This window comes from Camelus bactrianus, chromosome 15 (assembly GCF_048773025.1).
Source record: "Camelus bactrianus isolate YW-2024 breed Bactrian camel chromosome 15, ASM4877302v1, whole genome shotgun sequence".
In the NCBI taxonomy this organism is placed as follows: Eukaryota; Metazoa; Chordata; class Mammalia; order Artiodactyla; family Camelidae; genus Camelus; species Camelus bactrianus.
In genome coordinates, this window is record NC_133553.1 from 37,717,834 (window position 1) to 38,006,191 (window position 288,358).

Below are 288,358 nucleotides of genomic sequence, written 5' to 3' on the forward strand. Positions count from 1 at the left end.
ATTGGATAGGAGTTAAAAGCCAGAAATGTTTACAAGTATAAAAGCAGTTGCAAAAGTTATCAAACAATATTCAAAACTGGCCCCTTTGAACTAGATGATCTTCTATAATTGTTTTAAATTCTTAGGGTATATGAAAAAAATATAATGCAAAATTTCACCTCTTAAAAATATGAAATTATTGTTTGCCTTAAAGCCTCATACATAAAATAAAAATATAAAAAATAGCTGTGAATTATTAGACATGGATTTAGTGGATGAGTGATTGAGTGCTAGACACATAGTCTACAACAAAATATTGCTTTTCTCACTCTCACAAGCATTCTCATCCCCATCCTTTTGTCTTTCATTCCAATTCTGCCATGATGTCACCAGACAAATGTCAAATCCTATTAGTATTGTTAGTTGCAAACAATTGAAGCCAGTCTGACTAGTTTAAGTTGTAAGAAGATTTATTAAAGTTTATTAGGTAGCTTATCAAATTACTGGGACAGTTGGAGAAAGAGGGCTAAGCTGCAGGAAAGGTCTAATGAGGTAATTCCTTCCCCCAGGGTCACCTCCTTTCCTGAGTCAGAAACTTGACCATGCCTTCTTGCTACCCTGAAAAGATAAATGTCTCTGTCTCCACAAACACCAGTGAAATGAAAGCTCTGCATAATCTCCTTCCTTATGCAGTCTCTACTTAAGCACCTCATGCATTGTCAAACAGGAAATCTCATCATGTGCATCTGATTGGAAGGGCCTAGCAGCAAGGGAGCCTGGTAATTTGAGTTCTAATACAAGTCAAGGAAACAAGATATACAATAGTAGACATATTCCCTAAAAAGAGTAGGGCTATTAAAGTAAATTAAGGGCAGTTATGGAAAAAACCAATATTCATGACAAAGCTTTAGTTTTCTTATTTGAAAAATAAAGATAACCATCTATCCCCTACTTCAGAGTTCTTAAAAATGTCAAATGAATTAATTGATGTAAAAACAATTCAACAAGGTTAATTGCTATACAAAATTGAAATACTAGATAACTCTCCTGACAAAAACTTTTCATAAGAAAGAAAAGGATGCAAAGAGGAAAAGAATAGCAGTCATCTTTGGTCCACTTATATCTGCCAAAAACTTTTAGTGATAGTGATTGTGTAGTTTTGTTTTAAAACACAACTTCCAGAAATCTGGAGGTGTATTTAGGTTTAAGCTTAACTATGTAATAGCACTTTGACCTTGACAATGCTGTTTTAATTTCTCTGAGCCTTAGCAGCTTTGTATATCAAATAAAAGTGTGTAATCATATATATTTAAGAGAATATTGAGCTCTGTAATTATTTAAGACCAGGTTACCCAGCTGCAAAAATATCTAAACCTTTCCCTTTTATCAGTTTGCTTAGCAAGTCACTTGTCCAGATGATTCATCATACTCTTCTAGATGCAAGGATTCAGGCGCCTATAAGCAATGTATCCCACTTAGTAATAATCTGGGGACTCAGGTCAACTGTAGCTCATATTGCCATCCTCTTCAGATTACTGACTCCAGTTCATCACAAAAAATAGTACTGCTGCCAAGAGTAAATGTTTTTTCTAGTACCATAATATAATAGCAAAAAAAACAAAACAAACAACCTTCTTTCTTCATATATCTTACTAAAAGGGCATTCCTCAATAAAATACAAGTTAAACTTGAAAATCCAATCCTTAGATAATATTCTATAACTTGGGGATAGATATAATTCCTTTTAAGCTTCTTTCCATATTAACCTAGTTTATGCAAATGAATACACATACATTTTTATGCAAAAAAACTTATAATAGTTTCTCCTTTTTCCATGTATATTGCAGAAGTAATTATCTAGAAGGAATTAAGAAAAACTTGAAGACAATTGATTGGAGTTACATGTCCACAGTACTGAACATGGGAATACATTCTTATGTGAGAAAATGTGTAAGTACCCTTTTAATAGTATTTGCTAGTCTTGGGACTATAACAAAATAATTTGAAATCATGTAAATATGTTGGCTATAACCTTTAATATATTGTTTTCATAGTTTAAATTTGAATTTACTGAGATATTTGAAGCCATGCTATATTCTTCTCCTTTGCTTTGCTTTCCCCTCACCTATTAAAATTCACGTTCATAATTGTCCTTGATAGTCAGTAAAATACATTTTCCCATTAAAGGCACACTAAACAAAGCATTATCTAGATTCTGTGGCAGAATTATGTCACCATATAAATTCTAAATTACCTCTTCCTAAATTAAATCTGAATACTGTAACACACGTAACGATATTATTTAAAAATAAGTGAGAAAACATAAAAAGAAAGGTGATTTAGAAAAGACATGAACAAATTTCCCATAAATTTCCTCTTGACACATTGTGACTTATCTGAGACAAGGCAAGTGGCTTAAATGTTCATCTAGAAGTAAGGACTGAAATCTCATGGACAGTTTTATGAAATGAAGTATATCAAACTTAATGCATGTTCCTATGATAAAGTAATTGGTTCTAAAATAACCCTCTCATCAGAATCAATTTAAAAACTGGACAAAGTATGCGAAAAGCCTGTTTTTATGTGAGACAATGGGAAGAACAGTACTCAGTGAGAAAAGGAAAAACATGAGGTGAGTGCTAAGATCTTGTGGCTTTCTACCTGAAAGAATTTTCCAGCTGGTGGCCTAGTAGATGGGTTAACACGTCTGACAAGTCAAAGGTGGGAGTTCAGAAAAGATGAGGCAGGAGGAGCAGGAACAACTGTTGGATTTGTTGAGTTCCTTTTCGTTCATTGTCCCATTTCCTCTCTTTTTCTATCAGCTCATAATGTATACAATATATTTTAATTATTTCAGTGTTAATAGTAATACTTGACTTTTGAGGTTTAAAGTTACTTTTTATTTCAATGGTCCTCAATAAATGTAAAGAACTAAGGATAATGAAACATTGATCACCAACAAGTTCCATCCTCCAAGTTATTTTTATAGTGTATACGTTTTACCTCATTTACTCAATCCTTACACTTAAGTCATCATTTTATTATATCAAAAGTCAATGGTAATTTAGATTTATGCCACGGATGTATTTACTTGCCACTGTTTTATCCCACTTTATCCTGAATGATTACCCTTCTTTCTAAAGTGCATCCATTAGTATTTCTTTATTTTTCTGAAAATGTTTCCATTTTTCTCTTTTTCCTCGGAGATAATTTTAGGTGTGTAGAACTTTTGAGTAAAAATAATTTTCTTTTAATACTTTGTACTCTTTTCCCCCAATCTTTGTAAGAAATCCACTGTCATCTTAATTGTGGTAATGTTTTTTCTCTGTTCACTTTTAAGATCATTCTTTGTCTTTGCTGTCATGTACTTCCACTAAAAGTTTCCAGGTGTCTGCTTTGCCAGTGTAATAATGTACATGTTTGAAATCATCTATCACTTTACCTTTTTGAATTTTTATTACATCCTGTAACTCCTATTGGTTGTCTTTTAGAGTGTTTTATTCTATTCTCCGTGTCTCTGACTCTCACTTTCACAGGTCTCTGTAATGCATTCTGGGTACTTTCCTCAGATCTATTTCCATATCATTAATTTTCTGTTCAGCTGTGTATAACCCAATGTTTTGAATTTCACTGAGTATTTTCACTTCTAGAAATTCACTTGAGTTATTTTTAACATAGTTCTGTTTCTTCTTCATCTTGTGATTCCTTTTATAGGTTATACTTTTATTATAAATTCTCTACCCATAGACAAGAAGTCCTGTGTGATCTGGTTTGTAGGTTTCTTCAGAGAAGGTTTGCATTAGCCTTAATTACCACCCAGTGTTTTCACTGGTATAGTATTAGTGTTTTATTTCTCAATCACTAGGGTAGAGTAAATTTGAATGCCACATGCATGAAGAGGTGAGGGGTTAGAGTTTTATCTTCTTGGAAGGCACTTTTCCCCCATGTACAAAAGCCTAAGAAGAGACTATCTTTCTTGCTATGTTCTTGGCCTGGAGAGTGAAGGTTGTCTAGCCATTTACATAGACAGGCCAGTTCTTCCAAAACCCCATTTTCATGAGGAGCTGTTATTTCAGTGCTCTGAGTAGATTTTTGAATACATCTTACATTTTCAGTGAAGTATAGGAAATAATAATAACACTAATTATAATTTACTTTATGGAGTCAATTGGCCACTATTATATAGGGTTAATTTCTTGTAATATGAAAAGTACTTTGTAAACCATAGAGTACTACATTTATATTAGTTATTTTGTTGAGCCTTATAAAACAAAACATTTAAGGAAGTCTTAATAATATCCTTTCTGCTCCAGTAAAATACTTAGATGTTCAAATCTTATTAGTATTGCATTATTAACACTGACTATATTATAGAAGCAGTGTTAGAAAAAAGTTCCTAAGAAACATTTTGTTCATTTTATGAAGTGGCCTATATACTTTTAAAAAAAGAAGAAAAACCTTGAGAAACAGATAACTCAGTCTTATTATTGCCAGTATAATGAAAGAAATATTTTTTTAAAAAATGAATAGTTTTCTTCTAATTTTCTTCATTCTAATCTTTCTATTTTAATGCAATGGTTACTAATTTAGTCAATTTTCATGCAGGTGTCTTGTAATTGGCTTTCCAGAAGACACCACTTTTCAATGAAACATAAAGATTCGTTCACAGTGAAGAGTTAGGGGAAGTAGTGTATGTGTAGACATCATGGAATGCGGTGTCAGAAACTTGAGTTTAGGTTCTCCATTCACTAACTACTAGCTGTGACCTTGGAATAAATTACTGAGGCTTGTTCATTTGCCTCATTTACAGTAGAGAAGATTTAATTATTCCCGAGTACCTAAGAAATGCTGGCTTTGTGACAAGTGCTTTCAATACATGACTTAATTAAATGTCACAACATCACTACTGAATTTTATCCATATTGTGGCAGAGTTGAAATGAGAAACTAGGTTGATTTTATGTCATTCTCATATGTTCATTTCTTAGTAACACCCTGATTGCAAAAATAATATTAATAATTCCAGTATCTCAGTATTTTAACATGGGTATAGAATCACTGTAATTTGCTAAGCTTTTATTTTCAATGTCAAAAATAAACAAAAACAAGTCTATTTTTGACAAGATACAAAAACATAAGCTTTAAGATCTCTTTATGAAAAAATTCAGTAGCACAACTTATATACACTAAGAATATATTTCACTACTAAATTTTGGCAGTTTTTCAAGGTCAGATTTGCTAAGGCAAAATTCACATATTTGTGTATAATTTATGACTTAGGATGAACACATATAGTTTTTAAACACCTGTCATGCTCAAGATGAGTAGTTCTAAATCTCCCAACTTCCTTTCATCCCTTTTACCAGTCCCAGCCCTTGGCAACCACTGAACTGTCTTCCGTCCAGAAAGTTTTGGCTTTTCCAGAATGTCACGTAAGTGGCATAAAACAGTATGAATATGGCTTCATTTGCTTTGCATAATACATTTGTGATTCATTCAAATCACTGTACGTATAAGTAGTTGTTTTCCTTTTTATTGTTTGATGCTTTTGCGTTCTTTGATGTACCACATTTTATTTAAACTTTCACCAGTTGAAAAAAAAACATTTAGGCTGTTTTCAGTTTAGGGGTATCATGAATAATGCTGCTAGAGGAAGATATGTATAGAATTTTTATGAATATCAATTTTATTTTGAGCAAAAAATCTAGGAGTGAGGCTGCTGAGTAATGTAAGTCTTTGTTTGACTTTATGAGAAACTACCAATCCAAAGTGCCTGAAGGATATCACATTCCCACCAGCAAATATATGCATTCAGTTTTGCAATATGTACGCCCCAGGACTTGGTAATTTCGTTGTTTTTTGGTTCTGGTTTTGATTTTTAATTTTAGCTATTCAAATATATGTGTAATAGTAACTTGTGGTTTTTATTTTAATTTTTCTAATGAATAATGATGTTCAACATATTTCATGAATATTCATATAGTATCTTCAAGTGAAATGTCTATTCAGATATTTTCCAAATTTCTATTATGTTGTTTGTATTTTTATATTATGAATAGAAGCCTTTTACCAGATTGTGTATTGTCTATGTATGTTTTATTCCAATTTGTGGCCTGTCTCTACATTTTCCTAGTAATGTCTTTGTAAAGGCAGGGTTTGGTGTTTTTTTAAATTTTTTATTATAGTAAGAAGACTCAATATGACATTTATGCTCTTGACAGACATTAAGTGTACAATACAGTACAGTTAGCCATAGGTGCAGTGTTGTACATCAGATCTCTAGAACCCACTCACCATAATAACTGAATAACTGAAACTACACACAATAGATTTTATATCCTGATTTTGTCTCCTGCAACATTGCTGAATTTGTTTATTAGTTCTAAGAGATTTTTGTGGAGTCTTTTGGGTTTTCTACATGTAAAACCATATCATCTACAAATAGAGATAATTTTACTTATTCTTTTCCTATTTAGATACATTTTCTTTCCTTTTCTGCCTAATTGCTCTGGCTAGGACTTCCAGTACTATGTCAAGTAGGACTAATGAGAATAGGCATCCTTTCCTTGTTCCTGATCTTAGAGAAAAAGCTTTCAGTTTTTTACTATTGAATATGATTTTAGCTGTGGGCTTTTCATACCTGGCCTTTATTCTGTTGAGGTAAATTTGTTCTAAACATAGTTTACTGAGAGTTTTTAATCATGAAAAGGTGTTGCATTTTGTCAAATACTTTTTCTTCATCTGTTGAGGTGATCATATGATTTTTATCCAAGACTAAGTCATGAAGAAATAGAAAATCTGAACAGGTCAGTAACGAGTAAAACGATTAAATTGGTAATCAGAAATATCCCAGCAAGGGAAAACCCATGACCGGATGGTTTCCCTAGTGAATTCTAGCAAATATTTAAATAATTAATTCCAATCTTTTGCATACTTTTTCAAAAAATTGAAGAAGAGGGAACACTTCTAAATTTATTGTATGAGGCCAGAGTTAGCCTGATACCAAAGTCAGACAAAAATTAGGTAAGACATGAAGGTGGAAAATTAGAAATTTTGCTTGATATCAACAATATAAACCAACTAATTTCCTTACAACTTGTAATTTATTTAACAAACATATACATTACATGTATAACCATTGTTCTTGAAATTTCAAAAACCTTAACCTACTTACTATAGCAGCCCTTATGAAGCAGGTATTAGTGAAGATACTAACTTTGCTTTACAGCAGAAGAAACTGAATATTTAACTAAGTTGTCTCAGGTTACATACCTACAAAGTGTTAGAGCTGAAATTTGACCCCAGACAGTTTGGTTTCAGATTCACTGTTTATAAGAGTGACCATATAATTTATCGTCTAAACTGGGACATTTTGGACAGCAAAGGAAACCTTTATTAGTAGTTAAGAGGGGACGGTAGGTGTAAATTGGGACTATTTGGATAAACGAGGATAAATAGTCATCTTAACTCTGCAGTAGGATGAAATGGAAAAGGCATTTTCTCTCCCATCGTATCTCTGGTGTAAATGCGACACATTCTAGCAAAATGCAAAAGCAGTCCAGTCCTTCTTAGTCTTTCTTGGGTCAAATATTTAATTTAAAGTCTCTTACCAGAACAAGAATATGTGTATATGCATGCATGTGTATTTGCAGGTACACATACATAAAATTTCTGGATATCCAGGACTCTTAAAGTCTATTCACTTTTGTTCCTCAGAGGGGCTACTGACTTCACACAGAGATTATCATTTAGACAGAGAAAGTAATACAGATTTAACAAATTTATTGATTAGTTCATCACTTGCTAACAATAAGATTGCTGAAATATGAGTAAAACATTTTGTCTTGCAGTTTGCACAAATATATTAAATATTTCAGATAGAGGTTTTTAATGAATTGTAGTTAGTGAAAATAAGTAATAGATTTTCTTCAAAATGTGCCATTTCAAATGTTTGAAATGTGTATAGAATAACAAGATGAATTTTATTTTTTAAAAAAATTTTAAACATTCTTATTGAGTTATAGTCATTTTACAATGTTGTCAAATTCGTGTAGAGCGCATACATATATTCATTGTCACATCTTTTTTCACTGTGAGCTACCACAAGATCTTGTATGTATTTCCCTGTGCTATACAGTATAATCTTGTTTATCTATTCTACATATGCCTGTCAGTATTTACAAATTTTGAACTCCCAGTCTATCCCTTCCCACCCTCCTCCCCCTTAGCAACCACAAGTTTGTAATCTATGTCTATGCGTTTGTTTCTGTTTTGTATTTATGTTCTTTTTTGTTTTTTTGTTTTTTTGTTTTTTTTTTTTTTTGACTCCACATATGAGCGCTCTCATGTGGTATTTTTCTTTTCTCTTTCTGGCTTACTTCACTTAGAATGACATTCTCCAGGGACATCCATGTTGCTGCAAATGGCTTTATGTTGTCAGTTTTTATGGCTGAATAGTATTTCATTGTATAAATATACCACGGCTTATTTATCCAGTCATCCGTTGATGGACATTTAGGCTGTTTCCATGTCTTGGCTATTGTAAATAGTGCTGCTATGAACATTGGGGTGCAGGTGTCTTTTTGAAGTAAGGTTCCTTCTAGATATATGCCCAGGAGCGGGATTCCTGGGTCATATGGTAAGTCTATTCCTAGTCTTTTGAGGAATCTCCATACTGTTTTCCACAATGGCTACACCAAGAAGATGAACTTTAAAAGGAGTACAAGGGTCTACAATCATTACTGCAGTATTTGTTCTTAAAAATCAATGACTTTTATATCTCAAAAATTACCTTCATTTTCCAGTGGTGAACTTTTTTTTTTATTCTTGCATATTACAAGAGATCCATAATATTGCACAAAATTAAACAACAACAACGAAAAAACCCAAAGTCATATTTCTAGGGAAAATAACTGGCTGCTAAACCAATTCATTGACTTGAAGCAGACCAGCAACTTGAGATATAGTGTCAACTTTAACAGGCATATTAGTTATGTCCATATAGTCATTTTTAAAGTAATGTACATACAACTTAAATTGGCTGATATATTTGTAGGCCTAAATAGTATAGTGATGAAGAATTATTAATACGAAAAGTGAAAGCCACCTTTCAAATTTGATAGAAAGTATTAATGTCTTTGTGGAAAATGGATTAAGATCAATAGATCAAACTAAGAATCAGTACAACTCAGTTAAGATTAAAAATTGAGATGAAATAATTCTAGAAATCTGAAGACAGTGGTTTTGTTCAGAAGCACCGACTCTTTCTGCTCTGGGTGAGGATGCAGCTTTTCTGATGCCGGATCTGGCTTAAGAGGGTCATGTATACCACTGAACACTTTCTAAGGGTACAAGTGCATAGATTGTGACAGTTCTTTATGAACATGAGTTATTTTTTAGTTCCATGTTTCAAAGGACAGTGGCACACTAGGACCTGTCTTGCATTTATGTTTTCATGGGCAGCTGCCACCCCTCCTTAGCATCTCCAGTGACATGGTCCACGGAAAGATGCCGCCTCTGCTCCTGATGTGTGTGGCTGTTTCACTTCCAGTAGAAGTGTATATGTTTAGCATTAAAGGAGAGCTTAATAGAATTTTGTATGGATAGTTGCTTGTGATATCTTCCTGTCAATATATTACATTTAGAAAGTGTAATAATTCCAAATATTGCAAACATTTAAAAAATCCTACATTTCATAAAAAATCTCACTGATAAAATAACTTTGAAATAGATAAATCCTTTAAAGATTTTCTACCATAAGACAAAAAATGCTTTTAATTAACCATAATGCGGCTATAGTTCTTAAATAATTTCTTTTATGTATGCTAAACATGTCACTTGAAATCTCATATTCTCCGTTGCATTTTAATGTTTTTATTTAAAAAAAAAAAGTACACCAGTAAACATATACTCAGTCTAAATTGTCTCAGCAATTTCAACTTAGGAGAATTGAATTGCTGACTTTTAAGATACAAACTATTTCCACTATTACTAGAAATGTTTGAGAGAAATTATAATTTATACTTCCCTATTGATAGTATTGGGTCAGTATAAAATAATAAAACTACTTAAAAATATACTAGATTGAACATTTCCAAAAGCACTGGTCCATTTCAGTTACCTTGGAACAATGTTATCATTGCACAAAACAGTTTCATAAGTGCTCTTGGGAATTACTGTTTCCTTTCTGTGTCTATAATGACAGCAAATCTTTACCATTTAAGGATTAATTTACATTTTGAAAACAGTCAAAAAATCGTTTAGAGTTAATTACATTAAATGAAAATTGTGATCGAGGAAAGTAAAATTGCAGCATTGTTTAAAGAACAGTTTTAAAGACAGCACACCATGAACCAGACCAGTTTTAAGGTGAAAAATGCCAATCACTTAAACCCTAAGCGAGACCAAGACCAAAAGCTCAAATCAGGATGAAAACTAACAGATCTCAATTCTGGGTGCAGTTAAGAATTAGGTGGGAGTTTTAAAATATATTGCTATTGGGACCATTTTTGGTTTTTCATTTTAATTTTTAATTTAATCCTAAATGGCAGTATATTTTTGAAGACTATATTCTGAACAAAGTTGATGCACGGTGGTTATATTTGGGAAAAGTTTTGTTTGGCTGAGTAATCTCAGTATTAGATGCTAAATGCTAGGAGTTAAAATTTTTATTGAAGTATAGTTGATTTACAGTGTTGTGTTAATTTCTGGTATACAGCATAGTGATTAATTTCTATACATATATATTCTTTTTCATATTCTTTTTTTTCAATAGGCTATTACAAGGTATTGAAAATAGTTCCCTATGCTATACAGGAGGACCTTGCTGTTTATCTATTTTATATACAGTAGTTAGTATCTACAAATCCTGAACTCCCAATTTATCCCTCCCCACCCCTTTCTCTCCAGGTAATATAAGTCTGTTTCCTATGCCTGTGAGTCTGTTTCTGTTTTGTAAATAAGTTCATTTGTGTCCTTTTTTTGTTGTTTAGATTCCACATATAAGTAATATCATATGGTAGTTTTTCTCTTTCTGGCTTACTTCACTTATTATGACTATCTCCAAGGCCATCCATGTTGCTGTAGACAGCATTATTTTATTCTTTTTTATTGCTGAATGGTATTCCATTTTATATTGACAGATATATATATATATATATATATATGTCATCTGTCCATGGACATTTAGACTGCTTCCATGTCTTGGCTATTGTATATAATGCCACTGTGAACACTGGGGTACATGAATATTTTCAAATTAGAGTTTCCTCTGGATATATGCCCAGGAGTGGGATTGCTGGATCATCGGGTAAGTGGTGTCTGAGCAGAGCAGTCAATTACTACATGGTTCAATTTCAGGTACAAATAGGGCCCTGATGCCAACATTCCATTCTACTTTCTGTCCTATTTTTTAGAGGAAACCTAAACAGTCATCAACATTTCATCACTTCAGTTCTTAGTATTTTGATCCTGCTTAAGAAACAATATATTGTTGAGATTAGACATTCCATTTTTATCTATTATTAAAGTACACATACATAATCACAAAACACAATCACTATATGAACAAGCTCTATGAATAGGGCTTTTGCTGGGAGAACACATGCAGAGATAAAGAACAAATTAAAATGAAAATCTGATGACAAGAAATTGATAATTGGAAAATTTAGCACCTAAAACGGAAGAAATTATAATAGAAAGTTGTGGACTTCCACAGCAAATATGCTTTAAAATTCTTCTTAATTTTAGACTATATGTAAGTTATTGATTTAAAAAATATTTACTTAGAAGGGATTTTGGAATATGATGAATAAATATTTGAGAAAGACAACAAATTCTCACATCCTACAGATGACAGATTGTTCAGGGTACACATTTTACATTTTTGTCAGAATTTACTCAATTTATTCTCTTAAGTACCCTTTTAAACATTTACTGTTTTTATTCATGAACTTATTGTTTACACTTTCCTGTACAAGAATGCAAATTCACTTTTACTTTGCTATTCAATCTCATTTTATTCTCATAACTATGATGTGTTAAAGTTATAGGGCTGATAATACATAGTCATTTAATTTACAAAACCATTCTTAATCTGTTTCTAACTATGAATTTTTATGGCATTCTGTTTCAGTAATTTCTAACTTAGATGATGATAAAAAGTGTCCCCCTGTATTTAATTCCTGCAATCTCTGTCTTACACAGAGGAATTATCTTATTTCTACTTGGAGTCACAAGGATAAAATATTTCAGTGTCACTTTTGCTTCTGTCTATAATTGAGTATCAAATTCACCCTCCCACCATAGACAATCAGCTGTTTGAAAAAAATTTGTGTGACAGTTGTTCTCAGTCATGGGACAATAGGTAACAAAGAGTGTAATAATATGTTTTGTATGTGTAGAACCAACCAGTTAATTTTGATGTTTTAAAGAAAAATCTTACACCACTTCAGTGAAATTCAAACTTTCTAATGTTAAAGAACTTGCAGATCTTTTCTTTGGACTATGTCTTCCTTTCTAATTTCATCTTAATGACCTGAAGAGCTTTGGCATTAGTATGGTTATGGTCATAATCAACTCTATAAACATGTAATACTTTGAAATTATTGTTTGTAAATACTATAAATTGCTTTTCTAATTACAAAATTAGAACATTATGCATCCAGAATCTTTAGCAATTAGTTTACTTTTCCATTTTATATTTGGAGTTAAACACATTTTAGCTTTTATATAGGAGTTACTCTTTAACAATATACTTACATAAAAATGAAATACATACTATGGTGCCTAACACTTTCATGAGAAGTAAGCCCATATACTGTATCTCTCTCATTTTATCACATTTTCATATCAAAATGATGATATGTATAAATTTTCCCTCTTTAAGTTTTTAATTGTCTACAAGAACAATTTAAGGCAAAATGAAAATGTCAAGTGTTATTATTTTTAGAAAACTAGAAGAAAAATTCTTGAATTTAACATTATGTATTTTTTTTAACATTATGTATAAGAATGGTCTGCAGTGTACCATAAACGCTAATCTTCAGCATTCTGGAATGTGAAGCTATTACCTAATATATCAGCATTTAAGACAGGAGAGATTTGTGTATGCTAATCTGAAGCATTGATATTGTAATGTTCTCAAAGCTACCCCCCCAAATATTTTCAGTATATTTTTAGAGTGAAGTGCATTTTACTTAAAGTTAATTACTTGAAAATGTTTAATTATCTTTCAAATAACTGGGCTCTCTCAGTAAAATACCTAATATTAGTAATACTAACAGAGTGTATTATATAATTTTCAATACCCTAGTAACTGAAAGTATGAGAGCTTCCATACTTACGTAGGGATATTAACAATGATTTTATATATACATATATACAGATATGTATATATTTATATGTATACACTTATGTTTTTGCATTTTAGCTCACTTAAACATATTTATCTTTATATATGTATTTTGTATATATATTATGCATTTGTATGTATGCATATGTGTTTGAGTGTATACAGATACACACACAATGATAAAACATAGGACGTGATATTATTTTCAATATGCCTTTAGAATCAAGTGTATTTTATTAAAACAAGAATTTTATTATAGTTTATGTCTAAAAATGCAGTTCACTGGCAAAAGATACCTAACAAACCATGAGAATAAACTATAATACTTTGATTTTTATAGAACTGTGTAAGTTAAAGGGCCCATCTACATATTTTGTGTAATTTAACCATGTCTTGGCATTTCGTAAAACAAACCAGATTTAATAAACATTTCCAATTACTGAGCTGTTATTTTGGGGCTTTAGTATTCTTTTGGAAAGAAAAGTGGCACTCTGGGAAGCCACTTGCCATATGTCAGGTAACAGAGAGATCATTTAGAGCATTTGTTTTCCAATTTGTGTCATCATCTATTCTGTGAACCAAGAAACAATATAAGTGAATCAAAATTAGCCATCCTTTCTCTCTCTACTGGTTTCCACACCTGAGTTAAACATACAATGATCTAGATTACTTATAAACACATCTCATAGGAGTGCGTCAAGTGATCACTTCTGAGGCACAGATAGTATAATGGGGTTTGTCATGTCCCTATAATTGGCTCTTCTGTCTTTCTCCAATCATCCATCCTAATCTCGTTTTCTATTAGTAATTCTGATACAATATTTAAGAATAGTACGACATGACATAACTAGCACCCTCTACATTCCTGAAAAATTGGGCTAGCAACCCCTCATGATCTTTCTGGGGTGCTTTCGAGACTATGACAGAAGCTAAATCTTCTCTCCAGAGATATATTACAAACAAAAAGTTGCATAAACTACAAAGATTTTAAAGATGCCCAGAGGCCCTTGTAATAATGGCAGGGTCCTTCTATACAGTGAGCTTTCAAGATAAGTGGGTTTACCAGCTGAGCTATGTTTATCCAGTCAAGTAATGCATCAGAAACATGTTCCTCTCAGAAACTTTGATCTTATCTTTTGATGTCTTTCTGTTTCCTTTTTCCACCCAAGTTTGAATGTAAGGGGAAACCTAAACGAGAAGCAGATATTCATATGTCAATGTTCTGTTCGAATGAAATCACTACCATAAGTATTAGAGATTTTTCAAAAATGGAAGTAAGAAAAAAAAACATGATAAAGTGTCTGGTGAGAATTGAAAGTTTAACTTCTAGAGAAGAGTTTAATTTGTGGGATAGCCATTTCTGTACTAAAATTCAAAGGCAGATGGTGTAAGAGCCCCCAACAGAGAATATGTGATAGGGATTCCAAAACTATAATTCTGGACGGAGATGGTAACTACTTCTTTGACTTGCATGTTTTGTTTTATTGAGGAATGCGTAATACAGAAGAAAGGAAAATATGTAGATTTTGAAGAGTGATTATGAAGTTAAAAAATCTTACAAGAATCCCTAATTTAAGATAATGAGTATTGCCTCTATTAGCATTCTCCAGAGAAACAGAACCAATAGATATGATCAAGGAGGTGAAAGACCTTTGAGAGAGAGGGAAAGAGCATATTATTATAAGGAATTGGTTTACTTGATCGTGGAGGCTAACAAGTCCCAAGATATGCAGTAAGTAAGCTGGGTATCTAGAAAGCTGATGGTGTAGCTCCAGTCTGAAGGCTGGCTGACTTGAAATCTAGGAAAAGCTGCTCTTTCCATTTGAGATTGAAGGCTGGAAGAGTTCCATGTTTCAGATCAAAGACATTCAGGCAGGAGGAGTTTCCTTTTAATCACAGGAGATCTGCCCTTTTGTTATATTCAGGCCTTCAACTGATGGGATGAGGCCTACCCACACTAAGGAGAGCAATCTGCTTTACTCAGTCTACCAATTCAAATGTTAATCTCGTCCAAAAATATCCTCACAGACATACTCAGAATAATGTTTAACCAAATATCTGGGCACCCCATGGCCCATTCAAGTTGACACCCCACATTAACCATTACACTTTCAGTAACTTCACGTATCTGTTTGTTCCTTCCTGGTCATAATTCTCTGCTTAACCCTGAGAGAAAACCACTATCAGATTTTTAAAAATAATTGTACCTGTTTACTAACTTTAAAAAACATATATATTCATCTATAAATTTATTCTCCCAATATTTGTAAGTTTCATACAATGATTCATGAAGCTGTAGTTAATTAATTTTCATTGCTGGGTAATATTCTATTGCATTAATGTACCTTTTACTAAGAATACAGTTGTTGATAAACATTTGAGAAGTTTCCAAGTTGAGGCTACTGTCAATAAATCTGCCATCACTATCCTTATACTTTCTTTCTGATGCACATGCAAACATAAGAATTTTAGCTGAGTAAAATTACCAGGTCACAAGATACATAAAACTTTAAATTGTATATGTGATGTCTATATGTGTGTAGGTCTTTTTCTGGATAATTTTGTTAAAAGTATTCATTTGTATATTATTGTGCAATACTATACTATTTTAACCACATTTCCTATAGTAGATATTATAGCTGGAAGTATGACTATTTCAACTTTATTCTCCTTAAAAAAAATACACACACACACACACACTCACACACACATGTATTTGTTTTCATATTCTTTTTCATTAAAGGGTATTGTAAGATACTGAATACAGTTCCCTGTGCTATACATAAGAAATGTTTGTTATCTATTTTCATATATAGTGATTAACATTTTCAAATCTCAAACTCCCAAATTTATCCCTTCCCGTACCCTTTCCCTGGGTAACCATAAGATTATTTTTTATGTCTACAATCTGTTTCTGTTTTGTAGATGAAGTCGTTAGTGTCCTTTTTTCTCCCCCCTAGATTTGAATGTTATCATATGGTTTTTTCTTTCTCTTTCTGGCTTACTTCACTTAGAATAACATTCTCCAGGTCCATCCATGTTGCTGCAAATGGCATTATTTTATTCTTTTTTATGGCTGAGTAGTATTCCATTGTATAAATATACTACAACTTCTTTATCCTGCCATCTGTCAATGGACATTTAGGTTGCTTCCATGTCTTGGCTATTGTAAATAGTGCTATGAACATTGGGGTTCATGTATCTTTTCAAATTAGAGTTCCCTCCAAATATATGCCCAGGAGTGGGATTGCTGGATCATATGGTAAGTCTATTTTTAGTTTTTGAGGAATCTTCATACAGTTTTCCATAACAGTGTAGGAGGGTTCCCTTTTCTTTACAGCCTCTCCAGCATTTAATGTTCATGGACTTTTTAATGATGGCCATTCTGACTGGTGTGAGGTGATCTACTACAGTCTTATTATCGGAATGGTATACCCTTTCTTAATCTCCTTTCCTCTGGGACTCCACTGACGTGAATGAATACTAGATCTCTCAGTGTTGTCCCACAAGGTTCAAGACTTGTTTTTCCCCTTTAGTTTATTTTCTCTTTGCTTTGGATGGAATAATTTCTGCTTCTCAGTCCTAATGTCACTCTTCCTTTTGTCTTCTCCATTGTGCCAATGAGGCCATTGAGTGTAATTTTTATTTCAGATGTTGTATTTTTCATGTCAGAACTAACATTCAGTTCTTTTTATAGTTTCTGTTTCTCCATGAGGACTTCTATATCTTCATCCATTTCAAGACCATAACACTATCTTACAGAGGATAGTTATAGTTGCTTTGTAGTCTTTGATAATTTCAGTATCTGAATCATCTCAGTATTGGCATCTAATGATTGCTTTTCCCTGGGAAAACGATTTTGTTTTTCCCCTTCCTTCACCTTTTTTAAAACAATTTTTTTAGGGAAGTTTTAGGTTCATAGCAAAATTGAGGGGAAGGTACAATGATATCCCATACACTCCCTTCCCCCATACATGCATAGACTTCCTTATTATCAACATCCTCCACAAGAGTGTACATTTGTTACATTTGCGGAATCTGAATCAATGCATCATAATCACCCATAGACCACAGTTTGCATTAAGATTCACAAAATGGTGTTGTACATTTTTTTGGGTTTGGACAAATGTATAATGACCTGCTTCCACCATACAGAGTATTTTCACTGCCTTAAAATGCTTTGTATTTCATCTACTCATTCTTCTCATCCACAAACCTGGCAACCACTGATCTTTTTACTGTTTCTTTTGTTTTATTTTGTTGCATAAAATCATAAATGTGGAATCATTTTGTAGCTAGCTTTTCAGAGTTAGCTTCTTTCACTTAGTAATATACATTTAAGGTTTTCTCCATATTTTTTCATGGCTTAGTAGCTCGTTTCTTTTTTAGCATTGAATAATATTCCCCTGTCCAGATATATCACAGTTTATTTGTCCATTCACCTATTAAAGAACATCTTGTTTTCTCCCAAGTTTTGGCAATTGAATAAACTGCTGTAAGCATCTTTGTTCAGGTTTTTGTGTAGACACAAGTTATGAACCTGTTTGGGTAAATACCAAGGAGCATGATTGCTGGATCGTATGGTAAGAGCATGTTTAGTTTTGTAAGAAATGGCCAAAATGTCTTCCAAGGTGGCTGTACCCTACTTGCTTTCTCACCAGCAATAAATTAGTTTCTATTGCTCTACAGTCTCAACAGTATTGAATGTTGTCAGAGTTCACTAAGTTCATTCACTTTGCTTTTTAATAACTGTCTTAACAATCATCTTCTAGTAGATAAACTACAACCAGATGAGCTGCCTTAGTTCTTATAATCAATGAGGAACAGTTTGTATTATTTGATGAATATTCATAAAAAGTAATGAGAGGTAATCATGGAGTGTAAGTGACACAAAATTTTCTCTTTGTTATAAAAACTCAAAAGTTTCCCCATGATCCTGACATACGCCATTAAGATGAATTAATTAATTAATTAATTAATTAATTTAAAAAGTACAACCATTTTCATATTGTACTTGGAAGTGTAAGGGAATTTTGGATTGTTCTTAACATGGATTAGTAGACAAGAGTGCCATAAAAAGGCAAATGGAAAGAAACAACAGATGTATTGACTGGAGGATAAGAGATAAGAGAATAAAGCTGAAATGTAGCTACAAGAGAGTTTTGTCTGGTTCTAGGGCTTAAGCTGGGGTTGGCCAGTTGGAATGTGGCCTCTGGGAGATAGAAACTACCTGTGTAGTGTCTTTTCTAGAGTGGTTTCTTTCTTTCTTTCTTTCTTTCTTCCTTCCTTCCTTCCTTCCTTCCTTTCCTTTCCTTTCCTTTTCTTTCTTTACTTTTCTTTCTTTCTTTCTTTTCTTTTCTTTTCTTTTCTTTCTTTTTTGGTTTCATTAAATGTGAAATAGAGAAAATAATACCCTTTACTCAGGGTTGTTCTGAAAATTAAATAAGTTTATAAACTGTTAAAGAGTGGCTAACATATAGTAAGTTCTCAATGAATGGCATTTATAATAGTAGTTCTTAAATGCTTTTGCATAAACACTTAGTTTCTTAGAGATATGGATGATAATGTATGTTTTAGGTATAGACTGAACCTCTATAAAACAGTACCCATAAATGTCAACATGAAGCTTCTAGCCACAAAATACTTCAAATTTTGGCTGCTTAGAACTAAGTTGGGGTACTGTTTAAAGACCGGGTTTAAAATAATGAAGGTGAATAGTTAGCCACCTATTACATGACACAGATATTCAAATAAGTATGCATTTATATTTCTTATGTCTCACTGATATGGGAACAGATCACAAATACCAACTTGCACACAAGATGTATGGCTGTTGTTCCCCAAAGGGTTGGCCTGGATGGTGTTTTGTTTAGTTTTTTTCTCTTCCTTTTAGAACTTTTTCTAATTATATTTTAATAATTATAATTGGGTAACTTGGCACAAATGTATTTCTGTATCTTGAGAAATCTGAAGCTCTTGCAACTTTGGAACTGAATTCTCAGATGACTCCAACTTGAATGGGCTGTCTCAGCAGCCTCCTTGAGATGGAGCCTGCAGTCTCCAAATCTGCACGAGGGTGTCAGTTTCACTTATCATCAATCCTTCTCTGTTACCTGTTCTGTCCATGGATGACTTTTAAGAGAACAAAATACATACCTAGACACACACACAGACGCACATGCACGTACATGGACATCAAGGCTTTCAGTTGTGAAGACATAACACTAAGGGAAAAGAAAAAACAACTTAAACTCTGTTATATTTCTTTACCTTCTTCCTGATTTAGTCAGAAGATCTCAGTAAACATCCAAGTATAATACTGACTAATAGGCCATTGCTTCTCAAAGTTTAATGTGCATGTAAATCTCCTAAAGATCTTATTAAAATGCAAATTCTTATTCAGTACATCTGCAGAGAGACCCTGCATTTCCAGTCATTCCATATGATGCTGATATCAGAGTCCAAAGAGCACACTTTATGTGGCAAAGATCCTACAGGTTCGCCCTCAGATAGTGATGTGTTGTTTGAAATAAACCAGTTGAGAAGGTCCTGTATCCTGTGAGAGATACTATGATGACTTAAATATAAGACAGTTTTCTTTTTTTCTGAAGTATAATTTTGGATACAAAGAAAAAACTACTTTTATTAATTATTTGCACAAATATAATTATTTCTAGCAGATCCTGATGGATGCACATTGATTGACAGCTACATGGATCCACAAAATAAAGAAAAATATATTAGACCTAAGTATATATATATTAAAGGACCTAGAATTTGGTATATCAGCACATGATTCTCCGGTTCATACATCTGTCACAATTGAGGACATCCACTAACTAAATAGGAGATATGTGAGGAAGCTCAGTCTCACAAGTCAGGGGATTCTGAAATTTACATTTTTGCCTTCAGTCACTTGGTCTAATTTTTAAGTCACACTGTGCCTGAATAAGCCCAAACCATAAGCATATATAGTAGCCTTCAGCCTTTGTTGTAGCCACTCATACCTGGGCCTGGTTTATGTGACTTAGTATCTGTCTTTGTTTACTTCATTACCTACTATTTCAAGTATTTTGACAGGGAATACTCTGGCTCAGGTCCTGAGCATACAAATCAGAGTAAAACATGAATATCTCTGACATCTCCCAGCCTGGTTTCCAGGTACAAGTTGGGCTCTGCTAGCTTCTGCCTGGAGATGGGAACTGTGTCTCAGTCTCAGCAGCCCCTTTCTCCAGGGACTAGTCTCTTGTATTTCAACTTGCTAGGATTCCATTCCACCTAATATGGGCCATCTTGAACATTGTAACTTTTACCTTGAGTATTTTCACCACTTGGATAGAAACTTCTGTTATCATTGGCTATCCCCAGAAGAATCTTCTAGGAGAGAAAGCCTTGACTCCAGTCAGATGCACATTTTAATATCAAGTCTGTTTGGTATCTCTATTTTGGGCCAATGGCACCCTCCTCAGGTGTTAGGCTTGGCCTTGACCACCCCTGCCTCTTCAGCTATCTCTATCACAGCTAAGCCTTTATACAAAAGGATGAAGTAGGAGTGAAAACTAACCCTTTTTAATGTTCTCTCATCTCTGGAATGCTTTGTCATTGTATTGCGTAGGAGTAATAACAGTTCTTTTCTCTCTTTTTTTTCCCACTGCGTTCTCTCTCCTATTAAATTAGAAAATCCTACTTCCTCCACTGTACTCAGAATCTTGAAGTTAACCACGGTATGTTGATTAACAGTCATGACTATTTCCAGATTACGAAATCAGCATGTCTATGAGTCAGGAAGAGGTGGGAGGAAGGGACAGGGTAAAGATTTTTTATCTTAATCTGGTGAAACTTCCTACGTAAGTCCTTTGAATATTTTTGATATATGCACCGGTTTTTTTCCTCATGGTAACAGACGTTATATATTACGTGAAAGTTATATGAATATATTTTATAGTTGGCTGCATTTTAATACCTTTAGTCAAGTGTTACAGGGTGAAACAGAAACATTTGGGGAGGACTGGGATAGGATGAATTTGGTGCTTATTCCACATATTGAGAGGAACTTCCTAAAGCACCAAAAAAAGTATTCAGACAGCAAACAAAATCTTAAAGTGGATAAGAAGGATAACATTCGAGCTATTTATAAAGTATAACTGATACATATTTGGTCTTGGATTTTGAGGAAATGGTATTTTCCAATATATTCTTACTCAAGAGTTTATTTTCCCCTTGAGTTAAAAACAAGGAATTGAAGAAGGAAAATGAGTCTTCAACATTTTCTTTCTTTCCTTTCCCCCCATCAGCCACCTATATTATTTTCTAATATGGTTCTGGGCTTTCTGGCCAGTAATCAAGATTTTGAAGTGAATAGGTCATTTTAATGTCAGTTAGCTCCTTACTCAACTTTTATTCCAATTTTTTCGCTTTTGTCTCCTTCCTTGAGTAAACCTGACATAAAGCATTTCCATAAGAGCCTGTTCCCAGAGAAATTAAGGTCAGTGAAAGGCCATATCAAATGGTAGCAGGTTTAGAAGGAAGGATCAATGATACATGTCTCAGCTATTCCAGGGGAAATAAGTTGCATTCTCCTGTTTTTTCCTGCTGCTGCTGTTGTTATTCATTTATTATTTTTTTTGGGGGGGGTGTATTTTTACTTTTACAGACTATTAGAAAAAATATAGTGCTTACATTTAATAGAATGTAAAGCAATCTTTAATCCATTATCTGATTTGTTTTAGGTTACGTATATTTTAACTAAGTTTTAAATTAGTTAATTAAACTTTTTCTGTTCTGAGAAACATAAAGGGTAGACATGCAATTTGAACCAGATATGAGTAATTAAATAATTAACTTATTGGAAGATAATGTTCAAATGGTAACAAATTAGATTATGGAGTAATGTGATGACCATATAAACAGAGACCTCATTATCCCCTAAGCACGCCCTGCCTCCATCAATGACATGATCATCTTATAGTTACTCAGATGTGAAATCTAAAGTCTCCTTTGACTCACCTAACTTCTCCACAGTCCATCTAGTCCAATGCAGCGGCAAAGGTCTGTGTCATGAATGTTCTTCTATGCTAAAAATCATTCAGTATTCCCAAACACTCATAGCAGAGGTTCACCACCTATACACTATAGATCACCTAGGTACTTGATTTAAATGCAGATACCAGACACTCTAGATATTCTGTTTGAGAATGTTTGAAATTGGGGTCAGTACTGTGTTTTAAGTAGTTCTCCCAAGTGATTCTAAAGCAGGTAGTCCAAAGTTTATACTTTGACAAGTGTTTTTCTACAGGATAAAGTTTAAGCACAGCCTTCCCCAATTTGAGGTACAAATGATCTCTCTAACCATACCTCTTAGCCCAGTTATGCAAGTTCTTTACTTTGGCTAAGTTACTCTCTTCATTTTCTCTACCTTGTGATCCTTAAAAGTCTTTGTTATGTCTAGCTCTAGTTGAAGTACCTTTTCTCAACTATTTGTCTGCCAAATTCCTATTCATCCTTACAGAGCATCCCTACTTCCCACATAGAAGCCTTTATTGACATCAAATCCTACACAGGTTTATCCCTTTTATACAATTCTATATACTTACCGTTTAACATCAGCAGTTGTCTTAGTGGTATGTTCATCGCAACTAGGTAAATTACAACTTTCAGAGTAATATGCAGCAGCAGGGATTTTATGGACTCATTGCTTGGATCCATAATGCACTTTTCATGGAAACTAACTTTTTGGGAATGTCCTTGTGTTTAAGTTTTGGGTTGGTTCTATTTCTATCTCGTTTTTTGTAGTTGTCTTTCCTCACTTCAAGGGAAAAAAAATGACTCTTACTCATCAAGAACCTTTCTACAATGTATTCAGGGGCAAACAAACAAAGGTTAAATACTGTTGTCTGTGAAGTCTCCTTTAATGAAGGCACCATTCCTCTGGGACGGCTTCATGAAGTTCCCTGGCTCATGCAAATATTTGTCTAGGGTGAGGCATGGTACATGAAGTGGTATATGTGAAATGCAGTTAGGGTGTTTTGAAATCAAATTCAGGTATACAGAACTGTAGAGTGGGATCGTGGGAGCACTGACAATTCTATTTTCATGACATTAACTATTACATCTCCCAGAAATTAAAGAATGGCTGATTTATGAGAGAGCCTCAAAGTTACTGGAAGCTAGTTCCTCCTCTTCATTATTATATATAGAAACTTTTCAATAAAGGCCTTTTAGGCCTTTTGTGGGGTTAACATTTACAAAATAAAGTTGTACTCCAGAAAAAAAGAATATCCAACCAAGTCACTTAGTCAAACTCCTAAAACAATGACTATTTTGGCTACTTTCTATTTCTATAAACAAGATACCTTTACAAGAAAGAGTAGTGGATATGGTTATAAGATATTTAATTAGGAATAAAGAAAATAATTAACTTTAGAATTTGGAAACATCACTTACTATGACAACCTCCAGGTCCATCCACGTTGCTGCAAAGGGCATTATTTTATTCTTCTTTATGACTGAGTAGTATTCCATTGTATATATGTAGTACCACAACTTCTTTATCCAGTCATCTGTCAACGGACATTTAGGTTGCTTCCATGTCTTGGCTATTATAAGTAGTGTTGCTATGAACAACAGGGTCCTACTATATAGCACAGGGAACTATATTTAATACCTTATAACAACCTATAATGGAAAAGAATATGAAAAGGAATATATATATGAACAACTGAATTACTATGCTGTACACTAGAAATTAACAAAACATTGAAAATTGACTATACTTCAATAAAAAAAATCTGATACAGTCATTCTCAAAGCCACATGGTTTAAAATTCTTTGATTCAAATGAAATCTAAGGAATAGTCACATGAGTTTTAGTATATAATTTGGTAACAGTTCAGATACCTGAATGATTTTGCCACATCGAAAGGCCTGCTATTTTTTCTGCTTTTTTGTGTATAGAAGGCTTTCAACACTTCAAATATAAATGCCAAAAAGAGGAAATTAAATTGATGCTGAACTGTTCTCATTCTAGTGTTAAATCATATTCCTATATTGATATGAAATACTATAAAAACATTTTCAATCTCAAAGAGGAGCATTTCCAATATTCTATTTTTCATGTTTAACAACTAACATTTTCTGATAAAATGTTACGATTAGTTCTATTTTAAAAGTAACTATAATAACAATTTAATCTTTTTAACCTAGAATCATATTGTAATAGCAAATAAAAAGTTAAATTTTATTTATGTACACAAAAACATAGAAGCTTAAACTTAACATTTATAATTACAAAAATTTAGGTGTCAATCAAAAATGTTTAAGGAAATGCATCATTATCAGAAGTCTTTTTTTGGACTATCAAGAAAACATTAAAATCACTACTTTTTTAACACTTCATATGCACGTCTCTGTTATTTTAACAGTTATTTATATCCAGTTTTCTCAATTATGCTGTGTTGCCACAGTGAAATTGTAAGCTACTGTTGGGCATGGATTTTCTTTCATATTTTACTTTCTTTCTCTGAAAATGAAAAATGTACATTCCATAAATTATTGCTAAATTATAACAAATATTGATCTTATTTCTAAGAGCAAATTACAGCTCATCCTCATCTACACTGAAGACATAAAATACTGAAAATAGTCCCAAACAGAAAAAAAAAATATTCAAAGTAAAAACATACTTTCTAACCAGTGGGAGCTAAATTTTGAAATAAAGCTCTGGTCAAGAAAGTATCTACTTATTTCTTGTTTCTAGCATTTAAACTATTGAGAGACTTTCAGAATCAAGAACACTATGAAGCAGGAAACATGAATTTAAGCCCTGGCTCTACCACTTATTTTATGTGACCTTAAGAAATTCACTGTTCACCTTCTGTTTCCTGAACTAAAATAAGTGAATCATTGTATGTAATTCATTAGACATCTCTTAAGTTAAAATGCAAACAAGAAGCATCTTGACAGTAAGGATTTCTTACTATTACAGTGTAGACACACAGACTTTTCCTACAGGCAAATGAATTTCCTTGGCATCTTTTGAAATACCTGTATTGTAGGTTAAAAAAAAAGCGAAATAAATGGGTTCAAAATGCATTTACAAAATACAGAGTTGGGAAAGGAACCTTGTCCATTTCTTCTAATTCTTAAGAAATGAATGCTTAAGAGATCCAAGTGTATATAATGCAAAGTAACATAATTATGGATGTTTTCACATTTGATGTGTGACACACTTGGCATGACCAGTGAATTTACATTGACCCTGAAGATTGCTAAATGAGCAGATCTTCTATGTCTCCATCCATTCTGGAAGCATTTATTAAAGTTTGGAGTCAACACAGGACAAACTCTTTGCAATTCTACACCAAACTGTAGTCAAAAGCATGTCAACTCTAATGTGCCAACATTTAGACATTTGTAATCATTCTGGTAAATTGCTATTGGAACTGACAGGCTGTTTTCATTTCCCCTACTGCCACATTACCGCGCAAGCTCGATCAACCTCACATTCACCACAGCACAGAAGCAGAAAGATTTGTTCCCACATGTTCAACTATCATTTTCTGATTTCTCAGTGAGAAATTAATAACTTTCCCTATAAATTTTGGGCCATATTAACTTTCAAGTGTCAAGCAATCACATAGTTCTTTGGCAATATAAGTAGAGAGAAAACTTAGCAACTTGAATGTTACCTATATTCAGTTTAGGATCTTTTGCCCTCTTGACTTGTAGCTTGGTAGGATTCTACTAAAAAAGGCCAATACTAAAGCTTCTTTGGAATATATTTGGTTCAAGTTATTAATAAGGTTTAGAAATAATATTAACCTTTAGTGATATTTACCAATGTTAGAAATTTCTTTTCCTTAGAGTGCAATGAAACCTCATGCAAAGGGAAGATAGAGCATGATACCTGTAAGGTTAAAAAGAGGGAAATTACTCATTATCTAACATTTTTATAGTTATTAATAATACATTCCTGTTCTGAAGAATACCACTTATGATGAATATTTTTAACACCTTTATTGTGGTATGGTTCCTATACAGTAAACTACACATATTTCAGATGTACGGTTTTATGAATTTTGATAGATGTATACACCCATGAAACCACCACAATCAAGATAGGTAACATTTCTATTACTCCCCAAGAGGTGCAATTTTTGAATTCCCAATTTATCCCTTCCCACTCCCTTTAACCCCTGGTAATCATAAATTTGTCCTCTCTGAGTCTATTTCTGTTTTGTAGATAAGTCCATTTGTGTCCTTTTTTTTTTTTTTTTTAAGATTCCACATATAACTGATATCATATGGCATTTTTCTTTCTCTTTCTGGCTTACTTCACTTAGAATGATGATCTCCAGGTCTGTCCATGTTGCTGCAAATGGCAGTATTTTATTCTTTTTGTGGCTGGGTAGTATTCCATTGTATTAATATACCACCTCTTTATCCAGTCATCTCTTGATGGACATTTTGGTTGTTTCCATGTCTTGGCTCTTGTAACTAGAGCTGCTGTAAACATTGGGGTGCATGTGTCTTTTTGAATTATATTTTTCTCTGAATATATGCTCAGGAGTGGGATTGCTGGATTATATGGTAAGTCAATTTTTAGTTTTTTAAGGAACCTCCATATGTCCTCCATGTGGCTGCACCAATTTACATTACCACCAACAGTGTAAAAGGGTTCATTTTTTTCTCCACACCCTCTCCAGAATTTATTGTTTTTAGACTCTTTAATGATGGCCATTGTGACCAGTGTGGGGTGGTATCTCATAGTTTTGATTTGTGTTTCTCTGATAATTAGCGATATTGAGCATTTTTTTCATGTGCCTTTTGGCCATTTGTATGTCTTCATTGGAGAATTGCTTGTTTAGGTCTTCTTCCCATTTTAACTCATACTGATCCCTCTCTCATCTTGGAGAAATGTCTATTTTGGTCTTCTGCCAATTTTTTGATTGGGTTGCTTGGTTTTTTGATATCAAGGTTTTTGAGCTGTTTGTATATTTTGGAAATTAGTCCCTTGTCGGTTGCATCATTTGCAAATATTTTCTCCCATTCTGGAGGTTGTGTTTACATTTTGTTGATAGTATCCTTAGCTGTGCAAAGGCTTTTAAGTTTAATTAGATCTCATTTGTTTATTTTTGCTTTTATTTCCATTACTCTAGGAGCTGGTTCAATAAATATATTACTGTGATTTATGTCCAAGAGTGTTCTGCCTATGTTTTCCTGTAGGAGTTTTATAGCATCTGGCCTTATATTTAAGTCTTTGATCCATTTTGAGTTTATTTTTGTATGTGGTGTTAGAGAATGGTCTAATTTCAGTCTTTTACAGGTAGCTGTCCAGTTTCCCCAGCACTACTTACTCAAGAGACTGTCTTTTCTCCATTGTATAGTCTTGCCTCCTTTGTCATAGATTAATTGACCATAAGTGTGTGGGTTTATTTCTGGAATTTTCACCCTGTTCCATTGATCTGTGGTCTGTTTTTGATGCATATTAAGGACAGAAATGTTCAAGAACTCAACTAGAGTTCAAGCAACTCAACTAGAGAGTCACAAATTTTTAACAGCAGAGGGCAGTATTCTCTAGCAATAGTATGTAGGGCAAAAAAAAAAAAAAAAAAACAACCTGTAGTTTCTTCTCTGATTTTTTTTTTTCTCTTTTTGCTCTCTCTGAAATCATATACATGCATATATTATGGATTTTAAGCATATAGATTACCTTCGGCATTAACCTTTTGTGTTCGAAATATTATTATTACTACTATTTTAACTGAACTCTTCCACAGTAAGCCATAAGGAGCAAGATGAACAGATCTGTTATCAAAACATCATAAGTGTAGTACACTGTATAATGCAGGGTCAATGGATGGGAGACAGAATATGCATCAACTAGAAGAAAAACACTAATAAGGACATGGTAGCACCAGTATGTTCTGTATTCTGTTATAGTTATACTTAATTTAAATTGGTATAAAAACTGATTATACTATAACTAGAGGATGACTGACAATCTGATAAACTTAAAAACAAATGAACTGAGTAATTGCCTGCTACTAATAGCAAGCATCTGTCTTTAGTATAACTTGACTCTAGGTTTTAAAAGTCAAAATGATGGATGCATCAAAAGCAAAAGTAATACAGTCAGGAGAATGCTGGGGAATTCAGGTTGAAACTGCTGATGCATAGGAGGAAGATTTCAGCACATAACCTGAGCTGAACTCAAGTTCTTTTTGGCAGAGTTTTCAGCAAATAATAGCGAATTTTCTGCAGTGCAGCTTCACTTACTAGAACGTGTGGAAGCTACTACTTTCATTGCCTTTATTAGAATTTTATCTAAAGTCTTAAAAAATGTAAGAACACTCACTTCCTGATCATTAATGGGCTAATAGCTTTGATAGACTTTTAAGTATCAAAATAGTTTAATTTTTATTTATTCAAAGTTCTCAGACATGTTTAAATTTCATATTAGGAAATGGAAAATTGATTTTCATTTGTAACTAATAAATCGTAACAAGAGAGAAAGCCTAATTTGAAATGAGGCATGAGAAGAATTGAGAGCACATGGCCTCTTAAAGCTGCAGAGGATCTCAGGATTAAGGGTCAGTCGTATTTCTGCCAGACACATACATGAATTGCCTCTTGGTATTTCTCAGTGTAGCTCAGTCCACCGTTGAAAGTAGTAGAAACCCATGGCAAATAGCTTTAGCAATTTCTGACTTCTGTGCATCCCTGAAGCTAGCCTCCCATCCCAGAAAAAGGCATTTTCTCAGACACTCCATAGGTTGGTTAATGGAGTCTCTGAGGATAAAGGGAGAAAGCTTTCAGGATCAAGTAGTAGGGAAGAAAGACCTCATATCCTGCACTTCCCTAGAGGGGCATTCAGATCCCCTCTCAATCCAAAGGGAGGACCAGACTCCCTGCACGTTAGTGATTGTAACAGTTACAGGCATTTTTTGTGTGTAAAATAAGGAAGTACAGAATCAGAAGTAGCCAAATTATGCTCTTTTTATTTATTACCTTTTATAGAAGCAAAATCTATTTTAGCTATACACTAATTATGTAAAACTATAATTGCATACTTTCTGTAATGTAGTAGATATACAAAAAGAAATGATAATGTTCTATATAGTATGATTACATCATATATTTAAATGCATAAAATATGTTATCCTTTACTATATATTATTTGTTAGCCTGTTTGGTTCTCACCTTTACAATACATCAGCATTCTAAGGTAACAAAGAAGACAGAGCCTGCTCTGGCCACTGCGTCTTAGAGAATTTTACTGATCTTTTATTGTTCCAACTATTATGGGAGCAGAGGCAGCAATTTCTGAAGCCTAGTTCCAAAAGGATTAAACCTGACCAAGGTTTATTTAAGTCAGAATCTCCATATTCTGTTGCAACCATATAACAGCATCTTCTCCTTCTCCAGGGTCACCCTACCTCCCACCACCCAAACAGAAACTAATGGGGCTATTACTATGTAAAGGAATAAAAGGAGGCATGCTTGCCCTGCCACCTTGACTCCTAAACTAGAAAAGAATTTCCTTGGTTAAGGTATCATATAGCAATTGATTGTTTTTATGGGCTCTGGCAGACTCTATATACAAAATAACCAGAAAGGGCCCTAATATATTCAGTTATTCTTGCTTTCAGCAGCAGGGGTGAGATTTGAGCTTTTTTGTATGTCCTGGATCTGGGAGCAGATGAATATGAATATTAAATTTAAAATGTGGGAAAAGATTAAGGGAAATTTATTTTTATGACAAGAGAACATAATTTGTCTGACTAAGAATATTTATCACTATTATCCTATATCTGTCCCACTACTGTATTTTGGGAACAAAACATTTGTTTCTTGAGGTTCACATGTCCACAAATTATGCCCCAGAATGGATCATACCCAAAGTCTCACTCATACCTGATATATTTCATTTAGATGATAAGACACCTATGGGGCTGTTGAACTGATGAAATTTAGATGAGTGGACTCAACTTTAGTTACTGTAATGAATTAAAGTTTTGGAGATGTTGGGATGAGATGAATGTATTTTGCATGTTTGATGAATGTGAATCTTTGCGATCCAAAGAGCAGATTACGGTAGGCAGGATAATGGCTCCAAATAATGTCCATGCCTAATTCTCAGCAGCTAGGAATGCATTACTTACTTGACAAAAGAGATTTTGCAGATGTGACTAAAGGAACAACTTTGACTTGGCGAGTTTATCCTGGATGATTTGGGTGGGCTCAATGGGTCCTTAAAATCAAAGGATTTTCTTGGCTGGAGTCAAAGAAGAATGGCCCGAGAGGTACTATGTTGTGGGCTTTGAAGAGAGAGGAAGGAGGCTATGAGCCAAGGAAGGTGGACTGGACAGCCTCTTGAAATTGGAAAAACAATGAAGCAGATTATTCCCTAGAGCTTCCAAACAGGAATGCAGTCCTACTGACACCTGGTTTTAATTCAATGAGAACCATGCCAGTTTTCTAATCTACAGAACTTTCAGAGAATAAATTGTGCTCTTTTAAGCCACTAAGTTTGTGGTAATTTGTTACAGCAGCAGTTGATAACAACTACAAATACTATTGACTAGTTGTATATATTACATGTATAATATATGCAGAGTTGTCATGTACAGTCATTTTTTCAGTCATTGACATTCCCTGACTTATCCCCAAATAGTTTCATTTTATTTTTTCCTAATCCCTTCAGCAAAATATGGTTTTACCCTTCCCTGCATTCCATCCACTTTATTTATAATAAATTTTCAAGAGGCCTTCACTTCCCTATTTAATTATACAGAGTTAAATGGCACAGTTGAAGCTTATTCATCTTTATGTCTCCTGTAGCTTCTGGTATATACTGTTCACTCAAATACTTGACAGAAACATAATTTAGAATCTATATAATCTATATGGTCTATCCTTTAAACTACTAAAATTTTTAATAAATTAAACTCTGTTACTTGGCACCCATTCATTCTCTATAGTATGCTTATAATTAGCTTTTGAACCATGCTCTAAGAGGGAAAACTACTTAAAATTTGACTCCCATGTGTTAGTGTTGTCATTGCTGGCTATTATTATTGGTGATTTTTTTTTTTTTTTAGAATGAGAAAATATTATTAGTTCTAAGCTTACTCTGCTTTGATTTTATATATTTGCTTGTAAGAATAAAAGCATTATATCTACTAGAAAAATATACATGAGCTTTGTAAAACATTCAACAATATAAAAAACAAAAATAATGCAATTAAAAGTCATCTCTATACCCATGATGAAGAATCATTACAATTTAGTGAATATCATTTCAGATATCCTAAAACAGAGCTAAATCAAAGAAAAATAGATAAAATAATTTTATGAGATCATATTACATACTTATTTATACATGTATGTATTAAAATGATAAATCTTATATATTTATATGATTAAATTATACTTGCATGAGTATATACTAAATATTATATTAAAAACTGCATACAATTGAGAGAATTGTTGAATCTTTTGGCTTTGCTTTTGGTTCTTTAATAATTTTACCTTTACTGAACTTGCACAGTTTGTGACCATAGGTGAGTAGTAAATGAAAGCTGTCTGAATCATTTTTATATGTAAACCACAAGACTTGGTCGCTGATTAGATGTATGAGTTATAAAAGGAGTAGAGATCTAGTATGAGTCTAAGCTTTCTAACTCATGTTACTAGATTACTGCTGGTCACATTTACTGAAATAGGCAATGAGAAGTAGAAACAATAATTTTGGCAAGGAAAAATAATATTATAAAATGTATTTCAAACTCCTCTAACTAAAACATTACTGATATGAAAAATGCACCTAATCCTTGTAGTTTTTTTTTATCACCACCCTTTTAGAACCTTGCATTTGTTTCTGTGTAGCAATGTGGTTCAGCCACCAAGAATATAGACTCTGGAGTCAGGATGCCTGGATTCAAATCCCAGCTCCATTGTTTCCTAGCTATGTGCTCTTGGACATGTTACAACACTTCTCTGTGACTCTATTTCCTCATTTGTAAAATGGGAATAATAAGATATATCTAAGAGAATGGTTGTAAAGATTAAGTTGATATTTTTAAGTGCTTAAAAAAATAATTTTACCTTTTCTGAATCTACGGGAATTTGAAGTTTCCCAAGGATGCCTCTCTGAGCATTTTTAGACTTCCTTGCTCATCTTGCTGTATTCATTTGCTGTCAAGTCAAAGTGTGTAAAACAACTTTTTAGCGTTAATCTACTCTTCATCTCCTCTCACTTTAGTTATCAAAAATTTTGCTTATGGACACAGAACAAGTCAACAGTGCTGGGATGAGTATGCTTGGGTTTTTTTGCTACTGGAAACAGCCTATTGCTGTTACCTCTGGCTGCTGGTTAACTCTCAAAGATTGAAACAGTAAAGAAGGATAAATGACATCCCATGGACACTGAGGCCACTAGACATAAGAACCATGGTGATTCAGAACAAACTCTCTGAAGCTCTTGGCTTCAGGTGATCAACTCTCTCTTGCTGATTTGCAGCAGCCAGCAAGGCTGAAAAATATGTACCTTCCTCACTCAGTCAAGTGCTTGAGTGAAAAATATCCCTTAAAGTTTCATGAGAGTAGACCTCCTTTCTGAAAAGAATATAATCCCATGTTCTTCCATTCCCTCATTTATTCATCCCCCAAATATTGAGCACCCAAAATATGTCTGGTATTATTGTAGACACTTGTCATATAGGAGGAAAACAAACAAGCAAGGTGCAAAAACACTTGCTGTCATGGACCTTACAATCCAATGGGAGATAAAAATCAGCAAGATGAATAAGTTATTGTCTGTATGAGATAGTAAGAAATAATGAAAGCTCAAAGAAAGAAGGAATGAAAGTGAAACAGAAAAGAAGATAGATAGCTTAGAGGATCTGAATGTTTTTAATAGGGTGGCTAGAAATTTAACGATTCAGTAGAACCCTGTTTGTGCTCATCTAATAAATTAATCCTAACACTAGCTCAACCATTAAATGGCTTGTCTCTGGAGAAAATTCTCCAGTATTTTCCTAGGGTTTTTGAGTAAATTCAAAACCAGACCATGTTTGTTTCTTTCCTGGGATGAATTTTCCCAGATAAACCTTAACAAAGTATCTTCCCTCCACTCTATCTGAATATATAGTTATATATTATATATAATATACATCTAATACATACTATATAGAGAGAGGGAGTATATAAGGTGTATAGTTAACATATAGTGTATTATATTAATATAATGTATATATACACACATACATGCATGTATGTGTGTGTGTGTGTGTGTGTGTGTGTGTATAGTAGAGAGAGAATGAATGCCCTTACCTTTGTGCTTTGATGTCATCAATTCAATCAATTCAGGCCATCAGATCACAAAATGCTACTAGGAAGCAGTCAGGAAAACCTGGATTTGGATGACTTTTCTATGCTAGCTGCAACAAACTGAGTTACTTAACCTCAGTGGGTTTTAGATCCTTCATTTTTAAAATGGGTAAAACATCACTGACTTCTTACAGTTGTGATGGGATTAAATAAAATATCACGTAAAGCATTTGACCCACAGGAGGTAGATCATAATGTTTACTGAATCTGAAACTATAGTTAGCAAACACTTTTTAGACTGCTGAGCATCAACAGGAGCCTTACTCTTAGATGATACTTTCAGGTGTCCTTAGGTAAAGATGTGAATATAAAACTTGAGATGTATTTTTTCTTTTCTTTTTATTGTAGTATAGTCAGTTTACAATGTTGTGTCAGTTTCTTTAGATGTATTTAATAAAAAGAGCTTAAGAATATAATTTATTAGGTCATCTTTATTGGTGAATTCTTTCATTTACCCAAACAAGTTAATAAGACTTTTTAAAAGGTGATTTGGCTGCTGATCTCTGATCAAATTTTTTTTTAATGTAGTAACTCAGATTGTCAACATTTACTGAACACTGGAGTTACTGTACAAGAAATATGAAGGCAAGAGTAGACTCATCCATTACCCTTGAGAAATTTACAACTGAATCTAGGGGAAAAACAACTTAAGAAAAAATTAAAAACACTGATATAAGGTGAATAAAATAAAGCCAACTAAGACATACTGGGTTTCAGAGACAAACGTAAACTCTATTAGACATCCTGTTAAAACCAGTCATATGTATGAAATATCTTATTGCATGACCTATGTACCAGTCATAATTTTATAGCAGCTAAAATTTCCAGATCCCTATTTTCATGTAATGAGCAATACAGTTTAAGAAATAGCAGAATTTTCTTCATGTTTAGTCTAGACTGTGATTTTGCTTGGTTAACCTGCTTTGTTCAGTGCATTTCATCATGCTTTCTAGTTGGGAGTTGAGTTTTAATTTTCTTTGTACTTTGCTGTGATACTGTAATTTCTGTCTGTGTCGAGTACTCACAGCAGGGTTATGCTGGTGTTACCTTATGATGGGGTGAGGAATTTGCAAAAATGCCAAGCTAAGGGGCAGGATGTCAGGGGAGAATCCATGGTAAGGGGAGAACCTATGGAAAAAAATTATAAGTACATTCTGGAGTAGAAATAAACACTGGTCCCCTGTGGACCTATAACCCTCATGGAATTTAGTGTTTTACCTTAGAGACACTAGCACCCATCAAACTTAAAGCACATTTAACTGGAAATAGAAAACTAGAGTGTTAAATTGAATTTGAAGTAATGGCACATTAATCAGTTTGGGTAAACAAGAAGCTTACCTTATGTCACTTTGGATGAGATAGTAAATTATACATATATTTTGTTTCATTTTCCAAATGTTCATTGCTGTCACATAGAAATGCAACTGATTTTTATATTGACTTTGTATCCTGTAACATTGTTAAGTTCACTTATTCTAGTAAGTTTTTATATAAACATTTCTTAGAATTAACTACACACACATACATATTACAAGTAAAATAACTATTCCTTTCAACCTGTATGCATTTTATTTTCTTTTTCCTGCCTATTACACTGGCTAGGAAGTCAAATATTAAAGTGATATGAGTAAATATCCTTGCCTTTTTCTTAATCTCATGAACAAAGACTTCATTAATTCACTATTGAGTAATATGTTAGCTATAGATATTATTAGATTGCCCTTATGAAACTGATTCAGTGTTCTTCTATCCTAGTTTGCTGGGAACTTTTATCATGCATGGGTGCTGAAATTTGTTGACTAGTTGTTCTGCATTCATTGATAAAGCCATATGGTCCTAATTTGTATTTCCTTTATGACTAATGATGTTGAGTACATTTTATGTGCTTATTGGCTATTTGCATATTTTCTTTTTGAAGGTCCATTTAAGTTGTTCGCCCATTTTCCTGAGTCGTTTGATTTGATATTATTGAGTTTTAAATGCTCTTTATGTATTCTAGACATGAGTCTTTTATGAGATGCATATTTTAAAAATAATTTCTCCCAATTGTGACTTATCATTTTACTAAATGTGTGCTTTGATAAGAATTTGTTTTTAATTTTGGTGAAGTTTATCTATGATTTTAATAGTTTGTGCTTTTGTGTCCTTTTTAAGAAATCTTTTCTTATCCTAATTACAAAAATATTTCTTCCATATTTTCATATACAATTCAGTAGTATTAGTTACTATCTATAGACATATAATTCTTACTGGTTTCAGGTAAGAGTTGAGGCTTATTATCCCATTCTCCTTTTCTTTCCCCCAGGATATTTATTTGTCCCACTATCATATTTTTTTAAGTTTAAGTATAGTTGATTTATAATATTATATGAGTTTCATGTGTACAGCTTTGCTATTCAGTATTTTTACAGATTATATACTCCATTAAAAGTTATTACAAGGTAATGGGTATAATTCCCTATATATATATCCTTGTTGCTTATCTATTTTATATATAGTAGTTTGTATCTCTTAATCCTATACCCCTAATTTGCCCCATCCCACTTCCTTCTTCCCCTTTGGTAACTACTGGTTTTCTGTATCTGTGTGTCTGTTTTTGTTTCCTGTGTACATCCATTTGTATTATTTTTTTAGATTTCATATATAAATGGTAACATAGGGTATTTGTCATACTAAGTTACTTCACTAAGCATAATATTCTCTAGGTCTATCCATGTGGCTACAAATGGCATAATTTCATTCTTTTTTTATGGCTGAGTAATCCACTGAGTAATCCATAGTGCGGTTAGGAACATTGAGGAGCATGTATCTTTTTGAATTAGTGTTTTCGTTTTTTCCAGATATGTACCCAGAAGTGGGATTGCTGGATCATATGGTAGTTCTGTTTTCAGGTTTTAGAGGAACCTCCATACTGTTTTCCACAGCGGCTACACCAATTTACATTCCCAACTAACAGTGTACAAGTGTTTTCTTTCCTCCACATCTTCTCCAACATTTGTTATTTGTAGATTTTTTGATGATAGCCATTCTGACAGGTGTGAGGTGATATCTCATATTTGTTTTGATTTGCAGTTCTTTGATACAGCGATGTTCAGCATATTTTCACGTGCTTGTTAGCCATCAGTATGTTTTCTTTGGAAAAATGTCTATTCAGGTCTTCTGCCCATTTTTTGATTGGGTTGTTTTTTGTTTTTTTTTGTTGTTTTTTTGATATTGAGTTGTAGGAGCCTTTGATGGGAGGGCTGGAGATGTGGATACAAATCATGTCTTTCCTCGGGGTGTATTGGCAACTGTCATCTTGGGAGGGAATAGAACTGTAGATGGAGGGCCTAGAGCTAGTTCTGGTTGTAAGGCCTGACTACCTCTCTGCTCAGTGATCATCAGCACTGAGGCAGAAGTGGGGTCTGACCCTATGTTACTGGAGCTGAAACCCTGAGGGTTCAGGTAGAGCTGAGTCTGTTCCTTTTAAGTGTGTGTTTGCCCCAGTGGGAGGGAGTGCTGAAATAAGTGGGGCCTGTGCACTGACAGCGGTCATATGCTGCTGCCTGTGTAGGTGTCTCTGGCTTTGCTCAGACTCAGCCTGGGGTGCACCCCCTTTTTCTCTCACAGCCCATAATTGCTCCTGCTTCTGCCACCCCAACCTATTGTGGAACCACTCTGCATGGCTGGCAGGGCCCCATGAACTCTCTGTGTGTATTGGGAGGTTAGCTGTGGTGGAATGGCTGCAGTCAGAGATCTGGAAGGCTTCTGAGTCACTGCTTGAGTAGTGACAACAATGGCTGTAGCCACCCCACCCAGGCTTCACCCTGGGACCATGTAGCCTCTGTGTCCCTAGCCCTTCTACTTGTCCCAGCTCTCCTCCAGGCAGCCAAGGGAGTTTGTCTCTTTCATGCAGGACCCCAGGACTAGAAACCCCGATCTGTGGCTGGACCTGTTCACTCCCCAAGGTGAGTGTCTGCTCATGTAATTTCCCTTTCCCTCTGAGTCTTCTCCCAGGGGTACAGGTTCCAATCTGATTGCTTTTCTCTCCTTCCTTGCCAATTACAAGTGTATCTTCCTTACAGCCTTGGTTGTACAGCAGTCTCTCTGCCAGCTTCCAGTTAGTTTTCAGTGAGAATTGTTCCACAGGTAGATGTGTTTTGATGTGTTCATGGGGGGAGGTGAGCTCTACATCCTCTTACTCTGCCATCTTGATCTCCCCCTCACCACCATTCCTTGACAAGATGTCTTTTCTCTATTGAATTAGGTTGGCAAAAATCATTGACCATTTAAGTGTAGACCTATTTCTGGATGCTGTGTTCTTCGATTGCCCTATTGTGCCAGTGCTTCATCCTGATTACATTGTCTTGATTGCTGCACACTGAAATAAGTTTTCTGAATTGTTCTGCTTTTAGAAAATTGTTTTGAGTTTTATTGATCACTTGTCTATACCTACATTTTACAGTCAGCTTGTTAATTTCTTCCAAAAATCCTGCTAGAATTTTGAATGGGATTGTATTCCATCTACAGATCAATTTCCTTTGGATCTCTGGATCAACATCCATTTTCAGTAGTACTGACTCTTTCAGTCTCTAAATATAATCTATCCCTTCACTTACTTTTTCCCTGTAAGTTTATCTTAGCAATGTTTTGTAGGTTCCCATGTATAGGTTGTATACATTTTTGGCTAAATTTGTTCCTAAATATTTTGGTGCTATTAATAATTAAACTTTTATTTCAGTTAATCTTTTTCATCATTAGATATAATAAAATTTGTGTTTTGAATGTCTTTCTTATATACTGAAAACTTCCTATATTCATATATTAGATCTGGCAGCTTTTTGTTTGTAGATTCCTTAGGGTTTCTATGTAAATAATTATGCTATCAGCATATAAAACAATTTTACTTCTTTTCTTTCTGTCTGTATGACTTTTTTTTGCATTTATTAATCATTTGTTTATTTTCTTTGAAATATTTTGTTCTAATTTATTTTAATACATTTTTAAAAATTTTTAATGATTTATAATCATTTTACAATGTTGTGTCAAATTCCAGTGTAGAGCACAATTTTTCAGTTATACATGAACATACATTTATTCATTGTCACACTTTTTTCTCTGTGAGCTACCATAAGATCTTGTGTATATTTCCCTGTGCTATACTGTATAATCTTGTTTATCTATTCTACAATTTTGAAATCCCGTCAATCCCTTCCCACCCTCCGCCCTTTGGCAACCACAAGTTTGTATTCTATGTCTATGAGTCTGTTTCTGTTTTGTATTTATGCTTTTTTTTTTTTAATTCCACATATGAGCAATCTCATATGGTATTCTTCTTTCTTTCTGGCTTACTTCACTTAGAATGACATTCTCCAGGGACATCCATGTTGCTGCAAATGGCATTATGTTGTCGGTTTTTATGGCTGAGTAGTATTCCATTGTATAAATATACCACTTCTTCTTTATCCAGTTATCTGTTGATGGACATTTAGGCAGTCTCCATGTCTTGGCTATTGTAAATAGAGCTGCTATGAACACTGGGGTGCAGGTGTCATCCTTAAGTAGGGTTCCTTCTGGACATATGCCCAGGAGCGGGATTCCTGGGTCATACGGTAAGTCTATTCCTAGTCTTTTGAGGAATCTCCATACTGTTTTCCACAGTGGCTGCACCAAACTGCATTCCCACCAGCAGTATAGGAGGGTTCCCTTTTCTCCACAGCCTCTCCAGCATTTGTCATTTGTGGATATTTGAATGATGGCCATTCTGACTGGTGTGAGGTGATACCTCATCGTAGTTTTGATTTGCATTTCTCTGATAATTAGTGATATTGAGCATTTTTTCATGTGCCTATTGATCATTTGTATGTCTTCCTTGGAGAATTGCTTGTTTAGGTCTTCTACCCATTTTTGGATTGGTTTGTTTGTTTTTTCTTATTAAGTCATATGAGCTGATTATATATTCTGGAGATCAAGGCATTGTTGGTTTCATTTGCAAAATTTTCTCCCATTCCGTAGGTTGTCTTTTTGTTTTACTTATGGTTTCCTTTGCTGTGCAGAAGCTTATAAGTTTCATTAGGTCACATTTGTTTATTCTTGCTTTTATTTCTATTGCTTGAGTAGACTGTTCTAGGAGAACATTTTTCAGATGTATGTCAGATAATGTTTTGCCTATATTTTCTTCAAGGAGGTTTATTGTATCTTGTCTTATGTTTAAGTCTTTGATCCATTTTGAGCTGATTTTGTGTATGGTGTACGGGAGTGTTCTAGCTTCATTGATTTACATGCTGCTGTCCATTTTCCCAACACCATTTGCTGAAGAAACTGTCTTTATTCCATTGTATATTCTTGCCTCCTTTGTTGAAGATGAGTTGACCAGAACTTTGTGGGTTCATTTTTGGGCTCTCTATTCTGTTCCATTGGTCCATATGTCTGTTTTTGTACCAATACCATGCTATCTTGATGACTGTAGCTCTATAGTATTGTCTGAAGTCTGGGAGAGTTATTCCTCTAGCCTCTTACTTTTTCTTCAGTAATGCTTTGGCAATTTGAGGTCTTTGATGGTTCCATATAAATTTTATTATGATTTGTTCTAGTTCTGTGAGGTATGTCCTGGGTAATTTGATAGGGATTGCATTAAATCTGTAGATTGCCTTGGACAGTATGACCATTTTAACAATATTGATTCTTCCAATCCAAGAGCATGGGATATTTTTACATTTTTTAAAGTCTTCTTTAATTTCCTTCATCAGTGGTTTATAGTTTTCTGTGTATAATTCTTTCACCTCCTTGGTTAGATTTGCTCCTAGGTATTTTATTACTTTGGGTGCTATTTTAAAGGGGATTGTTTCTTTACTTTATTTTTCTGTTGATTCATCATTAGTGTAAAGAAATGCAACTGATTTTTGAACGTTAATCTTGTAACCTGCTACCTTGCTGAATTCTTCAATCAGCTGTAGTAGTTTTTGTGTGGACCTTTTAGGGTCTTCTATATATAGTAACATGTTGTCGGCATACAGTGACACTTTTAACTCTTCTTTTCCAATTTGGATCCCTTTTATTTCTCTCTCTTGTGTGATTGCTGTGGCTAGGACTTCCAAACTATGTTGAATAGGAGTGGTGATAGTGGGCAGCCTTGTCTTGTCCCAGATTTTAGTGGGAAGCTTTTGGGTTTTTCACCATTGAGTACTATGCTGGCTGTAGGTTTGTCATAGATAGCTTTTATGATGTTGAGATATGTTCCCTCTATACCCACTTTGGTGAGAGTTTTTATCATAAATGGGTGTTGAATTTTATCAAATGCTTTTTCTGCATTGATTGAGATGATCATGCGGTTTTTGTCCTTTGTCTTGTTGATGTGATGTATTACATTGATTGATTTGGGTATGTTGACCCACCCTTGTGTCCCTGGGATGAACCCCACTTGGTCATGATGTATAATCATTTTTATGTGTTGTTGGATTCTATTTGCTAATATTTTGGTGAGGATTTTGGCGTCTATGTTCATCACTGATATTGGCCTATAATTCTCTTTTTTGGTGGTGTCTTTGCCTGGTTTTGGTATCATCGTGATGGTGGCTTCATAGAATGAGTTTGGGAGTATTCCCTCCTTTTTCAATCTTCTGGAAGAATCTGAGAAAGACTGGTATGAGTTCTTTTTGTATGTTTGGTAGAATTCCCTGGTTAAGCCGTCCAGTCCTGGACTTTTATTTGTAGGGAGGTTTTTTATTGCTATTTCGGTTTCATTTCTAACGATCGGTTTGTTCAAGTGGTCAGTTTCTTCTTGATTCAGTCTTGGTGGACAGTATGTTTCCAGAAACTTGTCGATTTCCTCTAGGTTATCCAGTTTGGTTCCATATAGTTTTTCATAATATTCTTGTATGATATTCTGTATTTCTATTTTATTTGTTGTAATTTCTCCATTTTCCTTTCTTATTTTGCTAATTTGTGCTCTCTCTTTTTTCTTCAGAGAGGTTTGTCAATTTTATTTACTATTTTAAAAAAGCAGCTTTTGGTTTGATTGATTTTTTTCTATGGTTTTTTTAAATCTCTATTTTTTTTTTATTTCCTTTCTAATCTTTATAATTTCCTTCCTTCTGCTGCCTTTTGGGGTTTTTTGTTCTTCTTTTTCTAGTTCTTTTAGCTGGTTGGTTAAATTGTTTATTTGAGATTGTTCTTCTTTTTTGAGGAAGGACTGTATCGCTATAGACTTACCTCTTCGCACTGCCTTTGCTGTGTCCCATAAATTTTGTGTGGTTGTGCTATTGGGTGCATACATATTAATGAGTATAATATCCTCATCTTGTATTACTCCTTTAATCATTATAAAATGTCCTTTCTTTATGGCCTTTGTTTTAAAGTCTATTTTGTCTGAAGTCAGTACTGCAACACCTGCTTTTTTGGTTTCTCCATTTGCATGGAATATCCTTTTCCATCCTTTCACTCTCAATCTGTATGTGTCCTTCTCCCTAAAGTGGGTCTCTTGTATGCAGCATATTGAAGGTTCTTGCTTTATTATCCAGTCTGCCACTCTGTGTCTTTTGACTGGAGCATTTAGTCCATTAACATTTACAGTAATTAATGATAGATGTGTGTTTATTGCCATTTTGAACTTACCTTTGCAGTTGAATTGGTATTTCCTCTTTGTTCCTTTCTTCTTCCTTTTGTGGTTTGATAGTTTTCCTTTGTATTATCATGGATTTTATTTAGTTTTTGTGACTCCCTTGTAAGTTTCTGGCTTGTGGTTACCCTTTTCTGTAAGTCTGTTAGCCCATTACTATATCTTGAACCCATCCTACCAAAACCAAAAAATTTTAAAAAGAAAGAAAAAAAAAAAGTCTATATTTTCTTGCTTCCCTCTCCCACTCTGAATGATTTTGATGTCTTCTTTTACAAATATTGTAATTTATGAGCTATCACCTTTCTAGTTATGAGTTTCTCATTTCTGTAGCATCCTGCTGCTTTTCTATTTAGAGTAGACTTTTTCATCCTTTTAGCATGGGTTTAGTGTTGCTAAACTCTTGTAGTTTTTTCTTGTCTGTGAAATTCTTTATCTCTTCTTATATCCTAAAGGATAGCCTTGCTGGATATGGTATCCTAGGCTGCATCTTGTTTTCATTCAGGACTTTGAATATATCTTGCCACTCCCTTCTGGCCTGTAATGTTTGTGTAGAGAAATCAGTTGAGAGCCTTATGGGGGTTCCCTTGTAACTCACTCTTTGCTTTTCTCTTGCTGCCTTTAGGATCATTTCTTTATACTTGAGTCTGGCCATCTTGATTATGGTATGTCTCGGTGGGGTCTATTTGGGTTCTTCCTGTTTGGGAACCTTTGAACTTCCTGTACTTGGATATCTGATTCCTTCTTTACGTTTGGGAAGTTTTCAGTCATGATTTCTTCAAAAACCTTTTCAATCCCCTTTGATCTTTCTTCCCCTTCTGGGACCCCCTATTATGCGAAGATTGGCACGCTTTATGTTATCCCATAGGTCCCTTATGTTACTTTCATTTGTTTTTATTTGTTTATCTTGCAGTTGTTCTGATTGGGTGCTTTCTGTTTTTCTGTCTTCTAGGTCACTAATTCGTTCCTCTGCATTATCTAGTCTGCTTTGCACAGCCTTTAGATCTGTTCTCATCTCAGCCAATGAGTTTACCAATTCTACTTGGCTCTTCTTTATAGCTTCAATTTCATTTTTGACATATTTTATACTCTAAACACTATTTTAGTTCCTTCAATACTTTGATCACTCCTTTTTTGAAATCTTGATCTAGTAGGCTATCGATATCTATTTCATTGATCGTTCTTTCAGGGGATTTCTCTTGTTCTTTTAATTGGAAGTGGTTTCTCTGCTTCTTCATCTTGCTCATATCTCTCTGACATTGTGGCTTATGGAGTATCAGTTATCTACTGTGGTCCTTAAAGGAGTTTGTTTATTTATCTATCTAATCCCTATGTAGGAATAAAGCTTAAAAAACAAAAAAAAGGAGAGAGAGAGAAAGAATTTTAAAAGAAGGGAGAAAAAAAGTTTGAAAACAGTGTATTATGAATTATAAAAGTGCAATTTGAATCAGACTAGCATTCGAGTTGAGAGGTCTTTTAAAAAAACCCTTAAAAAGAAAAAAGATCAAAAAACAATATTTAAAACCTGTTTATAATAAATAACAGGAGATCAAAACCAAAAGAAATGAAATCAGGTGGATTTTTTAAAATTAATAATAATATAACTACTTTAAAAGAAAAATTTAAGGGATTAAAACTAGGAGCATATACAATTGTTTAGAAAGTAGAAATTAAAAAGGTAATAGAAAATAGATTAAAAAAAGATAAAGAGAATTTTAAGAGAAGGGAGGATAAAAAGGTTTGAAAACAGTGTATAATCAATTATAGAAGAGCAATTTGAATCAGACTAGCATTTGAGTTGAGACATCTTTTTAAAAACCCTTAAAGAAAAAAGGAAAAAAGATCAAAAAATGATATTTGAAACCTATTTATAATCAACAACAGGTGATCAAACCCAAAAGAAATGAAAATGAAATCAGGTGGATTTTTAAAAAAATAATAATATAACTACTTTAAAAGAAAAATTTTAAAGGAATTAAAACTAGAAGCATATACAATTGTTTAGAAAGAAAAATTTAAAAAGGAATTAAAACTAGAAGCATATACAATTGTTTAGAAAGTAGAAATTTAAAAAGGTAATAAAAATAGAACAGATAAAAAAATAAAGAGAATTTTGAAAAAGGGAGGAGAAAAAGCTTTGAAAACTGTATAATGAATAATTGAAGAGCAAGTTGAAGCAGAATAGCAATTGGGTTGAGACGTCTCTTACAAACCTTTAAAAAAGGAGAAAAGAGGAAAAAAATATATTTGACAACCTGTGTATAATCAATAACAGGAGATCAAATCCGAGAGAGAAAAATGACATGACGTGGATTTTTTAAAATAATATTATTTTAAAAGAAAAATTTTAAAGGGATTAAAACTGGGGGGATATATAATTGTTTAAAAATTAAAAAGGTAATAGAAAATACAACAGGTAAAAACAGATTAAAAAGGCGGGGGAGGAGGGGGTGTTCTCCTGGAGACTGTGTGCTCTTAATGAGGAGTCTTTCTGTCTTCACCCTGTTTCACGAACTCAGCTTGCTGTTTCCAGAGGCCCTCCGTCGGCGCCCTCGTTGGTGCTGCTCCCACTGCCTGTCGGCAAGCAGATCGCGCCCCCTCCCAGCACAGCGTTCCGGCTGGAAAGGCGGGGGCCACCTGCCCTCTCCTGGCGCCAGTGGCTCCGCGGCTCCGCGCAGCTGCGCGCTCTGCCCCGGGTCGGCGCTCCGCAGGCGGGCCCGGGAAGACCGCGGAACAGCCCCGCCCCTGCTCTGTGCCCAAGCTCAGCTCCTTGTTTGTTCTGGAGGCACGAACTTTGCTAGGCACCAGAGCGGAAGGATCCTTTCAGACTGGGGCTGCAAACAAGTCGCTGTCTCGCCTTTGAGGCTGCCGAGCCCCCAGGCGTGGATTTAGGTTTCGCCCCCACCCCCACCTGGGTGCCAAGCGCTGGAGGATATGGCCACTGTGCCTGAGCCCCGCCTCTCCTCACTGAAAACCTTCCGTGGGTTTTCAGAGATGGGGGTGTGCACCCTTCCCCCCAGGGCACATCAGCTGTGCTGTTTTACGGAGGGCCCAGGTTGTTCTGCCCTGTGCACCCACTGACCCACGTTGCGCAGCTCCCTGCAGTCCCCCGGGGCTGCCTCAGTGCTGCCGTCCCATCCTCCGCCCGGCTCGGGCAGCCTGCCTGGCCCCCAGCTCTTGGCTCGGGTCTTGGGTGTCGCAGGGACCCTCTGTGCCCGTTTAACTTAGTTCTGTAGGTCAAGGGCTGCTCCGTACAGATCCGAGACTCGGAGGCTCCCTCTCCGTCCGAGAGGGAGACCCAGCGAAGGAGCGCCAGTCCTTCTTTGTTGCTCCCTCCCTGCGGGACCGGTCCCGCCTTGTTTTGCATTTTCGTCTTTTTGTCCTTTGTCCTACCAGATTTTTGGCGCCTTTGTCTTTTGAAGAGGACAGTGTTCTGTTGGAGTTCCGCAGGTGCTCTGGTTGGCTGAGTGGATCTGCGGATGTGAGTCTTGGTGTATCTGTGGGAGAGGGTGAGAGCTACCTGCGTCCTACTACTACGCCATCTTGGCCTCATCCTGTATGACTTTTCTTTTTAAACTTGCCTTATTGCACAGGCTGAGGACTACAGTAAAATGATGAACAAAGGTGGAGAGAGAAAACATTCATATATTTTTTCCCCTCTTACTTTCAGCATTCAGATTTTAACTAAAGTACTAGGGATAATTATATACTTTTCATTTGTGTAGATACAATTTATCTGTTAAGTTCTCTTTATTCCTAGTTTTCTGAGAGATGTTTTTCATAAGTGGACTTTGAATTATGTCAGTGCTTTTTGGCATCTATTCAGATGCTCACTTTATTAATATGGCTAAGTACAAGTTATTATTTATTAATGTTAATAGAATGTTTTTGAATGTCTGAGGTAGAACACGTTTGGTCAAGATCATTATCCTTTCATGTAATTACTGAAATTGATTTGTTAACATTTTTTACAGATGTTTTAAAATTAAGTTCTCAAGGATTTAGTTTTTAAATTATAGTTGGCTTACAATATTATAATAGTTTCAAGTGTACAACACGGTAGTTCAATATTTTTATAGATTACATACCATAAAAAGTTCTTGCAACATTATTGACTGTATTCCCTGTTTTGTACGTTAATTACATCCTTGTGACATTTATTTTATAACCAGTAGTCTGTATCTCTTAATCCCCTTCACCTATTTCACCCATCCTCCTAATCCCCTCCCTCTTGACAACCACTAGTTTCTGTCTGTACTTATGACTCTGTTTCTGTTTTGCTATATTTATTTGTTTTGTTTGTTAAAGACAAGTATGTTTTCACTTGTGAAATCTATTTTATTTCACTCATCATAATATGCTCTAGATCCATCAACGTTGCAAATGGCGAGATTTCATTCTTTTTATGGCTCAGTAATGTTTCATTAGATAGATACATAGACAGACAGACAGACCGATCGATTGATCTATATAAATCCATCCCACATCTTTACCCATTCATCTCTCTGTGGACACTTAGGTTGCTTCCATATCTTGGCTATTGCAAATAATGCTGTGATAAACATAGGGGTGCATATATCTTTTCTAATTAGTGTTTCTGTTTTTTTCTGATAATTACACAGGAATGGAATTGCTGGATCATATTGTAGTTCTGTTTTTAATTTTATGAAAAGCCACCATACTGTTTTCCATAGTGACTGTACAAATTTACATTTCAATAACAGGGCACAAGTGTTGCCTTTTCTCCATAGCCTGCCAACATTTGCTATTTCTTGTCTTTTTGATGATAGCTATTCTGATGGGTATGAAGTGGTAGATCACTGTGGTTTTGATTTGCATTTCCCTGATTTGACAGCCTGTAAAATCTAATTGCTGTTGAGTCCCTCTAGTGTATTTTTATTTCAGTTATTCTATTCTTCAGCTCTGGTTCTTCTTACATTTTCTAAGTTTTTGTTGAAATATTCACTGTTTCTGTTTTTTTTTTTTTTTCCAAGTCCAATGAGCATTTTTATCATTTGTATGCCAATTGCTTCAAACTCTTTATCAGGTAAATTATCTTCATTTCATCAGGGTTTTAATCTTGCACTTTCATTTGGAACTTACTTCTCTGTCTTCTCATTTTGTTCAAGTTCTGAGTTTGGCTCTATGAATTAAGTGAAATAGTTATGTCTCCCAGTCTTGAAGGCATGTCCTTCTGCAGGAGTGTCCCTATACAGACTGCTTATGTCCAATGACTTTGGTGGGAGGACTGGATCTGAAGTGGGATGGGCCAGGGCTTTTGCTGGGGCCTGCAGGTGGTGGCAGGAGGAGGGGGTGGTCACTGCCTTGGCAGGGTAGGAAGTAGCTGGAGCCCATTGTGAGCTTAGGCTTCTCCCAGGACACACTGACAGCCACCAGATAGGTGGGGCTGTAACCGGAGCCTAGCAGGAGCTGCGGCCACTCCTGGGGTGTAATAAGGACTGTCACCTTGGAACCTGAGCTTGGCAGGTCAGCTAGAATGCCAGACACTTTTACTTTTCAATCTGTTGCCTCTGCACTGGGACTCAGAGTGTATGTTTGTGTGTGCACTTTTTAAGAGTAGAGTCTCAAGTTTCCTATAGCACTACAGATCTCCAGTGATAAGCCCCACTGGTTTTCAAAACCAACACCTTCCCGATGCCTGTCCCCAAGGCTGCAGTGCCCAATGTGGGGCTCGAACCCCCCACTCCTTGTATTTCTGATATTCCGTAGCACTTTTGCATCACCCACCAGGGATGTGGGTCCTGACTAGATCACATCTCTGCCCCTCCAACCCATCTCAATGTGCTTTTTAGAAAATATATATTCTTATTTGTGGAAGAGCTGTTCTGCCAGACTTAAAGTTGTCCTCAGAGAGTTCTATATGTAGTTGTAACTTTTGTGTGTCCATGAGGAGGTGAACTCAGGGTCTTCCTATGCCACTATCTTGATTTCCTCTCACCCAGGGCTTTAGTTTTCTTTTCTTTTAATGTCTTTATGTGATTTTGGTATCCGAATACTACCAGCCTAACAAAATGAGTTAGCGGATGTTCCTTTCAAGTCTATTTTCCAAAGAGTTTTTGAGACTGGAGTTATTTTTTCTTTAAAGTTTTGATAGAATTGACCAGTGAAACCATTTTGGGCCTAGGGTGTTTTTTTTTTTTTTATTTTAGCTTGTTTGTTTTAAGAGACATTTTAACTATAAATTCACTTCATTTAGATTGTATAAATCTGATATATTCAGACTTCTATTTTGTATCTCTTATATTAATTTTGCTAATGTGTGTCTTTCAATAATTACTTTGTCTAAGTTATATTATTATGAAGTTATTGATATTCTTTTCTATTCTTGATATTGGTGATTTATATCTTAGCTATTGTTTTTTATCAGTCTAGTTAGAGGTTAATGAATTTTAATGATCTTTTCAAAAATAATTTATTTCATTGCCTTTTCCTTTTTCTAACTTCTATTTATTACAAGTCTTTACTACCTTCTTTCTACTACTTACTTTGCATTAAATTTGGTCTCTTATTTCCTGAGGTGTGAAGTCGTATCATAAGATTGGTGACTTTTAGATCTTTCTTCTTTTCTACTATACACATTTAATATTATAAAGTTTCCCTTAAGCATTACTATATTTTTATCATAAAAATGTTTGATTTTCTTGTGATTTCCTCTTTGACTCATGGAATATCTAAAAGTGTATTTTTAATTTCAGGTAATCAGGGTCTTCCTAATTGTCTCATTGCTGTTGATTACTAATTTAATTCAATTGTATTCAGAACACACTCCGTATGATTTTAATCTTTTCAAGTTTTAATCTTGTGTTTTGGGGGGCTACAGTATGCGCTGTCTTTTTGGATGAACTGTTCTATAAATGTTAGGTCAAGGTGGTTGTTAGTATCTTTCAGACCTTGTATTCCTGTACCAAATCTTTTTCCTAGTTGCTCTATCATTTGCTTATAGATAGAATGTATAATGTTTTCTATTACTTCTGTGAAAAATCACGAATTTAGTGGCTTAAAACAACCCATTTATCATCTCACAGTTCTGTAGGCCAGTATGGCTGTTCAGGCGCAGTATGGCTCAGCTGTTCTCTGCTCTGGGTTTCACAAGGCCAAAGCAATACGTCTGCAGGGCTGTGCTCCTGTCTGGATGCTCTGGGAATGAATTCACTACCAAGCTCATCCAGGTGGTTGGAGGAATTCACGCCATCCTGTTGTGGGACTGAGAACTTCCATCTCCTTACTGGCTGTCATTCAGAGGTTGTGGTCAGCCATCTTTGATTTGCTTCTCTCTCCTCCATCTTGAAAACAAGAAATGACATTTAGAACCCTTTCTATGCTTGAGATCACTTTGACCTCCCTTCTACCTCATCTTTTCTCTGTCTTCCTTTTCTGACACATATCTCTGATTTTTTTGCCCTCCCTTCTGCTTTTAAGTTCACATGTGATTGTATTGGGCCCAACTGAATAATCTAGGATAATCTCCCTATTTTACAGATAGCTGATTAGTAACTTTAATTACATCTGCAAACACGTCATAGCAGCACATAGATTACTGCTTGATTGGTTAACCAGGGGACAGAAATCTTGGAAACCTTCTAGACTTCTATCTACCCTAGTTGCTAACATCTCCAATCATTATAGTGGATTTTCCTATTTCCCTTTTAATTCTGTCATTTTTTTGCTTCATGTACTTTAAAGCAGCTCTGTTAGCCTGTACATGTTTATTAATTTTGTTTTATATCTATATATATAGTGGCTAACATTTGTAAATCTCAAACTTCCAAATGTATCCCTTCCCACCCACTTTCCCTGGTAATCATAAGATTGTTTTGTAAATGAATTCATTAGTGTCCTCTTCTTACTTTTTTTTCCCCCTAGATTCCACATATGAGTGATAAGTGTATATATTTTTTTCTTTTTCTGGCTTACTTCACTTAGAATGACATTCTCCAGGTCCATCCATGTTGCTGCAAATGGCATTATTTCATTCTTTTTTTATGGCTGAGTAGTATTCCATTGTGCAAATATACCAAAACTTCTTTATCCTGTCATCTGTCAATAGACATTTAGGTTGTTTCCATGTCTAGGCTATTGTGTATAATGCTGTTATGAACATTGGGGTGTATGTATCTTTTTGAATTAGAGTTCACTCAGTATATATGTCCAGGAGTGGGGTTGCTGGATCATATGGTAGGTCTATTTTTAGTCTTTTAAGGAATCTCCATACTGTTTTCCATAATGGCTACATGAAACTGTATTCTCACAAGCAGTGTATGAGGGTTCCCTTTTCTCCACACCCTCTCCAGCATTTATCATTCATGGACATTTAATGATGGCCATTCTGACTGGTGTGAGGAGATACCTCATTCTAGTTTTGATTTGCATTTCTCTGATAATTAGCGATATCGAGCATTTTTACATATGCCTATTGGCCATTCATATGTCTTCATTGGAGAATTGCTTGTTTAGGTCTTCTGCTCATTTTTGGATTGGATTGGTTGTTTTTTTGTTATTAAGTTGTATGAGCTGTTTATATATTCTGGAAATTAATCCCTTGTGAGTCTTGTCTTTTGCAAGTATTTCTTCCCATTTAGGAAGTTATTGTTTTTGTCTTGCTTATGGCTTCCTTTGCTGTGCAAAAGCTTGTAAGTTTAATTAGGCCCCATTTGTTTATTTTTGCTCTTATTTCTATTGCCTGGGTATACTGCCCTAGGAGAACATTGCTAACATTTCTGTCAGAGAATGTTTTGCCTGATTTCTTCTAGGATGTTTATAGTGTCATCTTAAATATGTCTTTAAGCCATTTTGAGGTTTTTGTGTGTGTGTGTGTGTGTGTGTGTGTGTATGGTGTGATGGAATGTTCTAGCTTCACTGATTCACATGCTGCTGTCCAGTTTTCTCCATCATATACCATTGCCTCCTTTGTTGAAGATTAACTGACCAAAGGTCTGTGGGTTTATTTCTTCAACAGTGAAAAACTGAAATCTGGAACAAGACAAGTATGCCCACTCTCACCACTTCTAGTCAACATAGCCATGGTAGTCCTAGCCACAGCAATCAGGCCAGAAAAAGAAATAAAAGGGATCCAAATGGGAAGAGGTAAAATCACACCCAGAACAGTAAAATTCTTAGGAATATATCTGACCAAGGAGGTGAAAGACTTGTACATGGAGAACTACAAAACATTGATTAAGGAAATAAATGATGACTTAAATAAACGGAAAGACATTCCATGCTTTTGGGTTGGAAGAATCAACATTGTTAAATGGCCATACTGCCCAAGGCAACCTACAGATTTAATGCAATCCCTATCAAATTACCCAGGACATTTTTCAGAGAACTAAAACAAACAACCCTAAAATGTATATGGAATCACAAAAGACCCAGCATTGCCAAAGCAATACTGAAGAAAAAGAACAAAGCTGGAGGAATAACCCTCCCAGAATTCAGACAATACTACTGAGGTACAGTAATCAAAACAGCATGGTATTGGCACAAAGATAAGACACACAGATCAATGGAACAGGATAGAAAATCCAGAAATAAACCCACACACTTATGGTCAATTAATCTATCACAAAGAATATACAATGGAGAAAATACAAGACTCTTCAACAAGTGGTGCTGGGAAAACTGGACAGCTACCTATAAAAGATTGAAATTAGAACATTCTCTAACACCATATACAAAAATAAATTCAAAGTGGATTAAAGAGCTAAATATAAGACTAGATACTATAAAACTTCTACAGGAAAACACAGGCAGAACACTCTTGGACATAAATCACAGCAATATATTTTTTGAAGCAGCTCCTGGAGTAATGGAAATAAAAGCAAAAATAAACAAATGGGATCTAATTAAACTTAAAAGCTTTTGCACAGCTAAGGATACCATCGACAAAACAAAAAGACAACTTCCAGAATGGGAGAAATATTTGCAAATGATGCAACCGACAAGGGACTAATTTCTAAAATACACTAACAGCTCATACACCTTAATATCAAATAAACAAGCAACCCAATCAAAAAATTGACAGAAGACCTAAATAGACATTTCTCCAAAGAAGACAGACAGATGGCCAACAAGCACATGAAAAGATGCTCAACAACACTAATTGTTAGAGAAAAGCAAATCAAAACTACAATGAGATATCACCTCATACCAGTCAGAATGGCCATCATTAAAAAGTCTACAAACGATAAATGCTGGAGAGGATGTGAAGAAAAAGGAACCCTCCTACACTGTTGGTGGGAATGCAAGTTGGTGCAGCCACTATGTAGGACAGTATGAAGGTTCCTTAAAATACTAAAAATAGACTTACTGTATGATCCAGCAATCCCACTCCTGGTCATGTATCCAGAGAAAAATATAATTCAAAAAGACACATGCACTCCAGTGTTTATAGCAGCACTATTTACAATAGCCAAGAAATGGACAGATTATTGGTAGAGAAGTTGTGGGTGTGTGTGTGGGTGTGTATATATACACATACATACATACACAGTGAAATACTACTCAGTACTCAGCCATAAAAAAAGAATAAAATAATGCCATTTACAGCAACATGGATGGATTTGGAGATCATCATTCTACATGAAGTAAGCCAGAAAGAGAGAGAACAAATATCACCACTTATATGTGGAATCTTACAAAAAGGACACAAATGAACTTATCTACAAAACAGAAATAGACTCACAGACATAGAGACCAAACTTCTGGTTGCCAGGGGCTAAAGGGGGTGGGAAGGGATAAATTGGGAATTCAAAAATTACACCTCTTGGGGACTAATGGAAATGTTAGCTATCTTGATTGTGGTGGTGGTTTCATGGGTGTGTACCTCTGAAATACGTGCAGTTTACTGTACAGGCGCCGTGCCACAATAAAGGTGTTTAAAAAAAACCCAAAATATTTTGGGAAGACAGATCACTTTCATGGCATGCATCTTACAAAAGTTGTCAAGTAGAAGAGAGAACTAAAAACATATACAGATATTTGTGTTAGGAAAGGTTAGTGAAAGAGATTAAGACGTTAAAAGTTCCCTTTGAGATGATTTCCAGGCTTACCATAACTGGATGGTCTTTTGTGTAGATCCAGTATAGGATGGAATCATTTGAGTCTTCCAATGTTGGAATCCCTGTGGAGGAATCCAAGGACAGTTCTGAATCACAATTAACCCTTCCTTACAGTAAGATTACAAGAGCGCCCCACTATCACTTACCTGGGGTTAACTTTATTATTCATGAAGCTGTTATCCAGGCAATCTTTGTCCATTTTCTACCACTTGCAAACCAGTTAAAGAGTCTTGCTTATTTTCTCCTGCAAGTCATTTACAAATGACACTATTGGGGAGGGTAGTTCACAAAGATTGGCAGGACAGTGTCTTTTATTAAAAAACATAAATCCTCTGAAAGAACTAATATACCCTTAGGAAAAAGCCAATGCTGAAACATTTTAAAAATCCCTGCAGTTGACTAGAAATGACATTTAAACTAAAGGCCCGGAGAGATTTGACAGTGCTCTCTTGAAAGCATTATGACAGGAACTCCTTTATTTCTATGAATTTTATATGAACAACATTTTTTTTCCCTTGAGACTGACAGTTGTAGATAGATTTTGTTATTACTAAAAGTACAGATATGTCCTCTTAGTTCAAAATGAAAACAACCGTTAGTATTAGATAAATGTTTCTTTTCCTTTTACTTCATCTGTTTTAAGTTAATAACCCTCAGGGTAAATATGCCTAGAATGTAAACAAGGTTTTTTTCTATAGCTAATATTGCTCATAATAGGACAGTATGTCAGATTCACCTAATTCATTGTCAACTACTTAATGTATTCTGCAAATCAGTTATCACACTGCTTCCCTAGCTTATAATGACACAAAACTAGAACTGTCCTGATCCCATCATATTTTTCATGCACTTCCCCAGTTAATAACCTTTCATATGTTCAGAAAGATGTAACTGGCCAAGCATAGGAAAGAAAACAAATGATGAAGAAAAAATATTATACTTAGAATATCTTAAATGGGGATCTAAATATCCAGAAGAAACTGTTTTAGTAATGTGGATTTTTCCCATTCAAAATAACTGCAACAATTTTCTGTTAAATAATGACAGTACACAAAGTGGCATCCCTTTGTCTGACATATGCGTGAATATATTCATACTTTTCACCATACCAATGACTAGAGCAAAAATGAACATCTCAAATAATAAAGCAATATTAATTGTCCCCATTTTGAGAATATCTATGCAGTGTTTAAGTCCTAACCATTCTAGATTTAAATTTTCATGGTTTACACTACATCTTTTTTTTCCCATTGAAGGGTTGATAAACATGTCATTGATAGCTACCATCCTTAGAAATGAAAGCAACTGTTTTCTTTCATGCTTGGCATTTTATATTCTCTAAGGTATCTGCATTTTCTCATGAATTATATGAAACCACTATTTCTTTCTTACTTGTAAAACTGTTGATGCTGTGATTAATTCTGAGGTATGCATTATTGCGTATCAATTTCAGATATTATCTTCAAGAAGATACATAGAGAAGTTGTCTGAAGAATTTCACTTTCAATAGGTCAGAAACTTGATTTTAAAGATTTTTAGTAAGACATAGTTATCCCATTTGTCACTAAAATTAGGAAAAGGCTTTTGATAGTTGCATATTTTAAAACTAAGTATTATGCATAACTCAAATATTGATAGTAACTAAAATGTATAGTAATTAAATATAGCATTTTCTTTAAAGCTAACAGTTAATTTCACTTAGTTTTCAAGTTAAAAATCCAAAGAGATACACCTAAAACTTTGGTATGATATTTTCAATGGATATCAAACAAATGGAAATAAAATTAGAAATACAGCAATAGAAGAGACTGAAAAACCAAAGTTCAGGCTCCTGGCTGTTTACACACTGTTGTGTTGATTAAACTTTTGTAGAATGCAGCTAAGATAATATGTAAAATAATGTCATTCAGTTGTTAACAAATAGCACATACTTACAAAGGGGAAAATTTCTAATTCAGAACATTTTAATTCAGTTTGGAAAGCAACAGAATCAAAATAAAGCCTAAGGCCTAACAGGGATAGCAACAGCAATCTATCTTTCATGGTTTAGTTCTTAATATTTCTCTCCTATTGTACACCTTAAAAATACATTTAGCACTTCTCCCTTTTATTAGTTCCTAAAAAATTAATCTCTGAGTTCTCATCACTTGTGGGCAATAATTTGACCTGGAAAATAAATTAAGAAAAAAAAATTTACTCATTAAAGGTATTCTGTGAAATTCAAATGAAGCATAGCCCAGGAATATTGACTGTACCGCTTAATGTGTACCAAGAAATATGGAGCTTGGGTGGGTAATCATCTGCAAGCCAGGTAAAGTCTATTTGTGTTATGAGTTTCGAGATTTAAATATGTTAAAGCCTCTGAAGGGTTGCGTTTTCTGAACTCCTAGATGAATAATCATTCTCGATTCAAAAGATCTTCTTTCTTCCTTTCTTGTTCTGCCTCTTAGAGTAAGACTTGAGTGAGAGAAGTCTTAGCTAGATTATCTATGCATAAAAACTATATGTATTAGTCAGTAAGAAGTTCTGGAAGAGAAATTCAGGAGTCGGTGTCATACGATGAATGAATGCCCAAGAGGAGACAATTAACCTGGAGGCAGTTAAGGCTAAATGAAGTCATAACGGTGCGGTTATGCACCCTTGTAAGAAGAGAAAGAGACACCAGAGATCCCTCTCCAAGTGCACACAGAAGAAAAGGCCAAATGAGGAAACACATCTGTAAACCAAGGAGAAAGGCCTCACCATAAACCAGTCCTGCTGATACTTGCTTTTGGACCTCAACCTCTATAACTATGAGAAAAAGAATTTCTCTTATCTAAGCCACCTAGTGTGTGGTACTTTGTTATGGAATACTGAGCCGACTAATATACCATCAGACACAGTGCTAATCCTGTATATTTTAATACATGCCAAATGGCCCGGGGGCATATTCTAGAATAGGTTCTGGAATAGGGCTTTTTTGTTTTCATACTGATTACTGAGCGGTAGGTAGGAGCATGTGAGCTTGGAAAGTCTTTAACATAGTCTCCAAAGGGGGACTCACAGTCGGACATACAGTGACAGTGAGGTGACAGAAGAAAATCAAGTTGATGAGGAAGAATTTGCCCATGGCTACGGAAGCCAGGAGAGGGGAGTCAGCATGGCACCAATCCCTCCTGTCTCTACTACTTGAGGACAAATATCACAGCATATCTCTCTGTCTTCTTTTACATCATTAATTATTTTTATACTCTTATCATCCCCACAAGACACATGCTGTTATTTATCTCCTCTACAATAAATGTATAATACTATAAACAAAAGCTTATGCTGAATCCACTTTCTTTAGCTCCATAATTCTCTCTTCCTTCTATAAGGAAAAAAATCCTTTAACAGGGTTCTTAAACCTAGTCTACTCAGACATTCTTTCCCATCAGTCTGCTGTACTCCACTATCCAAGGACACCAATAATCTCCGTATTATTTAAACCATTATTTAATTTTCAGTTCTAATTTTACTTGACTTAACAACAGCATTTATTAAGGTTAATCTTTATCTGACTTCTAGGACACCACTCTTATTTCTCCTCTTACACCTCTTTAGTGCTTCTTAGCCTCATTTTCTCAATTTTCCTATTTTCCTAGACCTTCTAAGACTAATTTAGAACTCTTCTCTAAATGCCTACACCCGCTTCTTTGGTAATCTCATTCATTCTTATTTCTTTAAATGTCGTTTGTATGCTGCTGATCCCAAATTTTTATCTCTAGGATGGACCACTCCCCTGAAATCAAGACTAAGAGGTCCAACATGCTAGTCACCATCATCACTTCAATCTAACTTGCATCTCAAACTGAACATGCTTCACACTGATGCTCCTCTCAAACCAGCACACTCCTAGACTTGCACCTCTGAGTGAATAATGACCATCTTTCTCAGTTTGCTCAAGTAAGGACACATGGAGTCATTTTGACTCCTTTTTTTCCCCTCCTCACTTCCCTAATCTAATCCATCAGGAAATATGTTGGATTAATTTTCAAAGTACAACCAGATTTTATCACTTCTAATGTTGGTAATAAAATCTCTTCTGGATCGTTGAGTTAGCCTTATATCCAACCCCTTGCTTCATTCTTGCTCCCCTAAAATATACAGGCATCCAGGTAATTCTGTAAAAACATGTTATATCATATCAATCTTAGAATCATCTACTACCTACCAATTTTTATAATACAAACTGAAGTCCATACAATGATATAAAAGGTTCTCAAAGTTGGACAGTACTTTATATCTCTGACCTCATCTCTGCTGTTACAACTACCCCAATACCTTCTAGTCTCGAGCTCTTTTTTACTACCTGGAACATATTTTAACCCAAATATCTGGAAGGTTCACTCCCTTTTCTCCTTCAAGTCCTCACCTAGTTGCATCTTTCTTGAGAGGGCCATTTGACCACCTATTTAAAGTTGCATGCCTTCTTCACAATTTCTGATCCTCAGTTCTGTTGTTTTTTTTCACAACTTATCACTTTCTAATATTCAATATAATTTATTTGTTTATTATGTTTATTATTATCTTTATTCTGCTTGCAATATTTCCTGCTACAATACAAACTGCAAAAATACTAGTTTTGAATCTCCAACATCTAGAACAATGCCTGCAAACAATGTTCAATAAATATCAGTAGAATGAATGGACACACTGTGAAGTATATTATTATCAGGACAGTATCATGGCTGTTAAGGGTGAGTTGATAAAAAAATCAAATCCAGAATCACTAAAAATGACTTGTAATAATTAGCAGCACAAGTTTAAAATAAGAGGAAAAAAAATCCCAAAATTAAATGTACTATTTACTACCTATAAATCTTACTAAACCTCAGTTAAGTCATTTTCAAATGGAAGTAACATATTACAGCTAATGATATGGAATGCTGATGAAGTATATTAAGACAGCATCCAGTAACACATAATTCTTACTGATATAAGCAAAAAAAAAAAGTGCAAGATTTAAGATCTTGAGAGGGTGAAATATATGGAGTTGGTACCATTACCCAAGCACAGGAACAGTGTTTTGTTGCCTTGTAGAAGAGTGAAATGGAGGCTATGCTCATGGACACGGTGTAAAGAGAAGAGGGCCCTGTCTGAGAACTTCTACTTTTCAACAAAGTGAAGCAATGTCATTAGCTGAGAAAGATTGGTAAGAGGACTTTAATGGAGCTAAGATATTGTATAGCTATTTTAGAAAATAGTAATTATTGCCCTTACCACTGTCCAGAGCCCCCTATAGTTTATACTTTTCCTGTGGGTGTGTTTGAGGATGTGTGTGTGTTTATGTATTATGTTTGTGTATAGAATAAATGGGATAAATTTAAAAGAATTTAGCTCTGTTCACTTATCCACTGCCTATAACCTCCACTTATCTTTCCAGGATATTTATAAGTCTGTCTTTCCACTTACCTGTAAGTGTTCTCTTATCCATTGTGTATCACTTCACACATATCTTTCCAGGATAAATAGTACATTCTACTCTCAAGAGAAGATTTATCAAAGTAAAAATGATGGGTTGAAACATGTATGAACTTAAAGTGAAGGATATTTCTTTTGACCCAGAGCCATGCTGGAAGTGCAATGAGAACTGGTTATGAATTACACTATTGGTGTCAGTCCTTAAACTATGACCTACTGGCCCACTGAGTGCTATCAAGTGAACCGTGGCAACAAGGATTCTGATCTCTGCATAAGTCCCATATTCAACAGGTCCTGGGCATTCTCTGTACAGTTGAACTGTAGCAACTGTAAAGTTCTACAGCATATGAAAATCATTAAGAAACATAAAAAGGTTTTAAAAAGACTCTCCCAAGGAAATGTTAGACATAAAATTTGTAAATTGCAACACAAATGTCTTCAGAGCTTTTATACTTAGCTTATTTGGGGGATATATCATGGAGTGTTGCTCAGAATTTGTTTCAATTTGTTTTTCTTCTTTAGCATTGCTAAGAATTGGGCTTATAAAATTATCCTAAAATAACACAATAGAAGAGAATTTTAAAAGCACAGTAAAATGTATACTAGGGAAGAAAGAAAAGAGATTTCTCTTCACTTTGAGATGAAACTGAGTCCAGAAATTCTTCTTTAAAAAAATTTTTTTTTGGCTTACTTTGTTGGAAGTTTTCTTGATTTCTCTCTCTCTCTCTCAGTTGTTTTTGCTCACTTCCTTCCCTCATTTTTTTCTATAAAATTCTTGATGGATCCTTTAAATATCACAATTGAAAAATCAACTGCTTTCTTCCTCTTTTTTTCCTTCCACTTTTTCTTCCCTTTTATCTCTTTGAATTCTTCATTCCAATAATTAATTTGGACAAAACTTAACCCTAGAATTATCTCAGTTCATCTAGTTAAAGAGTAAAAGTGACAAATGCATTACTATAAGAAGTTGCCCTAACATACAGACATTTTATTAACTTTCAAACTCATTATTTATTGTATAAAATATTTTAACAAGGGCAACTACTTGATAGAAACATAGTAACAGTTTTCCAACAGCCATAGCTGAGGATTATTTGGTGCTTTGAGGCAGTAGAAAATTCTAGTTATAACCATGGGATCTTGAGCTAGATTGCCTGAGTTTGAATGTTGGTTTCACAGTTATTATTTGCATGACTGGGCACAAATTACTGTCATAACTGTAATACTGCACTGGATTACATACCATAAATGGGGATACCATTAGTGTTTTCCTTGTAAAACTTGTGATTCAATACGGTAATACATGAAAGGACTTACAATACACTTATGACTGATACAGAATAAGAATTGAATAATAATTGAATAATATTACCTATTTATTATCAAATTGGAAAGTATAATTAGTTATTGTTTCCCTAAATATTTCTACAAACTAGTAGCACCATTTCCCTATCTTTTTTATTGGTAATATGGTAGGTAATCAACAACAGCATTTCTACATTTATTATATGATTATTTATATATAATTTTTTTCAATCAACTATTTCTACATTTGTGTTGTTTTCCATAATGGCCCTATATCTTGAGTTGTAAATGACAGAATATTACTCAGTATATGAAAGATTGCAAAATCATAAGAATTTCTAATGGTATAAGAAATATTATATTGTAATGTGAATTAATATATGGTGTACATTTATAGTAAAGTATGGTCTTTTATGTTTACAAAATATGGGGGAATTACTGGAATAAGATATACTGAAGTTTATATTGATCATCTCTGGTATATGGGAATATAAAAGGTTTTGTTTCTTCTTTGTTTTTTAACAGACTATTTTTTAGAGCAGTTCTAAGTTTACAGAATTTGAAGTACAGAATTCCCATATATTCCTTCTCCCCATGTCTGCACAGTTTCTCCTATTACTAACAAGCTTGCATGAGTGTGGTGAATTTGTTATAATTGGTGAGCTGGTACTGATAAAGTATTCCTAACTAAAATCTATAGTTTACATTAGGATTTATTTTTTATTGTGCAGTTCTATAGATTTTTGTCAAATATATCTCATGAATCCACTATTAAAGTATTATGCAGAATAGTTTCACTGCACTAAGACTCCTGAGCTTTAGTAAACTCTGTAAAATGATTCCCACAATCAAGTTAACACATCCACCACCTCACAGTTACTTTTTTTGTTAGATTGCTTAAGACCTACTCTCTCAACAAATTTCTAGTATATAAATCAGTAAACAGTATTATTGACTATAAGTCACCATGCTGTACATTACATCTTTACAGCAGTATATTTTTTGAACCAACTCCTGGAGTAATGGAAATAAAAGCAAAAATAAACAAATGGGATCTAATTAAACTTAAACTTAAAAGCTTTTGCACAGCTAAGGATACCATCAACAAAACAGACAACCTCCAGAATGGGAGGAATATTTGAAAGTGATGCACTCAACAAGGAATTAATTTCCAAAGTATACAAACAGCTCATATACCTTAATATCCAAAAATCAAGCAATCCAATCAAAAAATAGGCAGAAAACCTAAACAGTCATCTCTCCAAAGAAGACAGACAGATGGCTAACAAGCACATGAAAAGATGCTCAACATCACTAACTGTTAGAGAAAAGCAAATCAAAACTACAATGAGATATCACCTCTCACCAGTCAAAATGGCCATCATTAAAAAGTCTACAAATGATAAATGCTGGAGAGGGTGTGAAGAAAAAGTAACCCTCCTACACTGTTGGTGGGAATGCAAGTTGGTGCAGCCACTATGTAGGACAGTATGAAGGTTCCTTAAAATACTAAAAATAGACTTAGCATATGATCCAGCAATCCCACTCCTAGTCATATATCCAGAGAAAAATACAATAATAATATAAATATAATTATAATAATTATAAAAATATAATTCAGAAATACACACGCACCCCAGTGTTCATAGCAGAACTACTGATAGTAGCAAAAACACAGAAACAACCCAATGTCATCAACAGATGACTGAATAAAGAAGATGTGGTATATGTACATATACACACACACACACACACACACACACACACACACACACACACACACACGCATATAATGGAATACTAGTCAGCCCTAAAAATTAAAATAATGCCATTTGCAGCAACATATATGGACTTGGAGATTATCATTCTAAATGAAACAAGCCAGAAAGAGAAAGAAAAATGCCATATGATATTGCTTATATGTGGAATCTTAAAAAAAAAGGGGGCACAAACGAACTTACCTACAAAACAGAAATAGATTCACAGACATAGAGAACAAAGTTATGGTTATCCAGGGTTAAAGGGTGTGGGAAGGGATAATTTGGGAATTCAAAAATTGTACCTCTTGGGAAGTGATGGAAATTTATTAGCTATCTTGATTGTGGTAGTGGTTTCATGGGTATATTCATCTATCAAGATTCATCAAATTGAACAAGATTGGCCAAGATGGCAGAGTAGAAGGATGCTCGTAGCTCACCCTCTCCCACAAATACACCAAAACTCACATCCGTGGACCCACCCAGCCAACCAGAGCACCTGCTGAACTCCAACAGAACATCGCCCTATTCAAAAGACAAAGATGCCACAAATCTGGTAGGAGACAAGGAAAATAGAAAGAAGAAAAAGCAAAACAGCACGGGACCGATCCTGCGGAGAGGGAGTGGCAAAGGAGGAATAGCGCTTATTCACTGGGTCTCCCCCTCTCCAATGGAGAGATCAGTGGGACTTAGGGGGAGCCTCCAAGGCTCAGATCTGTACGGAGCAGCCCTTGACCAACAAAACTAAGCTAAATGGGCACAGAGGGTCTCCGCAACCCCCAGCCCTAGAAGCAAAACGGCAGGTGGGGGAAGGGACAGGCTGCCTGAATTGGGCGGAGTACTGGGGCGGCTGCACTGAGGCAGCCCCAGGGGACTGCAGGATGCTGTGCACTGTGGATGAGAGGGTACACAGGGCAAAACAACCTGGGCCCTCCATAAAACAACAAGGCTAATGTGCCCTGGGGGGAAGGGTGCCATACCTCCTATCTCTGAAAACCTCTCCGAAGGTGTTCAGGAGAAGAGAGGTGGGGGCTCAGCCAAGCCACCATGTCCTCCAGTGCTAAGCACCCAGGCAGGGGTGGGGTCAAAACCTGAATCCATACCTCAGGGCTTAGCAGCCTCAAAGGCGAAATGGAGACTTGTTTACAGCCCGAGGCAGACAGGATCATTCTTTCCTGGTACCTCTGAGAACTCCTGCCTACAAGACAAACAAACTAGGAGCTGAATTTGGGCATGGAGCAGGGGTGGAACTGTTCCTCTGTCTTCCCTGAGCCTGCCTACAGAGCGGGGACCCAAGGCAGAGCGGGCAGCGACCTGCGCCAGGAGAGGGCACAATCTGCCTGCCCACCCTGTGCGACCAGGGTGTCAGGAGGGGACATGACTCTTGTGCCCACCTCATAAGAACACAGCATCTGACCTCAGTGTTGGGAGAGGTTGTGATCTGCTTGCCAACCTGCACCAGGAGTAGCACACACCAGGGGTGCCAACAGAGGGCCTCTGGAAGCAGCAAGCTGAGCTCCACAACAGCGTGAGGACAGAAAGACTTCTAGATAAGATCATTAAGAGTGCACAGTCTCCACGAGAACACATCTCCTTTTCTTTTTATCTATTTTTCTTTTTTTATCTGTTATATTTTCTATTACCATTTTAATTTTTACTTTTTAAACAATTGTATATTTCTCCAGTTTTAATCCCTTTAAAATTTTTCTTTTAAAAGTTTTATTATTATTGTTTTTTAAAATCCACCTCATTTCATTTTTAGTTCTCTTGGTTTTGATCCTCTGTTATTGATTACACTCAAGCTTCAATTTTTTTTGTTGTTTTCTCCTTTTTTTAAGGTTTTTAAAAGACATCTCAACTCAATTGCTATCTTGCTGCAACTTGTTCTTCTGTTACTAATTATACACTGCTTTCAAATATTGTTTCCCCTCTCCCTTCTTTTAAAATTCTTTTTTTTTAAGTTTTATTCCTGCATAGGCTTTAGATAGATAAATAAATAAACTCCTTAAGGACCAGAATAGATAACTGATACTCCATAAGCCACAGTGCCAGAGAGATATGAGCAAGATGAAGAAGCAGAGGAACCACTCTCAATTAAAAGAACAACAGAAATCCCCTGAAAGAATGATCAATGAAATATAGACATTGATGGCCTACTAGATCAAGATTTCAAAAAAGAAGTGATCAAAGTACTGAAGGAACTAAAAGAGATAGTGTTTAGAGATATGTATGTCAAATATGTCAAAAATGAAACTGAAGCTATAAATAAGAACCAAGAAAAACTGGTAAACTCATTTGCTGAGATGGGAACTGATCTAAAGGCTGTACCAAGCAGACTAGATAATGCAGAGGAACGAATTAGTGACCTAGAAGACAGGACAACAGTAAGCATCCAATCATAACAGATGAGAGAAAAACAAATAAAAAACAATGAAAACAATATAAGGGAACTATGGGATAATATTAAGTTTGCCAATCTAGGCATAAATAGGGGTTCCAAAGGGGAACAAAGAGCAAAGGGGACTGAAAACGTATTTGAAGACATCATGACTGAAAACTTCCCAAACGTAAAGAAGGAATCAGATATCCAAGGATAGTTCAAAGGGCCCCAAAGAGGAAGAACCCAAACAGACGCACACCAAGACATACCATAATCAAGATGGCCAGACTCAAGTATAAAGAAATGATCCTAAAGGCAGCAAGAGAAAAACAAAGAGTGAGTTACAAGGGAACTCCCAAAAGGCTCTCAGCTGATTTCTCTACACAAACGTTACAGGCCAGAAGGGAGTGGCAAGATATATTCAAAGTCCTGAATGTAAACAAGATGCAGCCTACGATACTTGATCCAACAAGGTTAACCTTTAGAGTAGAAGGAGAGATAAAGAAACTTCACAGAAAAGAAAAAACTAGAAGAATTTAGCAACACTAAACCCATGCTAAAAGACATACTGAAAGGTCTACTCCAAACAGAAAATAAACAGGATGCTACAGAAATGAGAATATCATAACTGGAAAGGTGATAATGAATTACACGAATTATCATGAATTACAAATAGAATAAACATGAAATTGTAAAAGAACACATCAAATCATTAAGAGTGAGAGAGGGAAGCAAGAAAATATAGAGTTTTTTTTTTTCTTTTTTAAATTTTTTGTTCTCAGTATGATGGGTTTGAGCTTATATTACTATCTGTTTAATACAAAGAGTTATAGTAATGGGTTAGCAGACTTACACAAAGGTGTAACCACAAGACAAAAACTTACAAGGGAGTCACAAAAACTAAATAAAATCTAAGATAATACAAAGGAAAATTATCAAACTGCAAAAGGAAGAAGAAAGGAACAAAGAGGAAAAACCAAGTCAATTGCAAAAATAAATTCAAAATGGCAATAAACACATCTATCATTAATTACTGTAAATGTTAATGGACTAAATGCTCTAATCAAAAGACACAGAGTGGCAGACTGGATAAAAGCAAGAACCTAGAATATGCTGCATACAAGTGACCCACTTTAGGGAGAAGGACACATATAGATTGAGAGTGAAAGGATGGAAAAGGATATTCCATGCAAATGGAGAAACCAAAAAAGCAGGTGTTGCAGTACTGACTTCAGACAAAATAGACTTTAAAATAAAGGCCATAAAGAAAGATAAAGAAGGACATTTTATAATGATTAAAGGAGTGATACAAGATGAGGATATTACACTCATTAATATATATGTGCCCAATATAGGAGCACCTAAGTACATAAAACAATTACTAACAGAGATGAAGGGGGAAACTGATGGGAATACAATCATTGTTGGAGATTTTAGCACCACACTAACATCACTAGACAGATCTTCCGGGCAGGAAATAAATAAGGGAACAGAGAAATTAAATGATACAATAGAAAAATTAGATTTGGTGGTTATTTTCAGAGCACTACACCCCCCATAGGATATACATTCTTTTCAAGTGCACATGGATTATTTTCTAGGATTGACATGTACTTGGGCACAGAAGAAGCCTCAACAATTTTAAGAAGATAGAAATTATCTCAAGCATCTTTACTGACCACAATGCTATGAAACTAGAAATCAACTACAGAGAAACAAAGGAGGGAAAAAAGGAAAGCATGGAGATTAAACAACATGCTACTAAAAAACCAATGGGTCAATGAGGAAATCAAGGTTGAAATTAAAAATACCTTGAGACAAATGAAAATCAAAACACGACCACATAAAATTTATGGGACACAGCAAAGGCAGTGCTAAGAGGTAAGTCTATAGCAATACAGGCTTTCTCAAGAAAGAAGAACAATCGCAAATAAACAATCAAACCTACCAGCTGAAAGAGTTAGAAAAAGAAGAGCAAAAAAACCTGGAAGTCAGCAGAAGGAAGGAAATAAAGATCAGGGAGGAAATAAGTAAAATAGAGATTAAAAAACAAGAGAAAAAAATCAATCAAACCGAAAGCTGGTTTTTGAAATAGTAAATAAAATCGGCAAACTTCTGGCCAAACTCACAAAGAAGAAAAAAGAGCACAAATGAGCAAAATAAGAAAGGAAAATGGAGAAATTACAACAAATAAAACAGAAATACAGAATATCATACGAGAATATTATGAAAAACTATATGGAACCAAACTGGATAACCTAGAGGAAATCGACAAGTTTCTGGAAACATACTGTCCACCAAGACTGAATCAAGAAGAAACTGACCACATGAACAAACCGATCGCTAGAAATGAACTCAAAATAGCAATAAAAAACCTCCCTACAAATAAAAGTCCAGGACTGGACGGCTTAACCGGGGAATTCTACCAAACATACAAAGAAGAACTCATACCAGTCTTTCTCAGATTCTTCCAGAAGATTGAAAAAGGAGGGAATACTCCCAAACTCACTCTATAAAGCCACCATCACCCTGATACCAAAGCCAGGCAAAAAGGAGAATTATAGACCAATATCACTGATGAACATAGATGCAAAAATCCTTACCAAAATATTAGCAAATAGCATCCAACAGTACATAAAAAGGATTATACCTCATGATCAAGTGGGGTTCATCCCAGGGACACAAGGGTGGGTTCAACATATGCAAATCAATCAATGTAACACATCACATCAACAAGACAAAGGACAAAAACCACATGATCATCTCAACAGATGCAGAAAAAGCATTTGATAAAATTCAACACCCATTTATGATAAAAACTCTCACCAAAGTGGGTATAGAGGGAACATATCTCAACATCATAAAAGCTATCTATGACAAACCTACAGCCAGCATAGTACTCAACGGTGAAAAACCCAAAAGCTTCCCACTAAAATCTGGGACAAGACAAGGCTGCCCACTATCACCACTCCTATTCAACATAGTCTTGGAAGTCCTAGCCACAGCAATCAGGCAAGAGAGAGAAATAAAAGGGATCCAAATTGGAAAAGTAGAGGTAAAAGTGTCACTATATGCAGATGACATGATACTATATATAGAAAATCCTAAAGGGTCCACACAAAACTACTAGAAATAATCGAAGAATTCAGCAAGGTAGCAGGTTACAAGATTAAATCAAAAATCAGTTGCATTTCTTTACACTAATGATGAATCAATAGAAAAATAAAGTAAAGAAACAATCCCCTTTAAAATAGCACCAAAAGTAATAAAATACCTAGGAATAAATCTAACCAAAGAGGTGAAAGAATTATACACAGAGAACTATAAACCATTGATGAAGGAAATTAAAGAAGACTTTAAAAAATGGAAAGATATCCCATGCTCTTGGATTGGAAGACTCAGTATTGTTAAAATGGTCATACCGCCCAAGGCAATGTACAGATTTACTGCTATACCTATCAAATTACCCAGGACATATTTCAGAGAACTAGAACAAATCATAATAAAATTTATATGGAACCATCAAAGACCTCGAATTGCCAAAGCATTACTGAAGAGAAAGAAAAAGAGTCTGGAGAAATAACTCTCCCAGACTTCAGACAATACTATAGAGCTACAGTAATCAAAACAGCATGGTACTGGTACAAGAACAGACATATGGACCAATGGAACAGAATAGAGAGCCCAGAAATGAACCCACAAACTTTTGGTCAACTCATCTTCGACAAAGGAGGCAAGGATATATACACTGGAATAAAGACAGTCTCTTCATTAAATGGTGTTGGGAAAACTGGACAGCAGCATGTAAATCAGTGAAGTTAGAACACTTCCTTACACCATACACAAAAACAAACTCAAAATGGATCAAAACTTAAACATAAGACAAGATACAATAAACCTCCCAGAAGAAAACATAGGCAAAACATTATCTCACACACATCTCAAAAATGTTCTCCTAGGGCAGCCTACTCAGGATAGAAATAAAAGCAAGAATAAACAAATGGGACCTAATTAAACTTACAAGCTTCTGCACAGCAAAGAAAACCATAAACAAAACAAAACGACAACCTACAGAATGGGAGAAAATTTTTGTAAAAGATGAAACTGACAAAGGCTTGATCTCCAAAATATATAAGCAGCTCATATGACTTAATAAGAAAAAAAAAAAAAAAAAAACAAACAACCCAATCCAAAAATGGGTAGAAGACCTAAACAAGCAATTCTCCAAGGAAGAAATACAAATGATCAACAGGCACATGAAAAAATGCTCAATATCACTAATTATCAGAGAAATGCAAATCAAAACTATGATGAGGTATCACCTCACACTAGTCAGATTGGCCATCATTCAAAAATCCACAAATGACAAATGCTCGAGAGGCTGTGGAGAAAAGGGAACCCTCCTACACTGCTGGTGGGAATGCAGTTTGGTGCAGCCACTGTGGAAAACAATGTGGAGATTCCTCAAAAGACTAGGAATAGACTTACCGTATGACCCAGTAATCCCGCTCCTGGGCACATATCCAGAAGGAACCCTACTTAAGGATGACACCTGCACCCCAATGTTCACAGCAGCACTATTTACAACAGCCAAGACATGGAAATGGCCTAAATGTCCATCGACAGATGACTGAATAAAGAAGCTGTGGTATATTTATACAATGGAATACTATTCAGCCATCAGAACTGACAACATAACGCCATTTGCAGCAACATGGATGTCCCTGGAGAATGTCATTCTAAGTGAAGTAAGCCAGAAAGAAAGAAAAATACCATATGAGATCACTCATATATGGAATCTAAAAAAAAAAAAAAGAACATAAATACAAAACAGAAACGGACTCACAGACATCATAGACATAGAATCCAAACTTGTGGTTGCCAAGGGAGAGGAGTTGGGAAGGGCCATCTGGGAGTTTGAAATTTGTAGATACTGACAGGCATATGTAGAATAGATAAACAAGATTATACAGTATAGCATAGGGAAATATATACAAGATCTTGTGGTAGCTCACAGTGAAAAAGAATCTGACAATGAATAAATGTATGTTCATGTATAACTGAAAAACTGTGCTCTACAGTGGAAATTGACACAACCTTGTAAACTGAGTATAACTCAATAAAAAAATTTATAAAAAATAATTACCTCAACTCATCATAAATTAAAAAAAAATTCATCAAATTGTACATCTGAAGTATGTGTTGTTTACTGTACAGGAACCATACCACAGTAAGTGTTAAAAAAAAAGCAATTCTGAAAAAGAATTGGAGCTCAACATAACAACTTTTATAGACTGTCAAAAGAGAACAAGGAAATTGATTAAACCTAATTCTACAGAATATATATTTGGTAAGAATGACTGTGTTTTGAAGTAAAAAATGAGTTAGAATTTGAAAGCTTTCTACTATTCAGATTTGTAAAATATATGGTGCCCATATTTTACATTCAACTTTTCTAGTGAAAAAAGGATGGTATCAAAATAAAATTTTTAGAGAGTAACAGTAAAGAATGAGAAGTCCTAGGTATGTAACTTGGACAGCTTAGTGTGTAAACAGAAGTTATAAAACTTAGGAATTAGTAGATGTGAAGAAAAGTTAAAATTATGATTTTTAATAAGACAATGGATTTTGAAAGCAAGCCAAGAAGTTTAAGCAAAGAAAAAAAATCAACAAAAGCAAAATTTTGGCTGCTAGCCTCTCCCTAATTAAGTGCTTTAAAATTTATTAACAATTACATTTAAACAGAATACTATGTCACACAAAAAAGCAAGAAATAGTCCAATTTATTACAATATTTATATCCAAGAGAATTTAAATAAGTGCTTGTTTTCAGTTTCTCTGTTTTAATATGAGGTATCTGGAAGCATTCAATTTACCCCTTTATTTTGGTAGGGAAATAAAGATCCTCTTTTCATGAGAATTTTAAGTACTTTTCAAATGGTTCAAACAAGGTCATGGAATAAGCTAAATAAGTTTCCCAAGAAGGTGAGAAAGTTTATAGCATGAGAATTTTGTAGAACTTGTATGATGGTGGGGTGAAAGACAAAAATTAGAAACAAAAAAATTAAAGTTACATTTGGGGAAAGAAAATAAAATGATGAAGTTGGAAATACGAAGTTTTGAAAAGGCGTTTTTTCATGTGGGTTTAATTTCCTGGATTCATGCTCTAATATTTTATGAGACTAACACTGATGAAGAATCTCAGTCAATCCCCAAATAACTAATGACAAAGGATTAAGTAATTAATCCAGTTTAGAGAATGTTCATTATAGAATTGGGGCGATATCAGCAAAAGAATTTATCTCAAACACTAAGAAAAAAATTTAAGCAGCTTTTCCACAAAGAAAATGTCTTCATATCAGTTGGAAAGATGTATCAATATACAACATCATTCTTTAGTGTAGTAGGTCCCCAACCTGCCTGACCCTGAGATGTAAATGCTTAATAAATAGATCCTCAGGTCCCTCCCCCTAGAGATTCTGAATCAGTGTCAGGGAAGCTCTAGAATCTGTCTTCTGTATCATACAGGTGAACTGTATCATCACGCACTTCAGAAAGTTCCATTTTGTAAGGCAGCAAGAATCATATTCAAGTCTTACATATTGTTCCAGTAGTGTCATATTGCTCAGTCCATTTTCTCTTCTGAGAAGGGGTCTCTCTCTAGATCTTTCTATCTTCCTAAAGCCAAATCAGACATCAAATCCCTAAGCGAGTTTTTATCTGTGATATCTATGTACTTCACACAGAACGTTGTTCTCCATGAATAAACTGTTTATAAATTGTTAGCTTATATTTTATATATTTGTTAATAGTACCAATATCAGTCCATCCCTTATCAACATCCAAAACCCTATTTTAAAATCATACTTAATTCCAAAATGAAGACAAAGCACCATCTTATTTACTGTTTAACTTGATATAGCTATTCCACATACAACCAAAAACATGCTAAATCTTTCCCCACAAGACAGTCTCTACTTCTCCTGATTGGTTCACATTACCCTTTTGATATTAAATATTGTTGAAGATAAAGTCAGAAACTAGTCACAGTGATAATGATGGTAATTGCTATTGAAACAGGGAAGAGAGTCCAGCATGAACTGAATTCAGCTTTATAGACACAAAGGCAAGAGAATTTTTAAAGGCTGAGATGTGCTAGGGGAAGGGCACTGAAGGGTACAAAGGGAGGCTTGGTCCATGTGACTAGACCATGTGCATTTACTAATCGGTCCTTATTTGGAGGAGAAACAAACTTCTATGTTTATGACAGGAGGCAGCGGTGCAAGTTGGACTGTGGTGCCCAACACACTTAAGTCCTTACCTTTGCAGAGACAGGGAGTGTTGTGAGAGTTATCTCCCTAAACATTTGTATTTCACAGAAACAGCTCTTTGGTTTTTGAAGAGACAGTTCTTGAAGGTAGAAGATTTACATCTCAAAGGGTTAGAGAAAGGATTTATAATGGCAAACTTTCTGAAGTATCTGCTATAAGAAGAGGTTCAGGGACCTGTCACCAGGTTTTGGCTGTAAGTGGTCTTTGGAAAGTTGGACAGCTGCATGTAAATCAGTGAGGTTAGAACACTCCCTGACACCATATAGAAAAGTAAACTCAAAGTGGCTTATATTGTGAAGCATTGTGCTGTACCCCAGAAATTGACACATTGTAACCTGACTATATTTCAATAAAAATATATATTAAAAAGAAAAAAGTGGCTTAAAGACTTAAACATAACACAAGACACTATTAGTCTCCTAGAAGAAAACATAGGCAAAACATTCTGTGCATAAATTTTAGCAATGTTTTCCTAGGGCAGTCTACCCATGCAATAGAAATAAAACACCACTTTCCTTATGATCAGCAGTTCCACTCCTGGTCATATATCCAGAGGAAACTCTAATTCAAAAAGATACATGCACCCCAGTGTTCATAGCAGCAATATTTACAATAGCTAAGACATGGAAACAATGTAAATGCCAGTCAACAGAGGACTGGATAAAGAAGTTGTAGTATATTTACACAATGGAATACTACTCCGCCATAAAAAAGAATAAAATAGTGCCATTTGCAGCAACATGTATGGACCTGGAGATTGTCATACTAAGTCAATTAAATCAGAAAAAGAAAGAAAAATACCATATCATATCACTTAGATGCGGAATCTAAAAGAAATGAGACAAATGAACTTATTTATGAAACAGAAACAGACTCACAGACATGGATAACAAAATTCTGGTTACCAAGGGGAAAAGGAGAGGTAGAGAGAGAAATTGAGAGTTTGGGACTTGCAGATTACTAACTACTATATATAAAATAAATCAACAGGAAGGTCCTACTATATAGCACAGGGAACTATATTCGATACCTTATAATAGCCTATAATGAAAAAGAATATAAAAAGGAATATATATATAAAAAAACTGAATCATTGTTCTCTATACTAGAAATTAACACAACATTGCAAGCCGACTATACGTCAATAAAAAATCTGATTTCTTCTTCATAGTCAGAATCACTCACCCCAGCCATAACAGCATTTTCTTTCTTTGTCTGCTGCTTCACTGGCATGAAGAGACCAAGGTATCCAGAGATGCTTCTCAAATCCCAGTTCAGTGGAATCACTGCTACATTTCTACGCCTTGATTCCATATATTGTAAAACCTATGGAGAGACACAGAGAAAAAAAAAGATCCAATTGTAATTTCAACAGATGAGTATCACAATGTGTAAACTGAAAAATCCATGCATAAGATTAATAGCAGAGTAGATATTGCAAAAGAAAAGGTTAGTAAAATTGAATACACAGCAATAGAACATACATAACATAAAATACCTAAAAAAATTAAATTAAATGAATATATTATCAGTGACCTGTGAAAAACTTCATCTAATATATACATATACACATATACGTATATGTAAACAGTCCATAAAACAGATGAGCAAGAAAACATTTTTTGAAGAAATAATGGTAGAGAAATTTTCAAATTTTCTGAAAAATATCAAAACCACAGATCCAAGAAATTCAGTGACCTCCAAGTGTGAGAAACACAAAGGAAACTGTAGTAATGAGTCAGAAAAGGAATAAGCAAAGGTAAAATATTTTATTTTTCTTATTCTGAATTAATCTAAAAAAGAACTGAGTGTTTAAGGAAATAATATAACAAAGTACTGAGTATTTAGAGTATATGTAAAAGTGAAATAAATTACAACAATGTCACAGGGATGAGAGGGAGAAACATGAGATATTTTGTCCTAAGTTGACTGTACTATACATGAGCAGTATGGTACTATTTTAAATAGATTTAGATTATTTGACAATCTATTTTGCACAGTCTTTAGGTACCACTATTTTAAGTATAAATGATAGCTTAATAGATTAGATAAAATTGAAGCATAAGAATTCTCAATTAAAATAGAGAAGTTCAAAAAAGGGGGATATTAATCAATGAACAAATGTAACAAATAGAAAAGAGCAAGGTTATAATCCAAATATATTAAAATCACTTTATAAGTAAATAGTTTAAACACATAGTTAAAAGGGAGAGATTAACAGAGTGGATTAAAAACACATCTAAGTTCTATCTGCATAAAGTTGATGATAAATTTTTTAAAGCAGATTAACTGTAAAGAGATGCAATAAGATATAAAATGCTAACATTAATCAAAAGAAATTTGGAATAGTTATAATTTCACATAAAGCCAACGTCTGGCCAAAGAATAGTATCAGGGATGAGAGGGGACATTTTACAATGATAAAGGGGCCACTTCTCCAAAAAATGCTAAACATGTATGTACCTACCAACTGTTTTAACTTTATTACATTGGGTAAAGTATGATGAGGTCAGACATAGATCAAGAGAGGGAAAATGAGAAAAGTTTTACAGTTTGTTACATTTACAGTTCCCCGAGAAGAACACAGTACAACATGCAGGGCCACTCAGGTTTCTGTAGAAGAAGAGGGCAAGTCAGGAGAAGCAGAAGGAATGAAACGAGTAATCTGATTAATTTCAGCAAGCTCTAGGGCATGGGGCAGTCCCTGGCTGTCTTACTGCCCTGGGGCAATCAGGGCAGGTGCACAGTGACCTAGAGTGTGAAAATCAGATGGCCAATAAAAGGGAGGTGGTTGAGAATGTGGACTTAGTTGGATGTTCAAGGAGAGGGAGTGACTGGTCTCTAGCTCAAGCCTCAAAACTGGGTCAAGACAATATTTTTTTTAATGTGTGTGTGTGTGTGTTTATGTGTATAAATATATATAAAACACCAACAGAGTGTCAAAATACCTAAGACAAAAACTGATGCAAATTAAATAAAAATAGACAAATCCACATATATAGTTGGGACTTCCAATACCCCATCTCAGTAGTTGATGGGTCAAGGAGGCAGAAAATTAGTAAAAATATAGATGACCTGAACAGCACTATCCGTCAGCTTGACCTAATTGACATTTATAGAGCACTCTGAGTAACTGTAAAATACATATTCTTCTCATGCTCACACACAAAATTCACCTAGATGGATCATGTTCTGGGCCATAAAACATACCTTAACAAATTTAAAGAATAGAAATCATAGAAAATAAATTTAAAAGCATATAACAGAATTAAAATTAAATCACAGAAAGATAGCTGAAAAATTCCCAACTATTTGGTATAAATAATCCATGGATAAAACTAAGATGACACAAGAGACAATAAGATTTATTTATAACTAAATGAAATTGAAATTGTAACATCAAAATTTGAGGAATGCTGCTTACTCAGTGCTTAGAGAGGTAAATTTATAGCAGTAAATGTATACATTAGAAAAGGGGAATGATATAAAATCAATAACCTAAGTTTCCACCTTAAGACACTGGAAGATAGAAGGAAGATTATAAAAAATAAATGCAGAAATCAATGAAATTGAAAATAGGGAAAAACATGGAGAAAATCTGTAAAACAAAAACCTTGTTTTTTAAAAATAAAAATCAAGAAACCTCTACCCAGGATAATCCCCCCCCCCCCAAAAAAAAAAAAAAAGAGATGACACAATTATCAGTATGAGAAATAAAACAGTAGTCACCACTGATCCCACAGAAATTAAGAAGCTAATAAGAGAATGCTATGCACAACTATATGTCTATATATTTGATAACTTTGATATCATGGGCCAATTTACTGAAACAGACTAAGTATCAAAACACATCCAAGGAAGAATAGATAAACTGAACACTGTAGTAACTATTAAAGATGTTTAATTAGTATTTAAATGCATTCCAAAAATAATAATAAAACACTATGCCCCAGATAGTTTTACTGGTGAATTTTACCAAATATTTAAGGAAGAAATATCATTTCTACATTATTTCTTTCAAAACAACAGAAGTGATGGGAACACTTCCAAACTCATTTTATGAGGCCTGCATTACTTTTAATAGAAAAACTAGAAAGAGAAAGTACAAGAAAACTACAAGCCAATGTTGCTTATATAGACACAAATCTCACTAACAAAACATCAGTTAATAAATCTTTCAATATATAAAAGAGATAATACATTATCAAGTGTGGCTTATACAAGGAATGTGAGTTTTATTCAGCATTCCTAAATCAATCTTTTTATCATTACAAGGAAAACAGCAAGAGCTTCTAGGGGTTTACATGGTTTAGGGGACAAAAAGTAAAGACAAGAGTCTGTTGAAGAAGAATGTCCCTAAGAAAGGCCCAGGATCTCATTTGGAACTCCTACAGGACTACCTTCTAGGAGAAACTGTAAGCTGGAAATATACTAGATCCCCTATCCCTATCAATTCAATCTCTGTATGAATATAATGTTACCATACTCTAGCTGCCTGTCAGAACAAAATCCATACCAGAGAAAGATAATATTGTCCAAAGGCTTACATTTTCACTTCAGTTTCTCATGCACAAAGTTTGACAGTTTGGTAAATCAAGTATCTCTGCTCAAAAAAAGAAAGTATTGAGGAGAGATGATAGCAGGCAGATGGCTAGTGACAGACAGTTAGAATCACTAGACGGCATCCCTCACAGTCTGCTTAGTGAGGAAACTAGAACTTAAAATGGTGCTCACTCCACAGCACATCTTTTTGTTTTCTTTGTCACGTTGCTCTCCACAATTCTCGCCATGGAGCAGGAGACAGACAAATAGATGAACATAACTCATGGCCATGGCCGTAGTGACCGACGTAGGTGTAAGTGAGGAGAGAGACGCACTTTACTTTAGATACAGGAAAGACTTCAGTGAATTGAGAGTTTGCTTTCTTTAATTCTGCAATTTCCCTGAAAGCTGGCATTCCAGCAGCTTCATATATCATAGAATGTTATAGGTTGAATTGTGACCCCCCCCCCCAAACAAATGTTGCAGTTCTACACCACACCATAATCAATTAGAGTGGTTCCTAATCCAATATGACTGGTGTCCTTATTAAACAGAGGCAACTGTCAAATGACAACAGAGGAAGAGACGAAAATGATGCAGTTGCAAGTCAAGGAAAGCCAAGGGTGATGGCCACCAGAAGCTGGGAAGAGGCAAGGAAGGGTTATATCCAGAGTCTCAGAGAGAGAATGGCCCTGCTGCCACCATCTTAGGCTTCTAGCCTCCAGAACTATGAAAGAATAAATTTCTATTGTTTTAAGCCACCTTGCTTGTGGTCATTTGTTACTACAGCCTAGGAAACTAATACATAGACTGACCAGAGACACTAAGCCTCTGAGACAATTCTATAATGTGGCAGAGGAGCAAAATAATGACCAGAATTCTGCATGGATAGAACCAACCAGAGAAGTCAGTACAATAGTCTGGCTACCCCAAATTCTGTTAGATATCAAGCTTAATTCATTAGTTCTCAAGAAGGTGTCACTGACTGCCTTCAGGAAGAAGAGAAAGCTGACTCCTGGACACAAATCATCTATCCAGCAGACAGGAGTACCTGTGAGATGGGATTGTGGCAGAGGAGTCTGTCAAGGTACAGAGTGTTTTCCAACAACACAGAATTCCCATGGGGGAATAAACTGGTGGAAAAAATCCAGGAAGGCAAGCTCCTTTTCAGTATTTAGGTGACAAGCAAATATTGCCCATTTTCCATGTGTGGCATAAATGATTCATTTCTTTTTACAAAGAAGAAAAAAGCTATGCCTTCCCTACCTTATGTATCTGTTATATAGAAAATCTGAAGTTGCTAAGTGTGTCCCAGCAACCCAAATGATATGCAGGCATCACAAATGTCTGCTTTTTTTTTTCTCTTAGCACACACCAAGGGCAGTGCCCTTAGTGTCTAGCACAGTGCCTGACACATAGCATCTGCTGGGTGAATGTTCACTGGCTTAATGGGAACTTCTGCCAACCGTAACACTCAGCTACTGTACACACACAACAAAAATCCAGGAGAACAACCTATTGATTTATTTACCCTTACTTTGCCATTTTAAATTAAACCCAGTGCACTCACAGAGAAACTGCTCTGACTGTAGCTATCTGGTATGTGATTCAGATTAATTGCCTCTGCAGTCATTCATGAATTTTGGCACTGTTTGTATTTTGGTAAGCAAAACTAGGGAAATTTATTTTTGGCAGTCTGCATCAATCTTTATTTGGACAACTAAATGAACCACTATAAAATAACCTCACTGTCAAAATGGTCGATGTGATTTGGTAACACAGAGTCGGTGATTGCCTGGCCTTATACATCCTTTGGGTTTTCTGCTGTTGAGACCATCACCTGCATCTTTTGACTGCATGTATTTGGGGAACTGAGCCAGTTCCCATTTCATTGCATAAGGCTGATCTGATCGTGCAGAAACCATACCAGTCAGCACTTTTTAGATAATGAAACAATTTGCAAGGTTCTGAATGATAGATAGCAATGAGGAAATACGTTGTACTGTGCTTTCAAGGTAAAATTTCAGCAGTAATTTTGTTTATATGAGGGCCACATATACCTCTTTGCCCTAAATGGTCTTGGTTTACACCAGATGCCTTGCTGTAATGATTAATAGCATTCACGTTTGATTCCTAAATTACTCCTATTTAATGATAAATTATATGGTCACACTTCTGTGTAATACCTTCTTTGGAGTTTCATAAGTGAATAGACTCCAGCAGCCTGAAAGGAATTAGATACAAATATTTACAGCCTTCTGGAAGTGACAAGACAGAAAAGATGCAGCATATATAACACAGGTTTAGGTAAGGGAACAATGGGTCAAGGATAGTTGATGGAAGAACAAACATAATATATCCAGGCAGAAAGAGTAAATGAGAGATCATAACTTAGGAAAGAATAAAAAAGTGTCACGGTACCAGAAGGGCTAGCAGAGTTCAAAAATGACATCAACAAAATTTGGGGCAACAATTATATAAGCTATTGTTTAATGGGCATCTACTATGTGCCAGATATGCCCCCCAAATATATGTAATGCCCAAATTTATATACATATATTTATATATTTAATATAAATAATTTATATATACTTACTATCAGTCTCGGCAATAGACTTCGTAAGTTCACATTTTATAGATAAAAACGGAGACTCAGAGAGTTTAAATGATCTGTTGAGTCAGTTATATGATGAGACCAGTTATAAAACTGGACCTACCTGGCTTTTGAAACCCTATACTCTAAATATGCACTTTATGACCTCTCTTTAGACTCTATGATCAATGACTTCTGACTCCAGGGCCTTATACTTTGTTTTGCATAGACTGGGAAAATCTCACAGGATTTTGTGAAAAGACAGAGAGAGAAAAACAAGTAAGAAATGCAGGTAATAAATCATTTTCCCAAAGTGTTAGTGGGACAAGACTAGAACCAAATACAAGATATTTTAATCTAGTAATTATACCCCTACCTAGTGATAGCTCAGCAATAAAAGATAAAGAAAATGAAGATTTTCTAAATATGTATTTTTAATCATGGTTTCAGAATTATGCTGAAATTTACATACAGCAGTGGAGTCCTTGTCAACAATTTATTTATTAAGGTTCTACTGGGGAATTCTTTGTACTTGTCAGCTTTATATTTATTTTTAAGTATTACTTGAAAGAAATTTTAAAATTACATTTGTGATTAATATTTTTCAATAGGCAAGATAAAAATGTAAATCTTTTCATGGTCATTGATTCCTTGGCCAATCTCAATGGTCTTCAAGTCTCACTGCAAACTGTCTTTAAAGTTATCTCCAGTTTTTCTAGGACTCATTTGGGATCTATCTTAACTTAGTTTCTAGTTGATTTAGTGAATCTCACTTACTCTGTTAAATCCGTATGTCCCTTCTCAGTAGCCCAGAAATCACCTGCCACCAGTATCTCTACTTCAACATTCCCTATAGATAAAACAGAATTTTGTCATGAGAGGAAAGATTGTGAAAGGAATACACGGCTCTAGAACACTTTTGAGGATCAAAGTGGTTCCCGACGGAGATAATGACACCTTTAGTTACCAAGCAAGCATAACTGATTGAAAGTTTTTACCATCGTCAGAGTATGCACATGATCACAGGATTTACTAGAATGAAAAGCCCTTTCCTCTAGAGATTTAGACCCTATAGTATCCATAATTCTCAGCTACCTGGAGGTACCACTGACTGCTTCAAAAACACCTCTAATATCTTTCCATGTGACAGAACTTTCCCCTATTTTTCCCTTCTTCACATCATTCCCGTTGTGTATTCAACAAATCTTGTCATGTCTATCTCACTCAATGAACACCATCATCCCTGCTTTCCAGAAGCACTGCAACAGTCTTATCATCAGTCTACTTGCTTCTGTTTTCTCTTAGGCCAGCACATTTCTTCTATAGGGGTCAAATAGTAAATTTTTTCAGTTTTGCAGGCCATCGATTCCCTATCACAGCTACTCGAATCTGCTGTAGTAGCAGGAAAGAATCACAGTCAACGCATAAATGAATAGGAGTGGCTGTGTTCCAGTAAAACTTTATTTACAAAAACAGGAAGCAGCCAGGGAGTCATAGTCTGAAGACCCACAGGTTGTATTCAGTTATGTGTTTTAGAAAAAAAAAAAACAGTAAGCAAACACAACATTCATGGAGTAGAACAAAGTCTCATATTTGGTACCTATTGCTCTGTGTAGCCCTTTGAGTCTTATTCCTAACTTATCTTTCCTGGCTCATCTTCCTGGTACTTGCACCCATTCACAATATTCATGTAGTATCAGGCATGTAATAGATACTTTATAATATAATTAATCCAAAAGTCAATCAGGCATCCTGCAAATGTACACGAGCACCTACCATGCACGAGCATTGTTCGAGGCTTTGGAAACACAGCAATAAGCAAAACAAAACTTCTGGTCTCAGGTAGCTTATATTTTAGTAGGAAGGAAACATGAAACAAGCAAGGAAATAAATATATAGTATATCAGGTAGTACTAAAAACTCAGGTAATAAAAGAGTGAAGAATCCTCTTTTGTATCAGATTAAGAACATTTTCACGTATGAGGTAACATATGAGCATACCTGAATGAAGTGGGAAATTAATTCAACACTCTATAATACGTGTTGAATAAAGGAATGAATTATAAGCACAGGTGCATTTAAGTGTCTCACAGTTTTCTGCATGCATTTGACTCTTTTCCCATGTTTCTGCTTCCCCCATATTGAAATAATAGTCACAGCTAATGATGTGGGGGTGGGTCTTCAATGTACTTGACCGATATGATTTACTCTGATAAGTTACAGCAAATCAACATGGCCATGGGGAGTTATTTTCACTAGTAGAAGTGCAGCCTCCCTCCCTCGTGTTGTAAAAGAAGTATCAGAATATGTGGAGCCATAATAAAATTTAACCCTTCCCTCCTCAAGTGATCCCAGTATGCTTTACTGATTAGACCTTGAGCTCCCTAAAATGAGCCTAATTAATTCTTCAGTTCTGTTCTGAGAGCATTTTTATAAGCTGCTATTATAACACTTGGTACATTGTTTTAAACTTAATTGCTTATACATATATCTCATCTATAGCACAGGAGCTCTTCCAAAGCAAAGCCATCTTAATCATTCAGGAGATTTATCAGGATGCTTGGCACAGAGTTCCCATTAAGTAAATGTTTGTCAAATTAAATGGATGATTTGTCAGTTCCAGATTTTCTCTACACCTGCCGTAACACTGAACACAGAAATACAGCGGAGAAAGTTCTTTTAGCTTTCATCCAAGGACCTCTTGAAATACAACATTTAGTTGAGGAACATTTAAAAATCATCCCTTTTGTGTTTTCACTAAATTAAGAGTCTTAATAAAATAAATCTCACATTGAATTAGCACACAATAATTTACTGGTTTATTTTGATACTTGGAATTTTGAAATATAGTATTGTCAGGCTTTGGCCCCTGAACAAGCTTCCCAATGCTCTGATTTTTTTTAAAAGAGAATGCACTGCCTGCCATTTCTTTCTGCTCTACTAATAGGGTCTTAATCAGAGAGATCAGTTGAGCACACCCTTCATTGTATTTAGTTCTGCATGTAATATATCTGGCAGATTGATGATAGGAACAAAGGGAAACTATATTAAAGAAAAAACTTGGCTGAATTTTTTTCTTTGCCATTATATGACTTCTGGAAATATTTTTTAGATGCCTGAGGTTCAGATTCAGGCTAGCATAAAGAAAGTTCTCTTACCCAACAGATGCACAGATGTACTTTCTAATAGATAAATATTCTCTTCTCACATTTTACTAAAAGCCACTCATTTTGAGTATGCTTTTCTGCATACTTCTTTGATGCCACGCTACCTAAATAATGGGGGATTAAAAACATTTTGAAGAATATATTCATATCTCTCTGAGACAGTAAAATCATGAGCAATTGTATTGTTTTTCTATTGCTCATGATGTGTAATTGACCCTTTAGAACTAAAATGACAAAAAAGCATTAAATTCTTATATTAGTAAGAAATATATCTTTTCTCTTGGTGTCAAAGGAGTCAAATATTGAAGGCTCAAAGCAACAGCCATTCACCTGGGAAAGTTTTGGCTACCTGTTCCTAGATGATTCACTGTGCAACAACAGCTTTAAATTTAAATCTGGACTTCTGACCAATATGTTATATTGAACAGAATGGAAAACACTTTCTGGGTCTAAATCATAGAAAATGCTGAATCATAACACATTTAAAATATTTAAAATGTATCTCTAAGCCCAAAGGAAGGGAAATGCCTAAGTATCCTAAAAACAAAACAAAGCCACAACACCAAAAAGCACCTCATAATCATTTTGTTAACCAGGAATCAAAAGTGAGCAACTGATAAGGTACCATAACCAGATATATAACTTGTAAGTTGAAGTGGAAACAGATACAAAAGAAGAGTAAAGGACAATGTACATTACTTAGCAAGAATATGGATCCCAGTCTGAGGCTGGATTTCAGGAAATGATGACCTCATTATATAAATGCTACTCTACATCTGAGTTATGGAAGTAAGGAGAAATGAAGTCATGAATAATTGATATCCTGAAACTAAAGTACAGTTTCGAGGATCAACTTTGTGCAAAGCATATAGTACAGAAACTTTAAGTCTGGAACTCTCATATACAATCTATTTCAGAATGAGCAAGCCCAGAAGGACAGAGACAGAGGTAACCAGGAAATACTGCTCTGGAAGACATCCACACACACCACCCACGTGGGACTCCTGAGATGTAACTTTATGGAATTTAAACTCTCTGACCACAAATATGTGTAACCAGAGGACATATGAGAAAGTTCAATGCTAAAGTAGACAACCATAAATTGAATAACTGGGAGGATTTATGATTGGGAATTAGAGTAATCTGAGAGTAATCTGAGTAATTTATGATTGGGAATTAGAGTAATCTGAGAGGGACTTCAAAGTAAACATTTGATATGGTGATTCCTAGTTAACAAAGAACTAAAGGGGTTAGTAATAGCTTTAAAATATAAAGGGCAAATTATGTAGAAAGATCAGGCAATTCTGTAAATCAACAAAGAAGAAATCTTAAGAGGATTACTCATTATATGACATCAGATGTGTTACTTAAACCTCTCTCCCTCGGTTTCCCCATCTGCAATATAGGATATCAGGGAGTTGATGTGGGACTTAATACAGTTAAAGCACTTAGTGCAACATAGTCAGTCATTACGTATTAGTACTTCTTGCCCTTAGAGATGATGGCGTATCTGTAAAATATGAAGAGGTTAAAAAAGTAGCAATTTAAAAAGTCCTTGTTTGTTTATATTAAAACATTCTAATAGAAAGTTGGAAATCAGAAAACCAGTAAGGTTGAAGGTCAATATAATAATATTGCATATAAGTAGAGCAAATTTCAGAGAAATTAAAACAAATAGGCTTAGAATTGAAAAACACAAGAGAAAGTTTAAGATACACAGGATTAATTTCACAAATGCTGGGGATATTCCTAAGTACAGAGATAAAAAATGAGAAGACTTAATAAAGAAATATTATTTTTTCTGATTTAAAAAATTATACTCAGTTTTAAAGATGATTAATAAATGTACAACTAAACAGCAGATTATCAAGAATTTTCAAAATTGCATGAAAAAAAGAGGGCACTTACAAAGGAACAGATACTAAACTTTTCATCTGCAACACTGCATATGAGAGACAATGGGAAAATGTCTTCACTTGATGAAATCAAAATATTAATAAATATATTTTTAAAACCAGAATGTCGATCTAAACGATGTAAAATCTAGTTTTAAGTTAATCTAAGCAGTGCCTCATCAGCATGGAAATACGGCTAGTCACCTCTGTGGAATTTATTTGGTCCTGGACTGCATATCTAACTAGGCATTGAGGGTTAAAAGGTTTTGATGTGGTCATTGGAGGTAAGGGTATCAGAATATGCCCTAAAATGGAACATTCTTGGACATCAGTGTTTGATGAGCTCCATTTTTCTGAGAGCTAAGTTCAAAATCAGAGACAGTAAACAAGTGTTCCCATCACTGAGTACAAAATAACAACGATATTAAATAGTATGAAGGGAAAAGATGAACTGCTATTAATATGTAGGACAGGGAAGCCTGTAGCCTAGGAGTCAAAGAAGGTCAGAGACTGAGAATGTGCAGCTGTTAATTATGTGGGATTAAATGTGAAAGAGATTTAGAGTTCTGTATAAGATGAATCCCAAATAAAGAAAGGGATACTTCCATTATTTACCTAAAATATGTTATAATAAAATTATGCATAATAAATTAATGCCAAAATTAACTTAATTCACCTGTAATATAGGCTAACTCAGTACTATGTATTCCCATGTTGGCATTTTAACCTTTATATATTGATTTCAAAACGTGGCTTTATATACTTGAAATAATGACTTTTATCATCATTATTATTATTATTATTATTATTATTATTATTATTATTATTATTATTATTATTATTATTATTATTATTATTATTTAGTTAAGAATGAAGATTCTTTCCTTCATAAAATAAGGCTGGTAGAAAAGATTTTATGAAAATTCTCTTTGAACATAATAAGCTATCTTATTCTTGTTCCCTAACTTCTCATCTCAGATTAGCTATCAAAACATCTAAGCAATATGATACCAATTTCTTCCCCCCAGTGATTTCAGCATCTTAATCTTGATATTATTTGAATAAAGTTGTCCCCAGGTTTTCATTATTCAATTAATGGTGAGAAGATAGGTTATTTCCCTTTTCTTTTAAGCCAGAAAGTCTCTTCCATAGGGTAGTAATTAAAGATTTCTTGACAAAAGTTAATGGAGAAGAAAAACACTACAATTGTTTCACCACTATTTTATTCTAATGTGAGCTTTCCATCTTACAATTCAAGTAATCTAATAAGCACAAAAAAATAACCATTTGAACAAATTGCATTCGGGTTAAGCATAAGGCTTAGAGTATGTTAAAATCATTTTTCTTTAGGGGTTCTTTAGGAGGTTAATTTTTCTTCAGGGTTCTAGGGGTTTTAATGTATTGAGAAGTCATTTTTATGTTTTTTTGGTTTGTTTATTTTCTTTTTGGATGCTAGAGATTTTTTTCAATCAAAAAAAAAAAAGATAAGAATAATACACACAAAAAATGGAATTTGGTTGGGGAAGGCTCTTACTAAGTGTACCTGTAGCGTTACACTAGACTTCACACTCTACAGGTTGCACTATAGCTATACAATAATTGCAGTCTGTGAGCATTCAGAACCAAGCATCACCTGTGTTCCAAGATAAAGGCAGGACTAAGCATGATAGATATGGTAAAGACCTATCACACTTCGGAAAGGTTCTTACCTTCATACACCCAATCCAATTTCACAATATATTTCAGTAGGCAATGAATTAAATATAAGCCAGTTATGAATGTGTACAAAAGAGAATAGTCACACTTCTTTTCTTATTTTAGAAACTGATTTCATTAAAATGTCATCATAGATGGATCCAAAGAATCCTCGAGGACAGGGGAGAGTTGGGGAGTAGGTAACAACATGCTCTGAGGATACATCATCTTGGAAACTCCTGAGACAAACTCCTTTTCTACCACTGATTTTTCTTTATGCATTTACACAGAGTGTAGAGTGTACATAACTAGCTAGCATAAATTAGAAGGGATACTTTTCTGCTTTGATGGAGAATTGTGTGGACTTCAATGATGCTCACCAAATTTCTTCCTCATCTGAAAGGGAAGTCTAGCCCAATATTTTTAATACCAATAAGCGCAATCTCAAGAAACAACCAGTTAATTTTTCCCAGTCATTCACCCACAAATCATGTAAGCAAATATGGAGGAATGAATTAAAATGTTGGAAGGTGGAGACTGCTCTCAGGTGAACAGTGTTCAACTGAGTCCATGCAACTCTGGTTTTATGAAATGAGTGGGATATGATGGAGGAAATCAGAGAATTGCCACCTGGTCAATCTCTCATAAGTGTAAGTAGATAGAGTCACACGAAGGTGAATTTGAGAACTCTCAGGGAGCAATTTTAAGGAGAATTTTTAAAGGTGATTTAAAAAATTGTCTACATACTTCTGGAGCTATCAATTTTACCTACCAATTTCAGACCACACTATCTTAGCCAGCATCCCTAAGTCATACTAAATTTGTTGCCAGAAAGCTGAGAATCAATGATATCTCCCACCTCTGGTGGATTTATAGGAATTTACAGCATGTATCTGGTGCTTTAATCTCATGTTCCACCTCCATTGTATGTTGCTACAGCTACTTTATTACATCATATTAAAGTGAAATTTGTATTTATATAAGATGCCTTAAGTCTTTTCTGAAAAAGTTATTTAAAATCCTAGTATGACATAAAGTCTTAAAAATCCTCACAGTGAAATTTATTTGAAAGTACTTGTATTACATAAGATATATTTAAGCTGATTTAAAGCAATGTCTATGTTTTCTTCACCATAGTATACTGAATACCTAACAGACTGCCTGACACATGGCACACGTTTAATTAATTATTCTTTTTGCTCAATTATTGACCTGCCACTAGGTACAACATACTATGCTGAGAATACTTTGATTTTAAAAAATACACTATAAATATAATAATATGCTCAGTGTGGTGGCCATGATTTTAAAAGGAACAAGGAATATCTGAGCAAAAAAATCCATTTATTTTTTTCTTTTGTCCTACTCAATTTTCAGGTGTTCATTTTTAAGTATGTTTGAAATACCAACCATTTTTCTATCAAACCTTTCCTCAAAAATACTTTATAATTTAAATACAATCCACTTGAATTTATGTATTTCTTTACTTTTAGGTCCAACTCTTTTGAATTATCTACTAGAATATTCTTAAGGCAATTAAAGGGATCCATGCAACAGGATTTAAGCCAACAAATCAGTCAGCAGTTTTTGGTCACCTCATAAAGCAGTTAAGTATTACATCCAGTCCATGTATTTGATATTTCACATGCCTTCATAATAGAGCTATCAATTTTCTGATTTGCAAGCCAGTTGACAGAGTTAATACCCCAAAGGGCTATTGCAGTGTTAAGCTCCTAAAATTGTTTTAGACTCACTCATAAATTAGACTATAGCCCAATCATGTACGACTTTATCCTTGTGCTCCTTGGAAAAGCATGAGCTCAGTGTTCTAGAAACAACACTCTTTAGAAGAATAGCCTGTTGGATCTATTTATCTTTTTTTTTTAAACTTTTGATGCTGACTAAATATTGAGGTTCCCCATAACATGCTGTAAGTTACACAAGCAACAGTAAGATACTGCTTGAAATATTATTTTTGAAATTGGTGCTTTAATATTAGCAGAGCCTAACACAGTTCAGGACACATATGAAGTATTCACAAAATGGGAGTAGAAGGCTGAGTAACTGATCTGTCCATGGTCATTTGCACTGCTTGGTTAGAGTAAGGTCTATCTTTGCAAATAGGCCTAAAGTTCCTTATACTGTGAGTAAGCCATGTAAAGATTTTGACCAAAAATTATCCCTCCTAAGGAAAAAGAATCCCTGAAAAATGTAAAGTATGATGAAGTACTTTTTTTTTTTTTAATCTTCATGTTCTACTCATAAGCTTGTGTTATGCAGTATATTTTTTGTGGTTTGCTAAAAATCAGCTCTGTGTCTGACAGGAAGTTTGTTCCTGAATTAGCATGTCTAAGTTAAGCAAGCAAGGTTACTGATGTGATAGAAAAAATAAAGGAACACTTAAATTGTACATCACTGTTTCCTACATTTGAAAACATCCTGTCCCAGAGTAATTTTAATAGGACTCCTAAGGAAATGTTTCTTAAAAAAGTTTGAGATGAAGAAGAATATGAAAATACACATACCTCTATCCATCTACACACATATGCACACACATAATTACAGCAGAAAGAACGGCACAGCCTGGTCCAGCTCACTTCTCCTCCCCTCCCCTGCCTCCATGTCCAACTGGAATAGCCGACTCTAAGCTGTTCACATGCTGCATCCTAATTAGCAAACCCTAAAGATAGCTGTTAGCTCTCAATCCACTTGAGAAATCTTCAGTTTGGTTTTACTGATTGGTCCCCACTACCACCCACACACTTTCTTCTGGAAGAGCTCCCTCTTGATGTGTTTCTCTAACACTGTGGTCTTTCCAACTCATCCCCTTGTATCTTACCAGGAAATTTTCTTCCCGTGAGAGTCTAGTCCTGGCTCCATATTGATTTCCCTTAGAAGTAGATCTTCCTCTTCTTTCTCTTCAACTCAACTCACTTCTCACTGCTCCACTTTTCCATCTGCTTTTCTCTCCTCTTCTAAGCTACTTCCTCTGGAAGCTTTCCATTCACTGACACCAACAGTTTTGACTGCTACCTACTAGAGTCTTAGAGACTCCAATAAACAGCACCCTTCCTCTCTTGATGAATTCTAATCATGTAGAGAAAACTGAGACTTAGATGAGTGGAAATAAAAACATCATATTTATATTCTTGAAAAGGCCAATGTCTTTAAGTGTGACATAGATTTGGAAATGTGGACTGTCAAATAGTGAAACCCAATAAAACAGGAGCTACTCACACATTCATTGGCAGCAGTGGACCACTGTGGCCTGCTCTGTGGAAATATTTTTTCCCAAAGCATATCACATGACAATGAACATTCAAGAGTAAATGCTTTCTGTGGATAGGATGACCCCCAAGATAAAGGAGAATGAAAGATGCTGAGTTTCACGTATCCAGTTTGTCTTTTCAAATAATCAGATATAAATGAGAAGATGAGTTGATGGAAGGGTATTCCAGAAGAGATATCCTTCCACTGAGAGGAAAAAACCCTTTCCCCACCCTAAATTCAACGAACACTCTTAAATCTATATATTCAATGTCATTCTATATTCCGAGATGCAGTCCTATGTATTCCACAGACTGAAGGATATTTTTACTCAACACTCTAACAGAACCTTTAAATGCAGTATGTTAAAAGTTGAACTTACTATAATCTACCATCAGCCTGCTTTCTTGTACCCCCATCACAAGGAATGAAATAAGTCAGTCAGTTTTCCACAGACAGAAAATAATAGTCCTTTTCTTCATTTTCCATAAGTACCTTGCCAATAAAGTCTGTCATGTCTTTTTCCCATCTCTTGATCTGAACCAGTTTCTTCAATACTTTCTATCTTGGCTTATTCAAGTTGTCTTAATTTCTTATCTATACACACTAAGGGCATCTAAAAATGGTCTCTATCTCTGTCTAGCTATTCTAAAAAGCTTTCTGTGAAATGTACTCAAAACTGATATTTTCAAAACAAAAATATAAATATAATACTATTATGGTGGGTTGATAATGACAGCTTCCATTTACTCTGTACTTACTTTTTGTCAGACACAATCTAATATAGATTGTTACTGATCACACACACACACACACACACAATGATGTAGGTAAGAGCATTATTCCTGCTTTAAAGGTGAACAAGTTGTTATTTGCCCAGGGTCACACCCTAAGTAGCAGAAACAGAAATCTGACTCCAGAGACTGTACTTAACTGTTAGGCCATGCTGCCTTATTTCAGAAGAACAACTGAGTAATCACTTTCTTGAATGAAGTTTTTAGGTGCCTCCCCTTTGCCCTTAAAAATAATATCGAAACACTCCTTGGCCCTAAAGACCTTGTGATCTTACTAATACTGTCCATCCCTCCTACCGTCTCTTCCCACTAAATGTCTCACAGTGCACTTTCAGTATGGCGCCATGTTAATACTGCTACCATGGTTTCACTCATGCTGTTCTCTCTACTTTGAAAATCCTTATAAGGCTTCTCTGATTGAATAACATAAGGGGTTCCTGAAATTCTCCATAGTTAACCCTAACTTCCTCCCCTCTAACCAGTGAGAAATGATTTATCTTATTTTCAGATGCTATGATATGAATGTACCACATTTAGTAATGGATTGGGTCACTGTTGATTTTGGAAGATGTTTGGAGATAATGCCTACCTGCTACCACCCTACTCCCATCTCGAGCATGCTCTCTTACTCTTTGGTGCTCTCTTCTTTTGTTTTCTCCCTATACCTTGTGACTGGTGTAGTAAGATCTTAGCAGCCTAACACACCTAAGACCATCCTCTGTCCTCTTCACTTCCTGCTTTGCTTAAGTTTGCTTCCATGTATTTCCATCACTGGTCTCCAAAAGTGATACGAGAATTATACTAAATTCAGAGAACCAGAATTTAAATTTTGGCTTTGCAATTTATTAATCAAAAATAGGCATACCTCAGAGATACTGCAGGTTTGGTTCCAGACTGCCCCAGTAAAGCAGATATTGCAATAAAGCAAGTTACACAATGTTCTTGGTTTCCCAGGGCATGTAAAAGTTATGTTTATATTATACTATAGTTTATTAAGTGTACAATAATAGCATTATGTCTAAAAAACAATGTATATACCTTAGATAAAAATACTTTACTGGTAAAAAAAAATGCTAAACATCATCTGAGCCTTCAGTAAGTCATAGTAGTAACATCAAAGATCACAGATCACAGATCACCATAGCAAATATAAAAATAAAGAGAAAGTTTGAAATATTGCAAGAATTACCAAAATATGACACAGGGACACAAAGTGAGCACAGACTGTTGGAAAATGGTGCTGATAGACTTGCTCAACTCAGATTTGCAGCAAACATTCAATTTGTAAAAAATAAAATACCTGTGAAGCGCAATAATGTAAAGCACAATAAAATGAGCTATGCCTACAGATGTGCACACCATCTAGTTTCCAGACCTTCAGTTTTCTCACTGCAGAATGTTCACAGAAATAATTCTACCCTACATTATTATTTTGAAAATTCACTGAGATAGTATATTTAAAAGCAAACAGCACATTGCCTGGCCTATGAAAGGAACATGATTTATGCAAATTGCAAGCAAACATGTAAAATACACACATATGCATACAGTATTGTGTATAAAATGATTCAAAATGATTTTGTGAATTGCTGAAATAATTAAGAAATTATCAGTCAAGATCAATTTGGGGATCTATTCCATCATGTTTGTTCTCAAAATACTGGAAATCTAATTGTAGTAATGCCCTTTATGTGATGGAGTAATACTGTAAATGACTTTGACTAGAACAGTGATACTTCATAAGTGGTAACATAATTCTTAATAATCTTTCTCAAAAAAATGGTTTGCTGTCTTATCATTTCGTTTCCGGAGGCAGTTACATTTGAAGAGAAGAAGAAAGAAACAGAATTTGTATTCAGGCCAGCCTTTCTCATACACGGCACTATCTGCATTTGGGGCCAGATAACTTTTTGTTGTGGGGGTTAACTTTGCGTTGTAGGATATTTAGTAGCTTCCGTAGGCTCTGCTAGGGGATTACGGTACCAGCTGACTCTCCTAGTTGCAGTAATGACAACCTAAAATGTCTCCAGACATTGCCAAATATCCAGTTGATAGCCACTGATTTAGATCAATCCAAGATAACTAACAGGTGCCCCTCATAAAGGAATTTGGGGGCATTCTTGATAAATGTCAAAGCGCTGCCGACTTGGAGGTCAAGTTACTAGTGTGGTGACTACGTCATTGTTAACATGCTCTGGAAGACTTTGGCTGTTTTCTATTTCCTTTCTTATTATATAACCGCATGATGGCAATATGCTGTCATGCCCTAATCAACTTCATATCTATGTATGCTGTGCTGAGTAAGCTGTTCCTAAACTTAAAGGGATAATGTGAAAGGGATAGAGATGCCTTCTTTATCTTAGGTAAGTAAAACATATTAGCTCTTAAAAGATCCATGGGTGGGACACCTCCATCCAGTCAGTGGAATTTTCACAAGGCCACTCATGGCAAAACATCATTTAAAAATGAATAAAACATATGCAACTAAAAGACAAAGACCTTTTCAAATAAGCACTGGCACTTTCTCTTTTTTCTTTTTCTTTTTTTTTGGGGAAACTGTCACATGAATTCAGCACAGAGCACAGAGCAGGATAAGTTTTAATAATTAATCACACCCAGGTAGGCACTGTATTGGCAAACTTTATTGACACATAAATCCCAGTTCTCATAGCTATTTTTTGGGAAAAAGCTGCTTTAGAATAAAACCATTCAATGTTTTCCCATGAAAGTAGTGCACACATGTGTGCAAACCTACATGTCTGTAAACATTCCCTCTCTCCTCCTCCCTCCCTCTTCCTTGACTCTGATTTCTCTTTAATTTCTCACTTGACTGTAATTATTCTTGTGGTTGCCTGAAAGACTAACACAATTGTGGACTACATCGATAGAAATATAAAGTCTGGTCTATAGGGGAGGGTATATCTACTGCTTGGTGTCAGTCAGCACACAGCTGTGTTGAGGAATTCTTAAAAGAGTAATAATAATAATGAATCTCAGAATTATAATGACCTCTTCCCTTAGTGCCAAATTTGCTTTTTAAAATGTCTGTCTTTCTATTCTTCAGGATTAGCAGTATTTCAGCTCCCTTTCTTACTTCTTTAGGTAATGTTAAACCTCCAACTTTCATTATTATCTACTAAATTGAACCATCCTGTTATGAACTTTATTTCACTATTTTCTCAGATTTTTTAAATCTTTCTCTTAATTATTATATAGGATTTGTATAATTTTGCTAATTCTAATCTAATTATCCTGAAAATTTTGGAGAACTCAAGACAAGCCCAAGACAAATGAAAATGTGAGCATACACACACACACACACTTTTCTCTTCCCAGGCTTCCATCAGTTCAACATTATCTTTCTGATCCTCAGCATCAGGATGACTGCTCAAGCTCAAGCCAATTTCCAACCAATTGGAGAAGAAAAATAAAAATCTATTTTTAAGGAGAAATCCCTGAAATCTAATTTCAGTGGCAAGTCATTAGTCTCTTGAACATTTAACAAGAAAAAGTGAGGTGAGTAGACGTATCAAAAAAAGAAAAAATATATGGGATTAAAATTTTAGACATGCCCTAAATGGAACTATAGAAACAACAAAACTCAACCCTAGCTCAGCTTCTAATTAGACTGTCAACTAATGGCCTGACAGAAAAAGAGACATTTTAATTTTCAAGCATATATACTATTTAAACTTAGTCTATGTTGTTCTACATATGATGTCCAACATTTAATAAAAAATTGAAGACACAAGAAAATCAAGGAAAACAATCTGTTGTCAAGAGACAAAACTAGCAGAACCATACTCATAGATGACCAGGATATTAGAAATTTAAGCCAAGGACTTGAAATAATTATGGTATGATATGTTAAAAGGATATAGTGAAAAGGGTAGATTACCTGAATTAGCAGACAGGGATTTTTAACAAAAAGATAAAAAATAGAAAAAAAAAGGATTCAAATAGAAATGCTAGAAATAGAAAAGCATGATATGAGATGAAGAATTTCTTTGATGAACTTATCAGTAGACTTAAGAAATCAGTGAAGTTGAAAATAAGTCAAAGAAATCAACAAAATTGCAGAATGTATATATATATAATATGTATAGTTAAATCACTATGCTGTACACCAGAAACTAACACAACATTGTAAATGAACTATACTTCAATTTTAAAAAAGTCAACAAAACTGGATCCAAAGGAAACAACAAAAACCCAGAACAGAGAGCTATGGATTGTGGGACGATTTCAAATGACTGAAAACAGGATTAATGGAGCTCCAGAGAAAGAGCAGATACATGTGTTCATTTTATTACATAAAACATAATGGGAAGGAATTTTCTAAAATAATGAAAGCTATCAAATCACAAAACCAACAAGCTCAAGAGCACCAAACAAGAAAAAGTAAAATAAAATGCATCTTAGACATGCCATGTTTAAACTGCTACAAACCAAAGATAAAGGAAAGATCTTGAAAGCTGACAAAGAAAAAAAAAGTAACAATTACACAGAGAATAACTAACCTAAGAATTACAGCACGTGTCTTGTCAGAAACTATGTTAATTATAAGAAAATATGTGGTGCCTTTCAAAACCTTCAAAATGAAGAAAAACAAACCTGTTAACCCAGATTCTAAACCCAGTAAAAACATACTTAAAAATTAAGGTGAAATAAACACTTTTTTAGAAAACACAAGAGAAGAGAATTCATATTAGGATACTTGTACTAAAATAATCATTAAAGCAACTATTTGAAAAACCAGAAAATGACACCAGAGCAAAACCTGAATTGCCATAAAGAAATGAGGAAATACATGAGTGAGAAGAGTCAATACAGATATAAACATTTTTTCATTTTTTAATTAATCTAAAAGATAGTCATCAAAACCAGAAATAGTAGAAATATATTGTGAGAAAAATATGTTGTGAGAGAGTTTTATTATGTATAAAAGTGAAATAGGACAACAGTAGCGTGAAGGATGGGAAGGAAGAATCTGGATATACTGCAAAGCAATCACAGTAATCATGAAGTCGTATAACTTTATCTGAAGGTAGATTGTAATAAATTACACTGCAAGCTCTAAGGAAACTGCTAAAAACTAGAAAAAGACATAATTAATAAACTAATAGTGGGAATTCAATAGAATAATAAGTAATGTACAGTTAATTCAAAGTTAGGCAAAAACAGGAAGAAAAGAAAAAACACAAAGAATAGATGAATGAATAGTAAAAGAAAAAATATGCAAGACTATATAGATTTAAATCAACCACATGGACAATTACATTAATAGTAAATCACCTTAAAAAAACAATAAAGAGACAGCAATTACAGATTGGATAGAAAATCAAGACCTCCAAGACCCGACCATATTCTACTGTAAGTGCAATTTAAACACACAGGCATAGATAGAGAAATATTAAAAAAAATTTAAAATGTATATAATGAAAAAAGAGAAAATAAAGCTTATGTCTGCTATAGCTTTTTTTTTCTTTTTACACTTTTTGTTTTTAGTCTTCTTTGTTTTTGTGTGTGTTACTTTTAGGGAGAGTGGTAATTAGGTTTATATATTTGTTTGTTTATTTAATGGAGGCTCTGGGTTTGAATCCAGGATCTTGTGCATGCTAAGCGCGTACTCTACCACTGAGCTATATCCCCCAACATGGGTTTTTAATTACAATTCTCCCCATTGATTAACCAATCAGTATGCTGTTATATTTTGTAAGTTATAGAAATGTATTAAAATTTTTGAATGCAAGGAAATCACATCAGTTATTTTCAACCTTGTTATGGATGTCTTCTGTGTATATAGTTTTATATATTATAAATTATATAATTATATATAATTACATATAGAATATTAATATATTATAAAAATACCATATATATGTAGTTTCCACTGAATTTTTGGAGTAAGAGAACTAAAATACTGAATAAGATTTACTTTCCTAAAAATTTCTCTAGTTATTACGTATTTTACTTATTTTATGTGATAGAATCAAGTGTATAAAGTGTTGATGGTTTAATATAGCTTTTTAACTCCAATAATTTCTCTGCTTTCACAGCAACTAAATTGTGATTACTGCATAGCAAGATTCTAAATCAGTGATTTAAAACCCAGTTAATCTCTTTTTCTTTTCTATCAGAGTAGATTCCAAATAACCACTGTTAATGAATTAGCAAATAACAATGGTCATGTGTTTATTTTATTACAATTTAAGGGAAAGCTCTTATTGTCTTTTCTTAGAAATTGTTATTCTTTGTAGAAAAGTATCATCTATTTTATGTCCCATATATATAACCTTCATTAAATTTGGTCTCATCATAGAAATGTCTTATGGAAATATCCTCAAAACTTGGCAGTCTAGCAAGTTGTTCTTATTTTCATGTGTTGTGATTAAAACATTAGTAAATTTGAGAAGTAACTTATTATTGAAATATTTTTATTAAATTGAGTGTTTATTCTTGTGTGTTTTTCCCACTAAGATCTAACTACCAAAAAAAAAAAAAAATCAACATTAAATTTGGTTGAGGTTGGATAAAAGTTCACAATAAAAAGACAAATGTAATAGAAGTTTTGTCAAAAAGAAACCATAGTGGTAGGAAGGAAGAAAACATGTTTTAGCCGTTTTCAAATATCAATGAATGGATTTGCCCCTAGTATTTTTATTAATAATTTATAAAACTTCCACAGATAACAAAAAATTTAGAGTTCTGCAGAGAACGTTAATCTTTTATTTAATGTGAGTATTTATATTTGAAATGTAGTCAATTCAAGTTTAGTGGATGGTAAGTAATACTCAAATGATTAGTATGGGATCTAAAGACACATTCACTATGGCCTCATCAGCTGCACTATGGGATTTTTCAAGATTTATTTTAATTCATGAAGTTTTATAGGTCTTATTATTGTAATTATCAGCATTACATGCTAAAGAGTTGTGAATTCTATATCTTATTTTTATTTTTATTGAATGTCATTTTTGTATTTTAGCATTAGAATGCAGTTAATTGTTTTTCTTAATGAAGTATATTGTGACTTAAAATTATAATTAATATATAAAACACTGAATTTGAGGAGCAATTCTAAATATTATAATAAACACACTGTTTAGTCAAAGCATTTGAGAAAATATTAAATATGTAAAATATTTCTTTCAATGTTATTTTGTGGTAGGAATTTTAACACATACTAGTATCTGTTTTCATACAAATGAACTTATTAAAATAGATCTTTTTTCCTCGATTTATTGAGTATTTGGCTAATACATATTTTAAAGATGGTGAAAGATCTTGCTCGCTCTAGTGATCTATCATAATTATTTCATTTAGAACTCTTGGGGGATTTACTATGTCTCAAGGCAGATGGTTCCTTCAATGGACAAACACGACTGTGACCAATATCTTCCCTATAAATAGCTGAGAGCCATGTCTAAGTCACACATTAATCCTGATTCTGCCCTCAACAGTGACAAAGAGTAAGTCTATGCTCTTTCTCTGTCCCTTGACAGTGCTTCAGATATTTGAAGACAGCTGTCGGGTCTCCACTAAGACCTGTTTTTTCTCTGGGGAGAAAATCTCTAGGCTCCCCCCCCAACCCCAACCCTCTTCTTTTTCCCCACCGTGCTTCATACAGTTTCCATCAGCTTACCACTGTTTGCCCCTCATTGGACTCTTTCTTCTCTATCAATTCCTCTTTTAAAATGTGGCACACAGAGCTCAACACAAAACTAGATTATGTTGTTCAACTGGTGTGGAACACAAATGTAATAGTCTTATATTGTGTTCTCTGTACTTCTATTAACGCAACCTGAGAGTACACAAGGGGTCTTAATACTAAGTCACACAACTGGTTTATTTTAAGGTTGCATTTAAAATATCAGAACAGCAGCGGTAGCCAAAGGTTGATAACACTGGACAGGATGAAACAAGGATGGAGTTTTTATAGTTTGGGTCAGTACCAATGTACAAACTGGACTAAACGAGCCACCACAAAAATCACAGGTGCAGAGAAAACTGTCAGTGGCAGAAAGTAGACAAGGCAGAGCCATAAAAAGGAAAAAACCTGAAAAGGACTAGGTCATTGAAAAGCCAACATTTTGGCAAACAATGAGGAATCAATGACTCGTCAGGTATTAAAGAATCAGAATACTTTTAAAATATCTGGGAAAAGGACCATCAAATAATCAGATGAGTCCACTATTAATCATTGTGTTCAAGTCCTAAATTTGTAGTTTAAATTTTAATACCTTACTTGGATCTGTTTATTATTAAGGAAAAGTTAATACAATGACTGATGCTGTGTTTTTAATTTGTACAGCCATTTTTGGCAGTAGCTTAGTGATTACTAAGATGCACAAATTTGAGCCTGGCAATCTTCAGTGTCTACTCAAGATTTCTCTCACAAATGCAAACAGAGTCTGTTCAAGCATGTTCAACACTACCCTATAATGGCAAAAAGAAAAAAAAAAGGTGAAAAAATTATTTCATATAGGGGAATAAACAACAAATTATTAATTGGGGTTAAAATGATTGTACTGGATTTTTATATAATAACATGGTAAGTGTGGAAAAAAATGTTGGCCAGAACATGGTAAAACTAGTACCAAATATATCCATGGTCAAAATAAGAACAGAGTACATCAACTCATCTGTTAAAGAGAGAGGGACTCTCAGATTACAAAACAATAAAAACATCCAGTGTAGTTTAAGAGAGACTACCTCAGATGTAACAGTGCAGAGTTTGAAAGTAAATGGGAAGAAAATATGTACTAGTAAATTATAAAGCAAAACAAAAAAGTAGAATAGCTATTTTAACAGTATCAGAAAAAACATACTGAAAATTAAAGACAACAGTATAACAGAGCCACCACATACTGAGAAGCAATCTGCCAAAAATATATAATGATTCTGAATGAATGGGTAACACATGACAAAAGAGCTGCAAAATATTCAAAGCAAAAATGATGAAATTATAAATAGAAATTAAGACAACCATATATTAGAAGAGTTGAAACATGTATCTCAGTAATTGAACCATTAAGCAAAAAAAAAAGATGATAATGAATGATTAAAATAATAGCACAGATTGAAACCACACATTCTTTCAAGTGTGCATATACAGAATCCTACAACCAATGACATTTTCCTAAATACCTATCAACTATGTATTAAGAAAGTAATACATGCCAAAAAAATTTAAAAAAACATACAATTATCTTTAAATACAAATCAATAAAATTAGAAATCAATATAAAACAAATTATAAAATGTAATTTTGGAAACTCAAAGTATTGCTAAATTATTAATGAATTAATTAAGAAATCATAACACTAATTAGAAAATATTTAGATCTGGACAATCTGCAGAATACATCAGGGCTAATGGAAAGGAGGATTCAATATCATAAAGCAATTATTTGTTCCCTAACTAATGTTTATCTTTGATATAAATGTTAAAAACCTTTTCCTAAAACTTTACAAATGGTTCAAAAAATTTATGTAGAAAATAAAGGACAAAATTGCCTATGCAATTTTGAAGATATGTAAAGGGGTACTCGCTCTCCAGATAACAAAACATGATATAATGCTAAACTTAATTAAGATGGTCAAGTGTTGGCAAAGAAATAATAAAGGGAATAGGAAAAAAAAGCTCAAAAATAGCTCACTGTAAACATTGGAAATGTGCCTGTGATGGTGGAGGCATTGCTTATCAATACTTACAGATGAAGAAAACAGGTATGGAGAAGTTTGGAGACCTGTGCAAGATTCTGTAGCAAGTAAGTAGCTCAGTCCACCCTGACCCCAGACTTTCCAAAGTGAAGATTTGAGATCTCAACCTCTATGTTGGGAGAGAAAAGGGAGTATGTGAAAGAAGAAGCATGGTAGCCACTGGTGCTGAGCATCAAACTTTTCTGGTGTTCCACTGTTGGCCTGCAGACCGCAGGCCTGTAAGCCCTGTACTTGTACAGCTTTGAGACCAAAGAAAGAGCCCAGGGTCAATGACAAAGATATCAATGGTTTAATGGATCTTATATGTTTGAGTCGAGGTCCTGGAGCAACACCCCACCAACTGCAGCAGAAGGCAGGCAGGACATGGTGGCAGTCTTCACTACTTGGGGGGAGGAGAGGTTACCAGTTACAGAGGAAACTGATACCAGGTTGGTTCGCTGATTACCAGGGAAACCAGCAGAGGGTCAGCTACGTAGGAAGATCAGTCATGTGACCGGGCGTAGTGAAGCAGGCACTGGTCGAGCGGGGGATGTACAGGGAGCAAGAGAACATCCATGCTGAGTAGCCTGCCCGTACATCTGCCTTTCAGTGCACGTGGAAGGCTGCACTTCTCAGCTGATTCTGTAGTTAGGCGTGGTAATGAGAACTGTTTTGGACAACAAAACGGGAGATTAAATCAGGTGCTTCACGTCCCTGTAGAGGGTTAAGACTTGTGCATGATTTGGCTTTGCTGCATTTCTTCCCCACTGCTGTGACGACTGGGTCTCTGACTGAATTTGCTGAACCATGTTTTTCACGTAATTTGAGCAAAAAGTATGCTTTTTGTTATGTGAATCCACTGATATTTGGCAGCATAATCCAGCCCTACCTGACAAAATACAATAATTATGAGAAAAAAAGAAAAGGAAAGTGAGCTTGAGAGACATATCATCCTATTTTTTTACCTAAGTTAAATCATGAAATTTATTTTTATTTCTCTCAAGGCCACACTTTAAGTCACACAGACCAAAGTTAATCCGGTAGAAGAATTTGTTCAACTTAAAATACCAGGAAGTAATAAATTAGTATCCCAGATTCAAAATGTTACAGAGAGAGACTGGCTTAATGGTTTAAAGCTCTGTATGGTTAAACTCATGTTTCAATTCATTCTTTTATAGGAGAGACCTTGAGTGTTAAAGAGTCAAATCAGAAGGGAATCAAATGGTGTTGGTGTAATGTTTCTCAGCTCGTCTGAAGCCATACCACAAAGTAATGCCGATTTACCACATTTGGGTATCTCTTGGGGAGAGCACAAAAGAGGTGCTTAATTCCTGCATATGATTCAGAACCAGGAAGCCAAATCCCAATTTGTGTTTTCAGAGTCAACTGTCAGGGTAATTTCTGGCAAGAGCCTTTCTTTCTTTTCTGTTAATACAAAAGTTTATTAACTATTCAGATTAGCTGAGTGGCTTGAAGCAAATCACAGGAAATTGCTTAAATTTCTACTATTCCTCCACTACAAAGAAACTGCCTGTGAGCAATTTGCAATTCTTATTCATAGAACATTGAAAATTAGGTTGGTGAATTCTCTTATTATCAAAAGCCACAGCTTTGTCAGATACATTAAGTGTTAACTAGCATTTGTAAGTAAGTGAAAGGAAAAAAAAATATTTTAGGGCAATACATGGAAAGACATAAAAATATAAGCTAATGGATCTACTAAGAGAAAAATTTTATCAATGAAAGTTTTACATTTTTCAAGTTAAGAAACAGGGGTCTTTCCAACTGATGATTTGAAAAATGTTTATTAATTCATTCATTTAAAAAGTAGTTATAAAGTATTAGTGAGAGAGAAGCTGTAGAACATCATATGGAGGTAGAGAAATGTATGGGTACCTTTGCCCGTCCTCCGAGAGCATAGGTCTTATGGAAAATATAAAACTTCAGACAAAAAGGAAGAAAGTAAAGGAGCTATGAAGCAAAGGCAGACTCTTAAGTAAGTTTTAAGACTGAATGATTCTACTACAAACAAAACAAAAACTATCAACAACTTTCTACATTTTCTGAAATCTTTATATTCATTTTGCTATATTTACTGTAATTTCAGCCATTAAAACACTTCCTTTTTCAGATTATTTTAACAGGGTATAGGATTAGAAAGTCAGAACTTTGAATGCCAACTCTAATAGTGACCATCTTGGCTTAATTTCTTGAACTCACAAAGCCTTAGTTTCCTGATCTAAAAACTAGAGTGATATTTACTCCATAGATTTTACTTTAATTTGGGAAAACATCTGAAGTGCCTTAGGGTATATTAGGTGCTCAACATATGTTAATCCACTTAAACAAGCCAACTTCTTTAAAAATGAGAAACCAGTTTATGGTAGGAATCCATAAAAATATTATTGTTATTAGATAATGATATTCTTTGAGATTAATACATATCATTAGATATAGAATTAATACATACTATTATTTTATATTTAAAACATTGAATATATGCTAAGTACCATCCCAAGTAGAAGACAATAGAAGAATGAGAGTACAGTGTCTTCTTGAAAGTAGTTTATATCTTCACAGCCTAACTGATATGAACTTGTCTTCTTTCATCCCTTTGCTGAACCATTGCTTTTAAAATAAAAAAATGTTATGATTGAGGAGGATAGGATTTCAAATTGGAGATGGAAACATCACTCAAGAGAATGGGGTTGATATAAGGCAGGTCCAGGCAGTACAGGAGTATGTGTGGGTCTGGGAAATGGGTTTGAAGAGGTGAAGGTGAAGTCCTTAAAGGAACAGAATAAATTATCAAAATCACAGATCTCCGTTGTCAAGATTCTATCTGTGTTTATCCTGGACAGAGCAGATCTCTCCCCCTTTTCATTCTCTTGTGCATTTTAATGTGCCTGATCCCAGGATATAGTAAAATCTGACTGGAGAACCATACTTTGTTGCATTGATTATATGGGAAAATTTACTTTAACTTCTAGACCACCAACTTACAAATGAACTTTCAAGACTGCTTTTACTGACTGTCCATATGCTATGCAGACAGAAACTAAACAGTATGTGGAAAGAGTTATAAATCCATGCATTATTATCTAACAAATGCAGACTTTTTTTCAACAATAACCAAAAAGAATAAATAAAGGAAATGATAACATGCACTGCAAAGGTATGAAGGACTAAGATTGTCTCAAACCATTAGAAAGCATCACAGAACATACTATGTGACTGTGTGCTCTCAAGCGCAAGAATATGCCTATTTCAGAGGGCCCAGTAGTGGCTGTGGAATTCTTATAAACTTTGTCAACACCCACGGTACTGAATTTGGTTTAGAACAAAAGCATTTGGATGAATAAGCTGTAGATGTTCAGAATAAATTTACTACATGCCTTCATGTAGGAACATGTAGTTTCTACATCATATTCCAGGAACTGTGATGTGTTTGTCAGGTAGGTTTGGGCATGTGGACATATGGCAGAAGTTAGGAAAAAGGAAAGAGTGGACCTCAATTTTTCTCATCTACAAATATCCTGTTCAAAAAGCAATGTCCATTAAGACACAGAAGCACACAGGTAGATCAAAGTGATCTACCTGCCTTTATTTATTTATTTATTTTTTCATTTCTACTTCCTCCTGTTTTACCCTATTGCCTTGGCCAGGATCCAAGATAGAAATAATATCCCTCGGTAACTTTATACACAAGAAGAAATATTATCTAAGATAATACCTTTGAGATTATCCTTTTAAGGATGAACCTACTTTCCCCCTTTTGATTACTCCTATCACCAAAAAGGAGACTTTTTTTGATTTCCTACTCTGAGATTCATCATGAGATAGAAAACCCAGTACTTAGCCCAATCCAGACTGCCCATCCCAGGTCCCTCCTTTCAAACAGAACGTAGAAAAGCTGTGAGCCACATGTTATATGTTTTAACACAAATACTACCTAGGATATTTCAAACCTATTAGAAGTAAATAACTACATCCTATGCCCTGGAAGGGCAGAGAACAGCTTGCTACCTGGGCCACAGGTTTTTTAATAAGATGAGGGAAAATGACTAGCAGCCTTCAAAATGTCAAAACAGTTTAAGAAAGCTAAACTGTGCAAATGCCATTTCAAAGACTAATGATAATAATTACAGCAGGAACCCAGACTTAATCAAATGCAATAGCCTTTATGATAAAGAAAAAGAGAAACCTATGTAGAATTATTGTCTTCCTGCTGGATGTGATACTGTCAACCTGCAAACATGTCCATCATTACTTGAGGGTTGATATGCACTGAAAACATATTGATTGTTTTAAATTCCCTTAAGTTAGATTAGTATGTGTTATACCTTATAACAGAAGGCCTTTTTGATTGTCATGAGAGTCATGAGAACACGACCTTAACTCGCCAGTGACTAGCAACAATACTTTAGCCGTCAGTACCAACTCTTACTGGGAAAAGAGCAACCTATTCTTATTCATGATCTGTCAACTTCTTCTGAAGCCATTTAACTCCAGCTCCGTATGACAGAACTTAATATTAGAAGCACTGACCTTCAGCAATTTTGTATGAACATGGTTGACAGGTATAATGATCATAGGAAATGCAGATAATGGGATGGAAAAAATGAGTTTCACTGTACAATATACTCTACCCCCAGTTTCACTGTTGATGGGTTAGATATATATTGTGTCAATTTTTAAAGTCATTTTGCCATGCTGAGATATTATAGAAGTACTTATAAAATCCCTCAGTGACTATGACTTTTTACGTTTATTATTTTCTTTTAAAAGGAGGTTAACAGTAGAGGGCTCAGGAAAAAAATTCAAATAACAAATACTTAATACATACAAAGATCCTTTTACTTCTCAGAAGAAACTACTCTTCAAGTACACAATGGTGAAACTTCTGCAAAATCACTGGCATTGTTATAGACATATTCAACCAGATTTTGCACTGATTTACACTTTACAAGTATTAGTCACTGAGTAGTGAAGAAACAGTTATCATCATTACATCATCTTAGAGTCCTCACTCTACTTTAGACAACTGGATTGTTTCCTCTCTCTATTTTAGTGATTTGTATCACTGCTGTGCTAATGACAGTACTACTGTCTGTAGTATAGTATGTTTACCCTTTGGTATTTCAACTTCAAGGCTAAGAAATCTAGTAAATTAAGTAGGCTGATCTAAGCACTTTGAGAAATTCAGATTTGGTTCTCAGAGTTTTGAAGAATGTAAGTTCTCTTCAGTCAGAATTAATCGTTCACAAATATGTGAAGTCACAACTATCTCTGAAGATGCATAGTATGTTTTTATCTGGGTCCTTTTAGCCTTTCAAGTCACTCTCCTTTCAGAGGTTTCTGTATTTAAACTTTCTGTTCCTTATACACTGGAATGCTGAGTATTTTGTCTGTTACAATTCCAAAGAGTGGAATGGCATAGTATGGAAAATTCTCTAGATTTCAACTCCGATTTCCAATGAATACCTGGATTTTCATTCTATAAGTTATTGAGTCTTCTTAAATCTCCCTTTCATTACAAATGCAGATAGTAACCTTTGAATAATTATTTTAAATGTTTAAATCATTAGGTCCTGGATTCAGACAGATTTGTGTTTGAGCATATACTCAACCATTTCTTGGCAGCATGACAATGGGTAAACTAATTGAACTCTACAACCATCAATTTCCTCCCGCTGTAAATTAGGATGGTAAATGTAAGTACTTCATTACTTCACAAGAGTTTCTGATGACTACATAAAATAACACCCAAAACAATTTAGAAAATGGTCTCACAGAGATGTGTTCAATAAACATATATTACAAATAAATAGTAGAAAACTTAGCTGCAAGTACTAATTGATTTTCTTCCTTTCTTTTCCCATTTTAGGAAAAAAGCATATTCTTTGAGAAGCTAAAATCAAGATTAATGAAATCAGATCCTCCAATAGTCAAGATATTTCTAGGAGACCCCTCTAGGAGACCATTAACAATGCTACTTGTACGTGAAGACAGTCCTGATTAGACACACTGAGCAATATACATATTAGAATTCACTTTCCCTGTATTTTGCACCTTTTCCCTATAAAAAGATTCTTTCTATAACTATATGTGTCATTTCTGCCAAATGAAACCCTAAAGTTATTACCAACAGAGTCGCTTCTCATTTTAAATCATTATACACATATTTCTGATAAATGGTGTTTTTTTCCCTTTTTTTTTTTTTGGAGGGGAGTGTTAGGTATTTCACATGCTGCAGGGTTGATTTTCTATCACTGGTGTTAGAAGGTAAACTTTAAAGAAAAAACAAACAGGTTTAACTTAAATGGAATTTTCTCTTTTTGTATATATGGTCAAAGGAATATTTTAATTGCACACGTAAACTTGTAAGTTAAAGGGGTGAAGGCTGTATTCAAGCTAATTTAAGACTTAAAAAGCAGTCTCAGTGTCACTCAGCATGTCGGAGTTACTCATCACAGTAGTCACTGGCCTCCCGCTGTGACTAGGATCTCCAGGTTCCATGCCGCTGATACTGGCTCAGGAGAAGTAGACGTGTCTTTTCCACCTGCCCCTGTGGCATCTCTAAAACTGTAAGTAAGGCTTCTGGGAGATCAACTAAGGCTTCTGGGGAGATCATAACAGGCTGCAATCCTGACTTCTCAAACAATTTCAACTGAGTTTTAAATTGCTCAAATTATGTATTCATTTTTTGGGGGGTAGGAAATCAAACTTACAATGTCAAATAATTTACCACATAATTTCAAGTGCCTAATTTCAAATTGACGTCGCTTGACAATTCTCACTATTGAGAGAAGGAACAAATTGTACAAGTACTTTAGACAATTCTATTATTACATTAAATAAAATGAATGCACAATTAGTGGTTTAGCATCATAAATTCATGGAATTAGAGGTATGATACAGTTTTCTGGAATCTCAAACAAGGTAATACTTAATTTGAAATAAAAACTAGAATTATGCACTGATAGATAAATTTTTATACCTTTTTGATTCTGACACATTTATTCTTCAGTCAGTGTTTCTAAGTTTTCCCTGTCAAACAAGGCACAGTATCATTTATCCACGGGGTTCTGATAGTCTTCCTATTTTCTTTCAGATGCATTCCCAGCCCCTTCCTGTCTTGCACTATATTGTAGAAAAATATATTTCCCATAATCCCTTGCCTACTGCCTTTTAGGAAGTTTCAGCCAATGAGAGTCTCAGGACAGCTGAATCTCCACCAGACAGTTTTATCCTCTGTGACCTCAGCTCCAACCAGGAGGGGCTAATACATTTCCAGTTTCCACCCGTTGACACCAGCTCCTGGGATCTAGTTACGTAATTTCCTCTTTCTCTCTCTAGCCGCAGAGATGGAGATTTCTTACCATTTCTAATCTTTTGGTGGTCTCCTTGTCCTTAAAGCTAGTCTGTATTTTCTGACTGAATCCTAACTAAAACAATAAAGTTAAAGGAGAATATATCTAGTTCCCACTTACTAGAAGCTAGATTCCTTCTTTCTGAAATCTTCTGGAATGTAAGACTACTAGATCAATTCCATTATGGAGCTTGTCAGAACATTTTCCAGGAGAAGGGCCTAGAAGCATATGTTATTGGTTATTTCATCTGGACCTAAATAATATGCAAATTATAGGTAAGAAAGAGGGCAGGCTACCAAAGTAGACCATATATGGGTCTAAATGTCACCTCTTCAGAGGCACTGCTCCTGTTTCATCTATAATATAAACTTAATCCACTCTCTATTCATTAACAGAAAACTATTTTTCTCTTATAGCACTTTTCATATTTTGTGGTTGTGATTTTAATTTAAAATCAGATTCATCTGCTAAGGTTTTAATATCTCTAAGTCTATGTTTGCAAACCAAAGGCAAATTCAATTCCAAGAGAGTATTAGTGAATTGTATAAAGCTTAATTATATTATTTAATTATATTAAGATATGTATTAAGACAATAATGCATATCAATGTGTTGATATACAAAGGAGAAAAAAATCATTAATTACCATAATTTCAAAGAGCATTTTAAAAATTCAAATTCAATACCCATTTGTAATTGAAAACACATACTCTAACAAAACATATGCAAGACGTGTATGTGTCATTAAATGAGAATACAATATATTCTTAGTGTATAATTTAATATTGTATGCTCATTATTCCTAAATGTGCCCTAGTATTATTAATCTATATTTTAGAGACATAATAAGTAAAATGACATAATAATCAGATAACATACAGATTGAATACAATCTCAATTAAAAGACCTTAGATTATATGATTTTAGTATCAGTTAAACAGATCTTCCAGAAAAACCTGAAGGACTAAAGTATTTAACAAATAGTGCCATTGTATTACTTAAAATATAAAAGACATCTTAAGTTTCTGCCTTCAGATTTTTCTCTTTATGTGCTCCAGTTTCTCTTGGGTGATCTCCTTAAATTTAAAAGTTTAATCTATCACCTCTATGAATAAGGCCACCAAATCTATCTCTTTATTCCTGCTTTCTCTCTCCTGATAATGAGATACATATTTCCAAATGTCCCAAACTGATCTAAAACACAGCAAGTCCCAAACTATGCTGAGCCTTTTACCCACTTCTTCAAATTGTGGCTCCATTGGAGGCCAAAAACCTGTTACATTCCTGTCTGCTCTACAGTATTGAACACAATTGAGAAATCTTAGATGATCAGTTAACACTGAAGTGGTGTGATGTGAAGTAAATATGAAGACTTCACTCTTTCTACATGATTCCACCGTCTCCCACTTCCAGTGCTTAAATGATAAAAAGATAAGAAGCTTATTCTGCTCTGTTAAGAGGGACGGACCTTTCAGTGTGACCCTGTAACCATGGATACTAACCACCTCTTAGTATTCAGGTGCTAATTATGTGCAATACTAGTCTTTCTGAAACATTAGTTAATTTATGCATTCTTCAAACTAACTTACCTAAAGAGGTTTTTAAAAATGTAAATCTAAAAAAAGACAAATCATATATTCTTCCCAAAGCAAGTGTGCAAGTATAAATGGTCATATTCAAGTAATGATAAATTTTCTTTATAATGAAACAGTTATTTAAGTAATCATTTATGTATCATTAACACATTGAATACTACATCAACATAACTTTTTCTATGTAAAATTAATTTCTACAGAAATATGGCTTATTATCAGTGTTTGCAAAATTAGATAACGTGATTTCTTGTTAAGTTTTAGAATGTATACTTTATTTAAAAACTACATTCTATAGAGATTTATATTATTTTTAGAATTCTTACAAACTACAAACTTTTAAATTTTGAAGAATGTCGCCTCATTTACTAATCAAGCAAATTAGGACTTCTACTTCAATGAGGTTACAAGCAGAAGACTCAAACATGACAAGAACATTAATGAGTACAGTTGTAAGGAAGTCAGATTAGTTGTCTCAGGGGCAAAATATTCAGCAGAGCCTTTGTTGGAGACAAAGAGCTTTAAGCATATGGTTGCTCTGGCACTCAAGGGCAGGTAAAACTTACTCTGGAATTTCACTGGGTCAGAGAATGAAAACTTAAACATACAATCTTGGAAAAACAGAAGTGGAGCTTTCAGAAGCATGGGGAATAAAGAAGAGATGTCTAAACTTGCCAGAGGAAGAGACCACAAAGAACGTTATCAAGATTTCAGCTGAAAACGCTGGAAGGTGACTGGTAACCTAGAGGGAAACTAAGCCTCACCACGGCTGAAAATCAGTCTCAGTAGATCACATCCCTAATTAAATGATGGTGATCAGTCATCACCGAGTCAGCTTAGTAGTGGAAGAACTGGCAAACCCACTTTTTTGAAAAGATAACACCAACTTGAGTACACTGAATAATACAGGTAATAGAAAATTATTAGGTATGCTTGGAAGGAGATGGCAGCAACCTGACATTTACTCTTTATCTTTCCTGGGGACATCTCGGGCAAAAACAGTGAGAGATGCAGACACGCTAACAACAGACCTCTTGGCTATTTACTAGCAAGAGAATTCTTATATGTGGAATACTATTGTTAGAAAGTACTTGGTCTGTGTCAGTTCTTTATTGTAAATAACACTGGAATTTGTGCATGTATGTTTGGGCTCCTTTCAAAAACGTCAAGTAAGCTATGTAATTAAAAAATATAAAGATATTTTATAAATTAAGTGGCTTAACTCTATTTAAGCAATATGCCATATGCATTGCTCACATTCATCTTTAGCTTTCTGGTTAAATCTAGAGCAAAATGAATCCTTTAGCAGGAAAAGAAGGACATTTTTCCTGTTCTATTTTATCCCAGGGATATCTGGTATATATAAACACACACACACACACACACACACACACACACACACACACACATAAACATGCATATATGTGCATTTATTTTGACTATTCCTTTCTCTTTTCATTATCACATAAGTTCCATGAATATATTTTTTCTTCCTCTTTTGTTCTCTTCTGTCCTACAGTGTCTAGAATCTTTCCTGGTATACAGCAATCACTCAATGAATATGTATAGAATGGATAAGTAGCTAAGTAAATAAATAACTGAGTGAATCTGAACTTGAAAATTAAAAATTGAATCTGAAAATTAAGATAGCTGTCAAATTTTTGATGCAACAAAATTATTGCACAGAATAAATTTATTAAAGTGTTTCTTATTTAATATTCACACTATATAACTTCCTTGATTACACATGTTATATACACACAAATTTATGGAACATCTGGCTGAAGACATAATGGAGTTGGTGGCAAACTTGAGAATGTGGACCAACTGCCATTAGCTCAGGAAAACAAGAATAGGCAAATTCTACAAGCCAGAACATGTCTATGTGCAAGTTAGTGAATGAGTCCCAGAGTCATTTCCAGCTATTACTTCTGTCCAAAGGGATTAGTTGTACTCGTTGTCCAAAAGACCTGCTGTTACCACATCACCACATTGAAAATTAACCTAAATCTTATGATCAGAAGTTACAGTCCTTCAAAAATCACAGGATTGGAAATTCAAGAAATGTGTCAGATTTTTTTTTGTCTAATCATCTAATTTTACAAGTGCAGAACTAAGACCAAGAAAAATGAGAAGATTTGGCCATCTTGTAACTATTTTCAGACAAAGAAGTATCCAAAGCCAAGTTCTCTAAATTTAATACAAAGCATTTTATTACGCTATGTTTTCAGTGACACTGTTTTCACAAGTCCATTTAATTTAAAGCAATAATATTTTTGTGATCTTACAGTGGACTGTAAAATCAATGAGTTATAGTTGTTTCCTACACACATTTCTTGAGCCTTTGAAAGAAAACTACTGCAGATATCAAAATCAATTCCTGAAATCTAAGATAGTCTTTTTTTGTTTGTTTTTGCAATTTTGGGGAAGTTTTTATAGTTGAGGTTTTCCTGAACCTCTTCAAGGATACAACTTTTTGAAGAAAAGTGCTCCAACAATTTATTTGATATGTTCTAAACACAGTAGAGACCTGAAGATTTTCTCCACAAATTAAAAAAAAATTTTAATGTTGGTTCTTTTAATGTACAAAATACATAAGTAGTGACCATAAAATCTGGAGAATATATGAATATATTTTTGTTTTGTAAATAATATCAATAACATTAAATTTGTACATAGATCTACATTTTGAGATGTTATAGCCAACTATTAACTTTCCATCCAGTATCAAAAGCCATCCTCGGAGTGATTCCTGACTCCGTTCTTACCCTCACTCCTGTAATCATTATCACGATTTTCTCTTTATTTTACCTAAAAACAAACAAAACAAACAAAAAAAGCCTGTCTATTTTTCAATCTCCTCTACCACTGTATTAGTCCAAATTAACAAAAACCTCTCATCTGAGTAACTATCACAGCCTCAAAATGCAAAATCTGTTTATCATGCTGCTTCTACCGTTTCAGTGGCTTCCTAGTGCTCTCAAAGTCAAAACCCTAAACTAGACTTAAAACTTGCTTTTCAAATATTTGACTCTAAATCTTTTTTCAGCTCCATCTCACATAATGTTCTATTCATTTTTCTGCACACTCCCAGATTTGACATTATTTTAGTTCCCTTATATTTGCTTAATACACTTTGTATCTGTGTTAGAATGTTCCTCTCCTTTCACCAGTTCACTTCTAGAAATGATTATACCATAACTTAAGTACTACATCTTTAGATAGGTCTAAACCTCCCTCTTTTAGCAGCCCCCTGAACAAGGGAAATTTTTATTTGCATTTGCAATATTACTGATTAATAACTACCTAATTATAAAGTAAGCTACATAAATGCATGGACCACAACAGTTTCCACTCAATTTTCTGCACATTGTCTAACCCATAGCAGTCACACAGAAAACGATTTGTGGAATAAATGAACAGTCTTTGCTCTGGCTGAAATATCTAAGCCTCCAATCATTATGAACAAGCAGTGTCTTAGACTTAGGCGCTGGATAACCCAGATGCTGTGAGAAAGCTGCATAGCAACCAATGCCCAAAATCTCCGTGTCTTGTACAAAAATAGTATTTCATGCTTATGGATTTATACATAAACCACAACTTGATTGATCTCAGGTAGAATTACCTGCTGGACTAGGCTAGGCCGCTGGCTTTGAGTACAGCTTAGTTCTGCTACAAGTACCATCATTCTAAGGCCAGGTTAAGACTTCTCAGCATGTGTTCTTTATCACCAAAGTCAGCAGCTCCAAGAAGTTTGGTGAGATTTTACCACGGTTCCTAAAGCCTCATGTTGAAGCTATCTGTATCCACATTTCAGTGTGGAAAGCAACGAAGTCCAAAATGAGTGAGCAGGAAAGTATAACCTACCCATAGGAAAGCCATGGTGAAGATGGTGAGAGAAGAAAGAATTGTGGACAAATAATACAGTCTACACCAGCTAACAACCCAGAATGACAGCGAGGATTCTTCTGAACTGATAAAATTTTAGAAAATTGAAATACTAAATCATTAATAAACGACAGTCATCATAGGCTGAAGATACTTTTTGATCAAATATTTACCCAGGGGAGCGCAAGCTGTAGCCTCAGAATCTGGTTATGATGTTTACATTTATCTGAAATCCTGATTTCTGCTCAGAATACACATTTCATCCCACTTCATTCACTTCGATTCCGTACATGTTAGCATTCCTCTCACTCAGATTTATTACAAAGTGTGTTGATACTTTTCTCTTCAGTATGCATCCAGCTACGTTAGATGTATGGATTTGATACAGAACGTCATGACAGTGTCCTCTGAGCCAATATTAGCAGATAACTCTCCGTTTCCTGCCAGTTATCCCCCGGCTTCATGATAAATCCATGACAATACTGTCAAGAAATCAGAAAATATATTTAAATAGGTTTTTACCAAAATACTAGTCTATTAATTTGGGAGTTAGAAGAGACACTATTTAAAATATAATAATTCTGCCATGGATTTAGATAAAATCCTAGAGAAACTTCCCCTGTCCTTGATGGTAATGAGTTTCCAGTTAACCTTACTATAGAACTTCTACCATCAGTGATAGTCAGTATTCTTGGAAATCCATGCACAAAACAGTGTCAATTAATAGTTTTTTAAAATAATATGTGTGCCTTAGAGAATGAAATTTTATTTCTTGTGCATGTTTAATAAATTTGCTTCCCTGTGTTACTAAGTTGTACATATTCCAGGTCTCAGTGGGAAATTAAAATTGTTGTTACACAGTATAGTTATTGAAATACCAAAACAACTACCAAAAAAAAACCCTCCTTATTGAAAGGAAACAAAGTTTACTAGCATACCAGCCACAATGTTTAAATCCAGCTATAACATCCCAACCTGCTGGGTGTTCCAGAGGCTACGGTGCTGGGAGGAGCGTGCATGTAGCCCCACCAGCAAAGCAGTCCCGCAGGGGTATGTGGGGTGAAGGCACAGCACTGGTGGCCCAGGACCTCCCGTCTACTTTCAGAGCCCTCTAGGGGCTGTAGGTGAGGGCCATGGTGGCATGCACAAGGAGGGCCCAGTGAGGTGCCAAGGGAACGTCAAGGTCAGGTACTACTACATGAAGTTACCCAAGAACCTGAACCTGGAGGAGTAGATTCTGGAGCACCTCCTTCGCCTCTGCCACTGCCAGGAAGAGATCTCAGAGCTGAAGACTGATGTGGACAAGGTCACTGACAGGGTCAAGGAGATCCTGGTTGACTGTTAACAAACCCATCAAGGCCCTCATCACTGGCTCACAGAAGCGGAACACACCCCAGAAGTATTAAGGGTCTTTGACCAAGGTGAACAGTGGCTCCCACAGGACTGCCCCTGCCCACCCCACCCTCCCACTCCACCAGCAATGCGAGGGGAGGGCTGTGGCCAGGCCTGGTGCCATGAGCAGGACTCCCCACGACCCTGGCCCAGGGGCCTCTTCTCTGCCCACTTAGTTTTTCTTTCTTTGAATACAACCGGAAACAAAAAGATATACTGTCTTCATTCTATTACAAAAAATTAAATTCAGATTGATTTTATGTTTGCATGGATGAAACATAAAAACTTGTCATCCTTTGGGCTCCATCAGTTTATCGCTGTGTCTCAGTCTCATACATAACTAATCAGGTTTCTCCCTCATGTGACTTCTTCAATCATTTGAAAACATTTACTAGGACCTTACCAAGATATATTCTATTTTCCATAATAAGTATTTTCACTTATTTCTTCTTTTCTCCCATAATGATAGTGTAAGAACCATCTTCCTCCTCTGTAATCTTCTATAAATGTTCATGTTGGTGTGCATTAAAAATTTGGTGTTTAAAATGAAATACAGTAATCAAGATGTGGGATGGCCACGTTGGAGTATGCCTAGAGCTGACTTTATGCCAAAACAGCCATTAAAATCTCTTCAGCATTATTATTGTTGTTATTCTAAATCTCCTCATATTTTTCCCTCTGAGGTAAAATTTATATATACTGAAACGCTCACCGATTAAACCATATAATTCACTGAGTTCTGATAAGTGCACGCATACAGACAACCTCCACCCTGTTCAAGATTGAACATTTCCCTCACCTCAGAATGATGCCCTCAGTTCCCTTCTAGCAAGTCCCTGCTCCACATAGGGTAAAAAACAGTTCGGATTTCTATTTCCATTCATTAGTCTGTTTTCTCTCTTCTAAAAATTCATGTAAACGAAAAAAATACAATATGGACTCATTTGTGTCGGGCTTTGTTATTCAACATAATCTCTTTGTGATTAATACACACCACTGTGTGTATTCATTTTTGTTTGTTAAATTCTAATTGCCGTAGCAGTGTTCCACGGCTGAAATGCACATGATTTGTTTTTGTTTTTTCATTCACCTGTTGGTGGATAACTTAGGTTATTTCCATGTTTGATTTAAGAGTATATCTGCTTTGAACATAACTATACAAGTGGTTTTGTTTTTTGGGCGTAACTAAGACAGACAGTTAGGAATTGAAAGCCTTTCTCAGAGGTCAGTATTTTCTTAGCTGGGGGAAAACTAATTCGTTGTAAAGAGCAGTCATACAGTTTTACATGCCCACTAGCAACGTGTAGGTGTTTCGCTGCTTCACATTGGTGTCCTCAGGCTTTTTAATCATCCTATTGTGTGTGAATTAGCAACACATTGTGGTTTTAAAGTATACTTTCTGATGACAAATACACTGAGCATCTTTTGTCCATGTTTATAGTATTTTTGGCTTCCTACTATGTGTTTATTATGCCCCTCAACTATCTTAGGTATGGATCAGTTTGTATTCTGATTCGAACTGTGTGAATTGTGTACTTATGTGTTTTGAATATCTTTCCACTCTGTAAATTTTCTACTCATTTTGTCTTTTTTGAAAGTCAAAATGTTTATATTTTTATGTTTAAAGTTATTGTTCTAAGAAATCTTTCCTTATTGCAAAGTCACCAAGATGGTCTATTTTTAGACCTTGTGTGTTTCTTGAAACCATGTATATACGACTATGATCCACCCATTTTATATGTGAAGGGATATTGATAGTTTCATTTATTTATTTTTTTAACATATGAATATTGAATTGTTCCAACACCAATTGTTAAAAAAATCTTCTATCAAATTTCCCTGACTCGTAATTCAAAATCAATTGACAGTATAAGGATAAGTATATCTCTGAATTTTTCAATATAGATAGTTAGAACATCTGTATCAATTCTGGGTCTGCCTCCACTAACTTTCTTCTTTTCTTGGTCAGGGGTTTTATTTTCATGCTTCATTAATGCCTTGTAAATGTTTTACTGTATGCTAAACACTGTGGGAAAAAACTGTAGAGACCGGAATTCCATTTATCTACTTGTCTTCATTTAAAACAATACCACATTGCTATAATCATTATAGCTTTATATCTCAAAAAAGTTATAGTTTCTATTGCTTTTTACTCATCTCTGCAGTTACTGGTTTTCATCATGTCTTTAGCTTGAAGAATTTCTTTTGGAATTTCTTGTACTGGAAATCTGCTGCACATAAATCCTCTAAACAACTGACTGAAAATGTTTTTACTTTGCCCTCATTTCTGAAGAACATTTTTTGCTGTATACAGAATTCTAAGTTGACTGTTTTTTTCTTTCAGCACATTAAATCTATCCTTCAATAATATTTGGACTCCACTGTTTCAAATGAGAAGAGGAATCAGCCATCATTCTTACCTTCTGTTGTCTATGAGGTGTCTTCTCTCTGTCTGTCTCCCTCCCCACTCCCTCTCCCTCTTTTTCTCTCTGTGCTTTTAATAACTGTTCTTTCTCTTCGGTTTCAGGAGATTAACTATAATGTGCCAAGGTGCGCTCTCCCCCTCCCCCTCTTAGCTATCTCTTTAATTATTTCTTCTGCCCTATTATTTTTCTCCTCTTTTTGAAAATCCAATTGTGAACGTATTAGGGCATTGGACATTTTCCCATAGGCATTGAAAACTTGTTCATTTTTCACTTTTTTCTTTTATGTATCAGTTTTCCTTCAGGTTTACTCTTCTTTTGTCATATTGGATTCAGTCTTGTATTAAGCACTTCAAGTGAGAGATTCATTTTTATGTAGTATTTTTTAACATTTCAATTTTGTTCTATTTTTAAGCTTCTACTCTGCTGAAGCTTTTTTTTCATATGTTCATTAATATTTTCCATTTTTATAGTAAATCCTTTAATATTTTTATCAGTTACTTTAAACCCCTTCTCTGATAGTTAGAACATCTCTATTAATTCTGGGTTTGCCTCTACTAACTTTCTTCTTTCTTGGTCATGGGTCCTGTTTTCATGCTTCATTAAATGTCTTGTAAATTTTTTTATTGTATGCTAGACATTGTCAAAAACTAGAGACTGGAATAATAATATGTATCTCTTCTAAAAACATGTAAGGCTCTCTGTAAGGCTGCAACTTTGGAGTGCTAAGTCAATCCAGTCTCTAGCTGAGACAAGTCTCAGCTTTTTGCCATATTTAGTTCAGATTCATTATTAAATTCAAATATTCTGAAGGCAGAATAGTGACATTTGTTTTATTAGATTTTGAGATGTAAAGAACAACGTTCTGAAAACTTTTTCTTTTCCAATGAGCAACTCAGCCCTCAACTTTCTAAACTGTGGGGAATTTTTCTCTGTTTTTTAGCTAGACTACCAGTTTTCTGTATTTCTGCAAATTTCTTTATACTCTCTTGTCCCACCCACTAATTTCTACACCTATGGAAATTATGTCCTAACCTTAGTTTCAAAAGTGCGTTGCAATTCAGCAAGTAGGTCTGCAGTGTTTCAAAAACATTTTCTGAGCTCTTTTGTCCTGAATCCCACCTTGAGAAGAGCTTTGCTTCCCACCAGAGAAAATTCAATCTGCCTGAGAGCACGCCCTCTCAGCTCTCTCTCACTGCACATCTCGCCCTCATTGTACTGTGTTATGCCTGTGAGAAGGCCTGTGAAAGAAACGTGTCAAGTAGACAAAAACTTTTTTCTCTGGTGCTGCTCAGGATTCTAATACAGCATGCTAGTCAACACATAAATATTACTAATCCGTTAGATGTTTGTCTTCATTTCTATTTTGTGATAGATTTTTCTTAACAGCTTTCTGACAAAGATGGACAAAAGCATGGTTCTTTTCTCCAAGATAGGGCTTGTCGCTTTCTGTAATTTAGATTTCTTTGTAACCTCAGCCATGTGATTTTCTGAGTCTCTGATTTTGTAGCTTATCTGGCAAGTTTCCGTGATTTGAGTGATGAAGATGTGGTCTTGTGACTTTATCCTAAGTAGTAGCAAAAGGTTAACCTCCACATTTTTGCTTCCCATCTGTTTTTCCCATTTCAACTTGTTTTCAAATAACAAAGTTGTTTTTGTTTTTTTTCCTCTTCTTGAACGATGGACTTGGTTTATCTGTACTGACTCTCAACAGTTCTTAGGGAATTTACTTTCTATTTCCCTTTGCATCCTTGTGTTTTTGCCACACTAATACTGAACCCTTAAGTTCCTGTCCCACTGGCTTTCAATTTTTCTTGCCGGGAAAATTTTGAATAGTTTCTGAGATCCTATTAGATTTTCATTTGGACACATCATGGCTTTTATTCATGTCGTGCTTAGTACTGTAAGCCGTCCTGAAGGTGAGTCCTAATACCACTGTGAAAAGCAAAATTAGTACTGGTACATTAAATACTCTTGAATGTCACTGCTTTTGGCTGTTTGATCACATATGTTATACTTGCTTATCAAATCTAATCACAGCTTTGATACTGTGCCTTCTAGGTGAGTGATTTTAGTTAAATTGAGCATTTCTTCTTACATTTCAAACTTAGACCTCAAAATAACATTTGTGCTTTTATTGCTGTGCTAGTACATAATCTATTTTTTCTGCATGAGGTATGAAGCAAAATTATAGTATTGTTTTTAAAGTACCAAAAATGTAGTGACTATGTTACATTTAAATTAAATCATGCAGAGAAATCACTAGCAAAATCATGTTTAAAGACAATATGTTAAGAATGAAAGTTACATATGCCATATTTTTCTATTGTACGTAAGTCTAAACTTATTATTTCTAGAAGAGATAAAATTTTAGATTCATGTTTTTAAAATAATCAGTATTTTCTTGACTTAAGGAAATTACAAAATTACTAAACACACAATTTTATTAAATTATTGAACATTCAATCTTAATGGTATTTTATAAATATGTATTATATACTTTTCTCTAAATTAAAAAAAATTAGTCTAAGGTTTCTCTTTATCTAATCCCACTTCCTGAGAGAATTCACCAACTTCGCTGGATATTCATGGGCTGCGATGAAGACCTTTGAAAATGCGTATCATATGAATTATAATTATATAAGTATGACTAGCTGTGTACACTTTTTTTCTACTCTTCAAGTATATAGCTGAAAAAGGCATCAAGAGGCGAGGCTTTGATAACTAACGTACCTCTGTATGGCTTTTCTTGCACCTATCTGGTTTGGAGTTCATTGAGCTTCTTGGGTCTGCTGGTTTTTTAATCACATTCACCAAATTTTCAGTCAATATTTCTTCAGTTATGTTTTCTATGCCATTCTTTTCCTCTCTTTTTCTAAAGTTCCAATTAAATTCTTATTAGCCTCCTGGACAATGTGTCTTCAATGATTAAAGTTCTGTTCATTTATCTTGGAGGTGACCACACTAGCTTTATCACAACTACCAGATGGCATGAGGAGGAGCAGGATTGCAAGAGCTGAGATTTTTCTTATATCTGAGTTTGTACAAAGAGCACTTCATACATTCAACTAAGGTATAGTTGTGCGTGTATTAAATCAATTTTGTTGCAGTAGAGTTTTAATAAAGTAGGATAAGAGTCCTTTGACAGATAAATGAATAGTACATGTTTTCTCCTAGTCTGTGGTTTATTTTTTATTTCCTTAATGGCTTATTTTCAAAAACAGTACACTTTAATTTTTATTAAATCCAATATGTTGACTTTTTCTTTTATGTTTAGTGCTCATCCTGTCCTAACAATGAAGTTTTCCTATTTTAAGTTTGTCACTTTGCTTTTAAAACATGTCATGACCAGTGCTAATGTTTCAGTACTGGACTATTCATTGCTGATGTCTGCTTCTTTAAATCAGCATTGTAGATAGCAGCAAACCCCATAAAATATTATGTAATCTTTCCCAGCTTTATCAGTATCTCAGAAATGCTATGTCTGCCAGTATTGTGCAATGTGGCCTAAGGGAAGTGCTGAAGTTGTTTGGCAAGTCTCATTTTCCATTTTGATGGTATTTTTATCTTGCTAAAAGAAGCTGTACAAAGAGCTATTAGGCAGCAAGACTGTGGATTTCTAATTGATACCCTGGCCTTTAAATCTGCCTTCACACGAGTGGTGATGTCCTAAAGAAACACTTTACTCAAGGGGCCATTAGGCAGAAATGCTCTTTCCTGATAAATGATGTCCTGGCCTTTCAATTTGTCTTTCTCAAGGTGGTTCTCTATTTAAGGGGTACCTTGAAGACGGAGAAAGAAATGAGGAGGAGTGGGAAAGACTAAAATGTATTTCTTACCATTATCTCATGCCTAATAACCCATGTTTTACATTTTTCTTCATTGAAGTAGGTACTTAAAAAGGAATCCATTTTATCATGAGACATTTCAGATCGATGACGTCTGTACTCAGTGCACTCTCCTATGTTCTCTTTTCTAAAGGAGACGATGGGCTGTCTTATACTTATCCCAAGCTTAGTGAGACTGCCCTCTTGGAGGCTCCTTAGTGAACTTCACGTACATCCACTGGAGGTGGTAGGCTAGTGTTTGACATGGACCTGAGGAATCTTAAGGTCTGAATGTGTAAAAGTATGGCAGTGAATCTGAGCTGGTAGGAGAGAGAAGGATTCTGTTGCACTGGGAACCAGCTGTACTTCCCATGGCAGGGGACACAGGTGTGCTTCACAAGATAGAAGTGGCACATACAGGAGAAAGACCCCACTGGAAATCACTTATTATTCTGCCTCAAAGGACCAACTGTAATGGTATTTATGATCCATTATAAAATTTAAGAAAAGAGGAAAATAAAACCAAGGAAGGACAAAGGGATGAGTAATAGACTTGTAAATATATTACTCATGATCACAAGGAATGAAGGCCAAGTTTTCTCATAGAAACTTCCCTCAAGAGAAAGACTCAATACTAAATACCTGCCTGGCCCAGAGAGAACAAATCCATCCATAAAGGTTCCCAGTAAGGTGTGAACCTCACAGCCCCCTTACCTTTTCTCTCTCCTTCCATTTAGGCATTGGTGGGGTCACAAACTGGTTAGCTATGTGAAGGAAGAGAAGAAATAAAAAGAGCAAGAAAGAGATAAAGAGCAACCATGTTCTTATCTCTGAATGAATTACAAGAGTGCCTGCATACTTATTACCAGCCCCTAAGACATAGCTACCCTAAGTGTTATCTGGGAATAGGGACTGAAATTGACTTATATTTTGGACAGGACACTTATACTTGTGTCCTGACTTGTGACTTAGAAGGGTGGCAGCATTTCCAAAAAGTGATAGAAAAATCATAGATCCACCTGAGTTTTAACCCATTGGTTAAAATCAGAACTAACACAACAAAATAAATGTACAGAAGAGGGGGAGGCAAAAATGGCACTGCATTTTGCATGTCTTCCACGAGTCCTGCTGCTTCACTGTGGCAAGGTAGTATCTTATTTCCAACATTTCTATCTCCAGTACAGTTTGAAAGATTAGAGGTGATAGCAGGCATCCAATGGTTCTTTCTGATAATTCTCAAAGTTCTTCTACAGTTTTCCCATCACGTATTTTTACCATTGAATTTCCATTTATCCTCTTCATGGGGATTCTTAATAAAGTTCCTATCTATTTCTAGTTTGCTGGAGGTTTCCTTTACATTACAAATAAGAATTGGGCTTAATTAAATGATTTTTCCACATATATCAAGATACTTTCAGTTCTTTTTAATATGTTAATGTGATAAATTCTTAAATTGCTGGGTTAAGCCTTATGTGGTTCTTATGTTTGACTTGAATTTTTATTGACTGATGTTAATTTTTTTTAATAATTTCTGCATGAATGTTTTGTTTTGGTATGTTTGGTATCAAGATTATGCTTTTATAGAATACAGCTTAGTGAGTTGTGTATATATATATGTAAATATGTAATACTATAATGATGCTATATGTATATAATTGTATACATATGTATATGCATAATTTGTATATAATTGTTTTATGTATATATAATTGGTATATTATTATATGTATGTGTATCTGCATACATATATATAATACATACTCTTTTGTTTTCAGTTTTATGTGCATCACTTCTTTTTTGTCATACTTCTCTCTCATTGCCCTTTTTGTTTAGATAAATTCTTTAGTAGTTCATTCTGTGAAGGTTTATTATAATAAATTCTCATAGTGTATGTATATGTACAAATATCTTTTTTTTTTTAGTTTCTTTCTTCAAAGATAGTTTAGTTGACTATCAAACTTCAGGCTGACAGATATGTTACCTTAGCGCTTGTGGATATTTCTCTATTTTCATTCATCAAAAGTCTCTTTCCAATTTAAATTTTATAGGCTCTTATTCCTAATAGTTTTCATATCTTCTCTTTAGTCTTAATGTTACATATTTTGTTATTATGAGTCTAGATATGGATCTATTTCCTTTATTCTGATAGATGTTTGATAGACTTTTCAATTTCAAAATTCTGATCTTCCCTTCTGGAAAATGCTCTTCACTAATGTGACACCATTAATTGACTGTCTAATGTGTGCTAAGCACTATATTAGGAATAACAGATAGAGCTGAATAAGCTTTAAAATTAGAAGGGGAGAAAAATAGGCAAATAGACCAACACAATAAAGTTGAATAAATTCTTAAACACTAGGAGCTGTAACAAGACAAATATGAGTGCTTTGTTAATCATGACTTAAGAAAAACTGGAGGAGGAATGTTATTTGGGCCTAAAATGAAGGAAATCCTGTCAGATGCTACAACATAGATAAACCTTGGGGACTTTATGAGAAGTGAAATAAGCCAGTCACAGGAAGACAACTACTGTATGATTCCACATATGTGACGTTTCCAAAGTAGTCAAATGAACACAAGTTAGAAGAAGAGAGTAGAACGGTGGTTGTCAGAGTCTAGGGAGAAGAGGAAGTGGAGAGTGGCTGTTCAGTAGGTGCAGAGTTTCAGTCATGCAAGATGCAAAAGTTCTAGAGACCTGCTCTACAACATTACGCATACTGTACACGTAAAACATTTGTGAATAAGGTGAGCTCATGTGACATGTTTATCATAAAAAACAAAACGGAAAATTGGAAGAGAAGGAGGTAGCCGGAGAAAAGACACAGACAGGATCAGTACAAGGAAACGACTTTTAAAATTGAATCTCGATAGAGCATTGGGGAAATACAGGTACTTTAGTTCAATTTGCTCAGAGCTCAGAATGCAGGCACTGGAGCACACAGGTGGGTTCCTTCAACTCTGGTAAAGAATTCAGATTGTACTCATAAATACAGAGCATAGAGGTTTTTAAGGAAAAGTCAATATAGTCAATATTTGGATCACAGGTTTTCATCACTGTTTTGGTATTAGAACCTTTATTTCACATATAATCTTATGTGAAATTACAACATATAAAACAGGTCAAATCCAAGGTGCTTTACCTTGGAAAGGGGCACCACTGATTCATTCTAGGACAAAGCCTCCTCTGAGGCTACACCAGGAAAGTTCCATGCTCACATGGAGACCAGGCTGAAAACCTGTGATAAAGAGAAGTCTTAAGCTGATTATTTATCTAGCTTTTTGGGGGGAGGGGGAGGTAATTAGGTTTATCTGTCTGTCTGTCTGTTTATTTTTAATGGAGGCACTGGGGATTGAACCCAGGACCTTGTGCAGGCTAAGCATGTGCTCCACTGCTGAGCTATACCCTTCTCCATCCAGCTTTTAATTAAAGTAAACTTTGTTCAATTATTTGTAAATACCCAAGTTATCCAACAGTATCTAACATGTCTCTACTGTTTTCTGACCTAGGGTTGGTGGTAGTTAATGAATAATAAAGCAATTAGTATACACTGTTTTCTAATATTTAGCATAACATTGACCTTGCTGGTGATAAAATACATTATTTAAAATGTCTTATCTGAATTATGAGGATAGTCACTAGTCTATTTATAAATGTTTATATTTCTATAGGATTGCATATTAATTTGTTTCCTCCCAAAACTCTCTCATAGTATTATTTGCCAGATTATCAATTATTTTTCCTAGACATTTTATTTTTATGAACACTCAATCAATTTTACATATATGTAATATATATGTAATAAAATATATAAAGGGAAATATATGATACATATTTAAAAAGTCCATATATATAGATATGGCATTTCATAACAGCAATATATATAGATGAATATTATAGATACATACATATATATTGTAGACATAGCATATAATTATATGTAGTTAATATATTTACCTTAACTGCACTTTTGAAATTAATTGTACCTTTGTTTTTAAATGTATATGTATATAAAGTATGTCTTGCTAATACAGTTGGAGGCACTTCAAAGGGGTGCATATAAAGCTGACAAGAAGTAATTCTTTGTATCAAAAGAAAAGGATAAACAGACAAAATATACTTTTAGGGCAATATGTTCATTACATATGTATTTGCTGTGGATGTGAATTAAAAATCTTAGTTATCTTTTGAAAATTGGATCAATTACACATATGTTTTAAATTATTAAAAGGTTATTGGGGCAAGTTTGCAAAAGTTTTCTCAAATAAGGTAAAATATCTTCTCTATAATGGATTTCAGATCTTTGATTCTGGGTAATTGGGACAGTTACCAACTAAACTCATTGCCATGAAACGTCCTGAAATTTCTAAAAGAGGGAGAGATTGAGAGAAGGAAGAGACGGGGTGCAGTAGGGGAGAGAGGGAGGAAGGTTAACTGCTTAGCTTCTTAAACCAAAACAAAAAAATTTTCTCAATGGTATTGCCCCCAGTGTCAGGCAGTTTAATACACAAACTAAACAATTAAAACATTGGAATGAATTTCCTCAGGGAAACAGTATCTCAAGCTTAATCTGTCAAAAATAATAAAAATAGAACTTTGTCATTCAGTCAGCAAAGGCCCCAAAGGAAGTTAAATTAAAGCAACAGATGAGTGCGTTGCTCTTGGCTGAGAACATTTCTGATGGTGCGAATTACAGCCTTGAATACCGGCAAGTATAGGTGGTAGAAGCCTGCCAGAAGGGCTGCCGGGCTCTGAGACTGTCTATACAGGTCCCTGGGATCTGACATGGTTGACTGGTTTGCTTCTTCCAATTTGCTACAGGCCATTGACACGACTGAATAGCAGTGGAGTCCCAGAATGTATGTTCTGAGTCTTGATCACAGGATCATATGAAGCACAATGCTCATCACTGTTTTCCTTACTCAAAAATTACACTGTGATTTAGATTTTTTTTTTTTGACAAGATAAAAGCTCTACTTGCAGATCTTCTGCCTTAACCATCCTCCTTGAATTTATTTTGAAAAGCAAACTCTCCAACAAAGTAATGTGTCTGAATGTGCGCTGCAGAGTTGTGGAGGGCTTCATTCTTAAAGCATAAAAAAGGCAAGCGAAGGCAAATGAAGTAAATTAGTTCTTTACTTGCATTTATGTGGGTAAATAGATACTGTGTGTGTTAATGTGTGTTACTTGTGTGTTAGTAGTTCTTACTTGTCCACAGGAAAAATGGAAAAGAAGACTCACATTAAAAATGAGATATACTGCAAAGAGCCCTCTACTGGAGTCAGGAAGCTCGCCCTTCAGTTCTTCTTCTATTACTAACCAATTATCATTTATCTGATAGGATCTGAATGATAACAGAGCTTGAACTTGACCCTAGATCTTCTGATTACAGGCTATAAAGTAGATTTATACTAGTCACCCAACAATTCTGTAGCTCTGAAATGAGGACTAAAAGTCAGAGAGTATAGCTTATGGGCCTCTGGATCAGGAAGAATTCAAGTCCGTAGCACCTTCTCTATAACGCATGATCTCAGATAAATCCTGTAGCTCTGTTGAGTCTGTTTGCTATTCTATACAATGGTGATGTCAAATATGTCTCAAAGATTGAGGTATATGTCTAGACACTGGGACATCAGTGTAAAAAGTACTCACAAGGATTTTGGCTCCCATCTCCCCATCTGGAATAGGCTTTAGGGTAGAATTTTACAAGCTCTCTTGCAAATTACACTGTATACTACAGTGGAGAAAGCTGCCTCCTCCCTTAAACCACAAAGTTGGCCTTGTTCGTTGGTGATGTTGAAGACTAACAAAACAGAATTAGATCACAATATGCCCTTTATTTCTCTTCCTATGACCAGGAATCACTCTACGAGCTCTTCCTGTACTAACTAATGTTAACCTCATAACAACCTTGAATATAGCTACTATTATTATCATCCCCATTTTACAGATGAGAAAACTACAACGAAGAGAGATATAACTTGCCCAAAGACCTACAGCTAGCAAACAGTGGTGTAGGAATTTAAATTCAGGTAGTCTAGCTCATAGTAATCAAGACCTGAAAGCTTGGAGTAACATTTAATTATTCTTCTTCTTGTTTTTTAAATCGTACAATGCCTCCTCTTTATAAACTGCTCACCCTGGTAAACATCCTGACTTGCAACCTGTCATATAGCTAACTTCAGTAGCTGTCTACTTGATCTGTCTCCTCACCTTCACTGTTCCTCCCCAAGTCAATTTCACACAAAGCAACCAAGCTGATGTTTTAAGAATCCAGTCTCCTCTGCTCCAAAACATTCCAGAGTTCCCTTCAATCTTTCAAATAAAGTCTGCACATTTTAATCTAGTACTCAAAGCTTCCCCATATGTACTTAACTTGTATTTTTCCCTTCTGCAAATCAACCAGATTATACTTCTGAAATTGAAGGGCCTACCAGTCCCTGAAAAATATCGTGATCTTTCACACACTATGTCTCTGGGCATGCCATAGAGTTACCTTCTTTTTTTCATGCCCTGTTTCTGCTACTTGGACCCTATCTTTGATTCAGGAAACAATTTAAATGTAATTTTGGCCATCAGATTTCCCTGATCCCCTCAGCCTAGAAGTCATTTCCTCTCCTCTGAGGAAATTCTGGCACAGGGTACATGCTTTTACAGTGTGCTGATAATAAATCAATAAACCATGGCAGGTGTACATGTGTATATCTGTGTGTGTGTGTGTGTTCCAGCAAGTCACTTCTCTGATACTTATATGTATATCCTACACATTTTGAATCATTTAGCTGCAAATCAATATACTTGGATCAACTAACTATCAGGAAATATGTGTTGAATGAGTGAATGAATGAATAACTGTATCAACTGTGCTGGCACTGATAGTCTGCCCAGATAACTTAATTGTCTGTTCATTTTACTGATCTCATAAGGATCTGTCAGCACATAATAGAGGTATTAAAAAGGTACAAAAGAAGAAAAGCGACCTTGGAAAGTAGACATTTATCATTGATGGTTACTGTAGAAACCACATATCTGCAGAGACTTATCGTTATCTGTATTCTACCAAAGCATTTTTGATGTATTAACAGACTTTAATAAAGACAGTTGCCATCAGTTTTACAATCAACTCTAACAGTGAAAACAAAAGTGTCAGGCATAATCCATAGTCATTGTTCTTTAAGTGAGATCAGTCATTTGACAAACACTTGTTCAATTTCCAGAGAGTGAAATTCAGAATTCTGTGTCCTCTAAGAAAGTCAAGATCTTAGAGTAAGTATCTCGTCATTAATTTAGGAAAGTTACACTGTATGATGTCTGTTATGAAGTATGTATCAATGCATTTATGTTTATGTCCACAAAACATCTGTAATCAAAGTTTTGTTCAAATACAACATAAACAAACACTCCACTGCATGCAGACAAGATGAGAACACCTGAGACAAGGGGAAACTCAAGAGGCAGCCCCTCACTGGCCCCTGACTCCTTTGTTGGTTTGCTCTGAGCCCTTCATGACAGACACTTTGTCTAAAGATGACAGCGTTTCATCACCTTCAAGAGATTAAAGCTCCCTTTCAAACACTGGTTCCAACACTGTTCAAATGTGTCAGCAGAGTAGCAAATTCAATAAAAATCCCTGAGGGTGAGATGCCAATTAGGTCTAAAGATGCCAAGATTTGCCCAGGAACAACCAGCAGGCTGTGGAGGCTATTTAAATGGCACAGATTTCCAAGCATTCATTTATTCTCTAGTCCTATCAACCTTGGGGGATTTTTGAACTTCTTCATTCTTTTTTTGGGGGGGCAGGGGGTGGGTTGGGCTCACTGGGGATGCATAACTCATTCCAGGTCACAGACTGAAATTATTCAGACAACGTATGACATTGCTTTTATTGAATAATGTGCCAAAATCAAAATCAGGCTCAGAAAATCTATTTCTACTTCTTTTACTTGGGTGTTAAATTGCAGTATTCAGAACTAAAATTGTCCATTAAGCTTTGTCTGAGAAACAGTAGGGGAGTTTCAGCGTCTTACCACAGCTAACAAAAGAAACATGTAATACCTGTGAGTGTACTATATGTAAGTAGTAATTAAATAATCATTAGCTTTTGGCAAATTATTTGATAATAGCAGCTATGTTTTGATCTAGCTTAATTAGAGAGGTGGGCAGTGCTGTAGAAGGTACACAGGGGAAGGGAAGCAACGGCAAGGGCGTTCTGAGAAGGAAGGAAGAAAACCTCTGCAGCAGAGTGTGCTGGAGCAGCAGAGCAATTCCACTGAAAACCCGGGTTATCCTCAGACAGTTCTAGCAAATGAAGATGCAATGTACCAGTAACATATGCTTCCCAAAGGAAAGCAATTAAGATGTGCGCGCGCACACACACGGACGCACACACTTATGTCTTGTAGTGTACGAGTACAGGAAAATAGCACTGAACAAATCCCCATTTTCAGCCTACACTGTACCCTGAGTCTTTACATATATTATCCAACTTAATACACAAACACAGTGAGGGACAGGGATTATAATCCCCATCTTACAGATGCTGTGGAACATGAAAAGAAATTCTCAAATTCATATAGTTTCTCAGACAGTGAGCTAGAATTTTAATGGAAAGGTAACTCGCTCCCTCTGTCTGTCTCTCACACACACACACACATAAATGTAACTTGCAGAATGGGGCAAATATTAGTTCACAGAATCAGAATTTAGCTAATCTATGTCAGAACTGATACCAGGTGTTTTATGACTTAAAATGGAATTTAATCAATATTAACTAAGGCGCGTCTGGGTCGTGGAGCTGTAGCTTGAAGTCACTTCTGCAGATGGGCTCCGTGGCCTAGCGTCCCTGTCTGCGCCACCTGTGATCCTGCGCCAAGGCCTACGAGGGGTCACTGCCGAGGTTTCCACCAGCCCAAGCAAGAGCATGGCAGCCATCCCCTCCAGCGGCTCACTCATGGCCACCCACGACTATCGGCGCTGCCTGGGCTGCACTTCCAGTAACAGCTCCTGCCGAAGTGCAGAGTACCCTGGGGAAGCCATCCCCCACCACCCAGGTGTCCCCAAAGCCGACCTAGGACACTGGTGGGCTAGCTTCTTTTTCGGGAAGTCCACTCTCCCATTCGTGGGCACAGTGTTGGAGTCCCTGGAGCACTTGGAATCGCCCCAGACCACCAGCACAATCACCTGTGACATGGCTTAGGAAGCCATGGGGAAGCAGCAGCCTGGCAGCCAGCTGGCAAAACTAACTCCAGGCCCCTGTCCTGAGAGGCTGCCACCGGCTGCCAGGCTTCCTTCCAAGGCACTAGGCTCCTTAAAAGCCCTCCCCCTCCTCTTCCATCCCCTCCCTGAGACTAAGCAGGCTACAGCCAACAGAAACAGTTGGGTTCTTTAATATCAAAACAGCAAAACACCAAAAAGGAAGTTGAGAGAACCGCGCACTCTTTACTATCCAAGCCACACGAGAGCCTTCCTGACACTTCATAACCCTGTGCCTTGCACCAAGTAGAAAATAACCTCCAAGTAGCCATCAAAAAAAAAAAAAAAAAATTAACTAAATATATATCAGTACATTACATTGCAGCAAATTTCACAAGGACTAGAAGAGGGAGGTGGTGTTGGTACTAAACCGTTAAAAAAGACAAAAGGGTTTTAATTGTCTTTTGGCTGCATTAAGAGCAACACAACTTCTGAAGGAAAAGAGTAAATCTGTTCTACATTTAATAAAGCAATCATATCATAATGTATTCTGTAAAGTTCTATTTGGCGTATTAATAATCAGACAGAAAAGCTGAGAACACTCAAAGGAGAGCAACAGAATATTAGAAGTACTGAACAATCTGTAAGAAGAAAGAAGAATCAAGGTAATGTGATAAATCTGTATTTGGAGGATCATCACACAGATAATTATTCACGGAATTTTTTTGTCCATATAAAAAAGAGAGGAAAATCCTTATTTCAAATTATTACAGGTTAGAAATTACAGAATAAAGAATATAAAGCAAGTAAATGAAATATATATGAGTATCTTTATAATTTTGGAAAAAAATAATTTCTTAAAACACATGCATATGAAGAAAGCACTACACATAAAGGATAGAATAATACATTTGACTACATAAAATTAAAATTAATTAATACTAAAATTTCTATAGTCTAATTCCAAATAAGTGACAGACGGTAAGATATCATTTATGTATCTTATAATCAAGAAAGGGTAAGCATTCAAATGTAGACAGTACTTCCTTGAATCAGTAAGAAAATATTCCACAACTCAATATGAGCAATGTATATAAAATAGCATTTCATATAAAAGGAAAGCCATTTGGAAAATAAACACATAAAAACATGCTAACTTCACTATTAATCAGGCAAACAACAGGGAGATGTTTTTCCATATCCAGAAGGATGAAAAATTTGCAAATTGCCAATTATTTGTGACAACGTGAGATAAGAGGAACTAATTGCGCTGTTGAGGGAAATACAGTTTACTACAGACATTTTATAGGGATTTTCAGAATTTCAAGTAAGTTGAGATTACTTCCACCAGCCCAGCAATTTCAAGGCTAGAAGACTTGAAAGCTGATATTCATAGCATCATTGTTAGTTTGAAATATAATAGTAACTGCCTCCGTGCACACTGATTAGAAAAGGGATAGAAAAGACATGCTATAAACACACAGTACACTACCAGGTAAGGGTTAAAATGAATAAATGAACTAGATCACCATGTGTCAACACTGATACATACCAAAACAAGAACAAGCCACGGTTGCCAAAACATACTTATGGTGTGAGAGAATTCACATTAAAAAACAAAGTAAAGCTATATTTTATGGATTTGTATGTTTGTGTAAACGTACATAAACATGGGCCAAAATAACACACATCAAATTTAATCTTTTCTTCTGGGAAATAAGTGAAGGGAATGGGCTGGAGAGGACTATAAAGAAAATTTCACTTTTCCTATTGTCACATGTATGTTAAAATGAATTTGAAGTGAACACAGCACTTTAACATTGGCTAATTCTGAGTAATGAACACAGGGATGCTGGCCGTATTTTTTTGTTGACTCATCTGTTATTTAACTATGTTCTATAATCAAAAAAGAAAAACAAATGTACAGTCTAGAAGTGATCTGTCTTACCTTGAAGAAGTGATGGCATTTAATAGTTTTCAGGCCAAAATTCCTCAAATATTGAAAGGACAGCCAAAAAAGATAATGAATCCTTAGCATGAAGATTTTCAATGCGAGTTTGAACAAGTACATTTGCTAAAGTAGAACTGGATGCCAGATTAGACTAAATAAATTTTGAGATCCCTACTAACTCTGAGAAAATATAGTCAAAATGTGTGATGGATGCTAAAATCTTTTTAAATTAATTATTTATTGCTTATTTTTATTATCCAGCATGGCTGAATACAAATAATATTAAACCTAACATTTCGTTATTAAATGACAATTGAATCTGTATCCCAATAAAAGGGAAACATGAGACTTCAGCTTTTGAACAACTACAAACTCTCTTGGCCTTTTTATTTCTAACCACACCATGACTTAGATTCAGCTTCATCAACTGCATCTGAATTTATGAGTCTCAAGGAGGTAGCTGCATCGTGGCAGAATTGAGAATTTTGTATTTCAACACTTAAATATGGGCAAGCAATCAGACTCAGGATTACTTGTCTGTCACTCTTCACTGGTTTTATTTGCCTTTTCCTACCCTGAGCCCTTTCAATTCCCCTCTGAACATCTTTGGGGAACATTACTGTGGCACTCAGTCAACCAGGAGAGCTTAACTAACAGAGTTAGCTGGCTTTATTCAGAGAGATGAAAAGCAGGGAGCTGCATCCGTGATCACGATGCGCACAGTCTAGCTGGAGAGAGGCACTACCCTGGACTCACTTCTCAGAAAGCCCACGGGGAGCGCCCGGATTTTGGAGGATCGGAAGTAGAAAGTGAATGTCAGCTCAACTGCCAGGTGAAACATAGGGAAAGGGGGAAAAGGCCAACTGAGGTGTTCTTTAAAATCATTTCCCTTCTCATCCCAGCCGCTGCTTGGGCAAGCTTTGTGTACCTTCATCCGTGTGGGTAAAAACGAACAAAGAACACGTGAGAGAACGTGCAGGCTGAAGAGCTGCACTCAAGCCGCTGGACATGGGAGCAGGGCAAGGGGTCAGATGCCCGATGCTGCATCAGCACTAGGCTGGACAGAAACTACAGGAGAGGTGGAGGAGACAGCCCCTCTCGTTCTAAAGGGCATTGACATGTGTCCTTGGAAAGACTCATGTAGCTTATTTTACCTCCTCAATGAGGCAGACGCAGGACACAGCTCATCTTTAATTCATCTGATGTGAAAACAGTCTGGCTGTAAAGTGGTGTAAGTGAACAAAACCCCAGAATCAACAAATGAGTAGTAACCTTAGAGGAAAAAAGAAGAGTGGATTTGTGTTCTATTTTCCCATATCTTTGCCTTGGTCACCAAATATCAGACTGAGTATTCATTCAGAGAGATGGAAACTTCATTATGTTTGCATTTTGTTATGTAGAAATCTGCCTGGAGTTGTGAGAACAGAATGGTATTTGTGATTTGTGTAGGACTTTATTGTCACATTTCCAGTATCTAAATCTACTGGAAAATGTTGGTCGTCTTATCATTTTGCAAAAGAAGAAATTGAGACAGTCATAAGAGAAATGCTACAGACCCACTGCTATGGACCAAATGTTTTTGTGCCCCACTCCCAGATTCTTGTGTTGAAACTTTATTTCCCAACATGGTAGTATTTCAAAGGTGGGGATTTTGAGAGGTAATTAGTTTGTAAGGATGGAGCCCTCATGAATGGAATTAGTGCTTGCTATGATCTGAATGTTCATGTCCCTTCAAAATTCGTATGTTGAAATCATAATCACCAAAAGTATTAGTAGGTGGGGCCTATTGGGATGTGGGATGTGCTAAAGCCATGAGGGTGACATCCTCATGAATGAGATTAGTACTTTACAATGGGCCTCCAGAGAGAGATCTAACCCCCTCTAACACGTATAGGCACAGCGAGGAGGCCAGCTGCAAACCAGAAAGAGGGCTCTCACCAGGAACCTACCTGGCCAGCACCTTGATCTTGGACTTCCCAGCCTCCAGAACTGTGAGAAATAAATGTCTATTGTTCAGCCACTCAACTGACAGCATTTCATCCTGCCAGCCAGAACTAAGACACCCATGGTCAACAAACTAATTAGCAAAGTCTGATCTAGCATTCAGGCTCTAGTCTAAGACTTCTTTTCTTTTATTATACTGAATTGTTACTACTTATTTAAATGTTAAGCATTTGTCATTTGTCACAAAGAAATATTTGCAGGGACCAGAGAGATAATATAATGTCTTCACTGACTATGCGTAGAGGGGTGAGGGAATTCTATGAACAACTAGAGACTGTGGGCTCCATATAACTCATTCAAATTATATTTTAACAATGCATGAGCTGAACAAATCATACATACATATCTATACCTACATTCTTATGTATTAGGTCTGTTATATAGTGAGCTGAATAATACATGATTGTCATTATGATTTGTATTTGCTGTTAATAAATTGTGGGAAATTAGACCTGAATCTGTGATGACCAAAAACAAATAAATATCATTAACACAACAACAAAAATATTTCATGGACTCATGGACTTGATATACCAAAACAAAATTTTTGTTGAAAAGATCTAAGGTCTTCCCACATTTTAGTAACTTAAAGGTTTTTAACTGCATGAATATTTTTTCAGCAAATGTTTATTATGCATCTCATGTGGGCAGTATGACCTAGGTACACACAGAACAGGAAGCAGAAGTTAGACAAACTGGACAAAAGGTGAGTGTGGTTAGTGTTTGGAAATGGCAGCCTCAGGGCTCCTCAATGTATAGTGACCTTATTCTCTAATTGGAACAGGTTTGAGAGTGAGGGGAGCTCTTAGTAAGTATTCTGGGGCCACAGGTGTGACCTAAGAAGGATGGTTCATGTCATCCAAATAGACCTTTGGTATTGTCTTGAGATGGCAACCCTTTTCCATTTAAATCCAGAGACTGGCAATGTGAGAACAGTCCTTTCTGCCTCAATAGTAGAATAATAGGTCAAATAAAGTTCTGCAGTTGGAATGAGAGTGTTGAATGTCACTTTTATTTTTATTTTACTTATTTCACTCAAGTTAGTAGAATAAAAAAAATACTATGCTCGATTTTCTTCAGGCTGTATCAGAATCAGTTTTTGAATCCAACATGAAGCACACAAAGTTCGCTCCCAGTTTAATTTCTCAGGTACCTTGAATTCCTTATTGTTCCCTTTATCAAGAGTCCATTGTCATTTTGACAACCTACAAAACATTCTGCATTGGTCCTGATCAGTGGCTTGTTGCAATCCTTGTTAGCCTCAAATCATTCCTATCTCCATTTCAGACAACCTTTGATTCAATGAGAAAAGCATTGGTTACCTTTTGGAGAACTTGAGCTACTGTGTTTTCCAGATGCCTTATTACACTGTTTGTGACTGAGTTTCATTTATCACCTGAAGACAGTCTACCAACACAAAGCAAGGTCAAAAATTCTCTAACTTTTCATGTTCAAACTATATACACTTTCATTAAAAATATATAAAACAGAATCATTTTCTCATCATAATGAAATTGACAGTCACAGATCACGAATGAAAGCTGGACTATGTCTCTCACAATAATATTTCATATTTTGAGTCTGCATCCTTTCAGACAATGACAAAAAAATCATATTATGACCTTTCATAATCCAAGACAACACATTATTGGGACTTACTGAGACAGAATATGCTCTTCAGTTTACATCGATACATTTGATTTAAGGATTCATTTTATTTCTATTTTCATAAGCTATGATATCACATTTGGTGTTTATATTCGCAACAGCCTAACCAGTTTCACTCATAATTTTGCTCCTTTTATAAAGACATAGTTTCAAACAATTTAGGTGCACTTTTGGAATAGGACTCCTTAATCTATGCCTGGCTTATTGCTCTGCCACTTTGTCAGTATAGGAAAGAGTAAGCTGAAGGCAAGAATTCTCATTTTACCTTCTTTGATTTCATTATTTTCCAACAGGAAGTTAGCTGAATTATTTTTTCCTGATTAACACATTTCTTCATCAACTCTAACTGCAAACCATTAAATTAGATTGCCTCCTTTTCATCTTTGCTGGCTTCAATTCTTTTATGAGGGGGAACATTGTAAACTTTCAGATTTGAAATATATGTCATTCTTAGCACTGAGTAAAATATTGTTTAATAAAAATGACATCATAATACACCTTAACATGTACAATTTTGATAATTTAAAAACTTCAGACTTGCACAGAATTGGAAAATGTTTTCATTAAGGAAGAAAAGCTAAATATCACATTAAAGCAGATAACATTTTCAAATGCAGCCCTCTTAAGTCCCTATAAAGACTTTGGATTTAGAGAAGGCCTCAGGCAAAAATGCTGCAAAGCAAATCGTTTCACTTGAAAGGCCAATTTATATTCCAATATAAAGTTTATAGAGATAGTTTCAAAAGTAGGTAGTAGAATCATCATGAATAGATTGTATCATTTGAAAAATAATGCACATTATGACAATTCTGCTCTAAATCTAAAAAAGAGGGGAAAGTGAACAGTATTAGAAAATCTTGTACCCAGGGTGGATTCCATTCCTCTCTTGATTTACTATTTGATAAGGAATTGGCAATGGCTACTGAATAGAAAAAAATGTGTACTCTTATTATTATATTTACTTTTAGCATGTTCTCCTGATAGAACTCACACCTGAGCATTAAATATATAATAGAGAAAACAAGTGAAAATATTAACTAATATTTTTCTCATTTATTTTGGTATTCTGTTCTCATACGGAGTCACTATACAGAGACATCCATAAATTCTTGCTGGCTCTACAGAAAGCCACAGGAGGTGCAGATTAACAGGAAGGCTTGTACAAAAGACAGTGCTCACCTCACTATAGCTCTTGTAGTTAAATTTGTTTACACATATAATCACAGAGCCATCATGAATTTCTCGCCAGCCAGACCACTTCTACACAAGTCTTATCTATGTTATCTTTGGCATCTGGGATTACTACCTTGAAGAATTTTCAGTTATACATATGTGCAGCTCATGCACTGGCACGCTTCCCTTCCCACCCTCACTACTTTCCGTCTAGCCAGGATAGTCTTTTTTTTCCAGTGCATATAGGAAAGAAGAACATTTTCTTTTTGTTTTTTTGTTAATTTAAGTTTAAGGTGTGCCATGATAACCATTTTATTTTTTATTTTTATTTACTTTTTACTGAAGTATAGCTGCTGTATAACATTATATAAGTTACAAGTGTATAACAGAGTAATTCATAATTTTTAAAGGTTATACTCCATTTATAGTTATTATAAAATATGGGCTATATACCCCATGTTGTACAATACATCCTTGTAGCTTATTTTATACCTGACAGTTTGTACCTCTTACTGCCCTGCCCCTGTGTTGCCCATCCCTCTTCCCTCTCCCCACTTGTAACTCCTAGTGTGTTCTCTGTATCTGTGAGTCTGAAGGGGAACATTTTCTCACGTCTGTTACTGACTCATTACACAGTTTTTGCTCTTCCCCACTGTTCCCTGGGTCTGGGCCACTTTTCACTTTGAAGCTTAGCACTTACTGAAACTACTGGGCTTCAGCCCCTGCTTGGGTCTCGATCCTTACACGCTAGTACCAAGAGTGGGGAGCAAACTGAGGGAACCCCTGCAGCATGGACCAAAGGAAGAACTGTGTGATTCTCAGTACAGTTTCCACAGACTAGATAAAAGCATATAGACACAATGGACTTTGTGCAGGGAATCCACTTATACACAGCTCGGGACACAGTTTTTATTCCCCTGAGAGAGTGCCCTTTTCAAACCTCTACCAAACCAAGTAACATCATCTTTTATAAAATCCCACTTCCCATCTTAAGCACTGGTTAGGCAAATGATCCATCATTTTCCTTCAGTTTAAGGCATTTGAAATACAATAATCTTCAGTAGCGTATTTTGCAAACCTAAACAGTTCAGTCTAGATCATTATCTGAGAAAGCAGGAACAATAGTCCAATATAGGTTTTGTCAATTTAGGCATTTCCTAACTGCGAGGGTTATTACATACTCTTCTTGGTCATCCAATTGGGAACCTCAGTATTGTTTCAAAGAAGTAATGGACACACACACAAACACACACACATACCTCAAAGATTGGCCATGTTATTATTCAGATAGTAAAAAGAAGAAAATATTTTCCTAAATATAGTATCCTCTGCTTAACACGCTACACACAATGGAAATAACTACTTCAGTATAACTAGTGTCAAATTACCTACTCCTTTTGCTCTCAACACAAGACTACTGCCCATTACAAATCTATTAATGTTTTTTTGTAAAGAACTGATAGAATATCTGAACTTAATACTTTCCTGTACCTAAGGCCAGATTTCAATGTTAGGGTAGGTTTTCCTCAAGTTAAATTTTGTAGTAATGAAGGTCAATGAAGATTTATTAACCTCATACAGAAACAATTCCAGATTTTAGTAGTGTATGAAAGTTTGTTTTCAATTCCATAAAATGTCCTATTTTTTTCTACAACATGAACTTCATCAGGGTTTAGACTTTTCTTACCCATTTTTCTCTCTGGTATTTATTATATAGTTGCCATTTAGCCAATGCTTGCTTATGAGACTAATCATCATAAACCACACACAAACATTTGCACATATACCAACTAGTAACACAGGACAGAATGACAATGGAGAGTGTATTGCAAGTGATTCTCCTTCTATCCCATGAAATAATTCATTCTCTCTCTATTCATCCAGTTGCCTCATGCTAAACACCAGCTGAACAGAACAGTTTGAAGTCTAGGGGTGACGTGATACAGGTAAAAAGTATTTACATGATAATGGGAAAAGCTTTACCATAGCACCAGGGGAGAATGGGTAACAAATCTTCTAGGGTGGGAAGAAATTCCTACACAGAGAATTTTTATGTCACAATGTTTCTGCTGAGCTCCCAACCGTCAAAACATTCTGACAGGGCTTTTGATATTTTTTGATATATTTTGATAAATACGTTTACCCATTGGGTACCATCTATGGGGTTGAAAAATGTACTAGGTAGGGAGGCATTTATTCAAATTTCAATATTGGGTAATTTAATGTGGACTAAAGGTTTAGTCTTTGGTCCTATGGTTTTATTATTTTTTAGATTCCTGAACAAGGTGTTTAGTTATCATACTGTTTCTTCCTTGGTTCAATTTTTTGAGCATCTGCCCCTCAGAAACTCTTCTCTATTCGGTGACTTCAGTTTAGAGAGTTAGTTTGTTTTTTCTTGTTGCATTTCTGTGCTTGGCTTCATAGCCAATTAAACTATTTGAACCTCCAGATATGACCCTTAAATGAAGCCTGTGCTTTCATACACTTTAAGCCTCAGGCTAATATTTGCATTTTTACAAATTAAGTAATTTTATTTCTTTACACTTGATTCACACAGTGTTCTTTAAAAAAATCAAGATTCTGAGTGCCACAAGTTGCTTTCCCTGAGTTATTTTTTTCTATTGGAACTGTCATATGATTAGACGTATTATATACATTATCAACTGAAATACAACAAAATCTAAAAGTAAAATAAAATAAGCAGAAAATGTTCTTGTAGCACAGACTCGTCAGAGCACACTGTTCAGGTATCAGTTCCCCTCAATAGGTAATTAGGTTCATATGCTTAACACATTTGTAATAACAGAGGTGGCCATAGGACCTTGTGCATAATTATTTAGAAGCTAGCATTCCACACTAAGATTATGGTTACATCTCAGAATAGTTATTTTAATTAATAAATAAAGTTTGTTCCTAGATACTGTTTTTTGATGAGGAAATTACAGTGGGCTTAAGTGTTATTATGCCGTTTGTTTTAACAGATTATCTAACGCAGAGAGCAGCAGACTGTACTGATATCTAAGACAGTCAGCTATACACAGCAAATTGGGCAGCTATGCTGAATATAATGGGTCTACAAAAGGATATGTTAAACTCAACAGAGTAGGATGTAGTGGGTTATTGAATGCCGAACAAGACAAAAAGGGAGTGTCAAAAGTAGTCCGAAATGTAATGGCATATGTATGTGGTGAGCCATTAGTCAAACTGGGAAACCAGATGAAAATCCATTTGGGGGACAAAATGACTGGACTCCAACTGGGCCCTGTTGAAATTAAGGAATCTAAAAATAGACTCAAAAGGAAATGTAGACCTGATATTCGTAGAACAGGGGTGGGGAGAAGATGGAGAGGTGGAAACTTTTTGCAGAGGAAATTGTTCAAGCCATGGAAAGAAATGATCTCAATAGAAACTCTGCCTTTGTAAGTTATCTTCAAAATAGAGCCACAAAAATGAAATATTAGAAGAAACAAAACAATGTAGGACTTTTATCATTCAAACAACGTAATGAAATCTCTGATTTTTTCATTCAATACACATTATTTTACCTGCTATAAAATAAGGGACTTCTAGATCCTGGGTATACAGTAGGAATAGGACATACCAAAAAGAATCACTGCTTAATGGAGGCTACTTCCTCCCTTAAAGATGAAATGTGTAACCCTCAAAGCAAAGGAAAGGTAAAAAGAAGGAAAATGTATTTTTCCTCTTCCTCATAGCTTTGCGTTCACTTGTCAGGCAATCCCATCTCCCAATTCCACCTCTAATAACATCCTAGGAAGGTTTATATATACAGCACACAGACCTCAACTGAAGAGAGTATTCAGCAGCATTCCTCAACAGATGCTCAGTCTGTGATAAAAGAAAGTGGGGAGGCCAAGGCTGCGGACAGACATTGTGGCTATTCTGCACAAATTCAAAAGCCCGCTCTCCTTGGAGCTTTCCAAGTCTCCCCTTCAGTCAAGAAAACAGAACTATTGCTTTTACTTCCAGTCATTTCCTAATACTAGTGAACCACATTTCAGCAAACATGAACGCACACAACAGGCATTTTAGAAATAACTTTTTAAAGCTATTAGTATAAAGCAATGAAAATATTCAATATGTGTTTAATTTCATACATGATTTACATCTAATAACTACTTAGAGAACACTTTTTACTATATTTAAAAAACACGAAATTTATAGAAGCATCAAATATGTTTTCACTGTGAATTTGGTTAGAATAACATTATTTTTAGAAATCATCATGTGTTTCATAATGTAGAAATCAAATAATGTTGCCCTAACTAGGAATTTTAGGAGTGGAAATTTTAAGAGTGGAAAAAAATGCCAGGAGTTAGTTATTATCATTTTGCTTTGGCTGCTGAATTTGGTGTGGTCTTCTAAAGAAGGTGATTAGAGCAAGAACTGAAAAGACAAAAAAGATTAAGGTAAATTACTGCTTGATGAAACACTAATGGATATTTGAAAATACCACTTGACTTATTCCAACTTGGATTCAATCAATTCATTGAGTGGAAGTAGTTAAGCAGTTCATTGGAAATAGTTAGATGTTAATTGGATACATATCTTGTATATTTGAAACAAGTGATTTAATTCTTTCCCCAAACATGTACTGAGTGCCCAGTAGGTTTCTGGTAGATGCTGAAGATACACTTTAGTGAGACAGGGTACCAGATTTCAAGGAAAGTAAAGTCTAAGGGAACAGACAGGCAAGTCAACAATTACAAATTATTCCAGGAGAAGTGAAGGTGAGGTGCCAAGAGCCTCGGGAGCACAAGGGAAGGCGCTGTAATCAAGGGAGGCAAATACACACACACACACACACACACACACACAAAAGATGTTTTCGTAGATCATTATTGTTCACTTACTAACTCTGTGTAACATTAGCTAAATGTAGTATTAGCTAAATGTTATCTAAGATCTATTCTAACTATCAAGCTCTAGAAAGTCTAAGATAATCACAACATATTGTTTAAAAAAGCCAACTTAACTTTAAAAGAAATCAAAGTAGAGCAATTATTATTTTCTTCACAGCATTATACCACTAATACCCTTCATGAGTAACTAAATAATTCATTTTTTAGTATGAGAATTATTCAGGAGGAAATTCCTAAAATCTGCTTGTGGCGCATGCTGGCTGAAGAGATAATAAATTAATAGGAGACACAATAAAATTAAGAGGTTTATTGTGCCAGTAGCAAGACCCATTCTGGCTATGGATTTTTATATTGTGATCTTGTTAGGAAATCTTTTACTTCTTTTTCCAGTTATTATAAGGTTTTCTTAGAGAACATTTTCATTCTCCTTAAACCATATTTTGAAATGAACTGAAGACAAATAACTATTCTGAAATGTGATATCCTAAAAAGAACAAAGTTCATTATTTTCACCCCAAAGACTACTAGAAGAGCGAACACAACTGGACAGAATGAATGAGAGTAATTCACCTCTATTCCACTTATATTTGAAGCATCAGCAATTTGAAGGCTTTTGTTCTAGTCCCTTTGGAAGAGAGAGAGAGAGGGATACAGTATTAGGGTCACTTCCCTAGAAAGCAAATAATCACTCGAGAGAAGCAGGTAAGGGTTGAAACTACTGAAATATGAGACAGTATATGATAACAGAGATGCATATGTGAGGAGGGAGAAAGGTGAGGTCATGTATCATGGAAAATCTAGTAGTGAACATGGCATTCTGGCCAGATCTTAAAGGATGAGTAGGGTTTTGTCAGAGAAAACAAGGAGAGAAGAATTGGAAAGAGCTGGAGCAAAAAGAGTTGTGTGAGTGCCATGAGCTATTATTTATGAATGGATCATCAAGTAATTATTTTGAAATGAATAAATAAAGGTGGAATTATAACTTGACATAAGTCTAGAAAGGTAGGTTAGTAGAGGAAAGATTATTGATGGTATAAAGTCTAGTGTTCCCTTTTCTACTGACTAGTGAAGATAAGCGGATTATCACAGGTGGCATCTGTGTTCCCTTCTAGTTTTCTCAGTGTTCTTCTGAAGTGTAGTAACTGGACTTTTTCTTCTACACTTCCAAATTTTTTCCATTACCTGATTTTCTTGATATAAGAATTATTGCAAGGAGTTACAGGGAGATTAGGAACCATGGGACTATTGTATTCGCCACACCACAGTTATCTTGGTCTCAGAAATTTAGTGACTAGAATATGTTGGAATTCCAAGGATGACAGGAAAAATTTCTTATTGTTCTTCAGGGTGTATTAACAACTCTAATTACCTAGTTTTCTTTTGATCTTTTCAAAAGAGGGTATATTTCCCTCTTGTTATCTTTTCTATGTGGACCTCACTTCAGTGTTTCCTGGTTCCTTTTTTTTTTTTACCATCCAGTAGAGTAATTCACTATTGGGAGATCTTACACCAGATCTCTTCTGGGTAGTTGATCTTTTTTATTAACAATGAACCCATGATTGCTTCTAGCTCTGGTTCCACAATCTATTGTGACCAGAAGAACACAGAAAAAGGTGAGAGAAATGTAAACAAAAATAACTTCCTGTGACTGATTCCTTCAGAAAGAGGTGGTAGGCACAGCTGGCATACAGAATTTCAAAAATTTCTCTTACTGACACACAATTAAATATGGTCATTCCTGGATTGGAAGTCCAGGATATAAGTAACAATTAGCCAATAGGAACATGAAAAAATGCTCAACACTGCTAATTATCAGAGAATTGCAAATCAAAACCACAATGAGTTATCACCTCACACCAGTCAGAATGGCCATTATTCAAAAGTCCACAAACGATAAATGCTGGAGAGGGTGTGGAGAAAAGGGAACAAGGGAACCCTCCTACATTGTTGGTGGGAATGTAGTTTGGTGGAGCTATTACGGAAAACAGTATGGAGATTCTTTGAAAAACTAAAAATGGACTCTCTGTATGATCCAGCAATCCCACTCCTGGGAATATATCTGGAGGAAACTCTAATTCAAAAAGATATATGCACCCCAATGTTCACAGCAGCACTATATACAAAGAGCCAACACATGGAAGCAACCTAAATGTCCATTGACAGATGACTGGATAAAGAAGTTGTGGGGATACACACACACACACACATACACACATATGCAGTGGAAAACTATTCAGCTGTAAAAAGAATAAGATAATGTCATTTGCAACAACATGAATGGAGTAAGCCAGAAAGAGAAAGAAAAATACCATATGATATCACTTATATGTGGAATCTTAGAAAAAGACATAAATGAACTTATTTGCATAACAGAAACAAATTCACAGACATAGGAAATAAACTTATGGTTACCAGGGGTGGGAAGGGCTAAACTGGGAGTTTGAGGTTTGCAAATAATAACTACTATATTTACAATAGATAAACAATGAGTTTCTACTGTATATCACAGGGAACTACATTCAATATCTTGTAATAACCTAAAATGAAAAAGAATATGAAGAGGAATATGTGTGTGTATATGTATATGACTGAAAATTATGCTGTACACCAGAAATTGACACATTGTAAACTGACTATACTTCAATGGAAAAAAAATCTTCACGGCGAAAAAAAAAGTCATATAATTAGCATCTGCCACAAAAACATATGCACTGAGGCCACAATGCTGATATTGTAAAATTAGAATAAAACTCAACTCTCATTTTCTTCTGCTTCATTGTTATCTTATGAGGAAAAAAACATTATGGCCACCTTAAATATTTAAACGTCATTCTAAGTGAAGTAAGCCAGAAAGAGAAAGAAAAATACCATATAGTATTACTCATATGTGGAACCTAAAGGAAAAAAAAAAAAAGAAAAAGAAAAAAGAGGACACTAATGAACTCATCTACAAAACAGACAGACTCACAGACATAATAATAATCTTATGGTTATTAGGGAAAAGGATATGGGAAGGGATAAACTTGGGAGTTTGAGATTTGCAAAGGTTAATCACTATATATAAAAACAGATTTTAAAAAATTACTTCTGTATAGCACAGGGAACTGTGTTCAATATCTTATAATAATCTTTAATGAAAGAGAATATGAAAATGAATATATGTATGTATATGCATGACTGGGACATTGTGCTGTACATCAGAAATTGACACATTGTAACTGTACTTCAATTAAAATTTTTTAAAATTAATTAATTAATTAAATATTTAAAAGGTAAGAAAACAAAGTCAGTGCATGCTGTGGTTTGACAGTAATTGTAAAAATATATCTAAGGAAAATATTTAATTCCATTATGATAGCTAAATTCGTTTGATCAGCAGTAGCCACCCCTCAGTACACACACACACACACACACACACAACTCTATTCACCCTTCCCCTTCCCACACAACAAGATTATTAGTGCTGATTTAAACTTAGAACATAATTTACTAACAAACAAAACTGAAAATTCTAGAAAAGTGTGTATACAACATAAAAATTGATCTGCTTTTAAAAATATAGTATTAAAATACACATTTAACTGATTTATTTCATTGATTTAGTTGAGTCTTAAAAATCTATGATCATCAAAATGTTGCTTCTATTTTCTCAGATTCCTGTAGATTGTTTCTAATCTGGAGGAACACATCAAAAAGATATGGAAAAGGCACATTTCAGAAAAATGGCACATAAAGCCCCTCTTTGCACAATTTCAGGTGATTTTTTGAAGAGACCTTAAGATGAGATGCCAGATTTTATATTTGTATTTATTTATAACTTACTGGATACCTTTTTTCACATGTTTTGGGATTTCTGCTCCTCAACAAAGTACTGATCATAAACTAGCAAAAGCTAGTTAAAGAAGACTAAAATCATCACCTGGATAAATAAAATGTAAGAGCTAATAAAGGCAAGTTATCATTTTACAAGATTATATTAAGGCTTTGCTATGCCAAAAGAAAGGGTGCAATACCACAAGTCAAGAATGTCACAATCTGAGTAGTTTTTACCACCTTGATAAGTAGAAAATGAAAATTTTGTCCTAGAGAAATGGATTTTCTGGCACTATTTTTCTGCAGGGCAGTGTTACCACCAACTACAGTAGTCTAAGGTAATTGGTGATGTGTGTAGATAATTTTAGCGACACATAATTATCTCTTAATTCCTATAACATCTACATTAGCTCATACTGCAATTAATTGTACCCTGTGGCCATCTAGTTACAAAAGACATCCCTTCTGCAAAATGAAAACTGTTGATAAAAACTTTCATGCAGAAACTAGCAACCTCAGTGGGAGTCCCGTGAAGAGGGGAGAAGATGCTCAAACCCTTACCTGTGTGACATGACTCTGGGCAAATCACTTCTCACATCTAATCTTCGATTTTGTTAGCTGCCCTGTGTGAAAAATGGTACCTATCCCTTCCAGGCAGATTTAGTGAAATCTCACCCAGTTCTTCTCAAAGATGTGTAAAATGGTTGACATTTTCTTCGGGGATTAACACCACAGAAAGAAAGCAGTGTGTAGTTATTTGATAAGGAACTGAGACAAAGGTATCTCATCCTAGTCTGCCCACTGGCTAGCTCTGGACTTTCATAACTTACTTTTCTCTTTTTCATCTATAAAATGAATACATTTGACCAGATGTTCCTTGAAATCTCACCTATCTCTAAAACTATGACTTTAAATAAGTTAGTAATCAGATTTCTAAATACTTAAACATCTAATGATCTCCTTGCTCCTGAAATTCTTCAGGTATCAGAAATATATTTTTGATACATACAAAGCTAGGAAAACAATTCATAGTCCAATGTTTGAAATAACCGTGTTATTCTAATAATCAAATGAAGAAATAAACCCCATTTGTGAGTAGAGTGAGGATGTGCTGCAGGAATTAAAAAAAAAAAAAAAAAAAAAAAACAGGCTGACTTTATGCTTACAAATTGAGAGTTCTGGACGTGGCTGAAAATGCAATGATCCTGAACTCAGTTGGCACCATCCACAAAGCTATTAATCTTAAAATGTTCCAAAACATGCTGGTTTTACTTTGCTCTCTTAAAAGAAAAAAATTGCATTTAAAAATCACTCACCTATAACTGATAAAAAGACCTGAGTGGCCACAGAGTTTTCAGTGTGCCCCAAGGTGCTTTTCATGATAAGGCTGAACGGGAATGTGCTTTAGGAGACTATACTTATATTAGGTCTTATGGGTGAGTGCACTGTGTCACTATGATTTATAGTAACTCTCTTCCTGGGAGGGACATGTGTCTTCTGAGGAACTGCAGTCTTATTTTGGAGAATCAGTTTGGGGTTGCTAATTGGAAATTGTCAAAATGTGTTATTGCAGTCCCATGAGAACTTACCAGGATTGCTTTACCAAACCAGCAGTAAATAGGATAACACCTCTGATTCATGCATAACTGCTCATAATTTTCCAACTGTGTTTTTACTTGACCGAGAATAGTTTGACTAAGAGTGATGTTCCTGGTCAAAGTATTCATAAGGATAATTACAGATGGTTGAATAAATCCACTATAAAAATATCAGATGGTATTAAATCTGAGACAACTCATTCATCAAGTATTTGAAAAACTTACTAAATCTCTGAACAACTTATACCCTAGTACAAGGGTCTGTAAAGGACCAGGATAAAATAAATCTTTTCTTCTTTTTTTTTGGTTTTCTGGATTATATGGTTTCTGTCACAACTGTTCAATTCTGTTATTGTTGACCTGAAACAAGCATAGACAATATGTAAACAATCGGGTGTGGTTTTGTTACAATAAAATATTTTTATTTTGAAAAATAGGCAGTAGGCCAGAGTGGGCCCATGGGCTGTAGTTTGCTCTAGTGGCTTGCCTTACTCTAAATACTAAGAGTCACACATAATTTGCATATGAATCAAATAAAGAAGAAAAGGTAAGCCAAGCACTGAAATTAAGAAGATGATTGATAGGAACGAGATGTTACAGAAATTCAGGAGAGCAAGATTTCTGTGGGTGGAAGAGATTCCTGAGGCGATACAATTTTCCGAAAATGATGCAAACTGTGAATACAATTTTTGTTTCTTTAAAATCCCTTTACTTGATTTCATGATGAGTAGATTGACCATGATCCTGTTAGTTTCCTTCATTACTTTTTATTTTTGCTACATTACACTGTAGGATAATTTATATGTGGTCTGGAATGGGAGTGACTATTTGATGGCTGTATTAGATAGTTCTCTGTATTAGGATCACTTATGAAATCATAAAAAAAGAATTTACATAAAATTCTTTTCATAGATCTATCATAAACTAAATTGACAAGCCTATTATCCTCAAAAACTGGCAAATTAAACGGTTCAACTTAGGAGATAGGGATGAATAGATTCCTAATCCGTTTATTTATTGCTTTCAGCTCTGGGAAGGATTTCATCACAGTCTGTCTCAACACACAGGTATGATTCACAGCTGAATGAAAGCAACTGTCATGTTGTGGAAAAGAATAGCTTTCTCAGCAACTGGGTCACTTGCATCAAGTATCTGTCTGCCTACTAAGCCCAGATATGTTATCAACCACATTAAAATCATACTTTAGTCTCAAAATAATAGGCTAAAACTCTTCATGAAGTCAATTATATTACTGAACTATTCCACTGGAGCAATGTATTAGAAATTATATAAATAACTCTTTGCTGGCACTGTTTGTGTCTTTAAGAAAATTTTATCGCATCCATCATTTATAATGCATTTTGGTGTCTTGCCTGCTTGTTGTGGCTTACTTTGCTTTGGAAAAGCAAAATCTTTTGCTCACTGACAATTTCTCCAAAGAGTACACTGAAAATGGTGACTGCTCGATGGCTTTGATTTGATGGTATTTACAATTTGCAGTATTTTGTTTAATACAGAACCAACATAAAACAGCATTTTGTTATCATCCAACTGTTTTCTGTGATTAAAGCAGTGGGTGCACAGGCACTCAGGTGCAAACCTTTATCATGTCACAGCATCCTTCTTTGCATCACTGCTCCATCAGCCTTGATTCCAATAAAACTGTGTACAGCTACATAAAAGCTTACAAATAATAAATACATATTCACCATATTATGTGCCAAGAAACTACACTGCAGTTTTTGCAAAATGTAAATTTAAATATCTGCAATTCTGCACAAAAGATAGTACTTGCATTTCCTACTTAAAGCACTTAATATTTGATGGTCAAAAGTGTTATCTGATTAAGGATTGTGACAGTAGTTCATTTTGTTTCTCTGCAAGGACAATAACTTTGTTGGTTATTTCATAAACTACTGTGCAAGCTATTGACTAATTTTTGTCATAAGGAAAACAACTTCAAATGATGCCTTCATAGATCTGTTATCTTCTCTACCATTAGTGACTGTATCTATCAAGATCATTCTGAACAGCATTATTCTGTACTTGTTTAGGAAAATCTATTGACACAACAGGGATGTTACTATGCTTTACTTGAAAATGTCAGGAAAGTAATCTATGGCTTTGAGACACTGACCAAATTTTTAACAGACAAGACAGTAGTGACTAGGGGCACACCTGTTGCCTTTGCCCCCGAAAAATCTAATTTTCATGTATCTATATTGTGCTTTTCACTCACTTCTTGTCTTGGACATCTGTATAAAGCCACCCCACTTGCAGATTGACTTTTTTGAACACAGAGAGACTCATGTTCTCTTTTTGGATTAATAGAATCTGTGAGCTTTCATTATACTTACTGTTATTTTTGTCCTTTAATGTATTTTTTGAGCTACTAGCCCTCTTATTCCAATTTAGGATACCAAGCAACAAAAACAATGAAAGTGCTAATTTAGGAAATGAAAACAATAGTACTCAAAAGATAGGAAAATTCTTTGGTTGAGACAAGGAGCAAACTCTAAACTGAAAGTTGTGTAAAAGAAACTGCTCCAAGCAGTCCTTGATAAAAACAGCTGCCATTTTTAAGTTTATGATGGCATTTTAGGGGAAAACCTGAATCTTCCATGTAATAAAACTTGTGAAACAATTGTGAACAAATTACTTCATCATTTTTTCCTCCAAAATGACCAAGCTGTTTATAGACCTCTTATAAAAATATGTATTTATTCATTATTTATTTTATGCATTCTTACTTATTATCTCTGTATATAATGTATTTAATTTATTTTATATTTTATTATATGTAAACATATTTATTTTATAATACATAAAGTATTATATATAAATATAAAATATTGAAAGTCCACCAGTAGCCCACAGAACACACTGTGGAAATCCTTGCTTTCCGGCCAACATCAAACCCCAACACCTAAAAGATTTCAGCAGCTCAAACTGCTCCTCTGTCTCTTGCCTGTAGCAAAACTTCCACTCTCTCAGTTAGTCAGGTGGAAGGCAGATGGAAGTCTTTAATATCCACTCTTACAGGCTCCCAAAGGAGAAAAGGAGAGAAAAAGAAAACCCGTATATTGATTAAACGCATAACCTGAGCCAGATGGAAATGCACAAGGCCTGGAGGCAAAAGGTTACACAGCGAGGAAACGTTAAGTCTACTTTTCTACCCTGTGCCTGCTCTCCTTGCAACTTCCCATTGCCCTCTGGAGGCACTTTCATTTTAGTTGGGCAGGGCTTTGAGAGAGAAAGGGAAGGCTGGAATAGTAAATAACAAGGCTCACGTTTCTCCCTGGGTGGCACTCACTGTTTCCTCTTATAATTTGGGCAATTGTACACTGAGCATTAACCACAGAACTTCTAACAAAAAATTTAGCAAAAATGTAGTAAGTGGTGAGGATCAGTCCTTATCTCAACAGCTGAAAACAGACACTTTCCCTGTCCATGGTGTGAAAGAGCTGGTGGTCCTGTCCATGGATACTGAGAAGGCAGGTTATTACCACCCATGCTGGCTTTGATAATCAAGGTAAGTTTAATGAAATGATTTTACTCAGTTATAATTTCTCCAAACAATGCATAATATATAGAAGTCTATATTTTGCCAAGAAAATCCCTTAAATTGACAAATTGCAACAAATTCTAAGATGCATGATTTGTATTTATCCTTTCACTGTGAATACCCATGATTAAATTTCAATATTTTTTTATAGAGGCCTTACTGTGCTTCCAACAATAAAAAGGCCAAGATATTTAATTCTAGTTCTAAACTAAAAAAAATGAACAAGGCAGTTTGTTTATTTTGAAAAGTATTTTGTTTTAAAGGAACTTCAAATAATAAAATTAGTAATATATCTGAACAGCCTATCTAGTTCATGTTATGTTATTAAGTTTGCAGACAGATGATTGGTCTAAATTGATAATTAGTTCTAAACTGGATGATGGATGTTCTTTTATAACATATAAAGTCCTTGATTCTCAAGTAGTATCTGTATGTGTAAGAAATATACCTTCCAATAGTTTAAAATCATGACTACAGGGTTGAACATGTCCTTCTTTGTGCATTCTTAACACCCTATATTAAAATTCTATCTATAACAGACAGATAAAATGTTACCTTTCCATGAAGATTTATCTATAACTGCGTATCTACCTGCAAACAGTGAAATTTTCAATTTCCATAATATTCATCATTATTTAACCAGTGCTTATTCTGTTCCAGGTACCATGCTAAGCATTTACAAGCATTTACATGGGTCATTCCAAATTCCTAAACAGCCTGGTAAAGTGGTCACCATTAGTATCCCACAGGAAAAGATACTGAGTCAGAGAAAGGAAAAATAAGTTGTCCAACCTTACACAGAAAATAAGCATCTAAGACTGTTCTTTAAATCAGTGTTTGTCTGACTTCAAAGTATGCCAGGCTGTGTCACACATCCTAACATGTGCCATGGGGCACTGGTATTGTGGTACTGTTTGTACATGTATTTTATCTCCCCTATTAGACTGAGAAGTCCTAGAAAGCTCTAAACAAGCTTTCTTTGTATCCTTCAGAAATATTCATATGAATTACCTAGCGATCTTGTTAAAATGCAGATTCTTATACAGTAAGACTGAAGTTGGTCCTGATCATCTGCATTTCTAACAAGCTCCTGGATGATACAGATGCTTCTTATCCCTGGGAAACATGCTGAGCTGCAAAGTCTTACAGACTTAGTAACACAGATTTTCACATAACTATTCACCTCATAAATGTATTCGAATGCAAGAATGTACAGATTCATGAATGAACAAATAGCTTTCTCAAAGCTAACTAGGTAAATTCCCAACACACTAGTAACTAATGTTTCTATGGGCAACTGACTACAAATACTTCTCATCTTGGTAAAGGTGGGAAGTTATCAGAATATTCCCTCTGCACATTCGTAAAATGCCTTGGCATCTGCTGGGGCAGGCTCCCTGACAAATGTAAACAGACTTCTCCAGTGTATCCTTCTGGGTTTCGGTGACAACATCTTGTGACTGTTAACGTTATCCTCCTTTGTGCTCACCATGATCAACTCCTGCATTTTTCCTAGACAAAATTCCTCTAGCAAATACTTCCTAAACCTTCCTCTGATCACATAACTGTCATTCAATTTGCCAGGCACATACTTGCATCAATTCTATATTTGTTTTTAAATAAACATTTATTAAGTAGCTATTATGTGCCAGACTTTATACCAGGTATTTGTCTCTATGTCAATAGAAAATTTCATTGCTTTTATCTGATTATTGGTATTCTTATTTGGATTTTAAGCCTCCTGAAGACAAAGACTATGACCTTATTATCTTTGTAACCCTCATACTAATGAGTGCATTGGACACAAAAGTTCACACTTGCTAAACAAAGAATAAGTTAATTCTTCAAAATGTGGTTATCTCAAATATCATCTACCAAATATTTTGAGAGGAGTCATTCTCAAACTATTCCAAAAAACTGCAGAGGAAGGAATCCTTCTGAACTCATTCTATGAAGCCAGCATCATCCTGATGCCAAAACCAGACAAACACATCACAAAGAAAGAAAATTTACAGGCCAGTATCACTGATGAACACAGATGCAAAAATCCTCAACAGAATATTAGCAAACTGAATTTAAAAGTACATTACAAGCTCATAGAAAATTTTCAAGTGAGATTTAATCCAGGGATGCAAGTATGGATCAATATCCACAATGTAATCAATGCAATACCACATTAACTAATTAACAGATAAAAATTATATAATCATTTCAATAGATGCAGAAGAAGCTTTTAACAAAATTCAACATCCATTTATGGTAAAAATTCTCAACGAAGTGGATATAGAGGGAACATACCTCAACATAATAAAGGACATATCTGACAAGCTCAGTTAACATCACATTCAACAGTGAAAAGTTGAAAGCATTTCCCCTAGGATCAGGAACAAGACAAGGATGCCCACTCCTACTAATGTTATTCAACATAGCATTGGAAGTCCTAACCCAATGACAAGAAAAAGAAATCAGACAAGAAAAAGAAATGAAAAGAATTCAAACTGGAAAGGAAGAAGTAAGACTGTCATTGTTTGCAGATGACCTAATACTATACATCGAAAATCCCAAAGACTCAACCAAAAACCTACAACCATCAATAAATTCGGTAAAGTTGCAGGATACAAAATTAATACATGGAAATCTGCTTCATTTCTATATAACAACAGTGAACTATCAGAAGGATAACTATAAGCAAACAATCCCACTTACAACAGCATCAAAAAGAATGAAATATCTAGGAATAAATCTAAGGAGGTTAAAGACCTGTGCTCGAAAACCGTAAGACACTGATTAATCGAAAACAACACAAACCGATGGTAAGATACACTGTGTTTATGGATTGAAAAATTAATATTGTTAAAATGACCATACTACCTAAAGCAATCTACAGATTCAATGCAATCCCTAACACAATACCAATGATTAATCGAGGGCCTGAAGAACATGTGGACGTTTTGAGGGGATCAGCAATAGATTTAAAAAGAAAGTTACACCAAGGAGTCATGACCTGGCTTAAATCAAGCTTTATTTTATTTTCTGGTTTAAGGCAAGACTGGAGCTGGATTAGTGAACACCTTAGTCTCTTCACTCCATCCCCACACAGTAATCTTAGACTTAATATGTTTTGTATTACAGTAGCAAGAATAGTAACCTTTCAATGCAGTTGCAATAACTGAATTTTCCTAAACCACTCAGTCCATGTCTGGGTTGGGGGAGTGATTGCAAATGAGAGACAATGCCAGGCTTGTCACACTCCACCAATGATGAGAAAAAAAGCAAACCAAAAAGGCTTTGAAGATTTGTGACACTGCAAAATAGGAATCTACAGAGGGATCCCAAACAGCACTTCACGTGGCAGTAGGTACTTGTAACTTCTTTCAGGTACAATAAAAATGACAGTTCCTATTCTTAGGCATTATCAGAGCTCTTGCTCCTTAGGAGTGCAGTGTGTTTGAGGTTGGGGACAGGGGGGCTGGTAATGTGGTGGTGTGGTGGTTAATTTCTTTTAGAGTTTACAATATTTCCATAAGGTAGTCATTTTTCAGTTGAGGAAACTTAAGCAGAATGATTAATGAGTCATCCTAGTCAATGGAGTAAATTATTAGCAAAATCAGCAGCAGAACTGGGATTTGAAGACTCCAAGGTCAGCCCTTTTTGCACCGTATCATCCCACTTTAATTATAATTACAATCGCAACTATGAAATTTCATATGAGTGAAATAGAACAGTTTTCTAATAAAGAAAGGCAGCGGATATGAAAAGTGTTGTTTCTATTCCATGGCTTTTTTAAAGGCCTCGAATATGTCTTAATCTATTGAGGAATCAGAGTTTCTCCAGAAGGGCAATGAAGAGACGCTAATGAAATTATTTTCACCTTGGTTGAACATTTATAGAGATATGCTATTAAGAGGCCTTTGTCTGCAAATAATAAAGTGCCCAACCAAAAGTGGCTTACAAAACTAGGTAACTTATTATTTCAAATAATTTTCCTGGAAGCAAATGGCAGTCCCAGAGTTAGTTTCAGCAACTCAGAAGTGTAATCAATGACACGCACGTTTCTATTGTAACATCAGCAACCCTAAACATGGTCATGATTCCTCTCTAATTGTCACAGACTATTGCTCCATGAGACATGTGAAACAGGGCCACAGCCAGTGAAAAGCATCACTCCAATTGTCTTTTTGGGGAAAAGCTTTTTTTCCAGAAAATGACAAGTGAAATTTTCCTCTGATCCCATTTTTCAGAATTAGATCAGTATAAAAGAGGCCATAAAAAAAAGTCTGGAATTTGGGGCTCTACAGAGGTAGATAGGATCTAGCAGAAAATAAGGTACTGGAGTAGTTGGGCCTGACCCAACGGAAGACCAAATTTTTTAAAACATCTACCATTATTCATCTTGAGGGCTACCAAAACCCAAATATTGTCATTGGTAATGGTGTTCAGAAGATATCTTATACTTAATTACAGACTTTTAATGTTTAACTATTACTTTTACTTTTAGTATAGTATTTGTAACTTTTTATAGGAACCCAATAGTCTATGGGAAATGAGTCAGTTTCAAATGAATCAATTAACAGACAATTGGTAGGTAGGTCATATATATATACATATATAAAAATCATATTTATATATATCATATAAGATATGTATATGTTTTAACCTTAAACTTTATGTGGCTAATGCTCTGTAACTTGGTTTCTGTAGAAATCAAACATACGCTATTCAAAAAATAAAATAAAATATTCATTTCTCTTCTTAAATAAGAGAAATTGAAACTGATTTTACTCCATGTTACCTATGATTAAAGGCATAAGTTATTATTTCTTTGAAACGGCTTGTATTAGCTGATTCTAAAATTTATGTGCAAGAGCAAAGGAACTGAAATAGCTGTAACACCTTTCATAAAGCACAAGGTTGAAGAAATCATACTACTTGATTTTAAGACTTATTATAAAGTTACAATGATCAAGAAGGTGGTATTGACAGAGAAAGACATAGACCATTGGAACAAAATAGGTAACGCAGACATTGACTCAAAAAAATAGCCATTTGATATTTAACAAAGGTGAAAAAAAGTTAAATAGAGAAAAGATAGTCATTGCAACAAATGATTTTGTAACAATTGGTCATCCATAGGCAAAAACAACAAACCTTGAGCTAAAGTCTCATACCGCATAAAAAGATGAACTCCAAATAAATTATAAATCTAAACTGAAAACTAAAAATTATAAAACTTTCAGAAGAAACTCAAGAAAAATTCTCATGATCTAGATTTAGAATACGAGCTCTTAGAAATGACACCAAAATCTTATTTGATGATAAAAAAATTATAAACAGAACTTTATCAAAATTGAAAGCTTTTGCTCTGTCAAAGACACCATCAAAAGAGTAAAAAGACAAGAAATGGATTGAAAGAAAATATTTGCAAATCACACATCTACAAAGGACTGTATCCAAGTTACATAAAGAACCCTCAAAACCTAACAATATTACAATAAGCAGCTCAATTTTACAAAATTAACAAAGGACTGAACAGACCCATCTCCAAACAGGATATAAGGATGGTAATAATCACAGGGAAAGAGGACCAGCATCATTAGCTTTTAAGAAAATCCACATTTACACCACAATGACATACTGCTACCTAAATATTAGGATAGCTAAAATAAAATTATAGACAATACCAAGATTGAAAAGCAGAGCAAATGGGACTCTCGTGCATTGCTGGTGGGAATATGCAATGTTATAGCCACTCTGGAAAGTTGTCTGACAACTTACAAAGTTAAATATACACTTACCATTTGACCCAGCATTCTTATCCCTGGGTATTGTACCTAGAGAAATAAAAATATTTGTTCCCAACAAACATATGTATGAATGCTTATAGCAGCATCATTCATGATTTTTAAAATCTGAAAATAACCCAAATGTTCACTGTCTCATGGTCCAGTCCTTAGGCAATCCCATGGTGATAGCATAACAGTGACAGTAAAAAAAAACCAGAAGAGTCAAACTATGAGGGAGAGAACCTTCCTTCAGGTTGAGTAAAATTGTTCTCTCAAATGGGCTGGACCAACCCCTTTGATTTTCCTCTGTCCCTGTTTCTCTCTTTTTCTATCCTCTCTTTCCCTCTCTCTCAACTCTCTTATTCTCCATACCCCTCATTACTGCTTAGTCTCAGACACAAAATGGCAGTAATAGAAATGGATGGCTTCTGGATGGAAGAAGGAAAAGGAGAATACTAGGGAACTGGGAAGAACCAGAGAGATTATGAATCAAAGCAGGAGACCCTCAGGAAAGCAACTCCATAAAGTTGCTCATGAACCCTGTTTCTAAACACTTCCCTAGCTGCCCATGTGTGCACCTGATCCTAATTATCATTCCAAAAACTGAGAACCAAGCTAATGGATAGATATCCACCTAGCTCCCAGATTGACTACTGAGTGGGAGATAAGAATACTGCAAAAGCTCTGAATGCTTTACTGACACTGGAAAATAGTGAGACAGGCTAGAGCAGCTGTATTAATAATTGCCAAAAATTAGAAATAATCAAAAAATCTTTTCCGTGGGTAAGTGGATAAACAAACTACAGTACAATCACCCTGCGGAATACCACTAATTAATAAAAAAGAACAAATTACTGGTACATGCAACAACTTGAATGGATCTCATGTGCATTATATCAAGTAAAGTAATTCAGTCTCAAAAGGTTACTGTCTCAAAGGTTACATGCTATTGGATTTTATTTACATATACCTTATGGAAAATAAAACTTTAGTAATGGAGAACAGGTTGGTTCTCAGGTTTAGGGTGGGGAGAACATATGGAGAGTATGAGGAAGTATGTTTGGGTGAAGGAATTGTCCTTATGACACTGACTGTATGAATCCGTACATATAATAAAAGTCATAGAATTAAAAAATTAAAAATTAAAAAATCAAAAACTGTACATGAAAAGAGTAAAAAATAAATTGAACTGAATGATAATTTAAATATAAACACACACTGTTTATAGGGTATTTTCAGAAATATATTTTTTCTAAAGATATGTAATTCTACAGAAATTATATATATGAAGCAATAGCCCGTTTGTAACATTAGAGACTCAAAAGATTTGTCATATCAGGTAACTTTTATACGTCATTTGGACAACAGTAGAAGCAGTTACAGGCCATCTGCATTTCTTTCCATGATTAACACAATAATAAGGGTGAAGAGTGAGATAAGAAGGCTTAGCTTTGTGCTTTGGCTATGAAACTAAGATGCATCTTTGTCACTGCATAAGCAGTCAGAACCAGGCATGGACTAGCCTGCCTTTTATCTCATTTTCTCCTTTAAATTTTAGTTGAGATTCCTGCTGCTGATCTTAATTCAATTCCTCATGAGATGTTTAAACTGGTATCATCTGATACACTGTTTCTCTACATGCAAATGATTTATTACCATTGTTTGCGTACTCAGAATTTTCTTCTGATCATTTTCCAGATCACAAAAAAGGTATTTTTAAACCAGGATTTATCTGTCAGAATAAAATTGAACTCCCATCGCACACCATGTCTCTTTAATGACTTAAACTTGTCAGTGACTATTATCTATTTCACTGAATTTTTTGCTATCAGTTTCTTACCAGTTTGGATTTCTTTGCCTCTTCTCTCTCAAAATAAAATAAAGATTTGAAAGCATTTTTCATTCTCATCTCTAAGTGAGAATATTAAAATGCACATGAACAATGGTCTAGATCATATGATTTTTATTAATCAGTTTTAGGAAACCTTCATTTGGTAACTTTGAAATACTGCCTAAGTTTACTTTCTTTCCCTGTTACTTTTCTTTTTTTTTCCAAAAACTTTATTGGGCATTTCTCCTCCACTAGAATGTAAGTCAGATCAGCTTCTAAGTTATTCAGTATTTCATTTCTAGTATTTAGTGTAGTGTTGGGCACACTACAAGAATACGTGATCAAATGCAAGAGTGGAATCAATATGAACTTCTTTGTGAGAGATGGGAGTTTGCCTATTGACTCTGCATACAAAATACGTAATTTAGAGTAAGTTATTGTTTGTAGATTGAGTTTTTGCTTTTTTGGATATAGTAATAACTCTTTGCTATGAGGATTAGAGTAACATATAGGCTTCTGGTCAATATGGACTAACAAGATTGGATATACTGTCTTGCCATAAACAACTAAAACATTTTGACAAAATATGTATGACAACAATTTCAGCACAATGCACTGGTCCCTGAGAAAAGAGAAACAAATCAGATGATGCAATTATTGCCCCAAATTACTCCTGAAACAGTTTCCTGGCCACACAGCACAGCCATGGGGAACCCAGGCTGACGCCAGCAAACTTCCTCAGTTGAGAAGATAAAGTTCAGAACTCAGGATGCCAACTTGATCAGAATATGCAGAATATAGTCCAAGAGGAGATTTCTGGATGGAGAGAAAAAGAGCCACATAAAAAGGAAAGTTCTGCAAAGAGAGAGCTTCACGGAGAGAGAGCTTTGGAGATTTTCCAAGGGTTCTCCTTGAGTCCTCAGTTGAGTGCTGGTTAGTGCAGGCTGGGACAAGGTGACACAGTTCTCAGCACTCACAAAGGGCCAAGAATAGTTAGGTATACCACCACATAGAGTGGAAAACCTTATAATACATAGGTAGAATACTCAGAAGCTGTTTTTGTCTCAATAATGGAGCAAAATTAACTCCAGACTTAAAGTGCTCTGATTCCACATAACAAATCTTAAAAGTAAGCCTTAAAGGGATTAAATTATTTCCAAGTAGTTAACTGTATCCTAGCTCAAAGTTCACAGTTAAAGGAATACATAATTTCCCAGTTCTCAAAAGGGTAAAATCAGAATGTCTAGCATCCAGTAAAAAATCACTAGGCATTGAAAGCAGGAAAATACAACCCATAATGAGGAGAAAAATCAACCATTAGAAACAAATGGAGATATTACACAGATGATAAAATAGTAGACTGCAATATGAAATAGTTTTTATAACCATATGCCATATATTTGAGAAGATACAGTGAAGACTGAGGATGCTGAACCATGGAAGATGTGTAAGAGTCCCAAATTGAACTTCTGGTGATAAAAGAGCCTGCATAAAATCTTCTAGGTTAGTTGGCTATAATTCCCATTCATCTCAACATCTTGATAGCTCAGAACATACTGACCTTTCTTTAAAATCACCTCCCCCTTCAACTTTTATAAGATTTCTCTGACCAATATGCAAGTTCTCTGGGCACGGGAACTGAGAGCAAGTTTAACTGATCCCTGGCTGAAAATACAAGGCAGATCAGTTTCTAAGTTATTCAATATTGTATTTTCAGTATTTAGCATAGTGTTGAGCACATACCATAAGCAAGAAATAGAAGAAGGGCAGGGGAAAATGGGTAGGGACGGGAATAGGGAGAAAGGGATAAGAAAAGAGGTAAAAAGAGAGGGAAAGTTGAGGAAAGGAGAAAAGAAAAAAGGGAAGACTGTTGACTTAGTGGTAGAACTGACAACCTTTCCCAAATGGTTTAAAAAGCTCAAGGGCATTAACTCTTCTCATAGAGACCTAATGTAAATGTATAGGTTCATTTGCAAGGCCTGATTAAACAACATGTTTCTTAAGTGAAGGCAAATTGAAACTAATCATTATGCAGTAATTTAAAATCATTGATTTAAATACCAAAGTGATATGTAATTTACACGTGGGGGACTATGAAATCCTACAAAGCATATGCTGAAAAATAAGTAAATAAGAACTAATAGCGAAAAGGAAAATCTTCAGTGATGGATGGGGCACTTCCATCAGCTGAAATGCTCTGAAGCTAAAATTCAGTACAAGAGAAACACCTTATTAAACTACCTATAAACATTACAACTCATGGAGATGGACAACTTAAGTATGGCGGACGCTGCTCTACCGAATGGAAATATTTCCATACATATGGAATAACTGAAGAGCAATCCTGCTAGAAAATAGAAGGACTTGAAGTGATCTCTTCAGGCTTGAAAAATCTTTTGGCCAGAATCAAAATAACATTTGGCCCAGTCCTTCCTTCTGGGAAGGAAAAAGCAAATTATCATATATTAGATTGGGTTTGCCTCATAAAGACAGGAAGCATCATGAGCTCAGAAAAGAACAGTGCTTCCTCAGAGGGGCTTCAGTGGGAAACGACAAGGGAACAAAGCACCCAACACAATTTTCTAAGCTTCTGTGGGTTCTGCTCTGACTCCCCAGGACCTCACATAATGCCTTCTCTGTGAACCCTCAACAATTACGTCTTCTCGCATCTCTAAGTGACTGGCTGACCTTGCTAATATATGAGTAAATACAGACTTGTATGTCACCTTCACCTCAATTTTCCTATTAGTTTGACATAGATTATGGTTATGAAAAAATAAATCAATCTTTTCTTTAATGTGTAAAATTGAGGGATTTATAAAATGTGTACAAATCCTGGAAATTTAACAATCATATATTACTCAAAGCAGAACTCAGTCCTTAAAATCTGTACCACTTTCCTTAGAATTAATGGATCCTAAATACAAAAGAGTTCTGGTGTATTTTTCTTTTTCCTGATTTAATCCCCATACAACTGTATTGTCGTTTTGTTAAACCTCAGTAAATCTGGTCTGCTTTCCACTTCTGTGTCTTTTACATTTGTCTTTAGCAATCTGATAGTTGGAAAAACTGTAAACCACATAAAGTTTGGCTATAGTAATTACACTATAATTTCAAGGCTTTTTGTTTTCCTCTAGACTGTGACACACTATAAATCTTCCATACATGAATTTTTTAAAAAAGAAATTAAGGTGTATTTCTAACAAGGCAAATTTTCCTTCCCAAAACATTTTCAAGGCAAATATAATAACAGGTAAGCTCTTCTTTCAGGAATGTATGATAGTTTTCATGGAAAATGTTTTCAATGTAAATTTTCAAACACAAACAAAATTAGAAAATAGTATATTAAACATATCTCTATGCATTATCAATATTTTGTTAATTTTTTTCTATTTTTTTGCATTTATTCATCCTCCGTCCTTTCACCCCGTCTCCTTCCTTCCCTCCCTTCTTTTCTTTATTTCTTTGAAGAAATATTTTATAGTGAATCCCAGGAATCTTATTATCCATAAATTACTCCAGTATATCTTTAAAAAGAAATAAGAACCTTAAAAGCCATGACACAGCTAATATAATTAATCAAGATTTCTCTATAATACCCAGGTTATGACCAAATTACAATAATTCTCTGAGGCAATAAGAAATCAGTAATATTTATGTGGTACATAATATATGCCAAACATCATGCCAGGGACTTCAATATAAGACCTCAATTAATTCACACACATAGCCTTTGCATTTAGCGTTATTAATCACACTTACTAGTGCTAGCAAACACAGTCTTGAAATGGTTAAATATTTAACTCAGTCACATAGCTGTAAAATATATAAGCCACATTCACAGCGATCTGTTAATATCTCCCTAGCTTCATCCCTCATACTCTCTCTAAACTACTTCCTATAAGATTTAGATAAAATTTAAAGTGTATCTCTGGTTGGAGAATAAAAATTACAGACTTCAAATTAAAAAAAAAAACAAAACAATAATCATCTTGAAAATATTATTTGAGATGATTACATATTAAAACTTTGATTCAATGAATGAATACTGGCCTAAATTAAAAATGCCACCTGAACAGGAAAAGTACCTCCCAAAATTAACAAAAAAAAAAAAACAAACAGATAAAGATGATTACTCCTGATAAATCCTAAGCAATACTGATGTAAATCACATCATTGTTTTGGATGAGAATTGGGTGGAAGACGTTAACTACAAAAGGTCAAAAGGGAACTTTCTGAGGAGGTGAACTTAATTGTATAATTTGATTATTGTGGTACTTTCAGGGATGTAACAGGATATATATATATTTGTCCAAAATCATTGAACCATCCACTTAATATCTGCATTTTATTATATGCAAATCATACCAAAATATTCCTCTACCTAAACACAGGGTATGGCTAGAATGTCTACTGACTTTAAGGCCAATTGATCTACATAGAAAATGAAAAACAAAGCCTACTGGGAAATATAGAGCATACTGTTCCAAATGAAGTCATCTGAATTACCGTATATCCTCCACCACTTTTGGAACTCCAGTAATTAAGAGAAGAAGGGAGAGATAATTCATAACACAGTGGATTTTGGAATTAAAGTAAAATTAATAAAATACACAAAACTCTTGCAAAATTGTTTAAAGTGATATAAAACAAATAAATGAAATTTTAAACAAGTATGTAAGTAATGCATAAAGTAAATAAATATGAATTAGTTATGAGTGATAAATAAGTATATATGTTAACTTTTAAATAATCAAAATTAATAGTGGGAAAATATAATTTACTCTTAAAAGAAATAGATAATCTAATAAATGAAGCTAACAAAATTATCAAAACTTAGAAGTGGTATTCTGAGTCATATGATTTTATTGGCAATTTTGTTTTAAATGTTTAAAGATTAATAATTTCTGTAAATATACCTGATTATAGAAAATATAGAAAGATTATGGATTCAAGTTATGATGCCAAAATAAGTATCTCTTATTTGAAAGTAGATATAAAATATAATAATCAATAATATCAAAATAAAAATATAAGCAGAGTTATGTAGGTTTTCCAATAAAAATGTGACACATTATTATTAGAAAACCTATCAATATAATAAGCATATCAATATATTTGTTTTGAAGTGAGAATCTAAGCCTATAGTTCTAATTCTAAGAATCTATATTAAGGAAAAGAAATGGAAATGGAAAGCCTGTCTAATACTTGGTAAAAAATCTTTCCATTCATTTTATTTAAAAATAAGAAGCTTCAGTTCTGATAATTGCAGAGTAGTTTGTGTAAGATTTATCCTCCGATGAAGAATATTATAAACTCTGGAAAAAATATGCACAGGTTAACACACACACACATCTATTTGAAGTACTGGAGAATGAACAAAAGCAAATACAATATGGAGGGATTTTGTCCTTTGAAAGAAGGGACTTCAGCAGGTGAGATATTTACTTGTAGTTTTCCCCAAGGGGATTCACCTGCTTACATTATGCAGCATTTCAAGAACTCAAGTAGGAAACTCCAGATTTTAAGATATTGCAGTTTTAACACTGCCAAATTAGAGTGCCTTGGTAAACATGTCATGCTTTGCATTAAAATCTCAAAATAGCCATGCTGCAGGAATAATTAAATAGATCAGCACTAACAAAGTATAAACTCAAGCCTTCACAAGTTAAATGTGATAAGAAAGCATATTGATCATTCACTGAACAAACATCAGCATTGTTTAAAGAAAGATAACAGATTAAAGGATCTTTATAACAAATCATTCATCATGCTCAGTATGAAATAAAATTTACAGGATATATGAAACAAAAAATAGGAAAACGTAACACAGATAAAAATGTCTATAAAAGTAGACACTGAGATGACCTAGATTTTGAAATGAACAGATAAAGACTGTAAAGTAGCTATTACAGATACATTCAAAGATAGAGTAAAAAACATTGTAATGAGTTACTAAATAAAATATAAGCAGGGAAATGGGAACAATAAAAAGAATCTCAATAGAAGTTCTCCTGTTAAATACGTAATATAAATCTTTCAAATTTTAAAGATAAGCATAAACAAGAGATTGGAGATTGAGAAATTAATGTTTAGCAAAATTGTTGAAGGCTGAACAATAGTCAACAATCTGAAAAGATAGAAGTAAGCTTGGAATAAAAACTTCAGTTACCTGCATTCTAACATACATGTGACCTGAAGTCCAGAAGAAAAAAGAAAGAGAAAGGGGCAGAAGAAATAATTGAAAAAATAATAGTTGAAACTTTCACAAATTTGGCAAAAAACAACATACAGATACAGAAACTCAGCAAACACAAGCAGGACAGAAATGAAGAGAACTACAAATAGGCACATTATATTTAAACTTCTGAAAGTCAAAAATAAAAGGAAAATTGTAAACACAGCTGGAATTCAAATATATATGTATATATGGAAATAAAAGCATTAATAATGTCTGGTTTATCATCAAACTCTATATGACAATGGAATGAGATATTTAAAGTGATGAAAGAAAAAATCCTCAATCAATAGTTCCCTATTTACCAAAAAAATTTAATGGAATTTGATATACAGACATATTGAGATAAATAAAATCTAAGATATAGACAATAGGCCAGTTTAAAAAAGCACAAAGGAAAATATTTAGACTGAAAGAAAATGGTACCCAGAGGAAACTCAAATATATAGAAAGAGAACCAGAAATTACAAATGTGTGAATAAACAAAAATTGTATTTTATTTTCTTAATTTCTTTAAAAAGTAGATATTTAATTAAAAATTTATAAAACTGCATTGAAGGATTTATAATATGCCAGCAATAGTAAAAGAATGTGGGATAAATAAATTTGTATTGATATAAAGTTCTTACTTTGTGCTTGAAACAATAAAATTTTAATTCTAGGAAGACCGTGAGAAGTTAAGGATGTGTATTATTAATCTTACATGAACCATTATAAAATACAAAAAAGTACACCTAAAAAGTCAGATTCAAACAAAATTTTTAAAAATTACTACAAAAGAATTCAGTGAAGAAAGAAGAGGTACAGCAAGAGAAACAACAAAAGCAGAGACCAGTGAAATAGAAAACAAATGACAGAATAATTAAAACAAGTCAAAAGATCTTTCTTTGGGAAGATTAATAAAATGGATATAATAAAAATGAGATTCATCAAAAAATCAAAATTAAAGTAATGAGATAGAAAGATTTTAAATTACCAGTTTTACAAAGAGGAAATTTCACTACAAATCCTTAATAAAACAAAATGATGAATACAAAATGTCATGACCTTTTTGCTGTAATTTTACTACTCAGACAACTGATTCTCAAAGAAAGATAAGTCTGCCCTCCAAGGGCCACTAAAAACAATGTCTGGAGATAGTTTTAGTTGTCACACTAGTGAGGTGTTCATGGTATTAATGGCACATGGTGGACAGAGGCCAGGGATATCACTAAGCATCCAACATGTTCAGCACAGTCTTCCACGACAAATAACTTCCAGCCTAAAATATTAATACAGACAGCTGAGGTTAAGAAACACTGACAAGATCAAACAGATAAATTCTTTAGAGAACCCAGCTGATCAAAACTGACTCAATAATAAATAGAAAAACATGAATATTCCAAAGTTTATTAATGAAAAATGTAATTCATAGTCAAAATCTTCCTACCAAGAGAGGTACAGTCCCAGGTGGTTTTACTGTTAAATTCTATAAAACATATAAAGAAGAATATTATTCATATGCTAACTTTTCTGAAAAAATAGGCAAGAAGGAACACTGACTAACTAGTTTTATGAAACCAGCAAGATTCCGGTATCAAACTTGACAAAATAATTGCAAGAAAAGAAAATTAAAGACCCATGTATTCCCCATGAACACAGACATAAACATCCCAAAGTAAATATCCAACATTATATAGCAGGGATAACATATCATGACCACATGAGTTTGTACCAGGGATGCAGGGTTGGTTTAACGTTAGAAAGTCAATCAATGAAATATACCTTATTAGCAGAATAAAGAAGAAAAGAAAACACAGGATTAGCTGAATAAATGCTGAAAAATAATTTGACCAAACTCAATACCTATTTATGAACAACAACAAAAAATGGCTAGCAAATAACAAACAGACATCATGAAAACCCTAAGGATTGCATTATACTTCATGATAAAAATGTATGCTTTCTCCTTAAGATTTTAAGAAAGCAAGATTGTCTACTCTAATTGATTATACATGGTATTGTAGGTCCTAAACAATACAATAAGGTGAGCTAATGAAAGAAAAGTCACTAAGTTTGGAAAAAAAGAAGGAAAACTCCTTTTTTTCCCCCATATGCATGATGTGATAAGGCAGAAAATTATGAAAAACCTATGATAACAAAGCGCCTTTGAAACTCATAAACAAACTCTACAAAGTCACCACATACAGGGTCAATATAAAAATCAATTGTGTTTTTATGTTTTAGAGCAAACAATTGGAAAATGACACTTAAAAGCAATTTATTTTATACCAATAAAAGAAACATAAGATACTGAGGAATAAATTTAACAAGAAGCTTGCAAGACCTCAACACAAAAAGCAAGCAACTTTACTGATAGAAAATAAAGATAACCTAAAAAAATAAAAAGATGCACCATGCTAATAGATTGCAAGATATAATATTGTTAAGAAGTTATTTCTCCTCAAACTGATATATAAATGAAATATAATCACAATAAAAAATCTTTATAGACTCTTTAGATAGAAAATGACAAGTTTATTTTATCATTTCTATGGAAAATATGTAAAATAGGCAATACATTCTTAGAACAAAAACAGATTTGGAGGACTTGTTATTTTATTTAAAGGTAGCCTACAATATTTGCAACACATAGTACTGTAATGGATTAAGTATAGGCATGTATCAATGGAGCAGAATATAAAGACTAGAAATAAATAAACCTTTATGTAATCAGTTAATTTTTTTCCTAAGGTGTCTACAAAATTGATGGGGAAAAGGAAGTATTTTCAGTAAGTTGTGCTGAAAAACTAAAAAACTTACAGAAAAAATTATCTTAACCTCCATCTATATTTATATCTAGTTGTAAGATAATGGTTGTTTAAAAATATTCTACACTGAAAACTATAGGACATTGATGAAAGGACTTGAAGAAGACAAATAAATGGTAATATATTCTGTGCTCATGGATTAAAGGATGAATATAGTTAAAATGTCCATACTACCCAAAGGAATCTACAGATTCAATGCAATCCCTATCAAAATTCCAATGGCATATTTCACAGAACTAACAATCTTCCAGCTAATGCAGGAAAACAGATGTAGGGCATGAGAAGGGCTGTGTCCCAGGTCTCCGTTGAGCGCCTGGGACGTGCCCCACCAAGTGTGGGTCCTTGGCTTCGCGCAGGAAATAATTCAAGAGCTAGCCACAGTTGAGTTAAAGTAGATTTATTCAGAGAGATACACTGAAAGGCAAGAGAAAGGCCATAAGTTGCGGGGGTTGGGTGCTCAGATTAAAAGTAGGTACACATTCCATAGACAGAATATGGGCAGTCTTCTAAGAGGGAGAGAGAGAGGGGTGGCCACTAGGCATGGTGTTGTCACTTTTTATGGTCTCAGTAGCTTCACAGGCCTACAGGTGGGATTAATCCAACTGCCCTGGGGAAGGGGCTGGGATTACCAGGAATTGGGCCACCACCCATTCTTTGGCCTTTTGCGATTAACCTTGGGGCTGTCATGATGCCTGTGGGCATGTTATATGATCATGCTGTTACAATGAGCATATAATGAAGCTCAAGATCTACTAGAAGTTAAACCTCTTAATGCTCAAGGCCAACTAGGAGGGGAATCTTCCACCATTTGGTTGCTGTCATTCCTTGAGTGGCTGTGCCCTGCCCCCTTCCCTCCTGTCTCACAGTTATAACATAATTAAGTCATGAAGATGTAATGAACAGCATGGCAACTATAATTATTAATACTGTATTACATGTTTGAAAGCTGCTAAGAGAGTAGATCTTAATAGTTCTCCTCATAAAAAAAAATTCTATAACTGTGTATGGTGATGGGTTTTAATTAGACTTATTTTAGTGATCATGTTGCAAGATAAACACATATGCCTGAAACTAATAAAATGTATGTCAATTAGATCTCAAAAATACACGTATAATATTCTTTCTTAAACACGCATGGATTTCATATACACATATATTTCATCTAAAATCTACTAAACTTAACAACTATTAGCAAATATAAATTTATGGTTATGTTACCAGGAGATAAAATAGTACACCCACCTCAGGGCAGTGTGTAATAAACAGGGAAAGGGCATCACTCTTTTCACAGTAAACAGAAATACTTTGGTAAATTATAAAAATCATATTTTGTAGGGGAGGAAAAATAATTTCTACTCTACCTTTCTAGTTTCTTGGCTAAGACGACCCCCAACCCCTAGTAATATAAGACAAATTAACAGAAGAAAAACAAACAGAAATTCAGTAACATGTATATCTACCTCCTGTATACATGGGAGATACCCAGGACAACTGAGCAGCTTCCTCCTGAAATGTCCCAACAAACCACCTTCATCATCATCGCAAGCTAAGGATAAAAGGAGATATTAGGGGAAAGGGTGGTAGTGGTTGTGAAGAGTCAGTTATCGGAGGTTCTCAGGAAAGGCACGGTAAATAAGAGTATGCTTGTTATGCAGATTTTAGTCCATGCCTTCTTCACTAGTAAATAGTTTCTATAGTTTTAGTCATCATCCTTTTCCTGGTACAGAGAAGAAAACATCTTTACGAACGGAGATTTCGTTTATAAATGTAAATGTCTCTTAGAAAAAAATTAACGTCTATTGGGTTTTCAGAGCTACTCCCGTGCCCGTGGGTTCTTAGAAATAACCAGCCCCCAAAAAGCCTTATGCCAAAGAGGCATATTTTTAAGTGGCAATGAAAGAGTAGAAAACTAATTTGATGGCTATTGAGTTGTTCAGGACTGTACTTTTAGCTAAATTGATCTTATAACTAAGAGGCTCCCCTCCCTGTGAATTCTTTCCTTAGAATAACTTATCCTTTAATCCTAGAGATCTTGAAAGAAGGTCATGGACTGAACCTCAAGAAAATGGGCAGATCCTTCTAAATTCCTTCATAACAACAAGTTCTTATCAAGATGAAAAGAATGCAACACCCTGTAAAATGCCCTGATTGTTTATCACCTTCCCATTTTGTTAGAGCAGGCAGACAGCTAGATACGAGCAAAGAGGGACAAAGACCAAATGACAGGAGTTGGGCAAAAAGGAGGGGCACAAGCCAAATGCAGGAAACATACAAATGTCCAGGGGTCCCTAGGCAGAGAAAGAAAAGCAGGAATCTTTGGGCTGATAGGGGCCACACCTTTTGGCCTGGAGACCAACAAAGAAAGGTCAGAAAAGGCAGGAATTTCCAGTGCCTGAATGTAACCTTATGATCATTATGCCCTCATTTCAATAAAATTAGCCTTACAGGTCAGAGGTACCCATCATGCACCGACACCATGACACTTCTGATCCAGACAAAATAAGGACAAAAATCCCTCCTCTCTTTGGGAAGGTGGAGTTGGGGTGATAATCAGGAAATGCGACCCCAAACCCTTCCCTCCTCAATGAATATTCCACCCATTCATTTTGCACCCTATGTAACTAACTTGCCAAAGAAACTCAGGGCAGCCGCTCATCTGAGCCTGCCAGCTCTCCCCTTGAGAGAGATCCTCACTTTAATAAATCCTCACTTTACTTCTCTTAACCTCTGCTTCTTGTCTCTGAATTCTTTCTGGGATGGGACAGGAACCTGGAACACTAGTTGGATCCACAAGGAACAATTCCATCCATTTTTTTTTCCATAAAACCTCAAGACCCTTTTGCCTGGCAGAGCAGTAAAGCTGTTCTTTTCTATCCTCCTCGAACTCTGCCTTTGACTCTCAATTTGGCTATTGGGGTACAGAGGCTGATTTTCCAGCAACAGCATATTCTGTTCCCCTTCAAAGATATCAGACAGCTGTGGAAAAAAAATGGCTAGATGAAAGAAAATTCTGTAGAAAGAATAACTGTTCACTGAGCTTAGACTGACAACCAATCTCTTCTTTGAGGTCTTTTGCTTAGTCTCAGTAATGGGATGAGATTTGGGGTTGGTCATGGCAGAAAGTATATACTGGAGGAAATTCCGTCACCTTGGGGAGATGGAACTGTTTTAAAACTTGATCCTGGTAATGGACAGATGAACTTACATATGTGGTAACATTGCACTGAACTACAGGCAGGCAGGCAGGCAGGCACAGACACACAGACACAGACAGACAGACAGACAGACAGACACACACACACACACACGTACTAGATTATGTCACTGTCAATTTCTTGGTTGTAATATAGTACTACAGCTATGTTACCTAAGGCAAGTTCCTGTGCCCTATGCACAGTGAGGCCAGAGTTTGGAGCAGAGAAAGGTTTCTTGCAGGACCAAGCAAGGAGAACTGGTGCCTTGTGCTCAAGAATTCTGAACTCCTCAATGGTTTTCAGGGAGAAGTTTTTAAAAGGCAAAATGTGGCATGAGGGCTGCAGGGTGTGTGACTTTATTCTGACTGACTGGTGGTGAAGTAATAAGGCAGTGTTCTAGGAATCTTCTGCTCAGCCTGAAGTTGCCATCCTCCACCTGGGTGGGGGCCTTACTTCCTGCAGAAGAGATCAAAGATACTGTTATGCATATCCCTTGCGGGGGAACCAGGACCCAGCTTTATTGCTGCTTTACAGTTTTTTGACTGCTTCTCCTTTGTTTCTGCATTTCCTCTCATACCTAATTAGTAACTGTTTGAATTTGCCCTTTGGAAATCAGGGAAGGTCTAGGAGGCTAAAGGAAACCTACTTCTTACAAACAAGAAACAAAGAACAAGGATAGGATTTGTACCTGGGAGGTTCCCAGAGAGTCCTGCTCAGTTTCAGCTGCTCTTTCATAACCACTTCTACTTTTGTCCAGTCCATCTCTCTGTCCTTAACCCCTGGCATTAACTGATTTGTCCTCGACGTCTGTAATTTTGTCACATTATTTTTCCATTGTACTTCTTATGATAATAACATTTGCCTTTACACCATAAATAAAGACAAAGTTGAATCAAATATTATGTTATACACTTTGTTCTTTTCCTTGGCTTGCAATAACATACTGGTATGTCATAAATTATTATATTTGATGCGCTCCTTTTGTACCACGTGCACTATGAATGTTAACCTCCTTACCTATAGCTTTAACACCACATTCTGAACATTTTCATAACTACACCTTTATCTAGACCCTTTCTTCTGAGGCCCAGACTGTTTACCATGTGGCCTAATGGGTCTCTTCATAGTTATTCAGACATAGCTACTCCGAAATTGAAACCGTCACCTACCCTTCTCTTCTTTGCGCTCGCTTCACACTCCCTATTTTCAACAGATTTATATAGTCTACTGTCTTTATGCCAAAGAAAACGCCTTCAATCATTATTATGGGTCTCAGTTTCCTTCCATTTTTGAATATGTCACCAGCTGAAAAGTGGCTCTAGAGCTAATGGCTATCTTTCATCACCTTTAATCTTTTCCGAAGATTTAGACTGTAGAAGAACTGAGGAAGAATGCTACTTCTTCTATGGCAAACCCTTTACTACCTGTTTTCTACTTTTAGGTTTCTCATTTATGAAATATCTCTAATAAGATGTTCTAATAAGATGTTCTACAGAATGGAAACAAAATGTATGCATTTACTCAAATGCTATTCAGAAATGCATTTCCTTGCCCTGAATGTATATGATTTGAGGTATGACTGCTGTACCATCCATTTGCTTTTATCTCAAATGCACTAGACAATTTGTTTTCATCAAGAGCTTTCAATCCTATGCTGACTTTACCTCACGTTTACTTTCCTTTTAAAATACTGTAAAATGAAAGCTATTGATGGCTAATGAAATGCTTTGTCTTAGTTTTAATGATGGAGAATCAAGAGAAATTGGTGAAAGAAGAATTGCATACTTCTAAATAACAAAGTACCCCCAGATTACCCAAATGCAAAAGTGAGGGACTTGGAGAGGCTTTCAAATACTACATATTAACATGAGCACGGGTACATTAAGGAGTTAAATATAAAATTGGAGAAAATGAACAACTTTAATAGGCTAAAATGTTTTGAAAAGAATCTGAATAACTGAAAATTGAGAACACCTATGGGCCAAATTAGCCTTGAGAAATACTGGGCTCCATAATTATGTTATCAAATATTCCTTCTTTAAAAAGTCAAACACTGACTTCTGTATATTTAAAAAAAAGAGTCATAATAAGTAGTAAAATTTTGTATTAATATATGCATTTAATATAAAGAAACAATTTAAAAGTTATTTTAAGGAGAAAAACATTGAGACATGGTTTAAAATTATCTAATATGAATTGTATAATAATTAGATTGGCTGGGACATTTTCTAAAAATTAGGGAAAATATTAAATTCCATCACTGTATTTGGAGGATAAAAAAATCTCATTCAGAGTTTTATGAAACAAAATAGAATAATAAAAAAAAAAGACCATCAAAGTGAGTTGGAAAAAGAACTCAACAGATATTACCATGTCTGCCATAACTGAGATAATTACCCCCAATTTTTGAAATAATTTATTTTGCTATCTTTAAAATTACTGTTGTATCTGTTGTATTCCTTTACATTTAAAATAATTAAGTGAGCAAGTATTGGCAATCCTTTTTCTGTCTAAAATAGTCAAATCATTGCTAAATCACTATAATTATTTTTTACGAGATTTGTTAGAAAAGATAGCTAAACTGTCGGACTATTATACCTTCTTTATTGGAAGGAAGTAGATTTGAGTATATTCAAGTTATAACTTGCAATATTATTGCTAGAACTTATCATTGTTCTACTGTTATAGTTTTTAAACATTTCTTATTCATGTCACGTTTGTTAATAAACTTTTCCTAATTTAATATAATCATGCTTTAATCTATATAGACATCACCACGTATACACAAGCACAGAAAAACAGCAAAATGCGCTTTCATGGTCCAACTTTATGCACATCCTCTGGTTACATGCAAAGAATGTTTGACGTGGAATATGAAACAATAAAGTAGTTGAAAGCTGTATTCAGTCAGAGAGGTCAGGATTTGAATTCTGCGTCTGCCACTCACAAACTGTCCTCAATAAATTTAATGTATTGAGCAACTACTTCATCATTTGTAAAATGTGAATAATATTAATATTTTAATCTAAAGACAAATAACGTCAACACACACACAGAGACTTAGAAAGTATGATTACTATGATGGCAACACTAGGTTGCTGTGAGGAGTAAAATAAAAATATCTAATTTAGATTAGTTCAAGAAATTTTCTCTCAGGAGGTGACATTTATATGTTATTCATCCTTTGATTGCCATTATTAATGAAAATTAGATCTAGTTACTTGGATGTCACAGTAGTTGACCTTAAACAAATGGACTGCCAGTTATCTGTCCAGCAAAATAAAATGGGTTTATTTGGGATCTGCAAGGAATTGCAATTTGGGGTGTGCAACCATGGCAAGCCGTATGTGAGCCCCATGCAATAGGGAGAGAACTCTTTTAAAGAGGGGTAAAGGAAGTTGGGGCGGTTAGAGTAAACAAAGAGTCCATTAGAGGAACTGAGAGTTGGAAATACAGTGGCTTTTCGTTAGTTGAGCTGTGACAGTCTTTCATTGGCTGAGCCCTTGCCAGGCAAGAAGAGGAAACCTTTCTTCTTCCTGTTGGGTTCTATTCCTATTGTAGGGCATGAGCGCTCCCCCTTCTGCCTCCCAACTATTTTTCAATTGAGACTGCCGTTTATTCATTTTTACACAGTACACATTTCTCAGAAGACTCTAAAATAAAATAAATTGAAGGAATTTTGGTTAATTTCTTAAAATTAAAAAGTGTCTCAGAGTAAGCTCTTTGTGATAGTATATGAACTTCAGTCCTTTATGGTTTCTCTTTCACAGGTCACGAGTCACTTCAAAATTCCTAAATAACATTGTTCTTTTTGTTGCTAATAACATTAATATAAAGATACTAATAATCAGCTATATCTGGAAGACAATTCAGCAAAGTTGATTTATATCAATATTATTTAAGATAAATCACCAAGTTTCCTACTTAACTCAAAGTCAGTTTCAGTCAACACATTTCTGAAACCATATCACAAGGTGGAGAAGCTAACATGATAGATCAGTTTTTCTCCCCCCCTTGCCAAGCACCTGCTTCAACAGCGGTAACAGATTAGCTAGAGAAGGAGCAGAGAAGACAGAAGGAAAGGACTAGCTTTTCACTAACATGAAAAAGTATTACTTAATTTGAGGAGCTAAGATTTACTGGATAATAAAAAATAACATCATATGAGTGTTATAGAGAATGTACTCTAGGGAAACACTGGGAGATTAAAATATTCTTTGGGTAAACCTGTGGGAAAGTATCTGCCTAAGTATATATGACACTTTAAATTCAAATTAAGAGAAACAGAAAATTTACTTATTATAAAAATGGAGGAAAATGAACAACAAACAGCAAAGAGCATTGATTTAAGTGATCGTATCTTCCAAGTTTCGTAAGTTCTTTTTTACATACAGATATTTATATAAACAAATCTGTAAATGCACTGTTTTTACATATTTAAAGACGTAACTAAAACATTAGCACTAAACTGTCTTGAGGCTGAGTTGAAAATACAGTTAGCCCCTGTCCACATAATTTCCAGTAATCTGGAGTGCAAAATAGGTCATGTGTTTGTTGTACAGCCCTCCCTTCAGCCAGATTCTCAGATTCTCTCTTTCAGGTGCCATGAGACAGAGGGAAATTTTGTGTCTTTTAGAACTTGCCTTCCAGATTGTTGTATCGCTCAAGCTCTCAGAAAACTTCGCATGGGGTAAAACAGCCATGTGCTTGGTTGGGGGTACTCTTGATTTCAAGCTATCATAATAGCCTCCTCATGAATTTATCTTCTACACTAAAGATTTGCAAGTTATCACCATTGGGGGAAAGTGGGTGAAAGGTGCATGGAATCTCTCTGCATTACTTGTTATAATTACATACAAACTTACAATGATCTCATAATAAAAAGTTTAATTTGAGAAAAAACATGAATATACAGACAAGAAATTTTTAAATAGCAAAGCTTATGTGTATGTGCTATATAAATACAGATCACATATAAATGATTATATATGCATCCAAAAATTACCCTTAAGGTTTTCTCTATGAATATCAGTCTTATTAAGCAAATGATTTAAATAAACATTATACATTCCTTTTAGTTGGGCCACTATCTTTGTGTATAGTTCTTTGAACTGGGTTAGAGTCTAATATTAAAAAAAAAAAATCAGAATACATTTGGAGTTTATATATAGGGAAATATGATATTAAATTCAATAAATCCCTTTGTGATACTTACCTTTTGAAATGTAATAAAATTTTAAAATTATAATGACTTTAATCAATGTTCATTAAGAAATTATAATAAAAATACTTAAATTCACAATACTGGGAGATTAGAAACTCAAATTGCTAACACAAATATCCTCCATATTCTTAGTAGCAATATATTGCATTTGGTAGCTACAGTACGAACACAGACATCACAGCAATCTAGGCAAGACATTTAAAATCATTATGTCTAACTCTAGCTACAGCAGGCCCATGTTGAATTGCCCTATTAGCCACTTTTCTTCCATAGTTCCCTTGTTTACTTGTCTTTGTGACTATAAGCCTTTCCAGTGAAACCTGAGAGTCTTCTACTGGATCACTGAAATCCATTGCCATTCCCAGAAGACCCAGGATGCTCCATGGTTTTCTGCCTAAGCCATCTCATCTTTCTACTAACCTTGTTTCTTTGATGGTTTGAATGTCCTCTAATCCGCTTTAGCAATTGCTAAATGGGAAGTTATTTCATGACAACTATTATTGACTGGTGCTAATAGCTGGTGATTTTCAAGTCATTTAAAGACCTATATTGGGCACAGGGACTTACCAGTATGCATATTGTACATAGTATATATGACAGCATATAAAGAACCAGTATCCAGTGGACGGGAACCTGTGACGTTAATGGTGTATACCAGCTAATTGTCAGCCCTGATAGTAATGATAACATTTACTGATATTAACTATTTTCCAGGTTTTAAACCACTTAAATTGTTATTCCTCTTGAAAGTACTTGCATTTCAACAAAGGTTTTCCAAAAACTTAGCATCTTCACCTGGGAGAGGTTCTACTGCCTGATAGGGAGAACTCCTGGGACAAGTATGCTTTTTAACATTCCTCAAATCACTCTCTGTAAATGGTTCCTACTCTATCTAGTTCTAAGTAATGGTCCTCAACTTTGGCCTTGCACTAGTAAATATTCCTCAGGTATGGGGACTATTTAAAATTTTTAATGCCTAGGCTACGGATCTGACCAATTATATCAGAATCCCTGGGGGTTTCATTAAGGCATCAGTATTTGTAAAACTCCCTCGAGTGATTCCAAGGTGCAGTAGAAGTTGAAAAACACTTTTCTAAACCTTTTCCTGACACCTGAAGCTCATTTTCACGATGTCATTGTCTTGGAAACTTGTGATAAAATTACTTTACAGGTATCCTTATTTTCTATATATTGTTTCACCTAGAATTTTTTACATGACAAAGAGTTTTGTCTATACTGATTTGCAAGCGTGTGTGTGTGTGTGTGTGTGTGTGTGTGTGTGTTTGACCAAAATATTCTATCAGTGTTTCACAGGTGATGCACTGTCACACACTCATGATTGAAATAATTTTTCAGTGAAATCATATCTTCATATTATTCTATATTTCTTCCCCCTAGTTCCAAACAATGCACTATATATTTTAGAGATTCAGTTGATGCCATAAAAATCTATACCACTTGCCTTTTATTTATGGATTTGTTTATGGATGCTTTTGCTGAATACTCACAAGTTAAGTAATTTCAAGGCCTAGTTGAGAATTCTCTTCCATGTCAGCATATTCCACATATGTAAGAATTAAAACCACGACACAAGGTCCATGAGTGTGATTCAATGGAAGTCCTCCTCATAATAGAATCTCTGAAATAATTCCTTCCTGTGTTAATAAATATGATTCTCTAATATTTCCTGGTATTTTTCCTCCCTTTTTATTTCTAAGCTACACTTTTATTGCCATTAATTTCATGGAGTTTTCACATTATACTAATAGGATTTATTTTCCTCTTACTTCAGATGTCGTCAGATTTGGAATGGCCTTAATTCATGATTACTTTTGTTTTCCAAAACAGTGATTTCTTTTAGGTCTTATGGGGAGGCAAGTATATTTTATGCAACCATGTTCAAGTGTTTGAAAAATTACAGATTTCCTAAACATTCTGATTCAAGTTCCAGTGATTCTGAGACCATGTTCACAGAAATAGAACTTTTAGTTTGAAGTTCTGATTGGCAGTAGTGAGGATGAAAACTGGAAGGGGTGGAGAGGAGCTAACTTCTACCTTCTCTAAAGGACAGGAGTTTGATTATTGTTTTTTTAATTATTATTATATTTTTATGTATTTTGTAGTTCAGCTATTTCTCAAATTAAGTTTTTCTCCCCCCACATTTGGCATTCTCTTAAATGTTTGGGTAGACATTTTATAACTTTTTCATATGTGCTTCAGAATGTGGTATACAAAATTGAAAAAAATAATACAATTGATGTGACCAGTACAATGTACTGTCAAATTATAATTATTTGAAATCTGTATGCCAGTCTTACATGTGTCTTTTCAGAGCCCTGATGCTGGGATACAATTCTCCATGGCTCTCACATTTCTGCATGGTTTGTAAACAAAGGTGCTATCTGCCCTTTTGGTCAAGATTACTTTTCCAAGGATGTTTGTATAGCAAGTAGCTTTGGGAGATATTATATGTGCTTCACAGCCAGAACAGGTTTGTTTACTGCTCAGTATAATAAAAATAATGTTTCCCTCTGGGACAAAGGGCAAGTTTGCTTACTGTCCATTGCAAACTTGGTTTCTCTATCAAAATGCAACCCATTTCATGTTCAGGTGCCATCCAGTCCTTTTTTCCTCACCCTGTGGGAACTGGACCTCATTAAAATCTCAATACAACTCAATGAAATAAGTACAGTTAATATTGCTTATTTTCCAGATGAGCAAACTGTGTTATAGGACAATGGGAAATATTTGGTCTGATCAGACAACTAGCAAGTTGTTAATCTGTGTTTTGATATAAAAATTCTGACACCAGAACCCATGTTCTTAAGCACGTAATTGTCACCACTATTATTTTGTCTCTTAATCACTTACAGGAAGCATAAGTTCTACTCTTTCTGGACTTCAGTAGTATTTATTCCTCCTGTCCTCTCTGTTTTCATCCTAACCAATTTCCTGCTAAAACCAAATTTAAGGATTTCTTTCCAGGCAAAATATCTCTTCTACATGTTAGCTCCAATTTCACACAATAATACGTAATTTAATGTATAATATACACCATAATATAGTAACAATGAAATATAATTAAGTATTCGTAACCTCTTGCTGTGACAAATTTACTCCAACATTCAGTATCTTAAAACAACAAACATTCTCTATGTCACAATTTTTGTGGACCATGAATTGGGGTGTGGCTTAGCTGGATGCCTCCAGCTCAGCATCCCTCACAAGGCTGCAACCAAACTACCAGCTGGGGCTACAGTCATCTCAAGGCTGGCTGGGGGAGAATTTACTCTCAAGCTCACTCATCAGGTAGACTTCAGGTCCTTACTGAATTTTACATGAAGTTTACTCTAAAAAATTTACTTTTATGACATTTTGATTATTCTAATAGACTTTGATAAACTCCATTAGGTGAACTTAATGGAAAAACTACTTACTGGAATATACCACGTATTAAACATAAATTTAATTATGCAAAAACATGTCTGGTGTCAAAATACATACAGTCAAGGAAAATAAACGAAACAGGTGCACAAATAATTATAACATGAACCTGACTCTCAGAAATACCATAAAAGATGTATACTTGAAATAAAATAGAACTTCAAAGAGATTATTCCCTTTTAAGAGAAATGAAAAGGTACACAGATAGTCTGTAATAGATAGCTATTGGTCAGGATGTTACAAATACTTAGGAGAAAACTGGATATATCTATCAAAACCTTATCCATTTTTCTTCTGCTCCTCTATTACTTCTTATTCTTCCCTTCCTTCTTATTCTTTAGATTTCATCAATCCAATATGCAACATTAAGGATGCAATGTTTCTAACAGTAAATCAATGATTCTCCTGGAGTTAGAATATTTAGTGAAGCAGCAGGTTGACTTAATTCAATTCTAATATATCCTGATTATCAATGTAAAGATGTACTTCCTTTTTTAAAAAGTATGCCATAGCCATTTAAAATTTGCACTTTAATAAGTGATTTTGACATTGAGATTTTTAATAAACTAAAAATTGAAAAATTTTATGCTCACTTAGAGCACTACAATTTTTTTAAAAATTATATAGCTTTAATTTTATTGTATGGTACTTTTACTTACACAACTATAAAAGTTAAAATCTATGTGTAATATATTTACTTTGTACTTTTAGTATCTAGACTATGATTAAGCCAAGCAGATGCTTTAAAATACTTAAAGAATACAGGAATAGGGAATAAAATTATTAAAACAAATGTTGGCACATATTTCAGTAAGAATTTTACTCACTTAAGAATAAAAAAAAATTTATAAAATTATTTTGACAAAAATAAACATAAACATTTGAAATTCTGATGAAAAACAGAAAAGTACTGTTGGAGTTTTCAGTTCATCACCCAGCTGACTTTTGTGACTTTAGCAGCCACGTAGTAACATATAAAGAACTAAGTATACTTGGGTTCCAGGGTCATGGTCTTTGACTCCACAGCAATGACATACTCAAGAGGCATTATGTATTTTATTCCACAACAGAGCCATGCAGTCTGCCGGAATCAATCCCAGTACCAACGGCTGTTAGTTTTGTGGCCTTTGGCAAGTCATATCACTTCTCCAAGACTGATTTACCTCACCTATAGTAAGAACTTCCTCATAATGCTATATGAGATAATACACATAAAGTTCTTTGCAAACTAGGACATAGAAAACACATAGTATATATTAGCTGCAATAATTAGCCATTAACAAGATACTTTTTGTATCTGCTAAACACACGGCTTTTCTCATCCCACATTCTTGCTCATCTCCAAAAGAATATTTCAACTCGATGAGAATAAAATGTATACGTGTAATGCTAAGGATTGCCTCATAAATATTAAATTATTGCTTGAAACTGTATATTCAGTTTAGCTACTGCTATATGAGTTATAATTCTTACATTTCCAATCTTATATGCATATAAATGTATGTGATAATTCTTTCCTTGATAAAAAGATTGCATGTAGTGTGCCTGCAAATAGAGAATCATCATTCAGGGGTATTCAATTTATGCAGAACTCAGTTCACAATTTCTTTTACAACTGTGACTTCATTCTTCAGGTAGCTTGCCTTATGAACAATATATCATACATCATATGTACCCACAGTTGCTGGATGGCCTCGTTCACCAACAATTCAAATTAAGATAACGCAGTCTAAGAGTTAAGAGGATGAATTGATTTGACAGGGCTCTATTAAATCAATTTAGGCTACCATAAAAATAGCTGTAAAAGAATTTTCAGTACTTTATGGTTGCTAGAATTCTATGACCAGTATCTCTTGAGAAAACTGCAGTTTCCTCTAGATCAATATATAAATCTGTGTGGTATTCCAAACTCTATTTCTGCCACTTTCAACTTAGAGGCCATAGGCTTTCCTTCAGCTAAAATCCAATAGAATTTAATGCCTTCCCCCCTATCCAAGATTCTCGAGGAATGCACCTTCTGGAGAATTGAGGCATGTTGTTCCACCTATTTTAGCAGGTGTTCAATAAACTTTTCTGAATTATTCTGTTTACATTCCTATTCACAAATGACTGTATTAACCTATAGACTTAGCTGAGATTGTAGATTTCAATAATACAGGCTTCAAACTCAAATGCCAACAAGTTCCCAGCAAGAAACACCCATGATTAAATCACTTTCTTTTTAATCTAGATGATCTTTTTTGTCTCATTTAAATGATGATAACTTCCCTTCAACTTCTTTCAAGTGTTATCAGACAGGAAGGTGGGCCCAGTTTTCTCAGATATGACATCTGAAGATATGCTATATGTCTATATTTTTATGGGAAATATTTTAAATGTTATCCAGAAGTAACAAAACAAAAGGGTGCAGTTTGATAGTGGGTTTTTTTTTGGGGGGGGGATGAGGAGTTTTGCTAAAGCAAATCAGCTCCCAGTCCTGTAGATGATGCTGGTTAATAAGACTTCATCTCAGTAAATTGACATTCTCGTGAGTTTCCTGATTGGCATGCCAGATACTGTCTTCCCTGAACCTCCGACTTTTACCCTCCTGGTTGATATCTTGAACACTACAACCAGAAAAACTCAACCTCAAAGTATGACTATTATATACTGAAAACTCATTAATAATCCTATGCAAGTAGATCACTTCAGGCCGTAAACGGGAGGAAAAAGTAGTTCGCAAATTAATAGTTTTCAATGAGAATCTGAATTTCAAAACCTTACTAGAAAACAAGTATGGCAGAAAAAAAAAAGAATTTTGGACACGACAAATAATATAATATCCTTCAAAGCCAACACTTCTAGCACAGGTTGGAAATTAATTAAACAAATGGGAATGACTGTGAAGTGTTGCAAAGAAACCAAGCAAGCTTTTCAGCATTGCATATAAGGACCATGAGAATTCAGTTTCTTGGCAACATCAAATTAGCAACCCAACCAGCCCCTGAGTTCTTCCCTGAATACATTATGATGATAAACCATCAGAATAAGAGCATACGGGTCTCATCTACTCATTTCATAAATACATATTTCCAGGCCAAACATTCAATTTGGTATTGTATTCACAAACCTCCCCCAGAAAGGGCCTCTATTCTTGAAACAGCTGACTCTGACAAAAACATAAACGTGGGAGATGTGGAGACTTGTCTTTATGTCTTCTTTCTAATACTATTTTTCTAACCTCAGAATAATTTTAATTTTACCTGAGAGATGGTTCAACTTTATGTATGCCTGCAAACAAACAGCATTATTTGTTTTCTAAATTTATGAGAGGTTGGTTAGATTTAGAAATTTGTTAGTGATTACGACAAGACATTTTTTGTGGGGGGACAATACATGCCAAGAGCAAGAGTGTTCTAAGAGGGTTAAAATGTGGGTAATGATTGAGAGAGGCTGCTTTCAGACCGTAGCTCTTCTAGAAGTCTGGAAGTTCAAGAAATGCAAATGGCTAGCTGGATGGGTTCTTTTTGTGCCTAATAAAATTCTTAATTTAGATCCTAATATAAGTATGTAATAATATAATAAGCAATATAAATGTCTGACAAAACATGGTATGAGATATGTCACACTGATTTTCCGTAATCAGTCAAAATTTAAACCCAAATCCCATTCTCTACAGACTGGTGGAAAGGGAATCTCAATAACTATTTCCTCCATCAAGCAAAGGCTTGTTTAGTCTTGAGCAGGGAATGATGTCCCAGATTTTCAAGCAACTGGGCTACTAGTCTACAGGTGATGCTTTCCTTGTCAAAGTCTGTATCAACCCTTTGAGGTAGGAGGTGGTGATACTTCATAAAAGGTGTGGATGAGGAAGCTTGTACTAAAAACCATCTGAAAATATTTATTTAGAATTTCAGTGTCTTTTCCTCTTGAATTAACAGGTGTTTAGTAGGATATGTCTTGCACTATAAAAAAGTAAATGCTACAAATCAGCCACTATTTTACTTGGTGCATGACACATTTATTCACTAACCAATAATTAATGCACATCTGTTTTGTCACAAGCAAAAAAAAAAATCCTTGCACAAGTCGATTTTTCTGTTTATAGTCAGTAAAAGCAGAAAAAAATGTTAATCAAATATATAAGAAAATACACAGTAAATGAAAAGGGTATATAAATTATGAAAAACTATAAAGAACAGTAAGGAGTAAAAGAGAACAGGAGTGTGTGCAATGAGATATAGGGCAGAAAAGGAAGCTCTCACAGAAAAGATGACAGTTGAGCAGACACTTGAAGATGTGAAGTAAGTCTTGGGAATGTCAAGGAGAGGATTCTGGTTAAAGGGGAAGTAGGAAAAAAGCCCCTAAGGCAGGTCCGTGTTTGATATAGTCAAAGAATATCAAGGAAGCAAGTGTAGTTTTGATAGGAGTAAGCTCAGAGGAGAGTTTTGGAGATACAGTCATAGTGATATTGAGCCAGATCTTGTAGGACTCAGGCACCACTGAAAGCACAGTGGCTTTCATGCTGCGGAGTATGGGGAGCTATTTGGAGGGTTTTGCCATAAGGATTAACCTCTCTTGATTTGTTTTAAAATGGTCGCTCTATGGACTGTGCTGAAAATAAACTAGAGGTACCAAGCATGGATATGGAAGTCCAGTTGGGCTTCTGCAGAAATCCAGATGAGACATACTGGTAGCAGCAGAGGTGGTTAAAAGTGAGGATGGAGCTCACAGAACTTGCTAATGCACTGAATGTGAAGTGTGAAATAGTGATGGAAATAAAGGATGGTCCAAAATTTTAGCCTGAGCAACACGAAGTTACGGGAAGAGAAGGATCAGTTCAGGGCATGTTAAGTTGACGCCTATTAAACTTCCAAATTGAAAGGTCTAATAGGCAGAAGTTACTCAAGCCTGGATTTGAGGGAAATGGTCTGGACTGGAGATACAAATCTGGCACACAACCGGATTTCTATATGTTTACTGAATCAATGAGCGAATATCCAAATGGAGATAAGTTAATTCCACAGTAGCATATCCAATACTGGATAGTAAATAACAACATTGCCGTGTGCCAAGCTACTGATGCTTGGTGTTGCTGGTTTTATGTTTTTTGATATTGGCCAAGAGTTTGTTTTAACAAAATATAATGGAGAATGTCTGAATCATGAGCAGGAAATGAATCTTTTACATCTCTGACTCTAGCCTTAGGATATACCCTGAGAGATGGGATTAGCAAGTAAAATGGTTTTGAAGCAAACTGTCAGTATGATTTTCACAGAAGAAATATCAATTTATAGTCCTACTAGGAGAGCACAAAAGTTCTTTCCACACCTTGATCAGGACTCAGTTTTACTGCTCTTGTTTTTGCTCATTTGTCACTAAACTGACAAGGAAAAGTCATTTATTAAGGAAACAGGTGATGAGGACACTTCCTTTTCTATAAATACTCATCAAATGTATAATAATATATGTCTTGAACATCTCATGCTGCCGTAACAAAATATATTCACTGGATGAGTTAAGCAATAGAAATTTATTTCTCACAGTTCTGGATGCTGGGCAGCCCAAAATCAAGGGGTCAGCTGATTCAGTTTCTGGTCAGAAATCTCTTCCTGGCTTATAGATGGCCCACTTCTCACACTGTGTCCTCACCATGGGCTTTTTTCTGTGCTTGCACGTGGACAGGGAGAGTCCCCTCTCTTCTTCTTTGTATAAAGCCACTAATCCCATGTGACGGCCCACCCTCATGACTTAATTCTTTCCAAAGTATATATACTTTTATTGGCATGTGGAAAAGACTCTAATTACTTCCCAAAGTCCTCATTTCTAAATATCATCACATTGGGTATTAGGCCTTCAACGTATGAATTTTGGTGGGACACAAATCTTCAGTCCATAACAGCGAATAAAAGAAAAAAGTAAAAAGATGAACAAATTTGTCAATGATAACACGATAGAAAAGCAAAGAGGAAAGCTGGATAAAGTATGATTTTTCTGAGCTTTAGACTAGAATTAGGCAGAGGGCCGTGATCTTATTTCTAGAAGGGAGATCAGGGATTTAGAGAGGCTCATAGGCAGAGGAGAATGACCACTTCTTGAAATCAAGGGTTTGTATGGAATGTCTTGAAATTTTCATTGTCTTGAAATTTCTTTCCACACATTTGTAGAAAGGTTAGGAAAAGCCTGTAATTAATTAAATGAGCTCTGGCTCATATCAACCTCTTTACCTAGGAAGGTGAGAACAGAGTCTCTAAATAGGAACACAATACATTGTTTTTTCTCTACAGCCTGCCTTATATCTTTTGTTTGTTTGTTTGTTTATCTGTTTTACTGTGAGATGCTCATTTTTTTCATAAAAAAATTTATCTTTGAGGTATGGGACAAAGCTGATTTGCATTTCTTCTTCTAGGAGACAGAGGATATCAATGCTGGATTGTTTAAACTAATTTCTTTCCATGAGTGTTTTTTAGATCACTGCATGATATATATTTGGCCCAAAACAACTGGCTGAAGACTCACTTGTTCCTGTTTCTCAGAGACTCTGCCCCCTACCCTTCCTCCTGTTCTGATGATGGCAGGGATTGAGTGTGAGTGACTGAGTATTCAGGAAATTTAAAATTATAAAAACAGCCCTTGAGAGTGTTTAAAGTTATAAAGTTGAGTAAGTTTAAAAATCCAGTGTTTTTGTAGGAAAATGAAATTGTTTTGCTTTTGTTTTTGTTGTTTTATATGGACACCCACCTAAAGAAATGCTGGAGTTTTAGACGAACTTTGGGTAAATGCAGCTCATCACTGTGAACTGCAGTCTGGCTTTGGGGAGAGCTCTTCATTGCGGTAGGGTACCTCCTCATGTCTTACTCATCCCTGTGGCAGGTTCCCCACAGGAGTTCAGAGTCACCCTTTTTTCCCCTACTCTTCTAACAAAAGGTGCTATAATAAATATTAAGCAGATGAATTTCATTCTTTATAATGTGGGCACTTTGCCAATATTTCATCAGACGTATCACTACTGAGGAGTGCTTTCTCTTTTATGTTATCACTGTGATATCTGAGAACCTATGTTGAATAGATCTCCAATTAGTTTCAGTAGTATTTGTGCCATTGCATCCCCTCACGCGTTGATTAAGAGTTGGCTCTTGTTCCTCCCACTCTCCCATTCCACACACATCCATGAAAACAGAAAACAGACCTGCCTCTATTATGGCCCCACTTCCCATGCTCAGAAAGCATTGCTTCAGTCAAGAAAAGGGATTACTGAAATGCAAAAATGCTTGTCTAGGGTGAGAACTGAACTGGGGAGAATACTTGTCTAGGGGAGAACTGAACTTCTTCTGAATTCTGTTCTCAACGTAAGCTATCAAATAAAGTAATACAGTGTTTTTCCCTCTCCACAGTCTGTTTGAGAAGGAACACCCCCAAGCTGTCCCCCATTTCCCAGATGTCATCTCCCATTGACAGGAAAACTTGAAAAACACAACCATCATTTTTAAACGCACTCCTCCTATCTGGTGACCCACCCTCCCGACCCTCACAACAGGGTGGTTAATTCAGGGAGAAACACTAAATGGACTTATGCGTTATACAGTGTTCAGTACAGGCAAGCTCGTTGAGTCATAGCTAAACCCTGCTGTCTGTGATGCATGATGATGAGGAAATGAATCATCTCAGTGCAAAAGATGAAGGTAACTGTGTCACAAAGGATAAGGTTCATCCTTTTCATGAGAGCTTTCTAAGTTGACATGTACTAAGTCAAGTGCTAAAATCTTTTTTTTTTAAATGACAACTCCACAATACATGTCATGTGGGTGTTGGGGTGGTGGCTTATTTTTTTATTTTTTGATTCATCTGTCCTCTCACACTCAAAATAATCATGCCACAATAAAATTATAATCCTCTCATTTTGTTTGTATTTAATTGGATGACATTTCCAGGGGAAGAATTCTGAATTTCAGAGACAATAAATTGGGAACTGATTTAAAAAAAATTCTCCCTCAGAATGAATCAATTCTCTTTCTCAGTGGATAGTATTCTCCTTGCCAATAATCCTAAAGTACTGTCAAAATAGACAAATAAAAGTGCTTCAACAACAGCTAGTATTTCTAGAGGGAATCATACCTGCAAACTGCTTTTGTCTGCATCCTAACTAAAACAACAACAACAAAAACAAACAAACAAACAAACAAAAACACTGCATACTTCTTGAAGAAAAGAACTTTCAGAAAGTGCAGGAAAATAAAAGAAAAACGTCAGTTATGTGAGGATAGTACTTTTAAAAAAATAGGTAATTCTATTTTATTAAGCACAGAATTCTGGCTTCAATTCCTCATTTTAAGAGCTGAGTAAAACCACAAGGGAGCTTTAGAAAATAATGTGTCGCTTACTACTTTCCCAGTCAAGTCCTTTCCTTAGTACAAAGTGCAATCTTTGGCAAAGGGAAGAAAAAATGTAAAATGCTAAGATCCAGTTTCTTAGGAACATATGCACAAGGTTTCTTAATAGTTAATTTTCCTTTCCTTTATTATTGTTGGTTTTCTTCCAAAGGGCACAGCAGGATTTTGCAGAATATTGTTCAGTTCAGAATTAACAGAGCACCTGCTGACAAGTTTAAAACATTAAACGTAAACTTTGAGGTTCTACAAGTAATTATTAGCAATAAGTTTTCTTACATTTTTAATACAGTTGCATGCTAATGTGTGTGTAAGCACGTACGTGTGTGTATGTGTGCATACGTCATTTGGTGCAAGAACACTGGATACCCTCCTGTGCTTTTACTATTATAGATTTAATAACAATTTACTAAGTAATTGAAACCATAGAGATTTCTGAACAGCTGCATTATTTAATTCCATGTTAACATAAACTGAAGAGTGCTCATACTCTATCTTTAGATAGTTCATAAATCAGCAGGCACAGATGGGCATCTTATGGAGAACAGCACCCTGTGAACTTTTGACTCTGCTCTATGACTCAGCAAAAAAAAAAAAAGAAAGAAAGAAAGAAAATCATTCAACAAGCCCTTTTTTTCCCCCTCAGAGAACCTAGTACATGACAGTACTTGGCTGAATCACAAAGCAGAGTACATGGGGTAGGATTGAGAATTTCTTTGTGCTATGAGGATGCTAATCTTTTATGGTAAGTCTTCAAAAGGTAAAGAAAATGTATTACAACAAAAAAACTAAAAAAAGGAAGGTAAGGAGGGAAGGAAATCCCAGAGAATCAGGTGGCAACCTGTGTACCATTACTACAAACCTCTGATGTGCTATCTGCCAATCTCTACATTTACACCTTGATAAATCTGCTTCATTTTATTTACTGCTCGTGAAATAGGAATTATCAGTGTATGTTGAAGTTTAATTTTGTTCCTTTTAGGACTATTTTAAAATTTTCCTCATGGAGATTTTGTATATTCCTTTTTAACTGTGTTTATAATATTTCAATAAAGATTTAAAAAACCAGTAATTTATTTCTTAACATTTAAACATTTCTTGTTGCTGTTATAGATGGGGTTTTCTTAACCATTATGTCCTCTGTTTATTATTTGGGTATATAAAGGCTCTAGATTTTTGTATGTTAATTATATTTTCTGTCACATCACTGAATTCTTTTATTTTTTAATTTCTTTTGAGTATTTGGTATTTTCCAGGTATACTGTCATATGATCTTCAAAACCATTCTTATGTCTTTAATTGACTTCTCTCATCTAATTGAACTGCCTAAAATCTCTTGTACAAAGGTGAATAGTAATGGAGGTAGTAAGCATCCGTTCATGTTTCTTAGTGTCCTGGAAATGCTTTCCCATTAAATAAGATGCTGGCTTTATCCAGAAGGAAGGAAAAGAGTGAAGGTGTGTAGATTTTGTGGAATTGGAGACAGAAAAGCTTTAGCTATATCCAAATATCTTTGGAGCAGTGTGGTAGGTGTATTAACACCTTTAATTGCACTTTTAAAATATTATCTCCACATTCATGGTTGTTTACCTGGAGGAGTAATAAGGAAGGGGTGATAAAGGACTGGAGGGAAGATGTCTGCCCCACTGGCTGGAGTTAAAAATGCCAGAAAAAAAGAAGTACCTGTATATGGTTAGACTGTTTTCCATTACTGTCCTTTCTGCCTCTCTCTCAGATAAACTGAAACAACTTAAACGCTATCAGGTCCTATTATTTACTATGTGAATTTTATAGAAGACCCTGAAACTCAGAGCAATGAATGTCACTCAGTTGGCATGTGACAGAGTGCAGATTCATTTTGGGTCTTTTGGGGCCAAAGCTCCTGTCTTTTCTTCCACATCATGCTCAATATCCTAAGCTTAAAACATATCCTAGCTAGAGTGCTAGCGTCTGCCTCATCATGCTGAGTTTAAAACATAAAGGGAAATACCAGGTAGTTCTCCAGGATTTTTTTTTTTTCATCCTGAATCAATTTAGCCCGAGTATCTTATGCTGTATCTATATATGGCATCAAATCATCAGTTTTCCAGTTGATGCTTTTCTTGTTGCTATCAGCACTCTGCCAATCAAACTTAGAAAAAAGTAGGGCTAAAACATCTGCATGTGGCCGTTTTTTCACCTGCCTTGCAGAGAAAAACAGATTAACTTTATAACAACTCAATACCATAATTTAACAATGTCACAATCAGTCCGAATGATACATATAAATAAATCCATGAAAGTCAAAATGGCAGGATTAATTCAAGTTAGGACACAGTCCAGAATCAAAAAAGCTGGTGAAAAATAGTAGAATAAATGGAGCAACCATTATCAAGGGTCTAGGTAAGAATGAGAGTCTGAAACAAGGGGCCTGGGAGCCAGGGTAGCAGAAAAGGAACAAGGAGAGTCAGGGAGACTGAAGTCTGGGGATGATAAGAAGTGAGGCAGCGCAGGATGGAGAGATGAGAACAGGGAGAGGGTTATCTGGTAGCTTAGAGCTCTCACAGCTGAATTTCACCCCTGGTTAATCTCCAAGTGCTAAGAAACAAGCACCTAGGTAAAGAGTTTTTAAAACAAAAAAGGAGAAAAAATAACACACCAGTATCATAAATTTTTCATATTTATATTTCCAAAGATATTCATGAAGCAGTAGCTTCTATTTTATTAATAATCCTTCGATTCAATTTTTCCCAAATTATCTGCTATTTCAACCCTCCTTAAATAAATGCCTAAATGAACAAGTGTTTATGAAGAACATACCACATGCATAAACCCACAAGGGACATTATGAAGAATACAGAAAGGGATTAAGATAAAGGTTCTTGCCATTAGGAACCCACAGACCTCCGAAAATAAGAACTCAACTATGTGACACTGATTACAAAATGCAGTAAGAGATAACAAAGTTATTTGATTTGCTTGGGTATAATAGGGTTTTTTTTTTTTTTTGCATGATTTGGAACTAGGACTCAGTAAGGATTAGTAGGCAATAAAGTGAAAGGGTAAATGTATCCAAAAATGGCATCCCAGTAAAACTGGAACATGTAGACTTTACTGTCCTATCTTATGCTACAAATGCATTTTGGTGAGCTTCTCTGATGGTTCATAGATACGAATCTGAGAAAGGCAGGTCTTCCTCTATTTGGAGGGCTATCTTCTTCAAAAGAGATGCCTAGGAAGTGGTGAGGTACGAAAGTCACCACCGCCCAGCAGCCACTTAAACAGACTCTACTCTGGCACAAATCACAGGAGAGAATTAACAGACATTGTCCCTACCTAGAGTAGGAACTTAAAACCATTTGACAGTGCTGAAGAGACAGGAAGGAGTAAGACCTCCTGGGAATTAGGTAAGAAATGCTTGAATAGAGTAATGAGCACGTTATACAACAACTTGAAGGTCGGGCAGAGGAGTTAGGATTTAATGTAGTTAGTCTCCTGTCTTCCACTCCAAAACAAACAACAAAAACAAAACCCTAAGCTTTGGAAGAAGAAAGCCTAGACTGTGTAGGGGGTGACTGTTGTTGAATCCATCTTATCCTCCTTTACCTGAATGGATGGATTTATTTCTCAGTATTCAGCAAGGAAGCATCCCAAGTCTCAGTATATTATAACCTCCCTTTTTCATTTTAAACTCTGATTTAGAAGACATACCCGCCAAAGTCTTCCATTATTATCCTTACCAAGATTTGCAAAAACCTCTCTCCTGGGTAGCAGATGGACAGCAGTCCTGTATCTCTAGATGCAGCTGAACAAATCCATTTAAATATCCTGACAAACTAATAAATTTCAAACTAATAAATTCATACTGTGGAAATACAAACATAGCATTTTAAATATATACGACAGTCAGATCAATATCCCTCTTTTAATCCCATTTTTTCTCTCTCTATTCCTTTTTATTTACCATTTTTACCCTTAATCTCCTGATCTGAAAAGTTTGAGGTCTTTAAATTTTCCTTTTCTGTCATCAAACCTGGGATTTTCTATGCTAATGTTGCATACACTTCCCTTTCTTTTAATTCAAACTGCTACACCCTAGAGTGAGTTTGTCATTTTACTCTTGGACTAACGATGTTTTGTCAACAATCAGTGATTGATAAATGTTGAACAACTGCAATAATCTTCAAGTTCATCTCTTTGTAACAGGTTCCTTTCAACTAAATCTACCCTGTGCTGTTCTGGTGGATTTCTCTCACCAACATGCTGCTCTACTTACTCTAATGCTTCTTTCCACACTTCCACCCCTTCAACAGAGCTTTTAAAATCCTTTCAACAAAGCATGCTTATGTTCACTGGACATCTTGCATGGGGTTCCTACAGGCAAACAGACGAAAACAGTTGCTGTGAATAAGGCGGAGGATGAGGTATGGGGAAGGGTTGGTAGGATGCACCCTTTAAAGCCTCTCTCTCATTTATAGCCCTCTTTTCCACTATAGTAGGCTGGGGCGGGGTAGGAGACAATATGCTATATGATCCCTATGGAGCAGAATTTGAAAACAACGAAAGTTACATCTCTACTCAAATCAGTCCCACCTCTTCTTATCTATACAGGCCAGGTACTTATCCACCTGAAAACTTACGCTCCAGTCATTGCTCATTCTTTGTTTATCATTCCCCTTATTCTCTGACCTATCTTTTCTCCAAGACTCGCAATTCTCCACTCTGTGAAATTGACTAAGGCTATAGAAGCTTAATGATTACATCCTCCTCTCAAACTTGTAGTTGCTGCAGGCAATTCATTTGGAGCAAGTGCTACTTTGCATTGATACATGAAAATATGATGGAAGATAGATGATAGATAGATGGATAGATAGATAAATAGTTAGGGACTTTTTCTACATTCAATTTCCCATTCTTTAAGGCTGGTACTGCATTTCTTAGTTATTTGTAAACCTAAGATTCAAACCAACATCAATATAAAAAGTGTTTAAAAATTATCGTACTGATGTTTTAATTAAGATTAGACTAGTAGGAGTGGGCACATTTTCTAAAATGGAAAACAGAAGTAAGGAAGACTGGATAGATGTAATATTTATCTCTCTAGTGAATGTCATATAGCAAAGGGTAGAGTTTGATGACACCTACTATACACCATCAGCTGATCATAAAACAAAGCATTAAAGTGAAGAAGTTATATGCAGTTGAAAGCAACACAGAAAAAAAACTTGAAAAATTATCAGTCTCCATTTAAGGAGATTCCACTTTATATTTTTCAAATTAATCTGTGTTTTAATTAGTAAGTAATGCTGGAAAAGATGCTGTGAAACAGGTAAATGGGTTATGTACTGAAGGTGGTAATGAAAATTTAATGGAAAGACTCTTGACAAATGTACCTAAAACCTTAGAAATATTGCCATTTCTAAAACCTATAATTCTCTTTTTAAAAGTCTGTGCAATAAATAATCAGAGATACAGACAAATGCTTAAGCACAAAGATAACAGGCTAACATTATATCAGTGACAAAATGATTTAAATATCCAACAATAGAGAAATGGTAAGTTATGATGCATTCAGTTAATAAAATATTATGAGACTAATAAATATTTACTAGGAAATTCTAATGACTTGGGAACAAGCTCATAACAAAATGGTAAGTGATAAAACCAAACAATAAATACTTGTTCAGCACGTTCATGACTACGTAAAATGGATAGGAAGAAAATTAGAAGGAAATAAAATAACAAATAGTAACTGTGATTGCTTCCAGGCAATAGTACCCTGTTTCCTTGTATTTTCTATACTTTAAATTTTTTGTATAATGAGCATGCGCTTACTTATCTCAAGACTTTTTGAACTGAATCAATGCTTATAAGACCACAGTCCAAGGTAAAATTGAGATTCTCCTTTACTATACTCTCACACTCCAAATAATAAATCAAATAACTCAAGAAAAGGACCAGCTACAACTTGGCAATGATGTAAAAGACCTGAAGAAGGCTCTTCTCTGCCCTCCTCTGGGAGGGGATCCAACTCCAATCCAAGCTTCTTGGCTAAGCTGGACCAGCTGCTGCAGAGAGGCTTTGGGGTCTGTCAAACTGGCAAAGGGTTGGAGACCCCAGAAAGGCCCTTCACCCCTAAGATGTACTAACTAAGCAGAAGACTTCTAAGAAAGTGATGTGTGTGGCCTTCACAGTAACCAGATGATGTGAAGCTGAAAAACCCTCCTCTGAACTTGTAGTAATACATTTCTATCTGTCACCCTAAAGGGATGACTGAATTAACTGTTGATTTTCTCTAGAGAAAAGCTTACAAAATATTTGCCTTATAAGAACATGGTCATTAGAATGCATCCAAAAATATAGAAAAACACAGATGTGGACCAGGCAGTTAATTAATAACTTTGTTTACTTTGTGATGTTTATAGTGTTTGTCAGCTTTTCAACATCTGCAAATTGTTCCGTTTCTTTTCTCATTCTAAATACATACTCGTTTACATACTAAATTTGGTATCTGTAATTTTAAATTATTTTTCTTAAAGAGGACCCTCCAAAGAGTATAAATATCAGAGCCCATAAAACTTGAATCCATCCCAACTACAGAAACAGAAATGATAGGACTGAGGCCAAAGCCCTTGAACTCACTCCTATTTACACAAATACAGTCTGTAAAGGAGTCAGGGTTGGGACAGGTATAAGGTTAGGGATTGGGCGATGTCAAAAGATGTCAAGATGTGTACTCTCTTTTCTGGTTGTGTATTATACTTTAAAAGGTTGGGGGAAATAAAAAAACACAAGGACTCCAAGGAATATGTCAACAGTGGGATCCAAGTGGTATCTGAGGAAAGAACATACAGGACCTTTTAGGCCATGGCATGATGTTTACAGAATCTTTTGTATTTATTCACATGGAAGCTTTATGGAATTATTTAATTCTATGACTCTTAAATCTTTTACATTTTGTTTTCTTGTACGGAAGTCATCATTGATGGTATTCACATACATAAAAATTGGGATGGAAGTGGTTAGGATTAGACCCAGTTTTTAGAACAGTGACTGTAATTCTACCCATTTATCTTTTACTCCAAAAAAAAAAAAAAAAAAAAAGTCACACTGAGTGATAGAGATAACATGTGAATCTCTTCTCCAGAGGCTATGTGACTATAATGTTTTGTTTAATTGTCTCAATTTTATTTATTTCTCATTACATTTACCACAATATTTGGATAATATTATATAATTATAGTGGTTATAGGAAATCTTTATCTCTTCCTGACTTTAGTAGATATGATTTTAAGAATGTAATAATTTCGTTTTAGAAAAACATTTATTTTTATCATTAGAAGTATATCTTTCTCTTCTTAGATACCAAAGGGCTTCGTTTTTTTTCTGAAACAAAGGCTAAAATATTGTTAATATCTTTGTAACATACTTTTCAACCATTATATGCTTCCTATCATATGCTATCATATACATATACTCTCAGAAACACGCCATATGCAATTATCACATACTCCTGTCAACCAGGCTCAATGCAACACATGTTAACTACATTATGCCATTTAATGTACTGACTTTATGGATTAAATGGTCTTCATTCTTCTGTGGTCATTTCATACCAGTTTCAATTGACAAGGAGTGTGTTAATGTTTTCCTTTTAAAAATCTAAGCCATGGCAGATAAGTTTAAGCCCTAACTTCAAAATTTCTCCCTTAAATCTTTAATTAGTTATGTAAATTTATATATTTTCTTTCTATGTGCTCTCTGTATATTTATACATACTGTCATAGGACATATTTTTATCACTGTGATTGTTCACATTTTATATCAATTATATTATATTGCTTTTACTGAAACTGTTTTCCCAAAAATGTATGTTTTGGAAAGCTTTCTTTGATAATACATGCAAATCTTCTTTATTCTTTTTAATTGCTTCAAAGTGTTCCATTATTAATCACACCAGAGTTTACTGGGTCATTTCCTTTTTTAGGCTATTTCAAATATTTTACCAGAGTAAATGAACTACAAATTAACTTCTTTGTTCCTGCGTTCCTGTGCACTCTATCCTGAGATCTAGAATAGATGTTCATAAATGACTTTACTAGGTTATAGTACAAATCTATTTCTAAAGTTACTAAAATCTTCCAAATCACCTCTAAATTTACTGCACCCCTAGCTGTGAATAAGAGCACCAGTATCCTACATTCTTGCCCAAACTGGCAGACTCTGAAACCTTTGCTACTCAGGTGGACTGAAAAGTGATATCTCACTGATGTAAAGATCAGCAGGATTATGATTACTACTAAGTTTTGATCGTATTTTCATTGTCATCTGCATCTTGTTTGAGATGTTTATTCATACACTTTGCCTATTTTTAAATTGAATTATTTGCCTTTAGTAAAATGTTTCACACTAGTAATTTATCTGACATATATTTCAGTTATTTTCTTTACATACTGCATACAGATATTTTAAATGTTGAAGTAGTTAAATAAATGAAAGGTGAGAATAGATAAATTTAGCCTTTTTTTCTTTAGATGTTCTTTCCTTCCATAAAGGCCATGAGCATATTATCCTACATATTCATTTGGGTATTTTTTATAAGTATGTTTTTTAAGGTTTTCATATTAATATTTTATTTGTTTTTATTATTAGATTTTTAAGTTGTTTACATATCTAGAATTTTTTTAAGAATATAAGCTAACTTAACCTTTTCTAATGGAGGGACAATTTTCCTAAAATGATTTATTGACTAATTCATCTTTTCCATACTAACATTATATGCAGTGTTTATATTAAATTTCCTTATATTTATGAATTACTAAGCTCTAAATTATATACTATTTTAAATTGCTATAGTTGTTTATCTGTAAGTGCTAATAGTACATTACTTACTATAGATTCACAATATATTTAGTTACTAGGTACAAGTCTCCCTGCTTCCAATGAACCCATGCAATTGCTCTCCCCACCATTTCCACAGTTTTTTTTTTAGAAATGATTGCACATCTATTTCCCCATAGGTTTTACAGGTTACCTGAAAAATCTTTCTGCGATTCTTACTGAATACAGCCCACACTGAAATGATAGGGGCAGGGGAAACACAAGATGAGCAAGGAACATCTTGTCTTTTTTTCGGGGGTAGGGAAGTGAGTGCAGTAAAGTAGATCTATTTATTTATTTAGTTTTAATGGAGGTACTGGGGATTGAATTCAGGATTTTGTGCATGCTAAGCATGTGCTCTACCACTGAGCTATACCCTCCACCCAGGAATGTCATGTCATGCCAGAAAGTAAGAAACCAAAGAATGGAGACATGTCATAGGGACTTAGTTCCCAAAGGCAATGCTGGGAAATTTTGAGCAACAAAATGAATAGCATAGTATTGAATTAAACTCAAAGTGTAAAATAAATGTATATGAGCCCACCCAGATATAAAGGATAAATAATTAAATGGACAAACCTTTCTTACATAATCATTTCAAACAATATATGTAGACATGTCCCCCTCCAGAAGTTGATTTTCTATTATTCTCAAGAAAAACGGCATTTTAGGAGGCAATTAACTTAGCTGGACTCAAACAGAAACTGTTCTTTGAGGTCAATTTGAATCAGGATTCTGTTATTTTATCCTTAGGTGGGCTGTTGGGAGTCTCCCTACATGTGTGGTTCAGAATTCATCCAGAGATTTGGGCAGAGTTTATATTAAAAATTGGGGGCTTTCCTTCCAGCTCTGTACTTTTTAGGATCCTCCATCTCCCATTACATTCTAGCAACTGTGGTTTCCTGAACCTTGACCTTTGGTTCTGCAAGGCCAGAAAAAAGTGACTGAGGGTTTTCTATTGGAGTGTCTGTCACCATGCATTGTGTCTGTGGTTTGTCCTCAGGCTGAAAACTGCAGACAAGGGTAACACCCTGAATCATTCCCCTGTCCGAGCATCAATACCCGTCTGAAATCTGTTTGTATTTGTTCATTCTCTAGTGCCTTCAGATGGTCTTTACTTCTTACTAATTTTGTACAAATGTATAGTTATTTAGGTCACTCATACTGGAACCAGTATGATTAATATATATTTGTCAATAAAGTTTTAATTTTAGAATAGTTTTAGACATACAACGAAGTTGCAAAGAAACTACAGAAAGTTCCCATATACCCCATCCCAGTTTTCCCTGTTGTTAACTTCTCATATTAAAATGCTGCATTTGTCACGATTAAGAAGCCAGTGTTGGTATGCTGCTATTAACTAAATTCCAAAGTGTACCACTATTTCACATACTCATTTAACAAATTTTTTTCTGTTCTAGGATTCAAGCCAGGATCCCATATTGCATTTAGTCATTGTATCTTCTTAGTTCCCATCAATATTTTACAGTTTCTCAGTTTTTCCTTGTTTTTCATTCTCTTGGTAATTTTGAGCAGTACTGGTCAAATATTTTGCAGAATGTCCCTCAATCTGGATTTTGTGTGATGTTTTCCTCATGGCTATACTGGGGTTACAGATTTGGGGGAAAAATACCACAGAAGGAAAATGCTCTTTTCATCACATTATTTTTAGGGGTTCATACCTTTGACATGCTTATTACTGGTGATGTTATACTTGGTCACATGCCCAAGCTTTCTCCACTGTAAAAGATGTCCCTTTCCATATGTTAGTCTTTGGAAGTAAGTCTCTAAGTGCAGCCCACACTCAGGGAGAGAAGAGGGAAGGAAATTAAGCCTCACCTTGGGTTTGGGGATGGGGGTAGGAATCTACATAAATTATTTGGAATTTTTCTATAAATAAAGTTTGTCTCTTCTCCTACATTAATATCTCTTCAATCATTTAGTTGTATCATATGGATTTATGTATATTCATTTTATGTTTTAGGTTATAATCCAATAATATTTTGTTGCTCAGATTGTTCAGCTTTGGCCACCAGGAGCTCTGCCAAGTTGACTGTTATATACCCTGTGACATGCTTCCATCCTTTTCTTGTTTTTAATTTCTGACACTACCTTATCTGTGAAATGAGCTATTAAAAATCTTAAAACTTTTAATAAATTATACAGGTTGTCAGGAATAAATGACTTAATACATGTGAATACAAAGAAAAGTCACTGTCACACAGTAATCCCTCATTAAACATTAACTATTATTAAAGACGTATGTCTACTTCATAGCTAATATTTGCTGAATCATCATTTTCATCTCATTTTTAGTTGTAGGATAGCTCCTCTAGTGCATCCAGTAACCCACCGTTTACATGTCCCACAAGGTTAATTCTATTTTACCTCGCCAACGTGGATTTTAATTGTATTCCTGCATTTTGTGTTTCATTGCAATCTGTCATTTTCTCATCCATATTCCTTTTTACCTTTATTGATGCTCTTCTTTAGTTTCACAAAAATATTATGTGCTGGCATTCTTTTGAAGATGCCAGGAGACTTCTATATATTTTTTTGCTCATACCTAAAATAAATAATGTTCAGGTTCTGCTATTCTTCCAAGCTGCCAGAATGATATATTTCCCTTATCCTGCAGTATTTTCTTTCCATAGGTCCCATAATACTTTTACTGCTGCTAAATTATCCCGGACTCATTTTCAGTCACGATGTATACTTACTGATCATTTCGATCTTCTTGATCTCACTAGCTGGATTAACACCTGCAGGGCTAGTGGATGTACACTGGTTCTAGCCCAATTTCTCATGCCTAGCAAATATTTGTCTCTTGTGGTTGTCCTAGGTTAAAGTGGGCTACATTTGGCTGGAAGCCTTCAGTAATAGTAAAAACTACAATTGCCAACGGGCATTGCTTTTGAAATCTTTTCAATCTCAACTGCTGCTTTTATTCTTTAACACACATGATATGATAAATCAATCCCCTCAATTCTTCCTTAATTCCCTGCTCTTTCATTGACTGACTTCGCACTTTCAGATGGATGTAGAATGGAGAGTATTAATGAACCAGAGGGTTTGAGGTAGAGGGAAGAGTGAGTGATAATAATATACGAGTCTCAAAAAGCTGTACCTGTAGAATAAGGGGGATCATGTTTGCTTTTCTGTTGAGTCCATTGGGGAGGTGGGCAGCAGGGAAGGTGTGTGGTAAAGAGTGTCCCCATATTAAAGTTTAGGGTCTGGGTTTGCCCTGCTCAGTGACTTCGGTACTAGATATTATTACAGTGCAAGTTTCTAAGTTTACTATTATTTGTCACATGAAGAATTATTGTTACCATAGTATTGTTGCCAGAGAACTAATATTTCCATTTCATATTTGAAGATTATAATAACCTCAAAATAATGTGGAAAAGTCCAATTAAAAATCAATGAAGACCATGTTAGACATGGTACATAGACATTTGGGGATGATCAATAATACAGCATAGAGAAGAGATATTAAGACACAAAAATACATATATATTTCAATGCTTTAAACTAGTATATAATACTTAAACTAGTACACATATAATACTTAAACTAAAAACTGCAATCTCTTCCCTTTTTGTCACAGGATTACTTTAGTGATAAGTTAATGCAAAAACTTTAATGAAAAAAATATTTTGCAGGGCGAGGAAACCATTTTTCTGAAGGCCTTTATATTATGTAGTTAGCAACTCACTGCACTTACTTATTTGGTTAAACAGGTAACTGTGTTACCGTTAATGTGAACAATGTTATAAATGTTTAGTTCATTCCTAGTCTATGCCAGGTACTGCACTAGACACAGTTGTCTAGAAAGCAGCTCTCCAGAAAGTTACATTTGATTAATATATTATTTCATTCTATTGTGCAGATAAAGTCATAATCTTGTTCTGGTAAAGTCCTCCTTTGGCAGGAAAAAAAATATATCCTAATGCTCGTCTCTGTTGTACTACTAAGGTCTTAAAAGAAATGCTCTTATTAAAATGCAGAATGACTCCTTCCAATGTAATGATAACATCAGCAAATTTCAGAAGCACTGGGGCAGCTAAAGCTAGAGAACTGATTAACTCTCTTACAAAGTGGTTCTAATTCAACTAATTAGATGTTGAACGGATGTTAAAGTTCAGCTCCAGTGATTCATTATTTTCTTCAGGAGCTCTACCTATCTCATTTAAAGTTCGTAAAACTTAAAACGGTCCATATGAATACCTATAAACATGAGGTCTCTTTGTGCAGGAAAATCTATCTATAATAACTCTAATGTACATGCAGGAAGCTCTCTGCTATATTCAAAGCTTAGTAAGCAACTCAGGCAGACCTGTGATCTTTGCCATTAATTTATTGTCATTTGGAGAGGCCATTCTCACTGCCATTTATCATTAAACACCAGGATCTTGACCCACATTAAACTGTGACTTGAAAATAGAGAAAGCACGCAGCACTCTGCATGGATGAAGGACTCTGGAGAATCGACTTCCAAGTTTCTACACTAAAAAATGTCTTTGGGTTAGTAATCATTAGGAGATAGGAAAGCAGATTCAACCTTCTCACTGTTTCTATTTCTAGTTGTGTATTTCTCACCTCCTTACCCTGGTAGAATCCTACAATAAAGTGTTTCCACATTCAGATATTTTAATATCAATTATCTTTGGTCATGGAAGAAAACAGGTATCAGTTACAGTTTCATTATTAATAATAATACATTAATAATAATAAACTGTTTAAATGCATATTTCTTACGTGCCAGGGAATGTCCTAAGCCTTTTAGTCATTTTTATTCATTTAAACCTATGTTACTCTCTTCTGTGGGTGTTATTATCCTTGTTTACATAAGAATAAACTGAAAAATCAGAGTCTAATAGCATAAGTGAAGGAAAAGTATGTGAAGGAACAGAATCAAGTCTAAGTGGTTCTACCACGAGTCCCTCCTTTTTATGACTTATTGTCACAGCTTAGAGTTAAACACTGGGAAAAGAATAAAGAAATATGGACTGGAAGTCTAAGGGCAAACACCTATACTAAGGTGGAGGTGTCCAGGCCTTTCCTATTAGGAGTTCATATAAAATTGCCAGGAGCACTGGCTGTGTATTTAAATAATGGAATCAATTTTGCATGTTTCTCCTGTTGCCATCCCCTGTTCCAAGCTTGCTTACTTCTTTAGATTTTCCTTTGGGTTCTTGCCTCTTTTTATATTGTGCACGTCTCACCACACTTCTGAAAAACACTCTCATTTACTCTTCATTCCCAGGGCTGATATGAGCAGCCCCCGCTGCTGTTAACAGTACTTCCTATCTTCTCTTCATATATTTGTTGATTAATATGATTCATTTATTTGCATGGTTTAAACTAAACTGCTATAACAAAGAGATTTCCAAAAACACAATGACTGAGGGAAGATGGAAGTCTAAAGAATGACTCTCATCCCTGACACATAGTTTCTTTCTCTGAGTTTATTTATTTCTTGGAGATCAGAAAAGGGAAAGAGGAAGTGGAGGGCAAGCAGCTTTCACTTTAAAAATGTGATCCAGTAATGAACATACCACTTTTTCTCCTGCACTGAAAACGGATTGTGAAGGACCTTGGGGATTACAGTTTCTAATTGCTAATACTATCTGGGTGCATCTCAGAAGGAGTCAGGGTCTTATTTCTAAATTGAGTAAGTGAAGAATGAATACTGGTATCAATAAACCATCCCATCCACAAGATTCAAAGACTTCAGTTGCAGGTCAGAAACATACTTTGCCTTTGGATTTTATCATCCCATGACATTCCCAGTTATGCATGTCTCTTATCTAGTTTGCTTAGATGACATGTTCCTGAATCAAAGAAAGGATAATTATTAAAAGTTCAAGAAAAATCACGACACTCAGCAACGTTTAAGCTGAACAGAGTCAGAAGCCAATGTAATGGTCATAGCTGGACAAAATATCAGGCCAGGAAAAACACAGATCCACTCAGGCAGAACAATCTGGTTGTTCAGTGTTTCTATACTTTAAAAAGAAAGGCTGCCCAACAATCTGGCCCACAGAGTTATTTGTAGTTTAGCTGATTGTTCTGACCTCACTTTTTTCTTACAAATTTCGTATTTGGAAGACAGACTACATCAGGCTGTGAAATTACATAGCACCAGAGAGCCAATATGGCTGATTACAAAATAATGCTAATGACCAAAAATAACAATTGTAGTCCTTTATTATAATGAACTTCTTTTTTCCAGGGGCTTTGCCACAGAAATTATTCACATGCTGTCTCAGTGGAGTTGTTTCCAGATAGTTGTGGATCCTACTTTCTCTTTTCTGGTTTTAAAAGACCCGTTTCAATGTCATAACCTAATCTGAACACAATAATCTCGATGGGAAATCAACGGAAAATACTACGTTTCTACTTGCACAACAGGTTTTGTTTGTTTTTAGCAGCCATGTCAAGGCCACTATTGAACCACATAAGGTATATGCCAATTAAAATTCTCATGAGGGCTGCAAGAAGGATAGCGGAGTAGCAAGACCCTGAGCTCACCTCCTTGCCCAAGGGCACTAAGGTTACAACTATTTACAGAGCAGCTATCTGTGAGAATGACTTCAAGACTAGCAGAAAAGATTTCCCGCAACTAAAGATATAAAGAAGGAACCATAATGAGACAGGTGGTGGGGACAAAGACATGGTATAGTGAAGACCCACACCCCTGGGTAGGCAACCCACACACGAGAGGATAATCACAACTGCAGAGGTTCTCTTCAAGGAGTAAGGGGTCCAAGCTCTCCATCAGGCTTTATCCAGTGATATTTATCCCAGGGATGAAGATACATCAGTATTTGCAAATTAATCAATGTGATACACCATATTGATCAATTGAAGAATAAAAACCACATGATCATCTCAACAGATGCAGAAAAAGCTTTTGACAAAATTCAACATTCATTGATGCTAAAAACTGAACAATGTGGGTACAGAGACTGTATCTCAGCAATAATAAAGGCCATATATGACAAATCCAGAGCCAGTATCATACTCAACAGTGAAAATCTGAAAGCACTTCCTCTAAGATCAGGAACAAGACAAGGATACCCACTCTCACCACTGTTAGTCAATATGTTGCTCAAATTCCTAGCCACAGCAATCAGACAAGAGAAGAAATAAAAGGAATCCAAATTGGAAAGGAAAAAAATAGAACTGTTACTGCTTCCACATGACAAGATACTATATACAGAAATCTTACATGGCATTCTGAAGCCAGAACAGCCCTTCAGAATTGTCTCAACTTGGGACAAAGAGTCCAGTCCTTTATACAACTTATCAACCAGACTCACTGGATGGGGCCTGTCCTGGAAAGAGGGTGTGATTTTGGAGAGGTGGCTCTCTTTAGCTAAGGGCAATTTCTTGAGATCAGACAGTTGACATCTGTCAACTTTCCTTCCATAGGGGTTGAAAGGGAGAATGAGCCCTTCAATATTGAAGAAGGGTCTAAATCAGCTCCACATCACTGATGATTTCAAATGTTACTTAACCAGTATGGGACAGAGATTCTAAGTCAAGTTTGCTTGTCTGTTTTTATTATTATTATTATTATTATTATTATTATTATTATTATTATTATTATTATTATTATTATTATTATTATGCTGTTGTTGTCTTAACTCTAAAGCCTTTGGTTTCTATTACAACAAAGTTTTATTTGCTATTCTACACATAGTATTAAAAAATGTCAAAATGTTGTCCAAGGGCAGTTATACTGTATATATCTATGATCATTACTTAAGTGCAGTTTTTATTCCACTATTTTCACCTGAAGGTGATATTTTTCAACATATTCTTTTAAAAATAGTTGCCCTTGTTTTGCTCTTTGGTATATTTTGGAAGTTGAGATTGTAGAACATTGTTATCATGTTTGCATGATGACTACAGGTAGGTAATTCTGTGAATTATGTTTTAAAAACTGCTAAAGAGATTATAGTTTCTCTGTGGACATAATCAAAGCAAATCAATGATTTTCTAGTCACTCTGTTTTTTTTAAAACTATAATTGCACATCAATGAACAATTGATTAGATTCATATAAGATCACTTTGATTTGGTTATTGGATTGACTAAAATAACACGGTTAACCTAGAATTCCATAACTCCCATACCAATCTGTTACTCTGAGGGATACACAGAGTGAAGCAGTATTACTTCTGAAAGGGTAGGACCAAGCCTTCTTACCTGTGACTCAAGAAAATACAGCACTCACAACCATCGCTTAACCAGGATCAGGCCCAAGAATGAGCGGAAGAAACTAAGTTTGGTCTTTTTTAATCTCTTAACTAATAGGTCACATGAAACTACACTTGCTCTGAGATATTTCTGTTTCTCTGACTTTTCAATAGTACTTAATTTGAAGTGTTTTCCTGAATAACAGTTTACTTTTCTTTATTACCAACACACAAATCCCTGAACTGTCTCTATGATTGTTTTGAATACCATTATTTACTTGCATTTCAGTGGCCAAAGGAATTTCAAATTACTTAAGAGAACCAAACAAAATGTTTGCAATTTACTATATTTAGAACATAAGCTTGTAAATTGTTTCTGTAAAGAGCCATATAGTAAATATTTTCAGCTTTGTGGGCTGTTTAGTCTCAGGTGCATAGACCTACTTCTGCTGCAGTAGCAAGAAACCAGTCATAAATAATGCCTAAATGAATGGGTGTGGCTGTGTTCCAATAAAACTTTATTTACAAAAATAAGATTCAAGTCAGATTTGACCCATGGACTACAGTTCACCCATAGGCCAGGATGTGCCAACCCTTGAGTTATATACAATGCCAATGAACAGAGCCAGGTGAAAAGTGAGTCATTCCACCAATTAAATTTTGATGCTTGAAATTACTCAACACATGGACTGAATATCCATAGTTTAAATCTCACAGACATTATAAGCAGAGCCACCCAATCAACCACAGTAGGAGAAAAATGTAGGCAAATCAAATCTTTTGACCTTCTACATGTCCCTACAAAATTCAGCACTAAATTCCACTATAACAAAAATTAAGCTCTAGACACTGTTCGAGACACAAGGGCCTAAAGATAAAGATACACATTTCTTTGTAGGATTTTAATGCCACATCATTATATATTTATTTTTGAGCATGTCTAAAATCAAGTTAAGAACCCAATTTTCATCATTTTATCTTCTTCCCCAGGTAAGTAGTTTTTTTTTTCCTTTGGGGGTCATATTTTTGGAAACATAAATTTGTTAAATGTAGCTGTGTTAATTTTTTACTGTGAAAATCATTTCCTTTAATAACTGATCAGCTTTGGATGGGTTTTTTTCTCTACATAATTGGCTGATCTATCAGATCTGAGAATTCAAGAATATTGTTACCTCTTTCTAAAGAAGTCACATGCTGATCTATCATTTCTCTTGTTGAAAAATGTGGGGATTGCTTTTAAGATGTAACGGTTCTCAGATTTATTCATTATTATATTTAATTTCATATTTTTGGCACATCAAATTCCAAACTAATGTTTTATGCTGCTTCACACACAACTTGCAGTTCAATTGATGCCGTCAGTATATCATTTCTCTCATCTGCTAAGTGTATCTCAGAATGTTATATGACTTTTCTCCAGATCTCTGAAATCATCACTGTAGTTTATGTGAAGCATGAAATTTATCCATTTTTGACGAGCTCACCTCTGGAATGTAAAATTTGCTGCTAGACAGCAAAGTCTGAGACAAAATTTTATCTGACAGTTAACCGTGCAATGTATCCCATCCTTATGCTTTACAGATTTTTTTGTTTGTTTCTGCTTCTAAGCATAATAGGTTTTATATATATATAAATATTTTATAGGTTTTATATATATATATATATATATATATATATAAATATATATATATATAAATCATTACTACCTCTCTACTGTTGCATTCAGTCTACATCATGATTAGGGAACGCCAATTATGACACTTAAAATAATTAATAGAATGATTGATCAATGTCTCACCCTCAACCCTGTACCTGTGCATTATACCTAGATCTCCTGGGATTTTACTTAATAGAAATTCCAGAATTTACATGTAATTCTTTTTTCTTACAGGACCTCAAAGATTTTTTTCATATTCAGCAATGTAAAACTCCATGTATGTTTGGTAGGGGCTGGAAGAGCAATATTATACACTCCCTTCTGAGAATAAACTATTTAGACAACATCAATTGATTAATCCAGGAAAATTTTTTGAAACAAGTGGATTTTCAAAATTGGACATCACTGTTTTCCCTGAGACTGGAAATTTAACATGACACAGAAGATAGCTACAGAAAATAATTCAAGTTTGCATATTTGTTTAGGAGAGTTCTGGGGACACTCAATGAAGCACACTGAGAGTCTGGGCTAGTAGGTTTGCCCTCAGTGAGGTAAATCCATGGCAGCTCTTAAAATGAGCTGTCCTTGTCATCATTAGAGGCCAGACCCTGAGGAGAACCTATCCACTGGCTCTAGAATTTTGGGTGCTTTTTTGCTGAAAGAGATGCAAGTGACACAAAAACAGTGTTTCTGGAATGAAAGTTCAACATTTTCCACATAGTGAAGTTATTTTGTATGTGTGTATGTGTCTGTGTGGTGCAGAATAAAGGGATGAGCTAGAGTGAATTTTTTCATTTATTTGGTATTATCTGTTCAGAAAAGCTTCTCCCTCTTTTTGTGAACTATTCAGGTAGCATTATTAGTGTCTGGCAGTCACCGATGCTTCTTTCTTGTTCAAAAGAATAGTTATGTAACTCATGTTGAACAAATCATGCTCTCTCTCCTCATGGTAATGATGATTTTTCCAAAGACTGGGAACCAAAATTGGTGGGAAAAAAAAAATTGAGGGGAGGGGGATTAAAAACTCAAGCTGAATGTCCATTTTTCTTATTACATCTTTTGTCAGATGCCATACAAATATACTGACACGCAGAATAAAGCTAACTAGAGAAACAAGTAGGGATAAGAAAAAAGACAAAACTAGAAGGAAAGACAGATTTTTTTCTTAAAATCTATCAGTATTAGTTTCCTAGAGCTGCCACAAACGGGGTGGCATAAACCAAGAGAAACTTTTTCTCTTACAGTCTAGGACCCAAAAGTTCAAAAGCAAGGTGTCATCAGGCCCACACTCTCTGGACGCTCTACAGGAAAACCCATTCCTTGCCTCTTCTAGCTTCTGATGGCTGCTGGCATTCCTTGACCAGTGAACACCTCATTCTTACCCCTGAAGCTGTGGTCACATTACCTCCTTCTCTTCCCTTGGGCTCCCTTGGGTGTTTCTCAGTCTAATCTCTCTATCTTTTATAAGACTACATGTGATTGCATTTAGAGCTCACCTAGGAAATCCAGGATAAACTCCTCCTCTCAAGATATTAAACTTAATCACACCTTAAAATACCCTTTCTTCCCCCAAATACAGTAACTTATATGAGTTTCTGAGGATTCAGGACGTGGACATATTTATTTAGGGCGCTCCATCCAGCCCAGTGCACTATTTTTCCAAGGCTGGTTATGCAACCAGAACTTTCTCTTTCTTACCCCCTTAAACATTTTTATTACTTATCAAATTAGTTAAAATTGTATTTCTGATACTAACATCATATTAGTTTTTCATGTTTCAAAAGTAAAATGGTGAAATAATAATTGTATCTAGTTTTCTATCCTGTTTTGCTGGCTCTGTATAATTAGTAAAACTTATTGATGGTCAATTTGTCAGTTCAAAATCAAGGGTCTTAAATATATGCATTCTATCTGACCAATTATTTTCACTTATTGAATTATTCTTACAAGTCTGCTTAAAGATGCACACAAATATTTAGTAGTATGTATAATGGAAAATAAGTTAGTATTTCATCAGTAGAAAATTAGACTTCATCACTACTAGTTTAGAAGACTGGGTATATTAAATGTCTCTCCTAATTAAAACAACTAAAAATGTTAGATGTATTTTTAACTCTATTTTAAAATACATCCCTAAACTAGCAAGGAAAGAAACAATTCTCAGAGGTCAACTTCTAAGTGAAAGTTAGAATCCACAGGTATAAGTAAAGGAGTGAAGCTGCATTTGCCCTGTGGACATTTTTCAATTCCAAGAAACTTTAACTTTGATTTTCATGGCTTTGCAGCCCATGAGACATAAGATACAGAGGTGTCTAGTAGAAAATGATCTTCATAGAACTGGGATCACAATGGTCTAATCTCTCAGTTTTCTGGGTGAAGCAAAAATTCCATCAACCTCCATACCCACATACAATATACCCTTAGACGAGGAAAAAGGGAAACAAGATAAAGCTCAAGAAAAACCTTGAGTTTTGATCCTCGATAGAAAGAGAAAGAATTATTTCTCATAGTTTCCCCTCCCAGATTCGTACTATGCAGGTGGCCTGAAAGAGGTTAGGCCAAGCATTTGGCCTGAAGAAGCCCAATGTCTTATGTTCTTGGGTACTTGATAGAAAAACAGTGCAAATCTTTATAGAGTAACCTACCCTCAAAAGAAGTCCCAAAGTTTTGCCTCCTTTAAAACTCCAAATAATGTGAGTTTAATGATTGATTAGAAAATGAGTTAAGAAACAAAGCACAAATGGGTCTAAGTAGGAAAAACAAACAAAAATGAATTCCCTCAGGCACAGAGTATAAGCATATTTATTCAATGTAGAAATAAATAATGAGAAATTTTATATATATACCCAAATAGAATAATAAATCTTTTAGAAATTAAAATGGCTGAAACTGAAAACTCAGTAAATATGTAAATAAAGGATTGAATCTAGGAATTTCAATTAACTTCCTCGAGTCAATTTATTGATCTATGCAATTAAAATACTTATGATTGATAACTCAGGTTGTATAAATCTGATAAATGTATGTGAAAGCATTACAGAAGAAAAGCACTATTTCAATTCAATTCCATATCTATATGTTAGCCTATTACCTGTAAGCTTCCCATTACCTCTCATTTTGTGTAGACCAGTATTTTACTCTGTTGGTCCTCAGAAAGATACAAGACAGCCAAATAACAGGAACAAACTCAAAGGTCCTGGGCATCAGACAGGAGACTTGAAAAAGTATATGATTAATCTTAGCTACTCAGAATAATTCTGAGAAAAGTACTAAGAACCCTGAACTCACTACTCTTAATACAGAGCAGGGAAAGGGATAGGGAGATCACAGTGGATCTTTCCAGGCAGAAAGGGACTGGGGCAACTGCAAAGTATTCCTTCCTGATCCGGTAATGTGCAGTGAGCGGATGACATGGATTCCAAGGGGAATGAACTGCAATTGTGAAGAAGGCTTTAAATGGGGACAAGGGTCCATAAATAAATATAAGATTGGAACGCAGGTGTCAACACAGATTCCAGCATGAACACATGATGACAGAGAAGACCAGACAGATCTCAATTCCACCAAATTACTTGGTGCTTTGAAAACTCCAATGTACCTTATATTCACCTTGAGCAAAGAACAGAAATGATCTTAAGTTGACTCAGATTTTATTTTTTCCGGGAACAACAAAAGACGGACAAGACTATTAGGTTTATTTATCATTATTAAGTTTTATATTACTAGTATACCTGAATTTATGGCTCAAGAGTCATATTTACCATATATTCAGTATTCATTAAGTATTTACTACATTCACAACAGTGAGTGTTCAGACACTATACAAGAATCTAGTGATTTAATGACAAGCAACTCAGAGAGTGTACCTTCAAGGATTTTAAAGTCTAATAGGAAAGCAAACATTATCCACTCAAGGAATTTTATTTAATATTGGAAAAATGTACATATCAATTCATTACACCTTTACAAGTCTAGTATCTTACTCATCTATTCAGCTCACATTTGACATATTTTTCATGCATCTCATGCATTGCATAAGAATCTCTGCCATTAAAAATCATTTATATATTGAAAAGCTTTCAGTAAACTACAAAGGAAAAAAAATGTCCAGTGATTGCTTCAGCATCAGCAGTTTTTCAGAGGTCAGCTACCTATATTAAATGCTTAAATATTTATATTAAATAATAAATATTTAAAGGCTACAATCAAGTTCAAAGTTTTCCATGAAATAGAACCTAGAATGAGACTTCAACACAGATACACAGAGCAGTGTTTCTAGCTCAATGGAGTTTTACTGAATTCTTCAATATATGTTCTTAGTTATATTTGCATATATGAATAAAAAAATTGGACAAGCCAAAAACTCATGTAGGTAGGTGAATAACCAAATAATTTGTATGTCATTAAGCATTGCTATCAAGGAAACTACAATTATCAAATATTAAGATTAAATATTTTTCAAAAATATTCTGATACTGTTCATGTAACAGTGAACAGCCAACATATAAAATTTAAGAAAGTTAAGTTTAACATTTGATGAGGGTGAAATCTGAGGACCAGAGAAATTTTTACATGGTTAGTATACTTGGTCTTGCTTAGAAATAGTTTATCTTCTTCCCTTATTTCAGTTATTAATGCATTTATTCTTTTTTCCAACATATATTTCAATATTCTAGTTATTTGTCCTTGTTTTTTTTCCCTTTAGATAGAAAAACATAAAAGTCTTAATCATGTATCTTTTTATTTATCATGTACTCCCTATAATGAAAGTCAACAAGTTAGCTTATTGATGCTGTACTCCTCCTCCTCATTCCTTTATTTTCAATGTATTATAGTTAAATCATCATTTTTCTTCATATGCTTTCCAACATTTGTAAGTTTAAGTAGCACTGCTAAATCTTTATTTCTCAGTTAATTATCTTTCTAATCTTTTGTCTCCACTCTATAAGATAAGGCTAATAGAGTGGCTCCTACTCTAATTTTTCTAAATCTTCTCATTTTCTAATCCTTCCATCTAAGTATTACCAAAATTGTCAATATTATTGATAAATTATTCTTGTCATGTAAGTATAAATCTAACAGTTAGACTGGTTCTGGCCACATATAGTAGGGGAGAAAACCCCATTATATTGGATTAAATAAAACAGAAGTGGATTTATTTTTCTTTATCAAAGAACCCTGGAAGGAGAGAGTACAGTTGTCCCTCAGTATCAGTGGGGTTTGGTTCCAGGACCCTTGTGGATACCAGAATCTGCAGATGCTCAAGTCCCTTATATAAAATGATGTAGTCTATCACATATAACCCACACACAGCCTCCCACATACAACTGGCCCTCCTTAGCCATGGGTTCTTCATCTGTGGATTCAACCAACCGCAGATGGAAAATATTTGTTTTTAATTCCAGGAATTTCCAAAAAGCAACACTCAAATTTTCTGTGTGCCAGCAACTGTTTACATAGTATTTACTTTGTATGAGATATTACAAGTAACCTAGGGATAATTTAAAGATTATGGGGGAATGTGCATAGTTATAGAAGGGGTTTGAACATGCAAGAATTTTGGTATCTGAGGGCAGTCCCAAAACCAACTCTTGTGTACAGAGGGTCAACTGTACTTTAAATCATCTCTAGATTACTTATAATACCAAATAGAATGTAAATGCTATGTAAATAGTCACCAGCATGCTGCAAATTAAAGTTTTGCTTTTCGGAACTTTCTGAAATTTTTTCTTGAACATTGTCAATGTACAGTTGGTTGAATCTGTGCATGCAGAACCAGCATAAAGGGAGGGCTGGCTGTACTGTATTCAACACCAGATCATTTCTCCCCCTGGTCCCAGGCTCTTCTATTATCCTACTCTACCACTGTGGTGCACAGATGCCATCTTCAAAATCAAACATGGCCCTAAGGAACTAATGTAGTTCTAGCTATCAGGGAAGGATTTCAAGCAAAAAAAAAAAAAAAAAAAAAAAAAGCCAAAAGGAGAAAGAGATGTGACCCTCTTGTTTTTGAAGAGAATTCCTGAAGTTTCATCACATCATCCTTGCTTTCATCTTACTTCTTGGTCACATGGCCACAGTCAGGCAACTGCAGTCTGTGGTAGGCAGCCTATTTATCTAGCAAATTAGGTTCTATTAGTAATTTATTTATTTAATTTAACTTAATTTTCTCATTTATTGAACTATAGTTAACATACAGTATTATATTCATCTCAGGTGTACAACAGAATGATTCAATATTTTTACAGATTACACATCATACCAAGTTGTTATAAAATACTATCTTCTCTATGCTATACATTACATCCCAGTGATGTATCTATTTTATAACTGGCAGTTTGTACCCTTTCACCTATTTCATAAGTAATTCATTAGTAAGTAACAGTAGAGAATAAATTTGGGAGGCAAGTAACATTCCTTGATCCAACAATCATCATCAGTACCTGGTTCATTAAAAAATTTTAAAATTGGAAATCAGTAAATAACATTTTTATTATAAACTTGAAGAAATACTGTCCCATGTCATGTTAGTTTCCTAGCAATATATTTTCTTCCCTCTGATTTCAATGTCATGACTCAGTCCACTCAAAAGAGAATATTCCTAATGTCACACCAAATAGATGCTCTTATATCTAAACAACTGTCTAAAATCATACCATGTTTCAGTTTGCTTTGTATAATTTTCTTCTTAGACAAATATTTCCTGAAGTTTGGAATTATCTCCTTTGTTTTCTATTTTTGTGCCCTTACATGTCTGGGAGTAGTTTGTATTCCAAGTTTCAATTATATTAAATCTATTGATCAATGTTGAAAATTTTTGTCTTAGTTTTTTATCATTTTATTTTCTAAGACCCTCACTCTTGCTAGAACAATCTACAGTTGTCACCTAGGTTTAAAATATTTATTTCATCCTAAGACTTTTGATCTTTGGTCTTTTGAGTTGAATTCTCTGTTTCACAAGATCTGTCTTCTTTCTTGATTTTATATATTTTGTAATTTTGAAGAAGTACTTCTTCAACTAACTTCCTTTTATAATTAATATCTAAAGTTTTTCTGAGTTGTAGCATTGGTTCAAAATGTGTGTAGTATCCTGACAAATAATACAACATCATATATTATGGGTAAGCTGACATTGAACAGAATTTGGCATTGAAATTTGTTTAGTATAGATTATTCAAGACATATTTCCTCTGTCTTCTAACATCCAGTGTTTCTCAAAAGTTTATTGCCCATTTGATGTTGTTAATATGTTAGAAACCAGACTGCTTAAACAAACAAAACAAAAACAAAAACAAAGCACACATTGTCTTTTGGTATTCAACTAAGGAAATCATTTCCATTTTTTTTTTTTAAATCTATCTAATTTCCTTGCTTTTATTCTCTTAGTTGTTTCTTTGCAAAGTTCCTAGCCCTGGTGTGTTGAATCTCCTGAACTGGTATTTTATAGGTCTTATCTTTTCTTGTATAATCACTGTTTCTCTGACATCTTCATTAAAGTTCTGGGAAATAGTCTTAACTTTATTTTGCAGGCTTCCATTAATGTTTTCCAAAAAACTGTGTATTAACTATCAATTAATTTTTCTCTATCCATTTTTCTTTTTAATGCCAAAATATACTTGCAAATCTAAGTATGCTACTTGTAGAATTCTTTTACGTGCTCTTCTGTTTACCTAATCTATACATACTTGCTGTGCTACAAGACTGCCAAGTCTATATCCTTTCTATAGATTCAATGCAGTTAGAATTAATAACTTAGCTGCACTTTTGTAGAAATTGGCAAGATGTTTCGAAAATCTGTATGGAAATTCAAAAAGCAAAGAATAGGGACAATAATGTGGGAAAATAACAGAAATGAAGGATTTACATAAACAGATAATAAAAATTATTATAAGGATAAAACTTCCATTATTTGCAGCAAACATGATTATAAATGTAAAAATAATAAATAAATAAACAATATCAAATACATGTACCTAGCAAGCTTGCTGGATACAAGTTATTATTAAAATGTGTACCTAAAGACAAGTCCAAGAGTAATAAAACAGCATTATTTGTAACACAAAGATGAGAAACAACCTGATGTTTTGTCAAGAATAATACTGAGAAATAAATTGTAGTATGTTCATACAATAGGATGCTATATACATCCTGCCCATGTGGCTTTAACAGACTAGAGAATGCCCTGGTCAGTTCAATACAAATGGCCAGCTGGCTTGATTCCTTTTTAATGTATATTCCTAAAGCCGTATATTTTAAGTCTAGAATAAACAGGAAATGTATTCTTTTTTTTCTCACTCCTTCAATAAACATTTGTTGAAGACTCAATTCCAGGCACAATGGTGGCTGAAAAATCCATGTCAAATGTAGTCTATTGAAAGAGGAATATTAATCGAAAACCAGATAAATAAATGTTAAATTATGATTGGAATGAACATGACCAATGGGAAGCACACAGACATAAGAGAATTCTTGATAGGGAAATAATACAGTTAGAGTTGAGAGAAGTGTTTACTGACAAGGTCCTTATGGAGCTGAGATCTCAGAAGAATGAAAACCACTAAGGGAAACAGTGGAAGAATTGTTACAAAGAGTGTCCCCTGGCACATTTAAGAAACTCAAAGTCTAACATGACCAAAGCAGAGACAGAAATGAGCTACATTTTTTGACATGAGGATCTGAAAATTGATGGAATCCTAAATATTTAAGGTCTTATCAACCATGTGAGAGATTTTTCCACCCTAAGAATGATAAACATCCATTGAAAAAGAATAGCATGTTCTCATTTGCAATATGCAAATGAGATCAACTCTGACACACTGAAACATCTCTTTTTCCTATGATTACAAAGCAGAAGTCCAGACACCACATGGTGGTGAATACACAAAAAGTTAAATGCTACTAGCAACGAAGCCATCCTCCTGCCCCAAACACCCTCTGTGAAGGTGAGCTCTCCACCAAACTCTCCTTTCCAGAGCTGCCCTTAAAATATCTCAAACACACAGGGCAAAACACTTTTGCAAATCACAGCTCTGCTTATAACAATACACTGCTAAAACAAGTAACATTTTCTTACTTTTGACAGATAAAGAATTAAGTGCAGACTCACAGCTCAAGTCCTATGCAGCGCCCCCAACCTACTACATCTTAAGCCTAATCTTCCTCTGTCGTTCCATTTGCATATCACCAGCTGGTCGCCTGTTACACATGTTTTTGAACACAGCCCTTGCTTTTCTGTCTCTTCCTTTATTATACTATTTTCTGCTGCTAAAAGTCTCTTGCCTCTTGTTTGTGTTTTGAAATCCTATTCATTTTCAAGGTCATTCTCAAATGTCACACTCTTTATAAAACACTTTTGATTCATCCTCCACCTAATAAAACTGTACTTGCTTACTCTTGTGAATTTCCAAAGCACTAAATTGCTCCTCTCCCAGAGCAATTATCTTTTGCCCTATAACATCCCTATTTATTCTTTTGCTGTATTTCTTCCATTGGGAACAAACAGCATTTTAGTCCTCTAGCTGCTCACTAAAATGTCAGGCATACTTCATGGAAAATAGGTGTCCAGAAAAAATATTTGCATAAGAGAAACTAATTAGGAATTTGTTTATTTTCCCCTTTAGTCCTCTCCATATGTATTGCTGGTAATGAAATCTAGAATATATTCAAAGCCAAAGCATTACAGTAGGAAAAAAACACAGTGCTTCAAAAACTACATGCAAAATTAGATATATGATAAAAATCTTAGTGTTCCTTCCAATGTTCCTTATCAGAAAAAAAAGTATACACATATCTTCAAATCCTGTTAAAATCACTTACATACACTTTTACTGCCTAAGGTTGTCATATTAACATCAACAAAAGGAAGCAGCTAATCCTAACTTAAAAGTAAAGTAAAAAATTCTAAGTAAAAAGTATATGAGAGCTCAAAGTTACAAAAATGCTGAAGGCTAACACGCATTCCAAACTCATTTAAAGTAGAACCTCATTTAATATAGATAAATTTTCAATGTTCAAGCCTCATGAAAAATTCTTTGGTTGAAGTGTTGCTAACATGAAATATAGCCTTTCCTCAGTAATAATAATGAAATGACAGTGACGATGATCTACTCCAAATATGTTACTTGCCTTTATGTTAAATTAAGAGTTTAAACTTTCATCTCTTTAGATATGTTGCTTTAATAACGCAATTATTAAACTCCTGCTATGTTCAAAGCAATATATATAAAACCTTAATATATTAATATATATCACCTTAAACATAGAAGGGTGTGTGTGTATATATATACATATATATAAAATAGAATGTGCCCATGCAAGAAGGTTAAAAGAGGTTGTGTAGCTGCTCTATGGTGAGGCTGATTAAAAATCTCATTACCTGCTTAAACAATCATTTAAAGAAGATGAAAAGTAAAAAGATTAGTAAAGTTCAAATAACTAAATTGATATTTCATTAAATGAAGCAAAGTGATCAGACTTTATCTTATTCCATTTTACAGATCAAATTAAAACACCCAAGTACTGTCCTCATTGTCAGATAGTAAACCAACTAGAAAGGAAGGTTTCTTTCATCTGTATGTTTAATAATCTTTTTAGATCTATACGTAAAAATTACAGTATAAAAGGTACCTACTGAATTGAGACATTTGGAGCTTGCACTGTACTTTAAAAAGTATTTCCAGGTCTTTTTTATCCTCATGTAACCACTCAATTTCCATCCCATTATAAATGTCTTCCCTCATCCTTCACACACATCCGTTGGAAAACTATTCCTTCACTGTAAAATGTATCAAGATCAGAAACTGTACATAAATAATTGATACCATGATAGAAATATAGCATAAATGACATTCACAAGGATTATGCTCTCATGCTTGATCTAAAAACTTTGAAAAGTATTTGCCTTCAGGGTTCTTGATTATCTGAAACTATAATGCTGCACAGTTACAATGAGGAAGTGGCACATTTAAGAACTGTGAAAGATTTATTTTTGAAAATAACAGAAGGAAGAATTGTGGGCTGCTGAACTATCATATAGGAAAAAAAAAATCCATCCCACTCTTTTTGCTATTATATTGTTTGAGAAGTTGCAGTAAATCTTCACTTTGGCTACCATCCTATTTTATTTTACTATAACTATCATCCCTTTTACTATGGAATGCTTTATGGAGTACTTTAGTCCTCAGCTCTTTTGCTAAGCACTAGCACTGATAGCGTGGGATCTATCAAGCATTTTAACCAGTTTATTCTTTGCTTTCAGACCATGACGAGAAATCATTACCATGGCTTTAAAAAAAGAATATTTGGCCATCATATCCCAAGAAAAACCCTTATTTTAATCATATTTTAGAACAACTCTCTCCATTCTATCATGATGGAATTTTCTATGAGAATAAGACATCCAAAAAGCAGGTAAGGAAGTTCTTAGCTGGAGAAAGCCCCTCCCTCCTCTATCCTGGACCAGCACCAGCTGAAGAGCAGGTGTTGTAACTGACCACTTCCTGTCATTCAGGGGCTGATACTGCAGTTAAACCTCACAAGAGTCAATGAGAGGAGTACAGACAGAAATGCCCTCTACTCAGCCTCCCCTATTTCAGTTCTTCATTTTGCTCAAGATCTGTTCTTTCAAGGTGTGTTCTTTCCCAAGTGCCAGGGAAAATGTTTTGAGGGGATCCCCACGTTTTCTGACAGAAGTGACCCAAAATGTCATCTTTCATGTTCACCAGTTCAATCACAATTCTGACAAACTATAGCTATCCTTGACATCAGGAACTGTATCTCTCGTTTGTTCTTATATTTCTGGTGCCAAGAACTACGCCTGGGGCAAAATAGAAAGCCATTAAGTATCTGTTGGGTGAATAAATGAATGAATGTATATGAAGAAAATTACTAAATAACTTGAAGGTTTATTTGTATTTGTACTATCTTATAGATAAGGACCTGACGAACTTTTTCTGTAAAGAGCTAGATAGTAAATACTTAAGCCATGTGGGCTACATGGCCTCTGTGGCCTTTAAGTTCCCCTGGGCTGTGGGGCATGACTGCCTCTCAGACCCAACCTACATACTCTCTCACCACGCTATCTAGAAACAGCCCTGCCTCTGCGTCTTTGCATAGGTTGCCCTTATCCCTGGAATGCCCCTCGTCCCCCACCACCACTTTCAGTCATATCCAATGGATCATTTCCCTCTCCTTTATGACCCTATATAAATGACATTTTCCTGGACTGCCCTCTGATATTTCCTATTCCTCTCACTTGCTTTATTTTTCTCTTAGTGCTTATTTTTTGTTCATCATGCTATACATTTTTTTCTTTTTTTTAAGATCTGTCTTTATGGCTAGAATATAAGGCCCATAAGAGCAATGATTTGTCTTCACAGCTTTATTGCTAGAGTCTAGAATATAACGGACTCTCGAAAACTGGTGTTGAGTATACTTATAAGGGAATGACTAGAGGCTCCAGTCATCTGAGCTCAGTTTGCTTTTTTTTTTGCAATGACTACGACTCTGAATACGCCAGCCTGTTTCCAGAAACCCTAAGGAAGGCCAGCTGCTCCTACTCACTGGATTTCTTCACTACCTGTCAGCTTTACAAATATCTAATTATCATCAATATCTTCCTGAAGCATTGCTGCTGCTCCTTTGCCTTCCTCGGGACCTATGCAGGTTTCTATCACTCAGTACAAAATGTCATTGCAGATGTTTGTTAACTGATTTGTCTCTTCCCAGAGCCTTAAGCTCATTGAGGAGGTTTAGAAAGTAGGTAACAAACTCTAGGCAGAAGCACAGACATTTTACCCTCTAGCTAATTTCTGCTCAAAGAGATAATATATATGCTAAAGAGGCTGAATGCCGAAGTGTTCAGAGTGTTTAGAATATATAAACAAGTTAGGAGGAAAAAAGTGCGAGGGCAAAAAACAGAGAGAGAACGATTTACGTGAATTTGCACTTTTTAAAAAAACAAAGTTTACTCATTTATCCAACCATTAATCCATCAAATGTTTACTGATGGCCTATCCTGGGCTGGACAGTATTGTCAGGATGTTGAAATGTGAAGGAGACTAACCCCCTGCCACCAATCACTGTGGTACTCATACTACAACCAGAAAGACAGCCTTGTTAGAAGTATGCCCAGGCCAATCCCCCAACTTCTACTCCATCTGAAATCACTGCCCTAAAACCACTCCCTATGCCTAAGAAGAGCAGTTAAATAATGCAATCATTTATTTATTTATTTATTTTTAACCTGAATTTGACAGAAATATCTGGGGGTTGAAATATTCATAAAATAATTTTAAATCTCCAAGAATATTTAAATTTTTGATAAAGTTTTCAATTCTAGCTTATGTGTAGAAATGATGTAAAACATGGACAAGCTTAAATGGCATCTTCTGTCCTTTCTATGACCTGTTTTGCAAAAATGTGTTAATTCTTTTAACAAATATTCCTTAGGTGTCTATTATATACCAGAGATTTTTTTTTAGCATAGAGGTCCCAACAAAAGACAAAAAGAGACAGCCCCTTTGCCCTCGTGGAGGTTACTCCAGTGATTACAGGGGTGACATGAACTATGCATTTTTAGCTCATCTTCTGGGTATGAGATGCAGCACCATTCTTTACGTCCTCTCCGGGGCATCCACCTGTCTGCTGCCTGCTGACTTGAGGTGTAGTAAGCTGCCTGGCCGTTTCTCTTACAAGTACCCAGGACAGAACCCTGATGGCTGCCTGAGGAATCTTCCCTGTTCCTTCATCTGCTGCTTCTAAGCAATTGCTTTCACCATTTACACAAACCAGTCCCTGTGGAAATGTTGGTCAGTAGTTGCTTCATGTCTCAATATATGTTCAGACTTTGTGGTCTATGAATTGAAGGTCTTGTGTTCCAGATCTGTGATTAAGCAAGAATTTTGGAGCAGGAAGAAGATACATGGTCTCAGTCAGCTGTCCTGATCCAATCACACTAAAAAAGGCTTTCACTAAAGACCATATAAGTGCCTTACAAATAAATTTAGGATGAATGAAACCAATCCATAGATATAACTAAATACTATATATATATATAATATACATATATATATATATATGAATATATGCTAAACAGTACACTTTGAGTCCCTATAATTAAAGAGATAAGCTACAGATAAAAATCAGTGAATTTTGTTATGAAATTTCCATAACCATGCATCATTTTACACAGCGCATTTGTTTATCACTCTCTTCCCCCAAACATGATTTAACCAGAAATCACTCCATACTTAAGTATCACAGAAATCCTTAGTTAGGCTGCACCTAAGGAAACTCCTACTGGGGCTTCTTTTTCCTTCTCTCTCTTTCCTCCATCATTCAGGGATTCCTTCTGTGTTCTCTGCTGTTCACATCTCTCATGAATCCTGTCAGGGTAGTACTTCTCTTAAAGTCAATCTTTCTTTATACTAATTGCGGAAAATCTATTCTCTCTTTCTCAGTTGCTGAAAGTTTACAGTAAAGGTGAAAATAGTAAGAATCATCACAGTATATTCAATTAGTGATGCCTTATACTGACTAAGCATCTCGTATGCACAAATCATAACTGCAAAATATATGTGAATTTAAGTACATGCCAAGCACTGTTCTAAGTATTTTACATGTATCTTTTAATCCTTACCACAGCCACATGAATTAGGCACCTTCATTCCCTTTCACAGGTGAAATAACTGATTCAGAGAAAGGTTAAGAAATTCAGCCAGATCATAAGCTAGAAATTACCAAAGCTAAGATGCAAACCAAGGCAGTTGTCTTTAGTGTTCTTGCTCTTAACATTCTACTCTGAATCACGATATTAGGTAATATATGAGGATACAAGAGTAAGCACAACAGAGGTTCTGTACCACAGGATTTTATAATAATAGGTACGAACTATCAGTTCCTTAAAGGCTTCTCTCCTGAAGGTCTATATGCTATGCCCACTGGTCTTTATTAAAGCGTTACATGGCAAAAAAGGTGTTTGCTAACAAGAACTTGTAGTATGGTCCTTTCCAGGAGGGTTTACTAGATCAGCATTGCCCACACTGCATTTTACAGAACAGTGGCTCTGTAGGATGTTAACAAGTTAACAACAACAAAGAAATTAATGGTGAAATGATAAGCGGTGGGGTTAACATTTTACGGTAAGGAGCTCCTAAACCATGACATACAGAAGTGTACTCACAATGTCAGTTTGAGTTTGGGGACTAATTTGGAATTAAGGGTTTGAAACACTGAAGGAAAAATGACTGGCTCTAGGCCAAAAAGTAGACACAAGTTCATAATTTGAAAGAAAGAATAGAAAAAAAGTTAAGTATGAAGGGAAGTAAAATGACATTGTTTCTAATTAACTTGTCTTGGATACACAAAAACTTTAAGCATTCTAGGTCACTGGTCTGTTAGAATGCAGAATGTAGTAAAGCTAATACCTTTTATGGTTCCTTTTACCATGTTGCAAATTACCTTCAAGATATCAAGTCAATAGAAAACGGTTTTCATTATTTAGCAGAACTATTAGGATCACAGAATAAACAAGCTCTAAAATAAAAATTAATTTTCATTCTCATATATGTGAAAATTGAGGGAGTAACTGTCTTTAATCTGGATGGTATAACAGGCTGACAGTATTTATAAATAAAAATGGAAATTCCTTACTAGAAAATAATTATGTGACTTTTCCCCTAATATAATAAGAAAAATGTGAGGTTTAATAATAGGGCAATCATACAGCACTTAAATCCTCATAAGGATCATCTGAGAGGCTATAATTATATTACTTTAATATCTGAAAAGAAAAAAATCTGCATGTATAATGATATCAGTGTTTAAGGATATAAACTGTAATATTTCAATTCTCAAGTAGAATTTGTTGTTCATGTTCATAAATAAACATATCTGCTTGATAATATCAAAATTTTCTTCTAGCCCCTAAAATACACACATCATTTTAAATTATTTCCTTATAATCTAAGATATTAAAACACAATGCTCTCCTAATCAGGAAGATTCATGTACTGAGCTGCTAGATCCAAAATCAGATGGACAATTTACTCAGCGTGGTGATAGGGAAAAGGTCAACGAGGGATAGAGAGGAGTTGCTTTTTTTCCCAAGCTCATGTCCCACATTTCAACTCAAGACTCTTAAAAGGATTACTTACCAAGTCAGCTGCCAATACAACTTTCTCCTGGTGGAGCCTACTGTCACCAAATCAAACTTGGGTCCACTTACCTATGTGCAGTGAAGCCAATCTTCTGACGCTGGGTTGTGGTGAATGAAAATGCAGCATTTATTGCAGAGCATCAAGCAAGAAGTCCAGGAAGCCATTGTATACCAATTACCACCCGTAGAAATATATTTTGCCATGTAAACATTTGCGTAGCCATGCATTTTAATCTGCCTAGAAAAGAGAAAGGAGACAAATATGAAATAAAGAAAAATAAAAGTTCCATGGTGATGGATTTGAGTGGAAAAACTCAATTGGATTTCAGCCCATAAAAATGGACTTAGAGACAATACCATCTCAATAACATTAAGCACACAGAGTGCTGAGATCTTGATTTCCAAGTGACATTTCCCCAAAGGACACTGGCAAACAGCTGATCTCAGTTCTACGGTAGAAAAAGTACACAGGAAGCCCAGACGTGTTTAAGACAAAATAAGTCATGCCAAAAGTAGACAAAGAAACTTGAAGGCTTTCCCACTTGCCAAATTTGGAACAAACTGAACTTCAGATAAAACAATTAAAAGAATTACAACATATTAAACAACTACAACAAAATGATTTGTGGGTCCAAAATGTAATTTTTTTTTTAAAAAAAGGAATGAGAGAGAAAGAGAGAGAGAAAGGGGGAAGAGAAAGTATATGGGAGAGAATGGCAAGGGGGCAGGGTGTAAATCACTTTCGTACAGAACAATACTTATCTATCAAATATAAAAGAAATAGTAGAATTGGAAATCATCGCTTTTCAATCACCAATGTAATAACTGAAATTACTTGTTAGTAATAATCATCAGTGGATCTTAAATGTTGTTGGCGCAAAAAATGTTTGTAGGTTTTCAGGGTAGGTCCTAATTGAATACTTATTATGAAGGAAAAAATATTATTTTATATAGGAACGATTATGTGATCATCTGCTGACTGATAACACTTAGCACTAACCAGAGGTAGAACACTTAGTATTTCTACCACAAGCACTGTCAGCATTCAAATGACAGTATTTGTTTCCTGAAATGGTGCGATAACGTTGATTATTCAATTGAAGATACACAAATCAAAGATGATTCTTCTTTTCCTGTTGGACTTGTTTTGTTTCCATTTTGAAGATGAAACAACACACGGCAGGAGTGCAGAACCAAGAGAATTACACCAAATCAGGACCAGAGCCCAATTACGTCAAGATAGAAACATCATATACATGGACTTTCTATTATTTGAGATAACACATTCTTTTATATTTGAGCCAGTTGAGTTGGAGTTTACTGTGATCAACTGTTTGATTCTTCACGTACACAGAAAGGGAAAAATTCCCAAACTTCTGTTGTACAGGTTGTTCTTTTTATATCTCAAAGAATTCATCTCTTAATGTAGATCTCATTCTTTAAAATCAATGAAGACAATTACCTTTGCTCACAGTGATCTTAATATTATATTTTAAAACTACTTAGACATTCTCTATGATATCAAAGCTAAAGTGACACAGATCTTTTCTTCATTGTTCTTTGTCTAGCAATAGTGACAAATGGGAACTTTTATTTTTATTTACTTCTATATAAGAGTTTATTCAAATATTATAAAGAATTAAATGGACTTTAATCTTCCCTAGCTCCCAATAATTAGTAGTATGACATCACTAACACTCACTAATCAATTAAGCTTGGAATTAGACCATTAAATGTAATAGCTGCCAGATGACAATACATTTTGAAACTATATAATATTCTGCAAAAACATTTAAAAAAATGGTTTTGAATATTAATAGAGAGATACACAGGCACACACTTTATATTTAAGATTCATAAAGTATTGACTTCTATCAGCACTTTTTTTTACCAAACGTTGTATCTTAAGATATTGCTAATATATTCTAGTTTAGCATGTCTTAAACATTCTTCCATAAAATATTCATGAAGATAAATACTGAACAAAAATTTCACAATTAGTCATTGATATTAAAGGACTGAAATTGTACCTCAATTTTAAATACGCATGGCCACAAATTATTCATTCCTAGAAAGGTAACAGAATTTTTGGAAATCACTAGAAACATTTGTGAAAACAGCTATTATAATGGGCAAGAAAAATAGACCAATTAGTGCTGCAAAAAAACAAAACTGAGATGTATTACTTCCAGTTGTATGTGGAATAATAAAATATGTGACTATTTAAGTCCCTTATTATAATTAATACAATGACAGAAATATTTGTGGCTATAATTATAATTAATTCAGAGCTAATGCTGCATAGCAGACAGTATGTTTCACAAAAGTTTTTGTTACTCTTGTCATAAGAAAGAAAAAAGCAATGGCGTTTGCTCATTTTATATGTATGTATAGCTAAGGATGCATCATTACCAATAAAGATATCTAATTTAAATTCAACACCTTACTCATGCAACCCAGTATAAGAACTTATTTCTGTGAAGAGTCTCATTAATAGTAATGATTTGTTCTGTTATTACAAAGTAATATAAAACCTTGATCAGATATTTGTAAAACACAAAAAAAGCAAAAATGCACAAAAATACCATGCACTTGCATTGTCCAAAAATAATCTAGAGTTGAATTTTAACTTATTCATCTATATCCTTTCAGTTTACTGAAATAATTTAATTTAAAACACTTCAAATTTATTATGGTAGTACCAATATAAACCAATTTTTTCACTTATTAATTTTTATGTAATTTCATATACTAAGGTAGCATAATCAATGGCTACAAAAATTTAATTCTCCAGCTATGTTATTATTTTAATTTTCTTTTTTTGTATTTTATTATACAAATAATTCATGTTCCTTACAGATGAATTATAAAAAGACTAAAAACATTAAGAAAATTAGCATGAATCCTTCCAAATTCTAACTCTGTTAAACTTAAGTATATATTGTTTTATTTTCTTATGAAAATGTATTCCCACTGCATGGTTGATAAAAATAGATCTTCAAAAATACTTAGATTTTTTCATTGAACAACAAATTTTAGAATTATTTGCAATTCAACAATACATTGTATTGGGCACAAAGTGGGTCCCAAAGTCTCTGAAGTCATTAAATGTGTCTCTGAGTGATAGTAATTTCTCTTCTGGTCCCATGACAATCCCACCTCGATACCCTGTAAGTTACTGATTAACTTAAAGGCTGATTATCATCAATGCACCTTACAAAATATAGTAGATTAAAGGGAGCGAAAAATACATGAAATTGGGCTCAAGATAGAGACAGAGATACATGCACACATCCTTTCTCCAGATCAAATAATAAAATACGGGAAGCTATTACAGACCTTGTTTTTTCTTTCTTTATTACCCAATTCAAGTTCAATTTCCCTTCAGCACACATCTTCACTGGTTAAATTTTTTTTTTTAACTTTGTGTTGTGACCCAAAGCTACATTCTTGGAAAAAAAATGAACCCTTAGTGCATATACTTGCATTAGAGTTGCTATGATTGTTCATTCACTGTCTACAGTGTATTTAGAAGTATTAGGAGGTGTCTCAAAGGATCCTCTGTGTTCTACCAGTACCATTCCAATAGCAGCCCTATCTTCATTTGACAATCAGAATTAATCTCCAGGCAATGCTATACTACTCTCTATCGCCATAAACTCAGTGGCATGAAAATTCAATGGGTAAATGTGATCTTAATGTCCAAGTCAATTAAACCATTGTTAAGTCCCCTGGTGGAGGTCCAAGCCCACACAGAAAACTGAAGTCTTGGGGATAGGAAATAATTTAAGAGGGGATCATTAATTTCTATTTTTCTTTCCTTGATTCCAGCTTCTTCTCCTTGATTTCTAGACCTTTGAACTCTTTTTCGTAAGAGAAAGAATTCCATAGAATGGTAGCTGGTTCAGACAGTAGACCACATGCTTTACAACAGAACACTAAACTCACAAGGCTTTCTTCCCACCTAGAATCATCATTTTGTTTAAAACAGATCTTTTTTATTGGCTTCTAAGTCAAGCTATTTCTGGATGATGGGGAGCATGGTAAGACCTGTGAATTACACAGGCTTGAGCCCGCTGCATTACTACTTTTGTTATGAAAGAAATTCTGTGGTGTGTGTGTGTGTGTGTGTGTGTGTGTGTGTGTGTGTGTGTGTGTGTGTGTGTGTGTGTGTGTGTGTGTGTGTGTATCAGGTTCACTAAACCTAGGGATAGTGATAGTGCCATATTATGAGTTCAGCAAGAAAAATCCATCTATATTCATAGTAAATGGCCATTTTAGTGAAGACACATTTCTGCATCTCACCTCATGCAAGAGGTTCTATATAAACTACCTTCCACCAGGTAGCTGGGTGATTTACTCAGAAAAGGATGTTATTTGAGTAAGTATAGAGGATATTTTAAGAATAAGATAATATTGTGGTCAAACGAATTATTCCTAGAAGAATATAAATTCTCAAAACTAATCATTTAACCAGTTAGGAAATTGAATCAGTAGTGCAAAATATTCCCTCAAAGAAAATATCAGGCTCAAATAACTTTATATCAGGAGCAAACAAATAGGAAAAAGATAATTCTGATTTTTTACATATTTGTACACATTTCATAAAATAGAAAAATAGATATATTCCGCAACTTATAAATGAGTCTAATAAAACCTTAATATCAAAATAAAATAAAACAAAATACAGCAAGGATAATAATATAACTACATATCAATCTCAGAATATAGATATGAAAATACAACAAAATTCAGCAATGTATAAAATGACACTAATCAACGTATAAAATGACACTTATATCAGAATATCTAGTTTGGTTTATTATTAGAAAATATACTAATAAAATTAGCCAATAAAATATGTTTACTTCAATAGAAGAAAAATAACTTTATGATTCCAACAAATATTTATAGTAAAAACCAATCCAGAAACAGAAGACAACCTTACTTATTTTAATAAAAAATATCTACGGAAACTTAAAGAAAACAATATGCTTAACTGAAAAATGTTAAATTAATTTTCTTTAAATCAGAGGTGTTACAAGGAAGACCATTATTAACACTTTATTCAATATTTTACCAGAGGTCTTATGCAACAAAAGAAGAAAATTAAAATCTACATGATTTAAAGGGAGAAATACACTGCATTATTCCAATATAATGTGTATGTCAGTTTACACAAATATATAAAAGTATTTAATAATTATACAACTTAAAGCTACAGTTTAGCAATTATACTAGGTATATACTAGACATAAGACAAATATGTAGAATTAAATTGCATTCTTGCACATTAGCAAATAAAGAAAATTAAAAATATATTCACCAGAGCAATAAAACATATAAATTATATCAGAGGTAATTGTTAAATGATTTAAAACTATTTTAAAGTATTTTTAAAAATTTAAATAAATAGATCGATATACAACATCTTGGTCAGGAAGACATACTATCTCAGTGATAGCTCTTCTGTGAAATTCTATTAATTTCATGAATCTTAAAAGGAATCCTAAAGTTTACACTAAGGGATAAAAGACTGAGAACAGCTAAGAGAGTCTTGAAGCAGAATGAAGAGCACCTACGATTTCCTTGGTAAGAAATATGATCATAAAGCAATGGTAATTAAGTTATCATCCTGCTTGCCCAGAAGTGGACAAGTAGACCAATGGAACACAGCTGGTGGCTCAGAGGAAACACACGCATATATGGAAACCTGAGATAGAATAAGAGGCGGATACACAGATCAGTGCGAAAAGATTGGAGAGCTTTCATCAAATGGTGAAGGGAAAATGAGTTATCTACTGAGAGACTGAAAATAGAAAAAGGGGATGGCCATACCCTATATAACAACAGAATCCTGACTCACAACCTCTGTAGCAACCAGTCGAGAAGTCAAGCCACAATCTCCCCATCAGTTGGCAGAGCCATCATGTTCTTTGCCCCTGCTTCAAACTCTGGACCAACCAGAGCAAGCCCAATATGCTCCTCAGACCATCACATACGATGTCCCACTTCTAGCTAGTCTGCCTCCAACAACCTCCAATCAAAACATACCTGAAGCCTTTCTTTTTATTTATTATGAAGCCTTTTCCATTCCCCTGCTGCCTTTGAGTCTCTGTGAAATGCAAGTGATGGTGATGCACTCCCTTGCTATCCCCAGCTCTGAATAGAAAGCCTCTGTTCTTATTTATGTGATCTTTATTTACTGGCATAAACCATGAAAAAATATGATTGGATCCCAAGCTTGTACCTGGGTTTGAGATTAAAGACTTAAATATGAAATTTTTTATGACATCTGGTTAGGGAATAATTTCACAAATGGGGACATAAGGAGTAATTTTAAAGGAATAAATTTTACACTAAAAAATTCAGAACTTCTGTTCATAATATATTTTTTAAAATGAAAGAATAAATCAAATGGAAAATAAATAACAAAACGACCTCAAAACTGGGAGAAGACTTCTGCAACACAAAGTTAAAAAGTTAGTATCTACAGTATAAACAAGGGTCATGCAAACCAAAAAGAAAAAAATTAAAGACCATCAACATAAAAATGGACAAAGTACAAGAATACACGAGACAAGGAGAAAATACAGATGTCCAAAAATATATCAAAAGACACCCACCATTATTAGTAATCAGAAGAATAGAAATTAAAATATTTCACAAGACTGTGTTTATGAGGATGGAGGAGTCATTATTCACAAATATTGCAGATGCATAAATTGTTTTAACTAGTTTCAAAAACAGTAAAAATGAAGATGGTCTTACCTAAGATTAAATAATTTCATTCTTGAAATATGGAAGGTCTATCTATTGTACTTTTGTACCAAAATACATGTGTAAGTATGTTCATAAAAGCATTATTTATCAAAGACAAACTGAAAAGAAAAACGTTTCATTATGAGTAGAGATAAATATATTATAGTGTTTGTATCAGAGAAAAATTATAGCTAAGCTCATCAATATAGATCAATTCATAACTTAAACGTTGAGTGAACAAAACTAGCCACAAAAATGTGGGTATGGTCCCACTGTATAAAGGCCCCAAACATGCAAAATATATCAATATAATGTGTGTGTATTATACATATGAAAATGTTTTGAAACAACAAAAGCATAAAAAGCAAAGGGGAAATTAATGGCAATTTTAGAATAGATTTTTGTTTCAAGAAGGAAAAAGGATGTCTTTTCTGGTTAGCTCACAGGGGCTTTAAAATTACTCGTATTAGTCTACGTTCCGAGCTTGATAATGGGTACATAAGTGCTTATTTTAATCATATACTTAAAACTACCTATAAATCTAATGCACTGTCTTTTGTATGTATGATATATTTTGTAATAAAAAGTAAAAACAAACAAACAAACAAACAAACAACTATTCTTTAAATAGTACCCCCGACAAAGGGCAGAATTAGCAGCTATGGAAGACCATCAACAAAATAAGATACTCAAAGATAGAACCAGTGACTGGAGTTTAGCCAAAGACACATCATTTTCTGTAAGAACAGAGAGGTTGTCCTACTTTGACTAGCTGGATTTTACATGAGTCACGGATCAGTTATCTACTGTATGTTTTTATTGTTTTCTTTTTTCAAATGGGGTTTTCATCACAGTTGTCCCCTTGTTTTCTCCATCATTGTAGACTATTTGTAGACTTATATATAGGTAACTGGAACATGAAGTAACACATCTGGACTCACACAGAGGAAAACACAGATACAGACTTCTAGTTGGATACAGAAACGGGCTTAATGGGACAGAGGGTAGCGTGTTTTGAAGTGTACCCATAGATGTTAGGTAGTCAGCAGAGTATCCTATGGCAGTCATGGCAGAACAGACTTTAAAACTTTCCCCTTGCCATTTCCCACCATGGAGGTGTAAAAAAATTAAAACAAACAATGATCTCAAATTCCAGCTTCCCTTGCATCTGGAATGGCAAGGCAACATGACCCAGTTCTGGTCCATGAAAACTACACTGAAGTAAAGCTTGTAATTTTCTTATCAAAGACCCCTTTGTCATTCCCTTTTGCACTCTTCCTTGAATGCAGATGTGATGTCTGGATGGGAAGGACACTAAATAAGTCAAATGCCTAAGTCAAAATTTGTTAAGATTTGGAAGGAAAAAAAAGGAGCTGGAGTGAGGGACAAAAACTTGGTCCTTGATGGCAACACTGAGTAGATGATGCTAGCAGCCATCAACCAATGCATTTTTAATAAATGGAAAAAAAACCTCCTAATTTTTAGAAGAGTTATGTTCTGTGTTCTTTCAATTTGACAGAATTCCTATCTGAGATACTACAGAATTAATTTGGTTTAGTTTCACTTTTAATAACTCTGCTCCACCTAGACCACTAGGAATTTCAACTCCCATCATCACATTTTGCAGCTGATCACTAACACCACCACCACCACCACCACAGCCACACACACATGCTCACTGCAAGGATGTTTTCTTAACCTAATGTGGATGTAGATACACATACAGAACAATGAGGTATGAGAGTGCAATGAGTGAGAAAATGGTGTGGCTACCTCAAACATAGCAACTTCCTATTTTTAAAGATAATGGAAATTTAGTATGATTTGTCCCAATTCAACCCCATTTGCTTCATACAGAATGGAGAGTACTAATTCTTATTCTGTTGTGTTTTTATACTAGTCTTAGTTTTATTTGTGGTATTTTTTTTTTCCTACTGATGTGTGGTATGTCTTTTCCTGTGTCTTCATGGGTGCTATAGAAGGTGTGAAGGAAGGATGCACTGCAGACTACTGTGGGCTGATTGTTTACCAGATGTTATCTCTATGTCTGCAGATTCACATATACCCTCACCCAGGGCTTATATAATAAATAGTGGAATTCTGGTCACTGTAAGTAAAAAGTTAAAGATGTGTTTGGTCAATTTTATTGTTGGCTTATTTCAGTAATGACTGGATTTTACCTAATAGCTTAAAAAAACTAATTTGATCAATTGTAGGAAAATAGCATGATTATTGTATTTTTCTTAATGATTAGATCATTCTGAGTGCTTTCTGATAATCTCGTAAGACACTGAAAATTCCTCAGAATGAACTTATTTGGATTTTTCCACTGGAACTGCAAAGACAAAAATCATCTTTAAGCACCCATCTAAAGAGCTATTTTTGTGGTTCATAAATTAATAAAAGGAAGTCCTCAGTCCTCATTTATTTAGCTAAAATCATTTAAAAATTATCCTTTATTTATATAAAATTGCAATGCCAGTCTTAAGAAGCCATCTTTAGTTGTATTTCAAACTTCTTTCTGGTCACAAAGAAGTTAGAAGACATTAATTTATTGTAAATAAGTATGTACAGGTATTAAATATCTAGAAGCAGAAGAAGTGAATGAGAACATAGGTTCCTGTGTAACCAAATATAAAACTATACTGACCTAAAGAGACAGGAAAATACTATGAAGAAAATATTACACGCATGTTAGTTCAAGACGAATATTAACAGAGGAATATGTTGATACATTTTTTCCTTCAGTGTTTAAAGGGCCTTAATTATAAAATTAGGTCTAAGTGGTAATTATCTTTCTGTGTGGCAACAAAATAATCTGTTTGTAAATCTTGGATAAACACTCATTACACAGTGCTAAAAATAGCATACTTATTTGGGATTGTCTATTAGCAGGCATTTTATATGGCTCAAAAGAGTTAAGTGTTGTGTTATGCCAGACTATAAACATATTTTACAAAGTATGTTAGTCTTCACTGCTGGAAGAAAGCAAAACTTTGGTATTCAGTCAGCTGATAGTCAGGAAGGAGTGCAAGGTAATTTGAGAGAGGTTTTACCTCAGAAACACATTTTTAAATGTCATTTTCCTGCATTAAATTGTGTTTTAATAGATAAAGTGGTTTGGATCAACTGTTTTATAATACTAAATTGTAAACATAATGATAAGCTTGAAGGAGAGAAGAATGTTTGGAAATGAAATCGGTCTGAAGGGTGATGCACAGATAAGAAACAGCATCATGAGCAAATACTTACTGAGCACCTAGGACACACAGGGCTGCCAGAGAGAGGTACAGATGCGCTTTTCTGGAATGAAGTTGAAAAGGTCTGGGTAACACAGGCAAACTAGGATTCAAGCTTGGCTTATGTCCTCATTACTCTCCCTTTCATTTCTGCCTCCTGTCCAGTTTCCTGTACTGGTTTTATTTTTTCATGTGATCTTCCTTCCCTTATTCCCTTTTCAGCTTCGTTGTTCTCTTGTAAGATTTAAACAGAACATAAAATGTATATGATATTCAAGCATCTGACGTTTATGTGGTGACATAGATCATTCTACCTTCTAATGTTTCGTATCTTCAATATTCTACTCATGCAAACTCCCTACAGAATTTTAGGACTTTGGAAATTGTCCATTTGTTTCTAAGAAAGGAGGTCAAACTAACTAATTTTTTGCAAACATGTTGTTGGAGTATCTTGCCAGTAAGGTGAAGTTCTGTCTCCATTCTGGACAACCTGTCTACTCTTTCTGCTGACATCAAGTTCTGCCCTTGAACAGGCACAGGCTCCTTTGTCTTTCCACAGTAGATTAAGTAGCTCTTTATTTTATGTTAAACTTCCTTTCCATTTCCTCCCAGCTTGATTCTCCCACTAAGGCTTTTCCATTTTAATTAGACTAGTCAATTACACAAGAGACTATCTCACAAAGCCAGTAGAATTTTCCACCCACTTTTTCAAATGTGGCCTTCTAACTCAGTTAAGAGCTTTTCAAAATCCTGTCTTCTTAAAAGCACAGATAAGGCACCTATTAATACTTGAGATTCTCCATTCATTCCCATTATGTTTCAGGCAAGCTATTTCTTAGTATCATAGTTAGCTATCTGCACTGCTCTCCACAGTTTCCTCTTCCATTTCCCTATTTACAATCTCTGTTTTCTCTTTTGTGTAGAAAGCAGAATTCCTGAATGATTCAAAGTGCATCTCAAACAGTAATTGGAAACTGTGCTTGCTGCAAGAATTCATTAAGTTTAGTTCTTAGAGCATAAGTCTAAAATCAAAAGAATTTAAAATGTAGTTCAGGATGGTAAAGCAGTCAGCGGCAGAAGAATCGTGACAATAGCAAGTCATAAGTTACGGCAAACTCTCGAGTACTGTGTAGTCAGCTTTTTATAAGCCTAGCTAATGACCAGCTTACTATTACCTGGAATCATATATTAATGGAGAATGTAGATGAGAGAAACCATCAAATCACCCACAGCATTCCCAATATGGCTGGGTTCTTGACCATTTCAAAGCGATGCCCTACAACTCTTTCACATGTCAGAGTGGTGTGACACTGAGTCACAGCCAGGGATGGGTCAATACTGACTCCAATCTTCTCACTTATAGTTGTTCTTTGTCTCTTAATAATGTGGTGTTGGTCAAAGGGATAAAACTGTTCCAGAGACAGCGTCTAATTTGGGGGTCCTTTCCTCTGCCATACATGACTATATACACTAAAAAAACCCGGTATTTTCATCTTCTCTTGACATTAACATTGAGTTTGACTAAAGATAAATTTGACCTTTGGAAAAGAAACAATTACTCTGACGGTAGAGTAGCGAGGAGTCCCTGCCAAAAACAACAACTGCGAGCACTCTAGGCTGTGAGCAATGGGAACACCCGCTGCTTGGGCTCACTGCTCAGGGCTCTTTGAGATGTTATCCAGCAGGGAGGTTTCACTGAAGAGAGGTTGAGAACAAGAGAAAAAAATATTGGCAATTTATTTATCCAAAACCAGAAAACAAAAATGCTCTTAGGGGCTTCCTAAGAAATACGTCAGCTACATTGGCTTAGCTTTATGACTGATATTAATATTTCTTCTCCTGCTCCTTAAACAGAAGGATCCTTTACCTATGTCCCTTTATATTTACACACAGAGCTTCAACAGTAAATAAACATGGTATCAAATATTGCATGTTAACTCAACTGCAGATAAGTTCATTTACATATAACTAGCCTTTACAAAGCTGACAACTGTATACTTTCACTGGAAGTAGTCAATCAATGGTGAAGTGGGTAAGAAGTAAAAGGGAGGCTATTAGAAATTATATCTTTTATTCATAGGTAGGCTCCTATCTTTATTTTCTGTTTGAAATGCTGGCAGACTCACTTTTCTATTCCTATAGTAAAATATTCTATGATTAAATAGAGAGTGGTTTGGGAAACCAGAAGAGAGAATGAAGGAAAAAAAAAAAAAAAAGGTTGGGAGCCTTCCAAAGCAAGTTTGCAAAAACTAAGTCATCTCATGCATTATGGGAACACTAATGACATTCTCAGACATCAGTTATAATGCCAGAAAACAAACAACAAATAAAAAGGATAAAGTATCACAACAGAAATCCAAAAGAAGTCTTTCTCAGTTATCTTTTCTTTATCTCCCTCAAAACTTACAAAGTACACATTAAATTGTGTACTGATTGTACAGTAAATACAGTTCCCAAATTTTTATTATGCATCTCAGGAGACAGATATACACAAAAAAAGACTTGGTACAATATCCTTATGCTTAGGCATGAGTAGAAATATTTTTAATTAAGAGTTCATAAAGTTTTATTGTGAAATATAATTGTTATTTTTTATATCTGTCAATTGACTATGATTGGTTGATTATCATTGGTTAAACTAAGGTTTATAACTATGGCTATGCCACCAAGAGAAAAATTGTTTCTTATTTTAACTGAGTTAGAATGATGTGTTAGTTTCTGGTGTACAGCATAGTGATTTAGTTATACATATATATTCTTTTTCATTATAGGTTATTACAAAATTACTGTTTCTTATCATGAAACATCTTCATGGTCTTCAGTTGAGAAGTTACTGAATGTCCACTAAAGCTCTAGCCATCCTGAATGAAAAAAAAAATTTTTCCAACAGCAAAAGATTTGTGTTGAAATTGTCTAAAGTTTCTTTTACTGTATTTTTTTGTAATGACATACCCTGATCTGGCCAATAAGCCTGCTGATATGGGTAGAGACCTGCCTGGTATTGTAATCCTGCCTTGGGTTATGTCAAAAGGCTACAAAGGTAGCTGGATATGCCATAACCTTAAGACAGACACTCCATACATGCAGCCGGTCTCCACAGCCAGTCTAGTGCTTAGCTAACCCACAAATCAGCAGCACTCCTTTGCTTTGCCATCTTCAGTCATTAGAGACCTCACTTTTCTCCTCCCTCAACTTCCCCCTCCAATCGTAGACTCTGCACTAAATTAATTGGGTTTTCTGCTTGGCAGTAAAACTCTGACACTCAAAACTCAATTTTCAGTCTTTTTGTCTTTACTTTTCCTTGAAGGGCAGAATAATACCTGCCAAAAAAAAAAAAAAAAAAAACAACTCTGGAAAGGGCACTAAACCTCAAGGCTGTGGTAAAGGCTGAAGAGATGATTGTAAGAAATTTGCTGCCCCTTAAAAAATAAATACAAAATGTCATTACCATCCTGGAATAATTCCCACTTTCTAACTCACCACAGTATCATGCAATAGAGTATTAAATTATTAAGAAGAATTTGATTGTGCTAAGAACTTACGAGGGGCACTGAGATTAAACATGTATATTCTTCTATATGCCATGAACAATCAATTTTAACCCCTGTGATGATTTGCTTTGCAAGCAGTTCTCTTGTCAAAGTTAAATAATCTACACAAACAGACTGAAAAATTATCCTTATGTCTACACAGTGGATTGAATTCCCCAGAATCAGTATTTTAATTTTTCTTCCCTTCTCCTTAGAAGGCAAAAACTAAAACACAAGAGAAATTTGTGCTAATAGTGTCTAGTAGTTATTGAACAACCTAATAGGTGCTGTCCTGAGAATTTTATACAGTTTTATTGTCTAATCATACAAATACTGGCATAATATAATTAAGCTTAGGTTCTCATATAGGTCATTATATAAAACCCATAATGCAGTTTTACTGGAATCAGCCTATTCTTTCAAATATTTTATTTAAAACCAGAGCATAATACAAATATAATTTATGAAATGCCATGTTTTATATTGGCAATGAGAATGACAATGGTGGCATTTGCATGTTTTTTTCATAAATTTATTTGTTCATGGTTTATTTTTCAAATACATATCAATTATCTGCATAAGCCATGCTTCACGCATAGAGCTTTGAACAAGAGAAATATGGTCTTATCCTACTAAAGCCTTTCTGGCCATAAAGAGAATACAGAAATGGCTATAAATATGTGTGCTAAGAGAGGAACATATGAGATGTGGAAATACACATGTGGTGGGGGAACTAACTCAACTTAAAGGTCAGGAAGAGGCACTCAAACAGAACTAAAAGACAGAAGTGACTGGGTGAAGTTCTGTTTTGCAAGGACAAAAGGGAAAGTGTCGAGATGGGAACTGGAGACAGAGATGGGAGCCAGAAAGTGTAAGAGTTCTCAAACTATTACTTAAAAACTTTGAGATTTAAAGGGATGCAGAAATGAATACAACCTGCAGCGGGAGTAGCTTATAAGAACTAATTCAGGACTACCCAATCAGCTAGCTTCCAAATTTGAAATTCCCCTAACCCCTTAAGTTTTGCCCCAAACGCTGAATCTAGGAGACATATTTGAGAGCCTTGCCTCCTGTCTCTTTGCCAACAGACATCTTAATAAAGCTATTTCTTTTCTCAGAATTAAGTGCCATAGTATTTGCTTCTAAGAGTGTTGGGCAACAAGCATTTGCTTGGCACATGAGCAAGTATATACTTACACTTATAAGCAAGTATAAGAGTAGGACTGAACTCATTGTTTTATGACTCAAAGAGTGAAGTGTTATCTACCCCAAGAATTCTGCCTTCGATATTTCCCTTGATTGTTTCTTCCACTGGCGTGGCCTAGTATGTTCTGATAATAAAGACTGCTATGTAAGTTCATTTTCAAAGATGAGCACCTACACATTTTGTATAACAATAAGGCACTTCAAAGGAAATTCATTAATTCTTCAGATCACAAGGATATAATAGGTTCTAAGAAAATAAATTTACTGACAACTCAGTTCTCTAATAAGCATTGAGTAAGTTTCTTAGAATGTTCAATATGAAATTATGAAAAGTCAATAATACCATAGTATATGGTCCATGCTGTAAAGCAGTTTACAATCTGGTGATGCTACTTCTGCGGTGTCTTCTAACACCAACCACCCGTTCTCTGTTTGCCAGACACCAACCTGGTGTTCAACAATTTCATTCAATTCTAACTACCCAGAGCTAACACAGGCACCACAGTTTAAAGAGCTCAATCCCACAGGATTGGCCCCACCTCCACTTCAGATACCTGGGCCACCCACATTTCTGACCAACTGACTGTAAATCGAGAGTCCCTAGGTTCCCCTCCTCAGATTCAATAATTTGCGTGGAACTCATAGAACCCTTTTTTTTTACAACTCAGGAGTAGCCAGGTAGAAGATACGCATGGGGTAAGGTATGTGAGGGGAAGTGGCAGCTTACACGTCCTCTCTGGGCACACTGCCCGTCCAGTGTTCCAACAGTTCACCAACCCAGAAACTCATTACATCTCCTTATTCAAGAGCTTTATAGAGCTTAATCTCCTGCCCACCTCCCCATCTTCCCACCAGACTATCCAGGGGCCTCATTCTAAATCACATCAATAGCATAAACTTAGTGTGGTCTAAAGGGCTGCATTATGAATAACAAAACTCCTATCACCAGGAAAACTTCAAGAGTTTTAGGAGCTCTTTGCCAAAAACCAGGGACAAAGACCAAATATATTTTGTATTATACCACGCTACTTTTAAGTCCTGCATCTATATTCTGACTTAGAGGTCTTTTGATCCTTCCTAAATGTAGTGATCATTCTTACAAGTTTTAAAGTTCCCAATAGCCAATGCAGTATCCCGACTAAATGTTTAATTGTGAGGATAATCATTTAGTACCTATAAAAGAAAGCTACAACTATCTTATTTAGTCAATGATGATACATTAAACAATAAATGTTAATTTCTAATAATTAAAAGATTGTTATTAATTTGTTTCTGACCTCACCTTCTACATCTCAATGCTTTAATTATTTAGTCAACTGCATTTTACAAGTAATCTCAGTGGTATTTCCTACTAAACATAGTCTCAACTCCCATCTCCAGGTAGCTGAGTTTTTCCCACCTATGTGCTGCAGAAGATACAACCCATTCACAAAAAAGCTAGGCTTCTTCAAGTAAGTCTAATTAATAGGTAAGCAAAAACTAGGAAAATGTCCCAGGGAAAATAGGCTTCAAATAAATTTTTGAAAAAAATATTCTAAAGGAATATACATATATATCTGACATGTAGAAAAAGTCCACAATATATGGAGTAGATGAACAAATTAAGTTTTACATTCATAAGGGAAAAAAAATCACAGCCAGATTTTCATTAGAGGACATTTAATTCCCATTTTGGTACATGTCATATTTAGTTAGTAAGGGCTGTAATTATTAACTCAGGTATTTTTTATGAAATAAAACATTGTAGAATGATATAGATTATTGAATTAAAAAGGAAAATTAGTAAAATATTCAACATAAGGGTATGCTTACATGTTTCTGATAATTATAATAATCTGCTAGTTGACTTCTTTCCTCCCCCCCTCTCCTAGGAGGGTGTCAATTAAAATAAACTACAATTTTGCTATTTGGTCTTTAGTATCAGGCAGATTATATTTGAGTTTGTGGCCAGTTTTCTCAATGTGCTGTCCAATTAACCACAGGTGGAATGATTCACAGCAAATCCCTAGGGTTCTCTATGAAAGGGAAAGTCAGACAGGCTACTACAGGGGAAGGAGCTTTTTATATGTGCTCTAAAGCTCGCCTGTGGACTACTCTGTTGAAAAATTGGTGCCAATGGAAACATTTCACTATTAAGGTAAACCACCCTCTCAGAGTTTCTTTATAGTGATCACTGAGGTCCAAGAGATGAAAAATAACTGAGACAAAGGGAAATTGGGTACAGTCCTAGGGGGATCTGACTCATTCCATGAAGAGGCTGAGAAAATGTATACCATTGCACACAAACTAAAAAGGGGTTGGAAGGCTCAAATTAGAGAAATGTGTACGATTTCCTGAGGAAGGATGTTTGAAATGGACTGTCCATCAGATATGGGGGCAAGTCATTTATCAAACTTAAATATCTGCTTAATTTCTTAATACAGTTTATATACTGAGAGTCAAATGCAATTGTTTCAGTCATCATAATTAGCTAATAAGTAATTACTAATATTAATCTAGGAGACTAACATTGACAATGAAGTAAAACAACAGAAAACATTCATCTATAGAATTTTTAAATTATTGTGTAATATTAATGAGGAAAATTAATATATTTGCATCAACTTGAGATGGAGAAACCATTTTTATGTTAGTTCACACCAAATCCTAGATTACTGAGACTGTTAAGATAATTCTGAACATCAGTGAATTAATGTTTATTCACTCAACAAATAGTATTAAAATTATTATAAACCACATACTACACTGGACACTGGGAATAAAATGTTGACTTTCTTCAAAGAGTACTTAAAGAAATAGAGACAAAAATAACAGATAAATGGGCAATCAATAAAAATAGAGATAAATATTTGATGGAGCCAAGAACAAGGCTATGTGAAAACAGAGGACAGACCAAGAAGAAAAATGAGTAATTTGAATAGAGTTACACACCTGATCTAACAGTTATGACCCAACTTCAAGACTTTCTATAAAGCTACAATGATCAAGACAGTGTGGTACTGGTGAAAGAACAGACAGGTCAATGAAACAGAAGAGCCCAGAAGTAGACCCATATAAATACAGTTAATTGATTTCTGACAAAAGGAGCAAAGGTATTAAAATGGAGCAAAAATAGTCTCTTCAACAAATGGTACTACAACAACTGGATATCTGCATGTAAAAAAAGAAAAACAAAAAGGAATCTAGACACAGACCTTACAACTTTTACAAACATTAGTTCAAAAGAGACTTAAAATTAAAACACAAAATTATAAAATTCCTGGAAGATAACATAAAAGAAAAGCTACATGACCTTGGGTATGGTGATAACTTTTTAGATATATCATCAAAGAAACAATCCATGGAAGAAATAATTGATAAACTGACTTTATCAAAAATTTAAAAATTCTGCTCTACAAAAGATAGTGTTAAGAGAATACAAAACAAGCCATAGATTTGGTGAAAATATTTGCAGAAGATACATCTGATGGAGGACTGTCATGTAAAATATAAAAAACTCTAAAAACTCAACAATAAGAAAACAAACCACCAAATTAAAAAATGGGCCAAAAATCTTAACAAGCATGATATACAGATGGCAAACAAGTACATGAAAATATGCTCCACATCATATGTCAGCACGGAAGTGGAAACTAAAACAACATTGTGAAACCATTACACATCTATGAGAATAACCAAAATCCAGAACACTGATAACACCAAAAGCTGGTGAGGATGTGGAGCAACAAAAACTCACTCATTGCTGGTGAGAATGCAAAATAGTACAGACAATTTGGAAATCAGTTTGGTATGTTTATACAAAAGTAAATATACTCCCATGATCCCCAAATCAATCCTCACTGCCAACAACAGAATACTTAAATATTTTTTCTAGTTGATTGTTTACATCTTTGACTTCCTTAGACTACAACTGAAAAAAGCTGAATGAAAAACAGGATGGTTACTATCGAAATGTTTACAGATGGAAGGATATACACGGGATTTGTTTCAAAAACATGGGTGAGGGACAAGTAGTTGGTGAGGTAGATGGGCCAAGGTTGGCTACAGGTCACTGGTTTGGGGACTGGGTAATGGTATATTGGGCTCATTATTTTATTCTGTCTACTTCGTATATGTTTTAAATTTGCTATAGTAAAATTTTTAATTAGATAATTTCAAAAAAAAAAAAAAAACGAAGTGAATATACTCAACATACAATTCAGCAATTACATCCCTTGCATCTACCTAAATGAGATGGAAACATGTCCACACAAAATCCTGCATATGGATGTTTATAGCAGCTGTATTCATAATGCCAAACCTTGGAAACAACCAGGATGTCCTTCAGTAGGTGAATGAATAAATAGACTATGGAATGTCCAGACAATGGAACATTACATAGTACAAAAAATTATATGAGGTATCAAGCCATGAAAGCACATCAAATTAATGTTGCTAACTGTAAGAAACCAATCAACCAATCTGAAAAGGTTACATACTATATAATTCCAACTATATGACATTCTAGAAAAAGCAAAATTATGGGTATGGGAGAGGAGAGGGATAAATAGGTTGAGAGGATTTTTAAGGTAGTGAAAATACTGTGTGATACTGTAATAGTGGATACATATCATTACACATTTGTCCAAACCCACAGAATGTACAGCACCAAGAGTGAACCCTAGTGTAAATATGGACTATGGATGATCATGATACATCAATGTAGGTTCATAGATTGTAACAAATGTATCACTCTAATGGGAAATGTTCACTAAGGGGGGAGGCTATACATGTATAGGGTCAGAGGAGATATGGGATATCTTTGTACCTTCACCAAATTTTTCTGTGAACCTAATACTGCTCTAAAAAAAAAAAAAAAGTCTGTAAAAAAAAAATTTTAGAACAATTTTTTAAGCCAAAGATATTGAAAAGGCAGAGGGGGGTCACAGAACCCTTGCTTTCAATTTTAGAAGTTATAAGAAATGATTAAAACATTGAAAACAATTAAATAACAAATTGATGACAAAAAGGAATCAGAAAATTTAATCCATAACAAATTTGGTTCTTGGAAAAGTTCAATAAATTAGACTACTTTTTTTAAAGTCTTAAAACAGTAAACCCAGGTATTTCCCTTGTTTACCCATTCCAGAACAGAGTGAAAACATGGCGAGTATGACAACTTATTTTTAGAGTCCAGCTCTAACTTCAGACAAAACCAAATTAGCAAAGTAAAACAAACAATAACTGTAAGACAATCTAACCTGTGAACATAAATATAAATATTCCAAGTAAAGAATTATCAAATAAATTTAGCAGTCTTAGAATAATTACACCTTTTAACCAACCAGAGTGTATTTCTGACATTAAGGGAAGGTAACATTTTAAAAAAATCTAACTGTAATTCAATGTATTAACCACATTGGGAATATATCCACTGAAAAACTCGTTCTCCAAGGTACTTCCATCATAATCCATGTTATCTCAGATTCAGTTAAACTTTTGTACAATAAAAGATACCATAAACAAAACAAAAAGACAGCCTATGCACTAGGAGAAAATATTTGCAAATGATATGACTGACAAGGGCTTGATTTCCAGAATACGCAACCAGCTCATACAACTCAGTAACATAAAACCAAATAACCTAATCAAAAACTGGGCAGAAGATCTAAACAAATATTTCTCCAATGAAGACATACAGATAGCCAACTGACTCATGAAAAGATGTCAATATTGCTAATTATTAGAGAAATACATACCAAAACTACCATGAGGTATCACCTCACACCAATCATAATGCCATCATTAACCAGTCCACAAAAGACAGAAAGGGTGTAGATAAAAGGGATTGCTTTTGGTGGGATTGTAATTTGGTGCAGCCACTATGGAAAACAGTATGGAGGTGCCTTAAAAAAACTAACAATGAAGTTTTTAGTTTTTGATATGATATGATCCAGCAAGCCCACTCCTGGGCATATATCTGGAGAAAACTCCAATTCAAAAATGTATATGCACCCCAAATGTTCACAGCAGGACTATTTATAATAGCCAAGACATTGAAGGAATCTAAATGTTCATCAACAGATGACTGGATAAAGATGTAGTATGTATATGTATGTGTATGTATGTGTATATACACACACACACAATGGGATATACACATAATGGGATACTCAGCCATAAAAAGAATGAAATAATGCCATTTGCAGCAACATAGGTGGACCTAGAGATTATCATACTCAGTAAAGTAAGTCAAAGACAAATATCATACAATATCACTTACATGTAGAATCTAAAAAAATGAGACAAATGAACTTATTTACAAAACAGAAAGAGATTTACAGACATCAAAACAAACTCATGGTTACCAAAGAGGAAAGGGGAGTGGATAAACCGGGATTTGAGAGTAGCAGATACAAACTACTGTATAGAGAACAGTGAACAACAAAGTCCTACTGCATAGCACAAGAAATTATATTCCATAACTTGCAATAACTTATAGTGAAAAAGAATATGAAAAAGAATATATACGTAAAACTGAATCACTATGTTGTATACCAAAAAATAACACAACATTGTAAATCAACAATAGATCAATGAAGAAAAAAAAAAAGACAGCGGTATCCTTCAATAAAATCACAGACAAAAAAGGAAGACTTTTAAGAGTTGTAATCATTAATCAAACTTAACTAGCCAGGGACAGAAGGCAACTCCTTAGTTATGTAAAGGAATCATCCAAAAACTAATAATGAAATCACACTAATAATGAAACTTTTGAAGCACTCTCATTAAGTTGGGAACAAGAGAAGGATGCCCTATTTGTAATAAATTGTCCAAACTTACGTGATTTTCAAAAAGGCATGTTTTTTTATTCCAAGAGCCAGTGTACTCAATTTTGATGTAAAGAATTTATAAGAGAGTTCTATAAGGTATCTAGAATCAGAACACAAATTTCACAACCATGCCAGTTACTATCAGTAGTTGTGGGAAGAAGAGAGATCATTCATAAGAACAAATGATGAGTTTTAGCTTTTTGTTCTATGTTTGTATTGTGTATTGTGTTCTATGTTTGTATTGTTACTTGTAAAAATGTGTGTGTGTGTGTATATATATAATTTATATATGTATCACTTATGTAAGAAATCAATCTGGCTGCTGTGTGGAAAACAAAAAATAAGGAGAGAAAATGAAGACAAAGAGATTGATTGATGGTTGTTTCAGAAGCTCATGGATTGGACTAAAGTGAAGATATGAAGAGAGAGAGACAAGTAGGCATGTTTTACTTTCAAATTAGAATGCACATTTTTTATGTGGATGATAAGCACACATGAATTATTAAAGATAACTTGTATATTGGAAAGGAAACAACTGTATGGGTGTTAAGATAACAGATAAGCAACTGAATACAGAATTCAAATACACTGAAGAGAAAACTAGAAATCTATTAAATATTTGGGAGTAGTTGGCACACAGATAGAAGCAGAGCACAACTGTAAGAATTCAAACTACATATGGGGCAAAGTCATTCTTTCATCATGTGTAAAAAGTAGGGAAGAATGGTCACATATTTACTAATATTCCAACAATATATGTTCTCATAGAAGCCATGCAGTTGTACATGACAACTGAGATGTTAACTGGTTAGAGGCAGAGAGACCTGGGTTCTAGTACCAACACTGATACTTAGTAGCTGGGTGAATGACTTGGGGCAAGTTATTAAAACATTCCAAGCATCCATTTCTTCATCGTTAATGAGGAAAATAATGCCATAAGTAATTTGTGAAGATTGCTAAATATATTGTACTAAAAGGACAAATTATGGTCATTGGGAATCTTTCATAGGGATGTTTCATAGGAAAGGTATTTTCATGTGTTTATGCTTTCTATCATTCATTTGGTCCATTTGTATTCTTGATAACTTATTTTGCAATCTCTGATTTATTTTTCTGCTTCTCCAATTTTATTAGTTTTGCTATAGATTCACAGTGTGCTTGCTCTTACATTCTTAGTAAATAGACCTAGCTGTTTAGATCTCTTTACTAATACAATGGTCCATACTCTGTTTCACACAAACATTCTCTTGCAACATGTTATGCTCTTGCAGGGCTGTACATCATCATCATCTGAATCTCATTTTATTATAAGCATTTTGCAGATTAGGAAGCTATTTCCTCAAGGAAGTTCAAACCAAGATATCTCCTTTATAACTTCAAGCAGTACCAGAAAAACCTTGTATCAAATTTCTGGTTCACTTCATGTATGCATTGGGCTGTACTATTTAATGCTTTTTTCTTCTGATTTTTAAATTATTATCAGAGTAATTTAAAAAATGTTTGATCTCATCCTTCTGATTTTTTTTTCATTTTAGGTAAAATCATTAATTAATATCAATACTTCTTTAAGTCATCAGTTATAATGTTCAAAATGCTTTAGATTTCGAGCAGAAAGCAGCAGGTGCGTTTTAGTAGTTTTTCAGATTTAAAGCAAAGTTTCTGTTATTGAATAGAATAGAGAACGATTTTGTTATAAGCATGGCTAATGTGGCTCTCTCTAAATAGAAGTCTCATTAAATTACACTTGTAGTTGTCAGGTTTCAAAGAATAAAACTTCATTGGAAACAGGAATTCTAGATCTGAACTTTACTCCTTTTTATAATGCCCTGAGGTTTCATAGTAATTTTTTTTTCAGAATTTCAAACCAAACTACTTAAGAAGGATTTCATTAGTAACAAATTTACCCACACATTATACGAATATGTGAATATGAATATTGTCCTGGAAGACATGAATTATCATCCTATTTTTACTATTATTTAGTCACATGTCCTTGCCAAAATCACTATGTCTAGAAGGCAGTTTTCTCATTTCTAAAAGCTTTGAATAGCTGGCTTCTAAAATTCCTTTAAGATCTAAAAGTCTCTGATTATGTATTCTAGAAATTGCTTGCTAAGTACATGAATTTCATCAACTTTAAAAAGAAGACTTGGATATCAAAATTATTATAGGTTTTGCTATAATCAACATCCTACTTTATGTATGTTACCAATCACAATTTTTCTGAATTATTTAAAATTTATGTATATTGTTTATTAAAATCTTTAAACTTTTTTGACTTTAAAAGATTTCTGAATCACTTACGTGATTATGTGAGTTTTTCCACTCATAATCTTTTAGTATTAATTCTAGATAAGAACAGAGTCTATTTTAATATGGGAAAACCCATTTCCCAGTGTAGCTTTCTTAATGAAATTTTTTTTATGTATTAAGAAGTATTCTGTACAAAATGGAACAACTTTCCCAAACATAGTTTACTTACACTAAATTCCAAAGTACAAAATATGAGATATCATTATCTGTAATAATTAGAGAGGTTATTATTATCTTATTTGAACTCTATTTCTTAAGTCTACAGTGTAATGTACTTGTAGTTATACAATTCATGATGGTAGGATATGCTCATACTTTGTAGGATATACCTATATGTCCAAGACGTAGTAATACATCCTAGTTTACATGGACTTTTGCCAAAAGATAAAGTTTATGAAACAAAAACCTGTAATAACTTTTTAAAACTGTGTTTTGAATGAGATAATATCATTAGATGAAAAGTAACTAGAAGTCAAATAAAGTAGTGTTATTAGGAATCAGAAACCTTCACTTTTTAACTTTCACCTTAGTTAAGGATTTCTTGATTTTTTTAAACATTTTTTATTGATTTATAATCATTTTACAATGTTGTGTCAAATTCCAGTGTTCAGCACAATTTCTCAGTCATACATGGACATATACACACTCATTGTCACATTTTTTTCTGTGAGCTACCATAACATTTTGTGTATATTTCCCTGTGCTATAGAGTATAATCTTGTTTATCTATTCTACAATTTTGAAATCCCAGTCTATCCCTTCCCACCCTCCACCCTCCTGGCAACCACAAGTCTGTATTCTCTGTCTATGAGTCTATTTCTGTCCTGTATTTACGCTTTGTTTTTGTTTGTTTGGTTTTGTTTTTGTTTTTTAGATTCCACATATGAGCGATCTCATACTGTATTTTTCTTTCTCTTTTTGGCTTACTTCACTTAGAATGACATTCTCCAGGAGCATCCATGTTGCTGCAAATGGCGTTATGTTGTCAGTTTTTATGGCTGAGTAGTATTCCATAGTATAAATATACCACATCTTCTTTATCCAGTCAACTGCTGATGGACATTTAGGCTGTTTCCATGTTTTGGCTATTGTAAATAGTGCTGCTATGAACATTGGGGTGCAGGTGTTCTTGATTATTTAATCTATGGAATTAGGCCATGGTTATTTCATCTATGAAATTGGAATACTAATTTATTTTGCTTATATCACAATGTCATTTTGAAGAATATGTAAATTAATGTATGCAAAGGCATTATGGAAAAATAAAATGTTATGCAAATTGAGATCAAATGTTTAATTGTTATTGGCATATCACTAATATTTCAGATAAACTCTAATAGATTTGGGGGATATACATTTATTTTAAATCCAATTAAGCTATTTTATCCCACATTATTGTGAATGGAATAAAAACATGAAATATTAATTTCTCACTAACAGTTGTTTGACTTTCTAGCAATTTGCATCTGCATAACAGGCAATTCCAAAATTTAGTTATATCATTATATATATGTGTATATGCATGTATATTAATAATGTTCTGAATATTAACTGTAACACTAGGTAAAAATGTATCACAGAAATTCTATTACTATTTTGGCATATATCTTATGTTAAAAAATAAACCACATGCTTAACGCCAGAGTGATTATTTCCAAAGACTTCACTTTTTTTTGTAAAAACGTATTCTGAGCTTGTGTATGTAAGTTCCAAAAAAGACAAAGCATAATCTCTAAGATCATTATCTTAAGATCTCAGATAATGATTTTATATTATTACTTTTTATTGTTATTAGAACCCACCCCTGAGACCTCCATGCATGCAGCTGAGATAGCCTAGCTTATTCTGTATTTTTCTCCTTGAAAATTGTGATTTGTTTTTATTTGCTTCTCCATGAAAAGTCATTACATAGGAGCCAGATGTTTCTGTAGTATTCTTTTGCAGAAGTTTTAATATAACAGATAAAGCCCTCTCTTTTGCAGTTGTATTGGGATATATGCCTCACGCATCCCAATTTTCATAGCACTATGTTTAAAAATATTTTAAATTTTTATCTTCTCACAGTCAATTAGCTTTTATATTTTAAATATTTAAATATAAAAAAGTATATGAAGTAATATGATACTTATATACCTATGCTGAAAATAAACAAATGTTTACAAATTTGCCGTATGTGTTTCAGCTACCTTAAAAAAAAAATGACATTCAGTGTAAGAGATTCTGATAAAGACCCATACCGTTGCTTTACACCCATCAGTCCCAAGAAATTAGTAATATCCTAAGACTGATATACTACATCATCATGTGGTTTGTTTTTTTTTTTTTTTGAACTTTTAACTCATTTGGTAGTATTGTTAACGAAACATCTGTGTGATGTATTTTTAAACATAAATAAATATCACACAGTGTATGTTCCTTACTACTTAACAATTTTATAATAAAATGGTTCTGAGATAAACACATGTTTAAACGTCTTGAATAAGTTTATTTCAACTGCCCTTCACTACTCTTTCTTATATGAAGTTTTGTGTACTTGTATTGCAGTTGTGTGGTTTCCATGTTTTCACTATTTCAAATAGTGATTCAGTTTTCACTTTGTGTTTTCTTGTGCATGTATGTGCATATGTCTGTAGCATACATCTAAAAACAGCATTACTGGGATAAATAAATATTCTTAAGATTTAATAGACATTATTATATTATTCTCCTAAGTAGTTTTAAGAATAAACATGTCCTCAACCACACCATACCTAACAAATCATTTTTTAACAAGTACTGTAGAATGTGGTAGTTTTAGATATTCACATTTTGCTTATCTGAGGAATGTGCAAACAAACCTCATTTTTATTTTAATCTACATTTCTTTGACTAGAGAAGTAAGTATTCTCTCCTGAGTTTACTACCAATCCAACTTTCCTCTAAGAATTTTCAAGTTAAGTTAAACTTTACCACTTAACATTCCTCTGACATTTCCTGGTTTCCTAGGAAATAATCAATTTTGAATACTGTTGAACTTTATCAAATCATTTATGTTTATTTGTTGACATTATCACAAGAAAATTCTAGTTTAAACTTTTCATGTGGGGAGTTACTTAAGGGATACTCCAATTTCAGATCAGCTTTGTATTCCTGGAATAAAGCCAATGTCATCAGGATGTATTTTAAAATAATGGTTAGCTTCAGTAGATTAAAATTTAATTTAGAATTTTTGCATCTGTATTGATAATGAAGATTATATGAGAGTGTCTCTCTACTGATTCAATTTACAATAATTTTTAGTTTATTGAATTTTTCTTTCTCCTTGGGTCTTTGCATTACCTAGAACAATATCCACTTTATCTGTATGTGTAATTGTTATTTGTGTCAAATTTATTAGCATAATATTATTTATAAGAATTAAATTTTTATTGTATCTGTAGTCAATATTGTATTATTCACCTAATATTTATTTCTTCTCTCACTGTCTGTCTTTCTCCTTTTCTCTTTATTGATCAGTCTTGCTATGTATATACTTTATTAGTCTTCTTAAAACATACTTTTAGTTTTGTTGGGCTTCTCTATTGTTCATGTATTTTTAAGTGTATTTTTATTTTTATTGAAGTATAGTTGATTTACAATGTAGTGTTAGTTTTTAGTGTACAGCACAGTGACACAGTTATACATATATACATTCTTTTCATATTCTTTTTCATTATAGGTTATTACAAGTTATTGAATATAATTCCCTGTGCTATACAGTAGGACCTTGTTGTTTTATCTATTTTATATACAGTAGTTTGTTTCTGCAAACCCTAGTCTCTTAATTTATCCCTCCCCTATCCCCTTTCCCCCTTGGTAACCATAAATTTGTTTTCTATGTCTGTGAGTCTGTTTTATAAATAAGCTCATTTGTATCATCTTTTAGATTCCACATCTAAGTGATATCTTATGATATTTGTCTTTGCCTGAGTTACTTCACTTAGTATGATAATCTGTAGGTACATCCATGCTGCTGCAAATGGCATTATTTCATTCTTTATTATGGCTGAGTAATATTCTATTATATATATAGATATAGATATAGATTATATAGATATAGATATCATCATCTTTATCCACTCACTGTTGATGGACATTTCAATTGCTTCCATGTCTTGGCATAGTGCTGCCATGAACACTGTGGGGCATGTATCTTTTCAAATCAGAGTTTTCTCTGGACATATGCCTAGGAGTGGATTGCTGGATCATATGATAACCAACTATTTTTAGTTTTTAAAGGAATCTTTATACTGCTTTCTATAGTGGCTGCATCAAATTACACTCCCACGAACAGTGTAGGAGGGTTCCCTTTTCTCCACACCCTCTCCAGCATTTATTGTTTGTTAATGATGGCCATTCTGACCAGTGTGAGGTGATACCTCATTGTACTTCTGATGTGCATTTTTCTGATACTTAGTGATGTTGAGCATCTTTTTATGTGTCTGTTGGCCATTTGTATGTCTTCTTTGGGAAAATATCTATTTAGATATTCTGCCCATTTTTTTGTTTTTTGTTGTTGTTGTTATTGAGTTGTATGATCAGTTCATGCATTTTTTATTTGCAAATGTTCTGCTCTTATACTTGTTTCCTTCTTCTACATTAATAATTATTCCTCTTTTAACCTCTGTTTACAAAGGCAACATACTGAATATTGTCTTCTTAATCTAGCACTCTATAAATACTCCTTTATTTACATAGTATAAGTTTAGAAATGTATTGTTTTTTGAGTGTTGACATTTCATGTCTTTCATAGATTACTTTTGATCTACAAACAATGCAAAAATGTATTTCTAAATGTCAAGTTTACACAGGGATTTTTAAATTTTTATTATTAAGTTATATTTTTATTTACAGATATCAATGAATGAAGTCTGAAAATTTTATTCTCGAATAATTATTAAGGTTTGTATTTGCTTCATTGCTTCATGACATAGAAATGATTATTTTCTCTAAATAGTCCAAAAGATTTTAAAGCATATGCATTCTCTAATTAGTGGATCTATGTTTACATACCACTTTATATCTCTAATGATATCTGTTCTATTAGGCCCTTGATGTTTGTTCTTTATTTTTTAATAACAGAGGTTGCTGTGTTAATGTTTATACTGTGATTACAGATCTACGTATTTCTATTTGAAATTCTATTCAGTAGGGATATACAAGCTCAGCAGTTTTTATAGCTTACCTGTTATTTATTTTATTTCCTTTGACAGCTTTCATTTGTGTGCATACAACTTCAATTGTTGATGTCAGTGGATTTATCTCTGTTAAAATATTTTGTGTTGTGTATTGTTACTAATTTCTTCTTTTTATCATTTAGAACTATACAGTTTTATTTCAAGTTTTATTTATTCTACTCTACTGTTTTGATAATCATGCATTTAATTTCTTTTGGTGTTTATTTACCTTTAATTTTTTAACATGCAAACTAAAAATATTTAGAGTTGATTAATATATCCTTTGCTCTGACTACATGGAATTCAGTATGCTTCAAAGATCATTAACCATTTCCATCATCCATTTTCTATATAGTTTATATCATTATTATTATTATTATTATTATTATAAAATTAAAACTCATTTAGAAATAGCCTCTATTTGCCAATATCTTTGCACAGCTTTATATATGGCATTCCACGAATTTATTTACCTTTTATGACAAATACACATGTCTAAGTAAAAAGAATGAAACTATTTCCATTAATGAAAAATGTGGCAGTTTTAAAACATTCTGCAAAATTCACTGATACTCTTCCTGTCCAGTACAGTGTCTATGCCCCCTTCCCTCAAATACCTCAGTGACTGACTGAACAACAGAATCTAGCAGAAATGACACATTGTCAATTTCCAGGCCCACAACTTAAAAACAAAAGCCAAACAATAAAACAAACAAAACTACACCACCAATTGCCTGTTTCCTGGAACACTTGCTCATGGAACCCAGCCACCATCCTGTGAGGAAGTTCAAATAAACTACAGAGAGGCTCAAACGGAAAAGAACGAAGGTCCCTGTCCTTCAACCTCTGTGAAGCTTCCCACAATCAAAAGAAACACTTGAGCCATGTGAGGGAGTCACCTAAAAATGGATCCACCAGCTCCCAGTCAAGTCATCTCTGCTGTCACTGTGTAGAGCAGACACAAGCCCTCTTCACTGAGTCCTACAGCTATGGCAGCTAAATAAATGACTGGTTTTGCTTTAAGCCAAAAACAACAAATACTATTAAGGGAATTAAAAGACAACCTATAGACTGGGGGGAAAAAAGTAATTTGAAAATCATATATCCAACAAAGGACTTGTATTCAGAATATATAAGAACACTTAAAGCCACACAAAACAAGTAACTATTTTTTAAACATCAAAAGATAACAGATACTTCAGTAAGAGAGGCATATGGAAGGCCTATAGGCACATGAAAAGGTGCTCAACATCACTAGTTATCAGGGGAATGCATATTAGTCACAATGAGTTATCACTATGCAACTTCTAGAATAGCTAAAGTAAAACATGATTAATTAATTTGATAACCAAGTGCTGATGAGGAAGTGAATTACTGTAGAAAATTTGGATTTTGTTATCTTCTACTGAAGAGTATTGATTTTGATACTGATTTTTAAGTAGGCAGTTAACTTGCTGTACTCAAATTGCAAAACTATGTCTGCTTGTGATAGGCAGCAGCTCAAATTTCAGTTTATTTCTTTCAGCCATAGCTGAGTTGATGGGAGGCTGCCTTATACTACACGGCATAGGGGTCATCAAAAGACTAAGGCAGAGTTCATACACAGAATTTGTAGCTCTACCATTCTCACTCTCTTTCTTTGATTTTCCTCTTAACTTTCCAGGTACTCTGGCTGTCCTAAATAAACCCTGTCTTCTGATTCTTGAAGCCAGTAAAACTGCAGATTTTCTATTGGATTTTTCATCATCTGAAATGGTACAGACTGGAATTCACCTTTATTTAATAGTCAAAGAAAATAAGAAATTCATATTGTAGCAATGCCTTCTTCAAAGTATTGACTTCTAGTCATTATCTTCCAGCTTTTATTCATTCTTCAGACAGTTCTTTTCTTTTGATGTTTTGCCCTGCATTTATAACTGTTAACTGTGGAAAGTCTGGCTTGATAGGCATGGTATCTCAGCAATACTAGAAAGAGAACATCAGAGCTGATTTTTTCCTGTACCTCAGCCTTCTTCACTTGAGTCAGATGATCTTACTGATTTTAATTCCAAGTATCCAAGTAATGTAACATTTATATCTAAAGGAACTGCATCTTTTTCAACAAAGAAGTTCTGCTGGATACTAAAAACATGTCTCTGCTTTATTTATTTTTAAATCCTCTAGCAAATTACTTGAGGGATTTAAAAGTCTTGTATAAACTTACTTTTTAGACTTATTTCTGGTACTCCACACCATAAAGACTATTTCTGAGAAATCACTGCTCCTGGAATTCACTGGGATTTTTTCACACTTCCACTTCTTTGATGATTAATGTCTCTCTAGTTAAAATAATCTTTCTGCCAACCTGATAAAAACCCATTTGTTCAGTTCAGATATAAGTACCCCACCAGCAAAAATATTTTTTTCTCATATATGCCCCCAATGAATATTTATTCTTTCTTCAGTAGGAACTTATCACATTGTCTGGTGATTTGTAGTTAGTGTGTCTGACTTCTTCAATAAATTGTCTCTCCTTGAATAATTATTCATCTTTATGCCCAATGGCACCTAGTAGAGTTTGTGCCACCTGTCAAGTGCTTGATAAATGAATATTTCTGCATGTACTCCTACACATTTCCTCCCACAAGCCTTTCAGCCAGATGGCATTTTACCTTCTTCTTAGACATGGCTGATGCCCTTTACTAGATACTCTGATATTTCCACTACTGGCCTGCAGTTTGCTCTTCTGGCTTTGACATAATGTTTTTTCTTTGTTTATGTAGTTATGCACACACCTATCCTCTGAAGTAACCAATACATGATTTTTCCCCTGGCTCCTGATACAGACCTATCCCTTTAACTTAGAACTCAGCCTCCTCTAATCCAACAAATTTTATTTATAGAGTGGTTTAACACTTCCCTTTTCCCTCCAAAAATAAGACAGTGCTCTGGGAACTCTGACACAATCACACCTCCAAGCATTTACAAAGAAAGCAATCCATAACTTCTCTCAGCCAATACAGAGCTTAAACACAGTTGGCAATTTCTTTATTACAGGGTGGGGTTATTAAGTCACCCAGGTGTATTAACAGGATTATAGTAATTACCATGCTCAGTCATGTCTGCTCTTTCAGTGTTTTTCTGATGTTTATATAGCCAGATAGTTTCTAATTTTTGTTGGTGTTCATCAGAGGTATTAATTGAATAACCAATGCTTTTGATGAAAATGGTCTGTTTTTGTGTCATGTAAATTAACATCTACAATGTAAAAAGAATCACAGATATTTAAATCTCTGGATTGAGAATTATTCCCATGGTAGAATTTGATTCACCTGAAAAATCTGAGCAATAGAGTATTCCATTTTCCATTAAGTCATTTGAAGGAATTGTTGTCAGCAATACAAATGGCCTTCTCAGTATAGTTTGGATACTAGAGTCTACATGAGCAGGGAAGGACTTTAGTATATTTTAGACTGGGAAGATGCCAGAACAGCTGGCAGGACTGAGTTGGTCCCTCGAGACAAGAGAATCAGCTCGTATAAGAGCTGTCTAGTTAGCAGAGTGTAAGTTCATCAGGTAGGTGTAAGTTCATCAGACAGGGGTAAGTTCAAGAAGTAAATTGAATGCAAATATGATCCTAACTACCCCCCTTCTTTGTCCACATACATTATAATGTAACTTGATAGCCCTTCTGCTAAGAGGTGGGGACTATTTACCTACCCATGCCATTTGATATGGCACTGTAATTATCTTTGGACAATAAAATATGGCAGAAGTGACAATTTCCCAGTTCTAAGTTTAGTCCTTAAGAGATTTTATGTGCTTCTCCTCGTGTTCTAGGAAAACTGACAAGCCACTATGAGAACAACAGGCTAATCAACTGGATGATAAAAAACATATGATCCAGTGGATCATACCTGGATCTCAGACAATAGCCACTAAAATTTCGGAGCTCAAAGCCAACATATACAAGCCACCCCCCACCCCTGCCAGCCATCCTGCCAGCTGACCACAGATGTATAAATGAGCCTAAACAGAATAAATCAAGCCTGGACCAGATTACCAGAAACTCCCAGTTGATCTGAATAATTGGAAATTAATTAATTAATTAATTAATATTCCATTGAAGTTTTGTGGTTCTTTTACATAGAAATTGTCAAATAATTTATTAATACACACTAGGAAATAGAGAAAGAAAGAAAGAAAGAAAGAAAGAAAGAAAGAAAGAAAGAAAGAAAGAAAGAAAGAAAGAGAAAGAAAGAAAGAGAAAGAAAGAAAGAAAGAAAGAAAAGAAAGAAAGAAAAGAAAGAAAGAAAGAAAGAAAGAAAAGAAAAAGAGGGAGAGAGAAGGAAAGGAAGGAAAGAAAAGAAAGAAAATACATCTAGGCAGAGTTTTCAATTTCCAAGTAACTTCTAATAAACAAGACTATGCTTTTTAATAATGGGACAAAATTTTTCCCTCTTTGTCTTGTTTAATTCATCTATCAGTTTTGGGAGCTCTGGTGTCAAAGGTGGTCATATGCCTGCTAGTGGAGACCTAACTACTTCTTCACACTGGGCGTACCACCAACATTTGACAAGGTGAGTCTCTGAGGATGGTGTACAGATGTGGGAGCCCAAATCCATGCCAAACTCAAGCAGCAAGGCTGGTGGAGGCAGGTTATCTTACTGGGTTATTAATCTACACAATCATAGTGACAGCAGGGAGAATATACAGTATAACAAAGAAGCAAATTTGGCCTACTTCAAGTTGGAAGTGTTGATTGAGATTACTGGAACTGGTAATCACATCAATTAAGGATTTAGAAGAATGTAGTGAATATAATAAAGAGAAAAGCAGATTCAGGAACTGGCCCCACACGAATTGAAGACTTTCTGGGTTTCTTTTACTGTTAACCATATGCGCTTGCAACCAAACATTTCATAAGATTTTTTAAGGCATATATTGATAATCAAGGTATGATTACTGATAATGAAGCAGGCAAGGCTAACATAAAATTCCTTCACTCTAATAAAAATTATGAATAAACTTCAAACTCAACAAAGGTATTGAATATTGTCCTTTATATAAAGATAAGACTAGCTAACTTTGCACAGTACCATATGTGAGTTGAATTTTTCACAAGCAATGGTGATGATTTTACATGGTTCCACTTAGAAGTATCCATTTGGTGTTCCTTTTGATACATGCTATATACCAGCAAAGTGGGCTGGTCATCGTTAAGGAACTCATTCTGACTATGGAATGGTTCTCCTTGCTAGCAAATCTTATTACTTCTCCTCTCAGCAATTATCTCTAACTCTTTATTGCTAATAATGAGATTGGCACCACCTCCAGTATTCATATGCATTTCAATATATCCCTATTTCTATAGAAATTATTCCAGTCTTCTCATCTGAAAGGAAGATAAATGATACTTCCTACAAAAGAAAAAAAACATGCTTCCAACTTCACTCTATATCCCATTATTTTCATGACTCCCTATGGAAATAGATTTTTTCTTTTTATTCTACTATTTCTTTTCTCTTCACCTTCAGATGTGCAGCATAATGTAGGAGGAGGAGAGAGATTATGTCATTTGCAAACTAATACCCTTGGAAAGTAACTTAACCTTTATGAATCTCCCTGTTTGTGTATAAATGGGGAGAGGTGATAATGTCTACCTGAAATGACTGCTTTCTATCAGTCAGAGATGAGAATCTACAGGAAAAAGATGGCACACCCAAATGAAGTAATTTAAGTAGACTGTAATGAGGAATACATTGCAAGAGCGTAAACAGAATAAGGAGAAGCCAAGAAGAAATGATGTCTCTTAAATGCTAACAATAGCAAGATGTTACTGCCCTGAGAGTGAAGGTGAGAGAGCAATTACTCAACTCAAATTTAGATTTGTAGCTATCAGACAGTACTAGCTGAAAGGAGCAGACAAAACAACTCTCCATGTTCACATCTCTCACCAGGTATCACCTATTTGACAGGTGGCTTTATTTCCTCTCACTACTCATTCAGCCAAAAGCTGGGGATGGGGAAGGAACTGCTTCTCACAGCTAATCTCCAGGTAACTCACCATTTCTTCTTTTGTTCCCTAACTCTACTCAGATGTCTCTAAATATTTACTTCATTAAAATCTCTTCCTATAAAATGTCTGGGGGGAGGGTAAATTCTGTAAATAAATAAAATGTATTATTATATGTTGGAGAGTATTTCCATTTTACTTGTTCTTATCTATTTGAAGCATTTTGTTTTTTTCTCATGGCTTCTAGACTTTACCCCCTTTTGGTTTTATGATTCCACATTAGCCTTGCTTTTATGTTTTTTTTTTTAGCCTTGTTTTTGTTAATTCATTTGAACGCACTTTTTTTTCTCTCTCCCCAAAGTTGAGCATACCCCATTATTAAAGCTACATTTCTGCTCCTCATCTTTTATTATTTCAAACAGTTCATGAATATTCATAGCTACAATTGTTTTTTGAAATTATGACTTCCAAATATTTATATGCAGATCGACAGACATTTTACTTGAGTGAGTCTTGATATTTGGTTATGATATATGCTCAAAAAATGTCTGTTGGAGTACATGAAATCCTAACTTTTTACCGTAACTGAATATCCTACCCTAAACTTGAATTCAACTTCAGCAACCTTTTCCACATATTTCTATTACATGAGAGATCACACTTTAATTTGTCTATAATTATATATTTGTCTCTTCAACTAAAATGTAAGGACCTCAAGAATAATCTACCTATAAATTCTATTTATTAGCACAATTTCTAGCACCTAAGTGATTCACAAATATTTGTTAAATGAACAATCCTCAAACTTGTTAACCTCCACAGAAGTCCTATTTCCCACCAGTTCCTATCTTACCAAAATCTTCCATACACCTAGACTTGAAACACTGGAGTTATGTAACATAGTTATCATAGACCTCATTAGCCTGCAGATCATATTTTTTCATTCCAAAATGAAATATCATTCTTATTTGTCTTTGTTGGTCATTTCCATTAATAAGTTTCTTGTTATAAAATATGTGGATTAAAAAATATGTAAATTACTGCTTTGATTATAGGCCTTTCTTCTCAATTTCCTCCTGTAATCACTTTTAGAACAAACTCTCTGAAATATTAAGCATACTACTTCATTCCCAGCTTCTGGCTTTTCTCCACATCTTTGAGTGCTATGAAAATTAGTATGATAGCCATTCTGAACCTCTATAGATGTTATGAGTCACTCGCTGATTGAAAACTGAGTAAAAATGTCACATTCACATACTCTTCCATGGTCCTTCCTGGGTAAAATCATTAAAATTATCCATTCATTACCTAACCCTATAATGAAATAAGAAGTTTGATTATTTATTCACATTATTTCCAATGATTTTTTAAACCATGTGAGTAAGCAGGTGTTATGCCTCTTATCAGGGATTCTTTACATTATATTATGTCCAAGCCAAATGGTTTGGTACCATTTGGTACAAGTAAGAATTTAAAACTTTGATTAGCAAAATTATCTCATCAATTCCCAAAGAATAATTCAATGTCACACTTTTATTGAGCACCTACTCCATGCTCTGAAGTCATTTTTAGATTTTAACAATGTAACACTACAGTGCCTGCTCAAGTATATATTATCTTATGGTTGAACAGTATGTCCCTACATACCATAAAAATATCTAAATACTAATAAAAAAAGAATATATAATTTTTTGGTTGTCTAAAATAGAACAAATTATTACTCCAATTTAAATATGCTGCCTGGCGCTTCACATAAACAATTAGACTTTTTAAAATGAATTATTTTCTATCAATTTTTATTTACAATATAATACATCTTAGTCCTTAAATTATATATGTGTGTGTGTATATACATACATACACACACACATATATATAAATATATATATACACACACACACACACACACTGCCACGTAATTTAAGTTGGTCATTATGAGCTATTCTCTACTGGCAAACATGAGATAACATTAATTTTCTCGATAATTATAACTCTTGTGTAAACTTCAGAGTCTATATTCTATTTCAATGAATATCTCAAGAAATACACGGAAAGTAAATAACCAAATGCTCAAGGTAAGACTGATAGAGGAGGGACAGTCATAGTCTGAATATGTGACGGAATTTCTGTGGCATAGATAAGGCGAGGTATGAGTCCTCAGAAGTACAAGTTGCTTTATTGTTTCTCCTATGTATTTTGGAAATATACAGAATATAATGTAAATAGACAAGGCCATTATGTATCTCCATACAGTTTGTCTATTATATAAAATATTGAGTGGTTTGTTAAGAGTAGAAATATAGCTAGCAATTTGCTTATCAAACTGCATACTCCATACTCTAACCCCATGCTTAGAATAAGATACATTTTTTAAACTTCTAACTTAAAATAACCCTTACCCAAACTGAGAAAATAAAAAGAGAGAAGACACAAATTACCAAATTAAACAAAGGAAAGGGGGGCATTACTACAGATCCTGCAAACATTGTGAAGCCGTTAGAAAGATATTCCAAACAACTATATTTCAATACTTTAAAATTAAGATGAAATAGGCAAATTACTTGAAAAACTTACTAAAACTATACAAAAGGTATAGAAAACTTTTAAAGACCCTGTATTTATTAAAGAAATTTAAATCCTTTGTACCATGTTAATTTCAGACAAAGTTGGCTTCACCAGTAAATTCAAATATCACTCATGAATATAGGTACAAAACTCTTAAGTAACTATTAGAAAATCTAATTTCATGATACACAAAAAATAAGTGATCAAATTGCATAGCTTTCAGTTAAAAATATGGGTTTAACAATTAAAAATGAAGAAATAAAATTCACCAAATTAATAGAAAAAAAGGAGAAAAGTCATACAATCATCTCAAATGCAGAAAAAAATGGGAACAATTAGCAACATTCATGATAAAAATTCTTACTAACCTTTGAATAAAAGGAAATTTCATTACTCTGATAAGGAATACCTATCAAGAAAACGCCCACAAAAAAACAAAAAAACACCTTACAATAAACATCAAATTTATGGTAAATAATTGAACATTTCCACTGAGATTGAGAAAAAGCCAAAAATTTCTGCTATCGTAGAGTTATTAAATTTTATTAAACATAATACTAGATAATCTTATCAGCAAAATAAATAAGAAAAATTAAAAAGTAAAGGTTTAAAAGAAAAAAGTATTCTTTAAAGTGTGATTATATTATTTAGCTTAAGAAGTAGTTAATAATCAAAAAAATTCATATAAACTACTAGAACTGATGAGCAAATGCAGCAAATTATCTATATATGACTAATAAAAAGAATCACTTATACATACTAAAAATAAATATTTGTAAAATTAAATGTACAATCAAATTCATTCATAGCAACACCAAAAACTTAAACACTCCTTTTTGTTTAGGAGTACATGACTTCTATACAGATAGCTAGAAAGCATTAATGAAAGAAATTTTAAAAGGCCTAAATAAATTGAGGGATATACATGTACAGAAATTGAGTACTTTAAAAATAATATTTGCTTTCAATAGCCAATTAAATTGATTAGATAATCCTAAAATTTATATGGAAATGTTAAGGGCCAAGAAGAGTCAAAGCAATAACACTGAAGAGAAAGAACGAAGTTAGAAGACTTATAGTAACAAATGCCATATCTTTTTAAAAGCTACAATAATAAAAACAAAGTGTAATTAGCACAAAGATGGGCAGACAGACCACAAAAACACAAAACAAATTCTATAAACAGACCTATGTGTAAGTAGTCACTAAATTTATGAAAAATTTTTCATTAAAACACAGTAAATTTTTTCAATAAATAATATTTTATTATAATAGTTAAAAATATAATTATAAATTATATATAACTTATATAATATTTAAATAAATATAAATTATAACATTTCATTAATATTTCTTAAATCTACTAATAAAATTAATAATTATTTGATAAATGTTTAAATAAATAATATTTATTTGGACAAAGAACCTAGGTCTTTCTCACAGAACACACACAAAAAGTCAATTTCATATCAAGTGTAAATATAAATGTAAAAGGCAAAAAATTAAATGTAAAGGAAAATATAGGAGACTATCTTCATATCCTTAGCCCAGACAAAACATTCTTAATCAAGATGCCAAAAGCAACAACCTTTGACAAAACAAAAAATATTGACTTCATCAAAATTAATTTCTGTTCATCAAATTACATAATTAAAATAAAGAAAATGCAATTACATGTAGATTTGGAGATGATATTCACAATATAGATATCCAACAAAAGATTCAAAACACCCAGAATCCCTATCTATCTATCCGACCCTCCAAATTTTATATAAAGAACTTATATACATCAAGAAAAAGATAGTAACCAACTCCTCCCTCCTCAGAATCATATGGTTTTTGCTTCTGTGAGAATTAAATAGGGGATGAAACTTATGCCAGTTTTTAACCCCTCTCTTGAATGCATAGTTCACTTTAAAGCTAAAAATTTCAACAGAAGGAAATTTTAAGTTTCAACTTATGCTTTTATGTTCATGTTTCATTTTTTTCCTCTTCTGATAGCACTTAAGTTATCCAGGCCTACTTACAGCAGTTTTCTTCTCTCATTAGAACTCTCACAAAGATGGAACACAACAACTTGCAGAAAAAGAAAAAAAGAAAAAAGAGGGGGAGTAGGAGAATAGGGAGGAAGAGAAAGGAACTGGCTTTAAAGAACCAAGATGACTGGCATTTTCAATTTTCTATGAAATTCCCACATGTTAATTTCAGGAAAAAAGAAATGATTATGCTACGTGAGTAAACTCTCCCAGCAACCTCAGGCGCAGTCTAAACAGTGTAATACACTGCACTAAATGCCTGCATTACTTGCTACTCCTTGCTGGCCACTTGCTCTTTTCTTGTTAGCTACTATTACTAATTTATGAAGCTGAGTCATCAGACATCCCTGTCTAATGCATCTCTGGGGAAGTCTAATTGTTTTCCAAGTTCACTGTGACACTTTTAACCTCTTAATCATTATATTCCCTTATCCTATCTTAGTCTGAATTTTAGTTAATCAAGTTAACTGTCCAATTCCTACCTGCTTTGGCATTTTTAGTCTTTGCTTATTTTGTACATATTTAACTGCTTGATATTTCTGATTGTTCCTTTGTTTTACCAAAAAATATACCACATCTAATTTGTCCTATAATATCATTAGATTCACAGAGCTTTACTATATGCTAAATATTTTACTTGTGAACCTTAAAAGAACGTGTACATCATTATCCTTAACCATTATTTATTCATTTAAATAGTCTCTATCCGGTTTTTCAAAGTTGTTAGCATTTAACATCTCAACTTAGCTTTCCCTGATGCATGGAAATAGTCTTTCAATAAGCCTTATTGAATCTGTACACTGAATCTGTTGATTTAAGAGAGCATAATAAAAAAAAATGGTATGACATTCATTTAAGTTTCTGCATCAATGAAGCACATTTTCAAATGTTCTTTGTCTAGCAATATTATTCCACTTCTTGTTTTATTCCGTAGTTCAACCCAGAATCATTTTATTTCCAAAAGTATTTCTCCACATACATTAATTGGCCTGTTCTTAAATGTAATGTCCTCAGGGACTTACATCAGTCTTTATTTTCTCTACTGTCTTCTCTTATAACTTCCTCTTTTAAAAATGAGATGTATTTCTCTGAGCATGTTTCCTCTTGCTTTATTAATGGCTGTAAAGTGTCCTTCACATTCTTTATCACTTTAAAGAATTGCCAACTCTACATATTACTATGTTCACCCACCCAAAACAAAAATTCTTTTCACTTATCCAGCGTTTGGCAATTATGAGACAAATATACACATTAAATTGAATTGCAAGTTTCAACTGTATAGTTGACATCTTATTAACTTAGGTTACATGTCCATGGCATGACTGAAAGTGACAAAGTGTGTATGTATGACAGCCTTTTATAAAGTGGCATTTCCACAGTTTCTATGTAAGAGCATGTCAGGGGAATTGCTTAGTCTCTAATTCTAAAATACCTCCTCCATGTTGAGGGAGCTATTGTTAAGACACATTTTTCCTTTTTCCATCCTTCTGTGTTGTCTGGTCTTGGGGAGACAGAGATACTTAACTGAATTGTTAACTGAGGAGAAAGATCACCGTGGCATGCTCAGGCCTCCCTTCTTTCTTAGGAAGTATACATTTTATGAGACATCTTCATGGAGGGAGTGCCTACTGTGGTCCACAGCTGCCTCTGAGAAATGTATGACCTGGACAACCCTGAGGTTTAGCCCATACAGCTCTCTTACTTTACTTTATGCTCAAAATTAATCAGTCATAAGAGTGATAATTTACAGTCCATCTGCCATTCCATTGTTTTGTTCAATTTAGGAACTTGTCTCGAAGTTACATTAGCTTAACAATCAAATCACATAGTTTTCACTTAGATTGCATGTTTATTTGTGGTGGCTGAAATGTGTAATGGGGGGGGCTGTAACTACAGATCTGGGGACAAGAGCTGAAGTCCACCCCAAGTATCAAATACTGCCCCCCACCCCAATTCTATCACCAAAAACTGTCAGAGTGCTCTGATTGCTAACATCTCCCATGATAAATCTGTATAGAAGCTCATTCTAATGCAGAATTCTATATGGGTTTTTCCCAGTCTAAGGACACAAGTGCAACAGCTTTTATCAATGATTCATCTGAGCTAGAGACAAAGTCAACATTTGTCTTCGGGAGCTGTGGGCATGCAGATGCTCTCAAATGATGTTTGATTAACTATTCTTCAAATTTTTAATGGTTACTTTCCCAGTGAAGTCTTCTCTGATCATCCTATTTAAAATGTCAACTCTCCACCCCTCCTTAGCAATCAGATCATTCTTCCCACTTTTTATTTTCATAGTACTTAATATTTTTTAAAATAACTCTTTATTTATTTTGGTTACTGTTTCTTTCTCTTCACTAGAAGTTAGCACAATGTCTACCAATTAATAAGTCTTTAATAAGCATTTGTTGAATAAATGATCTTGAAGGGAACCCAATTTGGATAAAGCCTGTTGGGCAATGTGTTAAAACTGTCTCAAATGACTGATGCAAATCCATTTACAAGTAAGGCACATTACCAGCCAGGTGTGATTGCCATGCCTTTGAATAATTTTTCAGAAGGCATTGATATTTTACTGGGCCTCAGAATCCTGCAGCTCATATATGACTAAGTACAAATGCCAAATTATCTCCAAGTAATTCAGAGTTCACTGTTATCCTGACCTGAGAGGACCTAGAGCTGGTTGAGTTCTTAAAGTTACTAACTAGTAAAATGTTCTGCCCGTTACATCACGAACAGATCCTTCAAAGGAGCCAAATTGGTCATTACAAAAATAATTAGCCTCTCCTAGAGTTGAATAAGTAGTAGAAAGGAACTATTTATAATTGCCCTGCTTTACATACATGGATTTTGAAAAAGGGAAAAATTCTATGAATGTCTACAAACAGGCCTTCCTCAACCTAAAACTTTCACTTTCTTCAGTAACAAAGAACAATCTGTGGTTAGGGCCTAAAATTCCTTCATATCAGCAAGATGAGGACTAGCAATCCCTTGAAGACCACAGGGAGTAGACTCAGCTCTTTGAGGATGAGGCTCTTGCTTCCTCACTTAGAACATGCACATCAAACACTGAGAAAGTGGTCCAGATAAATCTCCTCACCTAATGATTTTACCACCCATGCTTCTGCTTTAAGAGCTCCTAATTTTCACCTTATAAATTTACCCTTGAGTTTGGGGTCATTACTTTAACTTTACTGCTTTAATTCATTCTGCAGTATTAGATATGGGAATCAATAGCTTGAAAAATTTCTTCAGAGAAAAATGATTCTCAGTGGGAAAATGTGGCTTGTAGTTAGAAGTCCACTAAACCCTCATGAATCATTATTACATAAAGTCCCATTATTACATAAAGTCATTATTACATTGTATTCCATTGTGGAGACAATAAAAATGTAATATTTTAGTCCTCATTTTTTCCATTAGTTCTACTAAGGATATCAATCAATAGCCTTACACTCTTAATCACTGTGACATTATGTGGGATAAGTGACACAACAGCCCATCTACCCTATTTATTGCTACCTCCAGCTACCTCCAGTTGGAATAGAGCTCAAAGTATAAAGGAACAAAAGAAGTAAGTTGCAGGAAACGTGGCTAGCAACATATATAAATCATTAAATTCTTTAAAAATCAAACAATAATACAAGCGTATATAACCGATTTTATAGCAAACTTTTTCTTAAGGGTCTGGAGAGAAAGTATTTTAGGTTTTGTGAGTATACAGCCTTTGTGGCAATTACACAAATTTACTGTCATAGTACAAAACAGCCATACAAAATATTTAAACAAATATGGCTCTATTACAGGAAAAAAAAAAAACCACTTTATTTATACAAGCAGGTGGCAGTCTGAATTTGGTCCACGAGTGATAGTTTGCCAACTCTTGGATTAAAAAATTATTCTAGAAAGAAAAATTATGGTTTAATGATAATTCACCTACCTCAAGTGTACTGAGCTAACACATACTGCTCTATGTGGAGGCTGTATATTATATAATTGTTGCAGTGCTTTGTGAATATTAACTTATCATTGCTCAGAACTATTCTACTTGTCCCATTTAACAGATACAGAATTATATCTGCATTACAGACAGGTTAAGGTAACCTGTCTGTATCAGTTTCCTAGGGCTGCCATGACAAATTATCATATAAACTGGATGGTTTAAAAGAATAGAATTCCCCTCCTCCCACCCCGGGTTTTGAGGCCAGAAAAGAAGTTCTATTCTTATAAGGATGCCAGTCACACTGAATTAGGGCCCACCCTAATGGCCTCATCTTAATTTTATTCCATTCACAGGGACACTATTTCCAAAGGTCAGGGTAATCCAGGGTTAGAACTTCAAAATATCTTTTGGGAGGGCATACTTCAACCCACAGCGCTGCCTAGTAACACTTCACATTGTCTTCACAGCACACAGCCAGGGGTGCACAACATCAATAATGCTTTCAGTATAAGCACAGTTGAAAGAATATTTAATACCTTATTTTTTAATAAAATATCATTGAATCATTCTTTCACAATCTATTAATAACAAATATATTTTATTAAGAAATGACTGGTCCAAGTTCACCTGAGCGCATTATGGAGTTAAGTAAATAATGCACCACAAACTTTATTGATTTTACTAATTTTTCAACCATGGAAAATAATACCCATTTAGACAACAGCTGGTAATAGCTGGGGATGACTTTGGGGCTTCAGGCTGTCTGGGAAGCACTGTTGGCGTTCAATGGCAGGAAGGGAGGGATGCCCAAAGCTTTGCAACACAGGGAACAACTATGCCCAACTAAGAACTCTTTTTCTCTACATGCCAAAAGAAACAATGGTAAACTACCTGTACATTATCATTCTAAAGCAAAACTAGTAGCTTATGGAAATCACCAGGGATTAGCAGCTTTTGGAGATCAAGGAAACAATTTACGGAAATTCAGAATTCCACCACGTGCATAAGTGCATAGTAAGAGCTTTGTAGCTGTGCATTTTAATTGAACACTAAACCACTGTTTCATCAAACTCTATTGATAGTGAGTATTAGTTTCTGCACACCAACTTGCAGTATCCAAAAGAGGTGGCCTTTGCCTTAATCCCAAAAAGACCTAAATAGAATTGTGCATTATTTATATAGACTAACTCAAGAAAACACTTTTTTCCTGAATAACTTCCTGACCCATTAGGAAAGCCTTCTTTGCTCACCACTGGACCTTGAGCTGTAATTTGAAAAATACTAGTCTACTGGTTTAGATTGTTAAAAACTAAGTTCCTGGTTTTTAAGAGCCTGTTCTATTCCTTAACCAAACAGGGCCTTAGAGATTACAGGCTGTAAAGAATTATCAGACAGGCATGAAAACCAAAACAAGTTTATCACCACCCTCAACCTCACTGGTAACAAAACCTAGTAGAGGGAATGGAACAGAAAGTCCCTATTCCCTATGAGAAAAACTTGAAATTCTTTTCTCTTCAGACAATGCATACCCACGTTTGTGGGTAGAAAAAAGTGGAAAGAGAAGTCATCTGTAACCTGTGGATTTCTGAGGCACTCTGAATTTAACTTTTCTGGTCAGGAGAGAATTTTTTTTAGTGGGGGAAGTTATGGTAGGTTAACAGCAATGACATGGCATTGCATAGCGTGCCAGAGGGCATGTCCTACTTTGTCAGGCCGCCTGGAAAGGGAAGTGAATGTCTGTCTTTCTTTACCGGTCTAAGGTCTAACTGGGAGTATTATTATTCAGGGCTCTCAGAATGCTCAGATTGCCATATTGGACGCCACAGGCGCACAAGAAACCCTCTGATCTGCTCAAATTGTATCTCTGACAACCAATCACACTCGTAATTTAAACACTGTATTTGCATGTGGACTTCCATCACTGTGCTAAAGTAAAGCTGCGAATACTTGGTTGTAACTTCGGGCCTGCAGACATAAAAATAATTTATCAGCACAATCTATTCACTGGATGAAAGCCCCATTAGCAAAGGTAGCATTTTCTTGGAAGGTCTAGGGTCCTCTGAACTATCACAAGGGCCATCACCAATATATCCAAACAATGAAAGAAGGTATCTGATTATCCACTGTTTGAAAAGACCCTTCAAAAACCAAATCAAAACCAATTCTGATCCAACAATACTATAATGAATACTCCTCCCCCAAACACTTACATATACATGTGCTTGTATACATGTACACAGACTCTAAATCAGCAGGAAAAACAAAACTTAGCTAACAATGAATCAAGCCATTGATTCTCTTTCCAAATCCCCCCAGATGGCCAATGCCAGGACATTTGGGCTTAAATCAAAATACATGGAGGGTCCGGGGGAGAAACTCCTGTCTCACACAGTCTCCTCTTACTCATTCTCTAGTATAAAGAGGACTATCAGAATGTTAGCAGGCAGAGCAAATGTTGTTGAAAATGTACCATCATCAGCTACTATTAAGAGTGATCAGTGTCTTAAAAACTCAGTGATCTGGAATAACCTGTTTATCAGCCTTAGCAGCACTGCCCCTCCTTTTTCTCACAATCTGAGACTTTTTTTTTTCCCCCCAGTTTTTTGATTTCTACGTTGCAGAAGAACAGAGGGCAAAGATTTGCCCATTAATTCAGTGTTAGTAAGGAGTATCCTGTGTTTTAACATATCCTCCGTGAGCACTGATACTCCTGTTTTCTTTGCTTTCTTCTTAGGGGAAAGCTGTCTTCCTCACTAATTAAAATTCATTATCACCTCCTCAAATAAAGAGGCTGAGAGGTTGCCAGCTGACTGCCTCCATCATGCTTAATAAATCCCTGGGGAACAAATAATGTCCCTTTTGTCCTGGGGTTCTTTTTTAGCTTCTTATCCACTTAGGGACACAGTAGCCTCAGCTACTTTATTTGGTTTGCCATTTGTGGCATCCAGCTATCAACATGAAGTAGTTGGGCACTCACTACTTGTAGCAGTCACTCATATCCTTAATAAGCACAGGCTTTCAAACATACTCCACCTAGATCCAGCATCACTACCTCCAAAATTCTAATACAGTCTTTCAGTGAGTGGAAACTCTTTTAGTAAGCTATGATCTTATTCTCCGATGTTAATGATCCTAAATGCAGGTTTTTATACACAAGGTGGCCCAATCCATCTGACCCCCTCTTCTTCAGCTGATATAAATTCACTTGTTGCACTTATTTTTATTGTTTTTCCTTGTTGCCTATAGATGTCCCCTGAAGTTTCTTAATCTGCTTGGTCTGTATCAACCAGGTTTAGGTGTGAGTGTGTGCTTGAGAGTTTGAGGGAGGGAAACTCCTGAAACTCTGAAGCTATCGAAGCTGCAGACAAGAGCTCTTTTTACTAGTTACCTACCTGTCATAATCCACAGCTTTCTACTTTTCATGTGGTTAAGTGATCAACTATTTTTAATTTTGTCACACTGTTAGTATTATTAACTAATAATAATTATTATTAACTAATAATAATTTAAGTAAGAATTTGCAAGGGATATAAAGTAAGAAAGTTTAAAAGCATGGCTTTGAAGTCAGATGAAGCAGTTGCTATGCTTTTTAAAACCTGTAAAACCTTCCAAGTCACTTAACTATTGGATCTCAGTTTCCATAGTTGCAATGTGGGAAATATCTTCTCCTTCAAAGGACTGGTTTAATAGAATTGATTTAATCAATTTGAATGATCATGTAATTTACTTAGTTTAGTGACTTGAATAGGTTCTTAAATGATAATACTCTTTTTGACGGTAGTTAATTTTGAGTGACTATTATATTTCTAATAGTCAAATAATTTTATGCTTTCCTTATACATGAGGAGAAAGCAAGTTACCTGTAGAAACTTAAAAGATATAAGACTCTTCTGAATGTCCCAGGAGGCACCAAAAAAAAAAAAAAGAATGTGGCCTGAGTAAAGATAAATGAGAGGTTTTGATGATTCCATACAGAAAGAAAATCCACATTTGAGAGCAGTCTCCTTTCTACTTCTCAGAGCCATCACTATTAAATTGGCAGTTTTGTTTTCCACTATTCTTCCTAGTTGCTGTCTGTCTATAAAACACATGAAAATTTACTTATTCCCTAAAGTGAATGAGATGTGTCTTTGGAAGAGATGTTTTCATATCACCTTGTGCCTGGGCATATCTGGCTGTCCTGGTTCAGTGTCTCCAGTAATCTAGCTGTAGCCAGACAGCGTATTGAGGAATTTTATTTACACGTAACCAAGAGTAATTTAACAGGACTTCATAACCTATTCCTTTATACCAGCTCTAAAATCAACCCATTTTTGTCACTGCTAGTGCTATATTCTTGCCATTTTTTATCTCAAAGTCTGTCCTTTATAGTTTATATTTCCATGATCATGTTTTGTCATATTTGTCCAATGTAACAGTGAGTACCAACTCAGTACCTGAATGATGGCAAACTGAATACTGTCCGTGGGTATCTGGATTCACATACCTTTGATCCAGGCAAACAGGGTCTATAGAGATAGGTGGTAAGTCCGTTCTTGAAAGGATCTGATGTTCTAATAGCTCATTTTCTTCACCCCAAACCCAGTGGTACTAACCTTTTAGAGTATTTTGGCCCCTCTCTCTGCCTGTGACTTTACCTTTGAATGTGTGTTGGGATAATAAGGAATTACTTGTTGTAAAAGTAGACGCTTCATTGTTGTGACACGTCATTACTTTTGGTTTTCTGTCTTTGTTTTATTATTGTTTTTAACCAGCATTTGGAATAAACTGGTTGTGATGCCAGAGGACTGGATTTCATTTTCAACTTTCCTATTTCCCTGGCACTCCTCCTCCTCACTTTTGCAGGCTCTGCCAATCTCCCAGAGACAAATGTTCTCATCTTCTGCCTCTCTTCTCCTCGGTCCCTGAAATTCCCTTCAAGTAATTTCATCAACACCACTTCTTCTATCCTCATATTTATACTGATGATTTCCACATTCATACCTCTTTAGAGATTTAAATGTTAAATTATACATTTCCCCTTGAGTTGTGGGAGGAAACAAAAAAGAGGTATTTCCAAGAGTCAATTAAGAAACAAACTCTCAGTGGTGTTGCTGGTAAATTTGGAACCCTGAAGCTCCTTGGTCCTGAGCAAATTGGGGTCTCTACTTCTCACTTTGAATTGAATTGACTCACCTATTTCCAGATGGAACAGCCAGAGATCCCAGGCAACACCACTGTGCAGAAGACCTGCTCTTGTGAACCACCTAATGGAAAAAAAAAAGGAAAGAGTGATGAGTCTAGCACACATGGACCAAAGTCAGAAGAAGAGATGGAGGCAGAGCAGAGAGAGAGAAGAATAAGAAGAGAACAAGAAGAGAAAGAGGGGCCTGAGCTATACTCACTACGTTCCCATGACTCTATTCCATCTACTTGGAGGAATGAGTGAAGAGAGGGCTGAATGTGCCCTTCTAATACTGTTTCCTTATAGAAATGGAAGCCCCTTTATCTTTATTGGGGATGAGGAATGAAGGAATAAATATTCTTCAAGAAAGTACCCTCAGAACTCAAATTTGAAAAAAAATACATCCACCCTAATGTTCACAGCAGCACTATATACAATAGCCAAGACATGGAAACAACCTAAATGCCTATCAATAGATGACTGGATAAAGAAGTTGTGGTATATTTATATGATGGAGTACTGCTCAGCCATAAAAAAGAAGAAAATAATGCCATTTGCAGCAACATAGATGTCCCTGGAGAATGTCATTCTAAGTGAAGTGAGCCAGAAAGAGAAAGAAAAATAGCCTATGATATCACTCATATATGGAATCTAAAAAAAAGAAAAAAAGAGGACACTAATGAACTAATCTACAAAACAGAAACAGACTCACAGATATAGTAAGCAAGCTTATGGTTACCAGGGGAAAGGGATAAACTTGCAAGTTTGAGATTTGCAAATGTTAGCCACTATATATAAAAATAGATTAACAAAACAAATTTCTTCTGTATAGCACAGGGAACTACATTCAATATCTTGTAATAACCTTTGAAAAAAAGAATATGAAAATATATATATGTATATGCATGACTGGGACCTTGTACTGTACACTAGACATTGTAACTGACTGTACTTCAATTAAAAAAAAAAGAACCCTCAAAACAATTTTATGCATTCCACACACCCACAAATCCAGATGTCTACAGGACATCTCCTTCTAATTGTCCCACAGGTAATTCCAACTCAACATGCTCAAAATTGAAGCCATCGCCCTCAAATCCTGCTTTTCAATAAGTGGTACATATCTTAGCAAGGTTTTCTTGCTCATTCTCCTCTCTCTATTCAAGCACAAGACGATACATTCTATACTACCACTTACATACTTATTACTGAAAATGCATTGTTTTCTAGGTACTATATTAAGTACTTTACATATACCATCTTGTTCAATTTTTTCCCCACACCTCTGTAGAATAAGTAGCATAATCTCTATTTTAAAAATGATGAAACAGAAAACTACAAAGGTTAAGCATACTACTGAAGTGACAGGCTTCTCAAGAACATGATCTTAATCAGTATGGACAAGCGCCACCCACACCTGGGCCCTTCTCCTTACATATTCTACCATCCTTTGTTATCTTTTGCCTGGAGACCATTGCAATAGCCCAAAAAATGGACCCTCTAACTTCAGGTTTGACTCCTTACAAGGCGTCCTCCACAAGCACTGCCTCCAGAGTGCTATTTCTAAACCGTAAATCCAATCAAGTAAGTTTTCTGCTGTAAAAGTTTCATAGACTCCCCATCATGACGCAGCTGCTGCCTAACTGTAGAATCCAATCTTCTCCCCTTCTCCCACACACATCCTAGGCTCTGCTGATGCTTAACTAATTGCCATTCCTGGGAAATGTCAGACTCATTCCTAGCTCCTTACTTTTATATGTGCCATTTCCTTCCTCTGACTAAAATACAATTATCCCACCTACCCCAACTCAGCCTTTGAAAGGCAGACTCTAACTTCATAATGAGCTTAAATTTTACCCTTTGGGTGAACCCTTGCTTAAGCAGACTTCAACACATACCTGTCAAATTGCAGCCAGTTCATTACATTGCATTGTAACTGCTATATAGCAGATCTAATAACAATACAATCAGCCTTGGAGAGTAAAGAACTTTTATGTCTGTGTCCCTCAAGTCCAGTACGGTGACTACTGACACAAAATAAGTGCTCAACACACACTTGTTTTCAGTAGAAAAAGGCAGACTATCTCTCCAGAACTGTATTTAAGATACTTCTCTTGGGAAGGAAGGAAGGGAGCACAATATAACATTCTACCTACCAACATTCTGCAGATGATAGTGTGGGATTTAAATACTTACTTATTTGACAATGCTAAGTAGAAACTAACACCACCAATAAGAAAATGCTTTGACTCTCTTGCTTGAGGTAGAAACTGTCCAACAAGAATCACCTTCCAAGGCAAATGTTTTGCTTCCATAAAAGCAAGCACATTCTAAAGGAGCTCAAGTATACACATTTATTAAATTTTGCCTAGCCTCTGAAGAGGATAAAAGAAGTGACAATTTCTCTAATTAGAGCTTGAGGAATTACGGGTAGATGCTCAGGGAGCTATGAAAAATAAAATCATCGGCAAGCAAAATTTTCTAAAGTGCACACCGTATGGTATAAGGTGTGGTACCAGGACAGAAAGCAAGGAGGTATCAAATTGATAGCACCACAGGAATTATACATAATTCCTGTATTATGTATAATTATACATATACATATATGTATATGTATACATATGTATAACCTTCACAAGGTGCTGTGAAGTCAGAAGGACATTGAGTTTCAGAGTGTTTGAATAACTACCCAAAGTCACAGAGCTGGTGGCTGCTTTCCAGCCTAACTTGAAACTCTGTTCCTTCCAGTTCACTACCTGTTCTTAAGCTAGTGCCTCTTGCCTCAAAACCAATCCAAAGCCTTTTGAATTTAGTGGCTGACTGAGGAAGACACACAGGATAAGCCATGTAAGCAAAACGTCAAACTGAAACTTCCCTAAATTAACACATACCAAGAACAGTTAACAAATGACCCTCCTTTGCTGCCATATTCATGCCTCAGGCATTTATGTCAGATCAATAAATCCCAGATTCACTCTAGTTGAATAATAAAGTGGAATTCAGAAATTGGGGAACAGAGTAGGCTGACCCAGGACTTCTACTTCCTTGCAACTCTCATTCTAAAGTTGTTCTCTGTTCACCTTTATTTCTCTATTTAGAATCACAGAAAATGTTTTTAGTTAGAAATCTTTGGGGAATAATTCAATTTTCTGCATTTAATGGTTGTGATAATTCAAAAGCCAACTAACAGAAGCTGTAAGATTTGTTAGACTAACATGAAAATATATTTGTGTCGATTGTGGAGCAATTTATATCATTATTCACTGAAAAATATACCATTCGAATGTTTTATGAGGTCATTCTCTCCCTGACTTTTTCAGTAAGATGTTAATAATCAGAAAATAAATCAGCATGCTTAACAAGAAAATATGATCCAAAATGTTCTAATGGCACTTTAGTAATAACAGAAAAAAACAGCAGAAATACTATTACTACACTTTATTGTTCCCCCAATTCTCCGCATGTCTATAAAACAAGTGTGAAGGAACAAAGCGGTACTAGAGTCCAATGTATATGAAACTGAGTCATGCATTCATTCAACTACCACTGAACAAATATTCACTGAACACAGACCACTGTGGTAGAAAAACAAAAGACAGTATAGCAAGAAAGATAGACATGGCCCCTGCTTTCATGAAATTGACCTCAAATTTTTAGAATACTGACAGGAAGTATCCAATCATCAAATCAGTAAGCTTTGGAGACAGGGTCCATGCTTCCTAACACTTTTCCTAATAAACCCACCACCTCTCTTATGCCTTAGAAGACTTACCTAACATAAACTTTCATCTAAGGATTGGGATCAGATTTACCTACTGTAAGATATTTTTCCTAACTATTCTCCCATTTGAAATTGATTGTTCTGTCCTTTGAGATCCCACTGTGCTCTAAGGTAATTGATGTGGCATGGGTGACATTCTACTGCATTCTGCTGCATTTATTTTTCACATCTCTACCTCTTATTAAACTTTTAGCCTACTCCCCAAGACTGATAAGGTCAGGTTCAGTATTTACCTTTGAATCTCCAGCACACTATACAAAGCTGAACACAAATAAGAGAATTAATATACAACTGATGAATTAGCTAAGGAACAAAACATTTTTAAGGGTCCAGGCTAAAGTTTGCACAACAAAGTGTTAACCCATTGAATTTAGGCAAGTACGAGTCACAATTTAGGTAATATTTATTGTCACTGAGTCACAGTCTCCAGAATTCATATGCGCTGTTGTGACATGTGAAATGTCATTAAGATTTAGTATAAAACTTATTAAAATGTTCTAAATATCCTCCAGCACTGTCTTGTCCTAAGAAGGGACTGTTCAACCAATGCTTATATGCCAAGTGATAGAGATAGTGAAATGTGAAATGTGGATTATTCACTTCAGTCGCTGAATGGGGAGAGACAAATGAGTAAACAATTCCACATCTCAATGCACAATAAAAGGCAAGTAGAAGAAAGTAGCTGAATCAGAAGAATAATTTAGAAAGTTCCTTACATTAAATAGTATTTATTTTTACTACTCCCAACGATTCTGAAAGTTTTCTAATTTTAATTTTTCATTTAAAGTTTCTATCAATGTTTGATTTTACTAGAAAATATCAGCTTGTTCTCTTACTAGCATAGAGCTCTTTAGAAGCAGCCTGGGACAGAGCTAATCAGGAAAACCGCAGTAAGTAAACTATATCTGAAAACCAGTATATAATATTATTCATTAAAGATACTACCTGTAAGATGAAAATGTGTAGGTTGTAACTCCTCTCATCTGAGTATTTAGAAGTTTCCTAACCACTTCTCTTGACTGTGAGAGGTTTTTCAAGATGGCAGAATAAATTCTCCAGTGACAAAACAAAGACCCAAGTCCCTAACTACCTAATGTTTCTGGTGATAAATTCCAGTCTCTTGAACAAGCCACTTTTCACTGAGTTAGTGAAGGAAGAAATGTGGAATCATCTCTGATTATCACTCTCCATCACTTCTCACATTCAGTCTCAAAGAGGGAGAATCCCTCTTTCTCCAAACTCTTGCTTCCTTGAGATGATTTCCTTGTTATTCCCAGATGGGTGCAGAATTTTCATTCACATTTCCAGTTCAAGATCTCAGTGCCTTCAGGAATGGCTCCTTTCCATAGGAAAAGGACATATTCAATTGGTGAAGTCGGAAGAATCCTAGACTACGTTATTTTAGTGGATGGATTAGTATGTTTAAGAACACTGCTCATGCATGGTTCTCCTTCACAGTGCTTGCTCTCTTACTCTTCTTGACCTCTTGGGCTCAACTGTGGCAAGATGTGATAGATTCATCGTATTCCATGTGAAAGACATTCAAGAAAAGCTTAGTTCTAGAAGGTCTGGTTAAGATTTCTCTCTTACTTAGTTCAGCTTCTCTAACTCTGATTAAACAAGTCATGCCAATTCTTCCTTATGTCACCAAAAGGCCTTTATTTGGGAGTTAAAAAAAAAAAATCAACGATCATCATTTTAGAGTCTAGTCCTTGCCTTGGGCTCTTATTTTACTTCTAATGGAGTTTTATACTTTGCATATTAAAACAGATGTTTCGTTTTGCACTCCATATGTTTCTTTGTGATTACTCTGCCTTGGTTTAAGAAATAGGTTGGAGGGGGAAGTGATTTATTAGACTGTATCAAACCCCCAACAGTATATTAGTCCTATGAATTCTATGTTTTTAAACATTATCTATCTTTTTTATTTTGTGGGGTTTCTTTTGCTACATTTTGGGTTATCAGTGTCTTGGGGCTAAATTACTGCAGTAACATCCTAATTAGTCTCCAGCCTTCTCTGTCATTCTCCCCTATAGACATCACGCACATTGTGAGAGATGCCTTATTTCATGAGCCAGCTTCATTAACATGTGATCTGTCCATTCACACAGTTCTCACACTTAAAAGGGTTCTCCACTTGGTTTAATGATCTGTTATTTTCTTAAAACTCTTAATGTTATCTTTAGATTTGTGTTTTTGTAAGGGAATTCTAATAGGGGCAAAAAAGAATGCATGCTTTTGGTAAATAGGCAGAATTATAGAGTCCAACCAAATGATACAAAGTGCAATATATAAGACCAATATACTATGATTTATTATTTTTGAACATTAATGTTTATAGTTTACATTAAAGGAAATCCTTGGTATCTTATTCATGTGTTTCTGAAACTAATATTTATTAAGCTCAGCATAAGTGGTTGGCTAATACAGGGAAGAAAGTGCTACCACTAAAAAAGGTATGATAAGGTTCCTTGGTTATTTGTGTGTCTTAGAATTCCATTAATGACCTTCGGTCTGCATCCTAAACAAATTTTGGTTCAAAAAGAAAGCTTGTTCTCTTGGGGCTGTCAGTGCCTTCTCTTACTCAGTTGTAGAACTAACACACTTAGCTTATAGTAACTTTTGGTCCCATTGAACTTCTGTGCATCATGGAGCTGTTGGTGTTTTATGCTCATGGGCATCACTGATGCTGTGTATGAATGAGTCAGCAAGGAGCAGAGGGCACACGTATTGCATGTTTCTTTTCTGCTGCCATGAATGATCTAAGGATTTAGCTTAAGAAACATACAAGTCATGGTTAAACTAAAGAATCAGAACTATTTATATATCCATATATATATTATATCCATATATATATTATATATTCATATATAATACACACACACACACACACACACACACACACAAAACTGTGGAGATTGAATAAACAAGCCTGAAATCCATACGTCAGGCTCCCAGGAAGGACTAGTAGCCACTCTTGGGCATGAATTGAAGATCCTACTCACAGGTTGAATTTCTTCTTCTTCATAGAAGTCTCAGCTCTTCTCTTAACATCTTTCAACTGACCAAACCAGGCCTACCTAGCTTGTTTAAGATAAATTTTCTTACATAAAGTCAACTAATTACAGACTTCAATCATGGTACAAAATACCTTCACAAGAATGAGTGACTGGAGACTGTTGCCTAGCAAAGTTTACACCTATAACTTTCTTCATTTTCATTCTTTTACCATTTTGCTCCTCTGACTAGGTAATTTCAAATGACCTCTCTTGGAGTTTGCTGATTCTTTCTTCTGCGTGATCACAGCTGTTTTAGAACCCCTCTAGTGAATTTTTCAATTCAGTTATTATATTCTTCAGCTCCAAAATTTCTGCTTGGTTCTTTTTTATCTTTTTTTTCTCTTTGTTGATATTCCAATTTTGTTTGTGCATCATTTTCCTGAGATTGCTGAGTATCTTTATGATGGTTATCTTGTATTATCTGTCAGTAATTCATACACTTCCATTTCTTTAGAGTCAGTTTCTGAAGATTTATTCCTTTGATTGGGTCATGTTTTCTTGTCTCTTCATGTGCTTTGTGCTTTTTGTCACTTTGTGTTGGGATCTGCACATTTGAAAGAACAGCCACCTCTACCAGTTTTTATAGACTGGCTTCGTACAGGGCAAGACCTTCATTAATTAGCACAGTTAGAGAGTCTGCCGGCCCCCCAAATCTTTCCTGTTGATGTATGTTCTCTGGCTGTGCCTGTAAATTCCTAGTTGGAGGGATTTTCAGGTTTCTTTTTCTTGGGAGCTCATAATCTCTTGCTCCCTCTTGTGTCTGTATGCAGTTCCGCAGGTTCTCTGTAGCTGCCACAGGCCACCCATCTGTCTTTGGTTCTCAACAGCATCCAGACTTCTAGAGTATCTTGGGTACCATCAGTGCAAGAAGTCAAGAAGGACAGAAATGAGTCCATCAAGTAGCCACTCTGAAAAGCTAGAATTTCAGTCAAGTGCTCCTCCTCTCCTTTTCTACCCTGATAGGGAGGCCAGCAAGCTACACTGGCTCCTTGATCTACCACATGTCCTCCAGAGCAGTACCACGCCACCTACATTTCTTTTGTTCTCAGTTGCATCCTGGGCAGAGTATGAGGGTCCTTCCAATCTCTCAATACAGTTGAAACAGAAACCAGTTATTTGGGCAGCCTCCTTGAAAAGCTGGACTATCAGATGCAAACTCTAACTCTTTACCCTCCCCAGGGAGTAGTCAAAACTCTGGGGTTTTCTCCCACTCATTCTGCACTGAGCTGGGGAGAGAAATTATGGCAACTAAGTATGTGTTAGTTCAAATCACTGCCTTTGTAGTCAGTTGCCCCCAACCTAGCACCCTTTCCTGTCAGTACTTAGATTCAAGGAAAACAGAAACAAGTCCCTCAGGCAGATCCCTTAAACGTTGGAACATTGGACTTGTGCTTTAATCTTTTCTTCTCCTTCCCAGGGAAAATCAGGAGTTGGGAGTTTTCTCCTGTTTGCACCATGCTGCGCTGAGAGGAGGAACTGTAACAAGTGAGTTGCATGACTTTTCCTACCAGTTTCAGTGGGACTGGTTTCACACTCACTTTGGGTGTAGGAGCCTCTCATCTGGCTTTTGAACTTTTCACAAAGGGACTTGACCCATGTATTGTTGAGCTGGTGTCTCCACGGGAAGAAGGAGAGTCTGGGGTTTACTATTCTGCCATCTTTCTGATGTCACCTTCCTATTACTAATTTGAAAAGTAAAAATTTGAAGCTTTCTCTGCATCCTCACCCATCTTCCTACCCCTGATCTCCCCTGGAAGCACTCAATAAATGACTTCCACAAGTCTTCATTTCAGGATCTGTGTGTGGCAACACACCCTAAATCAAGTTTAGCATAAACCTGCAGATCCTGAGAAGGAGAAAAGAAATCTCATTGGAAGCAACCCTGTTGTTTGATTTTGCATGCTATGTGGAGCAACATCGTCCTGACGTTGTTCAAGGGGTTTTATTGCTTTCAGTGCGATACTGCTTATTCGTTTATGTTACAGAGAGTATCTGAGTCAACGTAACTAATTTTAAACATGATTTTTCTTTTCCTTAACATAGTACAATCTCAAATCTACTGTAATCATTATATTCAATTACTAGAAGAATGAATCACATGGACCAAATGATTAACATTCATAGGAAATTGCTATTTTATCCCACAATGATTATTTAGCTTGTCCATGTGAAATGCAATTCAAAAGTGTTTCAGCATTTTTCCTACTTTAATTACAGTTTACAAAGTTTAGCTTGATTAACATTAGATTTATGTAAACAACGTTATGTTTGCTGCACTGATAATGAATTTTTATTTATCAAAAAAAGGAAACCGGTGGGAAGGGACAGACTGGGATTTCAAAATTTGTAGATACTGACAGGCATATGCAGAATAGACAAAACAAGATTATATTGTATAGCACAGGGAAATATATATAAGATCTTGCAGTAGCTCACAGGGAAAAAAAATGTGACAATGAATATATGTATGTTCATGTATAACTGAAAAATTGTGCTCTACACTGGAATTTGACACAACATTGTAAAATGACTATAACTCAGTAAAAAAAAAGTTAAAAAAAAAAAAAAAGGCAACCAGCCCTGTCCATTGGAAGGAAGTTTTTTCTTTTTTTTTTCCTCCTTTTCAAAAGTATGAATTGACTTAGAAAATAGTTTAGGGAATTATATCACATACTTAAATATATTAAATGCCATAAGAAAAATCTAGTTACTTTTATTTAATAAATATAAAAAATAAATAAATAAATAAATATAAAATTAAAATTTAAAATTTATGATAGAACACTTTTTAAGTGAGACAGGAGAATTGGTTAAATGATAAATGCATCAATTCACGCTCTTACCACAAGTTAGCCAGACTGAAATACGTTTAAAGAGGATGCAGTTCACACAGTGGGACCCGAAGGTCAACACATATCCTTTGAAAATAACTATATGCCCACTATTCACAAGGATGGCAGACCTAGGATAACACCAGTGCTGCACGAGAAGCTGGCTGATCTTCAGTTCTGTGTTGTAGGTCCTGCTAAACTGTAGCAACTGAATCTAGGGTGTGAACTTTGCTAAAGTGTCTGAGGCACAGAGTTAGGCCTACCATTTTGGCTGCCTATAGCCAAACTAAATCAGGTTAATCAGACAGAAATTCAAAGAATGAAATGTGGTTAATTGGACTGATCCACACAAATCAGAATAAAGTCAAGTGGATTACGTGAACTGCAGCAGAAAAGATAGATTGGGATACTTCCACATTACACTTCCAGATCTGAAATCTTGGTAGTCTGAATCTTTTATGAGGAGAAAGTGGGGACTTTTTAAGTTAATAAAACCCAATTTATAAGCCAGAAGTACCAATACATTTCAAAAGGGTTTGCATTTACTTTTCCAAAATGGTAGTAATTATCCAGTTGCTACAAATTTGTATTTATCATATAACAGCCTTCCAGTTGTCGTATCAGTGCAGAAGAAACGAGGAGGGGTGGCAGGGCACAATACAGCTTGAACACAGGGTTGGGATGGGGAGACAACAGGCTTTTTTTTTTCTTTCTTTCTTTCCCTCCCTTTCTTCCTTCTTCCCTTTCTTCCTTCTTCCCTTTCTTCCTCTCTCCCTCCCTCTCTTCCTTCTTTCTTCCATTCCTCCCTCCCACTTCCTTCCTCTCTTTCTCTTTCTTTCTTTCCTGTACACAAAGGAACCAAATTCCCCCGCAAAGCAGAAGAGGATGATGAGAGGCGGTAGAGGTGAGGGGATGATGAGAGGCGGTAGAGGTGAGGGGATGGTAGAGGCCAGTGGATGGTATAGAGGTAAGAGATAACAGTAGCCCAGTACTTGTCACACAGGCAAGACAACCCTCTATGTGTATGTAAGGCAAGGTTTTCCAACTGTATTTGGAAAATCTCAAACATTTAATAAATTCAGCATCAAATTTGTTTTGGCAAAACTTCTATAAACATCATAGAAGCTTTTTAACTCACTCACTCTTCCATTCATTCACTTGAAAGACATTTGAGTATCGTCTATGTGCAAATTTAGCTGCCAGGTATGGGGAAAAATGCACAGGCAGGGCAAAAATATGGATCTCTATGTGTTGGATATAACCCAAGTTTTCCAAATACCTGCAGCCATAACATAATGCATAAAAGCAGTATCTATTTTAAAAAAAAATCAGAAATGACAGACATCTATGGATTTGAGTTGTCAGTGAAATTTTTGCAGTAAGAACTGGTAATTCAAATGGCTTTCTGAAAGATAGCAAGAACTCCTTCAATTAGAACCATTGTGAATAATTCCTAAGCACTAAAGACACTGATAGTGAACAATGCTGGCTGAAGAAGAAACAGAAGCCAACCTGCTAGGCAATGCCAGCATAGTAACTAAAAATGATAATAAAAGAACTCATTCTTTATATCTGAAGGCCACCTAATTTACAGTAAGCAGTATTTATATTAATCACCTCTAACCATTTACCTATTTAAAGAGTGTCCCTTAATTGTGCATTACATTAAATGCCTACTTCTAATTACCAAATAACATTATTTGGGTCCTGGATACATACGTCTTTATTTTTGCAAAAGCTTTCAATTATGCTTTTTTGTGATTGCCTCTGAAATCCCACTTTGTATGAAAAGAATCCCCCCCAACCCATGGCCAACTGTGTTTTGATAAAGTTCTTCAAGTGGTTTTGATGTCCTTTTCCAACTGAGAAACTCTGTGGTAGAGAAACCTTCCAGTCTTACCTTTACAGTCTAAGTGCATTTTATCTACCCCACAAGACTGTCATTTTTACTTCTCCATCCAGTCTATTTTCAACCCACAAAACAACAACAATCATACAGTTAATGTGGCCTAACGTTTTTACCAGTACAGGTTTCCAAGAAGATTGATTTTCCCTAGGAATAACATTGGCTTCTTTCCACTTCTTTATTCACTCTGCTGGTACAGAGTAGAGTGTCTTGGAGAGCCTGTGTGGACATGCTTGACATCACCCTGCTCATTCTCTTGAGAATGTCTCCCAAAGAAAGTACTTCATAGTATGTCTTAACCACTGCAAGTCCATGATATAAAATCTAGCACGTAATATAAACAATAGCCCATAATAGTATCATTTATATGTATTAGCATGGTGTTTGAATTGGGTGTGTATGAACAACTGATCACAGAGTAAGATGCCACTTCTCTATCATCCTTCTATAAAATTTAGCTACTATCCTGTGCACAGCATGTGCATTGTCAATTACTCTTTAAAATATATCAAATTCTTTCTCCTTAAAAGTCTTTGTAATATAGGCAGGGAAGTAAAGGGAGTAATAAACAAATAAATAATTTTCTCACATGAGACTAAGTTTGTATAATTTGAGTGAGTCACAAAGTGCACTTAGGGAAGTAAAAATTATCCATGTAGCTTTTAATAAGGAGCCTGTGTGGCGGAAAATGGGTTCTCACTGTGGAGACTTTTCATACTGAAAAATAAAATAATATTCTTAAGGTGTGTGACCAGACAGCTTTCTGAAATTTATGCTCAGGCTCCAAATTAAAAATTGCTCCACTGAAGGTACATGGTGTTACCCAGTCCCCTGCTCTTCTGGGGGAAAGCTAGTTTGATAGACATATGGTGTAAAGGCTATTAGACACTGATAAATCCATTTAACAAGAGGAAGAGACACAAGAAATCCTTATGCAGGAGGGATGCTACAGGAAAACAAAACAGATTAAACCAGTTGCTAGGAAACAGGGCAAACTAAGTGCACTGGAGCAGTTGATGGGGCAACTCTGAAGGACTAACAGCCCTCCATATCCATGCAGAGACCAAACCAGACCAGGTTTTCAGCCTATGTCAGAGAACAGCACAAGCTGTGAAGTCTGGCCTTGTAAGTACAGAAAAACCCTCATTGTACACATTTCCAGAGCCAAAAAAAAAAAAGGGGGGGGATAATCAAAGAAACTTATTAGCCCACATCTATACTCCATCACCAAAGTACATATGAATGTGGCTTAACTTTATTTCAGAGTAATACCATTTCTCACAAGGTCCACTGTAGACAGATTTATGTGTAGGAATAACTTATCCCCAGAGCATGAATAGACACAACCCTAAATCATGATTTAAGAGAGTGGACAGGATGGGAGGTTATTTTCTGGGTCATGAAATGATACTGAATTTTCAGTTTTTATGGACGATAGTCTCTATTGTCCAGACAAAAAGTCCTATATGACCTACTTCTCAAATTTCATCTTTAGAATCTCTCCCTCATTAATGCTGACCACTCTTTTCAGTGGTTTTAGGGCATTTGACTAGAATACGACCTCGCAAGGGTCAGTCTCCTCTCTTGTTCATTTATATGCATGACATCTAGATTGACTGTGGGTGACAGTAACTGCCCAGAAAAATATCTGCTGTATGTTTTAAAGAATGATTGAATATTTATCATTCATGCATTTAAAAAATTTCTTTACTTGTATATTCTAGCTTCCTGAAAAAATATTTAAGCTCTTTGAGAACAATACATAGTATTTATATTATTTATACTCCCATCAAAGAAGTAGGTCACTATTGAGCAGATAATAGATATTCAAAGATAACTCCTTAAGTTAAATCAAATATCTATCGTCAGGTGATCCATTTGGAGAAAGGGTAAAGCTATGCTAGCAGGATAATAAATAGATTTTGAAAGTAGTTTTATATTCCTAAATTTAACTGCTATGATTGCAGTACTTTATAACAATGACAGTAACAACAACAGAAATAAACACAGTAATAATAAGCATTCATTAAATACCCAAGCAAAATTCTAAGGGTCAGGAAAATAAAAATAAATGAAACAGACTAGAACCTCTGCCATCATTGAGTTTACATTCTAGTCAGGGGAGGCAGATAGTAAACAACCAAATATATACTATTAGATGATGGTAAGTGCTATAGAGAAAAATAAAGCAGGAAAGGGGAATATGGAGCATTCAGATGTTGCAGTCTTTATCCTGACAGCACACTCAGGTGAGATGTAACATTTGAATAGAGATCTACACTCAGTGAGGGAAGGAGCCATGAGACTATCTAGGCAGAAAGAGCAGGGATATCCTAGAATGGACTGTGCCTCATGTTTGAAAAACAAACAGCAAGGAGGGCAGTGTGGCTACAGCTGAGTGAGCAAAAGGAGAAATAATAGGAGAGTTAACAAGAAGCAGATCCTGTACAGCCTTGCTGGTCAAAGTAATGCCTTTGACTTTTTCTTTCAGTGAGGTGGTGGGTAATTGAAAGGTATAAGAAGAGTCATGTCATGTTCTGACTTTGCTTTAGTAAAAACTACTCTGGCTTTTGTTTTAAAGACTGAAGGAAGGCAAAGAGAGCAGCAGCAACTCGACCAACAGATAGGCTGCAGCAATACACCTGGATTGGGCTTGGAATATGGTTTCTCATGGAAGTGATCAGAAGCGGTGAGATCCCAGATATACTTCAAAAGTAGGAAAATTGGATTTTCTGACAGTGTGAATATAGAGATTTTGGCCTGAACAGCTGGAATGATGGCATCATCTTTTACAGAGAAAAAAAATACTGAAGTGTTTAGTGGTGAAGGTTGTGCTGGGGCTTTTTGAGGGATGAATTAGGATCTTGGTTGGGGCTATAATGTTCGTTAGGCAACCATGTGGACATGTTCAGAAGGCAGCTGGATATACAGCTCTGAAATCCTAGAAGGAAGACTTGGCTGTAGATATAAATTTGAGAAAAAGACGAGAATTAATTGAATTATGTCTTTCCTCATGTCAGAGGTGATGAGATCTGTTAAGTGGAATTCTTCGCCTTTATTAGCTGCACAGAGATTTTTCTATACTATTAACTGGAGAAAAGTCAGGGTAAACGGGACAAATTTAAGTAAGTGAGTAGCTGTGAAGGCTGAGTTTGTGGAAGTACTTTTTCAACTTCCTTTATTTTCTCAATGAAATACTGAGCAAAGTTAAGTTGGCTGTTCTGCCCATATTCTGGATGCTGCTGCTCAAAGACCCTCCCCGTCCTTTCTACCACCAATGAAGGGGATCTATGACATTGTTCTCTAATTTCAGCATTAGCACTTGTCCAACTGAGTGATTAAAGGAGGCTTGCAATTTTGTTACAATTCAGTATTCTTCGGTTCCCCCCCATTCAAAAAGTCCATTGGATCTCTTTAACAAATACCATTGAGAGAGCATCTCCAATTGTATTTGGAGACTTACTTGAAGCATTGACATTCAGACTTCAGTTCTGAAGAAGAGGCCCCCCAAATTTTTGCTGACATATTAAATGAGTAATTGAGTAACTTCCACTTTTTTTTTTCTTATTTATAGTTTTCAGTATCTCTTTAGCATTAGGATTATACAAATTGAAAGAAGAGCAAACAATGTTACTGAAATAACTCAGTGCTTAAGGACACCTGTGGAACGCATTAAAGAAAGGATTGATGTAAAGCATTATCCCTTTAAATGTCAAGGCTGTTTTTCAAAGGGACACATAACTATGAGTGGAATTCATTCCTTAAGTGTCTAATTATTATGGCATATGCCATAATACCTACTGAAATACCTACTTGCCATGACTGTCTACTGAAATGTATTTCATACCCTGAAGAATCTGATTCTTTTACATGAATGTTACATAGGAGCAAGTGGAATCATCTTGTGTAGTAAAGCTGAAGAACAGGGAATGAAAATTGAAGACAAAGCTTCTTCTATTCAAGGCACATTTGAGAAGTCATCAGTCAAGAGATGCCACATAATCCTGAAGAATGGGAAAGCAAGTTATGCCAGGCAAGATGGTATTATATGTTGGAATAAATCAGATTCAAAGCAATTCTCAGACTTAACTTTATGCCAGTACATAATTGCATACTGGCTTATAATGCCAAAGTCAAGTATGTTTTCTCATTAAGAAATTTTCAGTAAACAAAAGAATAAAATAAGTTGAATGTGACCAGTGTAGAAGCTATGTTACAATGTGAATGGAACACAGACTGCAAATAATTTTATAAACAAATTCTGTGAAATAAAAACTGTTCAGAAGAGCCAAATCATCAGGGAAAATAATTTTTAAAAATAGAAGAATATTTCAGATAAACAATGAATAGGTTTTTTTTTTTAGTATAATTATGACCAGTGCAATCCTTTTCTTTTATCTCACAGAATATATTCACAGCACTCAGAAATTATTCAAATTTACCTGAGAATCTTATATTTTCATTTGCTAAGTCTGGCAACCTTAATAAGGGTTGAGATTTTAAGGAGAAATTAGGAGATATGAGTCACCTTAGAGAGTGCCAGAACCCATGTATCGGAAAAATATAGTGTGAGTGTCAGACAGCACTTTAGGGTCTGCTGAAGTCACAGAGTCAAAGTGAGACAAGTCAGCATGGGTGTGTGTTTAACTCCAACTACCTTCAGTTGTGTGAGTATGGACATGGAATAAATAGAAATATATGTGATTAGGATTATAGTTTTATGAAAACTATTACTCTGATAGAAATATTTTCATTAAAAATAATTTCTGTTTGATTCCAGTCTGCACTTTTAACCAACAGGCTAAGCTCCCTCCTAATGAGACATGATTACTTAAGATAACTGTCACTTCTTTATGACTATACAATTTGAAATAAAAAACAAGGAAAATCAAATTGCCTTAGATTTTAAAAAATTAATAAACCAGGTATGCCATGAATTGTAATCTCTAACACTGAAAGATGTCTGATGTCTCTTGTAGCCTGTTTCTATTTTTGCTATTTACTCCCAAAGAATGTAAAGAAAGCCACATTTATTAGAATATAATAGAGAATAAGAAACTTGAATGATTTTTATAAGAGGCAGAAGTGGCAGCTAGAAGGAAGAATTTAGGAAATGTAGGTCCTAATTCTGATCAATTCACTAAATACCATATCTCCATGATGGCACCTGCAAATGTGGTGTCATTCCCAACATAATATGTAAATGCTGAAGCTGTATATATATATGATCTTACCTGACACACCTTGAGCATTTCTGAAGGTGGAACAAGGTATCTACAAGCAGAAAGAATCACTGAGCCAAAAGTGTTCCCCTCAGAACACTATCTAGGGTTGTCATTTCTTATTCTTTTGACAGCAAGTTTGGAGGCCTTTGTTACTTTTTAATTATCATTTTTTGTTCTTAATCTGAGTTTGTATTTTCCAAAGGGTTTTGATTATGAGCAATATATATTTCCCATCTAAAATGCCTCTGCTGTATTGCAGAGACAGAAAATATTCTCTATTTTTCTACTAGTCCCATAGCACAAATGCTTTTAGACATTCAATGATCTATTTCTTCAGTAAGTCTCTTTCTATTTCAGTGTTTATGCATGAGATTGATCTAATGCCCAGAGGAGAAATATCATCGTCAGCTTTTACAGCGTTTTCAGAAAGGCACATATGCATTTTGCTTCTCCTGTTTTATGAAGCTCTTTTTACTGCTTTCTCTTAAGAAGGTATTATGAAAAATCCAATTTCCCTACAGATATGTCGGACTGTGCTGTTTCTTGAAAGCTGGAACAAAATCTGCTTTCCAGATGACTTATGCAATTTGGAACAAAATAGGTGGGTGTTCAGCTTGACAAATTCTTATAGAATTATCATTTGCAATATTTCCACAGTCTGGAACAGGAACTCATTGATTGTTTTTAATCTGATGTACATCCAGTAATGAGAAGCCAGGCACCACACTGAGTATAGGTTTGAATAACTTCACAAATTGCTCTGTACTAAATGGCTCAGTGAGCCAAAGAGGAAGTCTTAGGGAAATAAAATGGCTCTAGAAAGGAGATGTGGACGAGGAAGGGAAGGCAAGATGGTTAAGGAGTAAAGAGAAGGTGTCAAAGAAAAAGCTATTGTCATCTTTCTCCTCAACTAACAATCTGTGTGCTTTATATATTTTCTTATTTTTAATGTAATAGTATTGATATATGAAAAGATGTAACATATTTACTTGTATGAACTAAAGAACAAACATAACATTAATATCCATGAACCTATTATCCAATTTAAGAAGTAAAATTTTATAATGTCTCACTCCTTATACATTCACTGCCCCACAAATGTGACTACAAAATGAATGTTATTGTATATCCTTCTTTATCTAACTCTACATTTTTTTACTACTTAAATATTTATTCATAAACAGCCAATTGTCAGTTTCCCTTCTTTCTGGCCTTCGTAAACACAGAATACTACTATAAGTAGATTTCATGGATTGCTTATTCATGCATATCTTGGCATATAGCTGGATTTCATCCATTTCCAGGTGCAAATACTCTAGTGGGTGAATAAATCATTTTATTTATCAAGTTTTCTGTATATATGAGGTGTTTCTGTCCTTCTTCCTCTTTCCCTCCCTCCCTCCTTTCTTTCCATCACCTTCCCTAC

General features: G+C 34.7%; 1 long non-coding RNA gene and 1 pseudogene across 1 annotated transcript; one reads left to right on the forward strand and one right to left on the reverse strand.

Annotated features, from left to right (window-relative positions):
- Positions 1-72,787: 72,787 nt before the first annotated feature.
- On the reverse strand, positions 72,788-221,574 carry LOC141579843 (uncharacterized). Its single transcript, XR_012511860.1, has 2 exons — positions 221,440-221,574; positions 72,788-72,932 (listed from the first exon to the last, which is right to left on the reverse strand). It is a non-coding gene; the product is annotated as an uncharacterized LOC141579843 (long non-coding RNA).
- LOC123612036 (pancreatic progenitor cell differentiation and proliferation factor pseudogene) lies at positions 128,600-128,951 on the forward strand (annotated as a pseudogene).
- Positions 221,575-288,358: the final 66,784 nt, after the last annotated feature.